Here is a 285,542-nt window from a genome sequence, read left to right as displayed (position 1 = left end):
CTGTTCACGATCTTTGTGGCCATGGAAAGTTGGCAGTAGATCACAACTCCACCATGAGATCTGGGGTGCAGGGACTCACATATCTCCTCCTTGCTCCCCACGCCACCAGATGGATCTCTGACCCCAGAACATTCTCTCTTTGCTCTCCAGGCACTGGCCCAAGCTGTATCTGGAGGGAGTTCTTCTGGCCCCACTGATCCCACAGGAACAAAAATTTCCCATTTGGCCAATTCCTGGTGCTTCCTTTTGGATCATCCCATCCCAATGGGATCTGCTAAACCAAAGCTTTGCACGGGATCTTCACAAATTTTGATCCAACACCAAAGCAGTGACACAGTATATAATGACCAATCGATGATCAGATATCTGAACTCTTTGTACGCTCTACAAGGCACTGTGATGGTGTCAGGGCTCCGGTGGTGGTCCCAAATGGAAGTGGCACCATATGTATCTTGGTTTGCAACCAGAAACTTCCATTAAGGTGAGACATCTGAAGACAATAGTGGTGAACAATGACAGATTCTAAAACATTAGGGTAGGAAGATGAGAGAGGCAGTTGGGATTGGCGACTGATTTTTTCCTCTTTTTCTGTTGCTCCTAACCAGGCTCTTCGTGAAGTGAATCTAATCACTTTTCTGTCTGTAGATGGCAGCACTGGTCCCTTTCACTCCCCAAGGGGGACCAGGATTTTCACTTGAGAACAAGTGCTCCAAAGAACAGGGTAGAGCAAGCATAAAATAAGAGGCACTAGCTTCAGAACAAATACCCTCACCCGTTTAGATGTGAGCACATCTGGCAGAGTCACAAAATTCCCAAAGCCTCACTCCACTTATAAAATGGCCCCTTCAGGATTCTAGCAAGATACCACAGGTCACCAATAACTTTCTAAAGAACCACTGCAAAGGGTCCATGAAACTCAAGGGAATTCTCCAGAAGTGCATCCGGATCCACAGAACCCAGGTGGAACACCTTTGAGTGGGAGAACGGCAGACAGACAGCAAGTTGCCCCTCAGTCTGTTCCGAGTCAGCCTGGAGTGTCCCACCCCAGGGGCCGCTTTCCTCAGGCATTGCCCCAAACTCCTATTTGCGGAGTGCCCTCTATGTGCCTGGCAGGTTGCTGGGCATGTTATATGTACTGGGCCATCTCCCCCTCGCGACGGGCACTCCTGCCACCCACTTTACAAAGAGGAAACAGTGGATCCAAGAGGTTAACCATCACTTGCACAAATGGAGAAACCGAGTGGAAGACTCCTGTTCAATGTCATGTGGTAGGTCACCGATGGAGCTGGACAGGACCCTGTGTACAGCCCGGAGTGAGGAACTTAACAAAGCAGCATGATGATACAGGACCGGAGCCATTGAAATTGGGGGAGAAGGACAGAAATGGGGCTCTGGGCTCAGGACACATCCCACACCTCCTCTGAATGGTGTCCCCTCTGCTAAGAACGTCCTGGGGACGCAGTTAGGAATGCCCCTCAGATCCAATGCCAGCTCTGCCCCGAATGAGCTGTGTGGCCTCAGGCAGGTCCCTTAACCTTTCTGAGCATCCACAACCTCCCCCAAGCAGGTGGTGAGTATCTAAGGAGATAGTGGCAAGAAAAAAAGCTTTTAAAAGTATAAAAGCTCTCCTGGAGGTATTATTATTAATTATTATTATTACTATCATCCTCTTTCTCAGTTATTAATGACCTGTTACCTGCTAGGGATCTGTCATCCAGGAATTTCTTTAAGCCCTTCTTGAACCTGTTTATATTTCTAGTCAGCAGCACCTCTCTTGCTTTTGATCTTCAGCCCCCAACCGAGGGAGCCACAGACAAAGTCCTCTGCCTAGGGGCCCGGGTTTGAAGTCTCTTTGGTGGGTTCCATCATCACCAACTGAATTCAGTGCAATACAGCCTCACTTCCTCCCCCAGATCCCGTTAGTACGCCCAGATCTGTGTTAGGGATCTCAGGAAGAAAGAGAGGAAGATATAGGCCCTGCCTCCTCAAATCATCCCCTGTACGCCCAGAAGTCCCCGGTAGGGTAGGAACATGGGACCCCCTCTTAAGTGCCTGTATTTGAGCTGAGAACAAAGTCCAGACCCCAGAGCCCCAGAGACCATCCAAGGACCAGGGCCCCACTCGCTCTCAAAGCCCATTTTCCTCTTCGAAACCAGAGGCAAAGTATTGGGAATCCTTTCTCAAAGACACTGCAGAAGCCAGAAACATAAATCAAGCTCAGCCAACTTTGATACCTACTCTGGGATGAGTTACACAGATTTCAAGCAAATCAGACATGGTGTGGTCCTAGCCTCAAGAAGTTCACAGCCTGATAGGCGAGACCAAGGTGCAAACAATGACCTCTTGCAAGGCAAGGTTAACTGAAGATTTGACTAGAGGATTCAAGAAAAGCAGTTTAGGGGAGGGCCTACCTAGCCCTGTCTGCCTGGGACAATCAGGAAAGGTTTAATAAAAAGGGACACGAATTTGGTGCTAAAGAATGAACAGGTGTTTGCCAGGTAGAGAAGGTGGTGAGCAGAAGGGAAGAATGTCTGGAGCAGGGAAAGCATGAACACAGTGTTCCAGGAATAGAGATGGACAGTCAGAGGACAGAGGGGTCCACCTGGGTGAGAGGGCTGGGTGTATAGTGCTGCCTGTCACCGAGACTGACAAATGCCCTCATCTCCCAATCTTCAGAAAAGAGCCCTATCGGCAGTTGAAGTTCTGGCCCCGTAAGGGTACTCCCTGACTTCCCTTAGGCAAGGCCTTTGTATTTCTTGGGTTGTAGAGACTGCAGAAGTTTGGCATCAATGTACTCTCAACCTCAGCCCAGTATTGCATCTTCACCGACACTGTGGGTCTCAGAACATCTCTGGTGAGAAGAGCTTCTCAGATGTGTCCCCGAGCTACCCCTTTCCCTTTCTACCCCTTTATTGCAGGTGAGGAAACTGAAGAAGCCCCTTCCTCACAAGTCAGGGACAGGGGTGGGAGTGGAGCCCAGACCTCCTGCCCCTCCACTCCCCTCTGCTCAGATGATGGGGTAAAACTCACCCAACCCAGCTGGAGGAAAGCTCCAGACAAATTCAAGTTGATTGTAACAGTAGCACTTGTAGGCAAATTATATTCTGTGAGCTAATTAGGAAGGGATCGGAGCCCGGAGCCTTAATTAATATCTAGTCCTAACAACTTAATCCTGGGTGAGATCTTAGCAGGGATCTCCTCTGAATGCCAAAATTCTTTCCTCCAACAAATCACCTATATAAATACATATATTTTAATAGCAGCAATTATAAAGTTCTCTGCCAGCTTATGGGGCTGTTTAACGTTCCTGGACTGAGGCCACAGTTTTTTCCCTTTCTCCTCCCTTCCCACAACCAAAGCCTAATGAATAGTAACTCTTTTGTGGCCCTGTGTTCCATTTAACCAATATCTCCTATCCATTGGGTCTTCGCAGGGAGTTAATAAGCAGTCTGGGAGCAGTCTGAGTCTCCTCTGCTTGAGGAGGTCCACGAACCTGATCGTTAACTGCAAGGCCTAATCAGCATGTGCTTCCCACCCAGAGTCCCCCACAGCTACACAGCCCTGGTCCCCCAGTAATGGGTGGAAAATCGGTGATTTCCTGACAGCAACCAATTTTCCACCAATTAAAAGAGAGATGGTGGTCTCTGGAGGAAGCTGCATGGGTCCATCGTATATAGCTCGGACTGGAAGACAGGTGATCCTGGAGGCATTCAGGAACCAAAGCCTGAGGCAGGGGGATCCCTTCCTCTCCCTCCCTTTCTGGGTCAGCCTTGGCTTGTATCGGTGGAAGGCGACGTCGGGGACAGAGGCTGCCAGGGTACTTCCCTCAGAGTTCGTCTCACTCAGCGACCCTGTTACACGATAAACCACCCTCCCTCTCTCCTCCAGGGTCAGCTGACATGGGCTTCTGCTGGGTCTCTCTCCTCGGTGCTCAGGACAATTGAGAAATTCCTCCAAGGCAGTTGGTGTGGAGGCTGAAGACAGCATAAGCTCTGGAGTTGAACAGTTGTGCCTTGAAATCCTGAATTTGTTTCTTTTCAGTTGTGTGTGACCTTGGGCCAGATATCAAAATTCTCTGGGTCTCAATTTCCTCATTTGTAAAATGGGGTTAGTCATAGCACCGACCTGGTGGTATAGTTATGAGGATTAAAGGAAACGATGTGGGTAAATCCCTTTACATCATGCATCGTAATGTTCAATAAATAGGTGTTATTATTATTCTTCGTATGATTATGTTGATAATGAATGGTACTATTACTAATCAATATTAACAACAAGTGTGTGTCAGGCATCGTGTTGAACACTACCCTAGACATCCTTAGACATTTCTCCAGTTCACTGGCTCTGCCCTCATCATCTCCCATGTGGTCTCGCACCCCTCCAGTTCATCCCCCACAAAAGGGCCAGTGATCTTGCCAAAATACAGGTTTGACTGTGCCCACATCTCTAGCCAGATTAAGACCACACAGACTCCTTTCTTGGGGCTCATAAACCCTGAGCCCTCTCTTCTCTGCTAACTCCTCGGTTTCAGCTCTCCCCACTCCCGGCCCTGTTTCCTATCATCCTACAACAGAGATACTCTTATGGCCACAGTCCTGGAGCATCAGACCCACCTTTCCAATGAACGTGAGGATGCATTGACACCCCAAAGAAAGAGCACGCAGGGTAGGTGCATGGGAAGTGAGGCTCACCCCTGCTCCCAGGCCACAGCGTGGTGCCCAAAGGAGGTTGTGATAATGTTGCTGACGGGCTTTTGAGTTGTGAGAGAAACACAAGGTCACCCTCAGCATCACCTTGGCATTTATTGGGCTTGACTGTGCTCTAAATTCTCAGATAATTGGCCATTCTCATTTGGTAACTGTAACTGAATCAGACACAGTCTCTCCCTCAAAGAGCTCAGTCTGTGGGGAACAAAATAACAAAAGTGAGTTTAATGAGTACTTACTCTATGCTGGGCACTCTGCTCAGAAACTGTACACGGATTATCTCAGGGGATTATCTAATTTGATCTTCATAAGAGCTTCAGGAGTAGGACGAACGTATAATTTATCATACAAAGAGACACTTCTGGGAGTGAGGGGGCTCTATTAATAATTACACAGGACAATAGGCATAAACCGGGGCCATCCCAGGCATGTCAGGACAGATGGATGCCCTGTCTCAAAGGCATAGATCCTTTTTTTTTTTTTAATTTATTTTGGCCGTGCCGCACAGCTTGCGGGATCTCAGTTCCCCAAGCAGGGACTTAACCCAGGCCATGGTACTGAAAGCCCGGAATCCTAACCACTAGGCCACCAGGGAACTCCCAATATACCCTTATTTTAGAAACTAGGAAATGGAGGCATTGGGACTCTGCCCACACTTACATCCCTCTTCAGAGCAGGGGTTCAAACCGGGCCCTCTGACTCCACTCTCCCGGGCACAAAAAAGACTCAAGGTGAAGGAGAATGTTTCCTGAGAGAAGAAGGGAGAGACATGGCTCCGGGCTTGAAGGTGAAGCAGGAAGGGAGGGCAGCAAAGGGAAAGGGCTGCTAGGCAGGGGAAGCCCTCGAGCTGAGGGCCGGTGGGCATTCCGAAGGCAGACGGGAAGTTGCTCAGGAGGGAACAGGGGCGAGCAACCAGGGGCAGACAGGGAAGGAGGGAGGCGAGAAGGGCAGGGAGCTGGAGTCTAAGAGATGTGGCCACAGACACAAGTGAGGGCTGATCAAGGAGTCCTGGAAGGCGGGGCTGCAGGAAAGAAGGAAGAAAGAGCAGCTGGGTAGCCTCCGCCCCGCCTCCTTCACATGCTCAGTGCCCGCTTCCCATCCTTGGGACACAGGCACCCCACAGCCCTCAGCGAGCTTCAGCTTCTCTCCTTTTCCAAACACACCTTCGCTCCCCCTGCCTCTTGCAAAGCAGCTAGAAAGCCCTGGGCCTCAAGTCCCCATCAGAGGAGTGAAGGGTTACAGAGCTCCCGGCCCCTTCCTGAGACCCATGCTATATGAGTTCTCCAGATTTGGGCGGGGAGGGGTGGTGTCCTGGCTAAGGTCACTTCGCAGAGCTGGGGCTCAAACAGCACCCTCTTCTCTCAGGCTTTGCTTGTTTCTCAGACCCCAGTTGCCCATCCCCGCTTGCCAGCACCGTCAGGCTTGCCCCTCTGATCCCGTTCTAGGCACTCCCATCATCTCCAGCTCCTTGTCCACGGAACCCAGTACCACGACATTGCTTTCCCAGAGGAAGTTCCTGAGGGTCCAGAGCTGCTGGCTTGGCAACTTAGGCAGTCACTGGATTCCAAGCTCTGGAACTGGGAGGGAGGTTGTCTCATGTCGATCCTGGGAGAGACCCCAGATGCTGCTTCTGACCTGCAGGCTCAGGTTGGGCAGGCAATGCTCCTGCAGGTGAAGAATGAGCCCCACACCCACGAGGGCCAGTCTTGAGGAGCGCCCAGAAGTGCCTCCGCCTGCTGCCCCTCCTCCAGCTGCACAGGCAGCTCAGCCATGCGCCTAGCTCTACCTTCCTTAACCCTCAGAAGTAAGCGCCTGCGCCAGGTCTGCCCGGCCCCACTCACCCAGCTTCCAGCTCAAAGACGGAGCAGTGACAACACGTGGCTGGTGGTGATGCTGCTCCAATCTCACCCCTCTGGGCCACCTCCACACCTTTGCCAGAAAAATCGTCCTAACAAATCGAATCACCCAATCGCTCCCCATCATCGACAAGAGTAACATTGGAGCATCTTCACATATAGCTGCGGGGGCCCTCCAGATTCAGGCTCTGCCCATCTCCCCAACTTTATCCAGTCTCCTCACTGTCACCCATACACCTTCATTTAATCACTTATTCATTCATCCAATATGTGTTGAAGGACTTCTTCATGCTAAGCCCTATGCTGGGTGCTAAGAGTCACTCCTAAAATGATTCTAACACCCATTTCCAACATGGTGAGGGGTGGCGGGTGGCTTCCCAGAGCACCAAGCAATTCTCCAACACCAGCTGGGTGTTCTACAATCAAACTCAGCTCTGCCGATACCTGCCTGGTGGTAGTGGCAGATTCCACAGGGTAAGGGCTCAGTCGCACAAGACTGCCCTCCACTTCAGAGGCTAATCGCAAGCCCAGGTTGTCACCTGCGCTTCCAACCACCCGGCTATAAACCAGAGGTTCCCACACTTCCGTCCTCAAGTTCAATTAATTTAGTAGAACAGCTCACAGAACTCAGGAAACCTGCTTACTCACTAGATTACCAGTTTATTACGAAGGATATTAAAGGATATGAATCAACAGCCAGACGAAGAGATATGTAAGGCAAGGTCTGGAACAAAGAGCTTCTCTGCCTCCGTGGAGTTTGGGACCAGACACAGTGACACGTGGAAGTGCTCTGGTTCACCAGCACGGGAGCTCTAAGAACCCAGTCTTTTTGGGTATTTATGGAAGCTTCATTAGGCAGGATTGATTAAATCATTGGCCACTGGAGATAGATTCAAACTCCAGCCCCCTTCCTTCCCCAGGAATCAGAGGGTGGGACTGAAAGTTCCAACCCTGTAATCACACAGTTGGTTCCCTTGGCAATCAGCCCCCACCCTGAGGTGCTTTCCAACAGCCACCTTTTAACCTAAACCCAGTTATCGTGAAACAAGGCATCTTGAATAACAAGACACCCATTTCACCTTGATGGCTCTGAAACATTTGGAACTGAGGACAAGAAAGCATATATTATGACAAAAGATATTCCCATTGCTCTTATCCTCCAGGAAATCCCAAGGGTTTTCGGAGCTATGAGCCAAGAACAGTGGACGAAGACCAAAATTACACAAGGAATATACTTTGGTCATCTGAATGACCAAATATCTATTTCTTATAAATCACACTATCATGTTGCCCATCCTCCAGCATCTCCATGCTGCCTAGGCTTCCCCTCCCAGCCTCTCCTACCTGTGTACTCCTGTTTAGCCTCCAGGACTCAGAGCAGGGTCCTCCTGCAGACTCATCCCCACCCTCCTCCAGACTCTCACGGCCTCTCATCGTGGTCTGTTTGGATGTCTCCTGATTAGACTGAAGCTCAACAAGGAAAGGAGTTGAGGTTGAATCAGCCCTGTGCGTCTCACGGCAAAACAAATTTGTTACACTTCTCAGTTCCTTTATCCCTGGGCCTACATTTTTCATTATTTCATCACCCTCTCCACCACCCTTTTGCTTGCTGCTAGACCTTAGGACACCTGTGTGTGTGTTAGAAAAAGATGCCCCTTCCTCCGGTTGGACACAGCCCCTTGCCAAGGTGTGTATCTTGTGAGCAGACTGGATCTAGGCCCCAACTGCTCCTTGTTCAGACATCTTGGTGCAGGACACACCAGACAGTCATATGCATCATTCCCAACCCCTACCAAGATACCCTGCCAGTTATGTTTGGGGAAATACCCGGAACGCGAGGTCACACTAACATCAGGGGCTAATAGGCCTTCCACTGGCAGACTGCTTCTTCTAAAAGGAAATGGGTACGGGGAAATTATGAAACAATCATGGGAATTGTGGGTGTTCTGCACAACAGTTGGAAGGCGTGTAAGACAGGGGCTTGACCATCCTGCAGCATGTGCTGTGACTTGAGTGGGTGCTCCTCCTGGTGAGGGCTGGGCCAGTGTCCCATCGGAAGGACTTTCAATCATCTCACTTCCTTTCTTTTCCCTCTTTAGTCTCCATGTTCTCAGCGTCTGAGATCCGGCCTCAAGGCTCCCTTCCCAACTTCTATACGTTTGCACCCACAAAGGCACGCACATGCACACGCCCACAGACACACATGCTCACTCCTGAAATTATTCACTGGAATGGGCTCTAAGAGTTGAGCTCCAGAGAAGCTCACTTGCCAGAAAGAACATGATCCTGGACCAAGTCAAAAGATGATAGAGGGTCATTTTAAAATGTATAGAAATATCGAATCACTATGTTTTGTACCAGAAACTAACATAGTGTTGTAGGTGGATTATACCTCAAAAACAAACAGACTCATAGAAAAAGAGATCAGATTTGTGGCTACCAGAAGTAGGGGCTGGGGGGAGGGGGAATTAGATGAAGACAGTCAAAAGGTACAAACTTCCAGTTGTAAGATAAATAAGTGCTAAGGATGTGATGTACAACATGATAAAGATAATGAACACGGCTGTACGTTATACATGAAAGTTAAGAGTAAATCTAAGAGTTCTCATCACAAGGGAAAAACGTTTTTTATCTATTTCTTTAGTGTTGTGTCTATACGAGATGATGGATGTTCAGTAAATGTACTGCGATAATCATTTCATGATGTATGTAAGTCAAATCATTATGCTGTACACCTGCAGCTTATACAGTGCTGTATGTCAATTATACCTCATGGAGTACAATCTATAAAAATACTGAATCACTCTGTTGTACACCTGAAACTAATATGATGTTGTAAATCAACTATACTTCCATTTTCTTAAAAGGGACATGAAAAAAATAGAATGATGTTAGTAGATTTTTTAAATAGCTTGGAAGAGTGTGTACCATTAATAAACTTCAGACACACACACAATAATAAGTTGTCTTAATGGATGGATAGAGGGGGAGGGATGGATGGACAGATGCCTGATAGAGCAAATCTAGCAAAATATTAACTTTTGTGCATCTAGTCGATGATGTAAAAGTGTTCACTGTATAATTCTTTTGAATTTTAAGTTTGAAATTTTTCTTAATAAAATGTCAGGGGAGGGGCTTCCCTGGTGGTGCAGTGGTTGAGAGTCTGCCTGCCAATGCAGGAGACACGGGTTCGAGCCCTGGTCTGGGAAGATCCCACATGCCACGGGGCAGCTGGGCCTGTGAGCCACAACTACTGAGCCTGCACGTCTGGAGCCTGTGCTCCGCAACAAGAGAGGCCGCGACAGTGAGAGGCCCGCGCACCGCGATGAAGAGTGGCCCCCGCTTGCCGCAACTAGAGAAAGCCCTCGCACAGAAACGAAGACCCAACACGGCCATAAATAAATAAATAAATAAATAAATAAATAAATAAATAAATAAATAAAGGAGTTCCTTAAAAAAAAAAAATGTCAGGGGAAATATATGAATATATTACCTGAAAATAATATTAAATATTTAAAACCTGGAAAAATTATATCTCAATAAAACTGGAAGATAAAAATATATACAAAAAAAAGATAATGGAGGGTAACAGATGTCCCTCTGAGCCCTACCATGGTCAAGTTCACATGGTATTCACTGTGGGACCTTAGGTGGTAGGGCTTGGTCAGACCAAGGCAGCCTATCAGTGACACAATGGAGAGCCTTGTTCTAAGAGAAAGCAGGTAGGAGAAGAGCAGGCATTGGGTAAACCTGATGTCTCCATCTCTCCCAGTCTCTCAGGGCTCTCCTGGGAGGAGGAAGCAGATGCACTGTGGTGGCTCAGAGAGAACTAGGACCAAGTGGGGCTGCCAAAGGAGAGAGATCTGTATTCAGTATTAACTTTCCGGGAGGCAAATTTTGAAGGTAGTAAACTCATGGTCATGGGGATGTGGGAGCAGACACTGAATGGCCAGTGTCGGGCTTATCTTGAAGACCTTAGGATGTGAATATCATTTTGTTTCATAGTCTAGGATTCTGTAAATCTAAGACTCCACATTGCTAACTATTATTTGACTCCATTACTACATGATCTTAGGAGTTTTTTAACTCATTGGCTCAAAAATGTCAAGATTTTATTATTGCCTGACTCCAGAATCTGAGAAACTTAGAATTATAAAACTACCTATGAGACACAGTGATCTGTGTGGATTTCTTTGAAAAATGTGTGGAGCACATGCTTTGCACTAGGTACTCTTTTGGGCACTTTACATATATTATCTTATTTAATCCTCACAATGTACCTGTAAGTTATATACATTTATGATTCCTATTTTTCAGATGAGGAAACTGAGGTACAGAGAGGTTAAGTGCCTTACCCAGGACCACACAAGTAGTATATAGTGGTTCTATGATCGAAACCTAGAGTCCGTATTCCTGACCACTGCTCTAGGCTGCCTCCCTGTGTTATAAAAGGGATACACTCAGGAGGATGGAGGGGCCATGGCCCAGCCCAGGGCTGAGTTATGAGTCCTCCAGAGATTCCTGCTCAGCCAGACTCCACCGGCCCCTATGAGTCCCAGTCCTTGGGCTCCGGGAGCTGTGGCTTTCCCTTCCCCTTCCCACCTTTCCAGGGAGTGCTCCCTCCACTATCTCAGGTCCTGAATTCCCCAGGCAAAGCCAGCCACATTCTTCAGGCTGGGGTCCAAGTTTACTTAAGAAGAGGAAAATGTTATTATGGAAATTACAACAGCTTTACGAAACAGAGCGTCGCTGTATCAATCCAGGACCACAAGAATGCTCATCAACTTAATAGCTTCCTGTTGGGAGCCTTTCAAGCTATGCCTGAAGCTGGCAGGCATCAGGGCACAGGAGTGAGGCCAAGCAACTGGGTGACACTGCACCCACCCCTGCCCTCGGGATGAGTGGCGGACCCCATGCAGGGGGGCCCACAGGGGACCCCTCCCTGCTTCCTCATGCCTGCAACCCTGAACATGACTGCATCTCGGGTTTCCTGTTCTAAAAGGTGGAGCCATGGTGGCGACGGCAACGGCGGCGGTGTGTGTGTGTGTCTCCAGGAAGCAAGCAGGGAGGAGAAGGCTGGGGCTCCTCCTTCCGCCCACCCCATTCCACACCCACAGCCTAACTCAAGTTGCGATCCTCAGACCTTCTCCCCAGACCCAATGCGGAGGGTCTGGATCTCGGTCCCTGATAAAGACAGGGCTTTAAGAAAGGGACTGCTTTCTTTAACTCCTAAGCCTAAGGAGAAAGAAAGCCAGGCCTTAACTCTTTTTATCTTTTTTTTTTTTTTTAAGAAAGAAGAAAAGAAAACCATTAAAGTGAAATTCCTGGGGCTGAGAGCAGCCAGGAGTCTGGCACGTGTCTCCTCCTGGGTAATTATGTGGCATTTAGCACCTCTCTTCCCAGCACTTGTAATTAGCAGGGAAATTAAGATGCTGTCATCCTACCTCCCAGTTTCTCTCTGCTATGCCCAGAGGCCCAGGGAGAGGCCCAGAAGGGGGAGGGGATCAGTGCGGTGAGAATTGAGACTAGACCTCGGGGAGAGCTGAGAAGGGACATTTGACAGGAGAGCAGTGGTGGGTCCTCTGGGGAGCACTTCCTGCCACCTCCAGCCACAGCCATCTCTCCTGTCTCTGAATTCCTGGAGCATGTGCAAGCTGGACTCCGCCCCCTCCCATGGGTTGCTGTCCTGGCTCTGATGAAATGGCTGGGTTCCAGTGGGGTCTTATTGCATTCACCAAAATCTTCACAGAGGCTCTTTGGTGCCCACCTCTGTGCTGGACCTTGAGGACAGGGATGAGTCAGACCCTCCCGGAACTGTAGATGCTCCTCAGGGAAAGGATAAGGCATCTCGCTGGGGAGGAGGGTACAAGCATAATACAAGGTTGAAAGTGACAAGACCTGAGGGAGGCAGGACCAGCTCTTTAACTTGGAGGGGCCTAGTGCAAATGTGAATTGTTGAAATTCTGAATAATTTCAGACAGCAACAGCAGAAGATTAAACCAAGCATGCGGCTCTTCTAAGTGTGGGCTCTTCTAAGGGACTCCACGAGCTGCACACTCATGAGGCCAGCCCTGGGTGGAGGGCAGTGTGGGTCTTGCCAATTAAAGAAGAATTCTTAGAGAGTGCAGTATTTGAATTGGTCTGGATCAAGAAGTAAGCTTTGTTTAACAGGAAAATGTCCTTTGTCTATCTGGTCAGTTTTCTCGTCCTCCAAGACCACAGTCGATGCCCCCTCCTCCAGGAAGCCTTCCCTACTAACTCCAGGCTGGGTTAGGACTCTCTAGGTTCTCACAGCTCCACTCCTCCACCCCCTCCAACCCTGTGCTTCCCTAGACACCTCACCTATTTCACTCCATTACAGATGGCCTGTTTATGCATCTGCCTCTCCCACTAGCCCACATGCTCCCTAAGGACAGGTCTATGCCTTATTCCTGTCTGCATTCTTAGTGCCCCTGGATAAGGTAGGTGTTCAACGGTGATTGATGAATGAATGAATGAACACCCCCAGAGGGAGCAACTTGGGAGAAGACCTTCTTTGATTACGCCTAGGGAACACGAGGGTGAATCTTTACCATAAGGCCAAAAAGTTAAATTGGGATTGGATCAGAAAGGCCCTAATTGGCAAGCCTAGGGAAGGGTTTGAGCTTTACCAGATGGATCTGGCTGCTCTAGAGGAGATGGGTGGGAGTGGAAGAAGGGGGTGGGAGGGAAGGAGCAGTAAACCAGGCAGGGAGAGTAGTCAGAAAGCTGTAACTGTGATCCAAGCCAAAGGTCAGGGTGGCCTGGACCAGATAACAGCCATGGGAATGGAGAGAGGGGAAGAGCTGGATGTGAGCTTTGAAGCCCCAGTCACCCTGGTGGCAGCAACACTGGGTCACCAGTCAGCTATTCCAATTATTCATAGAAATCAATCTCATTCCATGGAGACTCAGATAAAACTCGTGCACAGTAATGGATGGGGAGCTTAGAGCAAGGAGATAAGAGGAGGCCCAGGGTGTGGGGTGATCAGGTGGGGCTCTGCAAGAGGGGAGGAATGGTAAGAGGTTATCAAAACAGCCCTCAAATAGCAAAGGCTCAGAGCCGGTCTGCCCAGCTGTGACTGCGGAGGGACACAGGCTCACCCCCAGGCCTGAGAGACCCAGACCTAGTGTTCCTTGGCCATTAGTCCGAGCAGCAGGGGACATTGGATCAGGCTTGCTACCCTGAGATTATATTGGAGGTCTGGTGCCTTCTATTAGGAGATCGGGGGCAAGGGGCAGGGATGTGGAACAGGCCGGGTACCCCTTGGGGCCCCTTTCAGTCTTGGCTTTCCGGGATCCTGAGTCCATGAATCACTACAGTGGCATTTTGTCTGTAGGACCAGGAGAAGGATGGTCTGTTCTCCAGCACTAGGCAGGCACTGTGGGAGACGGAGTGATGTAGGCTACTCACTCCAAGCTGGGCCACAAAGCCTGTGTCCCCATCAGCCTCAGTCCTTCCTCGCGTGCTGGAAAGGGATTGCCGAGCCTCCCTCCCCCTGAAATGGGAGGGAGAATGTGGGTGTGAGAGAGGTTTGCCCAGGGGGAGAAAAGGAGAGTGAGAGACATTGGCGCTTTCCAGAGCAGGGAGGGCCCAGGAGGACCAGTGATCAGAGGGTGAAGTAGAGAGAAACACCAAAAATAAATAACTGATACTTACATATCACCTGCCACTGTGCCAGGCACGGTCCTGGGTGCTTCGTCTGAGTTAAACAGTGTCACTCTCAAAACCCTCATTTTCTGGAAGAGGAAACCAAGGCACTGAGTTGAAGAAAACTCTCCCAGAGTTCCCAAAGTTCACACAGCTGGAGAGGGTGGAGCTGGGCATTTGGACCCAGGCGGTGCGGCTAGCTTTTTGTCTCTGCTTTGTAGTGATCGTCTGTTTGCAAAGAGCTCGCTGTGTTCAGGCATCGGTTTCACTTGGCCCCTGGGAGGGGTTATCATCCCCATTTTACAGATGAAGAAGCTGTAGCACAAAGAAGCAGTCTGCTCACAGCCCCATTTCAGGGCAGTGGCCGAGCTGGGATGTGACCCCACAGCTCCCTTGGGTCTTGCATACTCACTCTAGGCTCTACGGGACAGGGGCTGTGCTGAATGGACCCTAAGAAAGCAAGCGATGGGGCATCTCCAGGGGAGAGCAGAACCTGAAGGGCCCCCCACCATCTTCAGACAGCTTTTCCTCACAGCTGTGGGTGGAAGCAGCCGGAGGTTGGCCCGAGAGGCCCCATCTGCCGACACTCAGGCCCGGGAGGAGATAGCACTTGTTATCTCTGTGGAGAGTTCAAGAGTTTATTCCCACCCAGGGCAGTGGGGAGCCTGGTGCCCATTCTTGGAGGGTGTGCAGTGACAGGACAGATGGGGGGCACTTCCTCCCCATCCCCTCCAACACTCACTCCCTTCCACACCCCACCATCCCCAGAGGTCAGACGGAAACATCTCGGACAGAGCCTTGGACACAGGCACTGGCTCTGGTAGAAGTCACGGTCGGAGCCCAGGGCTGGTACCGAGCAGTCAGGGGTGGCTGGGGTGGGGGTGGGGGGGAAGGGCAGAGCTCTGGGGTCAGGCGCTCGGGGACACTGGCTCCAGCACCTTCTCACTGTGTGACCTCACGCAGAGTGCTTCCGCTCTGAGCCTCAGTTTCCTCCCGCGAAAGCTAAATTAGCATTTCTGTCTTAGAGAGTTCTCATCAGGGTTAAAACAGGGAAGATCCCGTATTTCGGGCACCTGGCTCACAGCCCGGCCGATAGCTGGGGCCCTAAAATGACCCTTGCTTTCCCGTTTGCACAACATGATCTTGACTCCAGTCACTGAAGTAAAGTCAGCCCTAGACAGAGCGGATGAGCTCAGCCCGCTCCTCTGGGCTCCCCTCGCCCTGCAGAAGGTGGAGCACACGCCGAGCGCAGCATTCAGGGCCTCCAGGGGCCTGGTGGCTACCTGTCTCCAGGCCTCACTTCCTGCCTCCAGCCCCCCAGGTGACTCACTCTCCCAGAACAAAGCAGGCCCTATCTTCATACCCCCGTGCAGCCTTCAAGGCCCAGGTCGTCTGCCACCTCCTCTCTGAAGCTGCCCCCAGATCCCTGAGGGAGAATGAATTGCTCACTCCACTTGGCTCCCACAGCTCTGAACTTATTCTGCTTCGTGCTATGGGTACGGCTCCGGGTATCTTCTTCCCCAGCACACCGTGAGCTCCTGCAGGAGAGCACTGGGGATCCCCATCTTCTTCTAAAATGCCTGCCATTGGGCTTCCCTGGTGGCGCAGTGGTTGAGAGTCTGCCTGCTAATGCAGGGGACCCGGGTTCGAGCCCTGGTCTGGGAAGATCCCACATGCCGCGGGGCAGCTGGGCCCCTGAGCCACAGCTACTGAGCCTGCGCGTCTGGAGCCTGTGCTCCGCAACAAGAGAGGCCGCGATAGTGAGAGGCCCGCGCACCGCGATGAAGAGTGGCCCCCGCTCGCCGCAGCTAGAGAAAGTCCTCGCACAGAAACGAAGACCCAACACAGCCAAAAATAAATAAATAAATAAATAAATAAAATTTTAAAAAATAAATAAATAATAAATAAACAAATAAAAAATAAATAAATAAAATGCCTGCCATCAAATTTGTGCTCAGAAAATCTTATTTAATTGATTAGTTAACTAATTAAAGAGATTATCCTAGAATAGGAGCATCTCAGAGCTGGCAGAGCCTTTAGTCCCAGTGCCTCATTCTCTAGTTGAAGAGGCCTGGGCGTGGAGCAGGCTGGGGTACGGGGAGGGAAAGACAGGCCCAGGCCCCACAGTGAGGTAGATAACAGCAAAGGAGGCACTAGAAGGCCTCCCTTCTCAGCAGAATCACATGCAAGGTGGTTAGTTCCGTTTCACAGTTGGATAGACAAAGACCTATAAGTGGCTCTCCATTGCCCGCTGGGAAAAGTTCAAGTTTGTCATTGTGACCCTCTAAGTCCCTTTGTGATGTGGTCCCCATCAGCCTCTCAGCCCTCACTTCTGCTTGAGGGCCTGACCTGCTGTTCTCTCTGCCTGGAACACCTGCCCCTCTGCCTAGCCAAATCCTACAATCCTTCAGGTATCCACTTAGATGTCACTTCCTCGGAAAAGGCTCCCTTGTCCCCCGTGTCCTCTCTTCTTTGGCCCCCGGTGATCCCATCTGTCATACGAGGCTGTGACTGTTTATATGCCTCTCACCTAGTCAGAGACTCTTAATCTTGTACTCCTAGTGCCCAATCCAAAAGGAATACATGTGAGTGAATGAATGAATGAATGAAGCATAAGGACTGGATCTCTGGACCACAGGCTGCCATACTACTGATCCCAAGTTAACTCCAGAGCCTGTGCAGGGGGAAAGGCGGAGTTGGAAGGGGGTGGGGGGCAGGGTGTGTTGTAGGACACCGCAGCAGGGGCAGAGCTGAGAGTGTTGGCAGTGAAGGGAGTTATGGTCCCCAGAACCCAGGAAACAATATCCAGGATTGACTTGAGCCCTCCCTTCAGTTTTGGTGGGTTTTTTGGTTCAGTGACCTTCGTTATCTCAGGCAAACCTTTCAATCACTGGGGAAGCATTTGGGAGGAAGAAAACCCTTGGAAAAAAATCATCAGCCCCACAGGCTGAGTGAGCCTTCCCTGCCCCCGGCAGCCTGCCCTCTGGCTGGCTGGGTGGCGTCTGCTCTGGAAGGCTGGCGGGAAGAGCATCTGGATGCTGTCGGATAGAGAAGCGGAGGCCAGCCCAAGCAAGGAACTGCGTGTGCAAAGGCTTGGAGGCCAGGGGAGCATGACTGTTCAGGTAACAGTGAAGACTCTGGGGAGAGGAAGAGCTGAGCCCCGGGGGTGAGCAGGGAGTTTATGGTAAAAGACCTGGAAGGAACGCCAGGCTGAGAACCTCGGGCTTCCTGTGAATCCAGCACCTTTGCCACACGTTCACTGTGCTCCTCCCACCCAGCCCCCACCTCAGAGACCTTACAGTCTGGTGGGGGAGAGGAGAAAGCAGGAGACACTCAGGATCCAGTGTGGGAAGGGATGTGACAGCAGGGAACCCAGAGGGGCCTCTAACCCAACCTCCTGGGGAAGTGGTAACTTAGCTGAAAATTGCACAACAAATAAGACCTCTTTTTATTCCCTTCTCTATCTTTCCCTCCCTCTCTCCCTCCCTCCCTTCCTTCCTTCCTCTTTCTCTCTCTCTCTTCCTTCCTTCTTTCCTCCCTCTCTCTCTCTTTCATCCTTTTTTTTCCTTCTCCCTTTCTTTCTTTTTTCCCTTTGTCTGCTCATTCTTTGTTTCATTCAATTGTGAGATAAATCATCACGAAAGAACTACTATGGAGCGCCCACTCCGCTAGGGCTAGGCTGGGCTACAGGAGGTGAAGCTATCAGATGTGGCCCTGCCTACATGAAGGTCATGGTCTGCTGGGGAGACAGACATAATAGAAATGGTCACACCATGTATACATGCACACACAAAAAAACCCCACAAACCATTAAGGGCTATTAAACAAAGAAGTACTTAGTGCCATGAGAAAACATGAGGCCTGAGATCCGCAGGAAGAACAGGAGTCGGCCAGGCAGAGAATGTGAAGCAGAGCATACACACGAAGGAAGAAGAGAGTACACATAAAGGCTCAGAAGTGGGAGGCGCATCACATGTTCAAGAAAACAAAAAACAAATTGAAGGCCACGGAGGCTGGCCGCAGTGACCATGAGGGGGCGTTGCCCAGGATGATCCTGGAGAGGCAGGGCATTGGTCACGGCACGGTCCAGTCCCAGAAACAGAACTGCTAGGAGTAAGAGCAAGGGATTCATTACAGGGAGCTGACCTTCTGCAGTTGTAACAGGTGGTGAAACTGTCTATCTGAGCCTGTTGTCTTTGTGTCTGATGCTGGGGCCTGAAGTCACCAGGGCAGAGAGTCGAAGAGGAAAGAAGTGAAGATGGAATCCTGAAGGTCTCAGGGCCTCCAAAACTCCTCCTTGGGTTATGCCGGCGGCCTGCAGGAGAAGCGGGGCCCTTCGTCGTGGAGCTGAACACTCCCCTGGGCCCAAGAAGAAGAAGCCAAAGGACGGTGTGGCAGGAGATGGAGGAACTGCAGGCTAGCCCTGCCCCATGCCACGTGAGCGGCTGCACCAGTCACTGCCTGGAACCCTGCACTTCGAGTGTAAAAGAATATGACTGCTGTTCAGCTTCCTCCTTTCAAATCTCCCACAAACCCTCTCTGTGCCCCCTTGCACACCTGGGATATGCAGTGAAGGGAATTCTGGGAAATGTAGTTCCAGCATAGCTAACTTGACTTGCTACAAATCCAACACAGGTAGGCAGGGGCCAGATCATGCTGAGCCCTGTCATCTTTGGATGGTATTTTAAGAGAAGTGGGAAGTGCTACTTGATTTTAAGCAGAGCGGTGGAGGATGACATATTCCATTTTATGTTTTAAAAGGTCCCTTTGGCTGCTGTATGAAGAATGGCTTAGAGAGAAGCAAGACAGAAGCAGGGATTCCAGATAGAAGGTTCCTGAAGGGATCCCAGCAAGAGAACACAGGGGTCTAGATTCGGGGGTGGGGGCCTCGGCAGCAGGGTTGGAAAGAAGCAGGTAAATCAGAATGACTTGAGCGTGAGGGTAAGAGAAAGGGAAGATGGTGACCAGGAATGAGTCCCACATGGCTGGTGGAAGCATTTACAGCACTGGGAAGCATTAGAAGAGGCAGAGGTTGGTAGATGGGAGGCTGATGGAAGACCAAGCTTGGGCTGTCATGTAGGATTTGGAGTCTGAAGATCAGGATAGCATTCTGACCATGAGATGTATTTGAGAATAAATAGCCTATAGGTGGTATTCTTGGAGGTGGATGAGGCCCACTGAGGGAGAGGGTGCTGAGAGGGGAGAGAGGAACGCTGGTACTCCCACAGGATTTGAAGGCAAGATCCGAGTTTCATTTTAGAAAGATCTTTCTGACTGTAATGTGGACAGCTACGTGCAGGGTGATGCCAGAGACAAGAGAGACCAGATCTTGGTGACCGGCTGCAACTCAGGTAACTAAAACGTCAGGTTTCTCTGCTTTAGGCTATGATTATATTTAGGCTATGATTATATTGACTAAGTGAGGTGAAGTTATTCAGCTCCTGATGATCCAGAGTTCTGATTTCCTATTATGTCACGATGGGTGGTGAGTGGATAAGACCCATTTCCAAAGCTGCACAAATAAAGCCCATACAATTCCATATTAGTTCCTTTATTATTACTGTGTTAGTGGATGTGATACCTGAATTGCTTAAAGGATACAGTGGATTTGGAAAATGAAATGATTCAGAATTCATGGGAGTTCATGGGAACCAAGGTTCTGTTGATTCCACCTCTTCAGTCTCACAAATTATCTCCAGTCCTATTTCTATTACTGTAGCCCATCCATCATCATCCCACATCTGGTTCACAGAACCAGTCTCCCAACTCATCTCCAGGTTCCTCTCCCTCCTGTGCATCTTCCACACAGCATCACTGACATCTTCTCTAATTACGTATGCAACCATGTCACTCCAGCTAAAAGGCCTCCCTGGCTCCCACTGCCTCCAGGATAATGTTCAGCCTCCTCCACTTTCATGGCTCTGACCCTGCCTGATCCTGGCCCTCTCTTGCCAGCCTCAGTTCCTTCGCATGCCCTATACTCCCCTCCCCAACTCCTACTCCTTGCCCTTCACCAGTCATTCACATGTAAGAAACAGCCACTGCAAGGCCCGGAATGAAACTTGCTCTCTCCCTATGATAGGTTTTTTCAGGCATTGCTCCTTCTCCCTGGAACAGGCCAGTTTCCTCCTTACATTCCCTTAGTCTAGCAAATTCCTGCTTAGACTTCAGAATTTTTGTCTGGACCTACCACATCTGGGTACCAGCCCCCTCAGTCCCACCATGGTCCCATAGCCCTTTGTGAGCTCCGGTCAGAGAACGGACTGCCTCGTATCATAACCCTTGTCTCTTTCCCTTCCTTCCTTCCTTCCTTTTCTCTTTCTTCCTTCCTTCTGTTTCTTTTCCTTTCTTTCTTTCCGTCTATCTATCTTTCTTTTCTTTTTCTCAGTTTCCAAAGTCTTTACTGGCAAGTATTTTAGGAAGGAAAGATTAATCCTACTGTTTCCAAGTCCATGGAATGCAGAGCCGTGCCCAGGGACACATCAAGCGGTGCTGAAGGAGACTGCTGCTTTGCTTCACTGTTATTCACAGATCCAGTCAATAGCACAAGACTTGTAGTCACCAATTCTTCGGGCTTAAAACCGCAGCTTGATTTCTTTTTCAGCACTTTTTTACTGAATCACTGCTATGAATGATGTTCCTTCCAACTTGAATGCAGCAGTCCCTTTGTACTTTGCTCAACTTAGATTCCGCTGGATCGGTCTCCCCAAGCATTACTCGCCCTATCTTTACCACATTCAGCCCCTCCAGACCATGGCCACAACCGGCCCTGAGTTCATGCATTTCTCCAGCTTGGGGAAGAGAGGGTTGTCTTTCAGGTCAATGTTGTGCTGCTTTAGATGTTCCTCAGAGGCCTGAAGGAACTTCTGGCCACAAGGCAGAATCCCTTCTGCTTGAAGCACTTGATGATCTCGCCTCACCTGACCAAGCTGCCTGTGCTCTGGCTTGATGGCAAATTGGCTGGGGTCTCAGAAGCTGGCAGAGGCGGGTGGTGTGTGTGCTACGGGGCCAGAGCCGAAGGCCATTTCTTTCTTATTTGCTGCTATACCACAGTGCCCAGAACAGAACCTGGCATGTGGGAGTTGATTTTCTTTCAAATGTTACTAATAATTAAGAAGATCTTTGAGAACTTAGATAGGAAAATTTTTGGAATATTTGGACCAATCTCAATGAGAGTCAGAAAGAGCCATGCTTTCCCATATCCTCCCAAGGAGCCTGCATTGCAAGAGGAAGACAGACAGAAGTGGCCTCCATGATCCCAGCCCCATCCCAAGAGAAAAGCTGACCCCAGCAGCACAGAGATGCAGAGAGATGCTCCCCATCCCCCCTTCCCGGTGCAGAGGCCACCGTGCTGTGTCTCTGCACAGAGGTCAGAAGGCTGGCTGGGCCCACTCCATGCAGAACACCAAGGTCCGGCTTCACTTTCTCCACAGACCAGAGGAGGGTCTAAGGCGCCCCTTCCCCCTCTGTGGCAGCCAGACAGAGCCCCAGCTGGGCCCAGAGCCAGAGCGATAAGAAGATGCAGTCACTCTCAATTTCCCACAAACTTGACACTCAGTTCCTGTTGCAGAAAAAACACATCACCTTCTATTCTTGAGATACCAGGAAATCACAGTGTCTCAGAGCAGCAGGGCCCCAGGGAAGCACCCAGTCCCCATTAGAAAATTTGCATTGTGCAATTGGGGAAACTGAGGCCCACTGATGGAGGGGGATTTGAGCAGGCCCACACTGAGAGTCAGTAAAAGAGCTGGGGCCATAAACCTGGGTCGCCTGCTTCCCAGCTTCATATCCTTACATATGATGAATGTAATAAAAGCTGGAGCAGCGCTGATGCTTATTAGTGCTAGAGTTGCCCCTCCGATTAGATGAATCAACAAGTGTCCTGCTGTCATATCCAACCCCCAAGTTGAATAGATACCTGAGGATTTACATCTGCACCCCAGAGGAGCTTCTGCAGCTTCACTGTGCTGGTTCACCTCCCATGGCAGGGAGCTCGGCAGTCTAGATAGCTCTCAGCTTTAGAAAAGGCTTCTCTGCCCTGAGTCCAAACCTGCCTCGTGGTCCTCTGGGGACTCACAGGGCCTGGGAGATTCATGTGGAAGGAAAAAAAAGAGAATATTGTATTCTTTGGCATTTCTGGCACTGGGGAAAGCAGACTGGCAGTCCTCCTACCTGCAGGAAAAGCCGTGGGTTGGGGCAGGAAGGGGATGGAGATACCCCCTGAACTACATTTCTCTGAAGGCTGGGGAGGGGGCCAAGGTCAGGGAGTTCAATGGGGAAACTTGTAAAAGTTGGCAAAACCAGTGGTCCCTCCTCTGTGACACCCTCAAATCTTCAGTAAAGTGATGGCACAATTCCCAGGGCGATTACATTTTTGTAGAAAAAGGGGAAGTGCAAAACAGCGTGTGAGTCTAGTGGTTTGACACGACATGGAAGAGGTTGCCCTCTCATGAGCAGGGGCACAGAAGCGCGACAAACAACTGTGGAACAGCTGAGCAGTCTGAGGTTCACAGCAAGTTTTCACCGAATCTCCCAGGAGCATGGAAGTGCCACGTGGCTTGGGGTAACATACAAAGATGTGCCGGTCGTTCTTTATTCCTTCATTTGACAGGGATTTACTGAACGCTGATTATGTACATTAGGCACTGGGGATGCTACTATTAACAGACCAGATGTGGTATCTTGGATGCTCTGCCCTGTATTTTTAGCTAATAGCTCTTACATGGGTGTCCCACCTCCCCAAAGAGTTTGCAAGTCTCAGGGGCTGGAGCTCCTACAGGCCTCCTCCCCATCACACAGCCTTCGCGAGTCTCTAGCCATCAGCTTAGGAATTCCCTGGAAGGTACAATTTCATGAAGCCACATTCACCGATCAGTCATTTAATCAGTTAAACAAACACAACAATGGCCCGATTCTCATGTGCACTCAACCCCTGGAACTGAATCAGGCAGACCCAGAGGGGCTCAACTCTCGAGGTCATCAAGTCTATTCTTCTGCCTCCAAACCAAGCTGAAACCGATGCTAGTACAGAGTGAGAACAAAAGTCAGGGAGGCAGAGAGGTGGGTGTAAGCTGGATTCTGCCACTAGCCCACTGTGTGCTTAGCAATAATGGGAATGTCCATTGGTAGCAATTTGGAAACCCTCTCTCTCATTTGATCCTCTCAACAACCTGTGAGTTAGGCAAGTCAGGTTCTATTATCCCTATTTTATGGAGAAGGACCCTGAGGCTTGGAGAAGTCAAGTGGCTTCCCGAGGTCACAGAGCTGGTGAGTGGTGGCATCAGGGTTTGAGGCCAGGTCCGTCTGGTCCCAGAGGCTTCCTTCTCCCCTGCGTATACTGGGCCCCTGGGGCACATCCTCCAGATGCCGCTGTTCTGTCTCCCACTGACAGGAGCACCAGAGCTGAGCTGATTCATGAACTGATGGCTCCAGCCTCCCTGCATCCCCTGCTTGATGGATCTGCTGGCTCTGCCACCCCCAGCACCACTGGCCAGTGACCAAGGAGAGCACAAGAAGGCGGGATGGGAGTTGGGGGGTGGGCAAGGGAGACAGAGCAGAAGCAGACGGGAGGGACTCAGAGCATCCATCACCAGGGCCAGTTCCCCCTGGGATCTCAGCTGCCGTCTGATCTGCCTGAGTTGCCATCCAAAAGTCGGGCGCCTGACAACCTGTCAGTCACTCCCCCGGGTGAGCTCCTTCCCAGGCTCCCGTGGCCTCGGGGCCTGCTCCGACCCAAGCAAATGGGCTGAGCATAGCTGGGCTCTGATGGGGAAGAGAAGCAGCCACTCGGACGCCAACAACAGAGGGACCCACGTCTGAGGAGTTGGCCAGATCTCCTTCCTGCTTTGGGGGCTGATTCTCAGAGCTCTTTGTCCTACCCTCAATTCCTTAAGCTCCTTAGCAAGGCCTTGCTGAGGTTTACTGGATTGATGAGGTGTGAATTCTTTTTTTTTTTTTTTATAAATTTATTTATTTATTTATGTATTTATTTTTGGCTGAGTTGGGTCTTCGTTTCTGTGCGAGGGCTTTCTCTAGTTGTGGTGAGCGAGGGCCACTTCATCGCGGTGCGTGGGCCTCTCACTGTCGCGGCCTCTCGTTGCGGAGCACAGGCTCCAGACGCGCAGGCTCAGTAGTTGTGGCTCACGGGCCTAGTTGCTCCGCGGCATGTGGGATCTTCCCAGACCAGGGCTTGAACCCGTGTCCCCTGCATTGGCAGGCGGATTCTCAACCACTGCGCCACCAGGGAAGCCCCAAGGTGTGACTTCTTATCAGGCGTGTCTCCGCCCTTGGCCTTCACCCTCACCTTGGTGTGAGTCAGGAACTCTCGTCCTTGCCTCCTGGGTTGGCCTGCTTGGCTGGACATGTATGGCCACCACACATCCTATCCTGTTCCATCCTGCCAGCCCCAGAGCACCTGGGACCAGGAAGAAAGGAGGGGGGAAGGGACCCGGGCCAACGGTGTGAGGTCATGTTGCCAGGGTGGAATCCAGGGAGGAAAGTGACTGTCCCAATCACGGACTCTGTCCGATGGAAGTGGGGAGACAGTCGTGATGTGCTTCTGACCTGGTTCCATCTCAACTAATGTGCATTGATGCCTGCTCTGTGCCAGATGGATGCTGGGCCCCTCGTCACAGACGGGATCAGATACGGTCCAGCTCCTGAAGGGTTTCTAGACTGTGGGGACAACAGCTCAGTCAACAAATCATTAAAAGCCAGTGATAACTCCTCTGAAAGGCCCTGAGGGAGCCCAGGGTAGAAAGAAGACCTCAGGAAGAGGCAAGTTAGCTTTGTGGAAAGAGCTTGGACCCTGGACTCAGGGCTGAATTCAGATGACATCTTGTCATTGTACCTGACTTCTCTAAGTCCCAGCGATTTATCTGTAAACTGAGGCAATAATATTACCCATCTCACGGCATTGTTCCAAGCATTGGATGGTAAAGTATTTAGTACAACACCTTGTGGGAGGCCAGATGAAAGCCTGGATGGCTTCATGGAGGAGGCAGTGCTTAAAGGATGAAGGGCAGCAGGAGGGCATCTGACCACTCAGGAAAGTCTGAGGAGACTTTAAGATCAGCCCAGCAGCACCTCTTCTGAGAAGGCGGCTCTGTTCCTACTTGCTGTGTGGCATTGCCCTTGTCTGTTTGTCTCTGCCTCAAGGCTGTAAGTTGTTCAAGAGCTAAGGCCTGCCTCACCCACCATGGCATCTACAGTGCCTGCTGCCAATGGTATTCAGTGAATGCATATCAGAATAATAATGAACGACTCTGCAGAGTGAGAAAACAGGAGAAAAGGGATAGAGAAGAAACGGAAGGGAACTAACATTTTTAGCCCCCCACTATGTGTCAGACATTAGGCTGGTTACTCATGTGTATGACCAGGCTTAGTTCTCCCAAAAGACTGCTGTGTGTTTTATTCTCTCCGTTTTACAGATAAGGAAATGAAGTCTCATAGAGGCCCCGGGAGCCGACAGAGATCGGGCAGCTGGAATTGAGCAGCCCAGGACTCCGAGTCCCACTCACGGGTCTGCAGGCCCCTTTTCATCCTTCTGGGCTACTTCCAAGTGGCCTAAGGATATTTGGCCAGAGCCTCAGGACCCAGAGGGCAGCCCCTCCCGACCCATCGTCTAACCCCATCCCAGCTGTGCAAACAGACTGCAGCTGGAAGGTTCCAAGGAGGGCTGGGGAGAGGGTCTGGCAGGTCTGACAGGTCATGGTGAGCTGGGCTTTCCTGAGAAAGCCAAGGTGGCCTAGAATGCATCCTTCTGCAGGCTCGGGGGAGGGCTGACTCCAGGTCCTGTGATCTCAGCCTGCAGGCAGACTCGAAAAATAACTCCACCCACCTCCCTGCTCCAAGTGCAATGGAGCCCTCCCTGGTTAGCTCTGCACAGACTGGACTCTGGGCAAATCCCCAGGTCTTGCAACAAGCCCCAGGTGTACGTGACATCAGAGGTCACAAGCCTCCCACTGCGCCGGAGCCACGAGACAGACAGAAGCTGGGAACCCTGCGGGCTTGCTTCCCGGCCCACTGCACCTTTCTCTCTAGCCTCTCTCTGCCCCACAGTCTTACCTTTCTCCTTAGCTTCATCTCCCACTTTCCTCCCTCCAGGGCCCGTGCAAGAGCCAATGTTGTCGTCCTCAGGGCCCTGTCACCAGTTCCGCAGCAATCCTAGGCAGGCAGCGAGATCTCCCTGCAAAGAGCACAGGCAGGACACCCACCATCTGACACCCATAGTCAGAACTTCCAGCCTGACGTTGCTGAGCTCTCATTTCCTTAATTGAGTGATTTTGTTTTCGAAGGACCAGTTAATCCACTTCTTGAAGGCAACAGGCACGAAGATTGATTGTTTCACACTAAGACAAACACACACACCCAGCAGTGGGAGGCACACGCGCGCCCCATCCACCCTTGGCTCTCAGACAAGCCTACGCAGTCTTGCACATACCACCCAGAGAGTGGGGATCCACCCTGCCCAAGGGCTGACACAGCAGAAAGGGAAGCATAAGCTCGCCAGGGGATCCCCGCCACCTCTCCCCTGAGGCTGCCCACAAATGCTCCCCTTTGAGACCAGGCCCGTGAGTCAGGGAAGCAGTGTCTGTAGGGGGGACTTCCCACCTCAAGAAAACACACCCCATCCCTTCTATGGGTGGAGTACAAGGAAGCAGCTGGGCCAAGACAGGCCCTGGAATTCACAAAAATTTTGTCAACCACTTCTGAGACATTGAATGCTCACCTACTACGTGCTGGACCCTTGGGATGGGGGATGGAGTGGCAAAGGAACCAAAGAGTTTGGAATCAGAAAACACAGGCCTTGTCACTTCATTACTAACGTCAGACTACAATTCAACAAATGTTTCTTGCATACCAGTTGTGTGGGGGGGCCATGTTCACATGAGTTATCTCATTTAGCTCAATTCTCTATGCTCTAAGTGTAAAATCTGGGACCTAAAAGATGGGTAACTTGTTCAAGGTGCACAACCACTGCCTCTACTTGCTCATATGAAAAATGAGTTCATAGCTGTATCCACCTCACAGGAGCATTGTGAGGATAAATGAGTTAATTTATGTAATTTTCTTAGAACTGTTCCTGGCACAAAGTAAGTAGTTAATAAATGTTACTAATAGCTGAAGTCCTTGCCATAAATTCTGTTCAAAGGAGCAGCAGAAACTGAATTCAAGTAACTCAAACCTTCTTTTCCCTCTACCATACCAAGCTTCTTTTGCATTGTGTTGGTTTGTAAAGATCTCCAACCAACAGCTACTGGGCATCAACTCTACATAGGGGCAGCTCCAGGTCTGGGGTTCAAAGCCCCCTGGAAAGGGGCCTGCTCTCCCTCCCTCACCCATCTCCCTCTTCTGCCTTGAGCAAAGGCTCTCCTCAGTCCCACTGAACAATAACCACTTCTCCATCAAGCTGACCCTGTTCTCCTGCTTCCAGGACTTTGAGCAGAACTAAGACTTTCGATCTTGTTTCCTTAGGCTCTGGAGTTGCAGGAGTTGTACCAGGGGTCCTTCTGCTGAGGGAAAGCTTAAGATCCAGTGATATAAGAAGGATCAGCTGGCTTTCAAGTCACAACTATGGCACCACATCCCAGCTCTGCCACTTTGGTTGTGCGACCTTCAATGAGTTACTTAACCTCCCTGAACCCAAGTGTTCTTATCTGAAAAGTGTGTGTGTAATAATCTTCTGGATTGTATTAAATAAAAGAGTGTAGAGAGAGTAGTCCTCCCATCAAGTTGTCAATTCACACACAAACTGCATGGAGAGGTACAGTTTTCTCAATTTTTAATTTTTTTCCATAAGCTTTTCATGAGCTTTTATGGCCACTGTATCTTAACCATCCTGAAATCCACTTTAAGAAGGCATAAACTTCAACCAAGATATTTGCTCATTTTGAATTTCATCTCAAAGTGGTTCATGACATCTCAGATCCCAGGGGAGTGACCCCTGAACTTCACTGAGAATTCTGCTCAGTCCTGTCTTCAGCATGTAGCCGCAACCCCCTCCATTTTTCAAGGCCCATCTCCAAGTCGAATTACAACTGTGGTGTCATCGTCTGTGTATTGTGAGCTCCTTGGGGACAGAGGCTGGGTCTGATTCATCACATGGAGTCTAAGGAAGCATTCAATAAATCTTTGAATGGACCACCATCCATTTCAGCCATCCATCCTCCAGCCAAACAATCATCCATTCTTCAAATGTGAGGTCAAGGACTCTGCCTAATGCAGGGAATTCTACGTTCAAGTTGGAGGCTTTCATCCTCCGATTTCTTTGTCCTCTAGCATTCTTTCCCCTCCTGGGATCCTTCCAGCCAGGTCTGTCACTCTCACTGGGATCCTCTGCCTTCCTAGTGCAGCCTCTACCATTCCTAGCCAAGCAGGTCCTCACACCTTCATGCAGGTGGAAGTTGGGGCTGGCACCTCAGAAGGAACAATGTCTCATGGCCCACAGCTGGAGGTCTTTAAGGACATCTGGATGTACCATCAGTTGCTCTGTCAGCCTTTCAAGCCCCAGGGTGCCAAATCTGAGCCTAGGCAGATAAGAAAGCTAGATTTTCATGTGCACATTTGGTGTGGGGTTGGGGAGAGGGGAGGCTGGGGGAGGGCCGGATCTCACTTAGCCCAGAAAGCCCTCCTTATCTACAAGTCCTTTGAAGTGGGGGAGCTCTCAGAGACTAGCAGCCAGAGGGGAGCCTTTGCTCCACACCCAAGTCCCCAGCCATCCCTCAGCTGGAGAGACTGGGCCCAGTCCGGGTGTGATTCTGGGATCTCAGCACTCACAAATCATTCGTTCACTCAGCAAGCACGTCTGACCCTAGCAAGTGCCGGGCTCCATGCTGAAGGCTAAGGAGGCTGAGATGAATCTGACCCACATGCTTATTTGCAACCACAAATGCTCTCAAATTGTGCCCCGCCCAAGAAGGGATGCAGGCATGGAACTCCAGTGCGCTGGAGTGCTTACAATCCTAGGTCCTGGTCTGGAATGTGGTGCCTATATCTGATGCTTAAACACCCTCTACAACATGGGAGCAAGTGACAAGGTCTCAAGCCCTTGCTCGTATATCTCCCAAGGTGGCGGAAACCATTTCCCTCTCTTTCCTCTTCCCCACCCTGCCGCCAGAGTCCTCCCTTAGAACACCAGAGCCTCTGGCTAACAGACCGTGCTGCCTCCCCCGGAGCTGGATCCTGCCCTTGTGCTTCTCGCACTGGTCCTGACTCTGACCTCCGGGGCTGCCAGAAGCTGTCTGGCTGCCCCTGTCCCAGGACAGCCCTGGAGAGAATTGGAGGCAGCATCAGGTTCCCACAAAGCTCAGTTCCTAAAGATTGTTTTGCTGCAGGAAGGCCACTGGAGCACCAATGAGCAAGAGGCATGCGACAACTGTGGGCTGGAGCCCAGGAACACGCCAGGTGAGAGAGGATTCACCTCAGGCAGGCTAGAGCCAGGCTGGGACAAACCAGAGGGCCACTGGAAGGGAGAAGCCAGGGGAGTCGTGCTGGGCTTTGGGAGAGGAGAGGCTGCCTTAGTGGACTGACCAGAGGGAGCGCCCCAGCTAATGAGGGAGCCTTAGTCCCTCCCTCGGACTAACAGGGGAGAGCAGACCAGTGAAAATGAGAAAAGAGAAAACAGGAGCAGCTTTCCAGCTCCCAGCCCCTTCCTCCTTCCAGCCAGATGTGCTCCCCTCGCTTAGCTCCTCCCTCCTAAAGCATCCATTCTCAGGCTGCTAAAGTCCCTGCTTTAGCAGCTGGAGGACAAGGGTGGAGCCTCGTTCATCTCTGTCCCATCCCAGCCCCACCCGTCCCTGTGCCTCGCCCAAGACCTGCATGTGGCAAAGTCTTGGTAAACATGCACTGAATAAAACATTGCACTGATTTGTGCTGGTTGTAGCTGGTGCAGAAGCTGTATATCTAAGGAGTAGGAGTCAGCCAACTTTAGGGTCCGGAGACCCAGGTCTTACCCTTGGCTCTGCCATGCGCTCTTTTGCTCAAGGGGGACCTTGAGCAGATCTTTTTTCTTTCATGGGACTCAGTGTCTCCATCTAGGAGGACCACATAAGACAACTCCGAGACCCACTAAGCCTAAAACGCCCCATGGTAGTTCAGGACGCCCCCTCCACATTTATTTGACGCAGCCTATGTCCTCTTCAGGGACACCTGAGAAGACCGCATCTCCTTTCTCCCAGGGCACTTCCATGCCCCCACCAGACTATTTCTGAACCCTGGGAACCAAAGGAGGAATGTATCCAGCTGTGAGCTTGGCCAAATCAAGCCAAGTCACCTTTGCTATTTAAAACCTCTGCCTGTGCAGAAGCAGTCTGTTGAGGCTGGGAGAAGAAGCAAATCCCTACTCATTTAGTAGTCCACTTTGTGGTGACTCTAAATTCCCCAGGATTAAGAGATCTCCAACACCAGCTTCCCACTGTCCTTTTCTCTAATGCTCCCCTGAGGCCACTTGGCTGATTGGAATGTTCAGCTCACCCCCTCCGCGGCCAGGCAGGATAAGCGCCCTCACTGGGGACACTCTGCTGGCTGTAGTGTTTCCCAGAACTAATCCATGCTGACAATCCCTGGACCTGGCATTTCCAAGGGGTCGAGTTCGGCAGTTCAGAAAGCCTGGATCCACCAGGGATCGGAGGATAAAGTAGGCCAAGACTAGAGCCAGTTGAGGATGGATGGCGGGCTCCCGTGTCGCAAGCTTTTGGGTCCTAGAATGTTCAAGCCCAAAGAGATCGTCAGGATGATGTTTCAGGCGCCCCCATTGTACAAACAGAAAAGTGAGGCTCAGAGAGGGCAGAGCACTTACCAAAGTCACACCACATGTTTGTGGCGAGGTGAGGACTCAGATACACGATTCAGGTGTTCATTTACCCCACAATCTTTTCTTTTTTTAAACCATCTTCCAAGTTCCAAGACTGGATGCTTGGAATACTGAGATAAATTCGTATTCATTTAACAAACACATATAAAACGAACTATGTGCCAGCCACTGTTCTAAGCACTTTATAAATATGATCTCATTTAATCCTCCTAAGAACCCTGAAGGTAGGTTTTACTATCCCCAATTTACAGATGAGAAGGCTAAGACGCCAGTAGATGAAATAACTTTTCCAGGGCCTCAAAGCTACTAAAATGTGACTACTTTAAGTTTGAACCCAGGTCTGTCCTGTACTCCTTCCTCTACTCCGTGCTGCTCGGTGAGAGAAGCTAAGTCCAAGTAACTTGCAGTGCTGGCAGCAGGGGATCCAGGCCCCAGGGCAGAGGGGTCCGGGCAGGCAAGCTCTGAGGGCAGCAGGTTCACACGCTGGGGACCGCGCTGCGCATCTCCAGGGAAGCCCATCCGCTTTGCCTTCGATGTGAAGTGTGCCCCCAACGTTGTGCGATGCAGCCTGGCCCTCACCTGCACTGGCGACTGTCAGCCAGGTGTGGGCCTCCGCGGTTCAGCCAGCGCTGCTGTTCTCGGGGTAAGGACTCCTGGGCCCAGAATGGAGGCCTTGCCAGCCCCAGAGGTAATGTGCGCCAGCTGCCACCGCAGCCCCCGCCAGTTCTGCGAGATCACGGCGGGGGCAGCCTCAGGGTCATACGTCTAGACAGTCAGACTGAGAATGGGGCTCGGCATCTTGGAAGAAGTTTCCTGAATTCCTTCCACCTTCGGGAATGGAAACTGAGCTAACAGGGAATTTGTTCTAATTACAGGGAAATACGGAGAATTGAACAAGGTTCAAGGTTGAACTCTTCTGTCGGGTTTCTCCAGCACTCTCCTCTTGTTCTTCTCTCCAGTGAGAGACCCCAGATCATCGGCTCCAGGCCAGCTCCTGGCTGGACACCGGGCACAGACAGGGTTAGATGGGGCACCAGCCACCAGGAGAGCCCCTCTGGTCCAGCAGTAAACAATGGACTATCACAGGGAAGCTCAAGGGTGGAGGTGGTGGAGGGGGTGGAGGAGGGCAGGAGAGCACAGGCTCCCAGAAGCCCAGCCCCGAGGTCAGCGGAGGCTCCTGGACAAAGTGGACGCTGAGGTCCTCCTCCCTCCCTTCTGCCCACACCGCAGGGCCCAGTTGAAATGCCACCTCCTTCGGGATTTTCTCAGGACACACTGATGGGCACTCATTCAACAGATGCTGATTGAGGGTAGAAGGGTGAGCCAGAGACCAGCTGCCACTCATGGAGTTTAAGGCTGCTCCCTTCCAAGAGGGGTCTTTGCACACCTTTCACCCAGCAGACCATCTCAGAGGGTGTGTGTGTGTGTGTGTGTGTATCTTCTCGCTCTTAAGCATTTCCCAAGTCTCTTCCAAGAAGTAGCATGACTAAGAACCTAGCCTCTGGAATCAGACATTCGCATTGGAATCCTGAGTCCGTCCCTGTGTAACCCTGAGCAAACTAATCAGCCTCTTTGAGTCTCAGTTCTATTTGTCTAAATTTTTTTTTTTTTTTTTTAAATTTATGGCTGTGTTGGGTCTTCATTTCTGTGCGAGGGCTTTCTCTAGCTGTGGCAAGCGGGGGCCACTCTTCATCGCGGTGCGCGGGCCTCTCATTATCGCGGCCTCTCTTGCTGCGGAGCACAGGCTCCAGACGCGCAGGCTCAATAATTGTGGCTCATGGGCCTAGTTGCTCCGCGGCATGTGGGATCTTCCCAGACCAGGGCTCGAACCCGTGTCCCCTGCATTGGCAGGCAGATTCTCAACCACTGCGCCACCAGGGAAGCCCTATTTGTCTAAATTTGTACAATAGTTACCTGAGAAGGCAACGTGGATTAAATAAAGTAATTCATGGTACCTGCGTAAGCTAGCGTCGTTATGAACAAGGATAGTCTCTACTGCCAGTCCCAGTGGCCCACAGCGTGTCAGAGAGTCCCTGCACTTAGTAGGTACTTTGCAAATGCCTGGTGCTTGACTGCTCTTTGGCAGAGAATGGAGGGTAGATATATGTGGCCATTTAAAATGTGGTAAAGTATACATAACATTAAATTTGCCATATTAACTATTTTTAAGCGTACAATTCAATGGCATTAGGTGCATTCACAGTGTCGTGCAACCATCACAAATATCCATCTTTAGAACTTTTTCATCATCCCAAACAGAAATTCTGTACCCATTACAAGTCTGTACCCATGACTCTCGCTTTCTTACCTCCCCCCAGCTCCTAGTAGACTCTATTCTACTTTCTGTCTCTATGAATTTGCCTAGTCTAGGTACCTCATATAAGTGGAATCACACAGTATTTGTCCTTTTGCATCTGACTTACTTCACTTAACATTCTGTTTTCAAGGTTCATTATGTTGTAGCATGTGTCAGAATTTTGTTCCTTTCTAAGGCTGAATAATATGTACGGATGTATCACATTTTGTTTATCCATTCATCTGCTGATGGACATTTGGGTTGCTTCTACCTTTTGGCTATTGTGAAGAGTGCTGCAATGAGCATTGGTATACAAGTGCTCAAATCCCTGCTTTCAATTCTTTGGGTCTATTCTGACAAGTGGAATTGCTGGATCATACAGTTAATTGTACATTTAATTTTTTGAGGAACCACCATACTGTTTTCCACAGCAGCTGCACCATTTTACATTCCCACCAGCAATGCCATATGGTCTTGAAGGAGGAGTTAAAAGGGTGTGAGATGGACTCCCAGGGCACCCTCCTGTGGAGACTTTCCTCCAAGCATTGGAAGCAGAGTGGTGACAAACCGGGGCAAGCCCAGAGGAGGTACTTCAAGCGTGGAGGGAACTGGAACTACACGGAGAAGGGGTAGAAGGGCCCAGAGCGCGAGGTCTGGTGAGAAGGCCCTGGAGGTGTGACGGCTGCCATTGTGTGTCCACTGTACTGTCCGGGGGGCAGACGGAAGTCCAGTCAAGATGTTCCAGGAAGACTAGAGCCACCTCAATATGAGGAAAGCTTTCCGAGAGTCAGAGCCTTCCAGCATGTGAGTGGGGAGCTCTCCATCCCTGGAGGCATTCAAGGAGTCACTGAGGTTCTTTTGAACGGGAGGCTGAAGGACGTTGGAGGTCAGGCTGAGAGCCTCTGTGAGCCTATAGGGCAGTGTGTTCTGAACATGTGTGGTTTTAAAACTCTGTGGCTGGATCCCATTTGAGCCCATTTGCCGGCAAAGTCTCTATAATTTGCTATTCCCGCCCATCCAGATAGTTCTGCCCCAGCCTCTCCGAGGCCCCATATTGGCACAGACATTGCTCAGTCCCAGCAGGGGTGAGTTTCGTTTCCATTCACTGATGAGGATATTATGTGACGCCCTAAGTTCCTAAGTTCCTGTGGCTCCTGTCTACCTTTTCAATTAGAAATAATACCGTGTGCGTGCAAAGCAAGGCTGCAGGGAAACAGTGCAAAGGTGAGCAAGGGAAAAGGGCTCTCCTGTCTGGCCTTCAAGAGCTCCACGCAGACCTACTAGAGAATGGACTTGAGGATATGGGGAGGGGGAAGGGTAAGCTGGGACGAAGTGAGAGAGTGGCATGGACATATATACACTACCAAACGTAAAATAGATAGCTAGTGGGAAGCAGCCGCATAGCACAGGGAGGTCAGCTCGGTGCTTTGTGAACACCTAGAGGGGTGGGATAGGGAGGGTGGGAGGGAGGGAGACGCAAGAGGGAAGAAATATGGGAACATATGTATATGTATAACTGATTCACTTTGTTATAAAGCAGAAACTAACACACCATTGTAAAGCAATTATACTCCAATAAAGATGTTAAAAAAAAAAAAAAAAAAAAAGAGCTCCAGAGTCTGCCCCACTCCCCCGCCCCAAGCCTCTCGCCTGGGCACAGGGCTGACCTTACCTCCTTCTCTGCTCAGCACTCAGCCTCCCTGCCCCAGCCATGCTCTCCCCTGCCCTCTTCTCTCCTTTCGACCGTTCAGCTTATGCTCCTGGCGGGACCCACTTCCTGGGACACCATCTCTGAATCCCTCTGCCTACATAAATCCTGCCATCTTTTTATGACTCATCCAGGTTTCCCTTCCTATAGAAAGCCCACAAAGATCTCCTTCTTCCGTAAGGCTCTGTCTGCCAGGGCTCTGCTTAAGGCAGTCCTTCACAGATGTTTATTATTAATCGCCCACTCAGCACCTGGACTGTTTTATATGCTGGGGATACATCACTAAAGACAAGAACAGCTCTGCTATCACTGAGCTTCTGCTGCAGCAGGAGACACAGAAAACAAACACAGAAATACATAAAGTCACTTAACATAGGGATGATTGCTGCAAAGACAATAAACGGGAGATATAAGGGAGGCTACTTTGGATAGAATGGTCAGGGAAGACCCCTCTCAAAAGTGGTATTTGAGCTAAGACCCAAATTATGAAAACAGCCCACCGTGAGAGAGGAGCTGGGGTGGGGGAGCCTTCCAGGGACATAGGAAGGCAAAGGTTCCTGAATAACCTTGGTTGTTCAAGGAACAAGAAGTTGGTCACTGTGGCTGGAACATGTGGCTGGAAAAGGTGGAGAATGGATGACATGGCAGTGGAGAGACAGGCAGCGGAGATGATGTCAACCATGGTACGGATTGCAACGGGCAGCCATTGAGGGTCTTAAGCACAGAAGTGATTTGATCTGATTTATGATGTATGAAAGATCACCCTGGCTGCTGCAGAGAGAACAGCCTGTGGTGGGAAAAGATTGGAAGCAGGGAGACCAGTTAGGACCCTACCGGAGTAGACCAGGCAAGGGCTGACGGTGGCTTGGAGCTGGGAGTTGGCAGTGCAGATAGTGAAAAGAGTCAGGTCTGAGATATATTTTGAAGGTACAACTGCCTGGGGATTGGGAGCGGGAAGGCTTGATGGAGAAGTGTCACTTTCTTTGTCGGGTTGTCGGGTTAGAGAGAAGGATGAGGAGTCCTCCAGATAAAGAAAGAGAAAAGAGCACTCCAGGCAGTACTTTTAAAAGATTCAGAGGCAAAAAAGGGGATGGTGCTTTCCGAATGATGGCTGTGAATGGTATGTACTGAATTTTCAAAGATGACACGTGACGAAAAGGACAGATAAGTCCATAAGGGTCTTGAGCATTGTGGGAAGGGCTTAGGCTCCACTTCTTGTAGGCAATAGGGAGCTATTGAAGGTGCTAGCACATAAGAGTTGCTCAATATACGTTTACATAAGGACCCCCAGTACTACCCCAAGTAGGCGCCCCAGTACTGATGTGTGGAAGTTGCTTTCACAGGTATTTCATGGGACCCTGTAGAAACAGTGTGGTGTTTGGCAACTGTAGATTCTTGTCTCCCCATGCCAAAGGCAACTCGTGCCCGAGGTGAGCTCTGTTCCAGGATGTAGTCTGCCTGTGAGTTCTATGGGCATCCAGATTCCTGGAGGACAGAGCCAGGTGGCCAGAGGCTGGAAGACAAGCGTCTGGCTATACATCCCAACCAGCCTTCACTGTCCTTATACACCTCAGCAGCCCGTGCCCAGCATTATCCACAGATGGGACAAGCGCAATCCATGTGCCTGTGACATTTATACCAGCCAGTACAGAGAGAAGATTCTGGACACAATTCCTCCCAGACGTTCATTTATCACTCTAGCTTTCCCAAGATTTTAGAGAGACACCGATGTGTTCCCTGCAGCCACGGCTCAGTCTCCAAGAAGCTGTTGGACACTAGGTCAACGCCTTGCTCTGGGTCTCAGTTTCCCTGTCCTGAAAGTGAAAAGATTGCACTTAGTGACCCAAGGTGTTCTCCAGCTCTGGCACCCTCTGTTTACTTTGTTACCTTCCTGCTCACAACCCATTTGCATGTCTGCTCTTCATGCAGGGGAACAAAGCCACAGTGTTTGGATGGAGCCTGGTTCATGGTCGATCTCAGTCCCAGGGGCCGAGAGGCCCAGTTGGATTCCACTGAAGGGAAAGCAGACTCCTGTAAGGTCTGCCTTGCCCATGCCTTCTGGAAAGTGCTTGCAAAGCCTGAATTCCCAGCCCACATGCTGGAGCAAACCGTCCTCCCTTTGAAACCTAAGAAAGTTGCAGGAACAGCCATTTACCTGTCACATGGTTTTTGTAATTTCCCTGGCACCTTCGCTAATCACTGAAGCGGGTGTTGGCGGGTGGAGGGTGAGCTCCGGGTCAGACGCAGACGTGCTGGACCACGGCTGGTTTGGAGGAAGAGAATTGGAGCCGAGATCTTACAGGGCCCTCCTGAGAGTGTCCAGACACAGGAGTCTGCTCATGAATACCTGGGGGTCCTGCTGAAGTCCAGGAAGCAAGCTGAGTCACAGGAGGTGAAGCAGACGATGCCTTGGAAAGCCTAGTCAGTGAGTATCTGTGAGGCCAGCCCGTCGGGTGTAAGGAAGGGTGGAGGATTTTGGCGGGGTTAAAAGATGCTGAGCGCCTCAGAACTGGACGGAGATGCAAAGCACCTGATAGGTCTGCATACTCCTGAAAATTATACTTCTTCACCCCTTCTCTCAGCAGAGATTATGATGTGGGCCGTGCCAGGCACTAGGGGTACAGTATAGGACACCCACCCCATCCTTCCCTGCCGGGAAAGATGGACTGACAGGAGATGTGTCTTGTGGTTCCAACTGTAGACACTCAGAAGGGGACATAAGCATGGCCTCGGGTGACGACCAAGAAGGCTTCCTGGAGGTGGTGACATGCCAGACAAACTAGGAAAGGCACAAAGGGAAATAATGGCTCCATAGGACTAGTGGAAAAAGCTTGGACTTTGAACCAAATGGATCTAGTTTCAAGCTGACTCTCTGCGTCTTTGTTTTCTCATCAGTAAAATGGAAACTGTAATGATACTTTAGGAGATTAAATTGAGTTCAGGAGAAAATATGCCTGGTTCAAAGTGGCGTCTCCTGAAATGGTTGGTTAGTGGAGGTCGGGGCTCAGGGGGTGATACAGAGTCTGGGGGAGAAAATCTCCAGTACTGCTTCCTCCTCAGCTTTGAGTGAACTCCTCCCACCCACCCCTGTGGCCAAGGTCAGGGTAGGTAGGCTCTGGGCCAGCACCCCTGGTCCTGGTGGCCTGCTTGCCCTGAGCTTCCTGACGGTAACAGTATAACAGGCTTCAGCGGGCCCAGTGAATTTCCACAAGCCAGGAGGGCCCCACTCTGAGGCTCACACCTCTGGAACTTGAGATGTTGGCCAAGTTCAGGCTGTGGGAGGAGAAGGCAAGTGCTGTGTTGGCTGGATTTGGTGGGGAAATGGGCCTCCAGGGTGGAAAAGAAAAATAAAGAAAAGGATTCCCGCTGGAGCTTGCTTGCAGAGAGATGCAGTTCTAAAGGTTCCCCCTCCTGCCTCCCCTGCCCCAGGCCTTTGCTGGAGAACTAGCTTCAGAGTCTGGCCCAGCAAAGACAGCTTCCTCCAGGAAGCCTGCTTGGATGGCCCGGTCCCTTCTGAGCTCTCACTCCTCCGACCCTGTGAATTCAAGTCCGGTTTCACCCTCACAGGCTGAGTACTTGCCACACAACCTATTTGGTACAGTTCATATTTGACTCAAATGCTAAGCTTCCACCAGAAAAGCAAAAAGGAGAGGAGAAAATTCACATTTATTGAGCCCCTACTGTATACCTCCCCCTGGGCAGTGCATCTTTCATATGTCACCTCACTTAAACATTCCAACAGCCCTCCAAGCTAAGGACCACTCTCCATTTTACAGATGAAGAGACTGAGGTTCAAAGAGGTGTGAATCCCAGGATGGGGAACCCAAGTCCACTGGACTCGGAAGCTTATTTAACTCTTCTATACCAAAGCAAGGTCCTCTGTGGGAAAAGTATACACCGTGTGGTGAAAGGAGTTTGGAAAATGTTGCTTGTTAAGCATCCCTCTTGAGTCTTCCAACCCACCTCCACTAGTATATTCAAGGCTCTGAGAGGTCCTACAGAGAAGAAACCTGACTTACTTCACCTGGTCCAGCACTCCCCAAGGGACACCTCAGTCACATTATAGCTGCTCACATCTCCTGAGGCCCGTGGGCACACGCTTTGGGACGTGCTGTCTAGAAAGTAAATACCGCCAAAGCAGGCGTGCTCAGGGGCGAGCTCTCTGAAGAACTCAAGGTGGGCGGCGAAGGCTGAATTAGACCTGGGGGTGGGGTGGGGGACGAAGAAAGGCATGGCTGTTGGGGGTGAGCATCACGAGGGTCTGGACATGGAGGCCACAGCCCCAGCTGAAACCCAGCATCCTAAATACCTGAACTGGTAACATCTTTGACAACAAAAGTTTGTCTTTAAAGCCGGAAGCACAGGGTGACACTAGTCACGCTCTCAGCCATTGCAAGCAGAAGGCAGCAGTTGAAATGAGTACGAGTCTGTCTCTGTTGCCTAAGGAAACAGGCAAAATGCAGCCCGAGGGACTCCAGTTAGACTTCAGTCAGGCCATCAGTAGAAGATCTAACTAGTCCCCTAAAATCACATGCATGAGCCTGCCACACCGCTTTGCTCACGTTCCCCATGCTGAGCTGCCCTCTCTCCTGTTTATTTCCATCTCGCCAGTGTCCACCAGGCAGTGCATCTGTCAAGAAGACTTTGAGGACTCCACACTCTCTGCCTTCTCTGGAATCAGGAAGTCCCGACGCATTTCCCCTCCCAAAGGAGATGCTGGAGACTTCAGTGGCTTCTGGTCAACACCAAGACCTGGAATCTTAGTACGGAGATTAAGCAAAGAAGTGGTCCTGCCAAATCCTGCCCAGGACTGATAGCACCTGGAGTTACTCTCTGGCTGGCCACCGCACCGCCATAAACACTGGTGTGTCCACGTGTTCATAGCCCAAGTGGGAGGCCCCTGGAAACTGTCAGGTGAGACGCAGGTGAAGGAAAGACGTTGGGGGACATTTATAGGTGGGAGTGCAATCAAAATCTTCAAGTAATACCTCACGCTTGTGTAGAGCAGCACTTCTCCAGATGTGTCCCTGAACCAGCAGCATCAGTATCACTTGGGAATAAGTCAGAAATGCAAATTCTTGCATGCTACCCCTTCCGGACCAGCTGAGTCAGGAGCCCAGAATGGAGCCCAGTCAAGGGTTTTAATAAGGCCTCCTGAAGCAAGCTAAAATTTGAGAAGCACTGACCTGCAATTATTCCTGTTATAAGAATCGCTCCTTGGAAGAGATAGTGTTATTCTCCCCTGTTGTGGAAAGTGACTCATCGAGGACATTAGTTCCATCCGAGGACCCACAGCGGATACGCTGCAGAGCCAGAGCTCCCAGTCCCAGGCATTTTCAAGCTTCCTGGCAGCAGGGCAGAGCTGTGTGCCCAAGGTACTTAAGGGAGCTGCTTGCCTTGGCCCCAGAGAAAGCCCTAATTGGCTCATTAATAGCTGTGATTAGAGAGAATGGAGAAGCCTTTATCTTTGAAGTCCTCGGGCTGTGATAGAAGCTCATGCAGGGAGCTTGCTGTGGCTAATTAAAGCTGAGCTGTGTTTCCTGTCAAGAGCCCAGAGTGTTAATGGCTTCAAGCGAGAAAAATTAAGCTTCCATTTCCATTCAGGGGTAATGGATAGAACCAGCAGAATGCAGAGGAGAATAAAGGGCCTTGTAAAGGCACAGAGCCCCTGGGCTCTTTGAGTTTGTATCCAAAGAGAAACTGCTGGCTTTGGGGCCTGGGGGGTCCCCGATTCCCACAGTGACAACCTTAGGTCTGTCATCATCTTCATTCTTTTGTTTTATGATTTTTGAGCACTTCAACCTCTGGCCTCTGGTGGTACCTGCTCAGGTGTGTGTGAATTAGAAGTGGTGAGGGAGGCTAGGTAACAGTCTGGTGGTAACAGGATCTCAGGATTGTGAAGGTTCTGGTCCCAAAGGTCATATCCATTGCAGGCTCCCAGTGCTATAACTACAACTACTAAATCAGCCACCTTACTAAGTGCCAGATACAAGTTGATAGTGTTTTACATGATCTCATATGATGCCCTCAGTAATCCCGCAGAAGACATACCAGGCACAGGTACATTAGGTAATTGACTAGCCCAAAGACAGAGCTGATTCAAAATCACTTGTCTTAACCAGTAAGAGAACCACAACCTTCTCTATCTTTGAACTTCTTTCTTGGGGCTCAGGGTCATTTCAAGCTGGGAGTGCTAATGCTACCCCACTTTGCACCTGATGAGAGGACCTGGGACCCCTCATCCCTTCATCTCCTTCTCCCCACTACCCCTTCCACTTCAGGGGAGCTGACTGAGGGCAGAACCTTTCCTGAGGACACCTTGTGGTTGGGTTAAGAGGTCAAACTAGACCCCAGCTGGTGGATATAAGCACAGAGCCGATATTTCTGGACCAGAAATCAAGACACGTGATATCGGGAATGGTCTATTCTTATTTGATTAATTTATTCCTCTGAAAAGTTTGATCAAAGCAATTACATCTTAAAAAGTCTGTGAGCACATATAGCCTTTAGTGAAACTACTATTACATAAATACGTGTATAAAAACCAGCCCCGGGCTCTCCCTGGTGGCGCAGTGGTTTGAGACTGCCTGCCAATGCAGGGGACACGGGTTCGAGCCCTGGTCTGGGAAGATCCCACATGCCACGGAGCAACTGGGCCCGTGAGCCACAATTACTGAGCCTGCGCGTCTGGAGCCTGTGCTCCGCAACAAGAGAGGCCGCGATGGTGAGAGGCCCGCGCACCGCGATGAAGAGTGGTCCCCACTTGCCACAACTAGAGAAAGCCCTCGCACAGAAACGAAGACCCAACACAGTCATAAAATAAAATAAATAAATAAATAAAAAAGAACGTGAATAAAAAAAAACCAGCCCCAAATTGATATTTCAAATAAGACCCAGGTAGTTTAAATAAGAACTATCCCAGGACACCCAGCAGGTGGTAAATGTGGCTCTCCAGGAGCCCACCTTTGTATCTCCAAGAAGCCAAAGCCTTTCCGTTCTGCAAGGCCAAAGTCAATTCCCCCTCGTCCAGGGAGCTGCCCCCTGTCCCCCACTCTAACCCTCCTCTCCTGAAGAGATTGCTCCCACCCCCCTCAATTCCCTGACACTGTCTCTTTAATGGCCTGTTTCAAAGTTAAATTTGGGCCTGCCCATCCCCAGCCCCACACCAGTTCTGAGGACCCCACCAGGGCCCAGGCTCAGTGAATGAATGAATGAATGAATGACCATTGGACGGAGATGGGCTAGAATCAACCTCTTGTTCCCTGTATCCCCCAAGTAACTTTCTCATGTCCTTCAGCGTACCCAGTGATTACAGGTCTCCCTTTCTGCCTCCCAAAGAAGTGGTAAGCATATCCAGGGCAGGGACTCGTCCTGACTTGCCTCTTTATCCTCAATGCTGAGGATGCAGCATCGGGGAATGGTGCCCGAGAGACGTAAGAAAGGGCTTATTGAAAGAATGAATGATCAAGAGAACAAAGAACTTGCATCTAAACAAATCGCCTCAGAAATGTTCCTTCCTTGGCAGAGAGAGGGTTAACCTGTAGGTGTGAGCCTACCCCTCCCCAGTCCAGCCCCTCTCCCCAGAAACCTAAATCAAATTAGAAGGGGGCCTAGGCCAGAGGGTAGAGCTGGGGCAGGGCCAAGCTGGGAGTCCTGGCAGGGCAGCGGGGACAGGGCCAATGACCAACGTGACTTAGGATGGATGCTGTGGGGGGGTGTCCCCAGCTCCTCCACCTGCTCCACAGCTCACAGCTCACCTTGGTGTGCTAGGTTCCTCCGAGGTCCGTATGGCCTGGACATGAAGGTCAGTATGGTAGGGAGGAAAAAACACACAGAGAAGCCCTGGTTCCTTCCCTGATGTTGCTGTCCCCTCCCCATGCCCCCACCCCATGAAATAAGGCAATAATAACAGGGATGGCAGCTCCAGGGTGTGGTTGACATATGGAGCACAGTGGTCAATGGGATGGGCAATGGGAATCGCTATGGGTACTGCCAGGTGGCGCCTTGCCCATAATGGCTTCCATAAAGCCAGAAAGAGGTGTTGGATGTGGAGAGGAAAACAACCAAGCCGTGCTCTCCTGCCCTCGCCACTTGGCTTTCTTCCTCCTCCTGCAGTTGATGGAAGCAGCCCAGTGCAGCAAAAGAGAAGGGGCTCTCACCATTAACAGGGACCACGTGATATTCACTTCCCGAGACTTGCTCCCCACCAGTCCCTGGGCTGGTAGACATGTGCACACGCATTACTTCATCAGTTTTCACAGCCAATCTTCAGAGACGGGATTAACTCCATGGAAAAGATGGGAAAAATTGAGACCAGGGAGACCCAAAGACGTAAAGCCATGTGCAACCAGTTGGTCTCAAATTTCAAGGCTGAGCAGACTTGAAACCCGGGACTTACTGACTCCACAGTCTCAAGCTGCCTCCCCCAAACCACGGACATCCATTCTGGCTCCATCTTGGCCATGCACTTATCCTGTTTCGTTGGGCAAGTGCTTCCTGCTGCGCCTGCTGAAGCCCTATCCACCCTTCACGTGCCCCCTCTCTCTAAGACCACCTTAACTGTGACGATATTTCTGCTACAGTTGAAATCAGGATAGCAGCATGGGTTGAAATCTGCTTTCTGCTGGAAAGGGTTGCATGGGCCTAGGCCTCTCCTCCCGGACTGGGATCTGTGGGGAAACAGAGCCTGTATTCTACTCAGCAATATGCTCCTCTACACCACCCAGACACACAGCCTAGTTCAGAGTCTTGTGTGAAAGAGGGACACAGAAAAGACGTATCTCACTAGATGCTGGATGAGATGGACTAAATCAATGGTTCAAAAAGGCCAGGGTGTACGCCCAACACAACGCACCTGCCCCCATTATCTCTCTGACCTCATCTCCTACCTTCCAGCAACACTGACTTCGTTGTTCTTCCTTTAAGACAAGTCAGCCCTGCCTCAGGGCCTTTGCACCTGCTGTTTTCTCCACCTGGAGGGGTCTTTCTCCAGATTTTCCCACGTCTTCCTCCCTCAGGTCTTCTCTTTAAAACACTATTTAAGGTTGTGCCACCTTCCTCCCTCAGCATTCTCTGACTCCCTTTTCTGCTTTCTTTTTCTCCATTGAGTTTATCAGCGTCTTACATTTTTAAGAAATGCTAGGCGGCTCAGCTAGCTACCTTAGAATTAGCAGGCCAGCTAAGTCTGGATCTCAAGGGTGTGGACCATTTGTATTGTATAAAATCTCTCTAGGTGTTTCTGATGCACAGGCAGGGTTAGGAACAGCTGTTTAAAAAAATAAAACACATACTGGAACAAACTAAGGTCCTCCCCTCCCCAGCTGGGACATGGTTTGAGTTGACCAAGCCTCAGCCTTAATTCTGGTCTTTATTCCACCCCTGCCCTCCACCGAGCATCCATCCTCCCTCAGGCTACATGGAATTCTGCTGGTCTCTGATCACAGCATCCCTTTGGTATTTCCGTTCAGCTTTGCTCATGCTCTCACCCCTCTAACTCTCCCCTCCAGGGCTTTGAACTTACTCTCCAAGTTGCTGCTGATTTCACCTTCTCTTGGGCAGCCTGTCTGGCCCCTCCACCACCCCTACCCCTGCCAAGTCAGAGTCCCTAACGCCCTCCTCTGCGTTCAGAGGAGTGTGGACATATCTTTGGTAAAGGACTCATCACACTATCTTGTCATCAATTTTTCCGATGCGCGTCCTTCCCTGTAGACCGTGACTTTGAAGAAGGCAGCAGTGGAGCCCGATTCGTCGATATTCCCAGTGCCCAGCACAGCACCCAGAACATGGTGGGTGCTTCCTAAACACTGAGCATGTGAGTAGATGCACTAGTAATTGCATGGCTGGTTAAGCGCATGTGTGCTTGGCAAAATCACAGGTTGTAGAGTTGTTATAATTTGTCTTCAAACATGACCCACCATTTTCCAGCCTCATCTCAGCACAGCTGACCACAGATTGCTTCCAGCTCAAGTCTGCTCTTAAGACAGATCCTGACAAGCAACCTCCTACCCACCGGTCGGTGAGCCACCCAGCTTAGCTGGGAAGCCCTCCCTTCCTAGAGGGCCTTGCTCTGTTTCCAGGTGTATCCAAGCCTTCTGCCACAAAGGTTCCGGACATAGAAAGCCCTTGGGACATCTTGCGTTCATAGGAAGGAATATCTCTTACCTTCCCCGAGTCAGGTGAAGGCACTCAGCCCTCTGCTCCACAGGATGTAATGAGATTTATCCCTGATGGTGCTCCAAGCAGAAAGGAAAGACGTCTCACACAGACACACACACACACACACACGCGTGAACTATAAGAGATCATTGGGTACAACCTCTTAACTTCGGATGGATGGAGACACCAGAGGGTTCAGGACACTTGCTAAGGTCACTGGGCCTTTACGGACTCAACCCCTTTTAGTGGGAGGTTCTCACCCTACCATCCTTCTGACCTCTCACCCCTTGCCTGCCAGGGAACGGCTGGACTTCCTCTCAACGAGAGCCCTGATTTATGTCCGCTGGCTCTGATTAGTGCCAAGCTCTCTCGGGCCGCCAGGTGCCCTGCCGGCCAGCAGCTGAGGCCTGTCTGGCAGGACATATTTGGATGATGAAGCCGAGCTGTGTGCTAAACTCGGCACAGGAAAGAGCAGCTCGACTTGGATGAGCACCAAAGGCTGCCAGGCTTGGCTCCTGCCCACAAGTTGGGCAACAAGTCTGTCTGGCAGGGGATGAGGGCAGTGCTTCCCAGGCAAGAGGGGCGAAGCTGGCCAAGGAGAGCACATGCCAGGGCGGGATGCCCTCCCTGGGGCTTGGCGGGGCCCAGCAAGTGTGGGTGGTGAGAGAGCCTTGAGCTGAGAGCCTGGGACCAGGACTCAGACTGAGCTCCTCCACCGACTCCTTCCTGGGTGAGCCGGGCACACTATCTATCATCCTGTCTGCGCCCCAGCTCCTCCCCTACACAGTGGGAGGAATTTCCTTGCCAGCCTCAGGGAACACGGCAGGAACACCTAAGTTCCCTCATCCATAAAGTGGGATAAGCATGGTACCTCCCTCCCAGAGCTGGAGTGAGGATTAATACATATTGCCTGGCACGGATGTGGGCTAGCTCGGCCAGCACCTACCCCCTCGTACGATTAGTATGACATTGGGGCCACCATTCCACCTCTCTGATGCTTAGTTTTCTAATATGCCTTCTTCGCCTGGGTTGGTGCGAAAATCAAATTCAGAAACTGAGGCTCAGAAAATGGCTTGTGTAAGCTGGTACAACTAAGAATTGGTAGATTTGGGTCCTGAATTTCAATCTGTCTGACTGTGAGTCCACATTCCATCTCTAGTACCAATATCCACTCACCACCCACTGGCTTTCAGACCCTGTTTTGGCGGTGGGTGTGCAGCTCAGAGAGGGCCTGGAGAGGTCAGACATCCCAACAGACACAGCCCTGGTGCCTCTGCTCCTGCCACCAGATCAGCCCTGCTGTGTCGAGGGGAGCACATCTGAAAAGCCCAACCTTCTAGGGGAAGAGACTAAGACAGAAAGCAAGGCAGGACCGGCCTGAGCGACCCGTGAGTGACATGCAGGCCCTGGCACAGTGACCGCAGGCTCCGGGCTCTGTCCTGGACCGCCCACACACACCCCCGCCCACACTGGGCCACTCCTGTGACAGCCTCCTTCTTCAGCTGTCCTAAGTCCTCCCTGCAGTACGCAGTGGAAGTTCAGACTGGGGAAAAGACACATGGATTTTAATCTCAATTCTGCCAGTGACTTTTATAAGACTTTGGGTAAGCACGTTTAAATTTGGGGGTCTGAGCACCTTTCTGAAAAATAGCAGTACCATGCAAACCGATGGGCCCATGGGTGCCTTTCTCACAATAGGATTTTTTTTGCTCTTGTAAACTTTTGGGTGGTGGGATGACTGACTCCTTTGGGCTTTGTGCTTCATTCTGTTTCTCCAACATCTCTTCTTAAAAAAAAGCAAACGATCTCCCTTTCATCTATTAATGTCTTTGGGATATTCATCTGGGGGATAAAGAATGCAAGGAAGATGGCTGTGGAGCCCAGATAAATCTGCAGCTCTTCATCTCCACTTGGAGGAGGACAGACCAAGGCCCTTGCCAAGCCCTGTGAACACGAGAGCCTGTGACTCTCAGAGAAGTAAACACGCTTCAGGGCAAGAGGGGATCCAACGGAAGTCAATAAGCTCAGAGAGACTAAAGAGGTTTTAGAATCTTTAGGCAGTGTATTAATTCATTTGGGGGAAGTTATGGATTGCTAGATCCCAATCTGGTCTAGATAAATTACAAGCTGCCCACGAAATGCCTTAAATTTCTGTCCCAAACCTGTCGCCATCCCCTGCTATCCTCTTTCCTTCTGAGGAGCTCCAGGTCTCTTGATTTCTGCTAATTCCACCCCCCACCACACACAGCCCGCACCCCAGTACTGAGCATGCAGAAGATACTCAAGAGAAGCTCCATCCATGATCCTTAGCGCTTGCTGATCGGGGCTCTAAGAGGACTCGGTAAAGATGTGATCACCAGGAGTCATTTCTGTTCTGAGTAGGTGGCAGGTGTCCACTTTGGCTAAACTCACGTCCATTGCAGCCCATGGATTCCAGGAAGGATGGTCAGCTCAGCTGTGATTCATCCCAGCCACAGAGCCTCTGGGTGTGACCTCAGATAAGTGATGGAATGTATGAACATTTAGAACACGGACTTCAAGACACCCTGATCCAATCAGCTTATAAACGAATACATGTCTGTTTATTAACCAGCAGATGGTGTCTTTCTGATCTCCCAACTGCTGGGTGTGGGGAGCCCAGAAGAGCTGAGACAGAAGGAAAAGATATGTGAGAATGGTACGAACACTAGTTTACAAAAACGTTAACCACTGGATGGGGAAAAAAAAAGGTCAAAGACAGAAAGCAAATTTAACCCTTGGTGTTATCATAGAGAATGGTTACACTAATATTTCCTAATTCTATAGACATTTCTTCCTTTCCTAGACTCAAATTTCACATTCACCACAGCCTCATCAAATAGGCCTTATCATGCCCATTTTTCAGATGAGGAAACTGAGGCAATGAGCAATGAGGTGGCTTGTTCCAACATCTTGTTAACAAAATCATTAGAAGTAAGTGCTATACTTTCGAATCATAGAAGGCCATCAGTTTGACCAGTTTTATTCCAGAGTGAGGATGATGTAAAAAGGATTCTAAAAGATTGATTATGAATCATCAAACTTCCTTCCAAAATGTCTTCATAGGAGATTAAAAACCTTTGTCTTATAAAACTAACCCTATGGCAATTTTCCTCTGAAAGACCTTTCCTCTCTCTAATTTTACTTTCAATGCCTCAGTCCTTGGTTTCTATTCTTAATCCTCCTCTTTTCTTATTTTGTACACTCTCTAAGTGGTCTTGCTCACATAATGAGTGTCAGTGTATCTCTCAAGTGTCCATCTCTAGTATGGATTCTACTCCTAAGAGTCACACCTGCATGTTCTACTGTGGGCATTTGGTCTGAGCATCTCAACGGAACTTAAAACTAGACAGTTTTAAGAAAATTAAGCAGTTTCTCTTCCCAAGGTAATACTATTCTTCCCTTCATACTCAATCATGGAAGAAAGAAGGAAAGAAAGAAGGAAAGACGGGGGGTGGGGAGGGAAAAAGAGAAAGAAAGAGAGAGAAAGAAAAAGGGAGGGAGAGAAGAAAGAAACAAAAGAAGATGTATAGAGCTGGAAGAGTCCGAAAGGTTGTGTAGTGCAACTCTTCATTCTAAAGATGAACAAACTGGCTAGATAGAATCAGATCTGGAGCTGGAAATCCTGCTTTCCTGACATCTGGCTGGGATCTTTGTAAGAGCAGTGACACAGAGCACTGAGAAATGACACTGGGAAGGCAGAGGGCCAGGGTGGAAAGCTGGGCCTTTGCTTCAGCTCTTCACAATGTGTGGCCACATATTTGTCTGTTTACACGTGTGATGTCTGTCTTTGTAGTGTCATCTCCATGAGACCAGGGACACGGTCATGTTCACTACTGTACCCCTAGCAACCAAAACAGGGCCTGCACATAGAAGGCACTCACTAAATATTTGCACCATTCGTTGTAGCAGCAACACAGGAAGTACCCAGGAATTAATTTAACCAAGAATACAACAGACCACTATGTAAAAGAGTATAACACTAATATAGGACATAGAAGATTATCTGCATAAGCAGAGACACATTACTGCTCTTAGACAGGTTGACTTAATATTAAAAACATATCTCTTCTCTGAAATCAATATAAACATTTAATACAAGGCCAATCAAAATTCCAGTTGATTTTTTGAGAACTCAATCTACTTACTCTAAAATGTACATGGAGGAATACAAATACATTTAACCTAGAAGCTTTAAATATTGAAAAAAGAAAAATGAAGAGAGAAGAACTCACCTTTCCAGATACTGACATGATACAAAATCATGGTATAAATGCTTTGTAGTACTGGCATAAGAACAGATGAACAGATAGGCCATTGTTATAGAATAGAGAGCTCAGAGGCACATCCACTCACACACGCACATGTGTTGTGCTGGATATTCTGTTTGCCCTTCCAGATCCTTTTCCCACCTTTCTCTACTCTCTTGCTTTGAGAGGCTGGCTTCCCTGCATTGCATTAACTATACTCCCTTGCCCTGTGATTTCCAGATGAGTTTGGCCATTGAGAGGGGATATCATCACAGACCCATATGATCATTTCAATAGATATAGAAAATGCAGTGTTATGGGAAATAAGAACAATATACAAAATACAATTGTATTTTATACACTTGGAAAGTGCAGTCATAAACTGAAAAATTTTAAAGGCTATTTATAAGAGAATCAAAAATTATGCAGTACTTAGGGGAACGTTTTACAAAAGATATGCAGGTTGTATACGCTGAAAACCTCAAAAGATTGCCGAGGGGAAGTTAAAGAAAAACTAAAGAGAGATTAGCCATGTTTATGGATCATAAGACAGTATTATTAAGGTGTAAACCTAGAGAATCATTACAATCTCAGTCCAAATCTCAGCAAGCTTTTGTGCAAAAATTGACAAATTGATTCTAAAATTTGTATGAAAACACAAATGATTTAAGGTAGCCAAACAAACATGAAAATGAAGAACAAAGACTTACACTGCCCAGTTTCATGACTAATTATAAATCTATAGTAATAAAGACAGTATGGTGTTCCTATAAATATAGATATCTATATCAACAGAACAGAACAGCATCCAAATATAGGCCCATGCATAAATAACCAATGATTTTTGATAAAGGTGCCAAGGCAATTCAATATAGAAAGGATGATTTTTTCAACAAGTGGTGCTGGAACAATGGATATCCTTTTCTAAAAAGAAGAAAAAAAAAAGAAAAAGAAGCCCTTGATCCTTACCTCACACTTCATAAAAATTCAACTAAATATGGATCACTGACCTAAGTGTAAAACCTAAAACTATAAAACTTCTAGAAGAAAACAAACGAGAGAAAATCTTAATGACCATGGGTTAGGCCAAGATTTCTTAAAGAAGACACTAAAAGTACAAAGTATAAAACAAAAAAAATTGATAACTTGGACTTCTTCAAAATTTGCTCTTCAAAAGATACTATTAAGAAAACGAAAATACAAGCCATGTACTGAGAGAAAATATTTGCAAAACTGTTTCACAAAAGACTGGAAAGCAGAATATTTAAAGAACTAACACATCTCAGTAAAAAGCCAAACAGCCTGGTACAAATGAGCAAAACATTTCAACAAATGATTCACTAAAGAAGGTATAAGAATGTCAAATAAGCACAGGAAAAGATGCTTAACATCATTAGTCATTAAAGAGATGCAAATTGAAACCGCGGTGAGATACCACTTCATACCCACTAGCATGACTATAATTACAAAAATGGACAAGACCAAGTGTTCGTGAGGAGGTAGAACAACTGGAACTCTCCTAACTCTACACGTGGCTAAATGCCTGGCACAGAGAAAGTGCTCCAATGTCATCAGTTAGTCACAGCAGCTAGTAGGACCAGCTATTATGAATATGAGCAATGCACAACGTTAAATGAAAAACACTTCCATTGGTCTCCATCCTCATGAAGCTTCTGTCTAAACCTACCCTTTCCCTGTATATGTGATATTCCTTATAACTGACCCTCTTAAGAACTTGGCATTATTTCATTCTTTTTCATGGCTGAGTAATATTCCATTGTATATATGTATACCACATCTTCTTTATCCATTCATCTGTTGATGGATATTTAGGCTGCTTCCATTAGACACAGGAATTTTATAAATGAAGATAAGGAGTGTGGTAAGAAGCAAAACCTTTTCTAGAAGGAACAGAAGAAAGAAAATAAGACACAGGGTAACTTAGTCCCTGTCAATCTATAAATAGCTGTCATGAAGAAAATGGAGAAGACTTGTTCTGTGTGATCCCAAGCGTGGGTACCAGCAACTAGTGAGTTAAAGGTGCAGGTAGGCAGATGCAGGCTCAATACATAGAAGTTTCTAAATGTTAAGAGATGCTTAAAGGTAGAGTTGGCTATTTCAGAAGGCAGTAAGCTTCTTGTCACTGAATGTCACAAGCAATATCCAAATAAGATTGATGGAAAGGCTTTCAAACATAAAATGTGAGAAGTAGAGAATCCAGCACAAATTCTGAATTGAGAAGAATGGAGGTTTGAATTTGGATATGATGAGTTTGAGAGAAAAACAGGGCACTCAAGTAGAGGAGAGACCCTCTGTATCTGGAGATACAGATTGGAAAGTCATCATGAAAATGTCAGTAGCTGAAGGCAGAAAGTCAGCTGATTCCCCATCACTGAATTTGGTATGTTAAGGCCAAGCAAGCCTAAATATTTTAGGAAGTGTTCAGGTGGGTGCCATCAGAGCCACTCCCAGCCTGTACCATGCTTTGTGGAATCAAACATAGATGCAGCCCCTTGCCCCTGGATTTCACTGCCCACTCACCTCCTCAGGAGAGTGCCCTTGAGCAAGGCACGACCTGCCCAAATGCTCAGTGCAGTGGCCCTGGGTGCCACCATGCCCTGGACGCTCATGACCTCTTGCATAAGGCATCCATGTTGCAGATGACTTGCGCTCTTTCATAACTTCTTAGAAGAGCGTGAAAATGCTTATCGAGGGAGGGGAGATACTTTTGAGGCCTCTTTTTATCAATGTCATTAATAACGATCATAAAAGTAATATTCATGCCCTTTGAAGTACACAAAGCGCCTTCACATCCACCATCTTGTGAGTTGTGCATTACTATTGCTCTTACCTCACAAATGAGGAAACTGAGGTCTGAGGGCTTAAGCTAAGAGTTGTGAAGCTTTTTCTTATACAGCATATATTTTAAGGTTCTAAACTCTTAATTACCATATAAATGTATAAATCTAATTGCACAAATGACATTGGTCCTACAAGGACCCATATAAAAGGGAAAAGCTGCAAAAGCACTCAGCATTCCCAGATTTAGTTGAATCACCGATAACCCCACTTAACCCATTTACACTTCACTCTGCTGAGTCCTTGTGGACAGTCTCAGTATTTCTCCATCCTATATCAGTCTGGGCCTCTCATTCTAATGAAGCCCAAAGTTTGACCCATTCTGATGGCCTCTTGGCTCTCCTCCCATTAAGACACTCCCCACAAATGGTTCTACTGTTAACAACCCTCTCCTCTCACAGGTCCTGGGGACTCCCCTTCTGGATACTGTCTTGAAGGCAGCCCTCATCTTTTGATCTGTCCTGGTGCTGCAGAACTTTGCTTCAAGTTGCCTTTTCAGCTGTTAAGATGGGTTACATTGAGTCATCCACAGTCATTCCCAGGGTCTCCCTTATGAACAAAGGGAGATGGTTGTGTGGAATAGATATCCAGTCTATGGGCCAGAGCGCAGTCTGGACTGGTGGTCAGGGCTTGGACTGACCAGTGGCCCAGGTCAGGGCACTGATGTCTCTCTCTGAAAAAGTAGAAATAAGTATTTCAGAACAGCTTTCTCAACTATTTACAACATTCACATACCTGCTGCCCGAGCTCCTGTAATAACAGATTGAGCTGTCCTAACAAGGATGAGCCCCTCCATCGTCTCTGGATCGCAAGCCTCTTGCTTTCTCTAGTACTTGTCAAGGGCTTCTCCACAGAGCCCCTCTCGCTCTGGGGTCATAAGCTCCTTTCTCTCTGCCGGATCCTTCACATTGGCATACAGACACTATATGACCGTGATGTTAAGTCCCTCCATTGACCCGTGTTCTTACACCACTCTATTTCTTTCCCACAATAACCCGAGAAAGAGTTGCCTGAACTGGCCATGTCCACTTCCTCTCCTCCCTCTCTGTCCTCAGCTCAAATCTGCTCACTTTCCTCCAGTTTCACTACAAGCACCCTGGATGGAGTCACCGCCATCCTCACCCCGATTACTGCCCTAGTGCTCCTCGAAATCCTCACTTTCCAGCTCACCAACCTCCACACCAAAGTCTGCACTGGCTTTTAAAAATGTAAATCAAATTGTGTTACTTTTCTTTAAAACCCTCCTATGGCTTCTTATAAAGCTGGAATTCAACTCCTTACTTTGACCTTAATACCCTTACTTCACCTGGCCCCTCCCATCTCCCCAATGCAATTTCTTAGAATTTCCCCCTTGTGACCTAAGAGGCAGGCTTTGCTGGAATTTTCTCTGTTTCCTGAACACACCAAGGTGGTCCCTCCCTCCAGGCTTTGCCGAGGCTAGTCCCTCTGCTGGGAATGCTCTTCCCCCAGATCCTCTCCTGGCAGACTCCTTAGCACCCACCAGACCCTCTCTACCACTGGTCTGGGTTACCTCTTCATTATTTTTCTTCATGAACTAGAAAGTAAGGCCTGTGTGGACAGATCCCTGCCTATTTGTTCACCAATTCTTTAGCATCAATTCGACTCTCAAAACATATGTGCCGCATTAACAAATGAGCGAGTCCTCTCACCCACTTTACCATCACTGCCACGCGCCAGGCACTGAAGCAGTCACATGAGTTCCGTTCAGCTTGTGGCACCCTCTGGGTTCAAACCTGGCTCCACCACTGACTGGCTGGGAGACTTTGGGCAAGTTTGGAGCCTCAGTTTCCTCATCTGTAAAGTGAGGTTAATGATAGTACCTCCCTCATTGATTTACTATGAACAGGTAAGAGGCAGCACATTTAAATAAAATGATAGAACAGTGCTGAGCACACAGTAAACGCTCAATAAAAGTTAGTAATGATTATAGCCTTGAAACAGCAACTCTGTAGGACAGGATTTCTCAGTCTCAGTACGACTGGTATTTCAGGTAGGACCATTCTTTGTTGTAGGAACCGTTCTGTGCGTCGTAGGATGTTTAACAGCATCCCGGCCTCTGCCCACTGGGCCCTTAGGTGTTATGCCAGTAGCACATTTCCAATTAGGATAACCAAAAATGTCTTCAGATATTGCCAAATGTTCCTGTGGGGGCAGGAAGGGCCAAACCATTTGTTACAAGGCATATACTTTTACTCCTATTGACAGATATGAAATTGGAAGTTCACAGAGTTTAAATAAGTTGCCCAAGGTCTTAGGGCTACCAAGTGAGGAGCAAGGATTCAAACTCCCATCTTCCTGGCCCAACAGCACATGCTCTTCCCTCCAGCTCGCTGTGCTAGAAGCCCGAGCCCCCCTTCCCTCAGCCTGCTCAGCTCACACACTCACAGATCCATGCTAATTACACAGCCATGTAAAACGTTATATGTGGTTTGTTATTTTATATCCAGGAACATGGTCCACAGCCTTCATTACATAAAGCAGCTGTGTGTATACTTGGGGTCTAAATGCTATTTAGTGGTCAGCTCGATGGGGTATTTTGTTTCAAGCATCACGTTTCTTTTTTCCCTTTCCGTACTTCTACTAACGCCTAAATGGAGGAACACAGCCTCACATAGCTTGGAATAAAGTGAAAGGCAAAAGTCCCCTAAATGACAAACGTCCCACTGTCCTAATTAGATTGGGAGAGACAGCCCAGGATGTGCCATATGTGGTGTGAATCTGTCCCCCAGTGGTTGTGTGTGTGTGTGTGTGTTCCCAAGACCCACCCGGTCTGGCCCATACAACCTGCGCTACCTTCCCACTGGTGTCTTAAAGGAAGGAAGTGGTTTAGTAGGAAGAACTAGACAACTCAGGCCTTCTAAATATCAGCTGTGTAGTTTGAGTATGCCATGTGTCCCCTCTGAGACTCAGTTGCCTCATTTTTAAAATGGGGGTAAAGGGACTTCCCTGGTGGCGCAGTGGATTAGACTCCGGGCTCCCAATGCAGGGGGCCCGGGTTCGATCCCTGGTCAGGGAACTAGATCCCACGTGCATGCCGCAACTAAGGAGCCTGCGAGCCGCAACTAAGGGGTCCGCCTGCCGCAACTAAGACCAGGCACAACCAACCAAACAAACAAATAAATAAAATGGGGGTAAAAATATATGTCCCAAAGTGTTGCTGAGATCCTTTAGCTAAAGGGTCTGGCAGAGAATTGGTCTAAGATAATCCCCAGTTCCCGTTCCTCCTTCACTTGTCAACACCTGGACCGTGCCACCTCGCCCCACTCCAGCCCATTCTTAATATCACCCCTCTTCTTCAGCCAGAATTTCCTAGGTCCTGACCCACCTCTACCCCTTGGCTTTCATCATTCCCCTTAACTGGATTGCAAGCAAGTCTCTTTCCACCTGTTTAAATCCTACTTTCCTGCACAGCCAAATTCAAATCCCACTCCTCCCGGATTAATGCCCTTGTCCAGCTCTCACTGGCTTCTCCAGGACTTTTATGACACTACATGATTCACCTGGCACTGAAATGCATTTTAACTAGTCACCTGAATATTGTTCAATAACTGCAAGTAGCCAGAGGTCAGGACTGTATTCCTTCAGGCCTAGACACTACAATACACATGGGGCCCCATAAGTATTTGTGAGTTGGCAGAGTCAATGCATATCATTGTTCTATCACTGATGGCTGCACACATCAGGCTGTGAACACGCCTCGTCTGGAAACTGACATGCCAGCCACCCTCCACCAGCACCATTTATGGAGAGCAAGCTAAGACGATTATATCCTCTGAAGGGCAAGATGAAGGGCTTTCTAAGGGTCATGCACGGCCCTTCTTGGTGCAGTCTTATTTCTGATCTTCCCCAATAGCTCTCATGTTCTAGCTCCCCCATCTTTGTTTACAGAGCTCCCAGTAGGCCAAACACAACTCCCTGCCTTTGCACACGCGGTTCCCACTGTCTGAAGTGACCTTCCTTTCCTCACACTCCCTGCCCCAGTCCTGCTCATCCTTAGAGACCAACCCAGACGTCACCTTCTTGGCAAAGACCTTCGCTGACCTTCTCTCTCCTAAGCCCCACTTTCTTCTCTCCTAAGGTTGCTGCTCTCCCCCACCCCCCATCTGTTTCCCAAAGCACCCTATTTGTGGGTACTTCTGTCTCAGTCTCTGGGTGGCAAGCTCCCTGAGGACAGACTCCTGGGCTGATTCCTCTGTGTCCTCCTCCCCCATTGGGCTGGATCTAGTAGAACTTTCTGTTTTTAACAAATACCACCTTGTATGGCAAGCCTAATCCTCTGTTGTACTTCTATGATGGCGTGTGTGTTTCCCCACTCTTGTAAGGGAATGTCCTTTTTGGAACCATCTCAGCATACGCCTTTTTTTCTGGCTCTCGCTATCATTCTAGACTGTGTTAAGCACTACTGACCTCTGCGTGGTCCTAGAACCCTCTTCCCTTCTTTCCCACCCCCCAAGGACATCATGACCTTCAACCACCAAGGATTAACTTCTAACCCACTAAGACCGGGGGGTGGGTTGGGGGGAGACAGAGCCTGGGGGTGGGTGGGAGGTCGGCACATCTGGGATAGGAGTTGAAGCTGGGAGTCAGGCCAGGCCAGGTCCACTGGAAAATTCCAGTGTGGCCCACAGCCCAGGCTTTGGCCGGTCGAGAGGGCAGCCTTCAGGCCCAGAGCAAAGCTTCTCCTTTGGTCCAACATAGCAGGGGAGCCCCTCATCTCCCTGCCTGAGAGATGCCCTTCGGCAGGACCAGGGCTCCTGGATCTGCTCAAGAGGCAGACTTTGTTGGTTTAGTTCCGCTACAAGGCTTCTGTTCCTGTCCTGGCTGTTACAGCCTACAGATTCCTGGTACCCGTCTGATTGAACAACTTAATTAAAATGCAGTAAAAGGAAAGTGGGCCGGATGTGATCCGGGAGAGGAGACAGGCGTCTGAGTCCACCGCCTGCCTCCTGAGCCCTGTGCCCCTTCCCATCCTGCCTACAGGTCCCTGGGCAGGCGGTGGCCGTGGAACTCTGGGCGGTAGTGTTGAGGGCAGAAGACCTTAACGGTGTCTGCTCCCTGAGCTGTTCATCCTGATGACAGGGCAACTGAGGTCCAGCCAGGACAGCTGAACTACCAGAAGCCGCTCAGGGAGCTGTTAGCAGAAGCACGGGGAATCTCTAGGACTTCAAGACTGCTCGTCAGGGGCTGCTCTCGATACACTAGGTGGGAGAAAAAATTGTTTGAAAACACGGAAACCCTTGTTCTTGGGGAGCACCCTCTCCTGGGGCCTCAAACATGTTTGTTCTTTTTTGGGGGTAACAACTTCATGGAAATATAATTCACATACCATACAATTCACCCATTTAAACTATACAATTTAATGGTTTTTTAGTATATTCCCAGAGTTGTGCAACCATCACCACAATCAATTTTAGAATATTTTCATTATTACCCCAAAAAATGCAATCCCCTTTAGCCATGGTCCCCCAATCTCTCCATTTCTCCTGGCCCTAAGCAACCACTGATCGCCTCTCTGCCTCTATATGTTTGCCTATTCTGGACATTTCATATAAATGGAATCATTATATATGTCCTTTTGTAAATGGCTTCTTTTATTTAGCATAATCTTTTCAAGATTGAGCCATATTGTGGCATGTATCAGCACTTCATTATTTTTCATGGCCAAATAGTATTCCGTCATATGAATATACCACCTTTTATATAGCCATTCATCAGTTGCTGGACATTTGGGTTGGCTCTCCCCTTTAGCTATTTTGAATAGTGCTGCTATCAACATTTGTGTACAAGTTTTTGTATGGACGCATGCTTTCAGTTCTCTTGGGTATTATGTACCCAGGAGTGGAAAAACCTGTTTGTTCTTGCATCTCAGTAACAATATGAGTAACCATACCAGTGGAGATTCTAAAGCATTATTGCACACATTGACTCAGAAAAATAGTGAGGCCAGGAAGCTGGATGAAGCAAGAGAGGCACAGAGAGGTTAACTGTTTGGACACTGGTCACACAGCCATAGGAAAGGACCACAGAGGAGGAAGTCATAGCTGGCACTTGTGAAAATTAGTCAATAAAACATTTATAACTTTAGGAAAAAAGCCCTGGAACATTTTAAAGACCATAAACATAGCCACGTGCACCATCACTTTAATTATATGGATTAGTTTTTAATTTGATCAGGTCCTTTCTTACCCACTGTCTGCCTTATGTTCTAGTTCCCCGTGAAGACCATCACACTCCCTCTCAGTGGAATTAAATTCTCCTCCCACCTCCCAAGCTTTTCACCTCGTCCTCATCATGGGGAGTGGTGGCTTTGTAGGGAGTTTTGGAGCCTTGAGGCCTGGAGGCTCTTTAAAGGACTTCGCTTTTGTCACAGCTGCAGTTCTCAGAGCGCTGTGTGTTGGAAGCACGGAGCCGCACTGTTCTCTTGCACCATCTGGGCCCTCTGGCCTGATCTGCATCTGTCACCAGAAGTGTGCATAGCAAAGAGTCGAGGTGGCGTGGACACCCAGCAGGTGGAACCAGATGAAACTGCCCACAGTCATTATTTCTGACCTGCAGAAATGGCAATCTCAGGTGGGTCAGCCTAAAAGTCTCTGGTATCCCCTCCTTTCCTTCCGTGTTCCCCCCAAAGACCCAGGTCGCAGGCTCTGGAAGCCTTTCAGCCCCTGCAGCCCAGCTGGTCTTCCTCGCGCAGCTTCTCCAGTGGCCATTCTCCAGCTGCTCCATCTGCTGCCTGAAGACTTGAGTGGGAGGAGCGGGAGAGCTGGGAGTCCGGGACCTCTCCACTGACTGCCCACCTCCCCACTGGTCTCTTTGCTTCCAGCTTGCCCCCTCCAATCCAGGGCTCCTAAAAGGCTCCAGCCACCCTCTACTTCAAATCTTGCAATGATTCCCCATCACCTAGTACCTATAAAGTACAAACGCTCCAGCCTGGCCAGAAGACACAACTTCAGCTCCTGCTGCTGGGTTTTTGCTCCAGCCATGCCTAACTGCTAGCAGAACCCTGCAGGCACCCTCACTCTCCCACCTCTCCGCCCTGGCAGCTGCTCCTTTACTCAGCTGCCCCTGACTTATCCTTCAGGATCACTCCCGGGAGTCTTCCCTGGGCCCCAGGGCTGTGTGAGGAGACTTTCCTCTCTGTTCCCATTTCTCTGTGCTTCCGTCTCTCCTGGCACTCATCGTCTATATCTGAATCACCTCTTTGCATGTTTGTCCCCGTCTACCCGCCTCTGTGGGCTGTGGGCTCTAACAATCCTACCTCGTTCCTCCTTCAGTCTCTATCATCAGTATAGGAAGAGTCAGTGAACTCTTCTCAACACAAGTAAGCGGTGGTGCCCATGACTCAGTTTCCCCATTGGCTGGAAACGGTCCAGAAGCTTGGATCTTGCCTCTTGGTCTTCTGTAAGTTTCATTTGCCTCTCCAGAACAGAAGGAAGCTGGTTTTAAGGGCTCTTTCGATTCTTATGGTCTAAGGAACTGGGATATGAATCCTTACCCTTCCAGGCCCCTCACCAGGATCCTGTGTGGTCCAAAGAAATAGATTATTTAAATGGTAAGTCTCAAGGAATTCTGAGGAAGATTATTTTGTTGTTTTGTTTTAATGCACCTAGTGTCTGCACAACACCTACTAACCGCATGCCGGCGTTGGGAACAGGGGCTTGATAAAATGTTGTAAATACCAGCTTCCCTGGGTTTCTTTTGAGTGCTGCCGTCCAGCCAGTCTGGGAGTGCTTGTCCACGCCTGCCTTTCTCCTCTCTCGCTGTTCATTCCTCCAGGACCTGTCTGGTCCATCTCCCCACATTTGTCGCTGCCGGGCCAGTCCGCGTCCAACGCGCAGCCGGATTGAAGTTGGCCCTTCGGGCCTCGGCCCGGTCGCCCTCTGGCGGCCGCGCGCTGAAGCTGCGGCCCGGCGGGGAGCTGGAGAGGGGAAGGGGAAGGGGAAGAGGGAGGGGGAGGAGGAGGCGCGGGCAGGGGAGGAGAGGAAAAAGTTGCGCTGGGAAGTTTGGAAAGTTGGGAAGTGGCTGCTGCGGGCTTCGCCTCCCTCCGCCCGCGTGTGAGGGAGCGAGCTAGGGAGCAGGAGAGGAGCGAGCGAGCGCCTGCCATGCCCATCAGACCCCGCCTCGCCGCGCCCGGGCGCGGAGCTCTCCCCGACTCCCTGCGGCCCGGCCCGGCGCGGCCCCGGCCCCCCGCCCCCCGCGCCGGGTCCTCCCCTCCCCCCGCCCCGGCGGCCCCAGCCCCCCGCCCGGCCCGGCTCCGCGCCGCTCTCCCGCCCTCCTCTCTCCCTCCCTCCCGGCCGCGGAGCAGCATGGCGGAGCCCGGGCAGCGGCCGCGCGGCCGCCCGCCGCCCCTCTGAGCCCCGCTCGGGGGCCACCGGGCGCCCCAGACCCGACCCCCGCCCCCGCCGCGCCCGCCGCCGCACTTGTCCCCCCGCGCGCCCCCTGGAGCGCCGCGCACCCCTGGGACCGTTGCGCGCCCCGGGTCCCCAGCATAACCCCGGGACCCCGCGCGCCCGCCGTCCCGGTACTACCCCGAGAACCCCACGCGCCCCTGGACCGCGACGCAGCTCCGGGACCTCCGCGCGCCCCGGCAACCCCGCGCGCTCTCACAACCCCGGGGCTCGGCCAACCCGGCTGCGCGTCCCGGCGAAAGGGCCCCGCCCCAGAGGATCCCCCTCTTGCAACAGACGGAGCCCCGCCCCAGAGGGACCCCCAGGTCCGGCAGGGACACCCAGCCACGCCCCAGAGGGCTCCCGGCATCCCGTGTCTGGAGCCCCGCGCTCCAGAGGAACCTCCGTGCCCAGCCGGGGGCTGCCCGCCCAGCTGAGGGGCGCCGCCCAGAAGGGTCCCCCGCGCCCCGCGGGCCCCGGCAGGATGCACGCCGCCCTGGCGGGGCCGTTGCTCGCCGCCCTCCTCGCCACCGCCCGCGCCCGCCCGCAGCCCCCGGACGCAGGACAGTGCCGGCCGCCCGGATCGGTGAGCGAGCGCCCGCCCGGCCACTCTCCCGGCCGCGCGGCCACTCCAGCCCTGCGGGGACGATGGTTTGGGGGGGTCCTACCTTCCGCACCCACCTCGGCCCACCCGCTCCACCTCCGTCCGCCGGACGCAGCCTCGGGCGCCCTTCCCTGGCTTCTGCCGCCGGGGCTCCAGCTCCATCGGGGGAGGCGAGTTGGGACGCTCCCTCTCCAGCTCCTTCTCCAAACGCTGACGCTCTCGGGCTCTCCTCGACTTTCGGTCCTGCTTGGACCTTTCCTCTCTGTGCCCTTTTTGACTCCCCTCGTTCTTACTTTTAGCCTGTCCTTACCCTCTGGTTCCTCTCTTCTCGTTTCTGACTCTGTTTCTACCATTCCTTGCCCTTCTCTTCTCTGCCCCTTCCTCTCATTCTTACATGCTCAGACCCCTTTGCAGGCTTCCCTCTCCCCCCTGGTCCCCACCCTTGACCTAAGGCAAACTTTCTCCCTCTCCAGCCCAGGTCCCAGCACCCACTCTCCCAAGTGCCCCGATTTCACAAAAAGGAGGAAGATTCCAGAGGAGAGGAAAGAAAGTGCCAAGACATGCTGGCCTAATATTTCCTTGGGGGTTGAGTAATTACTAGTTCTCCTAATTTTTCTTGCAAACTCAGGAATCCCTTGATTTCCCTCAGTCTCTCTCCCTCAAAGTGTAAATTAATGCATGGAAAATAACCCTGAATTGGAGGCCAGGGACCAGGAAAAGTTTGTGTAGGGTCCTCACTGGCTGCGCTCTTAGTTGACCTTGGGCAAGGTGCACCTCCAGTGTCGTGACTTGTTCAGAAACAGGGAGCTCCGTGACAGGCAGGGTGCTCAGAGCTAGTCTCTCTCCAGTATGCTGGGATTTACAATTTTTGGTTGTCAGTAAAGTAAGGTACTGTTCCCTTTGCCCACCCTGACAGATACTTCTCATTTGTGCTAGAATCAAGCAGAAGAATTTTATGAGTTGACCGAAAGCTTGCAGACGGTGGATGGCAGTGGACGTTCCAGGGAGTATTCTGGATAGAAAATGCCTGAGAGAAATGATAGTGCCTTTCTCATGCCCCTTAACCCCTGGACCTAAACTGGATCTGGAGAAATGACCCATGTCCTCCTGCCCCTCCTTCACCTCTACACAGACACACACATCCCTCTTCAGAGCTTAGGTGATGGCAGAGAATTGGACTTGGAGACCAGGTACACCTTTTGAGGGGAGGAGCCCGGAAAGCATGTACATTTCTTGGGACTAATTCTGTGAAATCTTTCCCTCCCAAACCAGGGCCTTGAGACTTTACTTAGCCTGCAGGTTTTAAAGCACTTTCTCATCTGTGGTTTCAGCTGGTGGAGCACAGTAGCTGACACCCCAGACCTGCCCTCCAAAAAGAAAATTGTATCCACCCTGCTCAATGGGAAGTAGCTGTTTAAATAGGTGTGCTATTTTTAATAGGTGTTCTGCTTTCAAAGTGCTCTTGGCATGTATCTTCTAATGGTTGGATTTAAAAGTTATATGACTTTCTCCTTCCTTGCCAGAGCAGGACTCTTGGTCCCCCTCTCTCCACCCTCCACATGAAACACCCCCGGTGAAGGTTTGGCTTGGCCAAGCATGAATATTCTCAGGTGGTGTGGCAGTCCTTGGCACTCACAGTGAGAGCCAGTCATAATGAGAGCTTCCTTCACTGCCTCCTCCCTCTGTGCCTGGCACTGCTCTTAGGGCTTATTTACATAGATTGTGTCTTTTCATTCTCCCAACAATCCCTGGGGTGGCTGCTTTCAGCTCCCATTTTACAGATGGGGAAACTGGGTCTGTGGGAAGTGAAACAGTGTGCTTAAGATCATACAGCTAAGACAGGATAAAGCCAGGATTTGGATGTGGGTCTTTCAGCTTCCAAAGCCCTTGCTTCTTCCCATGGCCCCATGTGGCTCTCTGCCTTCCATCCCCAGCTCTACCTGCCCCCTCTGTTCTAACCTTGGCTTAATCCTGCTGCCTTCAGCCTCACTGCCTTCCTTTACCTGTCCCCCTGCAGCAGAGGGACCTGAACTCCTTCCTGTGGACTATTCGGCGCGACCCCCCGGCCTACCTGTTTGGCACCATCCACGTCCCCTACACCCGCGTCTGGGACTTCATCCCGGACAACTCCAAGGCGGCCTTCCAGGCCAGCGCCCGCGTCTACTTTGAGCTGGACCTGACAGACCCCTACACCATCTCGGCGCTGGCCAGCTGCCAGCTGCTGCCGCACGGGGAGAACCTGCAGGACGTGCTGCCCCGTGAACTCTACTGGCGCCTGAAGCGCCACCTGGACTACGTGAAGCTGATGATGCCATCGTGGATGACGCCCGCGCAGCGGGGCAAGGGGCTCTACGCCGACTATCTGTTCAACGCCATCGCGGGCAACTGGGAGCGCAAGAGGCCGGTGTGGGTGATGCTCATGGTGAACTCGCTTACAGAGACCGACGTGCGCTCCCGGGGCGTGCCTGTGCTGGACCTCTACCTGGCCCAGCGGGCCGAGAAGATGAAGAAGAGCACCGGGGCCGTGGAGCGCGTGGAGGAGCAGTGTCATCCGCTCAATGGGCTCAACTTCTCCCAGGTAAGCGCGCGGCGCCCGCCCCAGAGCCCCGCAGCCCCCGTGCGCCTTGGTCCTCTTCTCTGATGGTCTTCCTTCGGCAGGCAGAACCCTGCCCTTTCCCGAAAGGGAGAGGGTCTTTTGGGCTGTGGGGCAGCTCTTGAGCTGCCTTTGTGGTGGTATGAGGGCAAACTGGCGTGTGCTGGAATGGGGGGTAAGAGTTTGTGTGTTTTCTTCTATCTCAGTGGTGCTACCTGTTGGGGATACACGCTCCCCACCTGCTGTGCTCGCCCAAGCAGAAAGAATTTCCCTCGGAGCATCACAGTGATGAAAAGCAAAAAGAAAGAGTTTCCAGTTTAGGCCTGACTTTCCCTGAGACCCTGGGGTCTCGAGAGCAGGAGGCTGTCTTGAGGCTGTTGTGTGGGTGCATCCGGGCAGCTGTGTGTATGTACGCAGGACGCATAGAGGGAGACGGGCTTCTCGAGGTGGGGTTGGGGTCGGGGGGTGGGGGCAGGAGGAGTGCGATGGGCCTGGTCTCTAGTGACCCTGGCTTGCTGTTAAGCGCTGCCAGATTTCCCGGGGCCTCTGCAAAGCTCCAGGCGACCCTCGGACTGCCTCCCCTAGGCTGGGAGAAAGTCAGCAAGGATAGTTTTGGGGTTAATAATTTCAGAGAAATGTGTTCACTTAAAGGTTGACAGTTCTGATTTCTGAACCTCAGGTGTAGGGGCAGGGGGAAGGGCGGAGCTTAGGAGGTTTAAAGTCTCTGGTTGCCAGAGACCTGATCCAGCAAAATGTCATTAAAAGCCCCATCTCCATGGTCAGAGGTCACTCACAACTCACTGGCCCCAAACTCAACTCTGAGGCCCAGGGAACAATGAGTTCACATCTGCGCCTTGAGAACGGGCTGTCAGTCCCTGAGTCAGGGCTGGTGGCTCCTGCAAGGAGGCCGGGCCCACGCCCCAAGCGTGGTGTGGTCCCCAAGACACGCTCCTCCAGTAAGGAGACAGCCCCATAAATTGGCCAGACCAGAAACTCTACCACTGGAACCAGACCTGCTTGGCTGCTCCTGAGATGTTGCAAGCTCTTCACCAGGGAAACAGGGGCAGAAACTGATCCCCCTTCGGAGATCTCTGGCTTTTGTTTTTCCAGGGGAAATGCAATATTGTCCCCGGGGAGGTAAGAAGCCAGATTGATTTGCCGGCCAAATGAAAGGCGGGTTTGTCGGTTCTCCTGCTGGCTCTCCCATAATTGTGGAGCCCTTACCCAGAGGGCCCCGGTGGCAGGAATATTGGGGCAGTTAGTCACGCCCCGCAGGGTTCTGACTACGCCTGACTCCTTCTCCGCGGGGAAAAATCCTGTGCATTCTCTGGCCCAGCGCTGATTCCTCTGAACGTACCGGCTTTCTCCCTCTGAAGTGACTTTTCCCTTGCCAGCCTCGGGAGCTGATATTATCCGCGTCGGGCTCCCCAGCGCTCGCCGCCCATCTCATTTTGGAGGCAGGTTTGTAGGAGGCCTCTCTGTTCAGAGGCCTCACGTCTGGCCTTGATATCTTTTTTAGGCTGGGGTGGTGGGGGAATCCACCGTCACTCTCAACACCCTCTTTGTACCAACCACAGAGGAATCCGACCAGAGCTGAAGGGAGCACACAGACCCTCTGGTTAAACAGCCCCTGGCTTTAATCTGTCTCTCTTAAAACAACAAAACTATCTTTCTTCGAGGTCTGGAAACACTGCTGTTCAACCAAAGGGCGGCTTTGGTAGGTTGAAAACATTTGCTGGAAAGTGCGTGAGGTTATGTTTTAGGAAAAGTTCCTGAGAGCCATTCATCGGCCAACGAGGAGCCCGCTGACCGTCTCCAAAGCCCACATTTGAAGATCAAACAGACTCAAACCTCTGGTTTCAAAAATGCACCCACCCATCACCAGCCCGGGCCCGCTCTTAAAATTGTTCTTGGGTCCAGCTCCTCGAGAGGGCTGTAGGAAGCAAGTCCTGAACAAAAGAAAACAGGACTCCTCTCGGTTCCCTAATCTGCACACCCTTCACCACCTGCCAGAGTGCCTGACCCCGCCAATTTGTCCTGTTATCATTTTGGAGCGAGGTGATGAAATCTCTCCTCCATCCCCGTGGGCAGCCGTGGGCTAACTGTTAAGGGAGGGATTCCAGAGCCTGGGCAGTTGGGGTTGTTAGGGATCCCCAACCCCAAAGTCAGAAATGCAACAGCCTTCTCAGTAAAATTGTATGCACGCGTGCACAGTTTGATATGAACATCTGTGATGCATTATTGTACTGAAATATCTGTTAAGTGCATCAGATTTTTATTTTTTCTTTCCTCCCAGCATTACTGTTATTGCAAAATATTTGGGGAGGGGGGAGCAATGAGAGAGGAAGGAGGGAAAAAAAGCCTTAAAAGAGAGTGCCTGTTTGTTAAGACTGGAATTTTAGTGTTTTTTTTTTTTTAATAAATTTATTTATTTTATTTATTTATTTTTGGCTGCGTTGGGTCTTTGTTGCTGTGCGCGGGCTTTCTCTAGTTGCGCCGAGCGGGGGCTACTCTTCGTTGCGGTGCACGGGCTTCTCATTGCAGTGGCTTCTCTTGTTGGAGAGCACGGGCTCTAGGCGCGCAGGCTTCAGTAGTTGTGGCACACGGACTCAGTAGTTGCAGCTCACGGGCTCTAGAGCACAGGCTCAGTAGTTGTGGCGCACGGGCCTAGTTGCTTCACGGCATGTGGGATCCTCCTGGACCAGGGCTCGAACCCACGTCCCCTGCACCGGCAGGCAGACTCTGTAACCACTGCGCCACCAGGGAAGCCCGATTTTAGCTTTAATTTTAGTATTTCTCATAATATTAAATTTTCTTCTGGTCAGAAATACCACATTTTCCCTTGCTAAATGGAGAAAGAAAGCCACATGGGCTACAGGAATGACTGAAAAACTTTCTTCCATCATCGCACAGCTTGAAAGATCCAGCTTCTTGGCAGTGGTCTCTGATTTTAATTTGAACTGAGGGTACTAGACCCAACATCACCATGAGTTTGCTGTGTCCTTGAGCAAGTCACGTCACCTCTCTGGACCTTGTTTTTCCCACCTGTGAAATGAGACATCAGGATTAGGTCATCATTAAAGCCACTCCAGCCCTGACATTCCATGGGACGATTATAATCAACTCCATATGCCAGGCACCCTGCAGGAGGCTCCGCACGCTTTTTCATCTTGTTGGAGTCTCACAACCCTGGAACTTTCTAGGGTGGGCACTCAGAAAGGCTGGATGACTTGCCCAAGGTCACGTGGCTAATAAGGAACAGAGCCGGTCTGCCTGACTCTAAAGGAAGGATGCACTCCTCCTGCTGCCCCACGCGGGTTCTCTAGACTTCCTCCATGTAGGTAGTTCATGTCCTGCAATTCTTCCTTCAGTCCTTTCTTCTGTTTTCTTCTTTCCTTTAGAGCTTAAAGGCTTAAATTTTTACTTCTTGGAGAATTTATACTTCTAGAGAAATCATTTCCTTTGGCTATGTGGCTGGAGCAGGGATGGTAAAGGCAGGGCCTCTGAAGATTTCCGTGATGTGTTACAGACAGCTCAGCATAGTGGGCTGAGAGATGGGAGACTAGCTTCTAGGTTTCAGTCCCAGCTCTGGCTCTAAAACCAATGACTTGTATGTAACTCTGGTGTTCTTAACTAACAATCGAATCGGGCAGTAGTGCCCAGCCTTTCACAACTGAGCTGGTTTTGTGAGGACGTGAGAAGCTATTACCTGTGGGAGGTTGTCGAGAGGGTAAAATGACTACCTAGATGTAAGGCTTGTTCTTGGAAAAGAGTCCGGGCGGCTTCAGGACAAGGAAAGGAGAAGGCTGCGTGGGAAGCATCAGCTCTGCCCTGTTGGCACCTTCTGCCAGCAGCCTTGTCCGCTGCCCATGCTTTGCTGAACAAAGCAGAGCTGGAGTAATAGGGGGTGGTGGCAGCCCCTGCCCTCAGGGGCCTGGGGATGCCTGAGCTTTGAGTCCAGATCTTGTGACAATCTTGGGACCTGCAGATTTCAGTCAGCTCTGCTGGCTGCCTCTGGGGACTGGTACCAGCTGCCACGAACACACTGGGCTGATTAGGAGACCTCCTTCTCCCTCTAGGGGGCCTCAGTCCCCCCCCGCTCAGTGCAGTGGAGGCACTGGATGAGGAGACCTCTAAGTTACGTGGTTCTCCGAGGCAAAATAAGACAACGGGACACTGCCGTTCTTTACTTGGCTGTGATTTAACTAACATGCCGATGCTCTCCATCCAACGTGCGTAGAGACTGAACACTTGGGCGTGGCTGCCAAGGGTGTCCGAAATGTTTGTAAAATTCTACAGCCCCCTCTCTAGGGGGTTAGAAACCCCAAAGTCATCATTTATTGAGCTGTATCTCTGTACAGGGCGCTACATTAGACCTCGTAAGTACATCATCTCTAATCCTCACAGAGATAGGACAAGGCAGAGTATCATATCTCTTTTACAGACAATAAATTAAGGCTTAAAAATGTTAAGTCCTTTGGTTGTGATTATACAGCCAGGTGAGGCGGGCTCAGGATTCAAACTCAAGTGTGTCTGATGCCAGAGTCCATGTTTTTCAAGATTCCGAGAGCTGACATAATTTTGTTTTTAACAGTCAGATGGCATTATCTGGTGACGTGTGTGTGTATTGGAGTGGAGGGAGATCACCATATCTTTCTAAAAAATAAAATATAAAAAATGTATAGAAAGAGATCATTGAAAAGTGCTGAAACTGATTTTCTCCCTGGCTTAGAAATTGAATCTTATTCTAAACTAGGAGTTCCCAAAGGCATGCCCAGCTTTCCAAGGGACCATTGTGAAGACGGCACCCCTAACACAGGCTAGGCAGCACAGCTGAATAAAGGGTGTTCTTGGTTATAGTCAGAGGTCTTATATCTATACCACATATTATTGGGTGATCAATTAGTATTTAGAGAGGGAATGAATGAATGAATGGTCAGAAACCATGATATGACGATCCCTGCTTCCCTTCCTTCCTCCATCCAGCACTATTGAATGAATAAATGAATGAATGAATGAAGAAAGATGACACAAGCCACAGTGAAGAGCCTCCTCTTTGAACTTTAATAGGTCCACACCATCCTACAAGGACACAAAATGTGGAAATCATGAAGTGGGTAGTTGAATACAAAGGAAGCTCTAGCCCTACCCCATCCCTACCTTGGCTGTGACTCTGGGCTTGTCCTGTCCCTCTCTGGGCCTAGGTTGCCCCTCTGTCCCACGATTTCCAGGCCCGACCCAGTTCTGACTTCTGCGGTTCTCATCTTCGGTCCTTGTATCTTGGAGGCCCCAGGCCACCCTGAGATTTCGAGCCTGAGTTCTCCGCCGTTGGGAGGGGCTGGCAGGCTTGTCTGTGGCGGGCTGCTGTCGATCCCTACTCATCCGGAAGCCTGCTGGTTCCGGTGGGTGACCTGCTGCCTCTTGTTGCCAGCCTGCAGGGCAGACAGAGCCCCGCCCGTCGTGGCACAGTCTGGTGGACAGCTGCCCAGCCTTGGAGCCTGCCCGTCATCAGGACCCCTCTCCCTCACTGGCTCCCTCACTCTTTCAGCCAGAGCACCTTAGTGTCAGCCAGGACAGTGCTGGGAGCAGAGACTGGGAAACAGCCTAGGTTTTTCCCCTGGAGAGTTCACTGCCAAGTCAGGGAGAGTGAGCATTATTAGTCCTCTCTTACAGCCGTGGAAACTGAGGCATGGAGCACCTGTGCATTAGTCTCCCCGGTGTCCTGTCTCCACATGTCACACGGAGAGCCTGTTCTTCCTTTCTCTTGCTGTTAATACATTTCCATCTTGCGGAACCCACTCTCACTTCCCATCCTCCAAGAATGGCTATTGCTGGGTCCTACACCCCACCTGAGCCTCCGTGGCAGCTACAGCAGCACCGACCTTTGGTCCCTCAAGTCCTCAGTACTCGTCCCTACTTCTGGCTTCCCATCAGATCTATGTGCCTTCCCCAGGGTGAAGGGGCCAGACACCTCCCCTGAGACCGTTGGGCACCCCTAAGGACGTCCGACCATGCTGAGCCCTCTTCTCCCCAGAAGACAGCCACAGAGTGAGAGCCCCTGGGTCAGTATTGGCTCCAAGCACGGGCTGGCCTAATCTGCACGTGTAACTCCAGATCCTGGCCTGGGAGCAAGCTGCTTCTGGCCCCGCCTCCACGCTGCGCTTCTGGAAGCCTGCCACACCCACCGTGGCTCCCGCACCGAGCCCTGTGGTTAGGAGCTGTTCAGCAAATGTCTGTCACACGGTGTGGAAGTCACTTGGGGGACCCCTAGCACTGACCCCTAGGCATGTGTACTCTCAGACTCTTTGTGTGCCCGGAGAGCTGTTTGCAAAGAGCCCCTGCCAGCACAGCAGGCTCTGTCCTTTTTTTTTTTTTTTTTTTTTCCCTGACTTCGTTAACTCAGACTCCAGCATTTAATATATTATCCCAACATGGGGCGGGGGCGGGGAAAAAAACTCAGGAGCAGACGCACGGGATGGCTTAGGTACCTCCATCAAAGGAGAGTGAGGCCATAAAGCCGGAGGTGACCAAGACGTCATGAAATATTCTAGTCTCAGAATCAGAAGGTCACACAGCATGACGTCTTCCTGATTTACAGAATCTCCGAATCCTGAGCCGGGACTTGGAGGCTCAGGGAATCTAAGAATGGTGAAATCTTAGAACATTAGGCTCAGAGGCATTTTTGGACTCGAAGAATCTTCACATCGTGAAATCCTAGCCCCTTAGCTTTGAAGACATTTTTTCAGCTCATACACACAGACTTCTAAAATCTTAGAGTTGGAAGGGACCGGTTCTCAAGAATTCCAAGAAGTCCCATCCACAAACACAGTGATCTCCTTCCCGCAGCAACTCACCCACCAGCCGATCCCAGGCCAAAGAGAAAAGCCTGAGCGGCAAAGCACTTTGAGACGGAGATAAAAATGGGAGCGTGCCCGTGCCTTTGTTAATAGTTCCGATTTGGACATCTCTCAAAGCCAGGAAGAGGTCGCCTGGTAATGCAGCTTTCCGAGGGAGGAAACTGAAGAATGGGACAAGCCTGCTGCCTGCCAGCCGGGCTGCCGCGTTCTCTCCCCCTCGAGTTTTCTTCTAAATATTATCCACTTCACTCCCTTTTATCTCCCATCACTGGCTCTCTGTCCGCCCACTTAATCCACAGGCAGCCGGTGGCCCAGCCTTCAGTTCTGCTCAGCGGCTGCCAAGCCGTCTGGCTGAGCAGCTCCTCCAGTATCCGCAGGCTTTTAAATCTGCGCAGAATATCCGCTGGAACACAAAACGTTGCCCCAAGCTTGGAAATGCTGTTGCTTGTTCTGGGCCCTCTCCCTCTGCAGGAATTTCCTCCTTTCCTCTTCTACTCCTGATTCCTATGAGATATCCAAGGCTCAGCTCAATGCTGTACCTCCTCCAGGAAGTCTTCCCAGAATGCTCCTAAATCTCATCGGCTTGGGAAGACTTTGTGCAGGTCTTTCCTTGATGACCCAGCCACATCTATTCTTTCCCTCCGTGGAATTTTTTATGGCGTTTTATGATATTCTTTCGGCACTTACATATTTTACATTCTATTATAATTATTACTGAGGCAGTCTTTTCTTTCCTAATCAACCTGGCTTCAAAACCTAGCTCAAAATATGCTCACAATTGATTACAAAATGAGACTGGATGTGTTCCAGTTCTGAAGTTGGGGCCCTGTGGTGTATCCTGTGGTTGAGGTGTTGGCAGCTCTGGATGCTAATGGGGGCTGCGTCTCGGCCTCTGTATTCACAGAAAGCCTCAGCCTGCCCACCTGAGACACGGAGACAGTTCAGTGCTGTCGCTGGTCCATTTGGTGAGGACTTTGTAACATCCACAGGTCACTGTTGGATTTCTCCCTCTCCATCCTGGAACACTTTGTTGTTTTCTCTTCCTTGTCTGTTCCTTGCAGACAAAGCCTTCTTTTTTTCTCCTCTTCTCTACCCAGAGTTCATGTGAGCTTCTCCAGGTTCACTCCATCCCCCACTTAATTTTCATTTAAAAATGTTTAATTTTATCCATTACCTGCTACTTTGCTTGGGGCTGCAGTGCTGCTGACCTGTTCTACTTCTCTCTCCCTTCCTCTGTCTGTCACACAATCCATGGTCAGGCCTCCAAGCATTTGCTTATGCTGTTCCTTCTACCTGAGAGCCCTTCCCAGTTTTTATTGTCTGGCTATAAAGGTTCCTGAGGGCAGTTATTTGAAAAGCCTGGACTCTTCAAGCAAATGATCCTTTATAGCCAGACTTTCATCCGTGGTCACCAGATTGGACTGTCCCCTCTGGGCTGATACCACCTGATCATAACTCAGCAGTTTCAGTTAAGGTGCAATGATGTGACTGGTTTTGAGCACTGTGGGTTTTTTCCTTTTCTTTTTTGATTTTTTTATTGAGGCTTAATGGACATCACATTATATTAGTGAGAGATTGAGAGAGAGCCAGCTCTGGTGATGGGCACTAATCCTATCATGAGGACCCCACCTTTATGACCTCTTCTAAACCTAATTCCCTTGTAAAGTTTCCATCTCCAAATACTATCATAATGGAGGTTGGGCCTTCAACATATGAATGGAGTGGCACAAACATTCAGTTCCTAACAGTGGGTGAGTTGTACCGGGGTCACTCTGAATGCTTGGCTACCCTTGAAAAGAGCCAGAAGGTTGTCAGATTTGGCCCACACAAGTCAGGGCCCTGGGGCCATTTCTGGGTAAAGGCCTAGGTCCTGTGCAGTCTCTCTTCAGTGGCACCTGCTGCTAGCCTGTGTTCCTCCCTGACTAGGCAAAGGTAGTTTCCCTGGGGGAACCTACAGGCTTTCAGATTGGTCCCTGACCACCATCCGCCTCCCCCGTAGGCAGTGCATATATTCCCCGGCCCTGAGTGCTGAGACCCTGTCATCTTTTATTCTTGGGGTTCTCCCTTTTCTCCCCAGCGGGTCAGGAAGAGCAGTGGAAAGCACTCAGTTTTACTTCTCTTACCTTGTGAGCCTATTTCTCTGCATAAAGCTTCCTCCCTCCCTCCCTCATTCAGAGGGACATCCTGGTCTGATTTAACCTTCAGAACCAAGAATTAGTCTATATTCACACAGCACAGCACAAGACTCAGCTCCGAAGTCCCTTAGGACACCTCAGGGCACTGGCCCAGGAGTGGCCGGTGCTCCTTCAGGGCCCAGAATCATTGCACCCATTGGGAGTGCAGGTCACCTGAGGCTAGTTGGGTAACCTTCCTGCACCTTAGTTTCCTGTCTGTCAATTTCATCTGCTTGCTGTGAGGATTAACTGATTAAAAGTGCCAGACACACATAGTTATTATTGCATCTTTAAATTAGCATCATCATATAATTTTTCAAGAAATGCTTTTTAGCTCCCACTGTGTGCCAGATGCTGGGATTTGTGCTGGAGATACGAAAGTGTCCAAGAACTATGATGCTCTTCCCTGTGCTCCCTTCCAGGGTGGGGAGGAGAAGGAGCAGAAGTGCCTTACACTGTGGGGCGGGGGCGGGTGTGTGGCCCTGGCAGGTAACGCAGTGTCTTGTGGGGGCACAGAAGATGCACGCTTCCCAGGCCTGCCCACCTCCGCCCCAGCCCGGCTCGGAGCGCCTTTCGGCGCAATAGGCTTTGCTCGGGCCGCCTCAATGGACGGGATGCCGAGAGCGAAAGTGCACATTTCCTAGAAGTGCTGCGCGCGGCCCCGCCTGCCCCTCGGCCAGCCCTGGCGACCAAACAGGCGGCGCCAGTGCCCGCGTCCCCTGGCCAGCCCTACCCGCGGAAGCCAAAGTGCAAAGATAAAAGGCCAGGCCTTTTCCACTTCCTCTTCTGTTTAAAGGGCTTACCTGCTTCCTCTCTGTGAAGGTTCTGTAGAGTTCTGACCAGTTTTATCTCCTGGGGACTTAACGCAGTTTGTAATTTAAGCCTCGGGCCCTATTTGAAACCCCTTTTTAGAAAGGAAGATTGGGCAGAGAACACTTTTCAGATATCTCTCTGGCTCATCTTTCAGCCCTAGTTCACAGGGTTTCCCTTTCTTGAACTCCTCTGCTTTGAGTTTGAGGAGAGACAAAAGCCTAATTGGCAATGATAATTTCAACCATTTGTATGGAGGTTTGCAGTTTCCATGGTCTTTCACATGCGATACCGCTGGATAGCTCTTCCTCCTGGCCCCCCCAGGAGGACACCTAGAGGGGGACTAGACCAGTTTCCTGTCTCCCCCGCCACCAACCTCCCCTATTCGGACCTCCAGTGGCCCCCCTCCCTGTGGCTGTAGAGTCTACTGGATTATTATTATTTTTGAGCTCCTGACCCTCTACTGGGGCTGAGATGCAGCTTGAAGAGCTATGGATGGGCCGTGGATGGGTGAACTGTGTCACTTTGGCACCTCAGTGACAATAATGCACTGTCACTGTGCTTGACCTTGACTGGAATGTTTAGCTGACCCAGCACTACATAACCCCCATGCCAAGGCCTGCTGGTGGTCTTGCAGGTGATTTTTATATTATTTTGCTTCCATCAGTATAGTTTTGTGGAGAGGGTGGTGAGAAAGGAATGCAGGATTCTTGATGGAGACCTTGCAGGTTGAACAGTACTAGGGCCCATGGAGATGGGAATGGAAAAGGCCTTGCCAAGAGAAAGGAGACTGTTAGGCAGAAGTGCTGGGATGGGAAATGAAGAAGGTTTGCAAAGAAAAGTCTTTCTACCCCTCCCTCCATTGACTGTACTCTCTCCTTTTCCTCTCCAGCTCACAGGACAGCCATTGTTATTTAGTGCCTATTATGTGCTAGGCCTCGGGTTTATCACAGTAAATTCCTAAAATAATCCTGAAAGGTAAGTATTACTTACCCCATTTTAGGAAATTGAGGCTAAGTGCTTTGTGCAAAATGATGGAGCCAGGATTTCTACTTAAATCTTTTGATACTTTAAGAAAAAGACTGAACTGGAAGTGGAATGCCAGCTCCACCACTCGGGCAGGATGACTGAGGGTCTGTTTCCACATCTGAAAAACTGGGGCTCATAATAGCATTCACCTCCTGGTGTGTTGTGAGGAGTGAATGAGGTAATGCATGTCAACCACATAGCTGACTGCCTGGCACACACTCAGAGGTAATGAATGTTAATTGCGGTGGTTTAAGTCGTGGTCATTTTAATTATAGTTATTGGCCCATTTTCACACTGTGTCTCGAGGTGAAGCCCATCCCATAGAGAAAATGGTTCTTGATCCTTTAGTCTCTCACACACCAAGTATCATCCAGAGCAGGTTTGGGGGTCGGCCTGATGGGAACCGTGCCGCCCAGCCGCCCGGAGCGTGGTTATTTTTTTCTGACCGTCTGGCCATACTCGTTCTAGTTCAGCTTCCCTACAATCTCCCACTGCTCCCTGGAGTGCGGACACATCAAAAGGAGGGAAAAAAAGTTTAGGCTGAAGGCCCCCCCCACCCCCTGCTTCAGGCGCCCCCCCACCCCCTGCTTCAGGCCCAGCTCTGCCATGGGTTAGACCCATGCATGACCTGGGGCGATTCCCTCTCTGAGGGTCCTTTTCCTCTATTGCATAAGTAGGTGGGATGTTAATAGCAGTAACTCAGAGTGATGGGGAGAAGCGGGGATAAAGCCTGGCAAGGATTTTATTAGCCCTTAAGTGTGCCGTGCTGTTTGTGGTACTCAGTATGTGAGGTTTTTTTCCTATTCTCTTTCTCCCAGAGAAATACCCTGCACATACTTAGTGAATTGAATTAGTTACTATGAAACTGTTCACCCATCCATTCCTTCCTTCAGTTGTTTACTAAGCACTACTGGGAACTACATTGTGCCAGACTTAGTTCCAGGTCATGAATCTGGGGCTGGTGAGGAAGGGAGGGGTTGAATAGACCCCAGAGAGAGGTGCTTCACAGCAGAGTGCCAAGAATGGGTCTGAGTCTTTTATATGCACTGCCCCACTGAATCCTCACCACAGTCTTTCAGGTACATACTATTATTCAACCCCATTTTACAGGTGAGGAAACTGAGGCACACATAGGTTATTTCATTTACCTGAGGTCACAGAGCCATTGAGGGGAAGATCTAGAATTCAAACTCGGGAAGTCTGGCTGCAGAGCCTGTGCTCTCACCCTCCCTGCATCTATGAAAAGGGACTGAAATCTGACAATGGGGGGTTGGGGGAGAAAGGTGGGGTAATAGCTCATCTTCTGGGACCTGAAGTATGAAAGACTGGGAGAGCCAGGGAGTTGATAGACTTCTGATGTTCCCCGCTGAGGAAGGCTGCCACTTGGGGAAGAAGAGAGTGAGGTGGCCTATTGGCCAGGGCCTAAGGTGAGGAGGGGGTGTGAGGAGAGAGGTACAGGTTGAGAGCAGAAGCTGACCTTGGCAGGTGAAGGAAGGGCAGGGCAGGCTGAGGGCCCAATAGAAGTGGAAGCTGTGAATCTGTAACTGCACCAGTCTGGATGGCTGGGACGCTTCTTCGTGTAACTCTCTAGGGTCGGGGCAGGAGTAAGGAAGTGTGACAGAGGGCCACCCCCATCCCCAAGCCCGAGGAGTCCCTGCTGGGTTGGGTAGCAGTTCCCGCCTGCCTGTCGTGGTTGAGCACTGACCCTCAGCCCCCGCCCCAGGGTGGCTGGGGCTTTGCAGGCCCTGGGGTCCTCTGGAAGCCCTACAGATGCTGCCGAGATGGATGAGACTGCATCCTTTCTGTCCAGGTAGTTTTCTTTGCTGGTGAGATGCTCGTTGTATACAACAGACAGACCTCCCCTCCTTATGAGTACCTGGCTGGCCTGAGTACTCATACATCTACTCATACTATACTTGGCAGTACAATGCTACCTGAGCTCGGTATTGAAGGACAAATGGGTGTTCCCAGGGATCAGGAGGAGCACCAGGTATGGGAGCGGGGGCTGATGGTGGTATTGATTCAGACTGAGAGACCGTACTTACTCATGGTCATGGACAGTGCTTGCTGGAGGAATAGGAGACCAGGGAACTGGCCAGAGAGGCTCATGGGCCACATAGTGGAGGGCTTGTAAGCCATGTTAAGAAGCATGGGCTTGATCCTGGGTGCACTGGGGGGCATTGTTCCCCACTCCTGTGTTCTGTAATTCACTCATTCGTCAAGCTGGAGCATCTATCTCACCCAAACTTGCTTGGAAGTTTTCAAGCCCCTTGGCTTGAGGAAGGAGCTGCCGTGTGAAGGTCTTTTCCCTCATCAGATCCAGGATGTTCTCACTGCTGGGCCAGAGGAGAAGGACGCTCAGCCTCTGGAACAGGAACGCGGGTGTGTTTTCTCTTAGAAACTGGATCGTAAAAGTAGTCTGGCAGCTCAATGAGACCAGCTGTAGTGAAAGATCAGCCTTTTGTGAGGTGCCTGAGACGCTGATCACCATTTATAAAACAGCTACTGTGGGATAACATGGCCTTGCATTTCGTGTGGCCCCTCTGATGGCAGATCTGGGGGGATTCCACCTGTTAGAGGTGGAAGTGGTGTGAGGCAGGTGGTTCCGGAATGCCCACCAAGCGGAGGTGGGGGATGGGAGGATCTGCAGTTCGTAAATGGTCCGTAAGTCATGAGAGCACTGGATCAGGAGTCCAGCAGAATGAGCATGGGCAGGTCCCTCACTGGCCGACCCCTCTCGACAGGTGTGAGTGCTTGGTAAACCATAAACAGCACCCCGCTGCTTCAAAGCCACTGTCTCAGCTGGCTCTGACCTCATTGGAAAAGAGCATTTTTTATTTTATTGTCTTTTATGTGTTTACATGTCTGTCTCCTCCATAGACTGAAGTTCTTTGAGGGCAGGAACCTCATCTAATGACTTGAGCTTGCCTAGGACCTGGCTCCAAGTACACACTCAGGGATGCTGGGAGTAGCTGTAAAATTACCAGCTGTATCTACACATCATGGCCTGAGTATCCAGGTGGAAAACAGAGAGTCCCCAACTACCCCCGCTTTGTTCCCAGATTTCCAGATGTTTGGTTCCAGGAGGTCAAACATCTAGGCAGCCTTCCGTGTGTCCCACTGTGGCACCCAGGTGTTCGGCTTTGGTGACTGTGCCCACTGAGCCCCTTCTCACCCCCAGATGGGGCTGTGGTTTCCCCCTGATCCTTCATTCCCACAGGGGCCCTAAGGGCTTCTCCTGGGATTGGAGGCATCTTCCCAGCCCTCCCTCCAACCCCCTTCCTCACACTTCTGTGTTTTTTCCAGGACACGGATCAGAGCTTCTGTTTGCTGGTCATTCAGTGATTCTCACACAATATAAGTGAAAGCTGCTAAAACCGATAAATTCAAACCATGTGTGGGCACTGGGGAAGGGCAGGGACGTCAGAGGGCTGCAGTGTGAGATGGCGTCAGCTCTGACGACACCCAAGCTGATTTGTATATGAGAAAAGTAAATATCCCAAGTGGCAAACAGCCCTGGGTCTCTCATCATCACTGGGATTCAAAGGCATTTAATAGGAACACACGCTCTCCATCTCTTGTAAACAAAGTGAGATTCTCTCTGCATGCTGACCTAAATTCTGCATTTTCATCTTTTGGAAAGCCAGCCAGTCACTCTAGTCGGGAGACCGCAGGCAGTCTGGCCTGTTGGGTTGGGTCGCCTTCTTCCTGGCTTTGGCAGCTGGTCTAGCACTTTGGCTTTGCGGAGGGCTACCTTTTCATCTCTCTTTGGCCTTAGAGCAAATGGGTTGGGTGGCCATTCTCACCCTTGTCTCGTTGAGGAACACAAAGCCCAGAGACATAAATCAACTTGCCCAAGATTACACATCAGGTCCAGCTGAGCCAGGACACGTCTTCTCTCCTCCCTGAGGACCCTCTAGCTCTCCATCCTTTCTCATGAATGGTAGTTCTGTTCTCCCTCACTCAGATCCCAGCAGCATCCTCACCAACTCCTCCCTTATTTCCTCTCCCTTTCTGGAGCCAGGTCTTCCTCTGGGTCCCTGCTTCCTCTGTTTTTTTAATTTTATTTTATGTTTTAATTCAGGCCGTTCTTGTGTTTAGGAAAGTGCCCCAGGGAAGGAACCAGACAGTCATGGGTTGGAGAATTCTGGTTTCTCCAGCTGTCAACTGTATGGCTGCCAACAAGTTCCTTCTCTGAGCCCTGCAGTTGTCAGTCTTCACGTCTGTAAAATGAGGATAAGAACACCTACCCTCTTAGATGGCTGTGAGGATTAAATGGAGCTCCCATGCGTGGAGATGCCCAGCCTGCTCCATCCCACTTTCCTTCAACTCTGGACTCTTCAAGTGGCCTCCTAATTGTTAGAAAGGGATTGATACTTAAAACTGCATACAACTAAGTATACCACGTACACATATACAAGTTAATACATGTAAAACTGGTGAAGTCTGAATCACATCAGTGCGTTGTGTCAAGGTCACGTTCCTGGTTTTGATATTGAATTCCAGTTATGTGAGACGTCACTGCTCGGGGGAAGTTGGGTGAAGGGTATTCTTTCTCGCAATTGCATGTAAATCTATAATTATCTCAAAATAAAAAGTTTAATGAGGAAAATGAATTAACCTTCCCATCACACTCATTCTTCTGCACCCACTGCAGGCCAGGTGCTACTCCAGGTACTAGGCATGTGTCAGTGGACACGAAAGAAAAAAAAATCCTCTTTCCCACCTCCTTCAGGTCTTTGCTCAAAGGTGGTCTCCCTGACACCCTACTTAAGATTGCACATCACTCCCTTGAACTTCCTGTCCTCCTTTCCTGCCTTTTCCCTCCATAGCACCTGTCCTCAGTTGGCATTCTATATATTTTACTTACTTATTTTGTTTATTGCCCTTTACTCTCTCACTAGAATGTCAGCTCCATGAGAGTATTCTGTCTGTGTTCTCTGTATCCTTGGCACCTAGAACATGCCTGGCATATCGTAGGCACTCAGCTAAAGTTTGTTGAATGGCTGAGAGGTGACAGATAAGAAACAAGTCAGGATGGGCTAAGTACTAAAGGTAAAGAAAGCAGAGAAGGGGAGGGTGAGATGGTGGAGGAAATGTCGTTTTGATCATGTATTTTTCTGCTAATCTTGCAGGCCTCCCTGTTGTGTGAGGGGTAAAGTCCTGGCTTCTTAGATTGTGATCTACTCATTCATTCACTCTTCTTTTTATTCATTTACCAGATGTTTCTTTGAGCCATTACTATGTGCAGGGCCCTCTAGAGCAGGCAGAGAGGAGGCAGGAAAGGATCTTGCCCCCAGGAGGCCTACGGGTGGGTAGGAGAGATGGGACAGGAATGGAAACAGCTCATGACAAGGAAGAGTGAAGCTGGTGTGAGCCAAGTAAGAGTGCTGGGGGAGGGGTGCTGAGGAAGGAGGGCTCACTTGTGGCCAGGGTGCTTGCGGAGGACTCCGTGGAGGAGGTACTGATTCCTGGTCTGAAAAGTCTGGGAGGATCTCCAGGCCTTTTCTGGTCCAGCCCCAGCTCAGCGAACCAATTTCCTCTTACATGGCTCCCCTAGGGGACCCGGAAACTCTAATCATACTGCTCCCTGTAGCTGGTTCTGGATGCCCCGGCTCTGCTGATGCTGCGACCCCTGCCTGCCTCTCTCTTTCCCTCTGTCTCTCTAAATCCTATTTCCTCTTCCAGATCCAGTCTGGCCCTTCCTGCAGGAAGGCTTCCTTGATTGCCCTAGTTCCCACGATCTGTTGTCTTTAAACATCTGTGCCATTTGTAGTCTGTATTGCACTGTTTGACCTCTTATGAGGGAGGGGACCAGCTTCACTGTGGGTGGGACTTGACCCTCCATCTGGGGCAGGAGCTGGCTACTAAGCTGAACTTAGGCTTAGGTACACAGTAGACCCTCAGCAGTGCTTGTGGCTGGATGGACTCGAGAGCACTGGAAAAATGTCATTCATCTTCAAAGAGGGCAGGATTTGTTATTTTTGTCATTGACCTAAACTCTCCTTGTCTAGAACCACTGGAAGTCCAGTTAGGAGAGGGGTGAAGTCTGCCTTTACAGTTTTTCTGAGTGTGTTGTTAATAAACTAATGCTGTAAACAGAGCAGCCCCAGTGCTTTACAGACTCCAGGAATTTGTCTCTTTCCTGGCATCATACTGGAGCCTGTGCTCAGTGAATTCTTACAAAAAGACATGAAAGTATCTTTCTAGCATTTACTGCTGTACATTCATTCACCTAACAAATGTGGTTTTTAAATTTTTAAATTTTAGCTAGTTTCTGATGTACAGAATTATTGAGAAGATAGTACAGACGGTTCTATACCCACTTCCCCCTGTTGTTGACATCTCACATTAGCATGGTACATTTCTCACCATGAATGCACCAATATTGATATGTTATTATTAACTAAAGTCTATACTTCACTCGGATTTCCTTAGTTTTCCCCTGATGTCCTTTTTCTGTTCCAGGATCCCATATTACATTTACCTGTCATCTCTCCTTCGATTACTCTTGGCTGTGACAGTTTCTCAGACTTTCCTTGTTTTTGATGACCTTGACATTGCATACTGATCAGATATTTGTCCCTCAATTGGGATTTGTTTTGATGTTTTTCTTATGATTAGACTGGTGTTAAGCTTTTGGGGGAGGAAGACCAAAGATAAAGGGCCATATTCATCACGTCATATCAAGGACACATACTGCCAACCTGATTTATCGTTGTTGGTATTAACCTTGATCACCTGGCTGAGGCACTGTGTCAGGTTTCTCCACTAAAAGTTACTCCTTTTCCCCCATCTTTCCATACTGTCCATTTTGGCAAGAAGTCACTATGAGCGGCCCATACCTAAGGTGTGGGGAATGTTGTTTCCCTTCAACCAATGTGTTTGGAATGCTTGCTCTGTGCTGGGCACTGTTACAGATGCTGAAAACACAGCTGTGAATGAGACAGAAAAGATTCTTTTCCTACATGGAACTTTCATTCAAGTGAGGGTTTAATAATAAATAAATTGCTTTAGAGCATGGTAAGTGTATAAAGAAAAAAAGGCAATGGGCCAGAGAGGGACCTGGGTGCTAGGGGGTAAAGGAGGGGGAGGAGCAGCTGCTTGTTTCCTTGGGTTTTCAGGAAAAGGTGCCTTCTGAGCTGAGTCTAGAGGGGTGAGGAGGGACCAGCCACGAGCACCTGGGAAGCAAATTCTGGGCAGAAGAAGCAGCAGATGCCAAACACTGAGGCCTGTTTAAGGAGCAGAAAGGATGTCGTGATCAGAGCCCTGTGTGTACTGGACGGTGTCAGGAGATGGAGCAGAAAGGAGGTGGGGTGAGATCTCAAGAGACCTACACATCACAGGAAGGCATGTGGATTTTATTCCAACCATGGAAGCCATTGGTTCGAAGCAGGGGAGACTGGATTTGCTTTCATGTATAAACAATGGCTTTGGGTGTGGTGTGCAGAATGGGCTCTCCTGGAGCTGAGAGCGGAGGAAGCTGGGACACCAGCGTGAATGATGGTGGCTCGGACCTGGGGAGAGCAGATGGAGGTAGGTCTGCCTCCGTTTTGGAGGTGGAGCTGACAATGCATCTGATGAGTTGCTTGTGGAGAGATCAAGAAACTGATGCATGCTTGCACTCTTTGGTCCCTGGTGGTACCATTAACTGAAATTAGGGGAGGCTGAGGAGGATCACGTTAGGGAGGTGAAAGTGCAAATACTCAGGTGCATTAGAGTAGCTCCCTCAGAATCCCGCCTGTCAGCATCGCTGTCAGTAGCCCCTTTGGGTCACACCACATACCTGGAGGGATCGGGGCAGTGTTCTGTTTGCTGATTCAGTCGCCACCTTTCTCCTTGGCAGTCCACGCTACTGAGGGCTGAGTGCCAAGGGCAGATGTCCCTGGAAGGCGATCCGGATGTGAAGAGTGGACCGGTTACTGAGGGGGCTGGCTGCCTGCCCCACCCTGCTGGGCATGTGCCAGGCACTGAGCAGGACGCCTTCCTGCCTCTCCCCATGCCCAGCCCATGGGAAGTTGTTTTTTTCCATCCCAGCTGCCACTAAGTAAGCATATGTTGGTTGGTGTTGAATTATGTCCACAGTAAAGTCAGTCAACAAGTACTGATTCAACACCAATTACTGTGTGGTGCTGTGGTCCCTGCCTCAGTGGGAATTTAAGACGTAAACACGGTAAAGGGACCGAGTGTAGGTAGCATATTTGGCAAAATGTGTACCACCATCCATGTACAGGAGAGAAAGCACAAGTCTCCAGGGATGCATGGAGGTATCAGGGAGGGCTCCCTGGAGGAGATGGAAACAGAGCTATAAATTGGAAGGGCATTGAGGGGAATGGGCCATGTGGCCAGGGTTTCTGTTAGGCAATTGGAGGTAGAAAGGGTTGGAGAGGTAAATTTATGGCCCATCTACCAGCATGGTGTCAGAATAGGTGCTAAAAACTAAAAACTATTTGTTGGAGGGGTGAGTGATTGGAAAGTAGGTTGATACCACTGCCTGGAGGGCCTCTGATGTGAGGATGAAGGAGTCCATTGTCTCCTATGAGCCACGGGGAACCACTGTCTAAGAAAAGTGGAAGGAACCATATCCTGAAGAAAGACTTTTGAATTTCTAGCCAGTATTTAATTTTTTATAATAATAATGATACTGCTGATAATAACAATAATTTTTATAACTACTTAATTAACGTTATTTTTGCCGGAAAGGAGCTGTTAGTTTCGTGCTTGGCCCCGTCTGCGTGTGATTAGAGGTTATTGACTGAGAGCAGGAGGGACCTTTTTATCGCGAGGTTTTGCTGTTTTCTTTCCTCGTTGGTCTCTGCTAAGAGTCTGTCTCACTGCTGGCTCTTTAATCTGGTTGTGTTCCATGAGATACCACAAAAGCACAATCTCTGACAAGGTAAATACGCCAAATCCTTATTATAACATTTAATCACTTAGGGAGGTTTCGCTCTGGGGTGGGAGTGGAGGAGTGGTGGGAATGGAAAGAGAAGTCCAGATTGCTTTGATTAACTGCATTTTTCTTTCTGGGTGAATGGGAAGCCTTTGGTGGAAATCTCAGTCTTGGAGGCTGTTTCCAGGAAAGAGTGAGAAAAGTGATTGAGGGGGTTCTGGAGTCTTGGTCAGTGGAAGGGATGGAACACCGATTGTGGTGGGCCTGGCGCTGTTGGGATGCAGGAAGAAGGCACCTGTCTTCCCATCAGGAGGTAGTGTCTGTGGTGAGGGCCGGGGGTTTGGACTAGGCAGGCCTACCTGACAAAGGATGGACCTCAATAAATTCTCATTGATTGGGTGAGCCTTTAACCACATGGTAGTTAATTGTTTTAAGGATTCGGACTGATGAGCGATCGCTTCCCACAAGACTAGCCTGGGCATCACGGAAGAAGTGGTGTTTGGTACAGGCCTTTCCCCACTTGGAACTGCATTCAAGGCCGGCCAGCTTCCCTTAGTTTCCTCATGTATCTCAAGGTTGTTTCTTTCCACTTTGTGGATGAAGGAGCCACACTCAGCGGGCTAAGAGTTTCATTCATACCACCAGGAGAGCAAGGGCGGGCCTCTTTATTCACCAGTCTGGCTCAGGGTCTGGGTGGTACGCTTACACACAGTAGTGTCTTGGGGTATGTGCATTGAATTAGTGAAGTCTTCTGGGAGCATACTGCGTTGGAGGGCTTCAGAAAGTAGGATGTGTAGCTATGATACAAACTCAGGCCTCCCATTTTCAAAGCCTGATTCCTTTTACCGTACTGCCCAATTTCATTAGGCAGAGATGATATGTTAGATTATTGTTCAGAAATATTCACTCTCAGCCTCCCCTTTCTGCCAGCCTCCAGTGATGCAGGGTTTGGCCATGTGCCTTGCTTTGGCGTGTTGGGCAGAGTATGCTTCCTGGCTCCTTGACTTTGGGCTCTGTCATGTGACTTGCTTTGGCCAATGAGACGTTAGCAAACTCGAAGCCAGCAGAACCTTAAGGTGCTTGCTTAGTTGGGCTCATGCTCTCATGCGCCTGCCACCACCATGAGAAGAGATTCCCCATGTGGCTGCTGGCCCCTCGACCTGGATCCCGCAATGAACACAGGAGACCTGAACCCGACCGACAATGAAGAGCCAAGCCCAGATGGACACACAGCTTTCCCTCAACCCAGATCAACCAACCCCTAGGTGACCCACAGTGAAAAGAAGGGATTGTTGCTTTCAGCCACAGAGTCTTGGGGTGGTTTGTAACACAGCAGTAGCTGACAGGTAGAGATGAGAAGGGCATCCCAGGCAGGGGCTGGCCCATAACATATGTAATGGAGGGAAAGAGAGAGTGAGGGGCAGAGATGAGGCTGGGAGTAGAGGTTCCAACTAAATCTCAGGTCTTGAATTTCAGTGTAAGGAATTGGATCGTTTTCCAGTAGGCAGTGGGAGACATTGAAAGTTGTTGAGCTTAGAAGGATGAGATCCAAACCAGCTATAGAAGGTAAACTGGAAAATAAGTGCAGAATGGTTAAAACGGAGAGGGGAGGAGACAAAGGCCAAAGGACCTGTTGGAAAGCTGCTATTATTTGCTCTCCACTGTATCCCAGAGCCTAGCACTGTGCCTCATATACGGTAGGTACTTAATAAATATTTGGTGAATGAATAAACGTGTAACAAAATTGTCCAGGGATTTGGTAATGAAGACTTAGACAACAGAAGTCTCTGATAGTTCACTTATTTACCCATTTATTTTTTCAGCTGTGTTTGTTGAGCCCTTGAAATAGATAAGTACTTGAATCTGGGGTAGGGCTGCTCAGAGCCTGAGGAGGGACCCTTCCCATACCTTCTTGAAAAGGCTGACCAGGAGGTAGGGCTGGAACGGGAGGGTGAGGATGTGAGAGAGGTGACAGTCGGGCGTGGGAACGGTGGACCTCGAGAGAGGGTGTGCACCCCTCTCCTGGTCATAAGGACACAGTGGGGATGAATGTCATCTCTGCTGGCTTCACCTGGGACCAGGACAGTGTCCCTCGTCCTCTCTCTGAAACCCGTGGCTGGTTCTGCAGGGGTTACTGGGTTTGGGAATTTCAATTATATTTGACTTTCTCCTTTAGACCAGGCTATCCAATCTTTTTAGGCTTTGTGTCCACACTTTCATTCACTCATCTGCTCTGGGCCAGCCCGAGGCTGGGTGGCAAGGAGGCTTTGAAGACTAAGAGTCAGTCCCTTGCTTAGAGGAACGCATAGTTCAGTGGTTCGTAAATCTCTGAAGTGTGACTTTCGGCAAATCCTGGCCCTCTCCCTGTCTGTTTCCTCATCTGTAAAATGGCCACTGAGAGGCCTGGGTTCAAATCCCAAGTCTGTACCTTGCTGGCTGTGTGGCCTTAAGCAAGTCGCTACTTGACTGAGGCTCTGAAAGGTGGTCTCGCTCCTTTCCTGCAAGATGGGAAGATCCTGTGGGATGGCACATGGGAGAGAGGCCGAGGTGAATTCTCAGAGAACAGCGGCTTTTTAAAAAGTGCCCGAGGCTGGCTGAGATGAAGATAAGCCCCCAATCCAGGGCTGCATCCTGCTTGTGTGAGCACACTCACCCCAGGAACCTTTATTTGCACGTGGCCCAGGTCAGGAGACATCAACCCTCACCCATGGATCCACTAGGGAAAGAAAAACAAACAAGCAGACAGAACCCCCAGTCTTCAATGAGAATACCCTGGGCCAGGAATGGTACCAGAGCCTGTTTCCTGTGTTAAAGAGGAGCTAATTGTAGTGGCCTCCTGAAATCTTGGGTTGAGAATGATTCTGAGGCTCCGTTGGACTTACTGGGACACAGGGCTTAATGATGCTCACAGGAGAAACTGCAGGTGGCACCTGTGCCAAGCGCTTGCGAGGGCTGACCTCTTTCTTCAGGCTGCAGGGTCACCCATAGTTTATCATCCATTTGACAAATTCTTACTGAGCCCCTGCTCTATGTGGGGGAGTGTCCTGGGTGCTGAGACTGCAGCTCCGAAACAAAACAACGTGCAGGACCCTTGTGCACGTTACATTCTAGAGGGGACGGGCAGGGGGCAAATGATAAATATCATAAGTAAATCTAATAGTAGGCTGGAAGGTAATGTGTGCTGCGAAAATAGGAATAAGACAGGGTAAAGAGGCTCTGACGTGCCCACCACCCCATCCCCCAGAGACAGTCTTGTTTAATACCCTCAGAGCAGCATATGACCCCTAACCGTGGCTGGTGTTTCTGCCCCTGGGGCTCATACGTGCTGAGCACTTGAGGTGATTCCAAAGGGTGTTGTCGTCTTGGAGAGTGTGTGTGTGTGTGTGTGTGTGTGTGTGTGTGTGTGTGTGTGCATGTGCACACCTGGGTGTGATCCGTGTACCTGACCCTGAGATGAATGACTTTGGATTAACCGTTTGGGCATTAGCTGTACTTCCTTCAGCTGCCCAGACAACTAAGAGTTATTGTTCCTTTGTGGCCGCTCATGCCCAATGTCCTGGCCTTCTGGCAGCTGGTTTAGGGGCTTGGGGACTGGGGTGGTGGAGGAAGTAAAACCACAATTATTGTCATAGGAGCAGCCTGTGGTTTACCTTCTTGGGCTTGATTTACTGAGCAAATTTAAATTTAAAATAAATATTCATGAGGAAATATGCCTACGGGTCATGAGCATGCAGTTATCACAAGGCAGGAATGTTATTTGTTTTGAGTCAAATATGAATATGCTAATTTCAACAGTTCTTATCTCTGTGAAAGCAGGTAGTGTAAGCATCTCTACTAGGCAGTACTTTCTTGCCTAGTTCCAGTTACCATGGGAATCAGTCAGCCAGGGTGGTTCCCAGCACGTGCCCATCACTGCACTCAGCATTATAATCATCAGTACTGTTTGTCCTTGAAAACCACATTGTACACTGTGAGATAACACACAGTGACACCTCATTTAGGCAACATCAGTTTTGTGAGCTCTTCCACCAAAAATGAATTATCTAGATAATTAAGTTTAGATAATTATCTAGATAATAAAATCATAACCCTCAGGTCATGATGTTAGCTGACATACCCACTTTGGATGGGAAGCTTTTAAAAGTATGTTTGTCGCACACAAGAGCAGCCTCTTCCATTGGTCCACCTTTTGCTTAGAGACTCAAGGTCATCCATGGTGACCTAGATGACGTGTGCTGGATGGCCCTCGGCTGCTGTCATTCTCTACTTTCTGGGATTCTTGCTGACCATTTCTCTATCTCTCCCATGAGAGTCAGGCTGAAGGTTTTGACTTGCTTCCTGGAGCCAACATCCTTTGCAACTTTTTGGTTGCTTTTAATCTTTCATGGACTAGGAAGCCAGAGAACCAGATTTATTAAAAGTGCGTCCAAAGCTAAACTAATTTCAGATGAAGATGAAGACGCTGAGGCATTCTTCTAGGAGTCAAGTGCTCGAATGTGGTGTGGGACCAATTTTGTTGTTTGAACATGTGCTCTGGACACAGGAAGTTACTAGATATAGGACTTATAGATACAGGAAGTATTACTCTGTGTGTGTATGTGTGTGTGTGTGTGTGTGTGTGTGTTTATTCACACGAGCCATGGGGTGGGGTGGGATGGTTAATTCAGTTTCTGAAGGGCTTTCTTTTGACACAGGGATCCAGTGTGTTCTTTATGGCCCTGATTAATGGATAAAAGCTTCTAGGGGGCTGGTTTCAGCTCAGTAAAGGAAGAATTTGCTAATAGAGAAGTTCAGTCGTGGGACGCCTGCCTTGGGGGCTGTGAGTTCCTAGTGCTGGAACTGTTCTAATGAAGGCCAGGTAACTACACGTCTAAGGACATGGTTGAGGGGATTTAAACATTGTCAAGTGATTGACCTGCTTTTTAAATTTAAAATTTTTTTCAACTTATTAAAGTATAATCGATGTATACTGAACTGTATACATTTGAAAGGTCGACATGGTTGATTTTTAAAATCTGTGTTTAAGACTGGACAAAGCTGTGTTATCAAAATATAAGTATACACATCATGGCATCCTGCAATTCACCTTAGTGACTGTTGTGAACTAGATGTTTGTATCCTCCCAAAATTTGTATGTTGAATCCTAAACCCCCAATGTGATGGTATTTGGAGATGGGGCATTTGGGGGGCAATTAGGTTTGGATGAGGTTATGAAGATGGAGCCCTTGTGATGGGATTAGTGTCCTTTTAAGAAGAAACACCAGAGAGCTTGTTTTCTCTCTCTCTCTCTCTCTACCACATGAGGACACAGCCAGAAGGTTGCTGTCTGCAAGCCAGGTAGAGAGGCCTCACTGGAACTCAGCCATACTGGACATACTGGACTTCCAGCCTCCAGAACTGGAGGAAACATATTTCTCTTGTTTATACTCCCTAGTCTATGGTATTTGTTTTGGCAGCCCGAGCTGACTAAGAAAGCCACCCTTGTACCAGGTGTGTCTGAATTACTGAGGTTTCTGCCACGAGTTTATCAGGCAGTCTGGGAAGCACCTCCTTCTGTCACTCACATTGACAGCTGAGTGCCGACGTGTCCCTCCCTGGCTCCCAAGGTGAGACCTTCATCTTAAACAGCTAGAAATGGACGACATTTCCTTTGGTGTCAGATGACAGCCGGGCAAGTCAAGAGCCCAGCTGTAAGGCCATAAATACCGACGAGTGTAGGCCACTGCCTTCCAGAAGACATGTGCAGGGCTCTGGGCTGCTTGTGTCTGCACTGGGGAGCAGCCGCCTGGGTTCCCATGGCCTGGATGGTGCTGCCAGATGTCACATGTGCAGCCCTGCCACCTCCCTACTATTTACAGCCAAGTCACTACATGGGACTCAGACCCTAGGACCCTGTGCTGGCGTTCAAAAGGATTTAATAGGCCTCTTTGTAAACAGCGCCAAACAGTTGTTCAAGCGACACGTAGAGCTCCGCGTGGCTGTGATGCCAAGTGCAGCTTGGGCTTTATTTGTTTGGGTTCTTCCCCCCTTTATAAACAGAGAGGAGTGTCTGCCTGCAAAATTGTCTTCCTGGCAGGATGGGAAGAGTTGAGAGAGGGGAATTCTTCCTTCCCTGCTCTGTTCTTTGTGACTCGGGGGCCACATGTTTCCAAAAGCCATTTTTGAGAACCCCAGCGCTCAATGACCTCAAGCCCTGAGCAGTTAGAAGTGCGAGGGACTCAGGCTGACTCGAGCCAACCCCAGATCACATCGTGTCAAGAAGGAAGGTGGGATCCCATTTTCCCATGGATTGAAGTAGGAAGAGGGTGTGAGGTCACATTTAGGTATCAGGTACCTTGTCAGAAGCCCTGCTGAAACAGAATCCCCCGGAAGTCCCTTTCTTGTCCCTTTCAAGTCCCTGCCTTGTCCCTTTCACTTCACATGGTATCTCAGTTAGCCCAGCTTTGGGCCTGGCCCCAGTTTGCTTCCAGTTTGTTGAATTCCTAACCACAGACAAGGTTAGGAGTTGGATCTGGGTTGGGGAAGGGGCAGGACCGGGGTCAGCTGGGCAGCCATCCTCAGGACGCGGGAGGGAGAGCACAGTTAGATGTCAGCTGTCACTGAGGCTCTCCCTCCCTCTGCCCTAACATCCTCCACAGGCATTCACTAGACTTTCTGGTCTCAGAGGAGGTCTTTTGCAAGGATGGGGGATGCTTAATTGCAAGTCTGGCTCTGTAACCTGGTCGTGGACCCTGCCAGATATCCCATCCATCACTTTTTTTTTTTTTTTTGGCTGCGTTTGGGTCTTCGTTGCTGCTCATGGGCTTTCTCTAGTTGTGGCGAGTAGGGGCTGCTCTTCGTTGCGGTGCAACGTCTTCTCATTGTGGTGGCTTCTCTTGTTCTGGAGCATGAGCTCTAGGCGTGCGGGCTTCAGTAGTTGCAGCACGCGGGCTCAGTAGTTGTGGCTCCCAGGCTTAGTTGCTCCGCGGCATGTGGGATCTTCCCAGGACAGGGCTTGAACCTGTGTCCCCTCCATTGGCAGGTGGATTCTTAACCACTGTGCCACCAGGGAAGTCCCCCCATCACATTGGAATGCGGAGGCGTAGCCCCCAAGTTCCCAGAAAAGTCAGACTTGTGCCCTTATTGGAACCCCTTTCATCATGCCCCACCCCCATCTGTTAGGGGCACCCACCCTCCCGCCCCCCCACCAGGAACTTTGGGTTGAAACCACAACCTGGCCTTGATGCTTGAGTTGAACCCACTTGATCAAGTCCTGGAAGAAAAATCAAAGGCTGTCGAGGAAGAATCATGTGAGGTGCTTATAGTCCTGAATACATCTCCACACAAAAAGACTTATTCTTTGAAGACTGAGTCAGATGGCTCGGTGCCCTGCATGGAGGGAAAAGTTCTAAAGAGTTAGGTAGAACCCTGGGATGAAGAGAGATGGTGTCTGCCTGTGGTCGGGGCCAGCACCCCCCAGCCCGGCCCGGGCAGGGTTTCTGTACCTGGTGGGTGTGTTGTCTTCCTTCCCAGCACTCCCATCGCCTCATCTGCAACGTGAGAGAAACGGGATAAAGTGACCAAGCCCAGCCTGGCCCCGAGTTCCCCAGCTGTGTAGAAGGTGCTGGTTGAAATCCGAAGGCTGTTCAATATTAAACAAACAAACAACTGAAGGAATATTTATTGGAAGCAAAACTGCAAAGATAACTCAAATGTCAAGTCTTTAACCCCCAAATACATCAGTATCCTTGGCTCAAACTCTGTTTCCCGGTCAGAAGACTGGGTCAGCATTTTGACAAGATCGTTTGGGACAGGGATGCCGTTTGTTCAATAGGGGAAATACTGCAAAACGTGATGGTCAACAGGCTATGGGTGGGAAGGGAGGGTCTTTGCTCAGTAAAAAGTTTGGAAACCATGTTAACAGTGTTTCAGAGTTCCTAATGAAGTTTGTGTCCTTCTCTCAACAACACTGTGGGTGATCTTTGCCGGGTGAAGGATGATCTTCCAACCCTAAACTTGAAGAGTGGCCAAGATTCAGGTCTGGAAAGTGCTAAGCCCGCTCACTGGAAGCTCCGAGGTATCTTTGGCCCCCCTGCACTCACTCAGGTAGTAATTCTGTGTGCAATGTAACCAGAACACTCCCTTTCCATCTCTGTTAATTTCCAAATTGGCTCGTTAAATCTATACATTCCAGAGACTTAGTCCAACATTCCAGGGAACCTTTCCATGGACAATCAGAGCAGGAGTTCTTTTCAGCAGGGTTTGTTCAAGCAGAGGGAATGTGAAAAAAACAAACCCTCCAGAACAAATTACCTTCATCTTGCAAAGGGGACCTCAGATGGCAGCCTCACAGTTACCCCGGCCATGTCTCTCCCTGACTCTGCCTCGTCCCTTTCACTTCACACGGTATCTCAATTAGCCCAGCTTTGGGCCTGGCCCCAGTTTGCTTCCAGTTTGTTGAACTCCTAACCGCAGACAAGACACTGTTAACTAGCAGTCCTGCCAGAGAGTGAGTGCAGTAAACTCCAGGGTATTCTTTTCTGTGTTGTTGTTGTGACACAAACATGTAAGTGTGTTTGAAACCTCAGAGCACAGCTGCTAGGGGAGGTGTCTGTTTTGCTGCCAGATGGGTACATAATGTACCACACATGTGAGCAGGGCACTGGGGAATTTTAGCTGGAATTAACAACCGCATAAGAACTGGAAGCAAATAAATAAATAACCCGAGTGTTCAAAGGCCGTTTTATCAACTCAGTTTATCTCCACTGCTAAATGCCAACTTTTTTTCTTGACTTACCTTTTCCATTCCTCTGACCTTCAGAATTCTTCCCACATTTGGGATTAATTGAAGTTGCTCTCACGGCTCTTCATGCCCTTATTTAAAGGACCGACCTGCTCTTTTTCTCTGAAGTGCTTTGGTGGGGTGATGACTTTCCTTTTCCCCAAAGGGCAGCTCCAGAAGTGGGGAGTCAGGAGGGATGGGTCCTAGTCCCCAGCCTCCTGATCTCTCTGTTTATCACCTGTCACCTGGGGGCAGAGGCAGTAGAGACCATCCAAGCCTCATCCAAATGTCACCTGCTGTCTGTCCGAGTCCTTAACAAGCATGTCCTGAATGTCCAGTGAATGCTTATTGCCAGGGCCCTGTCTGTGAGGTGACCCCTTCTCTCAGGAGTCTGTTAATCCCTGTTTGGAGAGGGTCCATCAGGTAAACGCATACGAATGTTTCAGTCGGTCTGTGCTTACTGCCCTGAGACGGACACAGCTAGTGCTAAGCAGTGGCAGGCATATAATCAGTAGTTACTGAGTGAATGAATGGATACTGGAATTACAGAAATTCATTCCTAACTCAGAGGTAAAGCAGCAGCCAGGCTTACCTTGTGTCACGGCCAAGGAGCAGGCCCACCTGCATGGTGTCTTTGTGTGGCATAGATGCAGACAGCCCTTCCTCTGCATGCATGGGGCCCCTTGCTGGATGCATGGCTCATCCTGGCTGGGAACTTTGGGACAGGGGTCAGACTGCACTAGTGTGTGCGGTGGCCCTGCTGGGTGGGATGGGCTATGGGGAGAAAAAGAGAGGTAAAGAGCACACACTCTGAAGCTGGAGTGCTTAGGTTCCTGTACTAATGTCACCTCGTCATCTCCTCATCTATCAAGTGGAGGAAGAATAGTACCTACTTCAAAGGGTTGCTGTGAGGCCTAAGTGAATCAATATATGTAAAGTGTTCAGAACCAGGCCTGGCACAGAGTAAGTACTAATTAAATATTAGCTCTTTTTCATGTTACTATTATTTTGGAGAGGGGAGAGTTGTCAGGACCTATAAGACAGCTCAGTTTCTAGAGGGGTGAAGGGTGGGAGGAGAGGGGCAGCTGCGGTTGGAAGCAGATTGTTCAGAGGGCTGTGGTCAGTTTGAGTGCATTTCTGAAGCTGTGGCTCTGTGTAGCCCTCAGGTCTTATCTGGTGGGTGGGTTTCTACAGAAGTAGAGGCAGGAGGTCATAGGTGAAATCGGGTGGCCAGCAGCTTCCTCCTGGTTCTGGTTCTAAGGAACAAACACCTACCCTCCCAACACACACACACACACACACAAACTCCTACTGAATGGGTGGGAGTTTAGCAAACAGCATCCAGGAAGCAGACAAGATCAGGTAGGGCGGTCCAGAGCCTACTAGGGTTCAGGGGTTTATCTGAGTGCCTAGTAGGGAAACTGAGGCAAAAGCCTAGTAGATACAAGTTGCCCAGAGCTCCTGGCAGCCATAACCGAAATCAGGTCTCTCGCAGCCAGACCACAAGCCCCTGTTACTGGCATTGCTGGTCAGCAGACTCCAGCCTGGCGGGGCTTGGTCTGAGGACCACGGGAGCAGACTCACCCGCATCCCGAATAGGAGGGAGGTGTAGAGGGGCTTGATGAAGGCCTTCAGTTGAGATAGAGCCTGGGACGATGGTCAGGACTTGGATGACCAGAACTGAGACATTCTGGGCAGAGGGGGAGAACAGAGCAAAGATGCAGGTGGGGTTGCGCCTGATGAGATCCAGGAATCTGAGTACACGTGTGGGCCTGGAACACAGTGGAGGCTGTGTGTGGAGGGGAGAGGCCTGGGAGGAGACTCAGGGGCCAAGGCCAGGGCAGGGGAGCCTGGAACCGAGCTGGTGATGAAGAGCACTGGACATTTTGTGAGCACTGTGACAGTGGATCCGATGCGTCCAGAGTGTCTGTATGACTATATTGTAGACAATTGGATCATAAGGAGAGGCTCAGGAGGGGTGGTGGAAGGAGCATGAGACTGGGGGAGGAGATTTCTTAACTGAACCCTTGCGGTGAATAGCCTGGATGGTACAGAGGCCTGGGTGGAGGCATCAGGAACAGTGAGGAAAGGAGAGATGGGAGAAACATTGTGAAGCAACAAGCCCTAGGGCCTAGTGTCTGATGAGCTACAGAAGGCGTGCGTATGGGGGTGGTCCCCGTTTTGGAGGGGAGGCCAGCTGCGGGCAGAAATGAGTTCCATTTCCATCTCGTAGGACTCAAGGTGAGTGTGAAGGGCCCCAGTGGACAGGCCATCAGGCAGGGACCCTAGGGAGTGGGGCCTGGGCTAGAGAGGAGAATTCAGGAGGCCTCGGGGCAAAGCTGAAGCCACGGGCAGGGAAGAGGTGAAGCACAGAGAGAAAGAGAGGAGACCAGTGACAGAAGTTGGGACAACAGCCATCCTCGGGGCCAAGAGGAGGGAGAGGAGATGCAACACCTCAGAGGACGCGTTCATAGTGGCCAGAGGTGTCATCAGAGGCAAACAGGAGAGCACAGCTTCCCCTTGTGCCCAGCCTGGAGGGCTTCTGCAGCTTAGCCCAGGCCGACCCCTCTGCTGCAATCCTTGTCCCCAACACACACACACACACACACGTGCTTGTGTGCACACACACACATGCAAGCACCACAGTGCAACCCCATGACCTTCGTCAAGTGCCAGCTCAGGTATTCTCTCCTCTGGAAAACTCTTGGCAGCTCCCTGCCCCAAGCGCTGCCGGTTCAGTTCCTCCCACCTCTGCGTCCCTGCAGCCCCTCCCCCTCCTCTCCATGCACCTATCAGATGAGATAGCAATTACCTGCTTTGTGGAGGGTCTCCCCACCAGACATGAGCTTTGCAGGCCTGTTCCCCCGGTGGTGCCCTGGATAGCACACAGGGCCACTGAACTGGTGTCAGCTGGTTGAGGAGAGTTCCCATGAGAAGGGATTTGGGGCCAGTAGGGGCCTGGACCGATACCTGGTTGTTTGGCTGTGGCCTTCAAGGCTGCAGCCTGGGTGGGAGGTGGGAGGAGAGGAAGTGTGTTGGAGGGGACACCCCCCCCCATGGCACCAGCTGCCGGAACCACACCGTCCTCTCCAAGCTGCCCATCACTTTCTGTCCACCCGTACCTAGGCTGTGACCCTCACCCGACTTTCCTTCTAACTTGCTTTCTGCAGTCTTTTGTAGCTGTGACCTGAATGTCTCCTGTAACTGGTAGGTCCCGGAAAATACCTGTTTGAATGGATTGTAGCCATCTGTAAAATGAGGACTGTTGAAAGGGGAGAAACCGATCACTGCTCAGAGCTCCTTCCAATGGAACTCAGATTGTCCAAGCCTCTGCAGTCATTTGAACACGTAAAGGGAGGCTGAGCCACTTACTGGAAAGAGCACTGAAGTCAGGGGTACAGCTCTACTCAGCCACCGACCCCAGACTAAGTAAGGGAAGAAGAAATTCAGTTTTCTAAGTGTCTTCTGAAGCCAAGCATAAGGCTTGGCACTTTCACAAACAGCATTTTGTTTCATGAATCCACAGAGCAACCTTGGGATACTGACTCATGTACTGATTCATCAGCTTCGTTTTATTTAATAATATCGGGCAACTCACAGAGGTGAAGTAACTAGCTCAAGCCGGTAGGTTACAGGTTGCCTGATTGTGTGTTTCTTGTATGTCACCGAGACTGATTTTCTTCTAAGTGCAGAGCTGCGTTAGATATCTGGCCGTCCCACAGCCCTGGAGGCCTCTGGAACTAGAAGAGGTTTGCTTTTGTCTGAAAAGAGGCAAGAGTGAGCCTTCTAGAGTGCGAAGGAGTGTCCTGTGTCCTGTTGAGCCCTGTGATTGTAAGAGCAAAGGACCGTGTGACTTGAATACACAGTATTAGGCCAAACTCGGTCTTGGATGCCTGGAAACATTTGACATGATGTCATGAAAAGCTATGAAAGTGTCTCTCCAAAACTCCAAGAGAGGAATTAGGCTTTTGCACATACGTATGTATTCAATTTTCAGCTGTCCTGATTTCTCTCAAAGAGCCGCTGGCTCTTCCTTGGAGTTGGTCCAGGCCCCTCTGTGCTGCATCTGCACTGGGACAAGTCCTGCGTGCCCGCCTTCTTTTGTCCCATTTTTTCCTGGGCTCTTAGGGCTGTCCTCTGTGGCGTTTTTCAATTACGCACGGTCAGGGACTAAGAAAAATAGAGCAAAGCAAACACTGCCCCAGCCCTGTGTGATAGCAGGGGATTGCTGAGTGGCCTGTGGATTGAGCAGGAACCTGGGTGGGGTAGGGAGTGAGGACCCGACAGAGTCCCTTTACCGTCACTGCAGAATGAGAGGATACCCAGGCTGTCCCCCTCGGAGTTAACAGCAGAAAAGGCCCAGAAGACAAAGACTGGACCTGCCCTTGGGGAGGTCACGGTGTCCCCCAGGCAGGAGACAAGTCATGTGGGAGAGCAGTTATATAAATGTAAGAGTAGGGTCATTCTCTCACTCATCAGGGTCTCAGCAAATCCTGAGTGAGCAGAGACCGGCGCCGACTGCAGGAGCCCCGGGGATGGCTCTGCCCTCCGCACTGCGCATCCCGTCCTGGAGGGGCTCACCAGGTAGTGGGAGAGACAGACATGCACAGGAGTCCCGGCGTGGGTGGTGGGTGTGGAGACAGTGTGCCCGAGGGCCTTGGGTGCCCGGAAGGAGTCCTAGAGGAGGAGGAGTTTGACTTAAGGAGTAGAGGGGAAAGTGTCTTAGATACAGGGAACAACAGCCAATGAGTGGGCGGGACCAGAGTCCTGGAGCTGACCGATGGACTCTGGTGAGGGGCGAGTGTAGGTGTGGGGCGAGTGTAGGTGTGGCTGCCCTCTGCGCCCCACCTAAGGGCCGCCTCATGTCTTTACCCGGGGTCTAAGTGGAGCCCAGCTGTCAGGACGGGCACCAGAGACTATAAGGAGTGCTAGGTTTGGGGAGGCGGGAGTGAGCTGGGAGGCTTCCTGGAGGCGGAGGTAAACCTGGAGCTTCAGTGACAGGGAGGGTTTAGACAAGTAGGAAGGAGAGCAGGGCGGGCACCTGATAGGAGCATAGAACCAGGGCCAGATGGGAACACAGACATGGTGGGGCCTCAGGCTGAGGGGGACCTCATGGTGGCATGTGGCACAATGTCCGGCACCTTCCGATGAGGCTGTAGCTCACTTCTCCGAGGGGCAGTGAGTACAGGAGAGGAATCCTGGGGTCAAGAGAAGGCTCCTGTCGTGCTGAGTGTCTGAGTAGGGTGACTGCTCCACGCCGAAGTTTGACCACCTGGCAAACAAGGATGCTGGGGAGACCTCTGGCACCCTGTGATTACCTTGCCTTATGACCTTGAGCAAGACACGTCACTTCTGGGACTCAGCTGCCTGGTTTATCAAGTGGGGGGAGTGGAGCCCTGCTGCTCCGTCACCTAGCTGAGCATCTGGGAGGATGGCGCAGACAGTGCCGGTGCAATCACTCCAGAGCAAACCTCCCACAAACATGAGGGTCAGGGGATGCTGGGACCTTTTCTGACCTGGTCCCACCGGGGACTGCCCATCTGCTTTCCTGCAGCCAGGCCCCGCCTCCTCCTGCGATGTGCTTCCCCACCCTCTCCACCACTGGTCCCCTTGGGTTCGAGGACAGCACAGCCCACCAGCTCCGCCTCGCATCTGGAGGGACTTCCTCAGGCCGCTGCCCGGAGCCTACCCCCTGCAGACTCGTCCACGCACCTGGCAGTGAGAACGCAGGCGGGCCCACCTGGCATGGGAGATGCTCGCCCTGGGAGGATGGCGGCCAGTCTGCTCTGGGCCCAGGGTCCTGGCTCTGGCGAGCTGAGCTCACCGAGGTTTATTTATTTATCATTTGTTTGGAGCGAAATGGAAGAGAATCAAATCCAATGGGCTGTTTTAGCAGCAGTCGGTGGAAAGAAAGCCATGTCTGTTTCTCCCAAAAGAATCCCTCGCATTGTGACCCCTGGCCCCTCGGTTGGGTTTCGGCAGACAATGCCCTCCTTTCTCCCTGTGCCCGACAGCTCACCCCCGCCTGCCCGCCTGCCTGTCTGCCCTTGGTCCAGTGGGCCTGCCGCTGCCCGCTTGACTTGGCTGCTAGGAAGGAAGGGAAGGAGACGCCTGGGGCCCTGGCTGATCAGTCCAGCCCAGCCTAGCAGGCCCCGCACGTCTTCTGGGGCTGCCATGCCCCTGTGATCCCTCAGATCCTCTGTTTGGAGCCCTAGTCCATTGATGTGTGTTGAGGGCATGCTCTGTGCCAGGAACTGTGCCCACAGAAGTGATGCCCTCCTCCCCCCCTGGAGTGAGGCCCGGGGTTTAGGTCTCAGGTGAGCCCCAGCACCCCTCTCGCCACTGCCATTTCGCAGATGGGGAAACGGAGCCTCTAAGTGGGTAGACACCTTGCCAAATTCACACATCCAAGTGTTGGTGGCTGAGGTTGGGGGCGGGTGTCTTTCTGCCACTCTGGGTTGGTCAGCAGAGGCTGAGGGTGACCGAGGCCGCCTCTGCAGCTGACCTCAGTCGCCTTCCTGCCTGTCTGCAGGCTTCTTCTCTCGCTCCTTTTGTAACCTGGCGAAACCTCTCATCACACACAGAATAGAACCAGACCTGGCCCCTACCTGATCTGGTCCCCGTCTGCCTCTCCAGCTTCACCAGATGCTTCTCCCTTGCTTTCCCCTCTCTGGCCTCACTCTGTGTTTGCTGTTTCTTCAGCTCCCCAAACTCATTTCTGTCTCAGGACCTTTGCACTTGCAGCTCATCTGCCCACAGCTCTCTCCTCTGGTGTTGGCGTGGCTGGTCCTTGACATGTGAGGGGGCCACTGGGTTTAAATGGTCTCCCCCACCCACACTCCTTAACCGCTTACCTTCCTCTCCCTTCCTTTGTCTCATCTGTCCCTTCCTGAAATCACAGTGTTTATGTGTGTGCTTGTTGTTGTAGTTCTGTCTCTCCCACTATGATATAAGCCCCATGCCTGGCCCATTCCAGGAGCTTTGGTAAATATATGTATTTTTTTTTTTAAGATTTTTTTTGATGTGGACCATTTTTAAAGCCTTTTTTGAATTTGTTACAATGTTGCTTCTGTTTTTATGTTTTGGTTTTTTGGCCATGAGGCATGTGGGATCTTAGCTCCCCGACCAGGGATCAAACCCAAACCCCCTGCATTGGAAGGGGAAGTCTTAACCACTGGACCGCCAGGGAAGTCCCCAAGTATATGTATTTTTTTTTGAATGAATGAATGAATGAAATCCAAAATGTTGTGTCTTGATTTGCAGGGACTTTTTCTCAGAATATTTTACTGTTTCCTCTAGTACATTTCTGGGACCTTGGGGACACAGGTCTGAAGAACCTTGGCTTAGAAAGATATAGTCATAGGGGAGACTGCTGGGGAGAGGCAGCAGAGTTGGGCAGAGAAGTTAGGTGACCAGGCTTCAGAGTCAAACGGACTGTGGGACTGTAGGCTCTCTGCCTCAGTTTCCTCATCTGTAAAATGGGACTGATGATAGTACTGCCCTCAAGGACTGTTTTAAGGTGTAAATCGTTTAATACATAAAAAGCACTTAGAATAATGCCTGGCATTATTATATTATAATATATTAGTATTAGCAAGCATTACATTAGTATTATCAACTATTACTGTTGTTGCTATTATTTATTAGCTATTTTTACTGGCAGTAGTAGTAGTAGTACAGTTATTATTTGAGCTCAGCTCTGACATTTACAAGTCATGTATCCTTATATTAGTCACCTAACCTCCCTAAGCCTCAGTTTTCTCACTTATAAAGTAGGGTTAATGGTAGTCTAGTAGCCTCATAGATTTGTCATGAGGATGTAATGAAAAAATGCACATCAACTGCTTAGTCAAGTCATGGGAGCTGGACACTTAATGGCCAGAAGGAGGGAGACTCAGGGTGAGAGAGAGGGGTGAGGAGGCTTGGCCGGAGGTGGGATGGGGCCAACAAGAGGGGGTGATTTAGAGGCAGAGACACGGGGAGCACAAGTAACCAGGAGGAATGAGAACATCATGAAATTTCGAGGGAGGAATACAGAGATTAAGGAGCCAAAAAAGAGGGAAGGGAGAGAGGCCGTCTTATTCTGTCACTTTGGGGAGCTCTTGGAACCTTATGGAGGGGTAGGAATTTTGCATTCTTCTTCCCAAAACACCAAGTGCTAAAAATTTGGGATGAGGTCTTTGAGCTGGGCTTCCTCTCTGTCACCCTCCTGAAAATCCAAATATGGTTCTCTTTTTCAAATCCAAGGAGTAGAGAGAGAGAGTCAGGGATGTCTACATATTTGGGGTTTAAATCTGAAGGCTGTCCTCTACACCTGACTCCTGTCCCCTTGCCCTTTGGTCAGGGGCATCAGGAGGTGAAAGGGTGATGTCCTGAGAGAAGTGAATTCACCACCTGGTACTCCAGGGACTGCAGGTTGCCTGGGGCGACAGCTTTGGAAGCTTAATGTTGGACTCAACTCCTTTTACCTTTCACAACGCCATTTTGCTTACGGGCCTTTAGCTGGTCTATCTGCTCCCCCTGAAGGACGTCCCTGGTAGGCCGTCACCCAGGGAAGGCTTTTAGGATAACCTTTGCCCCAGGTCCTGAGTCCTTGTCCCCACTATCCCAGAGCCCACCCCCAATGTTCACAGCCTGTGACCCAAGACTGTAGAGACTGTGTTATCAGGATTTCAAAACTTGTGACCTCAAGATTCCAAAGCCCATGGCCCTCAAATTCCAGAATTTTGGTTGCCTCAGTTTTTAAAGCCTATGTCACCAAAGTCCCAGAGCCTTTCAGGTGCCTATCTGACTTCACATCCATACCTTCTGGTCTGCCCGGTCCCTGCCTTCCTGCCCCTGGCAGAATCCTGGACCAGGAATCAGGTCTGGTCCGGGGACTTCTGGTCGACTGGGCATAATCACCAACAAGCTGTTCACCTGGTTGAGCCTCGGTTTCCTCACCTATAAAATTCGGGTAACAAACAACCTCAGAGGGTGCTTGTGAGGACTGGGAAGATAACGTGTTGGAAAGGAAAGTGCTTCGCAGATGTGAGCTATTCCTGTTTCAGTGCCTGTCAGCCCTGCTCAGTGTCAGCATCGTGACACTGGAAGATCCAGCTACGTGCCCTGCTTGTCTCGGCTTTCATTTGCTCCGTGGGCCATGTCCACCCTTGCTGTTTACCGAGAAATTTTTTTTTAAATTATTTATTTATTTATTTATTTATTTATGGCTGTGTTGGGTCTTCGTTTCTGTGAGGGCTTTCTCTAGTTGCGGCAAGCGGGGACCACTCTTCATCACGGTGCGCGGGCCTCTAACTATCGCGGCCTCTCTTGTTGCGGAGCACAGGCTCCAGACGCGCAGGCTCAGTAGTTGTGGCTCACGGGCCTAGTTGCTCCGCGGCATGTGGGATCTTCCCAGACCAGGGCTCGAACCCGTGTCCCCTGCATTGGCAGGCAGATTCTGAACCACTGCGCCACCAGGGAAGCCCCTTACTGAGATTTTTAACTCAATCTACTCCCTGGCTCCTCCAGCCCTCTCTCCTGGTTTCACTCTTTCCCTGCTTTCCTGTGCATTTTCCAAGAGTGCCCAAGTCAGGATTAATCCCTCCCTGCTTTCTCCCCCTCCATTCATGCCTCTATCCTGGTACTCTCCACAGTTGCTCTGTATGCAAGTTATACTTCTATGTGTTAACTATGTTGTTATGCCGATTACCTCCTGTCCCCTGTCACTCGTGGGTCTTTGGAGTCTAACAGCATTGGCTGACCTCCGACCAGGCTGCTGGCCTTTCTGAATCTTAATTCCTCACTATTAACACGGGGAAAGGAACACATACCTCATAGAGTTGCAGTGATTAGCAGTGAGCAGAATATTAGGCTTAAAGCGTTTAAAGTAGCTGGCGCTTAGTAGGTACTCATAAATATTAGGAGAGATGACAAAATAAGGTGAGAAGAACATAAACTTTGAACCTGGGTTCAAACCACAGCTGTGCCCCTTGAGTGTTGTGTGACTTCAGGCAGGCTACTTAACTCTCCCAAGCCTCAACCTTCTCATCCTTAAAATCCTTCAAACTGGCACAACAGGATTGCAGCAACATCTTGTGCTAATATTAGTAAAATCCACGGAAAAGAGTAGGCGCTCAGTAAATGGTACCTTTTATTATTGTTTCTCTTTACCTCCTTAGGGAAGAAACGTAGTCTTATTTTTTTTTGCACCCCCTTGGGCTGTTGTCTATAGCACAATGTGACCTCTGAAGTGAATCAAATTAGCAAAACTGATAAATCAGATGGAAGAGACGACAAAGAGGAATAAAAGGGAAAATATAAAGCTTTGAGAGGATGGAGGAGGGAACGCTTCCCAACTCATTTCCTAACCTTATGAAGCCATTATTATGCTGATACCAACACCATACAAAGACATTACAAGAAAACTATAGAGCGGACCTTCTTGTGTCATGAATGTGTACGGATGCAAAAATTCTCAACAAAATATCAGCCAGTCAGATCTAGCCTATATAAAAAGGATAATACGTCATGACTAAGTGGGAGGTCATCCTGGGATTACAAGGCTGGTTTAATGTTCAAAAGTTAATCAATGTAATTTACCACATCAGCAGACTAAACCAGAAACCCTGGTATGATCATCTCAATAGATTCAGAAAAAGCCTTTGTCAAAATTCAACACTGTTCATGGTAAAAACTCTCAGTAAACTGGGATTAGAAGGGAGCTTTCTTGATCTAATAAAGGACATCTACAGAAAACCTACAACTAACATCAAACATGATGGTGAAAATTGAACACTTTTCCCTAAGATCAGGAACTAGTCAAATCACATATCTGAAAAAGGACTGTATCCAGAATACATAAAGAACTTTCAAAACTCAGTAATAAGAAAACAAATATAATTTAATAATGAGCAAAATATTTGGATACTTAAGATACATGGATGGCAAATAAGCACATTAAAAAAATTGCTTAACAGCTTTAGTCATTAGGAAAATGCTAATTAAAACTACAATGAGGTACTTAGTGCATGCTGATTAGAATGGCTACGATTAAAACTGACAATACCAAGTGTTGGCAAGTTGGCGAGTTTATGGAGCGACTGCAGCTCTCATATGTTGCTGCTGGGAAAGCAAAGTGGTACAACCACTCTGTAAAACAGTTTTGCAGTTTCTTATAAAGTTAAACACTTGCCACACCCGGAAATCCCACTGCTAAGTATTTATCCAAATGAAATCAAAATCTCTCTTCACACAGAAACTGTACACAAATGTTTATAGTGGCTTTATCTGGAATAACCCCGAGGTGGAAACAACCCAAATGTCCCTAAACTGAGGAATTGATACACAAACTGTGGTATGTCCACAAGATGGAACACTGCTCAGTAATGAAAAGGAGAGAACTCCTGAGGCAGACAACACAGATGAGCTCAGATGCATTATGCTGAGTGAGAGAAGTCAGACTCAAAAGGCTGCAGACTGTGTGATGCATTTCTATGACGTTCTGGAAAGGGAAAAACCAGAGGGACAGAAAACAGCAGCAGCTGTCGGGGGTAGGGGTGGGATGGGTTTACTGCAGAGGATGCAGGAGAATTCTTTAGAGTGTTGGAACTCCTTTCTATCTCAACTTGGGCGGTTACGTGACTGTATGGGTTTGTCAAAACACATACACTATACGCGTAAAAGGGTGCATTTAACTGTATGTAAACTGTGTCTTAATAATGAAAAAAATAAAGCCCCAAGACCAGGTTAGTAAAGCTTTAAGGTCTCTAGAGGAGGCAAATGGCATGCAGATATTGTTGGACCTGGTAAATCCTGCCTTTCTCAGGTTTTTTCCCAAACCCTCTTCCTCTCAGACTACATCCCTGTTCAATCCAAGATTTTGCTCTGGAGTTTCACCATCTCCCTGGAGCAGGGCAGCAGCCTCCTGGTGGCCCTCCCTGCCTTCCCGCCTTCCACCCCTGCACATGCTGCCCCAGGATCTAAAATGGAAACGCACACACAGAACCCCTCCTTTCAAAGGCTCCCCCTGGCCTGTGCTGTGAGGTCTGAATCCATCCCATAGCCCGCAGGGCCCTCCCGCATCAGCTCCCTCCACCCCCGACTCCCCCAGCCCTTCCTAAGAGCCAGAACACTGAACTACTTTGTATTTGCTGCCCAAGTCAGACTTGGGCCCACCTCGGTGGCCTTGGGGGGCTCTTCCCTCTTCCAGGAATTCCAGCCCCCTCTTTTCTGTCTCCTCAACCTCCGAGGCCCCCCTGAGACGCTCCCTCCTGAGGAACCCTCCCGGGACAGAGCTGCACACCTCCTCCTCGGCGTTCCTGTCAGCCCACTTGTGACATCTCTGACTGTGGGGGGCCACGGCCATGCGCCGCTCTCGGCACCCAGGCCTCCAGCGGCAGCGCCTTGAGGATCTGCCCCGTGAAGCCGAGTCTGCGCCCTTGCCAGGCGGCCCCGGTCAGTAGAGTACAGCGTTTGTGCTAGGACAGAGCATCTACCTCTGACTTGGCTTCTGTTTCCCAGAGGACTTCTTGGTTATTCTTTTTTTCTTGTTGGTCTTTACTTCTCCCTCCACTGGCTCTTAATTCGTGCATTTATTCATTCATTCCGCAGATACCTCTCAAGGCCCACTATCCACAGCTCAGTGCCAGGGCTGCTCTCTTCCCGCTCCACCCAGCTGCATCTTCCTTATCTGCCTTTGCCTCACACCCCTCACAGTCACACACAGCCATTCCAAGTCCTGTGGCCCCTTCATTCCCGGCACATGCATTCCTGGATCTTGCGATGCCATCTCTTACACCCTAGGTAGCTTCCTGGGTGAGGAACACCTGCCCCCGGTGATGGCTCACGACAGTGCATAGCATATGTTAGGGTGCAGAAATTATGAGTTGAGGGGTGACTTTCATGTGACTTGTCAGGATTGATTAGAAGAGGTAATGTGTGTAAAGCAACAAGAATGCGGCCTGGCAAGCAGTAGGTGCATGGTAAATGAGCATGGTTAATTTCCAGTAAATTCCATTTGATGGCATATCTCACAAATTGGAGCTGATGTTTCCTTCTGTTGTATTCTGTGACTTTTTTTTCCTTGATGCATCACATGTAGAGCTGGGAAAGAAAGAGATGGTGAAAGCTGCATTGTGTTATGTCTTTCGTGAGACACAGGACACAAATGTGCAGGCCTCATGGGGTGGTAACACATGGGTCTGGATTCAGGAGACCTCAGTGCTAGCCGGGGGCCCTGCCAATAGCTTGATAATTGATCCTGTCCTTCTCTGGTCCTCAGTTTCACCATCTGTAGTAGAGAATCAGACTGTAGTTTCCACAACCCTTCAGAACTAAGATTCTGCAATAAGGTCCAGAACCAATAGAAATGAACTTGTATTTGCTTTTTGTTTTGAGATTATTTTTGCGTTTTCCACTTCCCACCTCCTTTCTCCAGGAAAGCTGAGAGTTCATCAGATTGACTTGTAATAGTGGAAAGCAGATGCTCAATAAACACCTTATAACTTGATATTAATTACATTTTACAGTTTACCTGTGAAGGAACATAGGTATCTTTCACCCACATTTGAAATTTCTTGCCAAAAGTGGGGGAAGAAAACTAACATGTATTAATCACTGGTCGTGTGCCAGTGTCCTAGTGTAGAGATTTTGTGTGCATGTCTGCATTGAACCTTACGAAGCCCATTCTGGGGTAGCCAGAGTTATCCTCATGTTTTTGACTTGGAAACCAAGACTCAAAGAGAGCAAGAAACTTTCCCAAAGGCTTGGAACGACCAAATGATTGGATTTTTGAACCCACTGCTCCCTGGCTCCAAAGCTTGTGCTTTTCTTGCTTTTAGGTTAATTGCTTTTGCCTTTAGGATTTCAAAACAGAAAACAAAAACCCAATAAAATGTCTAAAATACTTAGAAACGACAAGTCAGTGAATGCTTGGGCATAGAAAGTAAGAAGCGTGAGCTCTCAAGTAGCCCGCCTAGTTTAAATCCCACCTGTGCCCCTACTAGCCTTCCTGTCTTGGGCAAGTTCCTCAACCTCCTCTGCTTCCATCTCTTCATCTGTAAAATGGTTATAACAGTAGTAACTACCTCCTAGGCTGTTATAAGTATTAAATAAGTTAATTTGCATAGAGATCTTGTAGTAGTGCCTGCCTGGCACCTCGTAAATATGCAATAAGCGTTGGGAATTATTATCATTATTATTATCGTTGTCAGAGTTATTTCGATCCAAGCCTGGGATCCGGTGGATTTCTGCTGGCTCTTCTGCTCTGGAGCGCACTAGGTGGGTGGCAAGGGATGTCCTTCTGGAGAGTGTCGCCATAGCTGCTAGGCTGCAGTCCAGCCCGTGCAACTCACGGAGAGGAACAACGTTAGCGCCTGAGCCCTGCTTGGCCTGGGAGACGAGAGTTTCCAGGAGTAGTGCTTGATTGTTGCTGGAGCAGGACCCTGAAAATGTATAAACACCCCAGCTGTGGAGATACTGCCTCCCCTGCTCCGGCCCCTTCACCCCAGCCCTGGCCCTGCTCTGTCTTAAGTGCTTAAGTGCTCTGGGCTGCTGAGCCCAGGAAATGCCCTGCTTATTCTCCAGGAGAGCAGGGGGCTTTGCTCAGCGGAGGCGGAGAGCGTGACACGTGAGCGGCATAGCAGGAGCTCTTGGCATCCCCAGTGAATCGGGGAGTCTGAGGACAAAAGGGGCCAGAAGAAGTCATTTCAGACCAGTTCTCCAGCACAGGTGGGACTAAGTCGGGTTGCATCACCTCCTCCCCCCCATAGTGTTCCTTCATTCATTGGACAAACATTTCCTGAGCTCCTGTTTTGCACCAGGCCATACAAAGTTAATAAGTATTACTTTGACAGTGGTATACTATTGACTAACGTTGGACACTTGTAATATTCCAGGCGCCGTTCTAAAAACTTCCTAATTGTGAATTCATTTAATCCTCACACTAAAACCCAGTGGGTAAATTCTAGGATTATCTCTATTTTGTAGATGAGGAAAACAGAGAGGTGAAATAACTCATCCAGGGTCACACAGATGGTGTGTGGCAGAGAAGGGACTCAAATCCAAGTAGCTGGGCTTCAGAGCTGCCGCGCCATCAGCCTCGCAGGAGATGAAGGCAGGCCTGTTCATCAGCCCTCTCTCATGCCTTCTTTCAGCTTCCTGACAGCCCTGAGAGGTAGGCAAGGATCATTGGCCTAGTTTATAAACTGGGGGACCAGAGTGAAATGACATGACCAGGTTCACGCATCTAGTTCATGGTCCGATTAAATTGGAACTCAGGTTTCCTGGCTCTTAAGGTGGTTTATTTTTTCCTGTACCAGGCTGCCTGTGTGTGTACCCGGGTGTTTGTGCGTGATCGCAGGTGTCTGCAGGTGTGTACATGAATGTGTGTGTGTGCTGGCAGGCACACGTTTCTCTGTGTGCGTGTGTGTGCATGCACGTGCATGCATGGGTGTGCACGCGTGCAGGTGTGTATGTGTGTTAGGAGGGGGTGGGTAGCTGATGGAGACTCTGAAGGATTCCGACCTGAGGACCTCGGCATGCATCCTGGCTCTACCACCGGGGTTCTGGGACCGTACCAGGTCCCTTCCCTTCTCCCCTCTCCCCAGCCCCAGAGTTAGGGTGAGTGATGGGCAAGGAGGGTCCCAGAGGTTTTGCCCTACTCTGGCACTCTCTGTGGCTGAGAGGCCATGGTAAGCAGGGAGGGGGTGGGCCCAGGGAGGCTGCACCGAGGAGGTGCCCCCAGGACAAAATGTTGGGACCGAGACAGACAGCCGGAGTAGGGAAGAGTGGGCAGAGAGTGTCATTCATACGCCCAACTGCTCTCCTGGGCTGGAGTCCAGGAATAGCTGTGGTGAGAACTACATTTTTAAAGTGGGTCTTAATGTTTTTCACTGCTGGAAAATATGCCATTATGGGCATTTTTCTCCTCCAAATTCCTGGACCTCCATGCCCCCCAAGCTCCCCTCCCACACTGCTCACTTTATTTCTCTCTGACGAAGCCTGTCTATTTTTATTCCTGAGCACCGCCTCCGTCCCTTAACTGCGCACGGAAGAGCTGGCTCAGGTCTTGTTGCTGTCTGTGTCGGGGACCTGTGGCGGGGGCGGTGTGACTCGGCTCACCCCTGGGCAGCAGCCTAGGGAGCCAGCCTGTGGCATAAGCGGACAGGGCACAGGAGCAGGGCGCAGGAGGCTTCCAGGGCTGGCACTGCTGCTCTCCAGTTCACTAGAGGAAACGTGTAGTGACTGTCGCCCTGGGAGACCGCAATGACACAGTGGTTGGCATATGGCCTGTGCTTCAGATAGACGCAGTCAGCCCCAGCTCAGTTTTTTCCAGGTGTGCAAAGCTGGGCAGGCTCCTCTGTCTCTCTGTGACTCCGTTTTCTTATGAATGAGAAGTGAGATAATAATAGTAATGAAAATAATAATGAGAACAGTAATGAGATGTTAATGAGATAATAGTACCTGTCCACAGTAACCCCCAGCATATCCCATCCGCCTTCTTATTGTTTTCGAGAGGCTCACAGCCTGACGGTGGAGCAGGGCACCGCCCACTACGTGTGCGACAAGGCAAGTGGGATCCTGCTGCACTAGAGTCCTGTAGGGCGCCAGGGGCTGGCAAGCGCCACTCACTCCTCCTGGGAGCCAGGGGAGCTTTTCCAAGGCTGCTCCTTGAAGAGTCAGAGTGGACAGAACACTGAAGGGGCCTAAGGACATTGTAAACAAAGGAGCAGAGAGCGCTAGCACAGTCACCTGGGGGAGTGCGTGGTGCTCGGGGCCGGGGGAAGCCACGTGTTGCTGGGATAAAGGGGGCATCAGGGATGGGTGGGAGAACAGGCTGGAAAATGAGGACCAGACTGTGATGGGCCTTCAATGACAGAGTTTTTCCTGGGGCATCGAAGCCCTGCAAGATTTTTAAACTTTGCTTGGATCTTAGAAGGACCACTCTGGGTGCAGTGTAGAAGATGCAGCAGAAAGGAGAGGCTGGAGGCAGGGAGGCCAGGGAGGAGGCTGTGGAATAGTCCAGAAGAGGGGTCCTGAAGGCCTGAGCTAGGCAGAGTTTGATACATAAGCTGCTCTGAATAGAAGTTTAGATGAATGACTTGGAAAGGAGGAGACAGACTCTGTGTGATCTTGAGTAAGTCACTCACCCTCTGGGGGCTTCAATTTTTCCTTCTGAAACAAAGACACTGAAATAGTCTCCTGATTAATATCAGAGTTAGACTCCCAGCCTGGTTTCTCACTAGGTGAGTTACTTAACCTCTCAAAGCCACTGTGATTTTTATCCACAGAAGGGCTTAACAGTACTACCTGTCTCAGTGGGTTGTTGAGCAGATTAAAAGAGAGAATCCAGACAGAACACAGCTCAGCGCCTGGCAGCTAGCAAACCTACACAACCGGCTGCTCTCATCGTTGTTGCTTATTGCTAACTTTTATTATTATTATTATCATCATCATCATTTAGAATCTTCTCCTACCATTCCATGATGATGAAATGTTTAAATAGAACTTCCCTAAGTTAGATCACAATACCCATCTTTGCATCCTCGTCCACTGCGCGCTCTAAGCCGCTCGTGGAGTGTCTGTTCTTCATTGCCATGCTGGCTTTTATTGGGCTCGCAAAACTTTTAAAAAGTCTCTGACTGCTCTTTCTATCCCATCTTCCCAAGCCAAACCCCATTCAAAGTGGAAATGATTAATTAACAGTAATTAGAGAATCTTGGGGGGCATTAGGAATTCAAGGCTCTCACTGTAAGCGCTCAGGGGTCTTGGTCCTGGTTCTCTTCCTCAATGCTGGTACCCTGCGCACCGAGGCTGGGAAGCTCTTTCCTGCCTCCCAGTAGTTCCCTAAGTGGTTTTCCCCAACACCACATGTCCATCTGCTTCTCTCTCTCTCTCTCTCTCTCTCTCTCTCTCTCTCACTCGCACTCTCACATGTGCACACACAGTCACAAAGGCACACACTGTTACTCTTCTCTCTGTGTGGGATTCTGACTCCATCAATGTCAACCTCTTATCCTACTTCTTGTGAGAAGCCTTCTCAGATCTCTGCTTCCAGAAGGAGTGAATCTCATCCTTGGCACTCTCACAGAGCACTGTTTGTCCACTACAAGCGCTCTCTGCAGCTGTGTGCATTGCCTCCACCCAGCACGTCCCCAGCGCCGTGTGCTTCATGCTTGACTTGAGTTGAATCCAGCCCAACTCCATTGTCTGACAGATAGGGACACAGGGTTCCACTGAAAGGAAGGTGGGAGACCCCGCCATTCCCTTTCCCCAGTCCCAGAAAGCAGTGGTGCCCGAAGGAAGACAGCCTGAACCCCGCGTCTTCATGCATGCCACCTCCATCCCCCACCCAGCTGCCATGTATGTTTACCCAGGATTCAGGACAGAAGGGACCATAGTTTTCAGGGAAACAACGGGAAGGGGGAAACGTTTGCGGAAGGCCATGTTCCAGGGAGGGGTAGAGCTGGGACTAGGGTGGCCCAGAGGTTTTGTGACTCTGTAACCCTGAGTTCTCCCTCTCTTGTTGTCCCCTCTGCTCTCTCCCTCTCCTGCCTGGCTCTCTCCACACCTGTAGCCAGAAGCCCATCACACGCATACCACCCCAAGGAGAGAAGGATCCTGGGAGTGGACCACATGTCCCTTTCTGTTGGCTTCTGGCCTCTTCCAGGCCTGAGTTCCCTTTGGCCTCACCTAATTGCCCTCCAGCCGTGCTCTGCCGACCCGCGCCCGAGGTTTGGTGGCGACGATATGTAATTTAGGCCCCATTTGCGGCTGGCAAAATATATAATGAGTGGTAGAACCGGAGAATGATGATACTGTTTGTGACCGCTGTGTGATTGGGGTGGGAGCTGGGGGTTTTCCTGTTTCCTCTTGGAATGAGGAGGTCACGACAGATGTGTGCCCCCACCAACAGCCCTTCACCGAGTCTGGGGCGTTTGCTTCCTCTCCCTGGCATCTGGGTTTGGGATGTTGCCCTCGGCCATCAACTGGAGACGGTGAGAGCACAGCTGAAGGACAGTTGGCAACAGCAGGGCAGGAGGCAGAGAGATCGACCTTGAGAGAAGAAACCTTGACATAAACATTGGACCAGTCTCCATGACCCCTGCTCCCTTGTCGGGGACCTCTGGGCTTCCACTTGTTACAGGAAGCTTGGTTTTAAAATTCCTGCCCTTGTTAGAAAAATAAAATGTTGGGACCTGCCTCTAACCCTCTGAGTCACCCTGGACAAATCCCTTCCCTTTCTGGGCCTCCATTTCCTCACCTGTAATGATGATGATGGTGGTAGTGAGGATGGTGGTGATGATGATGATGATCCTTGTTTATTGATCAATATATTGTAAATGGTTTTCACGTACGTATTCCTTACAACATTCTCATGTGTTGAGTACCATTATTACCCCCATTCTACAGATGAGAAAACTGAGGCATTGAATGATTAACTTGGCAAGATCACACAGCTCATAAATGAGAGGAGCAGAATACCTTTGACAACAAGGGTAGTGCAGTGGAATTTTTAAGCTTCCTTCCAAGTCTAAAATGTAATGGCAACCTAACTTTAAAAATTTCTTATCTTTTTTCATGCCTTCTCTTTTGTGTATGTGCTGTCCCTCTGTCACTGGAGATACCCTTTCATACAAGTTCCACCCATTCTTTAAGACTCAGCTCTTGCCTGAGCCTCCCCTGACTTCTCCAGGCCTGGTAGAGCTCCTCGTCAGCATCTGGGTCCCTCATTGTCTGCCTGTCCTTCACCCTCACACCTGCCGTGTCCTCTGTTCGCCTTTCCACTCCAGCACATATGAGCTCGTAGCTAGGAGGGAGGCAAGATTTTGCCCGTCTCTCTCTCTCTCTCTGCCCTGGTTAGGGCTGGTGTTAGGGTAGACTATCGTTTGACCCACACTCTTCGTGCATCTATAAGCGATGAAGCATCCAATTCATGATCTCAGCCCCAGGTAAACCAATCTTCTCTCTGTGCCCCTTGGTCTACAAGAACATCACACCTCTGAGTTCAGCTGAGTCTGTTGCTGAGAATGATTCTTTTCTGACCTCCTCTGAGAGAGAGGGAGAGACCTTGTAATTCCCGAGCCCCTGCTTTCCCATGTGTTCTCCTGTTACTGCTCCTAACAGCCCTGCAAGGCAGCAGCTCTTAGCCCCATTTTTGCATTTGAGGCTCAGAGAAGGGAAGTACTTTGTCAAGATTGCATAGCTAATAAGTGGCAGAGTGGAATTTGAGCATGGGTCTGCCCTCCTCTAATGTCGATGTCTTTCCTTCTGTGGCTTTATGTCCCAAACCGAAAATTACAAAATGTGGTGGGCCCTTTGGTATGCCTCTTCTGGACATGAGAAATCGTTTATTTAGGAGATACAGTTTAGATCCCTAGATGTTGGGATTTCTAGGCCATTCCAGTGACATAAGCAGCTCGTGGGATATGACATTTGAAATGAGAACTAACCCAGAACACTCGGGTCCTTCAGTCCCCCTTGAGATGTAGCATTTGTCTCTGCAGTCATGTTCTGCATCCTCATTAAGCAGGTCCGCTGCTTTTGGAGTCTACTTAAATGTGCCGCCAGTCATAGATACCAACCCTGATTTTATTACCTACTTTGTACAGCAGGACTCTCTTCACATGAAGTTCACTCAGCGGTCAATTCCGGACCCCCACCTTGTGTGGGGTTGGACCTGTCCCCCGCCCCCAGAAGCTCTATTCCAGCAAAGAGAAATGAACAGCTCATTGCAGTGTAGTGATGACAGGTCTGAAAGCACACACCGCGAGTTTAAAGTTTTGAGCTGGAATCTTCTGACTTCAAGTTCAACTCCATTATTTGACAGCTGTTTGACCTTAGGCAAGTCACTTAACCTCTCTGAGCTTTTGTTCCCTCTTCTGTAAAATGTGGATAAAGCTAGCGCCTGCCCCACAAGGATGGAATAAGGATTAGATGAGATAAGGTACATACTGTACTCGGCGCAGCCACAGGCAGAGAAGAGCCTCAATAAATAGCAGGTGTGAGGATGATTATTGTGTGCTGTGTTTAGGAGCAGAGAGTAACTAACCGCTGGGGGATGGGGTATCTGAGGAGGCCTCTTGCAGGAGGTGACCCCAAAGCTGCCTCCTGAGGGATAGGTGGGAATTTGCCAGCTGGCGAAGGAGAAGGGTGTTGGTAGTGGCCCCTCTCACTATGAGCTGTGTAGTCTGCTGCTTCTGACTCAGACTCTGCCTTCTATTCTGAGAGAAGGGCAACGGGCTTATCTGAGTGCCACCTCGAAGGTTCTTCAGGACACAGGCGTTGCCTCGTCGGGACTCTTATTGGAATTCCAGGCCACCATATGCCTCCTCTTGCAACTCCACTCTGAGCCCTGTGTCTGGCCCTGATCTTCCCCCACCCCCAGCCACCTTGGAAATGTGGCCAATGACGAAACAGAGACTTGAGTCCCATTTGTGGCTCCATCAACTTTGGAAGCAGATCATGGGAATTTTCTGAATCTGGGCCCCCAGCCAGAAGGCATTTATAATCAGACATGGAGCAATCATTAGAGCAGAAACAATAAATTAAAACAGCACCGAGAGAACTCCCCAAAGCTGCTCCCGAGAGTGGGAATCCAAGGAGCAGAATGCTGGCAGGCCCGGGGCCCGCCTGCCCCACCACACTCAGGCTGTGTCCTCAGACATCTGCGTGTTAGCAGGCTGCCGCGGTGCTGCCTGAGGCATGGGCGCTGCAGGGACTGTGGGAGGGGCAGCAGAGTCGGGGTGGGGGGGGTGGTCTTCCCCTAAAGCACCTTAAGGGCCAGGCCCTGGAGAGGTGTGGGGTCAGCCTGGGGGGTGGTGGGAAGAACCAGAGATTTGGGAATCAGAAGACCTGCTGAGGGATCACAGTGAGTCCCTCCCTCTCTCTGAGACTCAGTTTTCTTGTTTGTGAAATGGGAATAATAATATTCCCCATTTCACATGATAACAGTGAAGATTAACGTGTTAAACAGAGTCAAAAGCCTGGCACATACTAAGTGCTTCATAACGTCAGTCCTCCCCCAGCTTCTTCCTTCCACCCTCTATCTGTGCCATCCGTATAGCGGTCATTAGCCGTCTGTGACGGTTTAAATTTAATTTAAACTCAACTGAATTTAAACATTTAGTTTCTCAGTTGTACCAGCTTATTTCAAGTGAGTGGTCACTGTAGTGGGCGGCACAGGTACAGAGCATCGCCATCATTGCAGAAAGTTCTGTTGGACAGTGGTGCCCACGATCTGCTACCTGCAAGAAGTGAGGTCCAGCAGCCACTCACTGGACCGGGCCCTGGGGTTCCAAAGACGATGGAAACTCTGTCCCGGCCCTCAAGGAGCATTATCAGCAGAGATGGGCAGACAGTGTGAGGAATGCCAAGAGGCTGGGCCAGAGGAAGGGCACCTAAACAGGCCTCAAGGGGGTCAGAGAAGGTTCTCTGGAGAGTGCCTGAGCTGATAGTTGAAGGACGTAAGGCAGAGAGTGACATTCTGGGTAGAGCGGCACAGGGGACAGCAGCACTTCTCCCCTATGTCTTAGTCAGAACAGCCCCAGACCCACCAAGATTCAAGGAGCGGGGACGCTGACCCACTTGTTGATGGGAGGGATGATGAAGATTTTGGGGCCGCCCTCGATTGGCTGCATTGACATCCCAGCATGTATCACCTGTTACTCTTACCTGTCCTGTGTCAATCACCAGAAGGCAGGCTTCTTGAGGGCTGAGACTTTTCTCTTTTACTCACTGCTTTATCCCCAGCACTTAAAACAGTGCCTGGCACATAGGAGGGATCAGAACAATGGATGAGTGAATAAATGAATGAATGAATGAATAGTTATGTGCAGAACGAGCCACTTATCTTGTGTAGGTTTTGATTCCTTATTTGAAAAAATAGAGATTGTTTTTCTTGCCTTGCCTTCTTTTTTGGAGTCCTAGAGTGTTCTAGAGCAGGGAGAACTTTAGAAGGCCTCCAGCTCAGCCCTCCTGAAGGCCAGACCTTTCTCTTCCCCCCACCAGTGGCTGCACCCCACCTATGTTTTCTCCACCTGGACAGGTGTGCTGAGAGGACCCATGGGGTGCGGTCTGTAGGAGCACCTGAGTCATCAGATGTGGGATCTGGTCCCAACTGTGCTCAAAAGTTGCTGTGGGACCCTGAGTTGGTTCCTTTCCCTCTCTGGGCCTCAGTTTTCCTATTTGTAAAGTGAGGGACTTGGCCCTAGATCACAGTCTAATCACCTTGGGACCTGGAGACAAGGGCTGTCAGGCGGGAGAAGGACTTGGGTGACTTGAAGCCTCAAGATGTTTTTTCTCAGGATAAGAGACACTGGGAGGGGGGGCCAGGGGACAAAGGGACATTAGCCTCCATCCATATGCCACCAACTTTCAAGCAAAGATTTGTGTGTATCTCCTGTCACTCCGCTAGCTGGGAGTCTCCTCTGTCCCCCAGCCTCTGAGGGCAGAGTTGGGAGGAGGAGGGTGGGGCAAAGCAGAGCTGGTTAACCGCCTCTGAGACCGAGGCTCCCTTCCCTTGCGCCCTCGCAAACAGGCAGGGCCCTTGTTCCATCTCAGGATTTGGGGCCGGGGCCGTGCTGGAGGCAGCGGGGAGCTAAACGCTGACCTGGAGGGATCAGGTGCAGGTACCCAGAGAAAGCCCACCCCGCCAGGAAGGGGCCGCATACTTTGGTCCTGCCTGTCCTAATCTCAGGGGCTCGAGCTTTGTCAGAGCCAACACTTCCCTCATAAATCACCGGCCTCCTGGTCTTTCTCTTCTTTGGCGTCTTCTGTCAAAAGGCATTCAGGAAATGGGACCCTCAACCTCAGCTGACCGTGGCTCAGGATCCACCTTCTGGGAGGGAGGAGGGGAAGGTCGTGGTGTGATTTCCAGGACCTGGGAGGGTCTGGGGCTCACCCAGCCTACACTCCACGCCTGAGTGCCCACCTGGCTGGGTGCTGGGGAATCAGAGACAGAGGAGGACTGGTCCCACTTAACACTGCAGTCTGATAGAGGCGGTGAGTATGTGAGAGGAGTGGAGGTGGGGGGAGTGGGGAGTGAGGTCTGCACAATTACCAGCTATTTTCATACTGGAGTCAGTGCAGTGAGATGGACTTTTGGCTCGAGGAAGCTGAAGGACAAGAAGCAATTAGACAGATGAAAAGCAGCAGGAAGAGTATACAAGTAGAGGGAATAGCATATGTCAAAGCCCAGAGGCAAAAGAGGAGTGCCAGGGAAGGCTCCCTGGAAGAGAAGGTACCCACTCGGAGTCTGAATAGGAGCCCTGGGGAGGAGGGCATTCCAACCAGAAGGATTGAAGTAGGCAAGGGCACAGGTGTGCGAAATGCCACAGGTGTGTGTGCATGTGTGTGGGGTGGGGGAGGAGCAGAAAGGGTCAGCAGTTTGGGGTCGGCAGCCAGTGGGGAAGGCAGCCCAGCAGGAAGTGGCAGAGGTGAGCGTGGAGAGGCAGGCCTCACGGAGGGCCTGGCATGCCATGCTTGAGTTCTGTTCCACAGGTATACAATGGAATATTACTCAGCCATAAAAAAAAGAATGAAATAATGCCATGTGCAGCAACATGGATGGACCTAGAGATTGTCATACTGAGTGAAGTAAGTCAGACAGAGAAAGACAAATATCATATGATGTCACATATGTGGAATCTAAGAAAGGGGTACAAATGAACTTATCTACAAAACAGAAATAGAGTCACAGATGTAGAAAACAAACTTATGGTTACCCGGGGGTAAGGGGTGGAGGGATAAATTGAGAGATTGGGATTGACATATACACGCTACTATATATAAAATAGATAACTAATAAGGACCTACTGTATAGCACAGGGAACTCCACTCAATACTCTGTGATGGCCTATATGGGGAAAGAAACTAAAAAAGAGTGGATATATGTATATGTATAACTGATTCACTTTGCTGTATACCTGAAACTAACACAACATTGTAAGTCAACTATAGTCCAATAAAAATTTTTTTAAAAAGACCTGGAAATTTGTTGCAAAATGTTAAGCAACAGAGAGCTACAGAGAGATGTGTATTTCCAGTGGGCCCCTCTGGCTGGAGAAGAGCTGGACAAGGAGAGACTGGAGGTGAGGAGATAGGTGAGGTATAGTTGGGGTTGCCCAGGCCGAGTCCAGCCCCAGCTGCGCACAGCGCCCGGAGTGCCAGCACTGGAGCATCATTCCAGTGGCATAACCCTGTCCAGCCCACCCATGACCACCCCCTTGAGGCAGGCCCTGTGCTGGTCCCAGACATGCAAAGGTGAGGGCTGGCCCCCAGGAGCGCATCCAGCGAGACGAGGGCAGCTTTATGGAGCAGGAGGCAAGGGGTGGTCACAGGTGCCGTGACACTGGTGCTTCAGTGGGATTCGAGAGGACAGGAGGGAGACCAAACTTTTCTGTCCGTTCAGCAAGCACAGGGTCAGTGCTTGCTCAGTGTGCCACACTCTAGGAATAAAAAGATGAGCAAGTCGAAGAGGTCTTGGCTCTGGAGCTTACAGTTCAGCGGGGAGGCTGATGGACACCCAGGCAAGGACAGTACTCTTCAGAAAAGGGTATGATGAGGGTATAGACCAGAGCAGGGGCATGGAAATAGCCAGAGATTCAGGAGACAGTGACTAGAGAGAGGGGAGGGGACCTGGGACTCCCAATGTGAGGAGATTCATTTGGTCAGGGTCATGCAAGTGCAAAGTCAGCACCTAAGAGCCAGGGCCTCTGTAAATTTTATGCTCTAGGTGCCTCATTTGCCTCACCCTAGTCCTGGCCCAACAGGGGAAAATTTGTGTCTGAACTAACGTATAGGCTGAGACATAAAGGTTGAGTAGGAATTCAATGAAGAGAAGGTTTTGTGGAAGGAGCATTCCCGGTAAGGGGGAACAGCATATGCAAAGACCCTGAGGCAAGAGGCGCCTGTGCTCAGGTACCTGCCAGTCATCTGGTCTTCTAGCCAGAGGGTCAGAAAGTGAGGCTGAGAGGCAGCAGTGCCTCATAACTTAGGTTAAAGCAGTTCGGGTTTTCCCGGGGAGATGGTTTCACAGGGGGATCAGCTTGAACTTCCTGGGGCCGATGATGTTTGGGTGAGCAGAGAACCCAGGCAGATGAGAATGGGGGAAGTGAGAATCCCTGAGCAGAGCGAGGGCCTGAGGGACCGCTCGGCCACATATCCATCCAACTGACTGAGCCAGTGCTGTGTGCTGGAGGCTCTTACTAAGCAGTGGGCACCTGTCTGCAGATTGGCTCTTTGCTAGATGACTTGATTGGGAACTTTTCAGAATTTAAAGGATGAGGGGATCTAAACTTTAAGAGCCTTGCTGCCCCCCCCCCACCCGTCCTTTCTCCTCTCCTCAGTTCAGCAACCATGTCTGTGTTGTTGAGGGTAGAAAAGCAGTCTTTTCCCAGACGCGTGGGCCTGGTGGTCACGGGGTATGGGATTTGGAGGTAGTGGAGGGTAGGAAAGGCAAAACTGTGAATGCCAGGCGTAACACACCTGATACAGCATCTCATTTTAATCCTCACCATATTCATTAAAGGTAGCTGTTGTTATACCCATTTTACAGCTGGTAAAACTAAAGCTCAGAGAAATTTGCTAGCTTTCACCCAGGTCATATTATGGCAGAGGCAGGATTTGAACCCAGGTTGCCCTGATTTCAGGTCCCATAAGCCTTCCTTTGCATCACACTGCTGCTGGGGCCCATGTCTACACTTAGGAGCCATGTGACCTCCTGCAAGTGACTTGTTCCCACTGAGTGTCAGCTTTTTCACTGGTAACCTGAAGGGGCTGGCTCCATGAACTATTTCAACAGTTCTCAAACTTTACTGTGCCCGTGAATCCCTGGGCATCTTGGTAAAATGCAGATTCTAATTCAGAAGGTCTGAGGTGGGGCCCAAGAGGCAGCCTTTCTGACAAGCTCCCAGGCGATGCTGGTGCTTCTGGCCCATGGACCACGCTTGGAGTACCAAGTGCTGGACCATCGCCAAGGGTCCACCAATCCACAGAAACTGACACCTGCTGGGGAGAGGAGAGGAGGCACTTCTCAAACCAAGATCACTCTTGCAATTCCTCTTTGTTGCATTCAGCTTCCGGGCAGAGATCGGGGCAAGGAGAATGTCTCCTCCTTTATAGAAGAAGAACCAGAGGCTCAGAGAAGGCAGCGGCCTTGCCTGCTCCTGGCGATGCCTGGCCAGTGCTCTGCCCCATACTCCGCAGCTCTCTTTCAGGGCGCTTTCTCCCTTTGGCAGCCTTTTCTTCTAGGCCCCTCCCAACGTGGACGACCCCACATTTCCCATAATGGGCAGGGCCCTCCTGACAAAGAAGCAGCATCCTAAGTGCCTGCTGAGTCTTCTGCCTGCTCCTCCCCTGCCGCCTGCTGGGCCTGAAAAGGGCATGGGCTCTCTGGAGGGAGGGGCTCAAGAGGAGGGGTCGGCTTCCTCCCGGGAGGCCTGTTCTCATGCCAGCCGGGCACTGCCTTGCTCACGCTTCCTGCCTTGGCTTTGGGCTTGTTGACTTGGAAGGTAGAAGGCACCGGAAGAGTGGATGTTTGCGAATGGGTTTACAGGCCTCGTATTTACCCATATGGTCAGGGAAACAGGGCTGCAGGACTGAGTCACCCAGAGCAGGAAGGCTGCACTTGACACCTCTGGTGGTCTGAGCCCACCCAGCCCTCGGGGCCACTGTTCACAGGCGCCAGGCCTCTGACAAGGCCAACTCTGTCTCTGCCCAGCCCCCATAGCCCGTGCCGGTCCCCTTCCAGGAATGCCCTCTCACCTTCTTGCTGTTCTCAACCTCCGTCCTTCAAGGCCCTCCAGCGCCCTTCCAGGGGGCTTTCCCCCCACCTCCATCTTTCTGTTCTGCGAGCTCGGCCTGCGTTGCACAATCCAGCACTTGCCTGCCATCGTACCCTGCGTATATATGGGCTGCATGGACTTGCTTGTGGGTGCATCTTGGTTTCCACCCACTGCCCAAACCTAGGAACTCGTATTCATACTGCTTCTGTGTCTCTCAGCTGAACACACCATCAGCGCTTAGAAAAGGCTGTTAGGATGGGCTCTCTGAAGCGCCGGGGGCGGGGGTGGGGGCTGAGAGGTCTGTACCAGCAGGCGGTGGTGCTGCACGCCCCAGGGAAGCCACCTTGGCCTGCTTCCTCTATAAGAATGTTTGGAAGCTGTGACCCACCCTTCACCCTCCCGCACTCCCCAGTACCCCTGTACGCAAGGCCATGGGGTAGCAATGGCCGTGCCTCCCAACCTGAAAGGGACCTGCCACCCCGCTCCGAGTGCAGCCGCAGCTTCTTGCGCAGTGGCAGGATCCGAGGCGGTGTGTGCGGTGTGCGGGGTTGGGGGGGGAGGTCGCAGGAAGACAGGCTGGCCTCGGGCTGCCAGGACCAGCAGTCCTGCCAAGCGGGAGCGCCCTGGCAGATCCAGCAGGGTCCAGGCACAAGCACTCGGTACCGGGAGCCAGAGCCCCTGGGAGCCTTTGCTCTTCTCCAGAGGTGGGCACACCTCTTCCTGGTTCCTGCAGCCAACGCGCCGTGCCTTGGCCAGGGCAGGGTCACAGAGAAGGAGAGCGCGGGCACTCTCGGCGCCGGGCGGCTGGGTGGCGTCACATGCTACTTGCCCAGTGTCCTCGGGGCCTGGGTGCCTTTTCCTCTGGGATGTGGTGCAGTGAGCCATCCTCTTTATTCTGCGCCTAGGGTAATACTTGCCTCATAACTTGATCTGAGAATTCGACAAAATAATGCCAGCAGCTCAGCATGTGCTTGGCATGTAGTAAATGCTCGAAGAAGCATCAGGGCCACCTCCTGCACCCCCAGAAAAGACTTGACTCCATAGAACAAACTGTGGGGCTCTGCGACTTCCTGTGCCCTCTGAGATCTAAGTGAAACCAAACCAGGCCATGAGGCTCCAGCCTCGTCTGCACTGTGGACAACGGTGGTAGCTACGTCTCTGGGCTGTGTTCAGTGAGGATTCAATGAAAGCACTCACATAAGATAGAACTTAGGAAGCTATTAGCTCTCAGTGAATGTTAGTTGCTGCTACTGCTGTAACAGTGCAGGTATTTTCCCCGTTCACTCAGAGATCGATGCTTGAATCTCATGAAGTGAAATATCAACCAGGATTATTCCCAGTATAAAATACTAAAATTCTTCTTTCAAACCCCTGTTCTTTCTCATTCCTTTTTCAATTTAATCCCCTGATGCTTTTTCAATTCTTCTTAGTTTCAAGAGGAAATATGGCTCTGTGAAGTGCTGATATGTCTTTGAAGTCTGTTTCAGTACTGTTCTCATGGAATGTGTGAGGAGACCAGAGGATATGGGACAGGGACGTTTTGAGGGAAAGTAAGAAGGAACTGGAGGTGGGACCAATAAAAAGTGGAATCAAGAGAGGTTTCTGTCCTATTTTATCATGCAGAGAGGCTGACATTTCTGGACTGAGTTTCAAACAAGGCTAGGTCAGTTTGCTGGAAATATTAAGGCAATGTTTCAGTTACTTTCTGGGCTGGATGACTTCTCAGGAATCAAAGGCGTCTGGGGTCACAACCTGACACTTGACCCTGGCCCCAAATTGAGCCCGAGTCCTGCCTCTGGTCTCAGGCAGAGCCTTGCCCTTTTCACCACTGAAGGTTCTTACTCACTGAAGGACCACGACTAACAAGGGGTGGGGATCGCTCCCCGCACCCTTCCCACCGCCAGGCAGGGCAGCGCCAGTCCTCTGCCACGACCCAGAAGAAACTTCTTTCATTGAAAGAAGCAGCGGTGCAAGCAGAACAGTGGGAGGAGGCTTTGAATTTATGTGTTCTGTACTTGGTTGCTTCCCTTTCTCTTTCTGGAAAAGTGCAGGCAGAATTACTGCTTCCAAGGCACCATTTGTCCGGGTTGCAATAGCACCCACCCCAGCTGGGAGTCAAGGAGGAGAAGGTGGGAACTGGACAGAGGATGGAAGGGGGGGGGGGGCATCTGTCCTGGTTGATGGGATCATCTTTTATCATTAGCACTGCCCCTCTTGCTCTCTGAGAAAGCTGCTTGGCTTGAGTTCCTTAGCAGACCATGTTCCAGGGCAGGAGTCCACGTTCTGAACGTGGGGTGTCAGCTGGGGTGAAGAACCTCCTAGCTCACAAAGCACTGCTCTGTCGTCTCCTGCTTTGATCCTGGGTCCTGGTCACTGGGGAGCAAGTAAGCAGGGCCAGTGTCATTGGGACCCCTTTCACCTGTGAGAACCTAGATGGAGCTCTGGTGCAGGCAAGGCCACCCATGCATTCAGTAGCACAGTGATAACTTCACCACAAGTCCTCGGGCCACAGTCTGTGCAGCTGCCCCTCTGCATGGGTGTCTGAGGACTGAGTAAAATTCAGGAACATTCTAGGCCATAAATCCCAGGCACCATTTGCATTAGTCAGAACCAATAGGGTTCTGTTTCTCTGGAGAAAAACATATACAGATGTATGTCTGTAGGCAGAAAGAGAGAGAGATTTTTCTGACGGAATTGGAGGTGCAAATCCAGAATCTGCACGTGGGCCAGCAGGCTGCAGACCCAGGGAAGAGCTGCAGTTTGAGTCCAAAGGCAGTCTGCTGGCAGAAATCCTTCTTCCAGGGAGGTTAGGGTTTTTCTGTTAAGGCCTTCAGCTGATTGGATGAGCAACCCCCCGCCCCCAGCCTTATCGAGGGTAATCTGCTTTATTCAAAGTCCACGATTTAAATGTTAATCTCACCTAAAAAGTACCTTCACAGAAATATATAAAAATAATGTTTGACCAAATATCTGAGTATCCAGCCAAAATTAACCATCACACCACTTCACATCTGAAGAATCAGTGACAATGAAAAACCCCTTTCTCAGCCATCCTGTCACACCATCCTCTGACAGCCTTGTGGAATAGTCAGAATGGCTGGGATTCATTGATTCATCCTGTAAACACGCTGCATTGAAGTCCGACTTTGCACCAGGCACTAGGTTAGGTACAACAAGTCACCTCTAATCCTTTCCCTCCTGAGAATCCAGTGGTGAAGACACACATTGAATATATAGTTACCCCAATCCATCATTGTTTAATTTCCAGGTGGTGAGTCCCATAGAGGAGAGGTAGGACAGGGTGTGTGGGGACAGCTGGATAGGACCTGGCCCAGGGTCAGGATTGGAGGGGGCTCCTCTGAGGAGGGGACTTCAAGGTTCAAGCTGAGACCTGAAGGATGGGTGGGGACCATGCTGGAGGAGAAGGTTTCAGGCCAAGGAGCCATGTGTGTGAAGCCCATGAGGTGGGAAAGTGTTTGGAACATTTGAGACCCGGAGGGAAGCTGGTGGTGTGCACAGGTTGTGCACTGTGCAAGGGAGGGAGGTCCTGTTTGAGGCTTCAGAGGAAGGCAGAGGCTGGACCTTGAGCTTTCTAGCCCCTTTCAGGATCTCCACCTTTAGCCAAAGGGCACTAGGGAGCCCCTGAAAGGTTTGAAGCAAGGGAGTCACATGAGCAGATTGGTCCTTTTGAAAAAGTGACCGTCAGTGGACTGCAGAGAAGAGACTGAAGGGAGGTCAGAGTGGATGTGGGGAGACCTTAGGAGGTGATTCTAGACTTCCAGGGGGGAGACCATAGTGACTTAAGCCAAAGAAGTACCATGCGGATGGACAGAAGAGGATAGATTTGAGGAACATCTAGGAGGTAGAATCCACGAAACATCATGTTTGTGTGGATCTGGGAGGTGAAGAGCAGGAAGCAATCAAAGATGCATGCAATTATCCCCATTTTATAAATAGGGGACGGAGGGTCAGGGACCAACGATTTGCCCAAGCTTCCCGACCAGTACTGTGCGAAGCCGTACAGCCCAGGCCTGTTGCGCTCCACCCCTGGCACATTTCTGGCTGGTTTTCTTCCATGCAGCTGGGTTCTTTCTGGTGCTAATAAAGCCAAGGCTTAGGTTCCGTTTTGTAATCCATCTTGTCCATTCCAAGTCCTTGATCACAGGCTTCAGCCCTAACCCTGGGAGTAAGCTCTGGCCCGGCCATGGACTGAGCAATTCCCACCTGGCCCCAGACCAGACCCTGACCCTGGCCACCCACTCAATCCCCGTCTTGGCCTCTGGTGGAGTCCCGCCCGAGGCCTCTTGATTCTGTCATCCTGCAGACGGATAGCGAGCAGCTGCTCTGTACCTGGAACTAGGCTGGGCACACACACCAGCCCCGGCCCTGTAGCCAGCTGGCGCTGCTGTTTATCCAGGGAGCCAGAAGAGAGAATGTAGATGCTAATCCCCTTGCTAGCTAAACAGAGAGCTGGAGACTGCAGCAGCACAGATAGCAGATAGGGCATGACTTTGCCCTGGGTCTGAACCCAGCTCTATTAGCTGTGTGGCCTTGGGCAGCTTACCTTACCTCTCTGAACATGTTTCCTCACTGTCAACTGGGGATCCCAGACCCTACTTTTCTAATTGAGGTGTGTATTAGAGATATTGTTTGTATAGAATCTAGCATATATTAGGTACTCAATAAATGACAAGTCCTTTATCTTCTTTTACAGTCATTTCTTGAGCAACTACTATGTCTATAGATATGATATCCTTTACTAGATGCTGGGGATACAGAGGTGACAGCCAGCATCTCCTGGCATTGCATCAGCATTTCCAGCACACTCCCTTGTGCAAAGTAGGGCTTTGCAAATGAAGGTCAGGGAACCAAAGAGGGGTTCACAGGCAGTTGGCTTCGCTGAGCCCCGTACTGTCAGGTTGTCAGAAGCATCTTTGCAACATCCAACATACATCATCCAATCAGTTTTAACATCAAGTGGACACATCCAACATATAACATCCAGTCAGTTTTAAAATGGAGTGGAGGGACTTCCATGGTGGTCCAGTTAAGACTCTGTGCTCCCAATGCAGGGGTCCCAGGTTCGATCCCTGATCAGGGAACTAGACCCCACGTGCCACAACTAAAAGATCCCGCGTGCCACAACGAAGATCCCACATACCACAACTAAAGACCCAGTGCAGCCAAATGGAGTGGACACAGCACCATATGGGTGGGTGGGAAGAAAGCCCCCATCACAGAGACTCAGTCTGGGACACCAGGAGGGAGACAGTGACTCTGTGTTTTCTCTCCTGTGATGCATGCTGTGTGTGTCATTCCGGCGCGCGCTGAGAGGAGCCCAGGACGGGCTCAGCAAGCTTCTGCCCATCCCGCCAGTCCTACCGTGGGTTTGTCTTCCTGGACCGCCAGCCCTGGAGGCAGAGGGAACTTGTGTTTTTGCATCTTTAGAGGTCGTCATCTGCAGCCCGGAAATGCCTCCACTTCTAGAAGTTCATAGGTCAGCCTGGCACAGGCATCAGTCCTGCCTTACCTGTCATACCTGGGGAGTCCGGACGGGGAGAGACACCACAAGGGAGAGATTTCACAAGCTCCAAGCACAGATGAAATGCTGAAGTCCAGTTTGGCAAGCACTCAGCAAGTGTGTGGCCAGCCAAGTGCGGTGCAGTGTGCTGGGGATGCAAACCTCAGTGGCCTCGCTAGGTTCCTGTAACACGAGGAGGAGTCCCCATGGTCAGCGTGGGTTGTGCAGTGGGAGGAGCACTACGCTTGGAGTCCGAGAGGGTAGCCTGCGGTTCTGGATGCAGCACCGACTCTGTGACCTTGGCAAAGCCCCTGCCCCTTGCTGGGCCATCCGTATAAGACAGGTAGACCGAGTGGTGTCTACGAGGCACCCCCCCAGACCTCCCCCAGTGTCATTTGTTCATTTTTTCCTTCTGTGTTTCGCACAGCCGTGTGCTCAGCACTGCAGAAGACAGGGTCTTGTTCTCCAGGGAGTGACAGCCCAGGACAGGGACAGGTGCTGCCGGGAACTCTGCACAGGGCTGAATTCTTTTTCTCTCCAAGTTTCGACTGCAAGAGTCTCGGCTACTTCCAGATACCAGACTCACAAGACCAAGGTTACCCTCTTCAGAGCCATCCTGAGGATGCTTTTCTGCTTCCAGAGTGCCTTCCAAAGAGGCAGCGGCCTCCAGAGCTGGGCGGGTGGCAGCTTCCTAGGGAAATCACCCCGCCTCCCCAGGGGCCACCTTGGATGGGCAGCTCTCTTGTTGGAGGAAAATGCTCGGATGCAGAGTTACAAGGTCTAGGTCATGCATCATTTTTGAGGACAGGGGAGGCTAGTGTCTTAAACCTGTCGCACCTTTGACCTTAGATTTTTCTGGGGATTAGGTCTGGGGGCAGGAAATCTAGAGACCTAGGGTCGGCTTGCTGTGTGATTGCTTCCCCTCTGAACCTCACTGCCTTCACTGTACCAGAAAGATAGTAACACTGCCTAACCTGCCTCCAAGGGAGGCTGAGCTCTTACTATGCCAGGTACTGGGTATGCATTGCCTCACCTAGTCCTCAGGAAAACCCTATAAATACAGGTACCATGATTATTCCCATTTTACTGTAAAAATACCAAAATCTCACACATAACTAGAAAGTAGCAGACCAGGGTCTCAAAGGTATTTGAGCTTTCTGTGAAAGGGCTGTTCGGGAGGCTGAGGCCTGTCTGTTCTTAGCTCCCTTTCCATCTCCCAGTACCTAAAGAAGCATTCTTCCTCCAGACATTGCTTGTGCTCTTCACCACACCCAGGAGCCTTCTTAGCACCTCTCCACCCATTTAAATTCTCCCAGCCTTCTTGGCCCAGCACTGGTACCACCTCCTCCAGGAAGCCCTCCTTGATATCCCACCTTCTGTGCTCCCCCAGTTCTTGAGAGTCAGTTACACGTGGTGACACGTACTGTGCACTAGGTGTACCATGTTGGAAGGACTGATTACAAGAGCTGATTGGAGAAGTGACCCAGCTTGGGCACAGGGGCCAACACGGAGATGTGAGTGGCATCCTCCCTAGAATTTTTGCCCTGTGCAAAGGCCCTAAGGAACTGTCCAGTCCAGTCCTCTCATCTTACAGGTGGGGAATCTGAAGCCCAGATAGAGGCACTGATTTCCCCGAGGTCACCTGGCAGGTAACAGCAGAGCCTGGCTAGCAGCTGAGCTGCTTTCCCCACTTCCCTGGAAGGGTCTTTAGGAAGCTCCTCTCTGCCTCCTGCTACTTCCCCGAGACAGGACTGAAGCCTCAGGCAACCTCAGGAAAGACTTTGCTGTGTGGCTCGCCATAGATGGTCTATGGCAGAGATTTTCCGGTCTCCTTGGAGAATTTGCCATGGGGACGGCCGAGTGCATGCCATTCACTCACTACCCAGCCAGCCACTTACTCCTTCAGTCACCCTTCCATCTCTCATTTATCGTATTTACTTCATTGTTCACTAGTTCATTTAATCATTTATTCACCCACTTATTCACAGGCCCACTTATTCACTCACTGACCCATTCATTCATTTAACAAGCCAACATGGAGCAGTAGGTCTGTGCTCACAGGGAGACTGATAATCAAATTGATATAAAAACTGTAACCAAACACAAAATGATGGTTTTAGACAGCGGGCATCCTGGAGGGAGTGACTGGCTCAGGGAGAGTGGGCTCCGAGGAGACCCCCACCACCAGCAGAGGGCATCCAGGTGGTCCCCGATTGATGAGCAGGAGATCTGCAGGTGAGAGAGGAGGAAGGACTGTCCCTTAGCTCCTGACGAGGAGCCGCTTAGATCTTGGGCCGCCCAAACCCCTCTGTCCTGGGCAGCCTGGGCACAAGGAACCCGAGCTCCTGGATCTGCTCGCCTTTGGCCCCGACTCTGTGGCCAAGGTCACCAGTTTTCGCCAGACTGTGGAGATGCAGGAGGTGGTGAGTCTAATTGGGTGTGAAGAGCTTGATCTTCTCTCTTTTCGGCCCCTCTCGGTTATGGCCCATCTTCCAGATGATTATCTGGGTTGCATACTTCCACGTGGCCTCCTCTACCACTGGAAAGGAAGAAGGGGAGAGGAAGGGAGGATTAGTAAAGTCAACAGCAGTGTCTTCATCTGGGAGGATAGCAGTCAAGGCCACTAAGCTTGGAATCGGACAAACCCGGATTCAAATTCTGCTCGACCTACTACCTATGTGACCTTGGATGGGTTCCTGTGAGCCCATTTCCTTCTCTGTAAATGTAATAGCATCTAACTTGCAGGACTGATGGAAGTATTTATATGCCCATTCTGAATCACCATAGGTTCTCAAAATATCGTGGCTAATGTCTTATGATGCATCCACTTGCTACATAATGGTCAAGCCCTTTCTGTGTGTTAGATTGTCTGAAAGGTGCTGCAGATCCAGATAAAGAAAGTATTCACAGCCCAGCCATTGGGAGAGGCCCCCAAACCTGTGCTTTCCATGCAGGCTGATAGAGCCGGGGTCTGAAGTCCACAGAAGGCTCTAGAGAGAAGGTGACATGCTGACTGAGACTTGAAAGCTGAGTTAAGTAGGAGGTTTTTTCTGAGTCCAAGCAGCACCTCTGACTACTAAATTACTTTATTCTGACTCTCAGTTCTTCTAACTGCAGAATGGGAATAATAATAACTATCGTGAGAACAAAGCAGGACAATGCATGTTAACAGGCTTTGTAGTGAGAAAGAGCTACTTTTCACACACACACACAAAACCAAACCAAATCTACTCATCCTGACCCTGAAGTTCTTCCCCACAGCACACACGTACATGCCAACACACGTGTCACAGATCATAATAGGAATTCAGGAGAATTTGCCTGGGAAAGGCTAGGAGGGAGGCAGTAACACTGGTTTCTCACCCATGAGGGAATGGATTCTCACTGTGGCAGAAGAGATAGACTCAGAGGAGCATCTTGGACACGCACACCTAGCATCTCGGGCTCACCGTCTGAGCTCTACGGAGTCCAGCACCAGTGCCCCTGCCTCCCGGAAGCCCTCCCTGATCTCCCCCAGCCCCTACTTGGAGATCCTACATGAAAGCTCAGGCTCCAACCTGCCTCACCCAGGCTGCCCCGCCCTGGCTGGGCACTGTTTCAGGATCCTTGCTCCTTTCCAGCGAATGGGCTGCACCTGGGGAGCTTTTGGCCCTGGATCGTCACCTGTGTGGCCGGTGTGCTCATCATGGGATGAGGCCCAGGGCCTGTGGAACTCTCACTTCTCACCTTCTTGTCCTACAGTCTTCCAGGGGAGTTTTGGGGTTGGTCCCCTGTGGGCTAGACTTGGTCTGTGATACCTGAGCTGTGGCTTCTGGATGCGACCCCGACCCTGCTCTGCAGAAGCTGTGGGGAAATCTTGGTCAAATTACTTAGCCTCTTAGAGCTGGTGTCGTCATCTGTAAAACAGTTTTAGTGCAAACATTAAACTCTGTAAAGTGCTTCAGCCAGTGCCTGAAACACAGAAGGAGCTTTCAAGATGTGACTCATTATCACTGCTGGGATGGGGCAGAGGAGAGGATTGAAAAGAGAGAATGGAAAGGAGAAAAGAGAAGAAAAAAGGGAAGTGGGTTTGACTAGGGGAAAAGATGGGGACAGATGGGAGGGCATTAAAGGCGAGGATAAAAAGCCCCCCAACCTGCCCCCTTTCTCCTTCTGGCCCTGAGTCCTGGCTCTTCTCCAGCCATGTGGAATTTCTTGCTGTTTGTACAAAGTTTTCTTTCACTTCCATTCCCTCAGCCGGTGCTCCTCACCCCATGTGAGATGTCATTTTCCCCTGTACTTTGAACTTCCAGGCTCTCTACAGTGCCCCCTCCTCCTGAAAGCCCTCCTTGACTGACGCTGTCCCTGAGCCCCTCCGCCCTGCATGCCTCTCCCAGCCCCCTGAGCTGCTGCTCTTTTCACAGCACTCATCACACGGCTGGTCTGTTTGCTTAGCTGTCCCCCCACCGGACAGACCATGCGCCCCTTGAGGCCAGGGGCCTGTGACTCAGGGCTCCAAACAGTAGTGGGCTCCTTGTGAAGGCTCAGTGAATGTTCCAGTGTTGAATGGATGGTTGAGTGGACGACTGTGAGGAGAGGCAGGGAGGCAGGGGAGGCTGCTTTAAGGGCCTGGCCTCCGCGGTCTTGTCTCCCTTCCGCTCCCCCTGTGGCTGCTCAGTGCCGCTCCCCCCAGGTCCGCAGCCCCTCTGCTAGGGAGGGCAGGAGCGAGGCCAGGCTTTGTGCTGCACCGGGATGCTTTCCCCATGCTCGTTTTCCTCAGGGCCGGCTGCGGCCTCCCCAGCAACCCCAGGGCCTTGCAGACCTGCAGAAACGGCTCTCCCCTCCCACCCTGCCCCCCACAAAAACAAACACGGTCATTGCCAAAGAGCCACAGGGGCTTGCAATGAAAAACAGGTGTCTCCCAGAGACCCGTCAGCCATGGCCGTGCAGCAGCTCGGGGTCACCGCCGTGAGGGCAGGGGAGGGGTGGGGGCACTGCAGGGCCCCCCCAGGTGTTCAGCTCCCAGGGCCCATCACGGGGGACAGCAGCCACCTCATGCCCTGGTCCCAGGAGACTGTGACTGCCAGGTCTGCCCCCTCCCAAGCCAGCGGAGCCAGGGAACTGTGGTCCCAGCTAGGGGAGCCCTGAGCGGACAAAGTCCTGGCCCTCATTCCCTCCACACTGTCTCCACTTCAGCTCCACTCCGGGAGTGAGAGTGCAGGCGTCCTGATCACCTGGCCTTAATCCCCGCTTAGCTTCTTCCAAGCTGTGTAAGCCCAGGGACCTTATTTTTCCTCTTGGAGTCTTGCTTGACTCACCTGTAAAATGGGTCTGTAACGATTCTGTCAGTGGGTCGTGGAATGGGACAGGGAGAGGCGGCTTGTATGTGCATGTGTACAAGTGACCCAGGGCAGGGCCTGGAGTGGAGTATGATACACGTTGATTAAAAGTAAGCCCTGTGCCTCTGGCTCCAGGTCCATCCCTGAGGGACTGTCTGAACTTGGGCGGGGCATTTTCAACTTTCTGGGGCCTTTAAGAAGAGTCTGTAGCCTTCACCCACTTCCCTGACCTCCTGAGGCCCGGTTCTACGGAGTCGCTCCTAGTCTCCAGCACAGGTCGCCTGGCCTGTGGCACCTCCCAACTTCTGTGTGTGATGTTCCTCTGCCTGGGACACTTTCCCCATGTCTCACTCCATTCAGTCCCAAGACGTGCTTACTGAGCAGCTGCTCTGCACCGGGTGGTGTTCTGATGACTCGAGCACGCGGCTGCACAGGCCCTGTCTGCCCCAGGCACCCCTGTTCTGGCCACATCTGCCTCGTGGTTGATCTCACTGTATTGGGGGCATTGTTTGCGAGTCTGTTCTCCCCATGACTGAGCTTGGGGCGGAGGGGGCAAGGACCATGTCTAATCAGGTCTATGCCCTCAGCACGGGGCACAGAGGGCCACATCTGCCTGGTTCACCACGGACCCCCCAGCATCCAGCCGAGGGCTTGGTAGGCTCAGGCCCAGGCAGTGCCTGTAGGCTCCCGGCAGGCTCGGCTCCCCGACGGCCCTTGCTGGAGGGGCAACTTCATCTCCATCCTCCCTCCAAGGCCACTTTCAGGTTCCGCCGAGTCGGCCTCCTCATCAGCACCAACACAGGAGCTCTTTCTCTCCATGGAGTGGTTCAGGCCAGACACTCTGGCAGGTTTGGCGATGCAGGGAGAGAGGCCGGGTAGGTGCCGGAGCGGCTGTCGATATTTGTATTGGAAGCCGGCGCCTTGCATACCAGCGCTCACCCCTGATTTCAATTATCCAATTGCACACTGCTGCTAAAATTGCCCCTGGGCAAACAAGCTGGCTCCGGGCCCCTTCCTTCATTAATTCCAACCGTCCATCACACTGCGCCCAGCGCCCTCGCCATCCCCGAGGAAGCCAGCTCCCCTCCCACGGCCAGCTCAACGGAATCTGTCCAGGTCACCAGGACAGAAACCCAAGAGAAGCGGCTGAGGGCAGGAAATGCCCTGAGAAAAACCTTTGTGATTGTGAGAGGTCTTGGATCAGATCCCTCCCCTTCCTGATTTCTCTGGTGTCGACCTCACGCCTGCATTCTTGAGGCTAGTTCTGGTCTTTGGAGGCCTGGGCCAGGAGTCATTTTGCCAAGGTGACTGTGAAGGAAGGCATTTGTGATTGCTGGCCAGCCTTCAGGGACACAGGCAGGGGTCGGGGCTCACAGCCTCACCTGCCAGGTGCTGGAAGTTTTCCCAAAGGTGGGTGACTTCCCCCCATTTCCAGTTATCCAAGCCCTGCTGTAGGGTGTGTTGGAAACACTGGAAATATACAAAGAATCTAGAAGCCTGGAAACAGTCAGGAGTTCTATCACTTTCCGGAGTTAGGAGGCCACGTGGGGCTGTGGAGGTGACACAGGATATAGAGACAGGCAGCCTGGGTTCCAGCCTGGCCCTGCCATTCACGCACTTGCTGAACTTGGGCAAATTGATGGACCGTGCCTCAGTTTCCTTGTCTATAAAATGGCAGCAAAGATGATGTGATGATTAAGAGAGAACATTGGCCTGTGCAGGCACACAGTAGGTTCTTTCCCCTCCTCTCCCTGAGTTCCTTTACTTTACTTGTGTACTGCTCTTCTCCAGATATTTTCAACCAGAAAGGACATATCTGCTCTGCTCCTGAAGCCAGGTGATGGGGCAGCGTGATGGAGGAGAGGAAGGGGCGAGGGAAATGGGAACTCTGTGCTGCACTACTTGCTTTGATAAGGGTTCACATCCATGGGGTGCTGGCCACCCTGTGTGTTCCTACCTGGGTCTGCGCTGGGGCCTCAAGGGACAAAAAGCAGCCACTTTGAATTTCATCTGTTAAAGTCAGGTGGGGAAGGGGGACACCTGGTCTGAGGATGGCAGGCATAGTAACGCCGGGTAAGCCACCAGCTGGATCTGCCAGAACCAAAGGGATCTTATCGGGCGTCTCTCCTACCATTAACAGTGTCACTTGGGTCACTCCCAAGTGTTCCTCTTCCCATGGGATAACCACTGGAAATGTTTTTGGCTTATCCCAGCCAAATCCTGTTTCCAGCCCACAGGGCAGTTTGGAGCAAAGGCTATGCCCTCCCCAGCGCTCGTGGGTGCTGAGGAGAGAGGAGGTCCGTGTCTAGAGGAGGCAGTGGTAGTGAAGCAGGGGAGCCCCGGGGACCCGGAAGAGCCTAGAGTCAGCACAGAGGAAAGATGCTTGGGGAAGACTAAGTTGCTTTCCCCAGATACCTGCAGGGCTGTCCTGCAGCAGAGGGGAAAGACCGGGTCACCGAAGCCAGAGCTGGGCCTGGTGGGGAAGCAGAATGGAAGCAAGGAAGAACTTCTCACAGCCAAGCTGCCCAGCCCCTCAGAGCGATGGTCAGCAACCTCCCACAGAGGGTGCCCTGGTGGGCATGGGTCGCCTGGCCTGTTAGGAAGGTTGGGGGTTCTGGGATTAGCAGTGTTGCCTGGTCAGCCTGTGCTTTTGGCTTCGTGGCCTCCAACGGGTCATTTCCCAGCTGTGAGCCTCCATCCTCTCCCTGCCCCATGGTGGGGGGATAACGGTCAGCGAGCCTGAAGTGTGCCCTGGCCAGCCCCAGGGCGTGGCAGGCCTGGGAAGAGGGAGTTCAGGGCCCAGCACCCAGAAGGGCTGCCTGGGATCCCCTACCGCCACCTGAAGTGACCAGGACAAAGCCCAGTGTCCCTTCTCCCCAGCCTTGAGCTGCCCCGTCAGCCCTCCAGCGTACGGTAAATACCTTCCCAATGAGTTGGAACTCGACTGCTCCAGGAAATGTTGTTACAAATTGTTCTTCCACCAGAACACATACTAGATTTTCCATGCCACCTCCAGCACGTTTTCAGGAAATCCCAGGTGGTGGTGATGGGGGCTGAGACACTCCAGAGAGGCCAAGGCCCGGGCAAACCAAAAGACGGCTGGGTTTTATTTAATCATAAGTGCGTATACGTCTCAACCTTTGAATACTGGAAAGGGGAAGGAAAAAAAAAGAAAAGAAAAGCCCGGCAAACCAAAAAACACACACACACATCGCTTTACTTTGCAGTGTAATTACTCTGAATTCAGTTAAACCAACTTACTCTAGCTAACTAGATTAGTTTACATCTTGTGGTAGAAAAAGAAATACAAATTACTTAGATTGCAATAAACCATGTTTTTCTAACTAAGTAGATTAGTTTATATCTTGTGGCAAGAAACAAGAAGGAGAAAGGCTCAGAAAGGCTGGTTGCTCCCTCCTGCCCACTCGCTCATCCAGGGAAGTGTGTTTTCTGTGTGAACTGTACCCTCAGCCCCCTCCTCCAAGAGATGTAAAGAATTGAGACTGGGGAAAAAGAGAATTCAAACCACCTCCAGCCCAACTGCCTTGGTGAGGAGGCCAGAGTGCTCTGGGCTTGCACAAGCCGCACAAGTTCCATTCATTTCCATGGACAGTTTGCTTGCCGACTGCATACTCTGTGCAGGACAGGGAGTTGGGCACTGAGTGGGGCAGGACAGCTCCAGGGAGGCCTGAGACCCTCCCACCGCCCCCTGCTTGTTTAAATGCTCTGCGGTCACTGCTTTGAAATTCTTCATAGTTTATGAATGAGGGGACCTACGTGTTCATTTTGCACTGGATGCCGCACATTGGGCAGCCGGTCCTGGAGGAGAGACAAGGGATAGAGTAGGTGAGGGCCTGCCCTCTGGGAGCATGTGGCCTTCTAGGGGACATATGGCACTCACAAGAAATCCTGATCTCTTCCTGGGGCAGGGTCCATGTTGGACCCAAGACCAGGGCTTTGCCCACATGTGGCTGGTGTTTGTCAAATGCATGTTTGCCCATAGAGACGTGATGGTGCATTGTCCTGTGTGACTCCAGAGGATTCTTTGTCCTTTTTTCCACCTAGGAATAAATGACACTTGTCCCCCAATGTCTGTATCTTTCTATCCTAAAATGGCCCGGAGATGTAAATGGTAACGGGTACATTAATTTCTGAGGAGACTCATGTTGGTGGGCGTCCCTCCCAGGCCTGTCCAGAGGGGGTCACCAGGGGTCACTCCAATGGAGAAAATTCATCTTAGCCATCAGAATGCTGCCCACGGATTACACCTCACTAAGGTGTCCCTTGATGTACATGAGCTTATAAGGCTCCCTGTTAGAAGCCATATGGAGTCAACCTTAGGCTAGTGGCATTTTGTTAGACAGCTGCCTCTTCTCTTGTGCACAGTCCCAGCTGGTGGGCGCTCCACTCCAGGAAGCTGCAGAGGGCCCGGCTGCCTTCTGGTGCTCCACCAGCACGAGGCACTGCCTTGAATCATGGAGGCTCAACGCTCCTGCCGCCAGAGTTCCAGATCCTCTGGGCAAGTTCCCTACATATGAACGAGTTCTGTTCCGAGAGCATGTTCATAAGTCCAATTTGTTCGTAAGTCCAACAGAGTTAGCCTAGGTACCCAACACAATCAGCTATGTAGTACTGTACTATAATAGGTTTATAATACTTTTCACACAAATAATACATAAAAAATAAAGAAAACCTTTTTAATCTTACAGTACAGTACCTTGAAAAGTACAGTAGTACAGTACAGCAGCTGGCATCCAGGGGCTGGCATCGAGTGAACAGGCAAGAAGAGTTACTGACTGGAGGAGGAAGAGGAGATGGGAGGTGGTGGAGCTGAAGGATCATCAGCGATAGGAGATGGAGGGCAAGCTGCAGTTTCGCTCACGCCTGACCTTGATGGCACAGGTTCTGGTTCCTTGCTGGAACCAGATGCACGTTCACATCTTTGAAAGTTCGAAACTTGAAGGTTTGTAGGTAGGGGACTTACTGTAAAGTGAGTCTGCTCCTCCCATCCGGAAGCTGCAGTTCAGGATGGAGCCGGCCGAGGGATGGCCTCCTTTCAGGATAGGCACAGCAAAGGGCAGCAAGGGGCAGTGTTCCAGAACGCAGGGACTGCTCTGCCCAAGACCGTCTCAGAAGGGGCGGTTGGCAGCAGTTGGAGGGAAGGCCAGAGAGGCTCAGAGGAGAGAAGGCTGCAGACAGGATGAACCAGGGTGGAAGAGGCGGGAAGAAAGTAGAAATGGAAAAGCGGGAGGGCCTGGAGCCCAAGAACAGGAGCCAGGACACTCTGAACACCCCTTAGACTGCCCTCAAGATGGAAGCAACCGACTGTGGGAGTAGGGGGTATGAGCCCCACTTACAGATGAGGAAGCTGAGGCCCAGAGAACTTTGTATCTTGCATAAGTTCACTCAATCAGTGATCTGATTCCAAAGTTGTTTTTTCTTTTTCTGCTCTAAAAAACAATCATACTAGTACGTATGTATTATTACAGAGTATGTAGTGTTCATAAAAGGCATAAACAAAAAAATTATAAAATTCTACCATCTGGTGGGATAACTGCTGTTATTAACATTTGATGAGTATCCTTCCAGACTTCTCCCCATGCCCATCTACGTCTCTGTGTATGTGCATGTAGATGAATACTTATTTATAAAAATGGGATCATTACTATACATACTGTTCAGAAAGCTCTTTTATCCAGTTCATCATATATCATGAACACCTTTCTACTCCAGTCAAAATATATCCATGATATCGTTTTAGTGGCCACAGAACACATTTAGATCATTCCCAAGCTTCCACAGTCACCTAGGATAGAACACTTATCAAGGTGACTTTTCATTGAGAAAGGAAAATAAATCCAGAAAATTTGGAGTGAGAGAAGAGGCAGAAATTCTAACCAGTCCCTCTTTCCTTTTCCCTCACACACCCAGCTACCTTTCACCCTGACCTGACCTGCCGGGTGTGTTCTAAGGCATTGTGTCTCCAGTGAATCCTGCAATTACTTAACTTTATTGCTGGAAGGACTCTTCAAGCTCATTTCTTTCAATCAGTTATTACACAGAAGGCAAACATGTTCAAACAAAACGTGCGTTTTTTCCTACTAACTTGCTTTCTGTGATAAGGACTCCTTCCTCTGCTTTTCTCAGGGTCTCTGGGGGCCTGTGATCCTCCTCCTTCAGGCGGATAAGGAGTGAGAACAAACACGAATGCACCGGGGCACCAACTGCTCCCGCCCTGACACGGTGTAATGGCCCAAAAGTCAGGTGAAACAGGTTCAAATCCCTTCCCTCCATATTTACAGGGCAACTTCCAGCCCTGATTCATGTCTGAGCCTCAGTTTCCTCATCCTTCGTTAAGTGGGAGGGATACAGGAAAGCTGAAGTGTGGTTGGTGGGCATACGGCACCAAATAGAATGGTGCTCAACAGATAATTTTTGAAATTACATACATGTTGCTATCAGAGAATTTTCTCTAAGAGGAGTGGGGCCACTTGTTCTTGGTTACATGTCCCCTTTATTCAGCGGCTGAGGACAGCTTAGAGATCAGAATCCGCTGACCATAGATTCCCTTGTAAAAAGCTGTGTTAGTGGCCCAGCCCGACTCATGAACAAATCCCCCCTCATGAAAGAAAGTGTTTCCCCTAAGCATGAAAGCGTATTTACCAGGGCAGCCTGGGCCCTGCAGCATCAGCTGCTGGAGGTTATGGCGTCCCTGCCTGAAGAGCCACACTTTTGTGCCTGGAACACGCGTGTTATTGGAGCCAGACTCCGGCCACCTTCTCCCCACACCAGCACTGGCCAGTGTCGAGTGGGCTACCTGTCCTGCGCAGGCTGGAGACTTGCAAGCCTGTTCCAGGGGCTGAAACGAAGCAGGCGCTGTGTGTTGTGTTCCTAGGGCAGTCGTGCCTGTTGCCAGAGGGGGACCGACAGCGCAAGGGATTGGCTCTGGCAGCCGCCTCCCGCCCTGCTGCAAGCTCCTGGCTGCCCCCGAGAGCCAGGTCAAGAGACCTGTTTTCTTTGCTGCATTATTAAGCTGTCTTTTGCTTTTGAGTTTCCAGGACCTGTCATAATACAGGCCATCCTAGCCAAGATTCTGGGCCCCTGTTCCTTTGAACGGCAAGGGCAGCTGTGGAGAAATCCCGCTTTCCCTGCAGGGTGGTTGACAGCTGGCTGACAGCCCCCAGCCAGGCTGCTACCAAGCGGGGTTGCAGCAGAGCAGGTCCAGACTTGGGGAATCGGCCCTGTCCCCACAGGGAGGTTTGATGGAGCCCTGCCACACTCAAACCCCGTCAGGGGAGAGCAGGGTTGAGAGCTGGGGAAGAAGGGCAGCTCGAGACCGTGATCAGATAGGTATTAGCGCACCATGGCCAAGGGCATGGAGCTTGGTGTTCGGTGGCCTGTGCTGAATCCAGCTCTACCACGTACTTGCTGTTGACCTTTAGCAAGTTCCTTCACCTTGCTGAGCCTAGGTTTCCTCATCTGTGAAGTGGGGGAAATAGTAGTATCCACCTCATAGGGTCGTTTTCAAAATGAACTGAGTTATGAGTTTCTTTGATGCAAAGCGCTGAACTCAGTGCCTGGTACATGGCGAGCACCACCCAGATGTCGCTTTCATGGGATCTTAGTGTCACAGGCGGGGCCTTGGGGGTAGGAAGCACTCAGAGCTGGGAGTCAGGACACCTGGCTTCTGATCCCAGCTCTGCTACGTTCCCTGGTGTGACCTCGGGCAAGTGTGGGCCACTCTCTGAACTGTTGTCGTTAACTCTTTTCTGGCCACAGAAAATTGAGAGATGGCAGTAGTGCCATGAAGACCTCTAAGCCCGGGAGTAACTGGGCGTGCCTGGATCTAAGAGTGGCAGGTGCAGGGGGTGGGAGCTGGCAGGATTCCAGGTAGGACTGCATGGCCAGTAGGTAGGCCTTCCCCAGAAACAAAGCCCTTCCTTGCACCCCTCTCTTAACCCCTGAAACTGGCTCAGTGTTGGAGCAATGGGAGGTACGCCTCCCAAACATGGCTGTCTGATGCTCTCACGCACCCATGGCAGAGAGAGCACGGAGGCGGGGAAACCGCATAGATGCAGGGTGCTGATTCACTTCTGCTGCCGGGGACAGGGAGGTAGGGGTGGTGGCACTTACTCCCCAGAGAACTCCAACCAGAAACAGACTCAAAGAGGCAGGCTGAGCTGGGGGGATGTGCAGACATCTTCATGTTTCAGACTTCTAGCTAGCGCCCCCTCCCCTGTCCCCAGCTGCCAAGGCCCTGGCCAGGCCTGCTCCTCTGGGAAGTTGGTTCTCATTGCTCCTCCCACCATCATGTTCCCCCAAGACTTGGACCCTTTGAGAAAATAAGAAGTGGAGTTTAAACTTAGCAAGGATTTACTGAGAACCTCACGCTCTCCAGGAGTGAGCTGGGCACTCCTACACACCTCGTCTCACCTAATATGATCGTTCGAGCTCCCTTGCTCCATGAGTCTCTGTCTGGCACTCACGATTTCTCTCTAGATCCACGGTTATCTGAGCCCCGTCGCCTCCCCTCCCCGTTGACTGTGAGCTGCTTGAGGACAGGCTCAGCCCCTGGTCCCCCTTGTGTCCTCCAAGCCCAAGGCTCTGGCTTCAGCGTGTTGACTGATTTCTGTTGAATTAAATTATGTTGAGTTAAATCCGATTAATCTGAAAGGAGGCTTACTAAATTTAATTTATGTGATTTGCAGAGTTAAGAGTCAGCTCTGTTGGAAGAGGGGAGGGAGGAAATTAAATTTTGAAAGCACAGTATATAATACATGGAGAGCAATGCTTACTCAAGTGGAAGATTGGCACTAACAGTGGGACTTCTGGCACGAGGCAGGAGTGATGGGAGGCGGGGGGAGCATTCTGTCGGAGGGAAGAGCAAGGATGCATGTTGGGAGAGAATCGTCCGCTGGGGTGTGTGTAGACATGGCTTCTGGGACCCTCCTCCCTCTGTGCCAGGCTGTCCTGGAGGAGAGAGAGGTGACGACACATCCTAGGCACTTGGTTGGGGGACTTTTTGTGCAGCAGCTGTTTCCTGCTCCACTGCTGTGACCACAGTAACAAGGCTTCCTTCAGGGGGTGGGGATTTGCTCCATAAGAGTTTGCCCAGAATGGGAAAGGACTCGACATAGAGGTGTCTTCACTTACAGATTGAAGTCTAAACTCCTCTGCCTCATGTCCCCAGACATGGACCCTGCCAACCACTGCACCCTCATTTCCTCCTGCCCCCTCCCCTCCCCCACACCCTGTGCTTCCCCCATCCCAGCCTTGGGTCACCTTGTTCCCATCTCTTTTAATGGCTTCTCTCACCCTGACCCATTACCACATCCTTCCTCCCCATCCTTCAAGGTCAGACTCAGATCCCTCCTCCTCCAGGAAGCCTTCCCTCATTTCCCCACTGCAAACATCCACTTCCCTTCAGTGCCCTGTTGCAACTTGTTCTGCGTGTCTTGTGCTGTTTGATGCTTAAGTTAGGTTTGGGGGGATGGAGCCCATCTCTCTCCTTCCCCAGAGTGAGCTCCTTGAGGGAGCTCTGATTCACAGGTTCATCATAGCAGGTCTGGCCCAGAGGGTGTGCACAGTGAGTGTGGGTGAGGGAGAGCAACCTGAGGAGGCGGGCCCACCCTGTAGCCTGGCCCGCTGCAGCCTCTGGTGCAGCAGGGGTTAATTGGGGTACATGTGACCAATAAATATTTACTGGGTGTTAAGTTTTTAGCCTAATGCAAGATTTAGCAGCCATTCTCATTTATGGCAATGGGAGGCATGTACTACCATGGGGGATTTGGGGAGGGAACTCCCTCCACTTGCCTTCAGACGAGTTTCAGAGCCCCACCCTGCACCAGACTCAACTGCCCAGATCAGGAAGCCCCAGAAACCTCCTGGAGTTGGAGCTTTGGCTTCTAATTATTTTTGTGGGCTCTCATGTACGGACTCCACCCAGGCAGCTCCCGGTCCCTCCCTCCCTCCCTCTTCACCGAATCCTCACTCCATCACTGTGCCTGCTTCTGTGCTGGGCCTGGGGACAAACGTGAGCAGACTAAATTCCTCCCCACCAAGCAGTCCCCTCACTTTTCATTTCTACTCTGAGAAATGATTCCCGGCCCTTTTTCTTTTTTTTTTTTTTTTTAAATTTTTTTTAATTTATTTGTTTATTTATTTATGGCTTGTGTTGGGTCTTCGTTTCTGTGCGAGGGCTTTCTCCAGTTGCGGCGAGCGGGGGCCACTCCTCATCGCGGTGCGCGGACCTCTCACCGTCGCGGCCTCTCCCGTTGCGGAGCACAGGCTCCAGACGCGCAGGCTCAGCAATTGTGGCTCACGGGCCCAGCTGCTCCGCGGCACGCGGGATCCTCCCAGACCAGGGCTCGAATCTGTGTCCCCTGCATTGGCAGGCAGACTCCCAACCACTGCGCCACCAGGGAAGCCCCGGCCCTTTTTTCTTGCCCAGCACTTACCAGCTAGTCATCAAGGCCTTGGGGCTCAACTGGGGAGGAGGAGAGGCCCATCCAGATCTCTGCGGAAGGGCAGGGCACAGGGGTGTGCAGAAGCCCCAGGTGTAGGGGTGCAGAATCCCCCAGGTAATTTGGTGCACACCCTCAGAGGGCAGCCTTCCACAGACGGCACAAGGCTAGAAGCTGAGACGGACAAATAAGTAGGCAACACTGCACACGGAGGAAGTGGGTACTGTAGGTGCCGTGACCAGAGGAAGCCCAGGGGCTGTGGGAAATCGAAGGGGCCCCTCACTCAGCCTGGGAAGGCTTCTGCAAGAAGGCGATCTTGAGCTGCATGGTGAAACCAGACAGAGAAGAGGGAACTGACATTTTAGACAGAGGGATTGATATATACCAAGGCCCAGAGACACAGAAACAAATCTGGCACGTTGAGAGACCAGGATGAATTTGTGGCCAGACTGGTGCTATCCAATATGGTCACCACTTGCAGCATGTGGCTATATAAATTTAAGTTCATTAAAACTAGACAAAATTAAAATTCGATCTTTAAGTCACACCAGCTACATTTCAAGTGCTCAACAGCCAGGTGTGGCTAGTGGTGCCTATGTATTAAAGAATTTCCATCATCAGAGGAAGTTGGATTGTCCAGCACTGGCCCTAGTGTAGAGTAGCCAGGGATCCACAGCAGAGAGCCTGCAGGGTCACTGGGGTCAGACTTGAGTGAGGAGCCTCGAGTGATCTGGGAAGGACTCCGGGCTCCTTCTTGGGGGAGGGAGAGTGTCAGCTCTTCCCTGGACCTCCGTGCACTGGAATACAGAGGCTGCTCCTTCATTCCACAACCTTTTATGAAGTCTTATTCTGTGCCCTGTATCCCTGGTTTACAAGAGTGGCATATACCTAGGAACCTGGCCTCTGGAGAAGGATCAGATGGTTCCTCAGTGATGTCAAGGCTATGAGATCGCCAGGGTCTATAAGAAAGCAGCAAGCACAGCACCTGCCCATCACACCACCCCTGCCAAGAAACTGTCGGTAGAGGCCAGTCAGGGCCAACACCAGAAGATGCAGCTTGTGGGAGGCTTGGTCGAAGTTCACGGCAGTTCATGAACGACAAACACCAGGGCAGCTGTGGGGAGCTGGCCAAGTGTGAGGTGTGTTGGGGGATTGGGAGTGGGTGGAAGTGATCAGGAGGAGGAGGCCTAGCATGGGAGAGTAGCTGCCTGTTCCTGGGGTGCCCTCTGCCTCCTTGCCCCACAGATCATCTTCCATGCCCACCTTCAGGGTCACCTCCTCTAAGAAGCCTTCCCTGATTGGTTAAAGAGCCCCAACTGCCCCTCTCCTGGATTTTCACATTGCACTTGTCCCACAGACTGCTGACATGTCCGTCTCCTTAACTCAACCTTGGGTGCTTTGAGGACCCAGACCTGCCTTAACTGTGCTCCTTTCCTGGCCCAACCATGCTTCTTCCCCATGAATCTGCCCCTACTGCTACTCTCTACATCAGAATTACCTGTTTGTATCCACCATTAGACTATGAACTCCTTGAGCACAGGGCCTGTCTGTCTAGTTCAGCTCCCTAATTGCCTGAACGAATGAGTGAAAGCAGGAGGGTGGATGTGGTTCTGTGGCAGCCCTGCCCGGAGGCAGAGGACTTCTGGGCAGACAGAACCAGGAAGGAGCCTGGGCAGGCAGGGGGAGGTGAGAGGAGGCCAGACAGGCTCACGGCCCCCGCTCCCTGCTGCTGAGCCCCGCTGGTCCCACCTGAGCGGCCTCCCCTGGGAGGGGGCACCCCATCTGCTTCCCGGGCTCCAGGTTTCCTCTGTGAGATGGGCCCTCTCCTCCCCTGCTGTTTGAGTGCTGCGGAGAAGATAATGGCAGATCCCTTTATTTCTTGGGCTGGCCCCTAGGTAGAAAGGCTTGTTCAAAGTGCCACTTGGTGACTCTCGCAAATTGTTCCTGACAGCCCCGTGGAAGGCCAGGCCATCTGCCTTGCCCTTTCTCAGGGCGGAAGGGGCTGGGAGGAGAGATATTAGGTTTCCACTTCAGTCAATACTTTGATGTTCAAAGCTGTTTAATATTCATTAAACCAGTCCTTCAGTTGTAATTGCAGTCATTACCCTCCCTTTTATGATTGTCTGTAAATGTTATGGGACAGACGGGCACAGCTATCCTAATGACAGAGGGTTTTGATGATGGATAAAAGGTTGAATAGAGCCCCTTCAAATCTGTCTCCTCACTCTTCAGTGCCCACTCCCACCCCTTTCTGCTTTCTTTAACTCTTAAAAGATGGTGTTTGGGATGAGGGAGCAGGATGGCTCCAGTAGAGTCACAGTTTGTTAATTTTACAGAGGCAAAAACGTTGTCCTCTGGTCTCAGACTGAACCTGAACTCCCACACACACCTGGGCTCAGCCCCAGGTCAGGCACTGAACCCTGACCAGCCACAGTCTCAGCCCTGACCCTGGCCATAGTCTGCACTCCTAGAACCAGGAGAAGAAAACTAGGTTTTCACTCCCTAGAGAGTGAACACAGACTGTTAGAACAGGTTTGGACCTTAGAGACCGCAGTGCTTTTGCTCTGCAGGGGGTGGAGACCACCTTTGGGGAAATACACGGGCTTTGGGATCAGACTTGCATTCAAGTCCAGGCCCTGCGCTTTCTAGCTGCAATGATTTGCCTAGTTACCGAACCTCTCCAGGGTTCAAGTTCTTCACCTATTAAGAATAAGGAGTTATTGGGACTTCTTGGCGGTCCAGTGGTTAAGACTGAGCTCCCACTGCAGGGGGACGTGGGTTCGATCCCTGGTCGGGGAACTAAGATCCCACATGCCGTGAGACGCGGCCAAAAAAAGAATAAAAGAAAAAAAGTATCAGGAGTTACAATACCTACTAGTAGAGCCATTGTGAAGATCCCATTAAATAACAGGTGTGCAGTGCCTGGCAAAGAGCACGTGCTTAGCTAGTGCCAATTCACAGGGCGAGACTAGCCCCTTAATTCCCGAGAGAGCAGCCTGGCCCTCTGCTAAGAACCCTAAGCTTGCTTGGAGATGGGGGCACTATGGGCTGTCTGGATCCCTTTTGCCTGACTCTCCAGGCTTAGGTTCCGACAGTCCCCTCATACACCCTCTTTTGAGTCCCCCAGTGTCACAGGTTGAGGTCGCCAGGAAGCAGACTCTGAGACAGTTTCGTGTGCCCAGTGTTTATTAAGGAGGCCCTTGGGATCAGTCTTTGTCTAGGAAAGGGGTCGGGGAGGAAGCAACTTGGGCAGTGGAGATGCAGGTCTGAATGCCTTCCCGTGGGGAAGCCTGGATCTGAAATAGCAGCCTGGGTCTTTATACACGTGCCTCGATCCATCATTGAACGTGGTTCTCCTAGAACGGCAGGACCTTGAATGAGGTGCCTCTTTGGCTGAGGCAAGCCCTGAAGGGGCTGACAGTTGAATGCTGCAGCTGTCAAGGGTAGCATTGTCCAACGGCAATGCCGGCAGCTGGGCAAAAAGGCCTTCCCTGAAGCGGGGTCTGGGCGCTGCATCACCCTCATCCTCCACAACCAGGACTGATGATTATTCCCAAGTGCTTCCCTTAGAATACTATATCTACCCAGCACGTAGACACACACGTACACACACGTACACACACATGTACACACACACACAGGACTACCATCACACAAACACATCAGGCTTATCAAAATCCTTTCTTTCTTCAAAATGCTCTAATATTACCTCCTCTAGAAAGCCTTCCTCGGTTTCTCTCCTTCCCCCCACCTATTGGAACAAATTGCATCTGTCACTGCTCCTGAGGTTCATGGGGAGAATGCCAGGAAGGTGGATTTCCTTTTACAGATAGCAGAGCATTTTGTAACTGGCCTCGTGTGTAATGGAGTGGGCCTCAGCAGTGGCCAGGTGACCTCGGCAGTACTCCCTGCCCTGCTGGTCTGTGATTCCTCCAGGTCCCGCTCTGGGTGACCTGCTTCTCCAGGTGTGCATGAGCCTTACAGAGCAGGGCCTGAGCCTTCTTCGTTTCTACGGGAGGTCCTTGAGGGCACTTGATTTGCTGAGATCCAAGTGCGTGCCACACTCTGGTTGGCAAAGCAGAAGAAAATTCAACCCTGTGAGCGTAGGAACTCTGGCCTAGAGTGCAGGTCAGATGGAAACAGGACCGTAGCTCAGTGGGGCAAGTCCAACAACAGAGAGAAGAGCAAGTTGAGCCCCTTGGGGCCCATCTCAGGCGCTCACCCCCAGCTGGTTCAGCGTGTGCTTGAGTGAGTGGAGGGTCAGGGCCTCTGTCTTCAGCAGCAAAGGGGTAGACATACATGGTGAAGACAGTGAAGACTTGCTGAATGAATGAGTGAATAAGTGAGTGAGTAAGTGAATGGACAAGCAATTCAAGAACTAAAGCAACCGAGTAGATTCCCAACCCCATATCCAAAACCCTAGAATCCACATTTGTTTCAAAAGTCCATATTTTTTGGATTTTAGAGGGCAAAAGAAGGTGCATATCCATCTATCAGTTAACACCCCATTGGGGCCTGCATCAGCACCCGTGACCAAACACATTAATAGCTGTGCAGCAAAACATGAAAATTCGTGAAAAGTGGGATAGATCAAGACTCTATAGCCTCATGTGGGTTCAGGACCAGTTGCCAAAGACCTGTGGCTCTTCAGAGCTTCTTGGATTCCAAAACTGCCAATAAGGGAGTGAGGGCTGTATTACCAGCAAGGTTCTTCCCGGCTTCAAAAATGACCTCCTGAAGATGCGGAGGACCAACCTCACTGCTGACTGCACTGCCCCATGCCTCACTGGCTGCCCTCAGACCCTGGGCTGGGCCCCAGTTCCTTGTGTCTTTCCTCTCTCTGAGTGTTTTTCCTTCCCTACCTCCAGGGCAAATCTCTGCCATCCTGAGGTCAGAGAAATGGGAGTCTCAGACCAGGTCTAATCACATATCATTAGCACTCTAATGGCACCTGCTAAGTGGGAGGGCGGTGGCTTTTATCAGGGGGTGAGCCAGAGCAGCCTGGGCTCAGGGGTTGGGGGCAGCTGTGCCTGTTTTTCCAGCCATGTCAGGGCTCAGGGCTTCAGCACTATCACAGGCCCCAGTTGACGGACTGCCTCGTCCACACCCCTCACCAGTGTACCTGCCCAGGGTAGGAGACTGCATGATTTTACACATGGATTCTTTCCTTCCTTCTTTTACTTATTTGCGTATTCAGCAAAAATGTCTGAGCGTGTACTATGTGCCCACACGACTGGGTATTGCTGTGATTGTTCAGTGAATTGGGGCAGTATAGATACTGAAGGAAAACGCTTTTAGGAGAAAGGTAAATTTCAGTTATTTTTTTCTTCTATCAGGTCAACATCTCACACTTTTGTTTGTATAGGATACTGTGGTTTGCAAGTGTTACTTTAATCCTTACCAACAAGCCTGTGAAGGAGGTTGAGGGCAGGGGTATACTTAGGAAGCAAAGTAGCGAATGCAGCATCTGAGATGCGATGGGCCACTCATCTAAAAGACAAAGCGCTATTTCTTCCTCAGATGCAAATTGACATTTATTAAAACTTATGTCAAAAACCTTCCATCTCGCCAGCCTCCCTCCAGGGACTTCCACCTGTGGAAAAGTCTATTCTCTGGGCACACTTCTGAGCTTTCCTGCTTCCTGGCCCATGAACCCCTCCTCATCCATCAAAGGCCATTCTGCGTCCCTCTATGGGGTTGTAAGAAGCTGTACTGTGGTCCACAAGGCCCCAAATGCTCAGCTGCCCCCAACTCTCTTTTCCTCTCTGATGGTCTCCTCTTGCCCTGCAGGCTCTACCCAGCCTCACTGGCTTCCTTGCTGTTTCTTGAATACGTGGACTCAGTCTTGCCTTGGGGCCTTTGCTCAAAAGCACTGCCTTCAGAAAGTGGCACGGCCAACTCGCTCATCTCCTACCTGCCTTTATTCAAATGTCACCATCTCAATGACCACACTATGGAAAACTGTAACCCCAAAAAAGCTGTAATCTTGCTGTTCCTCCTCCACTTTTCCTTTTTCTGTAGGGCTTCCTCCTTCTAATATGTTATATGATTTACTTTTGTCTTTTGTTTACTGTCCCACCCCCTGACACACAATAGACTGTAAGATCCAGGAGACCAGGGATTTGGGTCTGTTGTACACTGAATATCCCAGTACCTGGAATAGAGCTCAGTAGGGACTCAGTAAATATTTTTTGAATTACTGTATGATACCTCTTCTGATATCTCAGGAGTTTATTTAGCGCCTTCCTCCTCTGTGTTTTTAATGCTGTGTGTGTGTGTGTGTGTGTGTGTGTGTGTGTGTGTCTGTCTGTCTGTCTGTCTGTCTGTCTGTCTTAAATTTTCTTTTCAATCTTGCTAACTAGCTCTAGGCTGGGAGCTCTGGGAGCAGAATGAAATATCTCAGCTTATTTAAAAATCCTGATCCATGGGGGAGTGTAAGGAAAGAAAACCAGTATTGAGGGCCTACTGCGTGCAGTACTCTCACTGCACTCTCTTTAACCTTCATAACAAATCTTTTCAATTAGTTGCCATGATTCCTATTTTCCAGATGAGGAAACTGATGCCAAGGAAGGTTGAATTTCTTGCTCAAGAAGAGGCAGTAGCAGGACCAAAACCCAGATCAGTCTGAATCTAGAGCTGCATTCCCAGGCTGAGAGGTGGAAGCACCTCAGAGAGGGCAAGCTCAGCCCGTGGGCAGAATGCAGACAAGCCCACCTGATTTCTGTGGACCCACAGGCTGGCCTCTGTGCCCACTCTCGCTACAGCATCTTTGGGAAGCAAGTCCTGGCATCTGAGGACTTGCTTCCATCCACCCCATCTCTCTGCCAGGGTCCCTGCTTGCATTCCTGCGGGCAGTGTAGGCAATGTAGACCGTGGCATTAGGGACCAGTCTGGAAAGGGCCGTGCCCAGGGTCACACTCAGAGGGAGCCCCGGCCTGCCCATCGGCCCAGAGTGAGCTGCGCCGCCTGGCTGAACCCAGAGTTTCTTTGTTAGCTTTGAGTCTCCACAGTCCCCAGCCCTGCCTCCCCTTAACCCGCCCTCCTGTCTGTAACCCCAGAGCCCCAACTCCCCATCCTCTCTTCCCTCTGGGCCCCGGGCCAAGCCTCCACCGACTTCCCTCTGCCAGCCTGTGAATGTCCCTTTGTGCACAGCCCCGACATGAGGTCCTTCCTGGGGAGGTGTAATTTTAATATATGAAGGGCAGTCGTTTCATTTCATAAAGATAGCTTATTTGGAGGGGCCAGCAGCAGCCCGGGAGAGATCGCACTTGACAGATGCAGGGACGGCCTGCGGTTTGGGGCTGGAGATCACGACGTGCAGCCTGGTGCTGGGCACTGTGCCCCGAACGCCATCGCTGGAATGAGTCCTGCCGCCTGGGGCCGAGGCACCAGGTAACTTTTCTCCCTCCACTGGTGTGGCAAGGCCTGGTGATGGGGAATATGGGCAGGCCCTGGAGAAAGGCAAACACAGTACGAGGGGGCAGGGCTGGAAAGTGGGGGGGAGCACGGGTTCTTCTCCAGCTCCATCTTGCCCTCTCCCCAGCTGTGGGACCTGTGGAAGTCTCTGCCCTCTGGGTCCCCATCAGCAGAGAGGATCACCCAAGGGCTTTCTGACACTGTCATTGCAAGAGACTTTTACTCCAGCCTCCCCAGAGGGGAATTGTGAAAATAAATGAGGAGAGAACTCCGTCTCCTGCCAGCTTGAGCCCTGCAGGCAAGCCAGGGTGATGGATGGGGTGACAAAGTCTGGAGAAGGTCGGTTCCAGGACAGGTCTGGTTTGCTGCCGAGCAAAACACCTGGGCCTCGGGGGAGCGAGACATGGAGGCAGACTTCCCAGCTCCTCTCCTCAAGGAGCCTTTCTCTAACTGTGGCCGAGGGGCCGGTGGGGTCCAGGGCCGGGCAGTCCCAGGGCATCCACTGCCAGGCAGCAAGGTTGTTGAACTTGGAAATGCGTGTGCTTCCCCTCAGCTCGACAGAGCAACCCACGGCTCCCTGCAGCGCTTGCATGGAGTGGCGGGGTACAGGTGGGGCTTCATGGTAACTCCAGTAAGAAGCAGGTGTTGGGCTGGGCCTCCAGGCTGGGGTGGGGTGAGTGGACCGCACAAGGCCATCCGCTCTCCCGGGCTCATCCTCTGTGTCCAGGTGCAGGGCTCAAGCTGTGATGAGGATTATCCATTGAAACTCAAGTCTCCCTCTCTTGGGAATTCCCTGGAGAGTGTCAGATTGCCAACCTTGGGATGGGGCAGGGGCTACAGGAGCTGATTTTGTCTGAGGGCTCTCTGAGTATCTGTCAGCCTCTTTAAGGTGCATTTTTAGATGCCTCCTAAGACAGGAAGGACCTGAACTAGACCAGGCTGCTGGATGATCAGGCAGGAGGTCAGGAGCCTCATTCCTATACTTCCATGGACCCAGCCCTTTGCCCTGAGGTCTTCCTACCTGGTGTTCTGCTTCTTTGTGGTCATGTCTGGCCATCACCCTGAGCTTAAGAGTCTCATGTGAACCGTGTCTGTGCCCTTAGCACATGTCAAAGGGTATGGTCAAGGCAATGCCCCCAATTCTTTGCTGAATGAGTGACATGCTGTGCTCACTTCCACATCCACATACCTTATTCCTGTCTTGTTCTTTCTCCTACTGGCAATGTCCTCCTTCACAACTGGAACTCTCACATACTGCTGCTGGGTTCAAATTGATACAACTGCTTTGAAGAACCGGCAGGATCTACCAAAGGCTAGCTAAGTGTCCCCTTCAGCCTGGAATATCCATTCCTCAGAACGAAAAACTTACATATATTCACCAAAAGATCACACAGGAATGTTGTTAACACCTCTGTTCTTAATAGCTAAAAACTACCCAAATGCCCATCAACAGTGGAGTAGATTCTCACAATGGATATGATACAGGAATGAGAGCAAATGAACCACAGTTACATGCAATAATATGAATAAATCACAAACAGAATATTGAGGTTTTGGGGGTTTTTTGTTTGTTTGTTTGTTTGTTTTTAAATCACTCCCTATTTTATCAAATTTATTTATTTATTTATTTTTGGCTGTGTTGGGTCTTCGTTTCTGTGTGAGGGCTTTCTCTAGTTGTGGCAAGCGGGGGCCACTCTTCATCGCGGTGCGCGGACCTCTCACTATTGCGGCCTCTCTTGTTGCGGAGCACAGGCTCCAGACGCGCAGGCTCAGTAATTGTGGCACACGGGCCCAGTTGCTCCGCAGCATGTGGGATCTTCCCAGACCAGGGCTCGAACCCGTGTCCCCTGCATTGGCAGGCAGATTCTCAACCACTGCGCCACCAGGGAAGCCCCAAGGTTTTTGTTCTTTATTTTTAAAGAAGCTAAGTACAAAAGAATACACACTCTACAGTGACATTCATATAAAGTTTAAAAACAGGAAAAATTAATCAATGGCTTTAGAAGTTAGGATAGTGGTTATGCTTGGGGAAACTTGCTTTTGGGGGACTAATGTTTTGTTTCTTGATCTTGGTACTGGTTTAATGTCATCACCCAGCTGTAACTTATGATTTCTGCATATTTCTTATGTATGTTCTATGTCAGTACAATGTTTTAAAAGTGATAGATTTAAGAGAGAAACCACAAATAATAAATACATGGCATCTGAGTCTGCCCTTACCCTGAAACTAGGCTGGGTTACTGACGTATGGTTGATTCCGTGGTCACTGGCCTGCAGTCTTCCACAGTGGCTTTGTGTCATTGTATTCTGTAACTTGTGCAAGCTGTGTGCGCCTTGAAGACAGTGGAGAAGCCCTGTCTTCACCCGTCGTACATTCTGACCTGATGTCCAACTGTTCCACCTGCATTTCTTTGAGAGCTTTTTCTGCCACTAGAGTCTGCTTTGCTACACGCTGCTGCAGGCTGCGGGTGCCAGGGGAAGAGGCCCCCCAGGAATGCCCTCACACAGTGACAGAGGGGGATTGGCGAGTGAGTACCCCCGCCCCCTGGCCCCAAGAGTAAAATAAGTTGGAGGCTCACGTTCTCCACGGGCTCCCCGAGTACCCAGTGGGACTAAAGTGCTTCATAATGGACCCTCTATTGGCTCTTCCCTTCCGCTATCTCAACTCTTCACTTTTCTGCCAGCATTCCTGGTTTCATGTCCCAAATTAACTCCTTGAGTCCTTCTCTCAGGGTCTGTTTTGGGCGAACTCAAAGTAAGGCAGACTAGACCTCCATCTATGCCATTCACGTTGTCTCCTCCTAGCAGGAACCAAGAAATATCTGTTGACCAACTAGAAAGACACACTTCTTTTTCTAATTCTCTACATCTTACCTTCCCTTCCCACATAAGCTCCTTCTGTGTGCCCATAGTGCTTCTTGTCTGCAGGGGCAGAATTGGTCACGTGTCTCGTGCAAAGCCAGCATGACACAGAACTTCAAATATTCCTAGTGCCAGGTACCCCCCACCCCTGCCCCAGAGCCTAATTCCTAAACGAGGAAGTGCCTACATCCCACAGGCACTGTGCTGTGTTGGTAGCACCTCAGTGTCCCAGCATCTGTCCCCTGACAGAGGGAGCAGCCCCATTAGCCGCTCTTGTCAATTATGTCAGATGATCCACTACAATAATAATAGCCGCTAACACGCATGAGGCTCTTCATGGCTCAGGAAGAAGCACTTCCCACTCGGTTCTCAATCTTTCCAGCAGCCCCAAGAGCCCACATTACAGATGCTAAAATTCAGACTCAGAGATAAGATGTGACCAACCCAAGAACACACAGCTAGCAGACAGTAGGGCTGGATCTGGAACTGAGGTCTCTGTCCCCAGAGTCATTGTACTCAGTAATACACATCTGGTCCAATGGCCTGTAAAGTTTGCACAAGGCTGGCACACTTGCAGCAGATATGGACAGGCAGTGTCACTGTTATCATTATTGTCTGTCAGCCCTCCATTCCTTGAGGCAGGAATTATCATTGTTCCCATTTTCCAGATGCGAACACTGAGGCCCAAAGAAGGAAAGTGTCGCACACAGTGGCTCACACTGAGGAAGTGGTGGAGCTGGAATTCAAACTCTAGACCCGGGAGTCCTGCCTTCTCTGCTGGAGACGTGACAGAGACCCTTGTTGTCCTGCTCCTCTGAGGCCCCACCAGCCCCGGTGGTCTTGGACACCTGTCAGGTGCTCAGAAAATACCTGTCTCTGGCCACTCCCTCTGGCTGGGCGTGTGGAAGCACTTGTCCTGTGTAAAGCCAGGAGCTGGGACGAGGAGGGCAAATTTTCTTAGGTGTTTGAAAATTGTATGTACAATCAACTAAATCAAATCGTGAAGCAGAAAATAATAAAGAAGTCAATAACTTTATCCCCTCCTCTTGGTAACCCTGGGGAGATAAGACACGTCCATCAGCTGAGGAGCTGTCTGGCCAGACGCCATTCCACATGGGCTCCATGGGACCCTCCACCGCTGACCTCGCAGTGGCTCGTGCAAGGTGCCCAGAACCCCCGGCACCTTTTATGTAGTTCTGCAGTGAGCGTAAATCAATCCTCACCAGCTTACCATTTCTCCCCTTCCTATTCCTCTGGGTGGCCTCATAAACTTTTAAAAGCTTTGCATGTCAGACTGCACTTCCCAGGGCCCTAAAGCTGGAGATGCGGCTCATACCTGCTGTTTCAGTGCACTGGGCTTCCAGGAGCCACCGAGACAGCCGCGTTCCCATCACGGCTTCTGTTTCCTCCAGATTATGTGATATCTCCTCCAGCTGTTATCACCTCCTGGCCATTCATTCACACTGATAGATCCGGTGGTCATTTTTCAGTCTTTATCTTACTCAACCTATCAGCACACCCTCCTTCCTGAAACACTTCCTTCTCTTACTTTCCAGAAAATCACCCTCTCTTAGTTCTCCTCCTTCCTCACCTTCTCATTGCCTTTGCTGCTTCCGCCTCCTCTCCCCGACCTCTGAATTTTGCTGGGTCCCAGGGCCCAATCCTCTGCCCTCTTCTCTTCTATATCTGCATGTCCCTGTTCTTATGTCGGTACGGAGAAGGTCTGCCTTTATATCTTCAGCCTGAATTCTCCCTTCATCTGTACTCCCTGGACTCAAATGTCCAACTATCTGATTAAATCTCCACTTGGATGGCAAACACACATCTCAGACTTAACAGCTTTAAAACCAAACAAACAGTGTATTCTCCCTGTCACTACATTCCGGGCCTGATTCTCATCCAGGCTTCTCAGCTTAGCAGGGGGCAGCTCCATTCTGCCAGGTGTTCAGGCCGAAAGTCTTAGAGTCATCCTTGAATGCTCCCTTTCTTTCACAGCCTATATCCGATCAGTTGGCAGATTCTGTTGTCTCCATGTTCTAAATATGTCTGGGATCCCACGGCTTCCCACCGCCTCTCCATCCTAGACCCACGGCCAAACCACCAAGCCCAGTTGCACGTAATAAGTAGCGTCCTAACTGGTCCCCTCCTGTTGCCCTTCTCCCACCCCAGAGTCTACACTTCACACAGCAGCTGGAGCAATCCTTCGAAAAATTAAGTCTGATAAATTCACACTTCTTTGTTCCAGATTCTCTGCTGGCTCCCTATTTTACTCCGAGTAAAAAAATCCAAATCCTTAGTGTGGACTGAAAGCTTCTGCCTAATCTGGCCCCAGCTACCCCAATGACCTTATCTCCAACCCTCCTCACTCCAGCCACACTGGTCCCTGCTCTTCCTTGAACACACAAAGCATATTCCTACCTGAGGACCTTTGCACTTGTCATGGCCTCTGCGCTGAACCCTTTCTCCCCAGGTAGTCACATGTCTTATACCCTACCCAAGCCTCTGCTCAAATGTCACACCCTCAGAGAAGCCCTCCCTACCTACATAGCAGCCCCCATTACTTTCCATCTGTACACCCTGCTTTATTGCTCATAGCACCTTTTACCACCTGACGTATACATATATGTGTGTTTATCACCTGTTCCACCACTGAATTGTAAGCTCCATGAGAGCCGGGACTTGGTTTTGCTCGTTGCTCTGTGACCAGTGCCCCAGCATGGTCCCTGGCACCTTTTTACAGCTAATACTCTTACAGCATCACCATGTGCACTAAGCACTATTCTGAATACTTTACTTGTAAGAATAACTCATTTAGCCCTCACAACAATCCTGTGGACTAGATACTCTTATTATCTGCATTTTGCAGTTGAAGAAACTGAGGCAGAGATTAAGAGACTTGCCCAAGGTCATACAGAGCCAGGATTGGGATCCAGCGATGGCTCTTCACCACTAAACCCTATGCCTCTTCACAGTAGCTGCTCCAAAAATATCTGTTGGACGAAAGAAATCCGGCCACCGAGTGTGTGCTGTGTGCCAGACTCTAAGAATACCGAGGACAGCCTTGTAAGCATCCCCAATGCAGCAGTCCACTTCCCGGACCTAAGTGCACCGAGATTCCTCGCTAGCTGTGGTCTGTTTAAAGCTGCCTACACCCACCTTGCTCTTCTCCAGGGCCCATGGTGGGGCCCCAGTGAATAATTATTAAATGAATCCGTGAGCGGAGAAGAGAACAGGTAAATTTGCTTGGGGGATTCTCAAAGCTTCCTAGGGGAGGTCCCTGGGGCTGAACATTTGAGGAGGCGTTTGGCAGACCAGAGACCTGGAGCAACAGACCCTTGGACCCGTGGGCCCACCTGTTGGCGCTCAGTCTCCTTTGACCACCTGGGCTCCCCGGCAGTGGGTGACTGAAGGAATGCTCTCTTACCACCCGGTCACACTGTAGAGCAGTGACCCTCAGGAGGGGCCACAGGGCCCCAGGCATCTCCCAGGAGAGCAGGCTACCAGGGGCCTGGTAACAGAAAGGAGGCCAGTGTGGCTTGAGCACTGTGACCACCTCTGCCACCAGCCTGTCACCGCAGCCACTCCTACTGGAACTGCCACCTCCATCACCTCCGCACGGCCACAGCACACCCCCCCCCACTGCTACTGACACTTCCTTCCAGGAGTTTCATTGCCCCAGCCCTTGTTTATTACCCTCACTGCTATTCTATTCATCACAACCACTGCTGCTGGTACCACCCCGACTTCTGATGCTGTAACCCAACTCCGGTACAATTACTTCTGCCATTCTAGCCTCAGCTCCTAATATTATTATCACTACTACTCATAGTTATTGTTGTTCTTTAACAGCTAACGCATGTAGGATACCGTGCAGTTCATAAACAGAGTGACATCATGTTTGCTCTGACAATCACTGCAGGTTGGTGAGGTAGGCAGTGTGTCTTGTACTGATGAGGGAAAGGAGACTCAGACAGAGACATTGAGCAACTCAGATAATGCCGTCCGGGTCATAAAAAAACTCAGAGAGCAAAGCGAGCGAATAACTGAATTTACAGAGGGCTTCCTCCAGATCAGATACTGTGCTAGGTGCATTCACAAATTTTAACCCATCTAATCTACATGATGACTTTAAGATGAAACTATCATCTCCCCTATTTCTAACACAGGGAAGCTTAGGCCCAGAGAGTGTGAAGGTCAAGCCCGAGGTTGCCCAGCTGGTCAGAGGCAGGACACCGCCTGGCTCCAGAGTCCATGCCTCAGGGCTCAGGGAAGGTGTGTTGATGCCGAATTGCCCTGGTCCAGGATTCCGGAGACCTTGATAGCAATCCTCCCACCAAATCCTTGGTCACCGATTCTCAGCAGCTGTGGACCTTTGACCTAGTAGCTCAGCCTCTTTGGGTCTTATTTTGACCGTCTCCTGATAACACCTGCCTTACCTTCTGCACTGTTTGTTATGAGAGAACCAACACTAGACCAGGTCCCCTTCAAGGTCCCATCTACCCCTGGCATTCTAAGATTCAGGTACCCGTGCTGATGTGACTTGAGCCACACACTCCCCATCCTTTATTCTCCCCAAAAGCTTGGGAGGTGAGAATATTACCTGTTCCCAGTTAACAGATAAGGAAAACTGAGGCTTAGGGAAGTGACATGAAATGACCAAGGATACTCAGCTCCTGCAGGTGAGGGCTGGGGTCCAAACCAGGGCCCCTGTCTTCACATTCCAGGCAGCTCCCACCGATACCTCCACTCCGACACCAAGGAGTATGGTGGGTCTTGGAAGGATTACCATCACCCAGTCAGTCGTCATCCTTCAGTGGCCTCCTGGGTTCTCGCTGAGTGCCAGGTGCTGTGTTAGGCCTGCATCTTCAGTGGTGAAGGAGAGACATGGTCTCCACCTGGGAGAGGACACTGGTTAGTGGAAGAGACAGACATGACACAAACTCCTCCAGAGAATGAAATGGTATCAAGAGTGCTTAGCACAACCGGGAAGCACAGGGGGCTGCAGGGGGTTACCACAGGGGCCAAACCTGGGCCGACACTAACCACCGTGAACACAAACCCCACATTTCAGTGGCTTCACAACCCCATTGTAGGTGTTCAAGGGAAAAGTCAGGGGACCCAGGTGGACGGAGGCTCTACCCTGGGCGGGGACACCCAGGCAGCATTTGTGGGAAGGGAGGATGGGATGACACAGGGGAGGGTTTTAGGGCCAGGCCTGCAAGTGGCCCACATTCCATTGGCCAGCGCCAGCCACGTGGCCCCGCCTACCTGCAGGGGAGGCTGGAATTGCAGTCTAGCTGGTGCCCAGCAGAGAGGGCATGATATGGTGGGCAGGTGGCCAGTTGGAGGCAGTCGAGTGCAACTTCCCTAAAGAAGTGGCATTTCAGAGGCGTCCAGGGGACCAGGCTCAGCCTCTCTCCAGGCAGCACCCAGCCCAGGTGGGAGAGCAGCCTGAGCCCCCCTCTCCTCCCGGGGCCCCAGGGGGCACAGTGCCTGCAGACAAGAGCTGAGCCTTCAAGCCCAAAGCCAGGGCTTCCCTCCTAGCAGAAAGGCCCCTCACTCTATTTTCAGCCTGTCGGAGGGAATCCTGTGGGGCTCTCTCTGGAGAGAACCCAGATGATCTTCTCTGAGGGTTTTAAAGCTCCTTTGCCGCTAGAAGCTGCCTTTCAGACCTGTCAGGCTAAAGATTTTAACCTGAGATTTAAAAGGACCAGAGATCAAAAGCAGATGCTCCTGGAAGACACTTCAGCCTGCCCAGCCGTCTGGGGACACGGCTACGGAGGAGAAGATGATTCATCACGGACGATGCAAGCCCCTGTTCAATAATAAACAGATGTATTATGGGGAGAAAAGAAAGGGATGGGTGTCAGCCTCTTGATTCATTTGTCTCCCTCTCAAAATCACCTCCATCCCGGGCTCCGGAGGGCAGGCGCGGGCGCTTTGAAGCGGAGACATCATGTCAGGGAAATGGAAACATTTCACGTTGTAAATCCTTGGGGTTGTCAGAGAAATCCTAATGAGAGAGGAAGCTGCCAGGGTGGGGTGGCGGGGAGCACCCTGGACTGGTCTGGGGGGAGGAGCCTAAAGGCAATTCTGGGAGACAGGAACCTGGCCCCCTCCCCCTCCAGACTGACCCTTTCTGTACCACTCTCCAGCATCCATCTGCAGTGATAACATTTGGCACTTTGTGACCTTGGCAAGATCCACATGCTTTGCTCAGGTTAAGGCTGTTTTATTGGCTTTATCACGTAATCACCCCCTGGGGCTTTCCCACCTTTCACTTAATGGTGAAGAATCTGAAAATATTTTGACAAGTCATAGATTTAGGTATGATTACCTCCCAAGACAGGATATCTCTAGTTCTCTATTTAGGGGAAACTGAGTCATGACTCCCAAACCCCACTCCACTCAAAGCTGCAGATAAAGCCTTTATCCATAGTAAGTACACCCTCTCAGCCTCACAGACGGAGAGAGCTAGTAAAATGTCCAGAGTAAGATCTGGGGCTCTGGCTCAGTCCTGTGTATGGAATCTCAGTTCTAGCACTTACAGCTGTGTGACCTGGGGTAAGCCACTTAACCTTTCTGAGCCTCAGTTTCTGTGTTGCAAAATGAAAATAGTAGTAATAGGAACTGCTGCTCACCCGTGATTGTTGGGGGGAGTGAGTTAATACGTGTAATGTGCTTGACCTGTTCAGTAAAGAGTTCCTGTGATTCCAGATCTGCCTCCAAGGTAGGTCCACACTAAGGTACAGATTATTAGTCCACTTTACACTGGAAGAAACTGAAGCTTAGAGAGGGAAAGGCTTATCCAAGTTCACATAGGGAGCTAGAAGCCAGCCCTCCTGAGCCCTCACTCCATGCTTTCTTTACCCTACCCTACTTCCACCTCCATGTTCTCGAAACTTTGACCAGGTATGACGATGATGGTGTGGAGACGGAGAAGCCTGGAGACAAGAGGCAGGGGACCAGTTAGAAGCCCATTAGGGATGAAGAGAACTAGACCACGGCAGTGGCCTTGAGGATGTAGAGGAGAAAAATAACTTGGATAGCTCTTTAGAAGGTGATATCCCCACTAGACCAGTTCTGGCTAATTCACCATAGTTGGCCCCCAGCCCCTAGCACATGGCCTGACAGCGAGTAAGCAGATATTACATTTTTTCTCTTGTAATCATTGAAGGAATGGAAGAATGAGTGAATGGATGAATGAATGAATGATTAAAAGCAACAGAAGGAGAACTCACTGATGACTTCCAGGTGTCTGGCTTGGCATATTCACTGAAATAGGGAGCACAAGGAAAAGAGCAAAATTCAGACAGTGATTTATAATAGAATCAGATAACTTTTAAACTTCCTTTGCGTGCAAGGTCCAGAGGCTATAAATTCAATCTGTCCAATCAAGTGGACTTTCACTAACACCCGTAGGTGTCCAGCGTGAGGAGAGGTGGAGAGGTACCAGAAGCAAACCTGCCTGCCCCGGGGGAGACTGCAGTCCAGTCCAGTGGGATGGCCAAGACTTCCCGGGTAAACTTCATCCAGGGTGCAGAACAGTGCACACGCCTGTGTGGCTGGCAGAGAGCAAGCAGAGCTGAGAGGATGGGAGCTCTCTGGGGGCTTGGCTGGTCATGGAGGGCTCTCTGGAGGAGGGGGGCTTGAACTGATGGGTTAGATGAAGAATTGGGTTTGGGAGACGATGGAAGCACCTAAGGGCAAAGGCTTGGATCTGAGTGTGAAGGAACTAGTTTGTCTCCATCTTGGCATCTCCGACATCCAGTAGAGGAGTTGGAACTGGGCAGGCAGCAGTGATCTTTGGAAGTTTCTTTATCTCACTTCTTATATTCTTGACCAGTAGCTACAACACAATGATTCTTTTCGGCCGTATGCGTGAAGGTTGAAGGCATTCCAGACCCATAAATATTATTTCCAAAACCAACTGATGCATGAAACTAGACTTTGATTAAATATTACAACCAGCAATTGGTAATGGAGCATGAGACTGTCATTTATCAGCAAGAAATGTGGACATAATAATTCATTAAGCCCCTTTGAGCACTCTCTGAGCTGAGCACTCAGGACAGAGGGGGTCTGGAGAGGTTATGCTTTGTTTTGCTGTTTGTAGGACTCATTTCTAAACTGCTCCTGAAAGCCATTACTCCCCAGGCTGCTGCCCTCCAAGTGTCTCAGCTGCTGAGCCACTTGGAAGGCCTCCGTTTATCACACGGACTCCTTGCCTTCCCCTTCAAGCTGGTGGGGGGCGGGGAGGGAGGCCCAGGGTGCACGTGGACGCTTCCCCTGCATCGTTAGATGGCTGCCCCCTCCCACAGTCAGAGGACCTGCACATGGGGGGGACTGATCGTCCATTTGTTTAATATTGCTCGATAGTTACCAAGTGGCCAACACTGTGACAGGTGCTGGGGATACCGTGGGGAACAAAAGAGACACAACCCTTGCCTTCAGCGAGTCCACAGCCCGAAATGGGGGAACTGAAAGTAGACAGTACGCAGTGATCCAAACTGTAAGAGTGGAGGCACCAAGGAGGCACCTAGACTGGGATGGAAGTCAGGGAGGGCTTCCTGGAGGAGGTGGGAGCTAAGCTGAGGCCCAAAGGATGCATAGGAATTGGTTAAGTGAGGACAGAAAAGAGTGCTTTAGGTGTAGGGAACAGCATGTGCAAAGTTGTGGAGGGGAGAGAAAGCATGGCATGGAAATAATTGTGGGCTGAATGAGGCTTAGAGTATGAAGCAGGAGGTGGCAGGAGCTGAGGCTGGAGAGGTGAGCTGGAGCTACTTCCATGAAGTCCTTGAACCTTATCCTCTTTGGGGGTTTTGAGTGGCCTGGAGAGTAAGGGTGACCCTGGCTGCTGTGTGGATAATGGACAGTAGGGCTGAGAGTGGACAGCGTCAGAGGGACTGGGGTGAACAAGATGCCTTTCCCACCGTGCTTGGGGACCACCAGCAGGTGTGTGGGCTGCAGGAGGTCAGAGTCGAGATAGCTAGGTTTTGCTGCTACAACGAGCAACCCTGAAGCTCCGAGTGGCTTCACACCACAAAGGCTTCTTTCTCACCGTACTACATGACTGTCACAAGTCAGCTTGGGGCCTCAGAGCAGCCGCTGTGTGGAACGTGGAGAGAGAATGAGAACAGGCAGATTTCACTTGGTTTTCAAGCTGCCACCCACAGGTGACACACACCACTTCCATTCACATTTCCTTGGCCAAAGCAATGGCCGCTTCCGTTTTCAAAGAGGGTAGGAAAGTGCCACCCACTCTGGGAAGGCTGGAGAAACCAGACAATTTATGGGTGGCCCTAACAACCAGCACCATGAGGCTGATGGCTCTGCGGCTTTCCCCTTTATATAGCTGTCACAAACATTGGTCCGCTGCTTCTAGAATTTATTTCCATGTAGCTCGTCACGTTTCATGCTCCCATCGGCCCTGGGAGACATGCACAATCATCCCTTCCAAGCCCCCAGGCTCAGCTCCCTAAAATCCCCACGGAGAGAGAATTAATGATTCAGGAACTTCAGAGCTTCTGGGACAGTTGGGGTGGGCATGGACATCCCTCATGTTTCATGCATATTTTTTACTTTCATTAAAATGAGCAATAAAAGCAACTTGCTAAATAAAGAGAAAGCCGACGGCATTTGCACATCTAAGTGAGACACTGGGGAGACTGAACAGTGGGTTTTCATTTGCATCCCTCTGTCAGAGACGTTTGAGCATTCGGCCTCCCTGTAGTTGGAACAAAATAATTGTTAAAGTGTTTTGCTTTGGTGCAGATACTACATATGCCCAGGGACATTTTATTTATTCTGGGTCTGGCTGACCGACCAGATGTCCTCATTTTGTTACACAGCCAAGGGCTTCAGGCTCCTGGTCCCTCCAGGATCTCAGAGGAGCAGCCCCAAGACACCTCCCTCTTAGACCATGCTTTCTCTCATCTCTGTCCTCTCTCAGCCTTCCTTTGCTACTCCCTACCCACTAGCTATGTCTCTATCTTATTGCCAGTAGGTCTCAGTATTGGTGGAATTAAAGTTCCCAAGGTGACTGAACACGAACATGAACGTCAAGTCTAAAGTACTCGTATTTTGAACTAGAGAACTAAGGCAGTGTGAGAGCAGGGACTCTAGGAGAAGCCTGGCTTGGGATTAAATCCGTTGCCTTGGATAAGAGAGTTGACATCCCTGAATCTCCACGTCCTCATCTGCAACCTGGGGGTGGAAGCAGAGGGCTCATAGGGGTGCTGTGAAGAGTAAGTGAGATAAGCCCAGAGAGCCTGGCTCTGTGTCTTAGGAAGTGAGCGCTACTAGAGTTATAGTCGTCCTCTATACATTTGTCAGGCGCTCGCACACTAGGGGAAAGATGCCAGGTTACTAAGCAACGTGCCCAAGGTCGTACCATTGGCTCGTGGTGGGTCAGGACCTGTGGGGCACTCTGAGAAGGAGAGCTTCTTCCCTGAGACTCTCCTCTCCATCCCTGGGTCCCTGACTCCCTCAAGGGACCCCTTCACCCGCCTCCTTCCTGACATCCACCTCTGCTTTGGCTCCCCAGCTGCCTCTTTATTCACTCCCACCTTCCTCACTCCTCAAAAGAAAAATTTCCCCACTACTACCCGCTGACTGGTTTCCTCAAGTTTTAGAGATCTGTGCAACCCTGCTCTCCTGCCCTGCACAGTATTTCAGCGTTCACAGAGCTCGTCCTGGTGAAGCCAGTGCTGGGGCCCGGGGCCTGGGGACTGTGGCGGGCCCCTGTCTGCTTCTCCTGGTATAGGTGCTCTGCGTTACACACAAAGCGACTCTCACGCGTGCAGACTCCCCACGTGCACGTCAGGGTCAACAGACTGTCCCGTCTGAACCATACACCAGACGAATGTGCGTATTAAAAGCTTGGTTCCTTCTTCTGGGTTCCTCTGAGGAGGGTAGACCACCAGAAGGAGCTGGGAACAGAGACCAGCCCCCCCAAATTTTTCAGGGGTCCAGGCCAGAGCTGTGAGTCCCGAGCCAGGGCGCAAAGACGGGGTGAGGAGACAGACTCGGGGAGCAGAACCCGAGGAGATGCAACGGCAGAAGCGCTGAGATCCTCTTGGCAGGCACTCAGGCACACACGTGCGGTCCCCACAGCGACGTCCCCGAGCAGTGGCAGCCGCAGGGGGTGCAAGGCGGGACATGCTTCTGCCTTTGGAACCCTGTGTTTGCTGGTGTTTACACAGGGAGTGGAATTAATTGAATGCCGCAGGGCCTCCTCGGTTGCGGAAAATAAACCCAGCCAGGCCCCCAGCAGTGCGCTGCCTGCCTGCGTCTGTCAGATTTCTCCTGGCTTCGCAGGCACACACGGCGGGATTAGTGCTGCTGCCACTCTCCCCACAGACACCGTGTCAGAACCAGATGTGTGCAGACGCATGGGCACATCCAGACGGCCAGAGGCACACAGAAACACGCCAGTTCACGAGAGAGCATCACCCCACCGAGACGCACACAGTTAAATGTACACGGACCCATGGGTGCTCATGGACACTCGGTGAAGCAAGCACAGCCTGGCACTTACGTTCAGATAAACCGGGCACGTGTGCCGCTCCGGACCCATGGCTCATGGTCACACACCCACACTCATGGGGACACGCATACACATGGCTTCCGAATCAGAAAGCCTCAGTCTGCTCCTGGATCTACCTTTTGCTAGAAGCATGACCTGAGGTTTGTTTTTTTAACCTGTTTGTGCCTCTGTTTCCTCAGCTGTCAAGTGGGATTACACCATTACCAATCTCATGGTGTCATTGTGAGGATAAAGATGAGAAAATAAACAGAAGCTCTTAGCAGAGGTCTTGGTGCTCACTAAGCCCACTACGAACAGGAGCAGAAAGGAGGCTCTCTCAACACCCTCCCCGTCGTGGGCTCACGTGGAAACGTGCGCACGTATATATTCAGACACACAAAGACACAAATGGACCAAGTGACATGTGGGAACACAGAGAGACCACAGATGCATCCCCTGGGGCTCCCAAATAAACCTGCCTGGACCTGACCCGTGCTCACACACGCTCGCTCCTCCCACCGCCACCAGCCCAGCCCAAGCTGATGGCAGCACATGACCACGCCATGCAGAGCTGAGGCCAACCAAAGGCCTTCTTAGCTGAAGAGACACATGCTGCGGGTGTGGTTTCTAGCTGCTAAAACACTGACTCTTCCGTGGCTCCCCAGGACCTTCAGGCCAAGATCCAATCTCCCCCCCAAGAGACCGAAATTCACGGGCATCCACGCTCTGCCTCTGCCTCTCTCCCTGCATCACACCCCCGCACTGCTCCAAGGGAGCGCCCAATAAACGGTGCCGCTTCAAACAGCTGAGAAACAAAAGGAAATGATGGAAGACGGGGGCCAAATAGAATCTTAATGCTGGGAAAGTTCAGGTTGAAGCTCACAGCTTATTGTGAGAGGCAAAGAGGCCTCCTCACTGGGTCCCAGAATGGGGCAGAATGGGTCCCATACAGTTCCAGACCGTGCTGGAGGGGGACAGGTGCCCCACGTGGAGGGCATGGAGAACAGAGGACCTGTGCACAGGCTATTTCCCCGTACCCCTCTTCCCCGTGCACCGCCCCTGCTCCGTCCTTCCCTGGCCCCAATTCTGACCTTGCATCAGTGTCCCAGGCTGTGTAACAATACACCACAACTTAGCGACGGAACCCAACACCGATTCCCTCACAGTGTCTGTGTGAGTACAGGCGTACCTTGGAGATATTTCAGGTTTGATTACAGAACGCCCATCACAATAAAGCAACTATTGCAATAAAGCAAGTCACATGAATTTTTTGGTTGCCCAGTGCCTGTAAAAGTTAAGTTTACACTACACTGTATTATGTGTGCAATAGCATTCTGTCTGAAACGAAACAATGTACATACCTTAATTAAAAAATACTTTTTTGCTAAAAATGCTAACCATCATCTGAGCCTTCAGCAAGTTGTAATGCTTTTGCTGGTGGAGGGTCTTCCCTCCACGTTGAGGCTGCTGACTGATCAGGGTGGCGGTTGCTGAATGTTGGACTGGCATGGCAGTTTCTTAAAATAAAACAGTTATGAAGTTTGCTGCATCGATGGATTCTTCCTTTCTGTGAACTACTTCTCTACAGCTTGCAATCTGTTTGATAGCATTTTACCCACAGTAGAACTTCTTTCAAAATCAGAGTCAATCCTCTCAGAAGCTGCCACTGCTCTATTGACTAAGTTTATGTAATGTTCTAAATAATCCTTTGTTGATATTTCAGTCATCTTCACAACATCTTCACCAGGAGTAGATTCCATCTCCAGAAACCACTTTCTTTGCTCATTCCTAAGAGGCAACTCCTCATCTGTTAAAGTTTTATCATGAGATTGCAGCAATTCAGTCACATCTTCAGGCTCCACTTCTAATTCTAGTTCTCCTGCTATTTATGCCACATCTGCAGTTCCTTCCTCCACTGAAGTCTTGAACCCCTCAAAGTCATCTGTGAGGATTAGAATCAACTTCTTCCAAACTCCTGTTAATGTTGGCATTTTGACCTCTTCCCATGAATCATGAATGTTCTTAATGGCATCTAGAAGAGCGAATCCTTTCCAGAAGGTTTTGAATTTACTTTGCTCAGATCCATCAGAGGAATCACTATCTGTGGCAGCTACAGCCATATGAAATACATTTCTTAAAAAAATAAGACTTGAAAGTCGAAATGACTCCTTGATCCATGGCTGCAGAATGGATGTCGTGTTAGCAGACGTGAAAACAACATTAATCTCATTGTACATCTCCATCAGAGCTCTTGGATGACCAGGTGCATTGTCAATGAGTAGTAATATTTTGAAAAGAATCTTTTTTTTTCTGAGCAGTAGGTCTCAACGGTGGGCTTAAAATATTCAGCAAACCATGTTGTAAACAGATGTGCTGTCATGCGGGCTTTGTTGTTCCATTTATAGAGCACAGGCAGAGTAGATTTAATTTTTAATTCTTGAGGACCCTAGGATTTTCAGAATGGTAAATGAGCATTGGCTTCAGCTTAAAATCACCAGCTGCATTAGCCCCTAACAAGAGAGTCAGCCTGTCCTTTGAAGCTTTGAAGCCAGGCATTGACTTCTCCTCTCTAGCTATGAACGTCCTAGATGGCAGCTTCTTCCAATATAAGGCTGTTTCATCTGCATTGAGAATCTGTTGTTTAGTGTAGCCACTTTCATTAATTATCTCAGCTAAGTCTTCTGGATAACTTGCTGCAGCTTCTACCTCAGCACTTGCTGCTTCTCCTTGCACTTTGGTGTTATGGAGACAGCTTCATTCCTTAAACCTCATGAACCAATCTCTGATAGCATCAAACTTTTCTTCTGCAGCTTCCTTACCTCTCTCAGCCTTCACAGAATTGAAGCGTTAGGGCCTTGCTCTGGATCAGGCTTTGGCTTAAGGGAATGTTGTAGGAGATTTGATCTTCAATCCAGACTACTAAAACTTTCTCCACATCAGCAATAAGGCAGTTTTGCTTTCTTATCACTTGTGTGTTCACTGGAGCAGCACTTTTAATTCCCTTCGAGAACTTTTCCTTTGCACTCCCAACTTGGCTAACTGTTTGGCACAAGACACCTTGATTTTGACCTGTCCTGGCTTTTGACATACCTTCCTGGTTAAGCTTAATAATTTCTAGCTTTGGATTTAAAGTGAGAGACATGTGACTATTTCTGTCACTTGAACATTGTTGGAGTATTAATTGGCCTAATTTCAGTATTATGGTGCCTCAGGGAATAAGGAGGCCCGAGGAGAAGGAGATGGATGGGGGGACAGCCAGTCAGAGGAGCAGTCAAAATACACACGACATTTATGGATTAAGTTCTCCGTCTTATATGGGTACAACTGGTGGTGCCCCAAGACACTTACGACAGTAACATCAAAGGTCACTGATCACAGATCACCGTAACAAATATATTTGCAAGAATTACCAAAATGTGACACACAGACACTTTATGAGCAAAGGTGTTGGGGAAACGGTGCCGGTAGATTTGCTCCACGCCAGGTTGCCACAGACCTTCAGCTTGTAAAAAAATGCAATATCTGCGAAACACAGTAAAGTGAAGTGCAGTAAAACGAGGTGAGGTATGCTTGTATTATTCCCCAATTTAAAAATAAAAACAACAACTTTCACCCAAGTGGAATTTCCTGATGGATTGATGGGTTGGTTAATCTAGTCATTTCTTTATTCACATCTTGAAGGAGCCTCCTCTTCTCTAGAGGCTGAGGGGAGGGAAAGATGTGAGACAGCTGGACAAGGAACAGACAGACACCAGTACCTGAAATGGGAGGTTAAAAGTGCAAGAGGGCAGTCCAGCCTGGAGCTGGGGGTGCTTCCCCGTGGCTCTCCATCTACAGTATCAGCCCCACTTCATCAACCTTCTGGACTGTGGGGTTGGTCTCCCACTCCCATGCCTGGCCCTTGTTGGGCTCTCTAAGAAGTTATAGTGTTTGGATTGGCCATCTCTCTTTAAATCTAATTACACGATATGAATCTATTATGGAAATAGAAGGGTACAGAGTCTATAAAATCATTCTGAAATAATTATTACCATTTTGATGTACTGCTTTCCTATCCATTTCCAATGGGTATATATTTATATGTATGTGTAGTTTTTAATAAGATCTCTTTTTTCAGTACTTATCACAATTTGTAACATGTATTTGTCTCCCTTCCTCCCGACTGTAATCTTTTAAATTTTTTCCCATTTTTATTGTGAAATAATTGACATACTTCACCAGATAAGTTTCTTTTTCCCCAAGTTAACTTAAAATTTTTTATTGCAATATAATTGACATGCAACATTTAGTTATTAGTTTCAGGTGTACAACATAATGATTTGTTATATGTATATTTTGGGAAATGACCATCACAGTAAATCTAATTAATATCCATTACCACCATATTACACCTTTTTTTCCCTAGTGATGAGAACTTTTAATATCTACTTTCTTAGCAACTTTCAAATATACAATACAATATTAACTATAATCACCATGTTGTACATTCATCACCATATAAGTTTACCGGCTGTGATCTTAGTGTGAACAGAGGGTGTGCATGATTTATCCACTACCAGATCCCCAGTGCCTGGCTTGATACCTGGCACACAGTTGGGACTCAACAGACACTTGGTATTGAAGGAATGACAGGTGAACGAATGGGTGAAGGATGGCCGAGCATGTAGCCCAGTGCCTGGCACATAGCTGAGGTTTTGTGTGTGCGTATATAATGAGCAAGCAGAAAAAGGCCCGAGTGCCCCCCATCAGCCTTCTCAGAAGGGATGCAGCACTCGCTGACCCCCATGACCCTCCCAGCCTTGCTGGATGTCGTAGGCCAGTGCTGGGTCAGGGGTCTCTCTAGGGGGCAGGATTACAGCTTCATGTCCCTGTGACTCCTTCTACAGAGTGGTCTGACTCCTAGGGATCCAGGTGTTTTTTACCCTCTTGCCCCACCCCACACGAGAGTTCTTGACCCTCTAACTTAATGACTGAATGCTCCAGAGATAGGGCCCACTGGCCACATGAGAGTCTGTGCCCTGGGCCAGGAGGCAGGAATAGTTACGGTGCTGAGGTCACCTGGGCTGGGGTCCCCCTCGCTGGATCTCTGCTTTGTGAGCTCGTGCTCATGGCAGTAAGGACATCACATTGTTCTGAGTTAAGGCTTGAACAGCGCCCCGTGGGTCATTTTATTTGAGTTTTTCCAGCAGCCCTAAGATCTCAGGGCTGCTCTCCCTGCTTGAGGCTCAGAGAGGGCGGCTGGCTTGTTCAGGGTTACACAGCTATGAAGTGACAAAATGGGGCGTGTCTGATGCAGACACTTCTCTTCATGACTGTTACTATAGGGTCAGTGAATGGATGAATTCAGTTCCTGCAGCCCTCTCGGGCTGGAGAGGACACCGCTTCCTTTGGGTGCTCCATACGTCTTGTGGGAGAGCATGTCCATCTGTCTTGGATTTGATTTGTGACCTTTCCTTTCAACATGTTCTATACATATAGAGAGAGAGAGAGAGAGAGTGTTATGAGATACGGAACATGGTAGAAGGTTCGGTGGGAAACACAAACATGACTAGGTGTGAATGTATGTAGAGGCCGAGACTGTGGCCAGAGTCACTGCTAGTCTGTGACTGGATGCACATCTCAGCCGGGGGTCGGGATCAGAACATTCACGGGGCTAGGGACCTTGAGGCCGTATGGTGACCTCCCGAGGGACAGAATCAGTCACACTGTGCGTCTTAGCTGAAGAGAAAGCTTGGTGGCATCTAAGCTGTAAGCTTTAGGCTTCATGGGCAGTGTATTCAGGGCCCTGTATGTGTGTGTGTGTGAGTGTGTTTGTGTGTGTGTGTGAGAGAGAGAGAGAGAGAGGGAGTAGTAAAGAACGCTCACTGCCCTCATCATAGTAGGAAAATGTCAGGCGTTCCTGAACTCAGAAAGCGATCTCAGTGGAGTGCTAACAGGCTTTTAACAACTTGGAGCAGAGACTGTTTCCTATCTGGGAGGAGCTGATCTCCTTTTAACACCTAAGGCTCAGCCCACCCTAGAGGCACATTCCAAACCTCTCCATCTGAGCCCTGAGCCCTCAGCACTGACCTCCCCTTAGTGCAGAAAGTCACTGTGAGCTGCTGTGTGAGGAGCTCCTGGGTTCAATGAGCGAGGAGACAAGAATAACCACTTTCCTTTCTGGGCCTCAGTCTTCTGAGCTCTGAAATGGAAAGTGAGGAGGACTGAACTATTTTCTCTAGGTTTCTTTGCAGCTCTGGTTTTCAATGACTCCAACTAACACTTGCAACTAACACTTGCTCTGAATAACAAGTGTTAAGTGTTGCAAAGATCTCCTATTATAGGGTTTATATCTATCCTTTTATTTTTTCCGCAGCGCTGTGTTTACCCTCCGGGGTGATGAGGTGTAAGGGACAGAACTTGTACTCCCATTTTGTGGTCGGGAAAACTGAGGTTCTGCACTAGGCCCAGCAGCTCCTTGAACAGCAGCTGGGCTTGGTGCCAGGCCGCCTGACCATCCCGGCCCTCTGTACTCTGCCAGGCTACCTGGGTACCCATCTGAAGCATCCAGAAGTCAAAACTCCAGCTGAGAGAATTTGTGGTTTTGTCTCAATCCAACCAAGCATTAAGCCTGTGAGGGTTCTCGTTCAAGTGCACACTGATTTGCAAATGGCCTAGTCCCCCGTCCACCTCATTATCTGCTGGTAAATTCCTTTGTCTTGTAAAGGCCAGTTCACAGGTCCTCTTCCTCTGACCTCTTTTGCCCAGTGAGTTGCTGAATTGCTCACTCATTATCCATTTTGCCCGTTGGGAACTTGCCCCCCTCCCTGCACCCCCTGCCCCACACTAGACAAGGGCTCTGTCTTGGCAAGTTTCCAGTTTCACAAGTTGTGAACTCTGTCATGACCTCTGCCAGTCAGGCAGTCCTCTTTCTCGAAGACAAGGTCACAGCCTGTCCATGGCCTGTTCTGAGACATGTGACAGCACGTTCTCCCACCACACTTGCCCCAGCATAGCATCCTCTCATACCCCCTGTGCTTCTGTAGAAACTCAGGCTTTTATCTTAAAAAGGGAAAGACGCAAAGACAAACCTTCGTTAGCGGCAGAATGGCTCCCAAGCACAGTGCCGGGGTTCTGCCCTTGGCATCCGTTCCTGCAGGGTCTGACCTAGTGAAATCGTATGCCAGGGAACGTTCGAGTCCCAGGGCCTGGCACACAGTAGGGTTTGGTGTGGCACTCTCTCAGGAGCCACTGGGCCACGGAGGCCCTGCACTGTTTAAAATGTGTTCATACCTTTTCACAGTTTTCCACTGGGAGCGGGAAAGCAGTCTCATGGTCTAGACAGGAAAATCTGGTGGTGTAGACACATCTGGAAGACGATGCTGTGTTTTGAATCACAATGACATACCGCTTCCCTCGCGGTCCCGGCCCTGTGCGCTTGCTCCGGCGGCAGGGTCCCCTCTCGCCCCTGGCCACGTGCCCGCTGCTGCCCCTGCTGCTTTGGGTTGTAAAAGGGTGTGTGTTTGGGGCTCTTTAGACAGTGAGCCAGAAATGGAAGAGCGGCACATGAAGACTGTGTCTGGCATCAGCGTCGCAGACACTTGGGAAAGCTTCCTTCGTGAAGTTTGGACAAGCCGCACGCCACCCTCTTCCCCGTCCCGGGTCCTGGGCTCAGACATGAGTAGCATCGTGGTCTGGCAGGCGCAGAAGCCCTGAGGCCCCCCGACCCTTCACACACCTCCCTTGACCTTCCTTCCTCCAGTCTTCAGGCTTCTCAAGGATTTCTGTCCCCTGAGGGAGCCAGATTCTCCCCAAGCTTCATCTTTTACTTTGAGGTCAGGAAAATAACTTCTAAGAATCGGTTCACATGAGACTTCTGTGATGCCTTCCTGGGCCCTTCAAAGCTGCACTAAAACTCCTCCTCTCTCCACTGAGCTTTTATAGCGCTGCTGCCCCTGAACAAGTTGTCTGACCTTCCAGAGCCTCACTTTCTTCTTGTGTAAATGGCACTATGTCCTGCCCACCTCATGGAGTCATTGGGAAACCAGTGGAGGTAAGAGTGCAAATGCCTGTGGTTACCCATGACGTTGGAGAGCAGACAGGGTGGGCGACCTGGCATCTGTGCAGCCTGTCCCAGCTCTGGAGAGGCATGCTGGGGAGGGTCCCAGAGCCAGTGTGGCCTTCTGGGAGCAGTCCTCAGGGCTGGGGGGGTGGTGGGACCCGCTCAGCACGTGGGGACCACGGGTGTGGACTGAGCACTTCATACTCACCCTCTCAGAGACTTGGCCCTGATGCTCCGCGCTTCCTTGCTAATCATGAGAGCGAGTGCTCGTAGGGCGCAGGTGCCAGGCTCTGTCTTGGTACTTTAAAATATATCAGCGTATTTAACCTCATAAAAACCCCATAAGGTAGGCAGCAATAGTATCCGCAATTTACAAATGAAGAAATGGAGACACCGAGAGAGGTCAAGTAACTTGCTAACCACCAGCTGGTATGTGAACCTCGGCGGCCTGGCCGCTGAGGCCGATACTAACACCAGGCCGAATGCTTTCCAAGAATATTCTTAGCAGACACCTCAGTCCTTCTGCGACTCGCCCCTGGCTTGTCCCGGAGCCCAGCCCCTCCTTCAGCCCCCCTCCCGTTCTCTCACCCCAGCCACACTGACCACCCAACCCCCTCTGCTCGGCTGCCCCCGGAGCGCGCACGGGGAGTGGAAGCAAGTGCCTGGGCCAGGAGCCGGGACCCTTGGCTGACTGCCCCGCTCCTAGTGGGGCCTTGGACCTGCCAGTGATCTCTTTATCCATCCATTCATCCCTCCATCCCTTATTCTTTCCAAATCTCCCTAGGGTGACAGGGAGGGTGGCAGCCGGTGGGGTCTATGAGGTCTGCCGTGCAGTCAGGGTCATCTGAAGCTACAGGAGCCTGAGTCATCCCAGGAGACCAGACGCAGGCCTAGCTGGACTGGAGCCAGTTAGTACATGGCAAAGTAGACAGGAGCCAGCGGAGACAGGGTCCCCCCAAGAGGATGGGAACAGCACTGCCGTGACCCCCGTGTGCTGCTCTCCTCCCTGTGGTGGCCGTAGCGCCCGTGCATCACAGGTATAACATGCCCAGAACACGGAGCTGCCTTGCCTCCCAGAGCCCACGGTCCAGCGGGTCTTGAGGACACACCGGTTCCCCCAGAGGCGGATGTGGTCGACTCATCTCCCAAGCATCCCTGAGGGCACAGCAGTGCACGAGGCACCGGCACCTGGCGGCCCCCTCGGTGCCCCTCCTCCTCAGAGAAGCCCTGACCCCTGCAGAGGTCATTTCGCCTTTGTTTGTACCAGGATCCAGGATTGCTGGTACCGAGAGCTGACTTCCAGGGGCCAGGAGGGAATGGATGAACGAGATAAAGAAAGAGCCTGGAATGCAGGTCCGAGGACCAGGCCCCTGGAGCAGGCTCTACTATGACCCCGCTCGGGCCCACGGGGGCCACCGCCTTCTCCAGGCCTCACTTTCCCCGTCTGTGAAGCAGCAACAAGGGTGCAGGACCAGCCCCCACGGACATGTCTTCCCACCTGCCCTGCCCACCTCCCCTCCCACTGTCGGAGCAGCTTGTGTGAGGCTTGCGGGAAGCAGCCCACCTAGGGTGCAAGGACCTCGCCTGGGGGCCAGCGAGTTCGTTCCTAGATGCGAGTCATTCTGTTCGGCCACATCAGTTTATGCGTGTGTTAGTTGGGGCATGGCGAGTGGCAGTGGGCGGGATGGTGGTTCTTTCCTTTCCTGTTAAACAACAGTGTAATTTTCTTGGAAGTGAATGTATTTCCGTGCTGACCCCAAGCCGTCTTGCCTCTGATCAGATTTCAAACCTGATCCAGGTCTGGTCCTGGTTAGAGCAGGGAGAGCGAGCAGGGGAGGGGCCCCTCTGATCGGCAGGTGTGCAGGGGCTTCCTGGGTCCTTCACCCCCACCCCATCCCCCTGCTCCTGCCCACCTCTCTAGCTTCAGCCCTGGTAACTTTGGCCCCTTACCACTGGTGTGCCCTTGGGTGAGCAACTATGCCTCAGTTTCCTCAACTGTAAAACGGAAATAATAGTGCCTACCTCATAGACTTGTTTATGAGGATTAAAAGAGTTAACACATGTAAGGCACTTAGAATCCTGTCTGGCATATAGAAAGCAATATACAGAATATCTGAGTGTAGCTATCATTACTACTGTGATTATGCTTATCATGTGCCGTGCGCTCTAACCCCAAGGAACATCCCCCTGCTGTCCTGATACTTTGCGAACTTCATGCTGTTCTCTCTGCCTAAACGCCCTTTCTTGTCTGATCTGCCTAGAAAACCCCTACTCACCCTTCAGGATTCAGCTCAAGCTGGTCCGTCCTCTCCAACACCCTTAGTGGATCCGTTGACCATGCCCTGATTGTGCTGCCTGCTGCACCTGGATCGCACTGGGTGTATATCGTGCGGGCTGGTACTTTACCTCCTCACCTGCCTGTTTCCAGAGTGATTCACCTACGTCTGTGTCTCTAACATAAGCACGGGGCCTGGGGCAGGGGATGTGAGCAATGTTCGTTTCTTTCCTTAAGTGTTTGCTGGAAGACGGGAGGGGACGTGTGCACAAGTGATTCTAACACATGGTGATGAAGAGCTCAGTGAGGGACGGACAGAGCTGGGCACTCACCAGAGGGTTCATCCTGATTGAGGCTGGGGAGGGCGGAGGCAGGAAATTGAGAGGATGACCAGAGGTTGTTGTGGTCTCTCAGCTATTTACGAAAGTGCTTTAAAAGTGTAAATTCTTCTGTAGATACTAGTATAGACTTTTCATCCGTGTGCCGGTTACACGTGCTCAAATTTCTGTGTGGTTCTGTCTTAGTCAGTTCGGGCTGCTACAACAGACTACCATAGACTGGGGGGTTTTTAAACAAGAGAAATGCATTTCTCATAATTCTGGAAGCCGGAAGTCCGAGATCAAGGCACCGGCAGATTCAGTGTCTGGTGAGGACCTTCTCCCTGGTTCGGAGACTGCTGTCATCTCAGTGTGTCCTCACTTGGTGGAAGGGGTGAGGGAACTCTCTGGGCACCAGTCCTATTCCTGAAGCCTCTGCCTGATGACCTAATCAACTCCAAAGGCCCCACCTCCAAACACCATCACACTGGGAGTTAGGTTTTAACATATGAATTTGCGGGGAGGGTCATACACATTCAGTCCATGCAGTGTCTGTCTCCGGATTGGACCCTGACTCATACACTGGGGCCCCGTTTCTTGTTGGTCTGATGGGTCAGCTCTAAAGAGGACATACCCCTCCACACCCTGCCCTCCTTCCCTAGAACAGCCACTGACTGGGACCCAGCTCTAGTTGCCTCCGTGGCCTCCAAGTACTCTTCGGTTTGCCTTGATTTCTCAAACCGTATGTGACTGGGAGGGAATGTGTGCCATGTGTTTCTGATTCAGCTCCCCTGTGCTCAAAGGCAGTGTGATTTGGAGAGATATCTGATGGGCTTTGAGCCTCAGAAATATGTTCTTCAAGCCTTCTTTTCCTGCTCTCTCCCTGCCTTCTCCCTTGACAAAGAGGAAGCAGCCCTGGCCAAGAATTGTTCAACTCTACAGCCCCAAGACTTGGCAAAACGGCCCCGGCTGGATCTCTGAGCCTAGGAGCCTGTGGGCATCCAGGATGGAGACCAGGGTGACACCAGGGCAGCGTCACTTTCTCTTGGAGACACGGTGAACACGCCTGTCTTGGCTGACTGTCCTGGTGGTTATGACAAGTTCACTCTCCAGAGCATGGTGGGTCTGTAGCTCAAAATCAGAAAACATTTTGATGTTTTGGGTTTTTTAATAAATTTATTTATTTATTTATTTTTGGCCACGTTGGGTCTTCACTGCTGTGCACGGGCTTTCTCTAGCTGTGCCGAGTCGGGGTTACTCTTCGTTGCGGTGCAAGGGCTGTTCATTGTGGTGGCTTCTCTTGTTGTGGAGCATGGGCTCTAGGCGCGCGGGCTTCAGTGGTTGCAGCACGCGGGCTCAGTAGTTGTGGCACACGGGCTTAGTTGCTCTGCAGCATGTGGGATCTTCCCGGACCAGGGCTCGAACCCGTGTCCCCTGCATTGGCAGGCAGATTCTTAACCACTGCCCCACCAGGGAAGTCCCCTTGATGTGTTTATGTTTGACAGATCTTGAGAGTTTTCCTTTTCTTTCTCCTGCTGATCATAGCAATATCTGCCTATTTATTTAGTAAACTTTTATTGAGAACCAGCTAAATTCTGGGCAATGGAGATAAAACAGCTCTTGTCCTGGGAGAAATGGTGGAGAAATGGATGTTTCAAGAGACAGTTCCACGATGTGGAGTTCTTTTGGGGGAGGCACAGGTAGAGAATGAACCTAGCTCATTTGGGGGAAATAGAGAAGGAAGGAAGAGGAAGGGGGACCAATCAGGAATCTTCCCAGAGGCATGGAACCTTTCCCTGACCACTGTGTGATGCTCACAGGCAGAGTCCAGAGCAAGACTCCAGAGACTCGGAATGATTAGGACGGGTCACTTGGTTACCAGCAAATGAGAATGGGCATTTGGCTTTTTACAAAAATGACCGAGAACATCTGACAAGCTGAGGAAGGTGAAGCCCCGCAGTTCTAAATCCCCATCTGTTTCCAGGCCGATTGCAGCTGAGCAGAGTGATGTCCCCCAATTTGGATCATGCTTTCGAGTTTACAAAGCAGTGTCCCACCCATGATCTCAGTGAGTTCCTCTTCCCGCCGTCCTTCGTTCAAAAGCATTTCCTTAGCACCAGCCCTGTGTCCAGTGCTGTTAGACTCTGGGAACAGTGACGGGCAAGGTCAACACATCTTGGCTTCATAAAGCATCTAGTTCAGGAATTCACATTATTTTAAACTAAACAGTGATACTGTCCCTCTAGGTACCAAATGCCTATAGTGCTTGGGGACAGCTGAGTTTCTCCACATTGATGTTTTCTGTGAAATAGTTTCCTTTTCCCCATTTCCCATTAGGAAGGAATTTAAGAGAAAGGAGCAAGGAGATGGTGCTTTCTTGGTGAGCCAGTTCACCTCCAGTCCCCTTCTGATAAAAGCATTTCCTCTCTCTGCCTTTGAGGTACTAAAGGAAGTCAAACTCCATTTAAGGCCTCCAGAATTGGAGCCTCCCAAGCATTTTGCCCCTAATAAAGCATCAACTTTCAATGGTTCATCTCCAAAAGTTTTGTTATTGATTCCAGCCACGCTTTGCAACGCTCTTGTTTGCTCGTATTTAAAAACAGAACATTTCATGTTGGCTTTTTTTTTTTTTTTAAGCCCGATTTCTTGTTTCCCACATATTTCCAGTGAATGAAGGGATTAGAGAGTGCATTGGGTTTTTGGTTTTTTTTTTTTTTTTTCATGAAGGACAAAAGTTAAACATCCTGTTCTGACTGTAGAGAAATTTTCAGGTTTCTGGAATCCATTAAAACCCAAAATGTTACAGGAAGGTTATTCTGGAGCCTGCAAAAGCACAGTTTTACACTTCTGATATCCACTGGGCATGTTTGCCTGTCCTTGGAAGAGATTACCGTTTTCTTTCTTCACTCCCTCCATCCTTACCTCTTCCTTACAGAAAAATGGAAGGAAGCCAGTGTATGTAATGCTAAGTGCTTTACAAACATTACCTTATTTAATCCTCCCAACAGCCCCTTCTGAAACTCAGACAAGCTGATGAACTTGACCCTGGTTGCCCAGCTAGGAAACGCCAGATGCAGCCTTCATTTTGCTGCATCTTTATCATGTTGCTCCCTCACTCCCACCAGTGACTGCTAGTTTTACACCCTGATGCCACACCATTTTTCTCCATTTTGTAGAAAAGGATGTTGGTATAAGCCAGAAAAGGACTGACATTTTCTCCTTCCCTCTCGGCTAAAGACGATGTTTTCTCATTTGTAAGCGGATGTGCCACTGCAAACATTACAGCCAAGAATGATTTCAGAGCATCTGGGTTCACGATCCAGGGCAGCTCTGTAAACACAGTTGTCATTGCAGGAGACAGGCAGGTGGCTCTGAAGTCTGACTGTAGAGCCGAGTGTAGGGAAACCTCTTACCAGCTAGTGAGGGGCCGATTGGCTATGACAGGGCCTGAGAGTGAGGGTCTAGTTGGCTGCAGCACTGCAGTCAGATCTGGGCCTTTGAAATCCACTAATAGCCCATTTCTGGACGTCGAGGCCCCTGGGGCCTTTCAGCCTGCCTTCATTTGGGCGCTTGTTAGAAAGTCAGGGAATAACAGGCTTGGACGGGAAGGGTGGGGTGGAGAGGGGTCCACTGAATTGCATCACAGGCACAGCCAAGTTCTAAAGCATAGGAGGAATACAGCCAAGGGGCCTCCTCTGGCTTATCCTTCACCCTCATCCCAGCACATGCCTTGGGAATTTTCCAGGATTCTCCTGGACTAGGAAGGGTTTGGGAGGTCTGTGCTGGTGATAGTGGGATTGGCTGTCCTGTCTGGGCCGCTCACTGGTTCAGAAGTCTCATGGAAACTGAACCAGCATCCCTCTCCCAGACCAGGAGCCCCCATCTCCAGGAAGCAGGCAGGATGGGCCCCCCCTTTGCCTCACAGTACCCCAGAAGGAAGTAAGGTATAGGGAAACAGTCAGGACTCCCAGAGGCAAATTATGTCTCTTGAGCCTCCTCTGATCTCCTAGGAATTAAAGCTCCCTTTTGGGACTTACACAGAAATTTGTTCTCTTTGCTCTTGACAACCTTAGCCAGCCCTGAGCTGAGCTAAATGGCCTGTGTCTACCTCCCTCAGACTATGACGTCAGAGGGACAAAGCACTTCAGATGCTGAAGTTAGAACTGGGTCTGCACAGTCCTGCCAGTTCCCTGATGTTTCCTGTGTCAAGGCTGATCTCCTGCCAGACTAGACGCTCCCAAGCACACGGGCAGGGCTCACCTTCCTGCTAGCGCGCAGGGGCCCAAGTACAGGGCCAATGCGAATGAGTTCCCTGACCTGTGATGAGGATTAACAATCATCATAGTGATAATAGCTCATGCACCGCGCCAGGCCCTTTATGTCCAGACCTCATGTGACTTTTAGTCCTTACACAGTCCTTAGCATCTGCCGTTACAGACGAGGAGACTGAAGGAGTGAAGAGACCTGCATAGGTAGCCGTCAGTAAGTGGAAAGTCGAGATCTGAGCCCCAGGCCTGACAGCTTCCTAATCCGCTGTGTGCAGAGTAACGTCCTTCTGCCTCCCAGGAGCGTCTGCCTCTCTCACTAGTTTGCGTGTTTATCTCAGAACAGTGGTCTGGCCAGAATTATCACCACCATGCGAAGGAAGTGACAGGGGCCCAGGATGCTGGAGGGCCATTAGAAACCAACTGGTGCAAACTCGTTCCTTTACTAGTGAGAAAATAAGGCTCAGAGAGGGGGTGGGGACCAGAGCTGGAACCAGTGTCCTGACTTCTCTTCTGAATTTCCAGCCGTGTTTCCTGAACTCTGGGACACTGCCCATGCTATAAAATTTTATTCTTTCCCATAAAGGTGAACCATCAAACGTCCAACGAAATTCCATTTAATCATTAAACCTTGGGTGAAACTTTGTTGTGAGCGTTAGTAAATAAAGAGTCCACCAGTAGGCCCTGAGTGCCAGTGATTGAGTGGACTTCAGTCCCTATAAACCTGAACTTCGGAGAGAGAGGCCCTCAGGTTAGTTCACAGAAGGAGAAGTAGTGAGCAAAGGAGGCCTGGCAGTGGCGGGAAGCCCACCAGCAAGGAGGAGGCCGGGCCTCCTTTTTCCCCCTCCTGGCTTTCTGGTCCCCACTGCAGGTCAAGGGGATGACCTCTCGGAGAGGATGCCTGGGACAGAGTGTGCTGCTGAAGGCAGGCTGGGACCTCACAGAGGACTGTTTCTCAGAAGAGCCGCTTCCGGGGAAGGGGGTGGATTGCTAGGCCTTGTGCCCAGGACGCCCTGCAGCCTCCTCTCCCTCAGCACTCAGGCCTTCCTGCAGACCCAGCCTGCTCCCCCCAACCCGCCCCCCTGCACCGTGATCTGAGAACATCGAGGCCAAGGCCAGGCGTCTGGCCCCAGGCAATATGCATGGGGCATGGGGGTGGGGTTCAGGATTGGCTGTTGGACAGGAAAGGGGAGGCCTGGAAGCTTCTGAGGTACCTGCACCTCACTTATCTGCCCAGCTCGTGGAGAGGGAGGAGAAAGGCAGGTGCTCTGGGCAGACGGCATGGCCAGATTCCTCTACAGCGACACGCCCTGCTCTGGCAAAGGCCACTTGGGACAAGTCTGTGACATCCTCTGCCCGGAGTTGGCAGACTTGCCACTCTGGGGGCAAGGTACCAAGCGGGAAGGGCAGCTCCCCTTGACCCTTCAGCTCCATGTGCTGTGTCACCCCAGGCACATCTCTTTCCCTCTCTGACCCTCAGCTTCTATATTTGCAAAATGGAGACATTGCTACCTACCTGCTAGGGCCATCACGTGGGTCCATGAGATGACTCAGGGTGCCTGGCTGAGGAAGCGGGCTCCTGCCGGCTGCTACTGTTACTGGCCAGATGATGCCAGGTCTTAGTGCCACCTTGGCCTCCTGGGTGGCTTTGTTGGAGAGCTATGTGTGATACAAAAAAGAAGCATCACTTCTGATCTCTGGGAACAGTTCCTGGCTCTTCCCCTTGGTGTAGTTTCTGTAACGAACACCCAGCACAGGACTCTTGTGAGGGTCAAAGAGAATGGATGGAAGGCGGTTTTGCTACACGGTGGAGCGTGTAACTCATGGCTCGTGTCCTCACTCAGGCCACTTACAGGCATTTGTCCAGCCTGCTCTGTGCCGTGTTCTCCATGGCTCCTGGACACACCCAAGGCACAGCCCGTGCCCTGGAAAGCTCACCGTCTAGACCCTTCAGGACACAGGGTGGTCCTTGTGACAGTAGTGTCTCCTGGTGGGCCTGAGGGGGGCTGGGGGCTGAGAGCATCCTTGACGCTGGAGCGGATGCTGCAGGGTGAGCCGGAGCCTGACCGCGGGCCGTGGGGCGGGCACTCGGGCAGGGGTTCTGCCTGCTCGCAGTGCTGGGAGACGTGGAAGGTGTTTAGGGGAGCTGCCGGCACACGCAGGAGGGCGGTGTTCACAGGCGTCTCAGGCTGGGCGGATGAGAGCTGAAGGAGAAGGGCAGAGTCTCCCATCCGAGCAGAGCCCCTGGACTTTCTCCTGCAGGCACCGAGGGGCTGGCGAGCAGAGGCTCTTGAGCGGGGTGGGAGCTCTTCTCGGGAAAGACGAATGGGCCTTCAGAATGTAGCCTGAGGGTGGGAGTGGGGAGGAAGGCCTGCGAGTTAATTGGGAGGGAGAGTCTAGGGCTCCCAGCCAGGGGCAGAGTGACACGGGCCTGGACAGGACAGTGGCAACAGGACAGCAGAGGAGAGACCAACCCCACACAGCACTTCTGAAAAAAATAAACCCTCAGAACCTGCTGGTGAGCTGGCTGGAGACCAGGAAGGGAGGGAAGAGGTGAAGGTGATGCCTCAGTTCCTACCTTTTTGCAAATTCTTTACTCAGTGGGAAATGTGAAAACCCAGGCCAGGGTAGGGTGGGAGTGTTGAGTGGGGTGAGGACAGGAGATGGAGGTGCTGGAGATCAGTGACCCACAAGAACAACTGCTCAGTGCCAGGTGCTAAGTCAGGCACCCGCCACCCCTGCCATACACACACGGAGGCATCTCACTTGACCTTTATAGTAACCCCAGGCGGCAGATATTATCATCCCCAACCTGCAGATGAGGAAACTGAGGCTCAGAGAGGTCGAGGATTTGCTAAAGGACCCACAGCTGCAAGTGGGAAAGCTAAGGTTTCAACACAGGTCTGGCTCCTCACTGCCTTCGTGAGGTGCCCCCGTCAGTACCTCCAGTCCTGCCCCCTCTCAGCTGGAAACTGATTCTCAGGCAGCAGGGCCTCTCCCCACTGCTGTGCCTCGGTCTGGGCCACCTCACCACATCACCAGGAGATGCTGCCATGTGGATTTTGAATGAGGCTCCTCGGAAGAAAAAAAATCCAGTGAGGCACCATCTGTTCCTAAGAAGTAAACAGAGACGGCTTCAAACCACTCTGGGAAAAAGCCACAGATACAAGAGGGAGAACATTTTGAGAAAAGCATGTAACTTTCCTTAGTGTAGACCAGGGCTTCTCAGCTTCAGCACTGCTGGTGTTCTAGGCCGAGTCATTCTTTGTCGTGAGCGCTGTCCTGTGCCCTGTAGGATGTTGTACAGCATCTCCGGCCTCCGCCCACCTGATGCCGGTAGCACTCCCTCCCCCATTATGACAACCCAGGATGACCCCAGACATTGCTGAATGTCTCCTAGGGGCTGGAGGCAGAAAGTTGCCCCCAGGTTGAGAAGCATGGCTGAAGATAATCAAAGAATTTAAACCTGGGAGGGATTATTGGGGTCACCTAGGTCAGACCAGCTGTAGCACAGAAGTGTTGAAAGAGCTACTCACCAAGGCTAGCGTCCCCTTGGCCTACGAGACGCTCGGTTTACTAAAACGATGCTGGGGCCCAGGGGAGAGAAGGAGGGCGCCTGCTGTCACTCAGGAGTCTGGAACTCTTGAGTCCTCCGTGTCATTCGTAACAAGGATGCAGCGGCTGGAACCGTTTCCCTCACAGACTCAAGTGCCTGGCTCGTGTATCAGGCATTCTTTCCAGGTGCCCAGCCCTGTGCCCGATGCCGGCAGGCGCTGGTTAAGAGACAGGAGGAGACAGGGCTGCTCCAGGAGGTTCAGCTCAGCGCGGGTCACAGGCTGGCTGCACGCAACGGGGTGAGGCTGTGCAGCTGTGCGGGCCTGGCGGGGCCTCGGGTCGCTGTGGAAAAGAATTCTTGGAGAAAGGAGACTTAGGCTGAGCCTTTGGGAAGAGGCAGGAGAGTTTAAGGAGAGGGAAACGGCAAGAACGAAGAAGTGGAGGCAGCAGTTCGCGTCGGCTCAGACCCCCTAGCATTTAGCTCTCCAGGACAGTGGGAGCCGCAGGGCAGCAAGGACCAGGGCCTTGTGCAACATCACGGTCCCAGCACCTGAGCCGGGACGCGCAGGCGCTGACGGGGATGCCGTCTGACCAGGTGGGTTCACATCTTCAGCCCAGTACCTCCCCAGCTGGGCCATGCCTCCCTGAGCTGTATTTCCACCTGTCAACAGGCGCCCCAGGGGTGTGTGGGGCTGAGTGAGCTCAGGGGCCCCTGAGAGTTTGGTTAACCACGAAGAGTTGCCCGGCATGAGAAATGATCAGTATCACACCAAGTGGGATGCGATCAGCTCTGAGACAGGGGTGCCAGGACTGGAAAGTGCTGAGGACTTCACCTCCCGGGGGGCAGCTGCGAGAAGCCTTGTCCCATTCGGGCAGGTGGGCCTGGTGGGGAACCGGCCACTCTGGGCCAGGCAGCGTGATCCCTGCTTCTCCACCTGCGTGGACCGCTCTTCTGGCCCTGCCTGGGCGCTGCCCGTGTGCCTGCTGGTGCATGCAGAAGCCGCCGTGACCCCAGGGCCAGGCCAGAAAGGGGCCGCTGCAGGAAGACTTCTGAATTCCACGGCCAGAGCTTTACAAGTCAAAACCAGGGCAGGTCATGCCCGGGGGCCCGTGAGCCTATTCTCACACACAGTTGTTGGGAGGAGGTATTATAAATGGAGGGTAGGGACAGACCGGACTGCGGGCTGATCCTGGACGCAGGGCCTGGGGCCCGACTAGAGCTCGCATGGGCCAGCTGGGCTGGATGGGCCCCTGGTCAGCACATGCATGTCCCCGCCAGGTGTGGCTGGCTTTAGGTAACCACCAGGACCACAGCGCTGGCACTGGGAGGGCATCCGGAGGTGGCAGGGGCAGGCCAGATGGGGAAGAGAGGGCAGGAGGAGGAGAAAGAAAGGAAGGATGGGAAGCAAAAGGGTCAGGCCCGAAAAGCCATTCTGACGGTGGGAGTGGGGAGGAAGGCCTGCGAGTTAATTGGGAGGGAGAGTCTAGGGCTCCCAGCCAGGGGCAGAGTGACACGGGCCTGGACAGGACAGTGGCAACAGGACAGCAGAGGAGAGACCAACCCCACACAGCACTTCGGAAAAAAATAAACCCATTCCAGCCATTCTGCTGGAATGAAGGGCTGGGCAGCCTCGTGTCTGAGAAAATGGTGAATGAACTCCCAGCAGGAGCCCCACGGCTCATCACCGAGCTTGCTTGGTTGTAAAGACCACCTCCCAACAGGCTCAAGGAGCCGTGTGTGTTGGCGGTGAGGGGGACAGCATATGTATGTGGACGGAGGGCCGAGGGTGGGGTATTTGTGGCTGCATTTGGTTTGGGGAGCAGGCAGCGCCACCGCGGTCCCCATGCCCAGTCAGGAGCTCACCGCTGTGCCCCGTCACCCCTCCAGTCCCCACCGGGCCACCAGCCTGAGGCCCTTCTCCAGGGTATCTGCAGGCTCAGCCCCTCCAGGAAGGCAACGGCAAGCCCTTCTTTCCCGGCAGGCTTCTGGAAGGGCTCAGCACCCACTGCCCACCAGTGCAGGATGAGGCAGAATGAAGAGCCCAGGGGCTTCAGGGCCAGGGTTGTCATGTCTGAACCTGACTCTGCACTTCCGAGCCATGTGAACTTCAGAAGTCGCTTCCCCCTGCTCAGGCTCACCCTCACTGACTGATGCTGGGGAGGAGAAGTCTTGATTTTCCAGCTATTAGGGTGTTAAATGGGAACTAAAGGGCTTGGTGCGGTGCCTAACTCACAGACACCGATAGCAGCAGTTACTTTTGACTGAGCATCACCTACGTGGCAAACATGATGCTGAGAGAAGTAAAGGATGTTCCCCATGTCCAGGGAGCCGACCCTCTGGAGGTAGGGACAGGATCCCAGGGAGAGTCCTCTCGTGCCCTCACCTCCTTTACGCATTCTTGGAGGGCTTCTCTGTGCACAGCCTGTGCCGGACCCTGGGACGCTGACGTGGATCAGCCCTGATGCCCCAGGAGATCACCTGAGGAGGCAGACAGGTGAACGGCCAGGCCCCAGGCAGAGTGGTCAGGAGGGACCTGGAGGGATACCCAGGGTAGGTACTGAGGAGGGGTCTGTAGCCCTGCGCCTGGAAGGACAGGTAGGAGGGTGCCAGGCGGGTACACACAGTAGGGCAGGGCTGAAGCTACAACTGTGGTCTGGCCTCGAGCTCAGAATAAGGCCCAGGCCTGACAGAAGGAGAGGCCACTTGAGGAAAATCCTTGCTTTGCACCAAGACTTAGATGCAGAAGATGCCTCTTTGACGTTCAAGTCCAAAGCACAAAGGGTGCCAACAAGGAAGACACTGTGGTCGTCGCCCAGCAAGTTGTTGGGACTTTGCCAGAATTGTCCAAAACTCTATTCAGGCGCCATCTCCCAGCCTTGGAGGAGCTCTGAGCGATAGCCCCTCCTGCACATCAACAGCGAGAGCCTCCAGTACTTTTTACTTTTCCTTCTCCTTTCCAGGCTCACAGCTCCCCGCCCACCTCTGTCCCCGCCCGCAGGGCCCAGGCCTCATCATTTATCAAGATGAAATCCATCAAAGTCTCTGGGAAGGAGGAGCATAAAAAGAGTTTGTGGGGTAATAATAAATCTCGTTTACCGTCGGTGGTGAGCAAGGAATTCATCCCAGACCGTGCTCTTGAAAACAGAGAGTGCAGACAGGACAGTGCAACCCGGGCATGGGGGTGGGTGTGCTGGAGCAGGGACACGGCTCAGAGCCCTGGACATCACAGCTGGGTGCCGTGCTGTGCCGGGGAGCACTGGCCATCAGTGGCAGAGCTGGGCCTAGAACCGAGGATGGAATCTCAGCCGGCTCCAATCTGCCTTCCCAAGGTCAATGAAGACAGCTCTCTAAGCCCAAAATTAAATATGAGAACGAATGGCACTCATCCACTTAGTCTCTTCATCATTCACACATTCATTCATTTTTACTCCACTCTCTTCTGCACCCATCACTAATATTTACTGTGCACCTACTGTGTGCCAAGCACGGAGCCTGCAGCAGGGCAGCAGAGGGTGGACCTGGGGTCCATGGGGAGCATGGGAAAGACCTCAGCACAGGGGCAAGGAGCACTCCTCAGTGTGTGGAGGGGGCATGAGCAGAAGGGGACAGGGATCCTGTCCGTTCTTCTCTCTCCCCCCCAGCAGAGAATGCCACAGCCTGTGTTTACAGTGGAAGGAGGAACTGTGCTGCCTTGGTAACCCTCACCGAGACTGGTCAGCCTTTAAGGGAACCTTGTTTGTGTCCAGCCACATGCTCAGAAAGTGGCTTGTCCATTCTCCAGGGAAAGTGGCTTCTCTTCTCCCATCTCTCTTCCTCATGATAGTTTAGTGAAAACAGCATGGGCAGGAGGCTGGGGAGCTGTCCGTCAAGTGAATAAATAAAGCATACTCTATCCCTGTGATGGAGCAGTACATGGCGGTTAGAATGAATGACCTACATGTGTCAACACGGGTAAATCTCACTTACATAATATCCGGTTAAAAAGGCAAATCAGAGAACAAAATGTGCAGTCTCCTACCACTTATGCAAATCTAAAAACAGAACAACATTCCATATTGTTTATGCACACATATGCATGTAATAAAAGAATAAAAATGCAGACAAAAGGGATACACCCCCAACCTCAGAAGCGTTTACCTCTGGCGGGGGGAAGAGAGGCGAATGGGATCAAGGAGAGGGCAAGGGGACTTCTGATATTTTATTTATTTTAAAGCATATGCAAAGCAAAGATGGTAGAAGATCAATGTGTGTTAAATTTCAGTGGTAAATACATAGGTATTTGTTAGGTACTCTGTACTTTTCTGTTGGTTTGAAATATTTCATTTTAAATAAAGATGTTTAAACAAAACCCAGACAGTCTGACTCGAAAACCCACATGAACCACAGTCTAAGGACCTCTGAAGTGCCAGGCCTGTGCAAGGTGTTCCATTAAACCTTTTTACATTTAATCTGCCCATCATTCCAAGAAGGGGCTTATTATCCTCGTTTCACAAATGAGGAAATAGGCTCGGAGGGGGCAAGCAACTTGCCCAACGTCACACAGCTATTAGGTGGAAGATCTGAGGGTCAGACTCTGATAATGTGACCCCAAGGCCATGCTCTCTCCTCCACCTCTCACCGCCTATACAAACTGCCTTTCTTAATAAAATATACTCAACTCAAACAAGCACCAAACAACATGAAAACCAGCTCAGAGCCTGACCGTGAACCTTGCCTCTGTTACCTGCTGGCTGTGACCTTTGAGAACTACTTTCCACTTGGAGCTTCACTTGCCCTCGGGGCAAAATGCAAGTTGTTCCGTGGCTTCCCTAGCAGAACCTAAACTGCCCTCGTCCATGTTGTTAATATGTGTTAAAGTGCTTGCTTGTGGTGCCTGACACTCAGAGCTGAGACCCTCGCCATCAATTCATAGAGGACTGTGGCTTATTCTAGACAATTAGCAAAATGATTCCGTTTCACTGGCTGGATAAAACATTTCTGCTCTGTTGCATATTGATTATACAACCTCAAAGGAAGGAAATCTTAGTTCAGACGCATCATCCCTGATAATTTCCTTCCCTGATCAAAAGTGAACCAGAATCTCTGGAGTGGAGAGATCAGGGGAAGGAAGAGAACCGGGCTGTGAAAGTCTCCTTTCACAGAGAGAACGCTCAAACACCGTCATGCGGCCCCTTCCCTGTTCTCTGGCTGGTAGCCAGCTCTGTAGGTGGGAGGCATTGTGCTAAGAATTCGAAATACCAAGAATCCATCCCCATTTTACAGGGGCTCAGAAATTTAAGCGACTTGCCCAAAAGGACATGGCTAGGTGGCAGGGTTGAAAGCCATGTCTTTCTGATTCCAAAGTCTCTCTCATAACCGTTACATCATATTATTGTGGAGAGGAGGCCAGAATGAGGCCAGAGAAAGAAGGAAGCAGTAATGAAAGGAAGAAGATCTCTGCAAGCCATCTGAGGAGCTGGGCTTGTCCTGCAGGCGTGGGAACCGTTGCAGGGTTTAGGCAGGGAGAGACATGATCGTCCTGGTGGTTCAGAAGTCCACTCTGGGTGCACCAGGAGAATAAATTGCAGGGAGGGAAGCAGGAAGCAGGGAGTCTAGGTAGGAGGTGTTTACAGTTACCCAAGCAAGAAGGGCTTGGACTTGGGCAGGGCCTGTGACAATTGAGAAGAAACAAACTTTCAGAGCTATTTAGAGCTTAATAAATATTGGAAGGGTGGATGGATGGATGGATGGACCAATAGATGGATGGACAGATGGTAGGGTTTGGAAGGAGAGAAGAAGAGTATCTCATATTAAATAACATGGTCTGCAAGCAGGCCCTGAGCCAGGCTCCCCAAGTTCCTTTTAGACTCTTCCTTGCACAACTTAGAGGTCAGACACTGTAGGAAATCCCACCAGAGTTTTCCCAACCCACGGGCTCCAAGTCTAATGCCCACCCTCCACCCTCCTGTAGGGACCTGCTGGGCCCAGAGTATGTGAAGAAGGAGATGCTGGGCAGTGGGAGGCAGGGCTATCCAAACACAGATGCTGCTGAAGGTGGGACCCAATATGCACCAGCAAATATGGATCCTGCCCCTTGCCCAAACCGGGCCACTGCCAGACAATGCCAGGGCGCATTGGTGGGTCTGGGCCCTAGGCTGCAGGCTGAGGAATGTGGACTCTGCGGGAATCTGTTTGCTCATCCCCCGGAGCTTGACATCCCCGACTCGACCACCCCCGGTGAGCGGCCCTCGGCCCCAGCACCAAGCAAGCCTCCGTTCAAGGTATTTGCACAGGGGCCGCTCTGCTTAGCCTCTATTCATTAGAAAAGGCTTTTCTCTGTTTGGTGTGTTTCCAGGGTGTGCGGGGGGCTTTCCCACCCAACCCTCCCCCCCCTTACCTGCCCCACCCGGTACTGGCTGCCTTTGCGAAGCCATGGAAGTAAAACGCTTAAACATCAACGAGAGTACGACAAGTCAGCCAGGCCCTCAGAGAGGTATCAGTCCCATCATCCCCATTTTAAAGTGACTCTGAGTCACTCAGCTTTGGGGCAGGTATTGTGGTTGTTAAGAGCCTTTGAGTCCAAGACACTTGGGAAAGTGAAGTTGGACAAATTACTTAACTTTAACACCATCACCTCCCACCCCATCTCCTCATCAACAGAGTGGAGATCACAATAGTACCTCCTCCTGTGAGATTAAGTGAAGTAATTTATAAGTGTCCAGAACATAGCTGGCGCTCGATAAGCAGAAATGGATTGCTTCACGGTAAGCTAAGGGCAGTCACAGTGTTTTTGGAGAGTTTGTTGGGCCTCCCAACAGCTTAAGGTCCCGGAGAGTCTGGCCAGACTTGTCCGGCAGTGGTGGCCCTGGTGGCCTACAGGGACAGTGCTGATTCCTAGTGCTGTGGGCCCCCAGGGGCCCCATTTCCAGCTCTCTCCAGCTCACACCATTCCAAGGGGATCGTGAAAATGAATCCCATGGTGGGTCGGGAGGTGGGGGGGAGACCACAACTCAACTCTGTTCATAGGCAGTTAGACCGCACTGGCCTGGAATTCCTGGTCTCCGACAGCACGAAGGCGGCCTTCCAGTTCCAAGGAGTGGGGCTCGTTGGGGCAGAGAGCCCCACAGGCCTCCTCAAGCAGCTCTGCCCTGACCCCTGCCTCCCGTCTGACTCGGGCCACAGTCTGGGTCCAGCTGTAGTTCCAGAGCCCTCGAGGTTTCCTGGGAGCCCAACCATGCCAGGGACCGCCATCGTGGCTTGCGGGTGTTTGGATTCAGGGTTATTTTTTTGGACAGTTTCCGTCTTTCTGTTTAGCTTTCCTAGCTTAGCCCTTAGCAGAGAGCTCTGAAATGGCTCTTGACAGATTCCCCTGCTTCGGCTTGGGCCGGCTCTCGTTGCTCCTTTGTCATTTCAAGGACCTACTGTGTTGATCACATTGATTAAGGGCACGGATTCTGGAACCACCTGGCCCGGCTTCCCATCCCACCTGCAGTACCTATTAGCTGAGTTATCTTGGGATAGTCACTTGACCTCTCTGAGCCTCAGCTGCCTCATCAATAAAATGGTGACAATAACAGTCCCTGCCTCGAAGGGTCAACGAGAGGAGTCAGGAAAGCAGTGCTTGTGGAGTAATTTGCTCACATCTAGTACTCAGTCAGCCAGCGTCTGTGAGATACACACACACGTGCTCCCTTCATTTAATTCTCTCCGTGTCCCTGTGAAGTTGGAGGTATCACTCCCATTATGGTTGGGGAGACTGAGTGTCATCACCTAAGGTCACTCACTTGGCAAGTAACAGAGAAGGACTTGACCAGAAGCCTCTGACTCTAGAAAACTGTCTGATATTTCTCCAGCTTAAGTGTCACTCAAAAGAAGACCTACATTTCTTACTGAGCATAATGTCAAAAAGCATCTTTTCCCTCTCTCTGTCTTCCCCTCCCTGCCTGCCCCCCCCCCCACCCCCGAGATCTATGACTCTAAACCCTGAGCAGACCGTGAGTGAAGGATTTGAGTACAAGTCATTTTTTTGAGATTGGACCAGGGGGTGGGGAAGTGAACTTGTCAGAGGGAGCCCAATATGCTGGGACACCCTGGGAATGGCATAGGGCACGCGTCTCACAGTTATTCACCCACGATGCAGGGGAGCTGAGGTAGCGATACCTGGTTCCTGTCCGTCCTGTCTGGTCCAGAGGGCAGCATTCCTTCCCCCAGCCCTGGCCGGCTCAGAGGGAGGGACACCTGGTGGTCAGAGAAGCCCTCAGGCGGAGAAACACAGGGGCTCTATGTTGGAAGTTGGCCAGGAGTGTTTAAGGGTGAGGGGATAGGATGAGCCGTGGGTAGTGTCTACCATGGAAGTGTCCTGGACGTCTGCCGCTGCACACATGATTCTGGACTGTAGTCGTCCATTTCCCTCTCTCCCGCCAGCTCCTTAGGGCAGAGTCTCATTTGTCACAGCGCAGGGCTTGGGTACTAGATGAATGTTCACTGATCGGATGAATCTAGATTCTTGGACTCGTACTCTCTCAAGGCAGGGCTCTCTCTCCCTTTGGGATCATTCGGCCAACCTGCCATGTGATGTTTGGTCCTTTCTTCAACTTCCAGCAGCAGCTTTCATACCATCTTGCCAGCAAACTCAGCACCGCCGGGGGCGCCTGCTGCATCGTGAGACAGCTTAGACTGCGAGAAAGTCCTTCATCACTGTCATTTGTGTCCACTGACTCTGTGTCCGGGCCTTTGTCCTTTGCCCCAGCCAAGGGGCCTGGGCCAGCTCGGGGGAGAAGCCTGCAGCATCTTCTGAGGACTTGGAATGGCAGAAGATCCCCTGAGAAGCCGCGCCTCCTTTGCCATGGCCCAATGACACAATTGTGTGTCCAGCTGCCTCCCTGCTGAGGGTGGGAACTAGATTTTCTTCTGTATAAACAAGTGGCTCAGAGACCCAAGGCCGGGAATTTGATCTGGGGTGAACGCCTTGGTTTTGCAATTCTCCTGTGACTCTGTGGGCCAGCGTCGGCCGGGTCTGCAGCTCTTTCTGGAAGGAACAGGCCTGTGAAACCCCACATTGTGCCAAATGTCCCATCAAGGGATTCTGCTTTCTGCTGCGGGGGTGGACACTGAGGGAGAGGGCGGTTGTGTAAGCCCGGGTGCCGACCACAACTGTAACAAAGGCAAAAGCAACGGGTCGGGGCCAAGTTTGCCTTCAGGGGCCAGGCGTGCCCTGTCCTTCCTCCCTCCCCCCCAGCTCCCAGGGCAGCCTCATCCATCCCCTCACCCAGCAAGCCAACCTCACAGGCTCACACATGGTTCAACAAAGCAGCGAAGACTCACAAAGCCCCCGCTGCCTGTCAGGACCGCTGCCAGGTGTTGGAGAGATCAAGGCAAAGAGGCAACATCTGTCATCTCAGAACTCACGTTCTAGCTACTTGGGGCGTCAAGAGGTGCCTCCTTGTCAGTAGGGAAGAATCAGAACCGGGAGTCAGAAGACTTGGGTTCAGGTCTCATCTTGGTAAATCTTGGGTAAACCACTCTTAGTCAGCTTGGGCTGCCCTAGCAGATATCACAGACTGCGGGCTTCCACAACAGACGTCTATTTTCTGTGATTTTCCAAGATCGCAGAGTGCTGGCAGGGCCGGCCTCCTCCGAGGCCTCTCTCCTTGGGCTGGCAGGCAGCTGCCCTCTTGCTGCCTCTGTACGTGGCCGTCCCTCTGTGCATGCATGCGTGCTGCCTCTCTGTGTGTCCTAATCTCCTCTTCTTATTAGGACACCAGTCAGATGGAATTAGGGCCCACCCTAAAGACCTCATTGTAACTTAACTACTCCTTTAAAGGCCCTGTCTCCGAATGCAGTCACATTCTGAGGTACTGGGATCAGAGCTTCTGCACGAAGTCGGCGGGACACAATTCAGCCCATAATATCCACCCAGTTGCCCTGCTCCTCAAATTTCCCACCTGTGACCCAGGTCTAAAACTGCTCCAGAGCTCAGACTAGGCAACCTGTGACCACCACATACAGGTGTGAAGGTTGCTCATTGTGGACCCAAAGGGACAAAGGCAGCTGGGGCGTTTCAGGAAGCTGTGGCCATAGGGGAGATGTTTTGGGACATGTGATTGATTATCTGGGAAGACAGACAAACTCTCCCTTTCCTTCTGTCCCCAGGGCACAGGGTCAAGAAGAGCCAGGAGCCAGGACTGTGGGTCAGGCTGTGACTGTGCATTTACCATCATTCTCTGCTGCAGAGGGAGTGTGGGCGGCCGGGAAACCATGCTGGGGGTGACGGGTCAGGTGGCCTGGGCTCACCCTCCCTGGCCCTGCAGGCCGCTGTGCATTCAGGGACTATTGGTGGGCCCTCCGTTTCCTCATTTGTATCGTGAGCAAGGAGAGAATTTAACCTAGAAGATTTCTCAGTTGTGTAAGCCTGGGTGCTGACCACAGCTGTAACAAAGGCAAAACCACGGGCTAGGGGCCAAGTTTGCTTCCAGAAACCAGGCTTGGCTGACTGTTCTCTGATCTTATGTCTAGGACTCTATATTCTTGGATCCTCTGTGGGCCTGTGACCAGAGCGCTGTTCTGCCCCACTTGGAATAGCCTGAGTCCTGACCGTGGTCACAGCCCGGCCATGAGGAGTACAGATAGTGTCGTGCATGCTGCTCCCATTAATAGGAATCACACCTAACATCGGGGGTAATATGTGGATCCCCTTCTCAGCATTCCATCTCCCATTAAGGGGCTGATTTATTTAACACTTCGGGTCGGGCCCTCATCAGAGAAAAGATAGCCCCACTCCTCTGTCTCTCTCCATTGTATTTCTGTGGCCCTTGGGCTGGGGACCTAGGACAGTGGGAGGCCGTCTTCCCCATCTTGCTTCCTGTGGGTGCAGCAGAGTTAAGGGGTGTGGTGGGAAGTACAGCCTTGAGGGACACGTCGCTCACAAGAGTCTGTCCCAAGCTCCAGGGCCCTCAGGTAGCTGAAATTTATGGCGTCAGCCCCGCCCCGTGTCATTAATAAAGGAAAATTAGCCCTCTCTGGGTGAGGACGTATTTCACTGGAGTCTGAGGGTTGTAATGAGGCTCTATCAAAGCCCCAATGTGCCATATGAATTTTATATGCCCTGTTTCCTACACGTTCTGAGCAGCTCAGCCGATTTATAAGGTAATGATTTTTCCATCCATAATTTCTTTCGTATGATTTTTGTAATGTGGACATTTCCCCCTCCTGGCTGGGCTGTGCACAGCCTAGTTGAGCGGATTAAGGCGGGGCAAGGAGGGAGAAGTCTCTTCTGAAACCCAGATCAGTGCAGGAATCGCCCAGCGCTGCAGCAAGCGTGAGGGAGTCCTGAGTTCTGTCCTGCATCAGTTGCTAACTCCCGGCAGCCACCTTAGGCAGTGATTTCCCCTCTCTAGGCCTTAGTTTCCCCATCTTTCCAGCGAGAGGGCACTACTTAGGTCTGTCTGCATAATAACGTCAAGAACGAGTGCATTCCCACACTTATTTCGTGCATAACTGCCCCACGTCAGGCACTGCGCCGGGCGTTGCAGACACTAGGATAAATTAAACACGGGCCTCCCTCCAAGAGGAGCTCTATGAAAGGAGTTGCGTGTTTTGAGGACACGGAGGTGACTGATCCTTTCTGTGGGAACCAGGGAAGGCTTCATGGGGGAGGCGTTTGCAAAGAGCAGCATGAAGGGGAAGCATTTTGCCTGGCCAGGAAGGACCCATTTCAGGCTTTGTCAGTTGAGGTGATGTCCCCTTGGCAGTGGGCCCAGCTTCCCTGAGTGCAGGACCACCGCCAGGGTCCCCTGCGACACTCCAGAGAAGGGGCTGGCTCTAGGAAAAGCCCTTTTCTGTCTCCCGTCCCAAGGCCATCACCTCCTCTCCAGATGGTCCAGCGGGGAGGGGTTTGGAGCAGAAACACCTGGGAGAAGCCCCTGCACACCCATAAATCTGCCTGTCTCCATCCTTTGATGTGGACGCTCCTATCTCCCGACGATCACTGCCCGGGAGGGAGCTGTTGAACTGAGGATCAGAGGGCACCCAGCCCTCATTTTTGAGTGAGCGTGTGTGCGTTAACCTAACCTAGCCTGCATTATGTTAAGCCAGAATGTCTTACAGGATGGGAATCATTCCCAGTCTAGGTGGGTGTTACAGCCCTCTCTGATCACCCGTTGTCATTGTACCAGCTCAACAGTGGTCTGAACTGTGAAAAGCCCAGTGAGTTCCCCCGATGCTTAGTCTATAGGACCTAATGAGCCCCTGCAGGGAGTTTTGTCTTTTGTTCCCTGAAGTGACCAGATGTGCTGGCATCCCTGAGACTCAGCCTCCGTATTTCATGCACCTCACTCACCATCTTACACAACCTCCCAGGCACCTCAAAGGTAGGGCCAACTATCAGTCCCTTCAACAGGTAAGGAAACCAAGCCCAGAACAGTTGCACCCCCTGCTGTGGCCGTGCAACAAATTGGAGAAACAGGACCAGAACTCAGGCTTTCTGATTCCTGGATGGGCATACATCATTTCTACCAGGTTGCTCCATCTCACGGTGCAGGTGCGAGCTGAGCCCATTTCACAGATGAGCCGGACTGGACGGGTGGTTGGGTGAGCGTCAGCAGACCCAGAGGAGCGCAGGATCGAAATGATGATGGAGCAGCTCTTGGCATCCGTCTTTCCCGCTTCTCAGAAGTTGGTACATTTCCCTTGGGAAAAAAGCCACTTCAACTTTCCTGTAATAAAGTTTTCTAACTAACTGGAGGGGGAGGCATGCTGAATGTATTAACCACATCTTAGCTATATACTGGGTCTTTTTTTTTTTAACTCCTGCATTGAGAGGCTTAGGAGTCTTTGCACAGCAGCTGTTAAAGTATTGCCATAAAGCCAGACATGGGAGGTTCATATGCCTGGCCATGCACCCAGACCCCCGGTGCAAATGCAGAAGGACAGATGTGCTCCCTTAACCCCCTGACGTGCCGGGCGTGCAGGTCAGTTCCAGAGAAAGGAAACCCACTGTGTGAGTCTGGGAGGAAGCTCAGTTCATTTGGCAAGCATCTACTAGGCACCTACTGTGTGCTAGGCATTGTCCTGGGGATTTCAAGTTGACTACAGCATGTTTATTTCCCCAAAGAGGCCCACAGTTTAATGGGGAGTAAACACATTAGAAGGACATTACTCAGATTATAAAAATATATTTCTCACTAGCAAAAAAATAACAATTTCTCAGCAGTCACACTGTCTCGGGCCATATGCTTATATGTTTATACACTTTACATCCAAACCCCCTAAAGACAGACTTCAAACACCCACTGTACTCCTGGGAAAGGATATTATTATTAATATTATTATTATTACCATTAATAGCAAGCTTTGGAGTCAGACTCCCATGGTCCATATCCCAATTCCACCATTTACTAGCTGGGTGACCATGGGCAAATTCCTTTACCTCTCTGTGCCTCAGTCTCTCAATATGAAAGAAGAGAATAATAGTGCCCCTCTCACAGATTGTTTAGCAGAAATCATGCCTGTAAAGCTCTTAACCCAGTGCCAAACTCTTACTTAGAGCAAAATAATTACCCACTATTATCCTAATATTAAGGAAGAGAAGGTCAAATATATCAAGATACTGTTAGACCAGAGACCTAGCTTCTAACCGAGGTCCTAGACCATTATCAGTTACTAGCACGCTAATGGACTCAGCTCTTTCCCTGACCTGCAGCAGAAACACCAGCCCTGGTGGGAAGGGGAGCTTTGCATTTGGGAGGAAGGGTCAGGGCAGAGATGTTAGAACACCGTGGGATAAACCTGTTCATAAGCACGCACCTGGTCAGTGTCTGGAGATTGATGGATGGGGACAAAGGTGCTGAGCGGATGCCTGTGCAGGATGGAACCCTGACCCATGTGTCTACCCATCTTGGAAGGTGTCACCTGTTGGTGACTGTGAAAGGATCTGCTGCCCTGGGGGTAGAGATCTGACCAGGTGTGCCTCTGTCTTCCTCAAGGAGCTGAAATTCCTGCATTCTAGGGTCCCGTCGGTCCGTGACTCATGGAGCAACCTGAGAGCCTTTGATTCTGAGTGTCTGAGTCAAGGGGTCTAAGCTTGTCCCTGGGCCTTTGCTCACGCTGCTTTCCCGCCTGCAAGTCCTTTATCCCCGAATCCTGTCTGTTGGAATCTTATTTTTGTAGGCCTTGTAGGAACAGATGTTCCAGAATCCAGCGCCCCCTCCTGGGTGCTCACATGGCATTATGCTTTTGCCTCTTGTGAAGCACTGACTTCATTCTGCTGTCCCCTCAGAGCAGAGCTTCTGCCCATCTCTTGCGTCGGCTTGGAGGTGAGGACATACCTCGCTCGGCTCCTGGGTTCTAAGCACTCAGCACAGGGCCAGGCCGCCTCGCTGTTTGTTGACCTGATACGGATTTGAGTTGGAGGGTTGAGTGGTGTCTGGGCAGTGGGAGGAACACATCACAATGACCTGAGCAGAGGACACACGAGATGGACTTCTCCACCTCCCGGCTGGGCTACCAGCCAGCCCTAAGCTGGCCCCAAGTCATATGGACCTTGTCTAAGAAGGTGGCCCCCAAGAGCCACCTTCCAGCACCACGACTGAGCGGGCATAGACTCACACGACTCCTGTGAGCTCTGTGAGAAAGAGGCCCATTCAAGGGTGGCCTATAAAACCTCTTAGCTCGCACTCAGAGGCTTCTATCACCCTTAAAAGTGTGGTCAGCACGGTGTTATTGCACGGCGGCTGCAGGGATGTGACATGATTTACTTGCGTAATTAACCGGTTGCTGCACCCGAACTCTAAGCAAACACTGTGCACTTGGCTAAAATTACCGGCTTCCGAGCTCCCGCTTTTCCTTGTGGGGTTCCAAGACATTCCAGGAGTTAGGGCTCACGTCGGCCTCTATTGGGCCTTTCTTCCACGGTTATGGGCCTGGGGCCGGGAGCCCATCTAGAGAGATTCGACAACCCTGCCGTTCCATTTCCAGAAAGACCCATTCTGAGTGTGGGTCCTGGGAGGGAGGTGAATGACCCGGAGTCTGGGTCCCTCTGCTTCTCAGGTCCACACACGCCTCATCCGTCTTCCCCTGTGAGGGTGTCTAATTGTCGGCAGCCTTGACTCTGTTGATAATTTCTTCTTTCTGAAGAGTTTCTACTTGAATTTCAGGCCGCCCCTGTCTTCGCCTCCTGCCAGCCTGGCTCTCCTTCCCAGTGGCCTGGCTCCTTCTCACGGTCTGACCTCTGCACATCGAGGGCTCTGGGTGGGGCTCGTCCTCAAACCTCTTCTCCATCTCCACTCGATTCTGAAGTCATCTCCCCAATGTCTATCTCCGTCCTAGACTTCCCTCCTCACCCCGGAGCCTTGTGTTCAGCTGTGTCCCGACGCCTCCATCTGCTTGTTGGCAGGCGCCCCCGAATTAGCCACCCAGCGCCAAACTCTGAGTCTTCCCACACACACACACCTGCTCCCAACTTCTCCATCTCAGGAAATGGAGCCTCCCTTCCTTCCAGCGGGTGCTCTGGCCCAAACAACTGGCGCCATCCTCAACTCCCCCTTTCCCCTCACATCTCATGTCCAGCTGGTCAACACATCCCATTGGCTCTACCTCCATGGTGGGTCCAGAGCACCCACCCCTCGCTGTCTCCCCTCCACCTCCCTGGGGCTGAACCCGCCCCATCCCCAGCCCCACTGTGAGGTAGCCCCCCTCCCGGGCTCCCTGCTTCTGCCCTGGTCTCCTTGCATCTTGTTCTCCACACAGCGGTCAGCCAGCTTCTAAAATACAAGTCAAGTCTCCCCGCCCCTGACTTAGAGCCCTCCAGGGCCTCCCCCTTGCTCTGAGGAAGAGCCAAGGTGCTCAGGATGGCCTGAGGTCCTACTTATCACCCCACGTTTCCGTGCTTACGGCACCTAACACCTCTCCTCCCCACCCCTTTCACTGCACTTCAGGCACACTGGCCTCCTTGCTGTGCCTCAGACGGGCCAGTGGTGCGCCGTTCTCATACTGGAGACTCCCTCGGTCTAGAATGTTCTTCAGATATCCCCCATGGCTGCTCTTGCACCCCCTTTAGACCTCTGCTAAACATCCCCTTCTTGGGGCAGCCTTGCATGACCACACTCACTCAACTAGCCCCCCACACACACCCTCCCAATCTCCCTTCCCCTGCCTTGTGTTCTCCCAGTGGGTATCACCACCCACCATCCAAAATATTTACTTGTTTGTTAATTCCTGCCTCTTCCACTAGAACATAATTTCAACTGTTGGGGAGTGTTTTGTTCACTGCCTTATCCCCGGGATCTAAAACAGTTTCTGAATGGAGCAGACACATTCCTATGAATGAATAACCTGGTTAACCATTTGGTAAGAGTTGGAGAGGAGAAAATGAAGCTCAGAGAAGTAAACTACTTGCCCGGGTTCGAACAGCCAGCACACAGCCATGGTAGGAGCTAAATCCAGCCCTGGCCGCCCATGTCCCATCGTGGAACATGCCTTCTCTTTCCTGGAGTTTGGGCTTCCACACCATGTCACCTGGAAGCTTTCTTCAGTGGCTGGTGCTGAGGGAGAGGAAGAGACAGTGTCTGTAGGACCGGTCCCCTCTGGGAGGTCCAAGCCCCCATGGGGGACCAAGCAGAGTGAGAAAGCAAGGCAGGAGGTTGGGCAATGCTCTGGGGAGGGTGGTCAACTCTTAGAGGCAGACTGGGGGTGTGTGATCTCATGCCCAGAGGCAGAACTTCCCAACAGGTGAGCCCTCTGGGTGGTCCTGCGAGGTCTGGGGTGACCAGAGCTCCCACCTTTTATCCCAGTGTGCCCAATATTGTCATTTTCCACAAGACATGGGAAAAATCTTGGTGCCCAATGTCAATACAGCTGTATTGTACCAGGCACTTTCTACAAGTTTTTTGTTTAAATTTTCACAACAACTGCTTTGTTATCAAGATAGCAAGGCAGAGGAGACGGTGGGGTGGGCCCTGCAGGATCTGTCTGGGAAGGCCAGCTCAGCTCGAGTCCCTGGCTCTGGGAACTGCTCTTCCCTCTGCCCAGCCCTCCCGAAGTTGGGGTGGTCACCTCAGCCTTGCATCACCCGGTCCCTCTCTCCACACTCTGCCCTCTGGGCTGTGGACTCCTCCAGACAGTGCTCTGCCCAGCGAGTACAGCTCCCCTCCACCCCTATGTCACACCCCTCAGACAGCCTGGCAGGTGATAGGCATCCAGTGACACTGAGTGAGGGAGGGAATGAAGGAGTGCACAAAGCTATGATGGGTTGTGTCACTTGTGCAAAGTTACAAACCAGGCAGGTGACAGTTCAGGGTTCAGACTAGCCTGGGCACCCCTGCAGTGTCCGTGCAAACAGGGCATCTTACTTTGTGGCTGCAGCATCTGTATGTGGAAGGGGCTGGGCCTGCCTTGGGAGATGAGATGGGCAATGCAGAACGCTGTGGGATTCCAGCAAAAGAGTCCCAAAAACCCACATGTCTAACTCAATGTGGTTGTTCTACTATCACGTGGGTCCAGCAGCCCAGGGTGCAGAAGGCCCAGGAGGGCTTTCTGGATGTGGGGAGATGGGATTGGAGGTGATCCAAAGCCCCAGAGCTGGAGGAAGATCCCCTTCCTTACACTAGAGCAATGATTTTTTTCTCTGCTTCCTAATCCCGGAGAAATGTCATCAAGCCCCAAGTTGATTCCTCCTCCCTGGGCCCTGATTCAGGCAGAAGCTCAAGGCTGCCAACAGGGAGTTTGGAGCTCGTAACTCAACTGCGGGCAGGGCCTGGGGGGCCTGATTCCAATTAAAGATGTCAAATGTATTTATGGATTATGCAATCAACAGGTATGCAGCAGCTGCGATAGCCGACAGGGCCACCCTGGAGATAGGCCTGTAATTAATTAATCCCAGTAGGTCTGCCAAATTCTGTTTCAAACATGAGTGCTCTGGGGAATGCTGGGGACCAGGTCTGGGGCCAGCTTTAGACCCTGTCTTGTTTCCAGGAGGGCCAAGGAGCTGGGCAATAGGGTCTGTATGAGCAAAGAAAAGAAGGTTGGTCTCAGGGGGATCTGGATTTGAATCATGGCTCTTACCACTTCCAGCCTGGCTGATGTGACCTTGAACACATTACTGAAATGCTCAGAGCCTCTGAGTCTGTGCTTCTGAAAATGGAGAGGATGTGCTGAGGACTAATTGAGACAATGTCCGTGAAAGGGCTCAGTGCACAGTGGATGCCCACGGTGAATGACAGGACGGCCCTGGAATAGGCTCACCTAACCTCCTCATTCCCAGCATGAGAGCACCCATATGTAAAAGGATAAAGCAACCCCTCTCTATAAGGATAAACTGCTAGGGAAGCACACACCCATCCTGAAACATCTCTGAGCCTCACTTTGCTCATCTGTGAAATGGACTTGCCAACCCTGCCCTCTGGTCACTTTCTGCCCCTTTGAGCTCTGATGAGCTGACAAAGGCTCATTCATTCAGTAAACTTGGTCTCTGGCCAGGCTCAAGCTGCAACCCAGGGCCCAGAACTGAATCTGAGGAGGTAACCCCCTGCCTGGAACTCACAGTCCGCAGTGGGGAAGCCCACACCAGCTGAGATTTACAGGAAGGGTGATGGCAGTGACAGAAACAAGCTTGGCCATGGATGGAGGGCCAGACACCACACTCCACACTCCACACTGCCCACCTGTCGGCTCATCATCCTCGCCTTTATTCCACCAGGTAGACAGGGTCTCTGCTCCACAGCTGTGCAGAGTCTAGGAGAGGTTCAGTAGTGCTACAGATGCTAAGCACACGGCCCTTCAACTGTGCTCAGTAAGTAGTCGAGTTCCAGGCAGTCGGAGTCGTGGAGTGGGGGGAAACTACCAGCCTCCCCGAGTCACCCAGCGCTTCATGCAGGAGCTGGGCCTGCTCCCGAGCTGTCGAGCTGTCGAGTTTGAATGTCCTTAGTTCTTTCTTTCTCTTCCCTTCCCCTCAGAGGTGTGATTTGCATTCCATGAAGTTCCCTCTGGCTGCAGGTTGGATGGAGCTTGGGTTGCAGGGACCCGGCGAGGAAGTCTGGCAGCAGGCGGTGTCAGCTTTGGCATCCAGAGACATTTAAGAGGCCAGCTTAGACCGACTAGGAAACTGGTTAGATGAGTGAGTGTGTGTGCACACGTGTATGTGTGTGTGAGTGAGTGCATGAGTGTGTGCATGTGTGTATGTCAGTGCTCTGGTGTGTGAATGCAAGTGTGTGTGTGTGTGTGTGTGTGTGTGTGTGTGTGTGTGTGTGTGTGTAGGGGGATAGGATTAAAGGAGAGGCCAGGCTCCTGGCACGTGAAGTGGAGGATGGTCCAAGCAGGGAGGTCCCCCGTGTCCCCTGCCACCCCTGCACTTGGTCCCTGCTGTGCCTGTCAGAGCCCTGCACTTTATGCAGTGGGATTTTCTTTCAAAATAGACTCTGGTGGGGTTGAGGCCTCTCAGTAACACCTACTGCCTTGTGTGGCACGTCCTGTCACCAGAGCATTTCACATCCGTGATCTCGCACCGGCCTGTGAGCCCAGCCCGTTCCCAGGGCCTGAAGCCCGGGGTGGTCCCCTCAAGATAGAGGGAGAAGCAGGACTGACGGGTGGCCTCCAGGCCTGGCCAGTGCCCCCACCCCATGAAGCTCTCCAAGGGTATCGGGGGCCGCCAGAGACCTGCCCCGGGCAGCAGGCCGCGTGCCCTTCCCGCTGGAGCCCCCGGTTTGCTCTCCGCCCTGCTCCCCTTTTGGGAGCACTTGGGGCTCAGTCTTGACCCTATGACTGAGTCCCTCATTCCTCCGTCTCTTTCCCCCCACATTCAGTCAAGGTCCCAATGTGCTGAGTCTGCTGCATGGCCCTCCGTTAGTCCTTTGTCCCTCTGGGCCTCTGTTCCCATCTGTCGGTCGTGGGGTTGCACCAGTGGGTAGTCAAGTCCCTTCCGGTGCTGCTGGTTTGTGTGTTACACTGTGTCTCTTTAAAAGTGCTACCAAGGGATTTAGTCTTCTCCTGGGGATGACTTGGGGGCGAATATCTAACCCTATGAGCTGTAAGTGACCCGAGAAAGAATTTTTTAACACCCTCGTGTTACTGAGCAGCAAACGGGAGATGCGAAGTGAATGAAGTGCCGGAGGACACCCAGTAAGCTGCAGGCACTCGGAGCCTCAGAGAGCCAGCAGGAACCCCAGAAATGATCTGTGGCCTCACTCCTTAGGCGTGCAGACTGCTGACCCCCTTCAGAGATACTGGATGATTCCCTCAGAGGCCTCAGCCTTCCCCGCACATGTCCCATCATCCAAGCAGGACAGTTTACATTCTTTCTTGCTAAGACGTCTCCAGGTCCCTGGGCGAATGCCTTCTAGAAAGGAAAACCAGTGTCCCTGGTAGGGTGGGAAGGGAGGACAAGGACAGTTGCAAACAAATTGCACCCTCCCCTCCTCTCTCATTCTGCTTCTCCTGCTGCTGCTTTCTTTGAAGCTGATTGTTTTCCTGAAACTCAATCCCAAGTTGTGAATTAGCCCTAAATTAAGCGAAGGCAAGGGCCCCGGTGCCCTCCCTGGCCTGCTCGGAGCGGATATCCTACCTTGAGCTGTTACGTGGGTTCTGGTTGAGAGTGTGACCTTCTCCCTTAGACGGCGTGGATGCCAGTCCCGGATCCACTCCCTCCCTCTGCGACTTGAGCTCAGTATTGAACCTCTCTGGGCTTCAGATTACTCAAGGGATGATGAGCCTTGTAGGGCCGCTGAGTATTAAGTGAGGACACCATGGGAAGGGCCTGGAAGGGGCTCATAATGAGCAATGTGATTCCTGCTTCCCTGCTCCTTTGCCCACCTTGTGAGATTTGAGCACTGTTGCCCTCTGGGATGCTTTTCAACTCATCACTCTTAGAGCTTCCAGGGGGACTCTCGACCCATGGAGGGAGAGTTCCCCAGAAGCCCGATTAGCCCCTCTCCAGGACTTGCAGAGACCTGACAGTACAGGTGATACAGTAGGACTGGAGGTGGGTCCAAGGCGCTTGGCTTGGCCTCAGTCATGAGGAGCCTCTTGGAGACCTGGGGAGGAAGACCGAGTGACATGGGCAGAGAAGGGGAGGTGGCAAGTGGAGGCTGTCAGGAAGGACGGCTGTGAAGGAGGGAGGATGTGGTCCCTTTAAGAAATTTTAAATAGGCCTGGTCACCCTTGAATCCCAGATATCTTTCAGGGCCTGGAACCCATTCTTAGCAAGATGTCTTAATGTGGGAAAAACGCAAATCCGCCCCCTCTTGGTGCCGAGGTTATCACATTTCCTGTTGAGGTCCTGCTGAGCCTGGCCCTGGACGCCCAGAGCCCAGCAGGGGACAGAGATGGATCCCACCAGTGACTTTTCTCTCCTAATTCCAACCCTGGCCTCGTGAGCCCCAGGCCTCTTCCCTATGGTGTGAACTTTCACAGGATCTTCGGCTTCTGTCTGGATGACAAAAGGGACAGCAAATTACAGTTCCACTGAATGAACACTCCATCTGCCAGGCAGTTGCTCTATGCCAGGCTTCAGGGACCCAGAGGTGATGAAAGAGCATCCCTGCCCTTAGGTTGTTCACCGTTCAGAATAATCGCCAACATTTATTGGATACCTATAATACTATACGCCAGGCACTCTGCCGAATAAGGACAGTGTGCATGGCCCCATGTAATTCCATATAGACTGTTGTGTCCCCGCTGTACACAAGAAGAAACTGAGGTTCTGAGAAGTTGAATAACTTGTCCAAAGTCATACAACTAAGAAGGCTGAGGAACAAGTTCACAAGCTGGCTACCAGTGTGTCCCCCACAGTCCACTGGAAGGGATCAGCCTCTTCCCTTCAATATGCACAGCACAACTATTGCCTTGGGGAAATGGATAAACCTGTGGATTAACTACAGCCGTTGAGGAAACTAAGACTCTAAAATGGGAAGTAACTTACCCAAGGTCATCCAGCAATAAAATGACAGCCCGGGCTTCCCTGGTGATGCAGTGGTTGAGAGTCTGCCTGCCAATGCAGGGGACACGGGTTCAAGCCCTGGTCTGGGAAGATCCCACATGCCGCAGAGCAGCTGGGCCCGTGAGCCACAACTACTGAGCCTGTGCCTCTGGAGCCTGTGCTCCGCATCAAGTGAGGCTGCGGTAATGAGAGGCCCGCGCACCGCGATGAGGAGTGGCCCCCGCTTGCCACAACTAGAGAAAGCCCTCGCACAGAAACGAGGACCCAACACAGCCATAAATAAATAAATTAAATAAATTTAAATAAATAAATAAATAAAAATAAATAAATAAAATGACAGCCCTGTGGTGTGAGCCCATTTTGGACTGTACCCCACAGGCCTGCAAGCCCTGTACTCACCCAGCCTCAAGACGGAAGAAAGAGCCAGGAGGCAGTGACAGAGACATCGATGGTTTAATAGATGGGGGATCTTACATGACTGAAGCAAGGTTCTGGAGTGATGGCCCACCCCGTGCAGCAGACAGCAAGCAAGACACGGCAGCAGTCTTCCCTGCCAGGGGAGGGAGGTTGGGGGAGGAGAGGGAGGTTACCAGTTACAGAGGGAATTGACGTCACATTGGCTCATTGGTTACCAGGGAAACCAGCAGAGGGGCACATCCCTCATCGCCCCTTTGATAAACTATCATAGTGGAGATATTCCTGATCTAATAATTAGAACAGTCACTAGCTGGGGCCAGGGCAAGTATATAGGCATTTACTGATTAGGCTCTGTGATTAACAGGGAAGGTCAGTCCTGTGAGTAAGGGTGCAGGTGAAGCAGGGACTGGTCGAGCAGGGGCTGTACAGAGAGCAAGAGAACAGCCATCTTAGGTGGCCTGATCATACAACCCAGGTCTAAGACTACTTGCATGTTGAGTTATTTTCTTAATATTTTCCCTGGGTATTATAATTAACATCTTAATTTATAACAACCTAGTTCAGATTAATATCAACTTAAATTACAATAGTATAAGAAACTTTGTTCTATAAAGCTTCTTTCCCTCGCCTTTGTGCTGTTAATATCTTACACATTTTATCCTTAGGCATTATAAAGCTCATCAACACAGATTTATAATTATTGTTTTATGCAGTTGCCTTTTAAATCAGACACTAAGGAAGAAGTTACAAAAAGTAATGTATGCTACCTTTTATATTTACCTATAAAGTTACCTACCATTCCTCTATTTCTTCACATGGATTAAAGTTACTGTCTAGTGTCCTTTCATTTCAGGCTGAAGGAATCCCTTTAGTATTTCTTGTAGGGCAGGTCTGCTGGCAACAAATTCTCTTTGTTTTTGTTTATCTTATTGCAAATGTCTTAATTTCTCCTTTATTCTTGAAGGATAGTTTTGCTGGATATAGAATTCTTCACTGACATTTGTTGCCTTTTAGGACTTTGAATACATCATCCAACTTTGTGATTTCTGATGAGAAGTCAGCTATTAATTTTATTCAGATATGTGATGAGTCATTTCTCTCTTGCTGCTTTCAAGATTCTCTATCTTTGGCTTTAAACAATTTGGTTATGATATGTCTAGTGTGAATCTTTTTGAATTTATACTGCTTGGAGTTCATTGAGATTCTTAGATGTATAGATTAATGTTTTTCATTAAATTTGGGAAGTTGTCAACTATCATTTCTTTGATATTCTTGCTGCCCCTTTCTCTGTCCCCTCTCCTTCTGGGACTCTCCCATTATGTCTATGTTGGTATCTTGATGGTGTTCCATGGGTCTCTGTTCATTTTAAATTCTTTTTTCTTTCTGTTCCTCAGGCTGAATAATATCAATTGACATATCTTCAGGGTTGCAGATTCTTTTTTCTGCCTGCTCAAATTTACTGTTGAGTCCCTCTAGTGAACTTTTCATTTCATTTATTGTGCTTTTCAACTATACATTGTGTGAATGTCTATTTGTTTCTTTTTTAAAAATAATTTCTCTTTATTGATAGTTTATATTTGGTGAGACATCATTCCCATACTTTCCTTTAGTTCTTTAGACATGATTTCTTTAATTCTTTAGACATATTTAAAACAGCTAATTTAAAGTCTTTGTCTAGTAAGTACAACTACTGCACTTCCTCAGGGTTACTTTCTATTGATCACTTTTTTCCCTGTTCATGGGCCATACTTTCTTGTTTCTATGTGTGCCTTATAATTTTTTGTTGAAAATTGTGCATTTAAAATAATATAAGGTGACAAGTCTGGAAATCAGATTCTCCCCCTCCTCAGGGTATGTTTTTCCTGTCTGTTGTTATTACTGTTTCCCTGGTGGCTTTTCTGAGCCAATTATATAATGTGTGTATTTTTTGTCATGTGTGGTCAACTGAAGTCTTTGCTCAAGTTAGCTTTAATGGTCAGCTAATAAGCTCTTGTTTGTCCCAACAGTTATCATTGTCTCAGGGTGCTTTGACGTTAAACAATTGCCTCTGTTTTTAGCAAACATCCCTGGGGAAAAGCGTCCCTAGGGGCACTCCAAGTTAGGTCAAATACAGACAGCCTTGAGAGTGGGGCCTTGCAAAGGAATTACCAGGCAGGTCATAGAGTGGCAGTTCTCTAGATATGAGGCTTATAAAGGAGCTCCCTTGATACTGTTTTGTACCCTCCAGTGGCTGTCAAGCTGCTAATTTTCATTGTGATTGCAGGTGTTGATTTTCAAGGTTACCACCAAGGGAGTGTAGGGGATGGGAACAGGGAAAGTTAAAAGGCCAGAAAATTTGCTATTCTTACCAAAATTAAGCTGTTTTTCTTGAATAAATGCTCATTGGATCGCTGCAAGCCTTTGGCTAATTTCCAGAGTTCTGTAAAAGTTGATTCTGTTCATTTTTTTTTTCCAGTATTTTTGTTGCTTTTGTGGAAGGGAGAATTTTGAGAAGTCCTTACTCCACCACATGGCTCACTGATGTCCAACTCCTTGCATGTTTGCCTGGACGAAGGATCCATGAGCATGAGGGGAGAGTTGGGTGTAGGAGAACCAGAAGGCCATATCCTGAAGGTCTACCCGGTGCCAAAAGGCATGCTTATAATGAAGGTCATAGGAGTCCTCAGAAAGGTATGATTGAGGTAGACTGAATTACAAATAAATGTTCCTGGAGGAGCTGAGATCCTGGGTTGCTATGACTGCCAAGAGGGAAGGTGCATTCACCCATCCCAGCATCTTCTGTCACCTGACAACCTCTTCTGCCTGTGCTCATTGACTGGCCAGACCTTTGGCTGGGGTCTTGGTTATCTGAACTCAACCAAATGCCACTGCTCCATCTCCAAAATTTCAGCCTCTCTTCTAGGCTGTACCTTTTGACTTGCTCAGCCAGGTAGGACCTGAGACTTTACCTTACAACCTAGCATCATCTTCTCATCTGTGATGTGTCCTCTTCCCTGCTGACCCGGGATCATGATATGGTAAGTCTGACTGGACCCAAGTCCTGGGGTTCCCAGTCTCTGCTCCCACCTCCATCCCCTTCTGTAAGAGTCTGACTCCTTCAACCCAGGACAGGCGGACACCAGTGATCATAAAACATGAGCTCCAGAGGACAGGAGGTTTTGACCATATCCCAGGGCCTCAAACAGCACCTGGAGCATACTAGGTGTTCAATAAATATTGGTCCAATTGAATGAACGAAGCTCCTAAAATGCAGAGAGAGGACAAGTGATGACAGACTGAAAGAAGAGGCCTAGCACAAGGAGAAAGAACCACAGAACCAGGTGTCTTGAACACCTCAGAGTGTTCAGGCACATCCCACATTCTGCTCACTTCATCCCCACCGCAGCCCTGTGGGTGGGAAGGACACACAGAGGCCAAAGGGAAGGAACCAACTTGCCCAGAGTCCCCTAACCAGTTAGGTGACAGCTGAGGATTTGAACCCTGGTCCATGCACTGCCGGGGCCAGGTCCTTACCATCCTCCACAGCTTTGACTATCCATGTGCGGAATGTTCTCAGGCCCAGCTAATCCACTCTCCTCACTTTATAGAGAGAGAGGTGAGCGGACACCCCAGCGCACAACAGCTCGGCTGCCGAGCTGCCATTCTCGGCACTCAAAAGTTGCCCAGAGCACACACCCTGTGAGGGAGAAATCTCCAGCAAGCGCCCTGGGAGCTGACATACTTCTCCAGAACCCAGAGGTGTGCACACACGCCTGCAAACACACAAAGCCGGTCAGGCTGCGCCCGCCGTGGCAAAGGAGCCCCAGGCTCCTCTGAGTGTATTTTAAATCCATTCTGACTCCCCAGAAAGTCTGTTTTTGTTATTCACGCTGACCTTTTAAACTCCACACAGTCCTGCATTTTTCCCGAGGCCTCGGTAGGACCTATTAATAATTCCGCTCTCCCACCGAGGCTCTGCTGCAGCCGGCTCTCTTACATGCAGTAAAAGCCAATACCCCCACTGCTGGCGAGTTCGCCCTCCTCTCCAGAGATTAGAGGGGAAAGCAAGGCCCCCCCCACCCCAGACCTGGAGAGAGGAGGCCATGCTCTCGGCCGCCGCCTATGCTCTTCAAAGGTGAGGACAGGTGATCTGGCGGCGACCAGGGACAGGATAGGGGCACTGGATGGTGGGGGAATGCGGCTGAGTTGGGGCCCCTGCCTCCGGCTGCTTTCTCCTCTCTCTGAGCAAACATCTCTGCAAATAAATCTCCTCTTTCTTCCTTTCTCTCTCTCTGCTGGGTTACTGCTTCAGTTTCATTAAAGACTCTGGAAACATTCTTCAGGCTCGGCCGAGATATATAATACGGAGAACAGAGATTTGCTTCAGAACCCACACACTATTAAAAATATTAGTGTCCCCCAGAGAGTCTCTCTTAAAGATTCCTTCTCCCTCTCTGCTTCCCTCTCCCCTGGTGCACAGTGCCAACAATAATGCAGGCGGGCTGGTCTGATTTCCTTGAAAGAAAATAAAGAAGAGATAACAGGCTTTAGAGAACCCTCTCTTTGTGCCTGAATAATATCCATCACCCTATATGTCTAGCTAGAGCTTTGTACTTGTCAAAGCCCCTTTCACCACCATTATCTTGTCTGATCCTCAAAAAAGTGCAAAGTGGGGTCATGTCCTTTTTGTTAGGAGGGGAAACTGAGGCCCTGGAGGAGGGAGGCAATTTGGCTTTGAAGCAGATCTGGGATTCGAACCCAGCTCCTTCTGATTGCCAGCCTGGAGGGTTTTCTCACCCAAGAGAGTGTATTCAGCCACTTCATTTATCAGTAGTAAAGCAAATGCGTGGTGTGTGTGAACCCCTGAGCTCCCTGGTCCCAGCTGTCCACCAAGAGTGTCGTATTTGATGTCATTGAAGAGATCTTTCATTTGTTCCTCTAAGATGCATCGAGGGCATGCTCTGGGCCAGGTCCGTCCCTGGGGCTGGGAACAAGGTCAGGGGTGAATGAGGGAGGCACACTGCTGCCTTCAGGAGGTCCGGTCCAGGGAGAGGGCTGGCCCGGGGTGAGCCAGTGAGACCCTGGAAAGACCAGTTCTCCTGAGTGCACAGGAGGACTTCTGACCAGGCAGGGAAAGGCCTCAGACGTGATACTTAGCTGGGATTTCTAAGGATGGACATAAGTTAAGCAGAAGGCATAGAAGAGAAAAGCAGGTTCACAGGCCAGAGGCCAGAGAGGGCCTGATGTTTTAAAAGAGCAGCAGATCATAACTGTAGGGTGAGCAGTGGTGAGAGACGAGAAGGGAGAGGCCAGGGTCCCTGACGCTGGGTGACAACTTGACTTTGTCCTAAGAAAGGTGGGGTACAGCAAATGACTTTTTGTTGTCAGTGTGTTTTAGGAGTGTCTTAAGTGTCATGTAAGATTTCATTCATAGAATATTCATTGACTGTACCATCAGTGTTTGTGTTCTGATTAGGATCTTAATACTGATGGAGAATGAAGTGAAGCGGATAGGGATGAGGGAGGGAGGACCCAAGAGGTGGCCTGAACAGGGGAGCAGAGGCCGAGAGGAGTGGTGGGTTGAAGAGTTGGAAGGTGGACTTGGGGATCCAGTGGGGGTTGGGGACCAGGCTGACCCCCAGACCAGGGCATCTGTTCCTGCAGGTAGATTTGGATCGTGAGCCCCATGTGACAGCTAAGGACACTGAGGCACAGAGGAGCGATACACCAGCATCCCCCTACGAGTTGGGGCAGGATCTGAGCTGCAGACCCCAGTCCCTGGAGCCGCAACCCCTGAGTTCCTCCCTCTCCCCTCCCACCCTGCCCAAGCTGGGCCTCTCTCCCAGGGAGGGGGTGAGTGACGCCTAGAGCTCCCCCAGGAACTGGACGCTTCTCCTCGAGGCCAAATAGGGCTCTATGGACAGCCTCGAGGTCTGAGAAGCCGGCACATTCCTCGTGTCTTGCCCCCCTGGGATATTTAAAATTAGCTTCCTATAAGAATTTGGAAAGTCAAGGCCAGGTCAGTCCTGATGTCTGAGCATAAGGGACCAGGCCAGCACAGGGCCTCTCTGGGTCACCTTGAGCCAGTCGTTCTCTCTCCGGGCCCCGGCTTCCTCAGCTGTAATGACCCTCCCTGTCCTGCCCGTGTCACAGGCTCAGGGTGGCATCACACCGGATGAGAGCACTATCTTCCAACCACAGTCTCCATGAGCACTGCTGTCATGGCTATAGCCTATCACCCAACAAGACCCCAGCAGGTAGACGCAGGACAGAGGCAGCCTATTGTCGCCGAGAGCCCAGGGAGGAAGGGGGCTGGGTTCTGGCCCTCCTTCTGCTGCCCACCTGCTGTGAGACCCCTCTAGGTGGCACCTGTCCCATGAGGGGCTGCAGCTCCCTGACCTTTGAAGAGTCCCCCTTTCTAGGATGTAGGTTCTCAGTGTTGAGGCTCATTTTGTCACTGGGTTATATTCAGTCCATCTAGAACAGCAAAGGCCACAGGCAGCTTTGGGGAGAGGCCTGAGCCCAGAGAGCTGCTCTGGGAGCCCACCCCCTGGCAAGGAGCGGCTCAGATAGAGGCCCCGGTGAAGGGGGCTCACACCTCCGGCCACTGCGAGCTCAGCCATTAAAGGGCACCGTTCACCGACTATTCTTTCTTCGTTATTTCTTCTGTGAACTGAGGCCCTATGTCCCGTCAAAGGCTGCAGCAGCTGCTGGCCTAGTGGCCTGAGTGCACTTTCTACTCACAGCGACGCTCTCCCGAGTAGAAGTGGGAGTGAGAGGGCAGGAGGGACAGCGACTTGGTTGTCCCCACCCTCCTGTGTGCACTGTCCCTCCCTTGCTGTGGGGGCCACATTAGAGAAGAAGAGACCCCCATCCGGCCTTGGGGAGGGATTTTCGGTTCAGGGGCCTGTTTGGCAGATAAACTTTGGAAGACTTCAGAATTCCAGGGGACCAACCAGCAAGGGAAAGTGCTGCCCCATTGGGGTGGGAACGCAGAGGGTGGGAGCTGAGCCCTGGAGCCCTAGCAAGAAGGAGGGAGCATCTGCCCTTTGGGGAACATACCGCGAGGAGCAAGCCTGTGAGGGAGGGCTCGCTGTCCCCAAGCTAACACTGGGAAACCGAGGCTCCCGGCCGGGGGCCCTGGCCTGAGGTCACAGCCCTGCTGGCCCTGCTGGGACTCCACCTCCTTAAGCCCCAGCATGCCACCTGTCCTGATGAAGCCTTGAAGTGGCACCTTTGGAGTGGCTGTCCTGAGCTAGTGATGACCCCAGCTTGAGTAAATCACTTATTTCAATCCCTCCTATTGGACTTCCCTGGTGGCGCAGTGGTTAAGAATCCGCCTGCCGATGCAGGGGACACGGGTTCAAGCTCTGGTCCGGGAAGATCCCACATGCCGCGGAGCAACTAAGCCCATGTGCCACAACTACTGAGCCTGCGCTCTAGAGCCCGTGCTCCGCAACAAGAGAAGCCACCGCAATGAGAAACCCGTGCACCGCAACGAAGAGTAGCCTCCGCTCGCCACAACTAGAGAAAGCCCGCGTGCAGCAACGAAGACCCAACACAGCCAAAAATAAATAAATTAATTAATTAATTTTAAAATAAATAAATCCCTCCTATTGTAAAAGGAGGGGACCAGTCTGCGGGCCAAAGTGCTGATGGCTATCCCCCTGCTGGGGCCTCAGCTCCCATTCTGCACAATGATAAGTGGCTGTTGGGATGATTTTTCCCTAACAGGCCCCTTCTCCATCTGCCCTTTGTCTCCTCTGGGCTGCGAGAGGCCTTGCCCTCCCCACCACAGGACAAGTCAGGTGCCTCAGGAATCTGAGGAGAGGGAAATGCCTCCTTCAGGCCCCGGACCCTCTGGGAATGCCATCAGCCATCTCCACGCCCTGTGCTTCTCATCCAGGAAATTTAAGGGCCGCCCGTGCAGAGCACAGAGGCCAAGGGACCTGCCAAGGGCCACATAGACAGAGGAGGTGACGTGGGCATTGGAACCCAGAGGTCTGGCCGTGGAGCACATACAGATGCTCCAAGTGTGCCTGCCGATGTGAGAAATAAGCGACCCGCTTGCAGATTTCCCTGATCAGTTCATGGTTCCCGAGTCCCGAGGTCGTAGGTTGAAGAATCCACTGGCTGCCTCTCCCATCACACGCCTTCCAGTTCTCAGAGGTCAGAGGCTGACTTTGGGGAGCCTCCTGGGATGATAAAGGCAGACGAGAAGCCTGGGCAGCACCCTGGGCAGCCCCACCCTCTCCCTCCCCACTCTGTAGTCACACACCCATCCCGCAGGGTCTTGCATGGAGCTTGGACCCGTGAGTGAGACGATGAGGCCCCAAGGTTTTCCCAGCTTTGCCCAGGGACTCCCAGCATATGAGGTCACGCCAGAGACATAACTCAGCGACCCTGCCCAAATACCTCCTGGTGGCTTCCTGAGCACCTGCTACTAGAATGTCCTCCTGCAAGCATCCCTTCATCCAGGACAGTGTCTCTCAACTCTTTGTATTTTGAACACCATGGCTCCTTCTAACTCAGCACGAACATCTCAGACCCTCTTTTATTTACTCAAAATAAATGTATATTTTGAAATAAATGACATTTGTAAAGTACATTCTATATCCTGAGTTAAATACATTTTATATTAAATTATATATCATGAGTTCAACCACAACCAAAAGCAGTGGTAAAATTAAGAATGTCTTTTCATCTAGAAAGACAAGTATTTTTCCGTCAACCACAGTTATGTCTGTGGGCTCAGCTCCAGCTGCCCTTCTGCCGTGTCCTGTGTGTGATGGATGGAGCCCGCCGGAGGCCGCTTGAAGCCAGGTGGACTGCTTAACACTCTAAGTACATGCGACCTTCCACCCAACCCCCAGCAAGAGCCCGACACCCCACCCGCCCCACTGAGAATCCCAGCTGGTGGGTTACCAGGTCTTTGCTGAACTCTACCACCCGCCGGGCACCAAGCATACACTGAGGGGCACACAGACCTAGTCTCTGTTCTCATGGAGCCTCAGACCTCTCCCCATGGAACAGACGAGAAAACCAAGGTCCAGTGCCACACAGGAAGTCAGTGGTGGAGGCAGAACATGAACTAGCCTCCTGTCTCCCAGCCCAAGGCCCCGCCCACCACTGCAGCCTCAGAGCGAGGGCTTCCCTTGAAGGGGTGGAACTACATGCTGGGAACTCAGCAGCTTCTTCCCACTTAGTGCCCCCAGAGGGTTCCCTGAGCCCATGAGGAGTCCTCTCGTAGGAGCTGAGGGGCCGGGCGCTTCCTGGGAGGATAGACAGAGCTCCCAGAAATGAGAGCCCTTCTATACACCTGCTTTGTACCAGGCTGGGTGTTCCTAGCCTTGCAGAGCTCAGCATCCAATCCCAGAGATCCAAGAATTCTTCAGTGGAAACTCATAAAGAATAGATGAGATGCGCAATCCAGGTGGGGTCAGCCAGCCGGAGGAGTGGAGTGGCAGGAGAATTTTCCAGGCAAAGGGCATAGCTTAAGCAAAAGTGTGGAGGTGTGAAAGAGAATGGTGTCTTGGGGACTCATGAGTAGTTAGTTAACTCTTCAGAACCATAATGCGGGTGAGTGGGAGGTGAATCTAAAGCAGGAAGTGTCAGGTGTGTGGGTAAGGGGGCAGTGGGGAGCCACGGTGGGCTTTGGAGCGAGGCAGCGTGGTCAGACCTGTGCTGTGGGAAGGTCACTCCAGTGACTGCGCTGGGGATGGACTATGGCTTTCCTTCTCTGAGCGTCACTTCCCGCATTTCCAAGACAGCTATTTTGGGAATTCATGAGAACCCAGATTTGGAAGTGCTTTGGAAATGACCAGTGGGGTCAGCCTTTATTCCTGCTCATGTGTTTTGAAACGAAGACATCTAGTCCTGCTCCGCCCATAGCCCACTCTGTAACCTTGTAAAATTTACCCCCTTTCTCTGAGCCCGAGACCCCCAGAGGAAAAATTGGGCCAGCCGTCCATCTTCCTCACGGGGCCTTATTCCGAGGTGAGGACACAGCAAGTCCAGGGCCAGTGCTGGCCGGGCTGGCCTCCTCCCATGGGCAGCCGTGTGTATGTGTGTGTGTGTGGGGGGGGGGTTGCTCTCTGGCTCTGTGTGGTGTGAGCTGAGCTCCCGGGCCTTTTACAGACTGTTTACGATGTGCCAGTGTGGTAACTGCCCATGATTAGCCACTCCACAGGCAGCTCCAGGGCCTGGGGATGATGGAACAGAGTGGAAGGGAAGAAACTATTAAAGGTCCAGGAGCCTCAAATGTCACCTGCAGGAATTCATCCTGTCACTTACACCTGCGCTGTCCCTCTTAGTTTCAGGGACCTCTCTGCTACACAGCCCTTCGCCTTTGTCCTTGCTTCCAGCAATTTGGAGTGAATAGGGCCTGGGCTCTGGACATGAGTTTAAGTGCCACTTCCCCCACCTGCTAGGTGAGCTATATGCCTGGGAGCATCGCTGCATTTCTTTGGTCCTCAGTTTCATCATCTGTGAAATGGGGAGACAACCGTGTCCACCCATAGGATCCAGTGATGACCAACAAGATCATGGGCTGGAGAACACACACCCCACAAAGTGGGTGGTCAGTAGGTGCTCACCAGAATCCAGGACTGAATTTGCGGAACATAGAGCGGGAGCTGATAACCCTCATTGCTGGAGGACCCCCCACCAGCCCTGCCTCTGCGGCATTGGCAGGATTTGGACCTAACAGATCTGTGTTGCCTAAGGAGGCCGCCTGCCTGGGCAGGTGGACAGGAAGACTGAGGAAAGAAGACCAGGAATGACCGGGCCTGGAGCCCCTTCTCTCCCAGTTACAGCCAACCCTGAGGGGCGGCCCCCTTGCTCTCGGCCCTTGACCCACACCCGGTCGTGCACGTCGGGTCGCACGCCGGCTGATTTCCTGTGTGCCACTGACCCTCACGGTGAGGCAGTTTAACAGCCTCCACTTTACAGGTGAGGAAAGCCAGGTGCAAGAAGGACGAGAGAGTTGCCAACATCCCTCCCAGGGCCCGGGGCAGGGACCAGGCCCTCAGGACAGGACCTGCCCACCCAGGGGGGCAGCCTGGGGAGCTGCCCACATGAATCGACACCAGCCACCCTCCCAAGAGGGATCAACGTTACACTTCAGTCGGCTCTGGGCAGCCCTCCTGGGGGGGGGGTGGGGGGTGAATCTTGGTGCCCCTCTGATCTCACCCTTTACGTGGCTTCCCAGCAGAAAGAGTTCTGAACAGGAACTCAGCGGCTTCGGTTCTGGACCTCCATCCCACGCTGTGAAAACCCAGAGGGCTGGACCAGAAGGAAGCTCTCCACAGGCCTCTGCAGCTTTGACGCTGCTCTTCCTGCTCCAGCAGGGCTGAAGGGCTCTCCCACCACCCTGTTCTCAGGCTGCAGCAAGGCCTCCCTCTCTCCTCCCAGACCAGCAGTGTCCCTGCTCCCTCTATACCAGCAAACACACACTTTCGTTCTCAAGAGCCAAGCCCGTCCACCGGAGACCCATCCTCCCTGAAGCCCTAGGCCTTAGTGAGCCCCCCGTCACAAGGGGAATGCAAGCAGAGGCTGGTGCTCCGGGTCAGGGAGATCAGAAGGGGCCGCCAAGGCCTCTCCCTACCCCGCGAAGCCTCCAGCCTCAAGCAGGGACTGGGCACGACCCTTCTGGGGCAGCGAGGCCTCCATTCCCGCTTGGAAGTGAAGTCAGAAGATGAGCTTTTCAGTGCCTTGGTCCAAGAATGTGCTGACACTGCACCAACTTGGCCAGCTTTCCACCGCCTGCTTCTTCCATGCAGCTACGCGTCCAGGACTTCTGCCTGCCCGGCCTGCACCAGCTCGGCAGAGAGCAGGCCCCAGGGAGAGCCCTGTACCCCAGGAGATGCAAGAACAGCACGAGACCAGTACAGTGATGGCTCTGCCGGGCCAGCCCCGGCTCGCACTTCACTCCTGAAAGCCTCCCCAGCGTTGTGTCCCCTCAGTCCCTGTTCCCTCAGGATGGAGGACCCCACCCATAGGATGAGGGGCTTCAGGGCAGAAGACACCCTGGAGATACTCAGGGAGGGCCAAGTGTCCCAACCCCAGGATCTGAAGTCACAGGTGTCCCCAGACCCTGTGCCCCAGGACTGTCTCTGCTGATATGCTGACAGCACAGCGCGTGGTGACCTCATCGGCGTTGCTCATCCACAACCAGACCCACCCTGGGCCCTCACATGGCCCTAGCGGCAGCACAGGGCAATGAGGCTGGGACCCACACCAGGGAAGCCAAGGCCCCAGGGGACCAACTCCAGGACCTAAGGGTGTAGCCCAGGGTGGCGCGCTCTCTGTCTGATGTGCTTGAAGGGGCCACAGCCTTCTCCTGCAAGACCACCTGGGTCAAGGGTAAACAGTGCCCACTAGCGTGTTCTTACTGGTTTCCTGACCCTCGGCGCCAGAACAAAATCGTAAAGGCATCTCGGGGACGGGTAATGCTGCGATAATGATCATAAGGGTGTCTGCTATTTAAGGTCTGTGTGCCTCAGGTCCCTCACCTTAAAATGGTGATAATAATAGCACCCATCTCATAAGGTCATTAAGGGAATTAAAAGAATTAAACGAAAAGTGTAGTATGTACCTTATCTCTAACTTTCACAACAACCCTGCAAGAAAGATGTCCTCTGCTTGCATTCCCCTTGTGACGGGGGGCTCACTAAGGCCTAGGGCTTCAGGGAGGATGGGTCTCCGGTGGACGTGCTTGGCTCTTGAGAACGAAAGTGTGTGTTTGCTGGTACAGAGGGAGCAGGGGCACTGCTGGTCTGGGAGGGGAGATGAGGAAAGAGATGAGGAAACAGAGAAGGAAACGCCTTGGAGGGGCCAGCCCAAGATCACTGAGTGAGTAGGAGTCTGTCTGTCCATCCTCTCCCGACATCCTGCCTGTGATGAGGAAGCTCAGTGGGGCGTGTACCGGAAGGGGGCTGTTTGAGCCCAAGATAGCTGACTTGGGATCTGCCCTTCACACCAGAACCTGAACACCTAAGCAGCGACCTCGTTTTGGAGATCAGAGATGCCCAAAGCAGAGAGAGAGAGAGAGATTTCTCCCCAGGGCAAGCCCACAGGTGTGTGGGAGGAAGAAAAGCCAGAACAATGCGTAGTAGGCCTAGGGTCAGACCTAGGGTCATACAGGATCTGCCCTGAGGGGTGTGTGTGTGTGTGACTGTGTGTGTTTGTGACCATGTGTGTGAGACTGTGTGTATGAGTGTGACAGTGTGTGTGTGTATAACTGTGTGTGACTGTATGTCTGTCTGTGTGTGTGTGTGTGTGAGACTCTGTGTCTGTGTGCCTGAGGACCTGTGTCCATCTAAGTGTGTGTCTACGGGAGACTTTACGCAGGATCTTGTGGTGTGCTTTGGAGTATGGACGTGAGTGGGAACGTGCACATGTGTGTGTGTGCGTGCGTCTCCGTGTGAAAGTCTGAGAGAGAGAGAGCATGTTGCCCAGCGCTGGGGTTGGCAGTGAGGTTAATTACATTTTCTGGTTGGCTGAGAGTTAATCAGCGGCACCTCATTGTTCCCACCCCTGTAGAATATTTTCTTCCTCAGATGTCTGCCTCTGCTTTCGGATGGGATGCTGACAGCCTGGAGGGCATACAGAGAGGGCACCCGGGGTTGGGGGGTCCGCAGTCCGTGCTGGCCCGGAGGGGACAGGCTCTCAAGGCCAGGCGTCAATCTGGAGGAGGCTGACCACACAGGGGGTGGTTACCACCCCAAATCCCTGCAGCCTTTCCAAGGTCACAGAGCATAGACTGGTTCTGGGGGCCGGTAGGCTGGACTGAGATGGGCGGGCAGGGTCCAGTTCGGTGTGAAAAGCACTTTCTGGAAGTTGCAGTGGTCTGGGGTGGGTTGCAGCTGCTCAGGAGCCCTCACTCTTGCGCAGAGGCGTGGCACGCCGCCACCACCCCCCAACCCCTTGCTTGCCGGGCAGCAGCACTGACCGGATCTCCAGGCCTGGGAGACAGGCGGGCTCCTTCCCGCGCCGAGAGCTGGAGCCATGCGTAGTTCCTGCTCCCAAAGCCGAGTCCCGAGCTGAATCAGGCTCCCACGGGCCACCCACGACGACTCCCAACAGCCCTGGGCTTTCTTCTACCCATTTTCCAGAGGAGGACGTGGATGACTCAGAGAGGTGAACTGATCCGCCATAACTTGAACCCAGAGCCTCTGACTGCTAGTGATTCTCTGTCCGCCTCTCAAGGCTCCGCAGCGCAGAGCCTTATACAGAACAGCACTTGCTGGGTAGCCTCCGACTCCCTTACTGCCTGCAATTAGTATCGTTATGTGAAAGTGATGCCCTAGATCTTCTCACACAGTGACCCCTGTCAGCTGAGGGAGAGAACCTGTGCTCATCAGAGGGGCTTCCTGCAGGAGGGGAGGGGAGGGGAGGGAAAGGGATGCCAGGCCGGGCACCACAAAGATTGGGCGCGGGGGTACCCAGGAGCAAGGACAGAACACTCAGGTCAAAACTTCCCCCACTCCCTGTGTGACCTTGGCAAGTTGTTCAACCTCCCTGAGCCTAGTTTTGTTACTTTTCAAACTGAAATATTCATCATTACAGAACTGGGGAGAGGATTCATTGAGATTTCATATGTGCGTGTACAAAGTTCTCAGTATGTGATATACAGCATCAGTTGACTTACTGTTATTCCCACGCTGGGAGGGAGGGAGGGCAGGAAGTGAGACCGACAGGGGAGGATGGTCAGGAAGCAAGGTGGGGCCCACACTGCCGACCTTGGCAAGAGCCTCTGGTCCTCCTTCCCTGCACGGGCTCTTTCCTGGTGCCCTGGTGAGCTTGAAGTGGGCCAGGCCCGCACGGGCCAGCAAGGAAGCAGAAGGATCCTCCGGCACATCCTAAGGTCTGTCCAAACATGTGCTCCTGCACTGTATGACCTTAGACAGGCCCCTACCCGTCTCTGAGCTTTGTCTGTCAAGTGAGCAGTTGGATGTGGTGGTATATAAGCCCCATCTTCCCTCCTCCTCGGCACCAGCACCTTGCTGCTAAAGGGATAGAGATTTGGGGCACTGGACTCGCACAGGAGGCCCCGGGAATGGTCACTGGTATTAAAATGCCACTAGGTTCATTCATTCATTCATGTGCCAGACATTTACTGAGCACATTTTATGTACTGGGGCTGGAGAGACATTAGTGACCAAAACAGATATCCCAGTCCTCATGGAGCATCTTACCTTCTAGTGGGAGGAGATGTGATAAGTCAGTGACTAGCATCACGTGTTCAAAGGTGGCGAGTGGAGAAAATGGTAGTGCCTGGGGAGGGGGGGGTGACCTTTTTAAGTTGGGGGTGGCGTGGACCTCACAGAGAAAGCGAGGCCTGATGGAGAAGGCGTCAGCCCCAGGTGTTCCCTCCTGGGCGCTCCCAGGGCCCTTGACTCCCTTCTTCTACAAGAATTTGCCCCAGTGTCTCCCGGCTGCTTCCTGGAGGAGAGCAACTATGTCCAGTTCCATCCATCCTTCCTCGGAACCCAGCCAAGGGCTCAGCCCACACAGGTACTCAGAATCCTGTATCTACAGGATTGTTCCACACAGGTCTGGAGTAGCAGCCTTGAACCTGGAGTCTGGGGGGCTTCTGGCCCTTGTTTCCCCAAGTGGGAAATCCTTCCTGGCACCACCCACACTCAGAGGGAAGATCAGCCCAGCCAGCCCCAGACCCTGCACAGACATAGCCGGGGGCGACAGACCCGGCTGTGTTCCTCACCCTGTGCCGCGTCCACACCAGGCCCAGAATTCCATCTGCTGCCAGATTCCAGGGCTGGAAATAATGAGGCAGATTGTCCCTCACCGCTGATTGACTTTCAAGTTGCTCTGCTAAACTGGGTGCAGTTGAAGTTTTAGCAAGTCTCCCAGGGACTTCAGGCAGCTTTGGTTTCAGCCTTGTGAAGAACTGTTAAGATCCAATCAAAATAAATAAAATCAGATCCAGGAAAGCGATGTGTTTGTGATTGCAGACAAAACACTCAGGATATTCATGCCGAAGACTAGCACCCCGCTTTTCGCGGGGATTCCTTACACCAAACTGGCATGGACCCATGATCTCACTGGCATGTGCTCTTAGAGGCTTGGGGCCGTCATGAGCCTCCTGCCCCTGTGAGGCTGGAGAGGAAAGTACAGGCCAGTGTGAGCACAGGCAGTGTGACTGAGAGTCCCAGACACGGCTTGCAGCAGGGGAGACTCCAGCCCCGCACTCCTGCAGGGTATTTACTGGCCTGCCGTGTGCCTAGCCCTGCAGCAGCGTGAAGGACATGGGGGAAATACAGGCCTCAGGAACACATGGTAACTACAGAATCAGAAATACCAAATCGTGGGCAGGGGGGTGATGGTGGTGGGATGAATTGGGAGATTGGGATTGACATATATACACTAATATGTATAAAATAGATAACATAAGAACCTGCTGTATAAAAAAATGAAAAATTTAAAAAAAAAGAAATAAATCATGCAAACCTGAGAAACAGAAAAGAAATACCAAATCGTGAGATGCCAAAGCCAAGGTCATAGGGCATCAGAACCACAGTAGGACAAGTAAGGCATGTGAAATCCCAACTCCAAGAATCACCAAGCAGGATAGCCCAAAGAAGCTCTTTCCAAGTGCTCTCAGCCCACCATGCTATGCTGAACACGCTGGTGAAGCAAATAACGGCCAAGGCAAGGTTGAAGCGAGAAGCGCTCTCCCCTCTCCCCACTCCCCTCTCCCCACTCCCCTCTCCCCTCTCCCCTCTCCCTGCTGCTTCTGGCTCCACCAACCACCCCTTCACTGGTTCTCCTTGGCCTTAACGACATCCTCTGTTTGGTGCTTCAGATGGAATTTTTGATCAAACCCCGGAAGAAAAATCAAAGATATTTTGATTTTTTAGTCCCTGCACATTGCCAAGAGCCACCTCCCCACCGCTAAGGTTCAGAGGAACTGGCAGGGAAGCCATCACCCAGGCTTTTCTGCAGGTGGACGTGTGTCCCGAGAGCATCGGACAGGCCCTCCTGTTCGGGGTGGAGAAGCAGGTCCCCAGCAGGGGAGGAGGCCAGCGGGGTCGCTCGGGGGCGCCGGTCAGAGGTGGGTTGGGAAGCCAGGCCTCCCCAGGTCCCCGCTCCCGCTCGCCGGCTGCCTGGCCCTTCCCAGGGCCACATTCTTTGTTGACTGGTTGGCGCCCTGTGCCCACTCACCAGGCTTCACCCCGTCCAAGCCAGGGGTCAGGTGGGGCCTCCGTCTGCCCTGCCGGTGCCAGGCCCGGTGAGCTGTCCTACCCGGCTGGGCTGCCCCCTGCACTCAGTGTGCTGAAAGGGCCCCTTGTGTGGCAGCCATGCCTCCTGGCCACAGCGCACAGCCCCGTTCTCTTACCTCATAAACAGCTAATTTGTTACATATTTTCTGACGCTGTAAATGCGAGAACAAAGACCTTTTCTCTCATATTTTTGTTCAATTATGTTTGTGGGGGAACCTGATCCCCTTCAAAGGGGGGCCGGGGAGCTGGGGGGAAGCCTCCCAGGCTTACTGACCTCCCAGGCCTGCTCCTGGGCCGCGGGCTGCTAGGGCCTGGGTGCGGCCAAAGGGGAGGATGGCGAGGGGCCCCCTTTGTGTCCCCTGAAGGGACTGGGCCCTCATCTCCAGAACAGATGCCAGTCTCAGAAGCAGGTCGGCTCCTCCAGCGGAAGGGAAAACCTCCAGGAGACAGACATCAGGACTGTAGAAGGAGATCCCTTTCCACGGTCCATGTCGGTGCCCAGCGATGGCCTGGCCTGTGGGTGGGAGATGAGCGCTGCCACTACACCGAAAAGCCCTCTGCCTGGACCTGCGGCACGTCCCCAGGGAGACACTCCCTGGAGGGAGTGGACTTTGAAAAGAAACCCCGCAGCTGAGAAGCCCTGGGCTGCATGATTGCTGAGGCCCCTCCAAACCCCGAGGCTCTGGTCCACATTTGGGCTTTTGCCCAGCTCTGGCTCCACGTCCGCATTCTCTGCCTGCCCCGTCTCTTTTGCAAAAACACACTTACTGGTTTTGAACACTAGCTCTCCCCGATTCCGGAGCCAGGAGGCAGGGAAGACGTGGCCTCTGGAGGCTGCTCCTGGCTGTCTTTCCAACAGCTGGCACCCCAGCCTCTCCTTCCTTCCTTCCCTTTAGTGGGTGGCCGTGAGTCCAGGTCCCAGATTAGGTGCTGAGAATGTGAGGATGAGCAGAGAAGACGTGGTCCCCACCCTCATCGCGTCTCCACAACAGCGGGCGGAAGACTGGCACGTGGCTAAAATGGCCAGACTATCTTGATTCATCCACTGCTTACTGGCTGTGTGACCTCAGGCAAGTCACTTAGCAACTCTGTGCCTCCTTTGCCTCATCTGTAAAATGTGATAAAAATGGTAACTACTTCTGAGGGTTGTTGGGGACTTAAATGAAATCATATTTGTAAAGAGCTTTGTACAGTGTCTGGCATTGAACAAGTGGCTAATCAATGGTAGTTAAAATTATTATTAGGAGAAGCAGACATTAAACAAATGATTATATATGTCAATATATGAAGCAGACTATTATGAGTAGGCTGAAGAAAGAGTACAGGGTATAGCAGAGACTTGAATGGGGGCCCCTGAACTGATCTGGGCATCAGGGAAGACATTTTCAGGAGGTGATGCTTGAACCACTATCTGAAAGATAAGTAGGAGTTAATGGGGCAAAAAAAGAGAGGGATGACAGGAATCGCACACCTGGCAGAAGGACCAGCATGTGCAAAGGCCCTGAAGTGGGAACAAAAGAACACATTCAAATAAAACCTGTCAAGGCAGCATGTTGAAAACACAGAGCGAGGAGGGCAGGAAGCCAGGTGAATCTGAGGAGGCAGGCAGGCCCACCAAGCAGAGCTAAGAGGCGTGTTGAGGGAGTCAGAGGTTATGCCTAGAGCAGAGCAGAGCCAAGAAGGATTTGAGCCTGGGAGTGCTGTGACCTCATTTATGGTTTTTAAAGATCACGCCCACACACAGCATCCCCTTTCCCTGTTAGGCCCAGAACCAGTGGGCATGCATCAGGTCAGGGATGCTCAACGTACCGGGTACAGCCCGGATCCTGAGCCTCAAGGTCCGAGATCATCCTTTGCAGTGCCCTCCAACAGCAAGTGGAAATAAAAGTAACAGGAAGAGAGTGGAGGGGGATGAGGGTGCAGACCCAAACAGGGCGGGGACCAAGATCACAGAGAACCTTGGTGGGCCAGCGTTAAGACTGAACCGTGGAGAATGATTGATGGGGCGCCTTGGTGTCAGGAAGGAGTAGAACTAAATCACATTGACTTGAGTCTTCCTGGGAGTCCTGCACAGCGCCTGGCATAGAGGGGTTTTTTGGTACATGTGTGAACGTAAGTCAGGTTAGGACTCCTACTGACGTGGATAGTGCACAGGGCAGTCCACACACCTGTCCTGAATCTGTCTATCTCTGTCTCCATCTGGTCTCTCCCTTTCACACACACATTCTTACACAACCCACAGTCTCTTAGAGCCCCAGACACCACAAGGCAGAAAGAAACTCTGGCCTGTTGCTGCCCTTCTCAACTGCAGAAGCACACAGAAGGAGAAGACAAAGACTGGTGCTGAAGGGAGGCCTTCTTAGAGGAGGTGAGCTTCTAGGCGGGGCAGGAAGGGTATGGGTGTGGACAAGTGGGGCCCAGCAAGAACCCCTGCCCCTGATCTGCCAGGGCCCTGGCGGCAGGTCCAGGCCAGGCAGTGGAATATGCCAGCATGGACCTGAGACCCCAAGAGAAGGTTACAGGCAGGGAGCTAAGAGGCTGAGCACGCCTCCCTCTGCCCGTGGTAGATTGGCCCTTACCTAGCAGTGTTGGCAGGCGTTCTCTGTTCCCATCGGCTCACACTCGGCCTGCCCTCCCAGGTCAGACCTGCGCAGAAGGAGGCCTTGGACAGCCCTGAGTATTTCCCGTCTGCAGGGTAAGCAGATCTCTGCTCATCCAGAATACGTCTGACTTCTCTGTATTCTTTTCCCAAGACCCAGGGCTCAGATTTCAACTTCACATTCTTTTGCCTCCGGTCTAAAAACATTTTCCTTTTCTGTGGTGGGGGGAAGGAAGGGATAAGGGGGCATAAGAGACCCAAACTGCTCAAGTAAAGCCTCATTCCTGTCTTAGTCTGCATCCCCCTGCTTGCTGTGTGGCTTTGGGCACCTTCCTGCCCTCTCTGGGCCACCGCATCCTCTCTAGACAGTGAGATCCCACGCAGGATCTAAGGGCCCTCCCTCAACTGACATTCTCTTGGCAGAGCCAGAGTCTCCAACGCTCCCCGTCCTGCTGCCAAGAATTGCCTCCTGTGACTAAACAGGCGAAAAGCCGGAGAGGTTGGGACTGTATTGTAGTTTTGTCCATGAGGCCAAGTTCTATGCAGCTGTTGCCTTTGATGTACTCTAGCGAGAGTGTCCATTCCCTGGGCTCTCAAGGCTGCAGGTCCCATGCCAGTCCCAGACTGTCTCCTTTTCCTCCTGCCATTCAGGGCCTGCTCCTCTTCCGTCCAGCTGCTCCCCCAAGTGGGGCTCAAGGCTTCCTGGAGTGGAAGAAGAGAGAGTGAGGACCCAGCCCCGAAATTCAGGGCAGGGGAGATGGGCCAGTGGCAGGAAAGGGGAGAGACTCAGAGCCCTGAGTTGTAGGCTTCTAGAACAACCAGGCCAGAAAGGAGCTGGAATTCTAGCCTGCCTTCACTTCCTCCATGCATCCCCAAAGCCCCCCAGGCCCAGGTGGGGCCTCCTCACCTCTCCCAGCCCCAAGAGGGCTAAGACTGTCTCCTGCCTGGAACCTGTGCTCCTCTGATCCTTTCTCAGCGAAGCAGCCAGAGGGCAGCTTCTAAATCGAAAGTCTGACTGGTCGTTCCCGTCTGTATAACTTCCATGGCTTCCCATAGTCCTCTAGATAAAGTCTGAGCTCCGGATCTCACCCCAGCTCCCTGCTCCAGTCCCAGCTCACGCCCTTCACCAGCCACACACGCTGCGCTTAGACCAGGGGATCATCGGCACTTCCCCGAACTGGCCAGGTTCAGCCAGCCTTTACGTGGGCTTTGACACTGCCTGGAATTCCTCTTCTTTCTCTTCTGCATGGTAGGTGTGTGCTCTCACAAGGTATCACTGCAGAGCACCTCCTCCGTGAGTCCTGTGTGCGGTCCTCCCCTGGCTGGATGAGCCCCCCTTCCGCTGGGCTCCCACTGCACTGTGTCCATCCCTGTGCCCAGCTTCACAAGTGATGTTAGCATCTGGCTGCAAGCCTTCCTTGGGTGCCTCCTGCCGTGCTCCACCTTACCCTTGACCTTGAGCTCCTTGAGGATAGAAGTGGCTCCACGGCCCCAGCACCCAGCACTGGGCCTGGCACAAATCCATATTGATCATTGAGGGGTGAATGGGAATAATCCACACACATTGACTCCTGCCCCCCTTCAGAGCTGCCCCACTGCTGCTTAGGGAACAGAAGCTTCTTAAAATTCCCTAAAGAAGGACAGGAATGTTTTCCAAGGTTTTTAGAGCGCTAGCTCCCTAGGCGGGGCAGACAAGTACAATTCTCCCCACTTGGCAGATGGGTGAACGGAGGCCTGGAGAAGAGAAGGGCCTGGCCCATGTTCCCATGGCAGCACATCACCAGAATGGGAACTTCACACAGCCTGTATGTAGCAGGACCCAGATTTGAGTCAGGGTCGAGCCCTGCCCCTTCTGCTGCTCTATGTGGTTGGTCTCCGAGGCACTTGTAGCCTGTGACTTAGCGGAGAAACAATTTCACTCATCAGCACCGAGTGCTCACAGAGCCGGCACCCCCGACCTCCCACCCCAGGCCACCTGGAACTGCCCACCCCAAATCCGTTGTCCCTAGCTGCTGCCCAGGCCCCAGGCAGAACAGAGGTCCCCTCCCTGCTAGGGCTCGGGAGGCTCCCCCCACTCCTCCTTGCAAATTGGTAATTGCTGTGTGGTCAGACCAGAAGGAATTAGACAAGCCCTCTAGGAATTTCATACTGATTTTGCAAATGAAAATGGAGACTTGCCTTTTGAAGTCTAGGCAGCTGTGTCAGCAGGCAGGTCTGAGACAGCAGGAAAAATAAAAACTACATACTGCCAACCAATGGATGCAGCCGCTTCACAATAATGATGATGATAATGGTAACCATGGGCACCGCCAACTGATTGCCTGCCCAGTAGACCGTTGTCCCTCTGAGAGTCTCAGTCTGCTCATCTGTGGTTCCCCAGCTATTTCCGCCGCCACAGGTGACCAGCCCACTGTCAGAACATCCAGCAGAGAAGGGCTGGGTGGAGCGTGGAGCCCTCCCCCTGAGACCGAAGGCCCTTCGCCACCGGGTCCCCTCCGGGCCTAACTCCTGACACGTCTTTAAACATATCATGCACTTCCGAGCCCCTCTGCCTTGAACACGCTTTTCTCTCAACCCCACTCATCCTGCACAGCCCAGCTTAAAGCCTGATTCCTTCACCAACTCCCAGGCTGCATCACAAACCCCCTCTGCGACCCCAAAGGCCCCTGTTTTTCCCTTTTATCATTAACTTACCCCTGGGTTTTATAATTACCTGTTTCTCGCTCCAACTCATCTACCACCTTGAAGTTCCTCAAAGCTTTATAACTGGAAATAGGCTGGCCTAGATGATTCTGTGGGACTTTCTGATACATTTTGGTTTTTTCCTCTATTCACGGTATGTATTCAACTTAGGAGATCAGAAGTGATTATTGGGGGAGCAAAAAAAAATTCATGACAGATAGTTGACCCCAGGGTCAGGGAGGGCTTGGCACACTGAGCAGAGCTAAGGCTGGGGCCACGTAGCCCTCACAGTGGGGGAGCATGTGATGTCACCTACTTCTCTGAGCCTTGGTTTCCCCATCTGTAAAATGGGGTCAGTAATGTTGGCCTCACAGGGCTGTTATAAAGAATAAATGAGCTTCCATGTGCCAAGTGCCTAGAACCGTAGATAGTTTAAATCATGACATGGTGGGGTGTCACCGTCCCAAAATGTTGGGCTCATAGAACATGACAAGCAGAGCTGAGAAGTACTCCCACATCCTTGTGTCTCAGAGAGGGAACCTGTGACCAGAAAGTGGGCCCACAACTGGTCTGGAGTCAGAGCCTGCAGCACCAGAATCTAGGTCTCCAGCCTCCCTTGGGCTTACCTGTGCCTAAAACTGAAGAGCAAGGGACTCTTTTGCCGTCCAACAGGGCAGACCCCATACAAACTCCCTTCCTGGAGACCCAAGCCTCTGGGCCTGTCCCCACCCCCAGCCCAGTCCCTGCCTCAGCCCGGCTGTTAGCTCCCTACCCAGCAGAATGCTAATCTCCTCCTGTGGGTGGCTCCGGATTTATGAGCCTTTCCTGGCATGACTTGAAGGACAGAAGAGGAATGCTGGGATCTTTAAGGGTGGTCTTCGGGTGGAGAAACTAGGCATCCAGAGAAAAGAAGGAAAGAAAGCTAGGGTGAGTCAGCCTCCGCTGCCCGCCCGGGAAAGCACAGAAGGCTCAGCCAGCCCACACTGCAGGGCAGCTGGAGGATGTGGCCGCATCGCCGAGGTCCAACTGGTGGGCGTCCATGGAGCAGGGACCGTCTGTGCTAGAAGCCAAGCCCAAGTTCTTGGGTTGTGGCTGGGGTTGGGGACAAGGTAAGGGGAGGAGAGGGAGGAATGTGCTCAGAGATTCCTCTTTAGGAGGAAGACAGCTGCCCTCTCATCTTCAGTCTCATCTCCTTGCTTCACGCCTATCTCCCCGGATTCCATGTCAACAGAGCTACTGCAGCCACCTCTGCTCAGCCTCTCTGGGACTTCCCATCCCCGTTGGGGGAAGCCAGAGGCCTTTGAGGCCCACAGGCCCCACGGGACGTGCTCCCCACCAACCCCGCCCTACCTTTCTGACTGCGTCCTGGAAATCCCCCTTGCCTTTCCAGATCGACCCTGTGTTCTCCCAGCTCTGAGCCCTGCAGTGACACAACATCACCTTGCCTCCCTTATCCTGATTTCAGTGGGAAGCATTGGCAGGGGATGAACAGGCAGGAGGGCAAGGAAGCTGGGATATTTCTTGCCCCCCACCCACGCCCTCCTCCCTGCTGGCCACCGTTGTCCAGGCCGTGGAGCAGTAGCTGTGGTCCCCTCTGACCGCCGTGGCTCTGGCTGCGTTCAGGTCCCTGACCCCCCCTTTCTCTTTAAGGTTTAGGGGCAGGAAAGCTTCCCACTGCCGCTGTTCCTCAGCACTCCACTGTCTCCTGTCCACACCTCTGTGAATATTCCCATCATTCAGTGTGCTTCAATTACCCTTTCAGTTGAACTTACCTCATTGGAGCTCACTGCACGGGCAGTGCACCATCTATTTGCTGCTGGGTCTCTGCCTGAGACAGAGCTCATCGACTAGTTCCCCTTAGCTCACTCCTCTCCAACCACGCTGGCCTCTTTCCTGCTCCTCACACCCATCAGGCTCGCTTCTGCCTCAGGGCCTTTGCACTTGCTGTTCCTTCTGCCCAGAACATCCTTCCTTCTCTCAGATAGTCACATGACCACCTCCCTCATCTCCTTCAGATCTCTTCTCGAATGTCACTTCTCATTGTGCCTTTCCTGGGCATCTTATATAAAATGTCAACCCCCAGCACACACACAGACACTTCCTATGTTCCTTGCCTTATTTTCTCCTTAACAACTATCACTTTGTAACATATTTTACTGGTTATTTTTGTTTATTGTCAGCTTCCTCCTACTGGAATGAAAGCTTCATTAGAACAAGGGTCTTTATTTGCTGTGTTTACTGCTGTCCCTTCAGGGTGTAGAAGAGCATCTGGTACAGAAGTGGACAATAAGTATTTATTCAATGAATGTGTGAGTTGGTCCTTTTCGCAGGTGGGTAAACCAAGGCCCAGGGAAGGAAAATGGCTTGCCCAGGGCTTTGTGGTAGAGATTCAGATGGAGATGGGAGCTCTGGTCCTACCTGCCAGCACAGAGCCAGTCTCTGGCTCCAGGAAGCCTTGTGTTTATTTGGTGGCCTGCTGCTCAGTGGTGCAGTGTCCGGAGACAGGATTCTGTGCCGGGGGCCGGGGGACTCAACATACTGAGAAGGAAGCGGGGAAGTCGTCAGCACTGCTTTGGTGCTGTCAATGGAGCAAGGAGAATGAATGAATAAATAAACCTCAGCCAGAGCCCGGCAGGCTCTAACCTTTGAGGAATTCTCCCCCAGGCTGGAGAAACCTTCCTGTGAAGCAGAGCTGCCGTTCACCCCAGCCCACCTCAGGGCTGACAGACATGTGGCCCAGGGTCCAGGGGGCTCAGCTGCCACCTCTGTGCCCTGGGGGTATTGGGTCCCAGCAGGGAGCTGCTCAGGACGGGGTCCTGGGATGAGTGGTGCAGCTTTTCATCCATCCATCCATTCCCTCATTCTACAAGTATTTCTCAAGCATCTACTATGTAAGTATCAGGCACTGTGCCCTCTGCTGGAGAAACAGCCACGACCAAGAAAGGCAATTTGCCTGCCCTTGGAGCGTTCACCATCAAGCAGGAAGAATGAGCATTAAATAGCAATGAAGCAGGGTGAGTGCAATGGTCCAGGAAGTGACAGTGCTTTGGGGGACCTGCCCGGCCCATGGTCCAGGGAAGTCCTCCTGAGAAGGGAACCTCTGCAGCCAAGTGAAAGGGGAGTGAGAGCTGGTGGGTGGAGGAGGGTTCCAGGCAGAAGGGGGAGCAAGGGAGGTGGTCCTGAGGCTGGGAGGATGAGTTCGGCACAAGGCTGGAGCCGAACGATCAGGCAGGGCAAAGAGTAGAAACAGCGCAGGAGGCCATGTTCCAGGTGGGGTTCCTTGGCCAGGTGACCTCTTTCCTCTCCTCATATGTCAGCTCTAAGCAGGCCCCATGACTGAGGTTCTAGCACCCCTCCTCCTTCCCAGCTGACCACTCAGAATTTGGGCTTCACACACTGGCCCCTACTTGTCTGTTTGTCTGTTCTTCCTACCTGTGTCTGGGTGGAGGCAGCTTGGTGGGCCAGGCCCAGGGGCAGCAGAAAGAACCCAGCACCTGTCAGCTGGACCTGAGTTTGAATTCCAGCTCCAGTTCTTCAATGTGAGACCTTGTGCAAGTACTTTCACCATCCTCAAGACCTCAGTTTCTTCATATGTCATGTGGGGATAACAGTCCATTCTCTGAAAGGTGTGGGATGGTTTCTCAACATCCCTACTGTGGCCCATGGAACCTGGCATGCCAATGAACTCTGACCTCATCGCCTATCACTCTCCTTATTTTCTCAGCTCCAGCCACCCTGACCTCTGCTTCTCCTTGCATATGCATGGGGCCTTTGCACCTACTGTTGCCCCTTCTCTCATCACTCTCTGCCCTCCTTTTCTGCTTCTTTTTTTCGTTGTAACACATACTGTATTTGTTAGGGTTCTCCAGAGAAACAGAACCAAGAGCATGTGTAGATAGATAACTAGATAGATAGATAGACAGACATATACATATATACGTACAGATTGATTTATTTTAAGGAATCGGCTCATGCATTGTGGAGGCTGGCAAGTCCAAAATCTACAGGGTGAGCTGGCAGGCTGGAAATCCAGGGAAGAAGTGCCGATGCTGCTGTTCAAGTCCAAAGTCACTGTGCTGGCAGAATTCCCTTCATCAGGGAGGTTGGTCTTATCTATTAAGGGCTTCAACTTATTGGATAAGACCCACCTCATCCAATTATTATACAGCATAATCTGCTTGACTCAAAGTCTTCTGATTTAAATGTGAATCTTATCTAAAAACTATCTTCACAAGAACATCTAGAATGTTTGACCAAGTATCTGGGTACCATGGCCTAGTCAAGTCGGCGAAATTAACCATCACAAGTCCACCCCTTGTCAAGTTGGCATTCATACAGTACCTCCTTAAATCATACTTAATCTCCAAATAGATAATAACAAGGTCTCACTTATGCCTAACAATTACAAGTCTGCCTGCAACCAAAACACGCTAATGCCTTCCCCAAAGGAGGATGCAAAGTCTTTGGGTGGTATTTATTTACTTTTCTCCTTGAGATACCATAACTTAAATGCAATACTTAAGAGTACTTGAGTTAACAATACTTAAACACTATGGTATAAAGTCAATAAATATGTCTTATGTTACTTGATAGGAGAGAAGAAAAGAAAAAGAAGAGACAGGAGAAAACAAAGATTTTATACACACACACGCATTCTTAACAAATTAAGGAAGAAATACTCGGGGCAAGCAGAGTCCTTGTTTCTGTAACTGGTCACGTGTTCAGAGCTGGTATTTATAACTACCTTCTTCTACTACCCCCATCACTACCTATTCCCTTTGCCTTCTGCAAGCTCCTCAGCTAGTTGTGGTTCTTTACCTGGTGGGATGACCCAAACCTTCATTCCTGACGGGTCTGGGCCATTAGACTGCCTACACTGGGTCGTTGTAGTTTCCCACTGACATTAGTTACCCACAGGGCCTGGTAATACTGAGACGCCCTAAGGAATATCCTACGCCACAGACATGCTCTCCCTCACCTCCAGTTCCCCCTTGGTCATCAGGACCAGGCCCCCAGCCAGCCCAGTAACTCCCTGCTTTGCCTGTTGGTTTAGAGGCATGAGGAACCCAAAGTGACAGAGGGCAGTCTGAACTTACAGTTCAATGGAACTCTTGTTGTGTCTTTAACATACTAAATATTAACATTTTACTAATTATTTTATTTATTCTCTGTTTCCTCCCCAGCAGATAAGCTCAGTGAGAGCAGGATTTGGGTCTGTTTTGTCCCTGAATAAATCCCCTGACCTAGAACAGTGCGTGGCCCATGCCAGGTGCTCAGTAAGCACCGCCGAGTGGGTTGGGGCCTTTGCTGTGACTTCCCTATAGTTCGGGGTGGGTGAGAAGTGACGGTCCCAGCCTGAGAGCCAGGCCTGTCTCAAACATCCTTCCTGACTAAGCGGGTCCGGCCTTCTCCTCACGATGACGCTGCTGGGCCGACAAGGCCTCGGTATTCACACTTCCAGCCCATCCAGGACTGTTTATAGACTGATCTGGAACAATAAACCTGTCCCCACCCTCCTGGCGCCTGCCTCCCTCCATCCAAGGCCCATGTTTGAAGATGTGTTTAAATTCCAGGCCTACACTCAGCAGACGCTGCGGGCCAGCTCCTGGCCTGCAAGTACCGGTGAGGGGGGTGCCACCAGGATGTTCAGGGGCTCTTGGTGGCCGGGCCTCCACACACGGCCGTCCAGGGGAAGTGAGACGGCTCTCGCCTTCACCCCGTGTTTGTTATTTCATGTCAAAGCCTTATCATAAACATTATCCTAGAGTGGGCCACCGCGGCTAGGGGCGAGGCGGGTTTGTTATTCTGAAGTGGCCGGGGGGCAGAAGGCATTGAGGCCTGGGAGTCTGAGCAGGGCCAGGCTTGAGGATTCAGGGTGAATGACAGGGAAACAGGAATCACAGCAAGAAGGCACTTATTCGCGCCTGTGCACTGGGCTTTGGAGGCCCCACTTTCCAACCATCCTCTACTATAAAGGCCCGTTGGCATATCTGCCTCTAAAAGGTGCTCCGTGTGGATGGAAACCAAGTCCAATTAATCCAACAACCCCAGACGCCTGCAGAGAATCACTAGAAAGTAAATGTTTGTTGAATGAATGAATGAGTGTTACCTCCCTATGTCTATTGGAAGCACCAAGAATGTACATGAAGAAGCACGTATTACTTTGAAGTCCTGGTCATGGGAACCTGGTTGGAGCTAGACAAAAGTAACTTCGTAGCCCAGCTCTGTCCTTTATAAGCCATGTGGCCTTGGGTCCCCTTCCCCTCTGCTTCTTTGTTTTCCCATCTGTGAATAGGGACACCTCCCTGCCGGCTCTCTCCCAAGGAGAACAGAGTGAAGTCCCGAGGGCAGTGGTGAACTAAGAGGATGGGTTCCAGGGCTGGATGGCCCAGGTTTGAATGCACATCCACCCCTCTCCAGCTTTGTCACCTTCAGTGGGTTACTTAATATCTCTTTGCTGCAACTGCCCCCTCCCGCCACCCCAATCTATGAAATGGAGCTAATACTAGCCCTACCTTAGAGTTGCTGTAAAGGTTAGATAAATTAATATGGGCTTAGAGAGTTTCTGATGCATAGTAAGTGCTCAATAAACATTGTGACCCTAGTAATCAATGGATGAGGACTGCTTCACAAATTGCAAAGGATGGATACGAGGCAGGAGGTAGAGGGGGAAGGTCGTGGGATTCAGGGTCAGCATCCTTCCCTCTCATAGTTCTTGAGTGTCTGCTGTTCAGCAGTGACCAGAGAGGCAGGCTCCCCACCCTCACCAATCTCTCAGTCTAGACAGGCAGGGAACAGGGAATTACCTGAAATGGACATCTCAGTGGGATAAGTGCCACAACCAAGGGAAGCTCCGGGGTCTGTGATGGGGGTTGAGGGGAGTCTGGAGTGACGGGCTGGGTTTCAGTCCCGGCTCAACCACACCCCGGCTGTGCCACACTGGAGGTGCTTCTTGAATAATCTGATCTCAGTGTTCTACCTCTAAACATGTTAATAATAAATTCTCCCTAGCTGTTTTTTGGCTATTTCACAAGGCTCCTGAAAGAAAATGGGTATGGCAAGGTGTGGGGGATGAATGTGGACTGTGCCAGTGGACCTCGGGAAATCCAGCCCCAGACATGATCCAGAGCACAGCAAAAGGTCCTAGGCTGGGCGTCAGGGAACAGGGAACCCACTCTGCCCCCAGCTCGCCATGTGGCCTTTGGGCAAGCTTCATCCTACCTGTCATGGACCCGTGTCTTTTCTCCTTTTCCATGTGAAGAGGGCATACGAAGAGATCAGTGGTTCTCAAACGAGGCTCCAAGGCACCTGTGGGTTCCACAGAGAAGCACTGGGAGCCTGTCACGGGGTGGGGGGTGTGGGCATTGAGCCGGCGGGACTTCAGGTAAATAGCCTGCCTCCTTTACCTCAATGAGGGAAGTTCCCATTTCTATCTGCTACACATTTTGAGTTCCAAGTAAGTTTCCTCTGGAAAACCATAACAACAAAAAAGGATTCCATGGCTACAAAAGGTTTGAAAAACTGCTGGGCCCTTCTAGCTCCAATCAGGGAAGGTTTAGGTCTAACTATTTTCTTCCAAGCATTTATTCCACACTTACTACATGCCAGGACTGTTCTCAGCACCCTGCAGACTGTAACGTGCTTCATTCACTAGAACACCTCCCAGCTCCACGAGGGCCACATGACTGCAAAAATGACTCCATGTGTCTAAGAGGGTCCGGGGGGCATTTCCCCCCCCCCCCGAGCCGGGTCTTCTGGGCGCCTGAGCCGATGACCTCAGCACAGGCCAGGTGGGGCCAGCGCTGAGAAGCAGCAGGGCAGGTGTGTACAGCGCAGGGTGTGGTCACAGGAAGTCTGTGTGTCCCAGCCCCCAGAGGAGGAGGGAGCTCCAGCCCGCCTGGACGCTTTCATCCCAGGCATCTGCTATGCAGGAGGAAGTGCCTGTTGCCTTAGCGATGTCCACGGCAACAAGGCCCCTGCCTGCTGCGATCCATCCCCAGCCGCCCTGCTGCCATCGACACCCTGCGCCAGGTGGCTGCAGATTGGATTTCAGGGGTGGTGGCCAGAACCTGGAAGCCTGGAGAAGGCCCGGAGGTGGGGTGGTGGGGCCTGACCTCATCTCCAGCCAGCTCATTATGGGAAGCAGGCTGGGCTGCCAGAGCTCAGTGCAATCCAGCTCTCCTGCCCGCCCAGAAACAAAAGTGGAAGGGGATGGGTGGAGGTGCTCTCACAAGCACAAGCTTGGCCCAGTCGCCCAAGACAGTATTTTAGCTAGACTTTGTGTACCTATTACCTGAGCTTTTTTGTTCAGATTATGTGTTCTGGAACCACGTGGCTAATGCCACTTGGCGGAAACTTCTGCCACGTGGTGGCAGCGTGCCCCAAGTGCAGACAGAATGCCAGAGTTCTAGGGGCTAGTCTGAAGGGCTTACTGAGCAAACTTGAACTATGAATTGACCACAGCAGGTGTCAAAGCACCGAAGAAAGGATGGGTGACACCCTCTACCAGGCACAGTGCTGAGTTCTGCCAATGCAAAAATAAATAGGATGCAATTCCTGTCTTCAAGCCGCTCATCGCCTAAGGGGGGAGACAGGTAGCTAAAATGCATTTACAATCTATTGTTCACGTCCTGCTGGAGGGAAGCAGGGTGGGTCCCTCATCTCTCGCCACAGCTGTGCTGTGAAGCATTTACTCACATGTCTGGACCCAGCTGCAGGCAGGCAGGCAGGCTCAGTGGGCTCAGCTGGGCTCACTTGCTTGTCTGGGAGCCGGCTGGCTGTCTGCCGGACTGGGACCGCCTTGGTGGGACTACGCAAACAACTGGGCTCTGCCATGCACGCCTCTCACCCTCCAGCAGGCCAGCCTGGGCTGCTCTCAGGGCAATGTGGATGTGTAAAAGACAGCAGCACATGTGTAACGCTTCCTCCATTTGGCTACGGAGGCTTGTCATGCTGGCCTCCATGTGTAATGCAGCAAGTCCAGAGTCAGAACGTGAAGGAGCTACAGAGTTCCATGGCCAAGGGTATGTATATAGGGAGGGGTTAAGGTTTGGGGCCATTACTGTATCACTCTGCCACACAGGGAGACCGTGGGAGCTCTGGGGAGGGGCCTCACCCAGCCCCCAGATGGTCAGAGAAGCTTCATGGAGGAGACATCTGAGCAGACCCTGGAAGGCCAAGTCTCGATTTGCAAGTGGAAAACAGAGGCGGGAGGTTTCTCATGCACAGGGAACAGCATATACAAAGCACAGAGACAGAAGACTGCTGAGTAGTTCAGCATTTGGAGACACAGGGACTGGAAACGAGGTCACTGACCACAGCAGCGGCCAGGCCGCTGCCTTGCAGGCTCCAGTGAGGAGCTAGGCTTTTATCCCCTGGGCAGGAGGCATCCATGAAAGTTTTGAGCAAAAAAAGAAAGGTAAAGTCCATCAGATTTGTGGTTTTAAAGGATAGCTGTGGCAGAAGAATATGGGATAGGTGGGAAGTGGGGTGGGGGGGAGTCTGCAGAGAGGAGCATGGGTTGCAGTGGACCCAGTGAGAGAGGCTTGGGCCTGAACTGGTGTGGACTAAGGCTGGGGGTGTGTTATCCAAGACAGTGTGCAGACAGGATGAACAGGGCCTGAGGACTGCCAGGGAGGCTGGAGCTGGGGAAACAGCGAGGACAGGTGGCCCGAGACCACCTCCTGGCGTTTTGCACAGGAATTGCAATTGTTTTTCCCTCTATTTGTGCTAAATAACCCACTGACTGGTCAAGCTCCTCCCTTTTGTTGGCCAAAGGAGTCTGGGATGCATAGCTGTGTGAAGCTGGCTCTAGTCCCAGCCGTGCAGAATTGGCCACTTCCCCTCCCCTCTTGGGCTTCAGTTTCCCCATCTAAAATGGGACATCTTAGATCATCTCTCAGGGCCTTGTGCCTTGGGCAGGGCATGTTCCATTAGAGCCACGGTCTTCAAATGCCAGAAGCAATTGGACCGCTAAAGAGGTTCCCAGGGAGCCTGTTAAAAATACACATCCTGGGCTCCACCTCAGAGATTCCAATTCTGGAATCTCTGATATTTTTGTGTAGCACTCCAAGTGATCCTGATGCCTGGCAGGTCTGGCTGGGCACAGCTGTGTCCCCAGGGCCTGGCATGGTGGCCCAGAGCACAGAGGGACTGGAGGAAACACGTGCTGAATGGCAGCATGGATCTGACTTGGGGGCTCAGCTCCTAAGGCCTTTGCCTGGTGTGAGGATGGCTTCTGGAGGAGGTGGCATTTGGGTTGGGCCTTGACATCTAATGGGCTTTCTGGTTTTTTGTTCATTTGTTTGTTTTGCTTTGTTTGGGGGTGCTCTTGATTCCAAAATGAGTCTGTGCTCCTTCTAGAACTTATCTAGGCACTCGAGAAGAAAGGAGTCAAAAGAAAAACTCACCCATCATTCCAAAACCTGGACACAACTATTATTAGATAAGATATTGATGCCCAGAGCAGTACTGGGGACCTGTGAGGGCAAAGGGCTGGAGATGAGAGCAGGTTGAACGTGGTGAGAGCCCAGTGAGTGAAGAGCGGGAGACATGGAACACTTGGGCGGTGCCAGCTGTTGTCAGGCCCCTCCCATCTTTTCACACACTCTGTTTCAGGCCTGTTGCCCCAAAGTCCAGCGGGAGGAGGGCCGGTTCTGGAGGGGTCAGGGGCCTCAACCAGGGTCCCTGAGCACAGCCCTGACGCCTCTCCTCCCTCTGCACAGGTGCTGTTTGCCCTGAACCAGACCCTGCTGCAGCACGAGAGTGTGCGGGCCGGGAGCTTGCAGGCACCCTACACCACCGAGGACCTCATCAAGCACTACAACTGCGGGGACCTCAACGCCGTCATCTTCAACCACGACACATCCCAGGTGAGGCTCCCTTCCCCCAGGCGGGCAGCCTCCGGGACACCAGTTCCCAAGGCCAGGCCCATAGGAAGGCATTTATTAGACACCTACTGTGTGCCAGGCGCAGGCAATCATCTCTCCAGCCATGGTAAGCAGGAGCTTTGGCATCCCTGTTTTATAGATGGGGGAAACTGAGGCTCAAGGACGGGAAGAGACTTGCCCAAGGCCACACCACTTATTAGTTGTTATCAAGTTGTCAAGAGCAGAGCTTGAGCCTGATGTGTGTGACTCTGGGGCCTAGACCCTGGAAGCTTTGCCTGTAAGAACAGGGAGGCCTCGTTGAGGCTTCGTCCAGCATCTGGGGAGATTAAAGCCCAGAAAAGGTAAAGCTCACAGGTGCTCAGAGCTTGGGCTTGAGTCCAGCCCAGGGCTCTCTGCCTCGATTCGAGTCCTAGAGGAAAGATTCCCCCCAGGCTGGGCAGACAGTGAGTGGGAGCCGAGGAGCTGAGCATGGCTCCACCAGGCCTCCCGTTGCCCTCGGGATAAATTCCAAGATACTTCGTAGGCAGTCAAGGCCCCCTCTCCATGTCCTACCCTCCATGGACCTCATCACAGCCCAGGTCCCCCGCCCCAAAGACCTCATTTTGCTGACCTCTGCCACTTGTAGCACTTCCCCCATGCACCTTGCCCTTTCCCACAGCTTTGCCTTGGTTCAGGCTCCTCCCTCCCAGTTTCCTCCCACTCGGGCCGTGGTCCAGCGTCATCTCACCTGCGAAACCGCCCTGACACCCTGGGTGGAGTTAGATTCTCTCCCGGGCACCTCTAGGCCCCCTGTGCTTTCTGTGTCTGGTGCTTGATTATCCATTCATTCAAGAGGCAGCTGAATTAGTCAGAACAGGCCACCTCCCCGCTCAGGACACTGAATGGCTCCCGATTTTTCTCAGGATAAAGCCAGAGTCTCTGTGATGGCCTGCGTGGTCCCGTGGTCTTTCCCCAGCCTCCACCCCGTGTCCTCTGCCTCTCCCCCTGCCCGCCACATGCCACTCCAGCTGCGCAGGCCTCCCTGCTGACCCATGAGCCCACCCACACACTTCGCCTTTGCACTGGCTGTTCCCTCTGCCAGGAAGGCCTTTCCCCAGGTGTCACCATGGCTCACCCCCTCTCTGCCTTCAAGACATAATGCAAATGTCATCGTCTCAGTGAGGCGGGCCCTGACCCCGGCTAGAATTGCAACCTGACGCCCCTCCCGCCCCCGCCAACCTGTCCCCTTTACGATGCTCCACTTTTCCTCATGGCCTTTATCATCTTCTCGCGTACTTATATATCTTGATTCATTGATCAGTCATTATTTATTGTCTGTCCTTTCCCACTACAGCATAAACTCCCTGAGGGCAGGGTTTTGGGTCTGTTTTATTCACTGATAATTGGCTAGAGCAGCGCCTGGCACAGAGCACGACTCAGTAGATATTGGATGAATGAAGGAAATAGTTTTTAAATGCCAGGCACAGTGCTATGGAAAGGGATATGGTGGGGCGCCAGAGAGAGTTGCCCTCATGGGGCTGAGGGTCTCATAGGGAAAAAGGGGAGATTCAACAAGCGACTGCACCAAAGCATGATCCTTTCTACGAGGGGGAGTAGAGGATGCCCTTGGAGCCTGTGGCAGGAGCAGGAATTTAGGTGGGCTTGGGGGTAGGTGTGGGGCAGGGCTGGGGAGAGAAGGAAAGACTCCTGAAATAAGAGAGGTCAGAGAAGAACCTGAATTGGCCACAGACAGGAGGCAGAAGAACATTCTGGCAGAGGAAACCACGCAGACGAGCTGGAGGCAAGAGACAGCAGGAGGAGGGGTGAGAGTTTGGGCTGGAGGCATAGCCAGGGACCCCGCTAGACCCCAAGCTCCTCAAGAGCAAGGGTGTGCTGTCCACTCTCATCGCTCTGCCCAGCACAGGGCATGGCACAGAGCGAGTATCAGTGAGCAATGCTGCACGGGCACACGCAGGCGTGTGCGGTGCTTGGTGCAGTGCAGAGAGTGAGGGAGAGGAAGGATGCGGAGGCCCTGCACAGAATGCTGGGATTCCGGCTGCCCTGACTCTCTTTGGTAGAGGAGAGAGGGAGGAGGACCCTGGCAGCACGAGGCTCACAGGCGTTTCACCAGCCATCCACCCACCCTGTGACAGAGCCTAGCACCGCATCCTCCGCTGGGCAGAGGCTGGCGAGCCCTGAGCGGCCAGGGAGCTGTGTGCCTGAGGGGTACCCGTCACCACTCAGGATGGCCTGGCCGTGACATGGCCAGGCTGGGGAGAGTGGTGTGCAGGACAGGGCCCTGGCCACGGAGGGCAGGACGCTAAGCTGAGAGAGGGAAGAATGGGGTGACCCCGGGGGATGACAAGTTCAGATTTCCTTTGCACGGTGTCCAGAACCATTGGCGTGTCTCTGACAGGTGAACTACGTCGGGGGTCTCCTGGCAGTGCCTGTACTGAAGTACAGCAGAGGGCACAGGTAGACTGGCCCACCCAGATTAGAATAGCAACCCAGGGGTGCACAGGCTGAGTCTAGCCCTCAAGGGAGGGACTAGGCAGCCCCGCCCCCAGACACAGACAAGCCTAGTGTCAGGGCAGCAAGGCTAAATCCAGTGCCCGCGTGCTAACAGAGAAGGGGTCTGCGGCTGGAGGTCTCGACGTCACAGGGGCTGGAGGGGGCAGTCACCGCCTGCAGCTGGGGAGGGCTGCAGGTGAAGGTGGTACTGGACCAGGCTTGAGAGTAGAGTCCGGCCAGGTGTGGACAAAGGCAGGGGCCGGCAGGCAGAGCGAGCTGCGTGGTAGGGGCACAGGACAGTGGGAGGTCCTGAGGAATGATCTGCAAAGCAGACGGCAGATCATATGGGGGTGAGAATGTTCACTGAGGGGCCGACACCCTGGGGTGTTTAAGCCAGACAGGGACGTGGTCAGAAAGATGCCTCCGACTGCAGTGCCGAGGCTGCTGGAGCAGCCTCTGGAGGCCGGGGCCGGACAGATGCAGGGCCCAGGATGATCATACTGGCGGACAGGGGCCAGGCACACCTCACCCTTGGTCGGCTTCACCTCATCCCCCCTCCATCTCACCTTCAGAAATAGCTGAGGCCCTGGCCTCCCGCAGCTCTCCGGTCACTAGCACTGTCAGTGCCCCCAAATCAGCAGGGTGATCCAAAGGCCCCTCCCCTGGGAAGCCCTCTCTGAACCCCCAGCCTGCGTTAGGTGTCGAATAGCCATATATATTTATTGTCCATACTCAGACACTATTGAGAGTAAAAGGTCAAATGTAATTGAGTCAGAATAATTCATAGGCGTGCAGCAATCTACCGTAGCCATGAACCTGGATTGTCTGGAACAAACCAAGACACGTCACCCTATTAGGAGCCTCCTCCAGGCTCCCACATCCCTCACTGCCCTCTAAAACATGTGTGCCCCAGTGTTCTGATCCCCACTGGCTGTGAGCCTCAGCCAGGGCAGCAGACTCTGTCTAAGGGTTATCTGTGGCCTCCTAGCTGGACACAGGGCTGGACCCATGGAAGTTCTCAGAAGGTGTCTGTTGGATGGACAGGATAAAGAGAAGGGATGAGGACATTGAGGTTGTGACATCAGCAGACCTGAGCCCTTGACCACTAGACCTGACCCAGTCCTGGTCGAGGGTCAGGGGAGCCTCACCGCCCCACTCCAGCTCTGCCTGGCCCATCTTCTCATCACTCCATCTTGGACCTATCACTTTAGGGTCCTGGGGACCCGACGTGTCCTCTTTAAAATGTTATCGTACGTCCTGCACTTGAACTTGTTGCAAGAGATTTAAGACTCCCAACAAGTCTAATCACATCATTAATTTGCTTCCATCCAGCCAGGCCTCATCCTTGGCGTGGAGCCAGGAGCCATCAGCATGAAACATGCAGAGAATGTCAGCCAGCTGCAGGGGCAGCCCAGGGAACCCAGTGGCTAGCCCAGCGTCTTTGTGGCTTTGACATGGACCTTTCTAGTTCTTGTTCTTTCTTTTTTTTCTTTTTTTCAAGCTCCCTAAAGATTGAATGGAGATTCATCATCCACAAATGCACACTCATGGTCAGGGACCTGAGGAGGGAGGGCTGGACACATCACAGGGAGGAGGCCTCTGCCTGGACCCTTGGAAGAGGGGAAGGGAAGCAGAATGCTGCCTTCAGGCTCTCTGAGGGTTCTGACGGCCATCTCTCTGTCATCTCCATCTCTATCCCCTGTCCAAGGCCACCCTTCACTGTAGCCCCTGCCATCAGAGGGGAAAGATGACGCAGCCAGCCCCATCCTCCAGGCTAGTTGTACAAAGCTGACGTTTAGTCACGACTTCCTTTGTGCCATGCGCTGTGCTAAGCACTTTCCAAAACTGATCTTGTTTAATTCCTATAACAATATATATAACCCCTACGTGACCAATTTGGAAACTGAGTCTCAGAGAGGCCAAGTAACTTGTGAGTTACAGAGGCCACCCAGCTGGTAAGTGGCAAAAGGAGGATTCCAGCCCAAGCTGACCCAGTTGTCTGACTTCAGGACTCACATTCACAACCTCCAGAGCTGCTGCCTGCGAGCCCGTCCATTCATCCATGAATCCACTCGTTGAACAAATATTTATTTGTCGGTGCAACATCGTCCCACGTTCTCTTCCATACCCAAGGAATGGAGAGAAGCCTGCAAGGGCCAGGTTTCCAGAAATAACCCTTCTGAGTCATAGCCTCTCTTGTGCTCCTCCCCCACTCAGAAGCCCGCAGTGTTTCCTATAGTGGCATCAAGTCCAAGTGTGTCCTGTTTTATCAGGGCTGCCAAGCATCCACTCCATGGTTAGGGGAGGGAGTAAGAACTCTATTCCTTCATATATCCATTTGCCAAACAGTCCCCAAGCACCAACTCTGTGCTGGCCCTGATTGGGCACTGGCAGAGCTGCTGCATACAGCTACCTAGGTTGTGCACTGCTCAAGTTTAGGGCATACCGGTCGTATCATTGTCTTGCTCATCCCAGAACAGCGTATCAGGCCTTTCTGGCAGAGAAGCCCCTCTCACTCAGGGAATGCCCTGGTCCTTGGCCAACAGATAGCAGAGGCAGATGTCCCAGCCTCCCCAGAGTCCCTCTGGGTTCAGCCTCCGTTGATGCCTCCATTTTCCTCAGAAAGAGGGCTGAAAACTCGTCAGTGGCTCTAGAATCCATGTGGCTGGGCTAAAACCTTCAGGAAATTAGTCTCCTCATGCTAGACTCTCCATCTGGCCAGTTCAGAAGTCAGCTAGGCCTTGTGTTTTGTGCTTTGGGCCTGGGTTGGTGAAGACAGAGTGGTGAAGGGGGCACCCCTTGTGAGCAAGGGCTTGGAGGTTAGAATCACACTGGTGGATTGTGGGGAAAGAGCAGGTATTCTTACTCATGGCCTCAGGGTCCTCAGTGGTCCATGGCTTCCTCTCCCACCCCACCCACATGCTGAAGGCCACAGCACTGGAGCAGGTTAGAGAGGAAACATGTTGGGAACGGAAGAACAGGAGGAGGTGATGTGGTGAGGAGGGACGGCACATCTTTATGTTCAAGGCTCCAGAAACCTGTGCTGGGCACCTACTTTGTGCCGGGCAGCAGGGGCCCAGGAACGACAGAGGTGCTGTCCCTGAACTCAGGGAGCTCTCTGCCTCGTTCAAGGACACGTCAGAAATGCTGGCCCCAGGCCATGCGGCTGAGTGTGGACATGGGGCCAAGAGCTGGGAAATATGGATAGCTCCAACCCAGGTTGTTGAACAAGCCACTGTTATGGAAGGAAGCCTTGGTCCTGGAGTTGAAATTTTCAAGAAGGGATGGAGGGTTTCGGTTACGTCCTGAGCAGCGGTGGAGCTGGGCATGCAGAGATAGTGGTGGCAACAGAAGGTGGCCAACCACGGCTGATACACTGGGAGAACCAAAGGTTATGACCCCTCCTCTGACCTCTGTAGGGTGGGGTGGGCTGAAAGGTGTCCACGACAGCACCCATCATCTCATGCAATCCCCCGCAATACCATCAGCCCCATCTTGTACATGAGGAAACCTGGACTCAGAAAAGTTAAGTAACTTGGCCAAAGTCACACAGCATCAGAACAAGGCCTGAAGCCCAGGTCAGCCTTTTTGCTACACAAGGTAGACAGCTCAGCTGACCTTCCACACCTGCTTGCTGAACCAGATTCCCTGTACGTGCCAGGGACAGGGTCAGTGCTACAGTGAGATCCTCCCAGGACCTCTGTGTCCGGAAGCCGAGGTTCAACAAGGCAGAGACGCGGGAGTGATACGTGTGTGAGGGTGGCGTCCAGGGCTCTAGCCTGGCTCTGCCATTTAGTTAGCTGTGTGGCTCTCCACCTGTCTGGATCTTTCGCTCTTCTTTCTTTATTTGTGATACTGGGATAACAGCAGTCATCTCAAAGCATCTTGGAACTGATGAAAAGCATCAATTACCTGAATAAAGGTAAGTTACCCAGCCCCACACTGGGCTGTGTGTGTTTATTGGAAGCCACTCCGCTCCAGGAAGAACTGAAGGCAGCAGTCTCTGTCTTGCCTTTACAGCTGCCCAACTTTATCAACACCACCCTTCCGCCGCACGAGCAGGTCACGGCCCAGGAGATTGACAGCTACTTCCGCCAGGAGCTCATCTACAAGAGGAATGAGCGGATGGGGAAGAGGGTCATGACTCTTCTGCAGGAGAACGAAGACAAGATCTGCTTCTTTGCCTTCGGAGCAGGTTTGGGCCGGAGTGGGGAAGGGATTATTTGCCAAATCCTTAAGGGCTGGGAGGTTTGCTGGACCCTCTTCTGAGCTCTGCTTCATAAAGGGAAAAGCTGAGGCCCCGAATGAGTAGGAAAAGCCACATGGTGTTCAGCAGAGCTGGGATCCAAAGCAGGTCCCCTGCTTCTGGTCAAGGGATCTTTTGTGACAGTCCCCATGGACAAGGGCAGTGACCACTGCCAAAACCAGGATAACTTCTGTGGCTCCTTCATGCCCCAGGAGGCCATTCTGAGAGCCCAGAACTGAAACCAGCTCCCAGTGTCCAGCCCAGGCTCGGGCCCACCCCTCAGAGCCAAAGCCACGTCAGTGAGGGCCACGTGGCCCAGTGGGGAGAAGGCGGCTCTGGCATCCCACAGCCCTGGCTCTAAATCCCAGCCCAACCCCCTGCAGACTGCATGGCTTCGGAGGGGACCTCCTCAAGGGCTCAAGTCCCTCCTCTATGAATGGGCAGTGATAACAATAATTATGTGATGAACTGAAAAGACCTACCTTGTAGAATAGTTGCAAAGATTCGTACCACATAGTAGGAACTCAAAACGGCAGCCACAATGATCGGCATTATTATGATGATGACAGTTAATACAAATTTTATCATCACCATATGGACCATGACCTTGATGCTCCTTCTGGGGCTCTGGGAAGTCCAGACACGCAGGCACAGGTACAGGACTTGCTAAGTGTCTCTCTGCCTGTTCCTCTCCTGCTTCTTCTCCCTCACTCTGTCTTCCTTTCTCCATGGCTGTCTCTCCTGATGTCCACCTTGGGACCAAGATACTGCATTTGCCTCCTTTATTTATCAGCTTTTGCTCCGGAGCTACAATGACAAACGTATTTCTCGCTCTCATTGCTTGCAATTTGGGCTGAACGAATTCACCTCCTGTTTTGTGAGAATTAAATGAGGTGGTTGGCGGGCGTCGCACCCGCGGGCGTTGTGCTCGCTGGGGCTGTCCTCTCTCTGCCCTCCCTTCCCTGCCCCGCTACCCACACGCTGCCTGCCTGCGTCAGGCTGAGTTAGATCAAGCCGAGCAGCCTGTCTAACGCAGAAGGGCCTGTATGGACATCCTGATTCATAACAGGGCATGTCCACTGTTGGAGGTCTGCCTCACCCACCCCCCACTACTCAACCCCAAATACTTCAAGGGCAAGATCCAGGGTTTGTGTGTGTCTGCACCTGTCTTCCCTCCCCTTCAGCTCTCAGCACGGCAGAGGCGTATGGGAGGGCCTCAGAAAGGCAGGACCTCTGGGACAGCCTCTATGAGACCACACCTGCAGCTGGACGGAGACTTCTGGGCTCACGCTGCAGCTGTGCCACGGCCTGATGTGGCCTCTTCCCTCCCCTTTGGCAGCCTCAGTTCACTCATCTGAGCAGAAACAGCCAGGACTCACTTGGGCCATCCGCGATTCTAGGAGCTATTCAAACAGACTTCTGAGAAGAGCGGGGTTCCTGTAGGGGTGGGAGGGGCTACCTGAAGGAGCCAGTAGCGAGAAGCAGGACTTTGACTGCAGGACACCTGCTGGGGACCTGGCATGAGTCAGAACAGATCTGGGGACCATGCAGGGAAGTAAGTGCTCCCCAACACGCACTCTCCCTCACTCACCATCCCAGCAGGCTCCCCAGCCCTCCCTCCTATGGGCATCTGGGCAGTGTATCCTGTGCTAAAACGGCCCACAGCTGACCACAAAAGGGGCACCACTGGGAGCTCAACTAGCCCCCAGGCTCCTCCCCTAGCCTAAGACGAGCCCCTAGAGAGCCCGGTCACTGACGGAGGCCAGTAAGGGATCCAGCATTCTGCGCGCTCTACCTGCCCCACCTGCTCCAGGGCTCAGGACCAGTCACCCAGGGGCTGGGGGTAGCTAATACCTGCTTCTTCCTGTGGGTGTGGAAACAGGAGAGCATAGAGACAAAAATCACAGTGGCCCAGGCAACCACTGACACTGAAACCCCAAGTACACCGCCGCATAAATGTCCACTCAGGCACCAGGCCAGCACGCAGGCCTCCTACCCACCTCCAGTTTCTTCCCCATCTCTGAAATCCAGCTGATTCCTGGTCAGTTTTTATTTTTGTTTCTGTTTTTTTTTAACGTCTTTATTGGAGTATAATTACTTTACAATGTTGTGTTAGTTTCTGCTGTATAACAAAGTGAATCAGCTATATGTATACATATATCCCCATATCCCGTCCCTCTTGCAACTCCCACCCTCCCTATCCCACCCCTCTAGATGGTCACAAAGCACCGAGCTGATCTCCCCGTGCGATGCAGCTGCCTCCCACTATCTACTTTACATTTGGTAGTGTACATATGTCCATGCCACTCTCTCACATCATCCCAGCTTACCCTTCCCCCACCCCATGTCCTCAAGTCCTTTCTCTACATTTGCGTCTTTATTCCCGCCTGCCCCTAGGTTCATCAGAACCACTTTTTTGTTTTAGATTCCATATACATATGTTAGCATACGGTATTTTTCTCTTTCTAATTTCCCTCCCTCTATATGACAGACTCTAGGTCCATCCACCTCACTACAAATAACTCAATTTTGTTTCTTTTTACGGCTGAGTAATATTCCATTGTATATATGTGCCACATCTCCTTTATCAGTTCATCTGTCGATGGATACTTAGGTTGCTTCCATGTCCTGCCTATTGTAAATAGTGCAGCAATGAACACTGTGGTACATGACTCTTTTTGAATTATGGTTTTCTCAGGGTATATGCCCAGTAGTGGGATTGCTGGGTCATATGGTAGTACTATTTTTAGTTTTTAAAGGAACCTCCATACTGTTCTCCATAGTGGCTGTATCAATTTACATTCCCACCAACAGTGCAAGACGGTGCCCTTTTCTCCACACCCTCTCCAGCATTTATTGTTTGTAGATTTTTTGATGATGGCCATTCTGACTGGTGTGAGGTGATACCTCATTGTAGTTTTGGTTTGCATTTCTCTAATGGTTAGTGATGTTGAGCATCCTTTCATGTGTTTGTTGGAAGTCTGTATATCTTCTTTGGAGAAAAGTCTATTTAGGTCTTCTGTGCATTTTTGGATTGGGTTGTTTGTTTTTTTGATATTGAGCTGCATGAGCTGCTTGTATATTTTGGAGATTAATCCTTTGTCCGTTGCTTCGTTTGCAAATATTTTCTCCCATTCTGAGGGTTGTCTTTTCGTCTTGTTTATGGTTTCCTTTGCAGTGCAAAAGCTTTTAAGTTTCATTAGGTCCCATTTGTTTATTTTTGTTTTTATTTCCAATTCTCTAGGAGGTGGGTCAAAAAGGATCTTGCTGTGATTTATGTCATAGAGTGTTCTGCCTATGTTTTCCTCTAAGAGTTTTATAGTGTCTGGCCTTACATTTAGGTCTTTAACCCATTTTGAGTTTATTTTTGTGTATGGTGTTAGGGAGTGTTCTAATTTCATTCTTTTACATGTAGCTGTCCAATGTTCCCAGCACCACTTATTGAAGAGGCTGTCTTTTCTCCTTTGTATATTCTTGCTTCCTTTATCAAAGATAAGGTGACCATATGTGCGTGGCTTTATCTCTGGGCTTTCAATCCTGTTCCATTGATCTATATTTCTGTTTTTGTGCCAGTGCCATATTCTCTTGATTACTGTAGCTTTGTAATATAGTCTGAAGTCCAGGAACCTGATTACTCCAGCTCTGTTTTTCTTTCTCAAGATTGCTTTGGCTATTCGGGGTCTTTTGTGTTTCCATACAAATTGTGAAATTTTTTGTTCTAGGTCTGTGAAAAATGCCATTGGTAGTTTGATAGGGATTGCATTGAATCTGTAGATTGCTCTGGGTAGTCTAGTCAGAGTCACAATGTTGATTCTTTCAATCCAAGAACATGGTATATCTCTCCATCTGTTTGTATCATCTTTCATTTCTTTCATCAGTGTCTTATAGTTTTCTGTATACAGGTCTTTTTTCTCTTTAGGTAGGTTTATTCCTAGGTATTTTATTCTTTTTGTTGCAATGGTAAATGGGAGTGTTTCCTTAATTTCTCTTTCAGATTTTTCATCATTAGTGTATAGGAATGCAAGAGATTTCTGTGCATGAATTTTGTGTCCTGCTACTTTACCAAATTCATTGATTAGCTCTAGTAGTTTTCTGGTAGCATCTTTAGGATTCTCTACGTATAGTATCATGTCATCTGCAAACAGTGACAGCTTTACTTCTTTTCTGATTTGGATTCCTTTTATTTCTTTTTCTTCTCTGATTGCTGTGGCTAAAACTTCCAAAACTATGTTGAATAATAGTGGTGAGAGTAGGCAACCTTGTCTTGTTCCTGATCTTAGAGGAAATGGTTTCAGTTTTCACCATTGAGAATGATGTTAGCTGTGGGTTTGTCATATATGGCCTTTATTATGTTGAGGTAGGTTCCCTCTATGCCTACTTTCTGGACAGTTTTTATCATAAATAGTGTTGAATTTTGTCAAAAGCTTTTTCTGCATCTATTGAGATGATCATATGGTTTTTATCCTTCAATTTGTTAATATGGTGTATCACATTGATTGATCTGTGTATATTGAAGAATCCTCGCATTCCTGGGATAAACTCCACTTGATCACGGTGTATGATCCTTTTAATGTGCTGTTGGATTCTGTTTGCTAGTATTTTGTTGAGAATTTTTGCATCTATGTTCATCAGTGATATTGGCCTGTAATTTTATTATTTTTTGACATCTTCATCTTGTTTTGGTATCAGGGTGATGGTGGCCTCGTAGAATGAGTTTGGGAGTGTTCCTCCCTCTGCTATATTTTAGAAGAAGGATAGGTGTTAGCTCTTCTCTAAATGTTTGATAGAATTCGCCTGTGAAGCCATCTGGTCCTGGGCTTTTGTTTGTTGGAAGATTTTTAATCACAGTTTCAATTTCTGTGCTTGCGATTGGTCTGATTATATTTTCTATTTCTTCCTGGTTCAGTCTTGGAAGGTTACACTTTTCGAAGAATTTGTCCATTTCTTCCAGGTTGTCCATTTTATTGGCATATAATTGCTTGTAGTAATCTCTCATGATCCTTTGTATTTCTGCAGTGTCAGTTGTTACTTCTCCTTTTTCATTTCTATTTCTGTTGATTTGAGTCTTCTCCCTTTTTTTTCCTGCTGAGTCTGGCTAATGGTTTGTGAATTTTTTTTTGTCTTCTCAAAGAACCAGCTTTTAGTTTTGTTAAGCTTTGCTATTGTTTCTTTCATTTCTTTTTCATTTACTTCTGATTTGATCTTTATGATGTCTTTCCTTCTTCCAACTTTGGCGGGTTTTTTTGTTCTTCCTTCTCTAATTGCTTTAGGTATAAGGTTAGGTTGTTTATTTGAGATGTTTCTTGTTTCTTGAGGTAGGATTATATTGCTATAAACTTCCCTCTTAGAACTGCTTTTGCTGCATCCCATAGGTGTTGGGTCATCGTGTTTTCATTGTCATTTGTTTCTAGGTATGTTTTGGTTTCCTCTTTGATTTCTTCAGTGATCTCTTGGTTGTTTAGTAGTGTATTATTTAGCCTCCATGTGTTTGTATTTTTTACAGTTTTTTTCCTGTAATTGATATCTAGTCTCATAGCATTGTGGTCGGAAAAGATACTTTATATGATTTCAATTTTCTTGAGTTTACTAAGGCTTGATTTGTGACCCAAGATATGATCTGTCCTGGAGAATGTTCCATGAGCACTTGAGAAGAAAGTGTATTCTGTTGTTTTTGGATGGAATGTCCTATAAATATCGATTAAGTCCATCTTGTTTAATGTGTCATTTAAAGCTTGTGTTTCCTTATTTATTTTCATTTTGGATGATCTGCCCATTGGTGAAAGTGGGGTGTTAAAGTCCCCTACTATTATTGTGCTACTGTCGATTTCCTCTTTTATGACTGTTAACATTTGCCTTATGTATTGAGGTGCTCCTGTGTTGGGTGCATAATTATTTACAACTGTTATATCTTCTTCTTGGATTGATCCCTTGATCACTATGTAGTGTCCTTCTTTGTCTCTTGTAATAGTCTTTATGTTAAAGTCTATTTTGTCTGATATGAGAATTGCTACTCCAGCTTTCTTTTGATTTCCATTTGCATGGAATATCTTTTTCCATCCCCTAGCTTTCAGGCTGTAGGTGTCCCTAGGTCTGAAGTGGGTCTCTTGTAGACAGCATATATATGAGTCTTGTTTTTGTGTCCATTCAGCCAGTCTATGTCTTTTGGTTGGAGCATTTAATCCATTTACATTTAAGGTAATTATCGATATGTATGTTCCTATTACCATTTTCTTAATTGTTTTGGGTTTGTTATTGTAGGTCTTTTCCTTCTCTTGTGTTTCCTGCCTAGAGAAGTTCCTTTAGCATTTGTTGTAAAGCTGGTTTGGTGGTGCTGAATTCTCTTAGCTTTTGCTTGTCTGTAAAGGCTTTAATTTCTCCATCAAATCTGAATGAGATCCTTGCTGAGTAGAGTAATCTTGGTTGTAGGTTTTTCCCTTTCATCGCTTTAAATATGTCCTGCCACTCCCTTCTGACTTGCAGAGTTTCTGCTGAAAGATCAGCTGTTAACCTCATGGGGGTTCCCTTTTATGTTATTGGTTGCTTTTCCCTTGCTGCTTCTAATATTTTTTCTTTGTATTTAATTTTTGATAGTTTGATTAATATGTGTCTTGGCGTGTTTCTCCTTGGATTTATCCTGTATGGGACTCTCTGCACTTCCTGGACTTGATTGACTATTTCCTTTCCCATGTTAGGGAAGTTTTCAACTATAATCTCTTCAAATATTTTCTCAGACCCTTTCTTTTTCTCTTCTGCTTCTGCGACCCCTATAATTCAAATGTTGGTGCGTTTCATGTTGTCCCAGAGGTCTCTGAGACTGTCTTCAATTCTTTTCATTCTTTTTTTCTTTATTCTGCTCTGCAGTAGTTATTTCCACTATTTTATCTTCCAGGTCACTTATCCGTTCTTCTGCCTCAGTTATTCTGCTATTGATTCCTTCTAGAGAATTTTTAATTTCATTTATTGTGTTGTTCATCATTGTTTGTTTACTCTTTAGTTCTTCTAGGTCCTTGTTAAATGTTTCTTTTGTTTTCTCCGTTCTATTTCCAAGATTTTGGATCATCTTTACTATCATTACTCTGAATTCTTTTTCAGGTAGACTGCCTATTTCCTCTTCATTTGTTTGGTCTGGTGGGTTTTTGCCTTGCTCCTTCATCTGCTGCTTATTTCTCTGTCTTCTCATTTTGTTTAACTTACTGTGTTTGGGGTCTCCTTTTCGCAGGCTGCCGGTTCATATTTCCTGTTGTTTTTGGTGTCTGCCTCCAGTGGGTGAGGTTGGTTCAGTTGCTTGTGTAGGTTTCCTGGTGAGGGGGACTGGTGCCTGTGTTCTGGCGGGTGGGGCTGGATCTTGTCTTTCTGGTGGGCAGGGTCATGTCCAGTGGTGTCTTTTGGGGTGTCTGTGAACTTATTATGTTTTTAGGCAGCCTCTCTGCTAGTGGGTGGGGTTGTGTCCCTGTCTTACTAGTTGTTTGGCATGGGGCGTCCAGCACTGGTAGTTTGCTGGACGTTGGATGGTAGTTTGCTGGACGTTGGATGGAGCTGGGTCTTAGCGTTGAGATGGAGATCTCTGCGGGAGCTCTCACAGATTGATACTACATGGGGCCGGGAGGTCTCTGGTGGTCCAATGTCCTGAACTCGGCTCTCCCACCTCAGAGGCTCAGGCCGGAGCACCAAGACCCTGTCAGCCACACGACATCCTGGAGCTCAAAACTCCGAAATGGATTTCACTGGGCTGAAATCAAGATGTTGGCAGGATCATGGTCGTTCTGGAGGTTCTGCTGAATCAACTAGCCCTGAAAATGGATGGCGTTGGAGCGTGGGGCCCAGACCTGCCATCGCTGGCAGTCGGAGAGCGCGGGCCTGGTCAGTTTTTTTGACAGACCACCAGAAAGACCTCACCCCTGTCTACTCTGTCCATCCTCACTGCCACTGTCCTGGTCCAAGCCTCCATCAGCTCCAGCCTCCTGGTCCTCTCCCCGCTTCCAGGCTGCTCCCCACAGTGGAGCCAGTGCAGGGTGCTGGCTCTCTCTCCCGCCAGCATCCTGAGCTCCAGGAAGGCAGGCTTCACTTCAACATGCCTGTGTTTTTCAGTCATGTGTAATATGTTTCGAGCTCAGTGAAGGTATGAAAGAATGAATGAGTGAAGGAAGGAACAGGTGAATGAATGTTGACCAGATCCTCCAATCCTGGTCTCCTGGCCTGGAGAGCTTAGAACAGCCCAGCAGTAAAGTGAGGGCAATGGGAGCCCCACCTTGGCTCTTAGAGACCCTCTGTCCTATAGCAACAGGCCCGGGGTTGTGGGCACGTCTTGCCGGCAGCTGCCACTTCTGGCTCAGCAACACCTGGAGCAAATGGCCTGCTCGGTGCTGCAAATCTACCTTCGACCTGAGAATTTCAAAGCTGGACTCAGCCTCCAAGCTCGAGCCTGCCCACCTCATCATAGCCATGGGCAGACTGCGTTCCACAGAAGCCAGGACGTGGGTGAAGCTCATGGCAAGTTGGGGACAGAGCCAGGACTGGTCCCCGGATCCAGAGCTGTAGTCAGGGGCTCTGTTCTCACGTGCGGTCAGGGAGCCAGATGAGAGGAGCTGTAACAGTGTGTCAGCATGGGACACGTCCACACACAACTCGTGGTGACAGAAGTCCACGCCTGCCTTGCTATGTCCTTATGGCCACATAGCTCCTGAGTCCCACATCCAAAGGCAGGCTGAGGACGTACATGCAGGGACAGGCCCAGCGCTCTTCGGCAGCATGCGACCTACAGACACACCAGCTCCATGGCACACGTTCCCGTCTGGGTGCCTTTTCCAACTCAGGCCTTCCCAGACCCCCGAGCACTGGGCACCTGAGTCAGCCTGACTCGTTGCCCATCCCCTGTCCAGACCTCAAAGAAGGCGCTGTGGGAGGGAGGGAGGGTCTGTGCCCCTGGAAATACACCTTGCCATCCCCCAGAGGGTGTCTGTTCGTGCAACAGTCTCTCAGATCCAGTTTCATGAATGTCTCTAGGAAATAGCTTAGGACACAGAAATATGATTATAAGACTCCCGGCCACCCACAGCCTGGCCTTGCCCATCCTGTCATTCTATAGCCTGAGGTTCTGCCATTTTACAGCAGACCAGCCTGAGACCAGCCTCAGGCTCGCTAGGGTGAGGGAGAGAAAGAGCCTCCACCTGCCTGGCCACCCCCTGTGCCTATCCAGATCCTTCCCCAGCCCACCCCTGCTCCAGAACCCCTTCCTGAGAGTCCACAGCACAGACTGGGATTCCCAGTGCTGCAGGCCGACCGGCCCCTCCTCTGTTCTGCTCTACAGGGAGATTTGATGCAAAGGGTCAGAGCTTTGGAGTCAGGATGCCTGGGTATAAAGCTGGGCTCCATCACTGTTAATTAAGAGAGCTTGGGAAAGCCATTTCACCTCCAAGGACCTCAGTCTCTCATCTGTAAAATGGGGATAATACACCTGCCTCATCAGACTGTGCTAGATGTACTTTAGATAATAGCATTACACTCTCTACCGTGGTGGAGGGATCCTTATCATAGAGACCCTCCTGTGGGCCAGCCACCATTCCAGGCTCTTAGATTACATCACCTCTTATCTTCACAATAAGCCCACGAGAAGGGGGTTATTATACTCATTTTGCAGATGAAAACTAAGGCCCAGAGCAGATGAATGGCTTCCTCGAGGCCTTGCAGGCAGACCTTCAACTTGAATCCTGGCCTCTTGGGTCCTAGTCCTGGACATTTCCCCCCGTACATGGTGCCCTTGCTGTATATTTCCAGAAAGGTTGACGATTTTGTAGGAGAGTGTCTTTTTAGCTGGTACATCCCACAGAAGAGTACTCTCCTTAGCGTTTGTGATGCTTCTGTATCCAGGAGCTGTTTGACCTCTTCTGGAAGTTATTCAGCAGGTTCCAGGGCAGTTGGGGTGTGGACATGTGTGACAACTCTGAGCAGGTCTGGGTGACAACTGGGGACCCAGACGGAAGCCCCGCCTCCTTGGGAGGTGACTGTGGCCAGTGTGCAAACCTGGATGTTCTGGAAGGAGCCAGGCCACTGCCATGGAGGGGTGCACCAGCCCAGGGTTAGGGGAGGGCTGATTCCCGACTGCCAGGCCCATGCAGTTTGACAAGCTGAGCCTAAGTGTCCTCAGAGATCTTAAGTGTGTCCTCGGATTTCCTCTGGCCTACAAATAACTGAGAAAAATAAGTACAAGATGGTGAATTTTTTATTAATGAAGTGTATTAACTTTACAGGCTTACATTCTGAAATTATCTTCTTTCTACTGTGTTTGAAGTTAAACATCTTTTGCTTTAAAAAGAAAATAGTGGTGATATGAGACAAACAGGACTTTCAAAGCCCTTATTTGGCAAAATTAAAAGTTGGTAACTGTATTGTTTCTCCCACCCACCCGCCTTCTCTTCAGATAGGAGAGAATCGAGCAAGCCTAAAACATGATGAAAAGTGTACAGTAGGAGGGGTGAGGCCAATGATACAGGAGAGAAATTGGGAAAAATGACTAGCCCAAGTTTCCAAGAAGGCAGGAAAGGGGGGGGGCCAGAGCTCAGGTAGAGGATATGGCCTTGGATAGAAAAGGGCACTTCCTCACCTATAATTGGAGAAGGGAGAAGGCGGGCAGGAAGGTAATTTCGTGGTGGAAAGGTGACCTGATGGCTTCTAATCAGAGCTCCACTCTGTAAAGTAGAAGTTGAAGTCATGTGCAGAGAAAGAGGGGGCTGGGAGATTGTTCTTGGTTTGAAGACAGGAGAACATTTGACATAAATGTAAGAGAGATTGGCCACAAGATCTGACATTGACAGGAAGTTAAATGAATTTCATATCCTGAGCCAACTGTGATTGATTGGTATGGTTGCCTGGAGTGTGGTATATGAAGGATGACAAGACCATATTGAAGCTCAGCAGAGAAGAGGTCTGATTGATTAGTGGTGTCTGCTGTGGACCTGGATTAGGCCACATGCCTGCCCCATATCTGCTCTGATTGCTGGGAACATAGACCATGCTGATTGGTGATTGAGGGCCTGTGAACCTGCAGTGGTCCCAAATCACAGCTTGTAAGATTTTCTACAGCAACACTGGACATCTAGGGTGTAAAGGTAGATGCATCTACACTCTGGGCCTTTTCCTGATTTCATCCTAGCAACCCCTGATCAATAAGCATCCCACTGATTGTGAACTACTCCAGGGCAGGGCCCATATCTCCGCAGAATTGCCAACACCCAGGAGATGTTCTATAAAGACATACTAGACCAAATCACCCTGAAACAAGTTCATTCCATTCAGTCACATGGTATCTCTTGGGCCTCAGGCCTCTGGGGTGGAGGGAGAGGGTGTCTCAGTCCCAGGCACTAGAAGAAAATTACAGTTTCGTCCCTAGCTCTAGGGAACTGGGGCTTTCTCAGGTTGTGTTCACTTGTGCAGCCATCCTGAAATCTGGAACAGAATGCATAATGTGGGGGTTGGCTGAGCTGGGCTGGAGACACAAGCCAGACTCCAGGGTAGACCAGTTAACCTGCAGGGCCCATTCATTCTGAACTCTGAGAGCCACTGGTATATTCTGTAACCCCAGTGTGCTACAGCCTGAATATAATTCTAACTTCTGACCTTACAAAGTCCTTTGACCCTAACAGCCTGTTGTTCTAAGACTGTGTGGTTCTGATATCCCAGCTTTCCATCATCATAGAATTCTAACCCTCTAGCAGAGTTTGCTTCAGTCTCTCTTGGATTCCTTGGGAGGAGTATGGAGCTAAGAGCCTTCTAGGGCCTGGAAATTCCTCCACATAGGACTACTGCCACCTGTGCCCCACACCACCCACCCACAGGAAGCAGAAGTCCAAGCATAAAGCAGGATTTGAAGAGTTCAAAGCCAGGCTGTGTGAGCGTCGGAGACAGAGGTGCTGTAGCCGTTACCCCGAGCACCTGCACATCCAGCACACCCAGCCGCGCCAGCCTCTCTTGAGCCCCAGCTGAAGTGCCACAGGCCCATAATCAGGAACACGCCTGTGGGGCTGGGACACAGAAGTCGACTCATGGTGAAGACCCGGGCTTGAGAGAAGGGCGAGATAGAAGCCCGACACACAGAACACCAGTAACATTTAAAAATTAAAAACAGCAGCAATTGCTCCTTGGAGAGTGGGCACCATCCTGCTTGAAGAACACCCATATCCATCAGCTTATGTGGCTTTCATGTCCTCAGTGCCTCCTGGAGGGAGACAGGATGGTATTTATTATTCCATTTGGCAGATGGGTAAATCAAGGTAGAGATGAGAAGTGAGAGAATCTTAGAACTGGAGTGGAACAATGGTCAACACTGATTAGGCCATTCTTTCTGATGCCCGTCTCCCTAAAAAGCCATCCAGCTGCTACTTGGGCCCTCTGTTCTCCTGAGAATGACCTTCCCCTCTCCTGCCTGGGCCTTCTGTGACCTCTTCTCTGGGATCCCATAGTCCCACAGGATTTCCCTATCACAGCTCTGCTCATGCTGAGCACATTTGTCATCTCCTAGTCTAGGAAGGGGAGGGTAAGTCAGAGAAGGCTTTCTGGAGGAGGTGAGAACTGGTTGGTTGAAATTTCCCTGATGCATGTGCAGCTGCCTTCCAATTCCTCTCCTCATTCCCACAGTCCTCAGGGCAAGACCCCAGCCACCTCCTTCCCCCCCTGGTTCTCCACTCGGGGGCCTCAGGAACAAAAACTCCTCAGAGCTCATGGCTGAGCACAGAAGAGCAGCCACAGCCCATGCAGGGCCCTGGTAACCTTAGAAACGAGGGACCCAGCAAATAGCACATGCCCAGCCACTTTCTCTCCTCCCAGGCAAATGCCCATGGCCTGCCATTCTCCCCACTTTGGAACATGAGGCCACAGCGTCCAGAAGTGTTTCAGAGTTTTCCGACGGTGTTTCAAAGGGCCCTGCTGCCCCACCATGTACACATCTGGCGGCTGGCACGCCTGCTCCAGGCTGAGATCCTTGGCCAGATTCACCCTTCCTGTTTCAGCCCAGAGCACCCAGCCAGCCAGAGGAACATCCCATCTGCTAGCTTGTCCCTAACTGGAGCCAGCCCTGCCCACTGGACCAGGTTGGACCTCTGTCTGTGAGCCAGGGCATCCGGAATGTCAGCTAAGGGCTCAGCACTCTTGCTGGGCATGTGGGGAAGGCAGGGGGAGGAGAGAGTGTCCTAGGTGAAGGGCATGGGCTTCGGAGCCTGACTGCCCGCATGAGAAGCTCAGCGCCTGTCCTCGTAGGAAGGAGCCTGGGCAGACCAGGTACTTGGCTTCTCTCGGCCCTCAGAGTCCCTCTAAGAGGAGCCTGGAGTCAGTGGGCAGCACATGTGCAGCTCAGGCCTGGTGCACGTGAGCTCTTGCGTCGTCAGTATTATTTCAGAGCCCACGGTCCTGCAAGAACAGGACTCCCCCCCAGGGGATGGGGCAGAAGTGCTCGGTGGCCTCTGAGGACCCAGCTGGGACCCTGCAGGGAGACCCCCATGGCCGGTCTCAGCTCCAAGGGACGGTGAGGCTCAGGGCGCTGGGCCCCATCCCTGCCCGCACGGTTGGCCAACAGGGTGCTCTCCTGGGTGCTGGGGGCTGACATTCTGGGAAAGGTGCCTCTGGATTTATAAAGAGTGGTAACCATGACCGCAGCGAGCCCTGCGCCGGGCGCTGCCCCCTGCAGATCACAGAACCCATCACAGGCTCCGTCTCCAGGGCTCTCCCCGCAGTGCCTCGTGCTGACCTCCAATCACTCTGCGCAGTCACTGCCCGAGTCTGGGGTGGTGTCAGACCCCAGGAGGGAAAGGCCCCACGTCTGACCTATCTCAGGGTCCCCAGGGCTTGGCACGTGCCTGACATATAGGAGGTCCCAGTGAAGGCTTGTGGAGGAGGCTGTGCGGCTCCAGGCCTTTAGGGTACAGGTTCCCCAAAACCCCCAGGGCTTATGTCCTCATTATGGGACAAGGGCAGGGCCCAAGGGGGAGGCTGACCCCCTAGTCTGTGTCCTGTCCCTTCCTCTTCAGCCCCGTAGCCCCGGCGTCCCTCCCTCACTGCATAGCTCACACTGCCCTGTAATTGTTTGCGTGCCCGTCTCGCCTCCACCCTGTGATGTCCTCCAGGGTGGGGACCATGTGTCTCAGCTCCTGGCACAGAACTGGGTACAGGGGAGACATCATCTCAGTCCTTGCTGAACTGAAAAGGCCCCAGTCCAGCCCTGCCTGGCCGGCAGAGCAGGAGAAAGAAAGCTCGGCTCTGCCAGTTTCCCAGATGGACCCTCCTTGGGAGGTTCGAAGCCCCGAGGTACCCCCAATTGTCCACCCACCCCCAGGTCCATCTGTCTACCTCTCCTGTCACACTTCCTCGGGTAAACAAACACCGCTGTTGCTTGATACCCGGCGGCTGATCCTGGCAGCGAAAGTAACGCTTGAAAGTTCCTCTTGCATTAATTTCAGATGGAACATAAATATGGGCTTGGACTCCCTCTTCCAGGAAGAGAAAACTGGAAACCCATTGGACTCACTGGAGAGAAAACATGTGTGCTGGCCGAGGGGAGCCCGTGTTACTTTGGAGCTTTTGTGGGAACATCTGGTTCTCCCCTCCTCCCCTCCACCAAGCCCCCCAATACTGTCTGGAAATTGCCCTGTTAATTGGCATATTCTTCAAGCTGAATACTCACACACTTTCCTCTCTGATCTGGTGAAACCTGGAGGGGACACATGTTTCTGACGATTCACCGCCCCCAAAACGTGAGCTCAGGATCCCTCGCAGCCGCCAGTACTTCAGAGTAGATGTACTGGCCATGCAGCCAACTAGGACATCTCTGGATGGAAGCCCAAGCTTTGCCTTTTACCGGCTGTGTGACCTTGAGCAAGTCCCGTCCTCTCGCTGAGCTCCAGTTCCCTCATCTGTAAACTGGGAGAACCTGGAAATGCTGCTGTGAAGATGAAATGAAATAATATTTGAAAAGCATCTTGTGCCCAGGAGACTCACTGAGGAGGAGTTTGCCTTCAGGTCATCACATGATGGAATCATAGAGGTGGGAGGACCCATGAGACCTTTGTAGGGAAACTGAGACAGAGAGGGGAAGGAGGCTGCCTGAGGTCACACAGCTGGTTGGCTGTCGAGCCAGGTTTTCTGTCCTAACCTCAGGACAGGATTCTTAGCTCTGTCCTACCCTGCCTTTCATGTCGGATGGTAAATGGGGGCTGTTGGGCTATGCCCAGCTGATGGGTAGGGACTAGACCCAGCCTATGCTCTGCTCACTGAGCCTTGTGCCCTAGCACAGGCCTGCTTGTGCCTGGAAGAAGGGGAGCCTTTGTCTCTGCACTAAAACATCATGGGCCTCTGCCCGCTCAGAGCAGGACACCTTCCCTGCCTGTATATGATGTCCCTTAAGTGGCACTCCGGCTTGCATGGTCAGGGGACACAATCACCAAACCAGCCTTACAATTTGTCAAACCTATAATCCTCATCCAGGCCCTTGCTCCTCCCCTTGCCTGTTTCCCAACTCCCCACCCCCACCCCCATATATCTGCTTGAATCCACCCTTTCTGGGCCCTTCTTCCAGGAAGCCCTCCTCGGTGTCTTTGGTGTATGGATCTCTCCTCCGTGCCCTTTGTTTCTGTTTCTGGGTTCTCTTTCTCCTCTCTCCTCTTTCTCCCTCCTCTCCTTCCCTCTCTGTCTCTGTCTCCTTGTATCTCTTTCTCTCTGTCCCGACATCTCTCCTTTTCCTTCTCTCTTTACTGTTGTCTCTGTGTCTCTGTGTCTGTTGCAGCCTGTCTCCCAGCCCCCGTCACCTCCTCTCTTCTTTCTTCTCTCTGTCTCCCTGTGTTCTGGAACTCTCTCCCCCTCCCTATCTGTCTCTGAGCGTCTCTCCTTTCTCTGCCTTTTCCGTGTGTCCCTCTCTCCCACTCTGTGGCTCTGTGTGCCCCGCCCCCACTGTCCTCCCTCTCTTCCCTCGTCTCCTGGTCCACACGGCCTCAGCAGATGAAATGGGACGTTCCTTCCTGCAGAGAGCTGGCCAGAGAGCAGCCGTCAGTGCTGGAAGGAGCCGCTGAGCAGTGGCCAGGAGAAGCCGGGAGCCTGGGCAAACCATGCGGGCTAAGCTCTGACACCGAGGGGCCCCTTTGGAAACTTTCCACACCTTCCCTGCAGGTTCCAGGATGGATGTGGTGCCTTTTTCGGGATTTGTGACCTTGGAGGCAAGCCCAAGCCCTGTCTGCCAGCCCCTGGGGACGGCATGCACTGGGCCCTGACTCCGGGGCTGCTCTGACAGCCAAGCTCCTGGGATTGGTGGGATCTGCAGGAGCATCACCAAGGGGTTGGGCCACGGCTATGAGGGGAAGGGATCCTCAAGCTCAGGTCTCCTGGGGATAAGATGAGATCATGGAAAGGATAAGGAGTGACAGATTCTGTCATTCATTTATTCATTCAACAAACACTCATGAAGCCACCACCCTGTGCCAGACTTGATCTCAGCCCTGGGGACAAAGATGGGTCAGGCGTGGCCCCTGCCCTCGAAAAGCTCTTGGTCTCCCCTCAAGTGGCTTGTTGGGGACACATTCTGACAGAGGCAGCTCCGGGGTGTGGGGAGCTCATTCCAGCCACGGTGAAGAGGGTGAACCGGAGAGAGCAAGGCGGATGCTGTCTGTGGTGATTCAGGCGGAAGGTGATGATGACCTGGGCCAGGGTCGAGCATGGTTAGGAGGTAAAATCCAGGGTATTCTGGTGACTGAATGGATGAGGATGAGGAGAGAGAAGGAAGAGTGAAGACGGGCCCATCTGACTTGGATAGTGGAACTCAGCTGAGACACATCCAGGAGGGGAGGGGGAGGGGGGGCTCTGGAGGATGTTGGGTGGAGATGCCCAGGAGGCCGCTGGACAAATGGGTCTGGGCTAGGGCAGCAGGTCCAGAGCGGTAACTGAAACCATATGAATGGATGGATTCGCATTCCACGGAGTGTGAATAGAGTGAGAAGAAAAGAAGGCTGTGGAAAGGGCTCCCAGGGACACCCACATTTATCGGGCAAGGGAAAGAGGAACCTACGAGGAGGACAGAGAGGGAGCAGTGAGAGGAGTACGAAGAAAACAGGACAGAAATTGTGGTGTCGTGGGGTCCTGAGAAAAACAAGCCCCAAAGAGGGCAAAGAGGGGGTCGCGATGGGAACCTGGTCTCGGGAGTGAGGGCTTGCTCTGGACAGTCCTGGGGCAGGAACCCCGTGGGAGGGGCCTCCTGCAGGAGCTGCCCCTGGCAGGGGGCGGACACCTCCCCACCCTGGAGGGAAGGAGGTGAAGGCCAGTGTGGCTCAGAGAAGGAGGGGATAGGAATTTGGAAAAATCATTGCTGATTGCTTCTCATTTCTCCAAGTATCTAAAGTCTTCTGTTTAGGGTCCTAAAATACACAGTAAGGGCCTGGAACCACTGAGGTTGAGGGAACGGGCAGGGTGCAGACCAGACACTGAAATGTTGCCAGGCAGTGCTCAGGGTCTGGCCAGCATCCTGTAAGGCTTGGGCTCCTCCGAATGCCCCCTCTGCCAGCTCCAGGAATGCTCCTATTAGAGCGGCCACACAGCCATCAGTAAATATTCGTGCTACTCCGGTATAGCCTGAGGTGGCCTGTTTTCCCTACGGCTCTTGAAATCTTCTGCGCAGACCACTGCTGGGCCTGGAGGCCCCTGTCTTTAAATGGGTCTCCATGGAGGCAGGGAAGGAACTGCTTTGCTGCCAGGAGTGCATTCCAAGAGCTGTGGGCAGGGAGATCCTGCAGCCTGTGCGCTGGGGCCACCACGCCCAGTTCCAGCCTGATCACGTTCGGGGGGCAGGCAAGAGTGGGGTCGACCCCGTGGCCACAGCCAGGGATGGCTCAGCCCCTCACTCAAGCTTGCACGCTGGGCTTTTCCAAAGGACGTTCACTCCTCCTGCCTCGTTAGGACTTTACAGCCTCCCCAAGGAGGCAGCCACAGGGATCCAGGCCCATTTGACACACAGGGAAACTGAGGCTGACAGCAGGGCAGCTGATTGCTCAGGATCACGTACGGGAGACTCAGAGCCTTGGCAGAAGCCTGGGTCTTCCGTCCTCTACGGCACTGCGTCAGGGCCAGAGCTGCGAAGGCGTTGTCCGTGTGTCTTCTGCAGCTGGCTTCCCAGGTGAGCCTCACTGACCTCACAGTCTTTGCACATGCTGTTCCCCCTACCTGGAACACGCCCCGCCCCACCCTGTGCCACCCCACTCTCATCCTCACCTAGTTAACTCTGATCCCATCCCTCAGCTAGGGATGCCTCCTCCAGGAAGTCTACCCTGCCCCCCAGGTTAGATTAGAGGCCTCCTGTGCACGCTCACCACCTTGTGTGCTTCCCTCGGCATAGTACTTACCCTGGATCAAAAGACCTTGATTCTCAAGACCCTGAGTGCCTAGAACAAGCCCCTACCTGTTCACCACCATCCAGCACTGGATATGCAATCAGTGTTTGTCAGATAAATGCAATAAATAGGTAGAGAAAAGGAGGGAGAGGAGGAGGGAGGGAGGGAGGGAGAGTACAATTTCATAGGGGTCTCTGGAGTCAAACTAATGCCTTCCCCATGAACGTGAAAACGAGGGGAGCCCATGGCGCAGCCCAATCCCTCCCTGTACACAGAGAGACACCGAGAGCATACAGGCGTAATGGGTTTGCCCAAGGTCCCAGAGCCAGTGTGGTGGGTTCTGGTCCAAGTCTCCTGTTCCCAGACCTGTGATTTTTTTTGCAGTGATCCAGAGGTGGGATTTCAGGGTCTGTGGCAGGCCACCGAGAGAGACACTGTTGGGTGGGGGACTTGTTGGGGAGTCTTGAAACCAGCCCAGAGGTGCGCAGGGCTGGGCGGCAGGGGGCTGTGGGGTTCGCCCCCCTGTTCCAGCCGCTGTGCACTCCCAGCCTCACTTCCTCTGCGCCGGAGCCTCTCCACTCCCCAAAAGCTCTTCCACCTCCTGTGTTCCTCACACCTCCCTGGGGCTGTCAGCATGCTGACCTTCCAGCTTCCCACCTGTCACCACCCGTCACAGGCAATTAGAATAATAGTGCAGGAATTTCCCCCCAGGTTCTGGGATGAATGGCGAGCAGGAGGGGAGCGAACTGCCCGTGGGAGTGGGGCTGCAGGGAAGGACACGGGCTGGGAGGGCGCAGGGGCCACCACCACTCTGCCCACATTGAACGAGTGGGGAGACTGAGGCCCAGCGAGGAGGAGGGGCTTGCCCGGGGCTGACTCCCAAGAGCGACTGGCCTCGCGAGGAGTTTCCCTAACCGGAGCCTGGGAGAGCCTCCGCCGTGTTCTCAGACCTCGAGCCTGCAGCCAGCCAGAGGGCCGTGCCTGGTCTCATCTGCGGCTGTGGACCAAATGATTCATTTCTATATTCTCAGTGTCTAGCCCAGGGCTGGCCGCAGAGCAAACGCATCATAAATGTCTGTTGAATGAATGGTTAGTGGGTGGAGACTGAGATGGAGACCAGCCCCCTCTGCGTCCCACACAGGGTTCTATTACTCCTTCCCCAGAATCTTACACCTCATTCAGTCCTCAGGGCCCGCCCCAGGACCTGGGTCGAGTGTGTGATCCATAAATGTTGGATAGATGGTGAACAAATGAATCTTCAAAGTCTCAGATCCAGCCAACACATACTGAGCACGTGGGGGGCGGTAGCCATGCGGTCTCTGCCCCATGGAGCCCGGTGAGGAGATAGACGTGCCCACACAGAACCCCATTCCCATGCTAAGGCAGGGAGCCTCAAGTTGCTGGTGGAACTGACCAAGATGAGCCATAGACCTCAGACCTGGACCTTGTCTGACTACTGGAGGTTGTCCCTGCCTGGACAGTCCAGGGCTGGGGTCAGCTTGATGGTGTGGGGCACAGTGATGCAACAGTAAATAAACACTGTGAGCCTTTGCTGCATGCCAGCCACTGTTCCCGGAGTCCTCACAACAGCCCTAGAGACTGCTAATACAGTCGTTCCCACTTTACAGATGGGAAAACTGAGGCACAGCGTGGTACAACCAATGAGCAGCAGAGCCAGGATTCGGACCCAGGCAGGGTGGCACCGGCCCATCTTCCAGCTACACCATACTGCCTTTCAGGGAGGCTGGCCCTTGCCTTTGGTGTAGGTCGTTGGCCTGAGGCTGTCCCCAGTTGCTGATGACCTGCTATGTGGCTGAGCCCACTTTGTCTCTTGTGTTCCAGGTCACTTTCTGGGGAACAACACAGTCATCGACGTCCTTCGGCAGGCAGGGCTGGAGGTGGAGCACACGCCCGCGGGACAGACCATCCGCAGGTAAGCAGCTGGGGCAGCTGGGGGCGTGGGACTTGCTGGCCCACTGCTGCTGGTCCACGGGCCCTGCTGACCACGTGCTGCATGGCAGGCTGCACCCTGCCTTCCCGCTCAGGCCTGCGGGGCAGAGTCTTGAAGGAGCCTCTGGTGAGATGGGGCCTCCTAGCGACTGGCCTTCGCCAGGCACCCAAGAGTGGGGGCTAGGCTGGAGGTGGGGAGACCGGGAAGGAGGTTGGTGTGCAATAGTGGCAGGAGGTCAGGGCGGTGGGAAAGCAGTGAAGGTGGGAATGGGAGGAGCGTTAAGTTTCGAGAGATGTTCAAGATTTAGAGACTGGCGATCGGTGGGGAGCACGGACTCTGTAGGGCTCCCGGGTTGCTGCCTAGAGGACCTGGTGGATGCCCAGGTCCTGAATCGAGATGGGGCCACGTTTCGGACGAGCCCTGGCCAGGCCTCTTCCCTGTGTCCCAGCCCTGCCCACACCTGGTCCTCACCTTCCTCTGACCGCACCTTCTCATTGCTGCCTCTTGGCAGCAATCCCCTCACCTGACTTTCTTGCCAGGGCGCACTCGCTCCGCCCAGAGAGCCGTATAGCGCATACAGTGGCCAGCCTCTCTTCCTGTGTGGGTTTTCTGTCCCCCTCAGGCTGGAAGCTGCCTGACGGCAGAGGCCAGCTGGGCTCACCTGTGGCCCACAGTGCCAGCACCAGGCCGGGCACGAAGAGGCGTCAGCATGTGCTGGGCAGCCCTAGAAGACAACGACAGAACCCTGAAACCCGGGGCTTCCATGCAACTTGTGCACCAACCGGTGCAGGAACCTTCCTCACAGGGGTGGCCAGGGTGTGATTTCGGCCCCTGTCCGTGATGTTATAAAATCCAGAGTCCAAAAGAAGCTTGAATAATCATAGCTAATGTTTATTGACTGTTCACTGTGTGTTGGGCTCTAAGCGCTTTTAACTCATTAAATCCTCATAACAACCCCGTGAGGCAGGAACTATGAGTATCCCCACGTTAAAATTGAGGAAGCTGAGGCCCAGGGAGGTGAAGCCACTTGCAGAAAGACACACAGCTCATGTCAATGGCAGTCTAGCTCTAGGGCCTTCCTAAGGTCCTCACCACAACCTGTACTGCCGCAGGGGCTGGGGGTGGGGCTCAGGGGTGGGAGGGCTCAGAAATGACTGCAGCCTTGCTCTTCACTCTGCAAAGATGAGGCCTGGGGCCTTGGGCCTCTGGTCTCCCAGCTCCAGGCTGATGCCCTCCCCTGTCTCTGTGGCACGTCTGGAGACACTTATAAACGCTCTCACCTTGGACTCCTCCCTCTTCTCATCTTCTGAGTCAGCCTGCCCAGACCGCTCTTCCTGACCATTGGAGCCCAGCACACATCAGTTTGTACCGGGCCAAGGATAGGCGTGAGTTGGAGGGATGAGGGACCCAAGATAGCCTCGGGGACAAGGCCTTCCTCAAGCTCCTCCTCACAGCCCCAAGGACCTCCACCTCAAAGCTCATTGTGTGGGTCCGGACGGGGCGGGGGGCGGGCAGGCCGGCGAGGCTGCCTCGGCTCCTATTCATCTCAGAGCCCGGGCATTAGAACAGGTATCCCCCCACTCCCCGCAGGCCCCGCTCTCAGCCGGAGTCTCCGAGTGCAGGCTGAAGTCCTGTGGGTGGGGTGAGGGGGGCGGGGATGCCGAGGAGGCCCCAACAATAAAAGCCATCATCAGCCACAGGTGCTTCCTGGATCCGTCTTTTTGTCTGCCTGTTTTGAATTATCTCCCCAGCAGCTGCGGCATCTCCTGGACCCTGGGAATCTGGGGTTGCCGTGGGGGCTGGAGGAGGGCAGGCTGAGCTGATGGCCTTCTGTCCTTCAAGGAGAGAGCAGCCCCTCACCCCATCGTGCCCGCGGGAGCGGAGTCGGGGGACAGCCTCCCTTGGGCGCCGGCTTGCCTTTACAATTCTCGGGACCAGGACCAACTTCCCCCAGGGTCAGATGTCCCCAGAAGGAATTCCGTTTGGACCACAGAGAGGGAAGAATAGAAGGGAGAGGAGCAGAGGGTGTTCCCAGGCCGAGGGGTGCCTGCGCACCGCTGTATGGAATGTGGGGTCCACGCCACACACTTAATCGCACGTCAATACCTGCTGCAGACAGCTCCGTTTGCTCGAGGGTGACATTAAAGAGAGGCCGGTTCTGTGCCAGGCACTATGTTAAGACCTCGTCTCTTGCATCCTCATGACAACCCTATGAAGTGAGTAGTATTAACTCCGTTTATAGCCAGCTGTTGCTTGGACACTTGTGTCCCTGCCCTTAGTCACATAGCCTGGAAGGTGCAGAGCCAGGATGTGAACCCGTGTCTGTCTGCCTCCACCTTGAGTTCCACCCTGCTCAACACTGTCCTGCCTCCCCTGAAAAGGTGCTCAGGAGACCAGTGTTGAATGCATGAGTGGACGGTTGGACGAATGGCACAGCAACAACGTTAATATTTCATATTTAAGGAAGTTAATTACTGAAGTGTTTCAGCTGCTATTTGCCAGGCACCGTTCTGAGTGCTTTGCCTGTTTTAACTCACAAAATCGTTGTGATGCCGCTAGGAAGTACCAGCTGTAATATCCCCATTTTCCAGAGCAGGAGACTGAGGCACAACACAGGGAAGTTGGGTAACTCGCCTCAAGTCCCTCAGCCAGAGCTTGTTGAATGAACGAGACCCTGACCAAGATCAGATATGCTCCCAGAAACCTGCCCAGGGCTCACTCTCTCACTCCTGCTAGTCTGGGCTCAAATGTCACCAACAGGGACCAGACTGTCCTCCCTGCCAACAACGCCCCCTCCCCCCACGGCCCACGCTCTCCCTCCTGCCCCTGCTTTATTTTTCTCCTCAGCAGTTATCACCATCTGACATCTGGCCCATCTTACTCTCTGTCTCCCGCTTCGGAATGTAAGCGCTAAGAGGGCAGGGGCTTTGTCTATTTTGATCACTACTAACACCCATCACCTAAAAAGTTCCTGGTGCCAGGTAGATGCTCCATAAATATCTACTGAATCAATAAATGAAAGAATGAATCAAAGCTCTATCTCGCAACACCAGGCGATGGTTTTCCTGGGTTACCCTCAGCCGGGCACCCTGGCATCTTCTCCTGCCGTGACAACTTTCCCACTGAATCGCGTGCCCCGTCGCACCTGAATGACACGCCCCAACACGCGTGCCTCATGTGCGGTTGCCCCTTTCCAGCCCTGTTGCCCGGAGCCCGGCACCTCCACCCGAGGGGACCTCGGCGAGCCCCGCCCAAGCGACCCCAGCTGCTGCCATCCCTGCGGTCCCCTCGGCAGCCCCCACTGCCCCGCCTGAGGAGGAGGACCCAGCCCTGTCCCCGCACCTCCTGCTCCCCGACAGCCTCAGCCAGCTGGAGGAGTTTGGGCGGCAGAAGAAATGGCACAAGAGGCAGAACAAACACCAGCGGCCGCGGCAGTTCAATGACCTCTGGGTCCGCATCGAGGACAGGTGAGCTGGGAGGGGCAGGTCTACCGGGAGCTGGGCCTCTGTCTGGTCAGCCTACCTGAGACCCTCCCAGGACCAGACACACTCTGTTATCCGCACGCCCGGCTCTAAGGAAGCGTGGCAGGTGGGTACTCGATCGGAAACTGGCTTGTCCCTGTTCACAGAGGATCCTCCTGTTCATCCTTCGGGGTTCGTAGAGCACGCTTACACCTGACTTTCCAGTTTTCTCCATTTAAAGGTGAAGGAATAGAAGCTTCCTTCAGGTGCAGTGGACAAAAGTCTGCTTTGCCCTTAGCTTTCTTGGATGCATGATGGGTGCAAAGCAGACCCCATTTGTCCCATGGGCCAGAAGGTGAAAGCAGGAGAAAATGGAACAGGCCGGCCAAATCAGAAAGCTGTGAGCTCTCTGGGCCTGGATGGCCTGAGCAGCCGACACGCTGGCAGGGAGGCTGCAAGAGGTATCCTGTGTGCAAGAGAGACATGGCAGATGATGGCGTGGGCTCTGTCTCGGGAGGGGCTGGGGGATTTGTGATAAAACCTTGTTGGAGATGGGCAGGTGCAGAAATCATCCTACTGTACCGATACCTGTCTGTCCTCTGCCTGTGTGTCTGCCTGAACCACTCCCTTGGCCTGTCTGTCACCAAAGCTCCTGCTGCAACCAAGATGCCGTCTTCCAACCTCCACCTGCAGGCTCAGCACAGAGCGGTCTCCCTTGATTCCACTTTTGGGCAGAAATCTCCACATCTGGTGAACAGCATCACCAGAGCACCCAGGGAGTGACTGTCAGGGAAGGACAGAGTCCTGCCCACTGCAGTAGCCCTGCCCTGGACATTGTGATCCAGCACTGGGCCCTCGGAGACTCAGAGTCTCCACGTGGACCCTAAAAATCATCATCTGGGATTTTCCTCAGCATCCCCAGAAATAATCACCTTGGATACTTGTTAAATAATACCCCAGGCCCCACCACAGACCTCGTGTATTGGAATGTGTGGCACAGGGGCTTGGAAAGCCATGTGCTGAATGTGTACTGGAGTCTTCCGAGCAGCTTTGGGAAACGCAGACCCAGCTCTGCATTTATAGATGGTGAACCAAGGCCCGGGATGGGGGCTTGTCCAGGGTCATACAGGAACCCCCTTCATGACCTTCCCTCAGCCAGGTCTCTGAGTCATAGACAAAAAGTTGACATAGTCCAATCCACTGTCTTAAAGTACAGGGTGTGCGCTGTCTTAAAAAGACTTCCAGCAAGTAAAGTAAGAGTCCATTCCTCCTTTGGGCCTGTGTTGGCTTCAAAGCGCCTAACTTGGGTTCCTGGGAAACGTGCTTCTGCAGAGGCCCCACCGGCCCAGCCTGCCCAAGGTGGAGGCACTGCTGTAGCTATATTGGCCTCGACACAGTTGGCTCGTGTGCCCGGCATGGGCTCCTTCCTTCCCACCGGGAGTGAGGGCACAGAGTTACCAAGAACCACTTCTCAGCCCTGGGGAGGCTCGCAGGCTGCCAGGGAGGCGCTGGCAGCCCATAAAGCACTCCAATCAGGCCATTCCCCCAGGGCCCCGATCAACCCGCTGGGCAACCAGACCCTGCCAGCAGTGGGTCCAGCCCACAGGGTGACAGGAGGCTGGGCTGCCAGCTCCAGCCACGGACCCCAGCCCCTAACCACGCCTGAAATGTAAATTTCAGCAAATGACTCCAAACAGTTTCCTTTTCACAACACGTCTCTCTGAAACACAGAACCTGGTTTCAGGAGAAGGAAATAGCTTTTCTTTGGCAAGAGGGAACCCCTTCTCAGTCCCAATAGGTAAATTGTGGCTGGATAACTTTCTTCCATCTGGTTGGGTTGGAGAAGGAAATTTCCACCAACCGGCAGCCTATTTGTTGAAAGTGTCTCTGCGTCGCAGGGAAGCCAGCCCTGAGGTCCCAGAGGGGCCCAGGTGCAGGGCACAGCTTCCGTCACTCCTGGGTCTCACCCCACCCATCCTCCTAGCATTCCCAAGTTTCCTATTCTCCAAGAGGGAGCAGAGGAGAGCTCTCTGGAGGAAGACCTGGGGCCCATTTGTAGCCCTTCTGACAGTATTGTTTTCCTTAGAGCTTTAATTCCGTTCAGAGTTTTCTTATTTGCTTCCCCCTAAATCCCACCGGGTCCATCCCCTGCTCTCCATCCCCTCTCCCAGCTCATCTTCCACCTGTGATCTTACGGCGGGGCCCTAACAGGTCTCTGGCCCCTAGCCGTGTCCCAGCACATTACCCTCCTCAGCCTGAGATTCCCAGTTCTTTCCCTCGTCCGCCCCACCAAGTAAACTTCCTGCTGCTCGCCTGGATGCAGAGCCCTTTGCCTCCTTCCCGCCTCACCTGCTGGCCCTCCTCCTGCGGGATACCTGGGCCCCGTCCCGGCCAAGCTGTGTGCTGCCCTGCAGTGGACCATGCACGGCCCACCCCCACCTTTGTCCTTGCTTCTCTCTCTGCGGGGGGTGGATGTGAGTGGACACTTGCTGAGCTCCTGCTGTGCCAGCCACTGACATCCCTCACATCCCCCAGTCCTGTCAAGAGTCCAGGAAGTAGGCTTCACTTGACCAAGGAGGAAACAGGCTCAGCGAGGTCAGGTAACTTGCCCAAGATCTTGCAGCAAGTCAGGTATGGAGTCAGAACCTACAGAATCAGGGCTGTCTGATGCTGAGGGTCACATTCGTCCAGCACCACGCAGACGCCCCTGCTGCCCTCGCCTGGCAAGCGTCTCCTCCCTTCTCCCCATCCTCCCCACAGCGTGTTCCCTGTGCTCCTCTCCCCTGCATCCCATAACCTCCCCCTGCCGACCGTGGGTATCCCGTGGGTGCCCCTGTCCTGGCACAGTTCCACAGATGGCAGTCGCTCGCCTGTGTTTCTAGGCCTTGAGGCCCTGGGGACCAGAGCTGGGCTGGACTTCTCTGGGTCACCGGAGGCCTCGCTGAGGGTTTGTTGACTGCATGCATGAGTGAGAGAAGAGGGGAGAAAGTGGGGAGAGGGCCGAAGTGCCACCTGGAGCAGGCTGGCCTCGCCTCGCCCCTCATTACCCCAGATGTAAACACACCGAAGGAAGTTTAGAGAAGCAGCAGCCCGTGGCAGGATGACTTATGGGGACGTGTGAAAGGCGCCCGGCATGTGTCCGCAGATGGCTGTGCAGCAGCGGCAGAGTGGTCTCAGGGAACCCCCGCATCTGAGAGCCAGGAGCAGGCAGCAGGGCTGTGACCAGGGGGCACACCAGGGAGGAGACCATTGCCACGCTAGCTGTGTGCAGGGCACTGCCCCAATCACTCGGATCTGTGACAATCCTTGGTTTCTCCTTTTGCACAGTTAGGGCCTTGACTGACCTCTGGGGGTCATGCCAGCTCTGTTGTTCTCCCAGTCCCCCAGTGGGTTGGATAAACAAGGGAGCAGAGCACTGGGCCATCGGGAAGGACAGTCATGAGCGGGCAGGTGCAGGGAAGAGAGCGTTTCCCGGGCTCCGGGCATGGCCGGAAGCCAGGTGCAGAGGTGGGCGTCTGTATGTGGTGGCTGCAGAGGCCTGTAGGTGCCACCATGCAGGGACGGGGGTGCAGGACACACATGCACAAGGACACACATGCACAGGGGGTCATTGGCCTCCTGGGCCTCGGTTTCTCCAGAGGTTTGAGCAGATGGCCCGAGCCCCAGCACAGGGGAAGAGAACCGTTTCCCCTCCTCCTGGGCCCCTGGGAGGGCTCTGCACGCCTCCCTCTGACCTGCCATCCTGCCCTGAGGTTCTCCAGCTCACCTTTCCCCCAGCACAGCCAGGCTTTCTCCTGGTACCATTCAGGGTGCTCAGCATCTCTGCATGAGGCCAGGACCTCGTCTGATTAGAGGACGATGCGCCCAGGAGAAATGGGGAGCAGGGTCACTCAGCGGATAAAAGCGCAGATGAATTCAGGCAGAATCCCCAGCCCCTCCTCGTACTTGCTCGGAGGCTTAGAATAAAAAGATTCAGTGCTTGTAAAGCGGTGAGCTGGCCTCAGACCACTGGTGACACTCAGTAACAGCTGTCCCCAGTGTTGGTAGCTGACTCTCAGAGTCTGGTCTAGGATGCCACACGCCCCATCTCCCAGCAGGAAGCGGCTCCTGGGCCTTCAGTGCATGTCAGGCTTAAATGAGCCCCTGGGTGAGCACATCGTTAAACGGGAGCGAGTTGACTACATGCAGGGTGCCCAGCCCGTGTCCAGTGCTGGTGGGGATAGAGCAGGAAGAGTCGTGGGTCACGGCCGGACCCTGTGGTGCAGCCGAAAGAGCCCTGGAGTCACGGCCACTCTGCCTGTGCCTGGCGAGGAATCCAGCCAGCCAGGGCTGGAGGGCTGGGGGCCCTGAGGGGCGAAGTGACCCAGTGAGGGGAGAGTGAAGGCATTCCCAGCAGAGAAGACCATGTGGCCAAAGGCCTGGAGGCTGGCGTGGGCCTTAGGTACCAGGACAGGGAGCTGTGGGCAAGCCGGTCACTTTAGACCTCTGCCTGCGTCTGACCGGTCTGCCCAGACAGTTCCAGCCGGATCACATTGCGAGCTCCACCCCAGCCAGCAGGGCCACCCGTCAGCCGGGCCCTCGTGCCCCCAGCTCCATCTCCACTTTGTCTCCTCGGAATCCTCTGGGGAGCCCACCACCTTGGTATTGCAAGAAAGCCACAGCTCCAAGACTCCCGAGACCCAGCCCTGATGGCTCTTAGAGACCCTCTGGTGCCAGGATGGGGGCCCTGCCACAGCTCCAAGACTCCCGAGACCCAGCCCTGATGGCTCTTAGAGACCCTCTGGTGCCAGGATGGGGGCCCTGCTCCAGGAAGCCCTGCAGATGAGACTTGAGGCAGCTGACACGTCTCGGGCACCAGCCCTGCTTCCCTGTGCTTTATACCTTGGGCTTCTGCCTACCATCTCACTTCTGCTTCTGCTGCTAGAAAACACGTTAACGTCCGAGGGTCTGATCCTGCTCCTTCGTTGTACACACGGGGAAGCTGAGGCCTAGAGGGCAGGACCTGCCCAAAGTCACGCAGCAAACGGGGACCTCGGGCTCTGCCTTCCACCCAGACAGAGGGCCTTTTCCCACACAAGGGGCCCTGTCGGCTCCGAGCGCACTCGGCCCTTGGTGCCAGCCGTCTGCGGAGCCTGGGAACACTCAAGAGTGTTTGGTTTGGCTTCGAGGCCACTTTGCCATGAGACGCTGTTCCCCAGCATGGGCCTGGGGTGGGGCTGGGATCTGGACTGGGCTTTGTGAGCAGAGTGGGCCCAAGAGGTGGGGGCATTTGGAGGGGCTTTCTGTCCACACCCCACTAACCTCACCCCGTTTTCCTGGGACTCCTTCCAAGCAATAATTCCCCGACTCAGGCTCCAAGGGGGAGTTTGCATCTTTGGTTTTCAGAGTGTGAAAGCAAATGCCTTTGGGCGCCTTGTGAGACATAGTTTTCATGATTCCTACTTGGTCCTTCTTCTGACGGCAGGGGCTGCTGGGCCCCTCTCTGGGCACCCCAAGTGGCAGCTCAGCCTCCTCTCCTGAGGCCAGCCTTCCTGGCCTCCCAGCTGCTCGGGCTGGAAAGATGGGGCAGCAGCTGGGAGGAACCCTTCATTAGAAAAGAAGGGGAGGGAAGGGACTGCGGTAGTGATCCTGCTGGGTGTGGGCACAATACCCTCCAGGGGCTGAGGCCACAGGGGGCCTCCTCTCTGACCCTGGCAAGCCTCCACCCATGGGTGTGCGAGGTCTCTGCAGGAAGAACCATGCTTCACTCCCGTGCTCTCTGTCTCCGCAGTTAGGGACGGCACCACAGCCCAGCTGGGGCTGGGGAGGCAGACAGCCTGGTGCACGTCTTCAGGCTCAGTTTCCCCATCTTGAAAATGGGAATAATGATAAGATGACACATGTATAGCATCAAGCACGGTGTCTGCCGGCACACAGGAAGTGCTCCATAAATGGAGGATGCTTTTAGTGAGAGAGACAAGGACACACACATAATAATAGTGCTAAAAATAGCCAACACCATACAGCACTTCCGGTGCGCCTGGCAATGTTCTAAGCACCTTACATACGAAACCCATTCAAACCTCGTGCGCATAAACAGGTGCCAATGACACAGTGTGATCAGTGAGAAATGCGCAAGGCTTCATGGGAGCCTCAACTCTCCCAGGTGGCCTTAGGGGCAGGAGGACAGATCAAAGAGGCCTCCAGGTGAGGAGACATTGAATCAGGCCTTCAAAGGTGAGTCAGAAAATGGCAGCAGGACATTAGGTGTGACTGGGGATGGTGGTGCGTGCTGGGAGAGCCCAGAAAGGTGAGGTCAGCCCACAGCAGGTCATGTGAGAGGTCTCGGGTGCTCTGAAGGCCGGCATGGGGTGGGAGGTACGACGTGCCGGATTTGGGGGAGTCATAAGGGGCATTCGAAGCTGCCTGGTCTGCCCCCTCCCTTCCGGTGCTTCCCACACAATTTCTGTTCAGGAACACCTTCCTGCCACCCATGGTGTGTGACAAGCATTTGCTCCCTCCTCTCCTGATTAGTTCTCTGGGAATTTCTATAGACAGAGGAACACACATCACAACTGTAGAGTCCAGGGTGAGAAGGACTTCACACAAGGATGTGGTGGGTTCCCGCGGCCACAGCATGACCAGGACTAGAGCAGAGGGGGAGGGACAGGGCAGGGAATGACAAGCCCCTCCTTTTCTGAGGGCACACGGACACGGATACCAGAGCAGAGGTCCCAGACCCCATGCAGGCAGGGATGTGCTTGTGACCCCCGGGCTCCCCTGCCCACCACCCCCTGAGGCTGAACCAGCCTGTGTGAGAGGGTCCGGCCGGGACAGAGGTGGGGCTGGGCTGCAGTGGTGATGGTTACAGAGCTCACCGTGGTGATATGGCCAGTTGTTGGGGCCTCATGCCCAGCATGTGGAAACATGGCCAGTGTGGGACCGGGGACGGGGGGGATCCCAGCTGACCTGGGGAGTGAATGGCCCATGAGGGAGGGAGGGTAAGCACTGGAGAGCAGGCAGTGTCCCACGTGGAGGAGGCTGCCCGCTCTGCAGATGCCCAGGGAGGGGCAAGCTTCCTGCCCCGCCATCAACTGCTGGTGAGCACCCACTGGGTGCCCGGTTCAGATCCTGTCCCTGCCGTGTGTCCTGGAGCAAGTTACTTACCCTCTTTGTGCCTTGGTTTCTTCGCAAGTAAAATGGGATAACAATCTTACCTGCCTCGTAGTGTTGTCATGAGGATTAGATGTTAACGGGTCCTACGTGCTGGGCACAGACGCCGCCGGGAGCGCCCTCAGCCATGTTCAAGCTGGACTCGCGGCCTTCACGGCTGACTGCAGTGTCACCTCTTCCAGGAGGCCATCCGGGCTGCACACTGGGTTGGGGCCCCTCTGTGCACCCCCTGCCCCTGGCCTTCCCCTCCCATCTTTGACCCTCTGGGGGGATGGGGTTTGTCAGATCCTCCCCCTGCATCTCCCTCTGCCTCCTGCCCCCAGGGGCTGCACAGGGCAGGTGTGGGCCCACCGCTTCTGGGGCCCAGCCCTTTCCTTCATCCCAGAGCCTTCTCCCCCTTGGTCTCTCTTTGTTATGCCTCCGTCACTGTCAACTCTCTTCCCCAGTCCCTGTCCTGCTCTCTGCCCCTCTCTTTGTTCATCATTTCTTATCTCTTTCTCCAGGACCTGAGCCGGTAACCTGGTCCTGGCCCCTGCCCTTCCCCTGACTTCCCGATGCCACCAAGTGCTGGCCTCGGCCCGCCAATTCCTTCTGCACTCCATCTCTTTTTATTTCTCTGTCTCGGTACTTCCCTCTCTTTCACGTAGGCTTCCTTGAGCCAAGAACCTCACCCATGACCTCCAAACTGGCTTCTATTTTTATAAGTTCATGAGGGACCACCTTCACTGACACTCCCTGTGATCAGGCAGAGTGAGCCCACCAGGGCGCCTGCCCCCCGAGGGGCCGCCCCGCTCCCTCTGTGACCTGGCCCAGGGAGCCTCGCTGAGCCTCCGTTTTCTCATCTGGTGAAAGGGGGTGGTGCGGCCCGTCGAACGTTTGTTTTGAGGACCAGAGATGCTACTTATAAAGTGCGGATTCCCAGGGGGCGCTCAGTAAACGATAGCCGTGATAATGAGGGTGAGATGGGGCGGTTGTTTGTGTGTTTTGTTTTGTTTTCTGTTTATTTCAGACTGGGGAGGGGAGGGCAGCAGGCGGCCAGGGGCACCTGCATGCAGAGGGGTGAGGGCTGCCTGCTGCAGCGTGACCCCAGATGGGTCTCCTCCGAAACGCTTCACTTCTCTCTGCCTGGGACCCAGTACTCTTGAGTGGTCCTCCTTGAGGCCGGCTGTGTGGCTCTGGGCTGCTCACTTTCCCTGTCTGAGCCCTTTGTTTCCTTCTCCATTTCATGAGGAAAAAACCAGATTCAATAAAAAGTTGGATCTGAACCCTAAGACCACAGCCCAGGACAAGGCTGCTGAGAGGCTGTTCCACGTTCCACGTATTTTTCTCCCTCCAGCACCACCGCCTCGCCACCACCACTGCCCTTCCAGACCACGCACAGCTCCGGCACGGCCAAGCCCCCCTTCCAGCTCTCCGACCCGCGCCAGCAGCAGGAAGAGCCGGGGCTGGCCAGCAGCTCAGCGCCCAGCCGCTCACAGCCCGCCCTGGGCCTCCTCCCCGCCATCGCTGCCGGCATCACAGCCCCCTTCCTGGTGCACACCCTCGGGCTCTCCTGACCTCGGCCGCCCGCCTCCCTGCCGGGTGCAGAGAAAGAAGCCAGAGAAACCGACGGGAGGGTCTGCGGCCACACCCACGGCCCCTGCCACCACCTCCAGGGGTGCCGGACACCTCATGGGTAGTCCAGACGGGATCCGTTAGAACACTAGAGCTTTATTGTACCCGAGTTACATCTTCTTTTTTGTAGAAGGATCTTAATTTCCCATAGTGCTATGGGGCTGTTTTGTAAAATATGTGTCCATATTAAAAAAGGAAAATGTATTTATTCTACTGATAAAACTATTTTTATGTGGCCAATGTTTATAACACTTTAACTAGCCCCATCGCCAACCCAGGAGGTGAACCCAGGTTGCCAGGACGTCTGCGACCTCATGGGGACCGTGGCTTTGAACTGGCTTGCTTCTGGATCAGCGGAAGACTCCAGCAACCAGGTTTGGCTTCCCCCACTGCGGGGACCTCAGAGGGAGGGGCAGGCAGACAGGCTTAGCTTTCGTGAAGCTGGATTTGGGAGCCAGAGATGTGAACGCTAACGGTCCTTCCTTCCCCTGGATGCATCCTGGGGCTGGGAAGGTACTTTAGGAAAGAGAATGCTGCTATTTTGAAAACCCTGAGTGTCTGTGAACTGGCCCTCCAGACCTCTTGGTATGTGTTCCAGCCAAAGCACTTGGGTGGGGGAAGGGATGTTGGTGCTGAAGGAAGTGGTCCCACAGCCCCATGTGACACATGGTTAAACTCGCCAAAGAGAGTAAGGTTGTTGCCCCAGGTCACAAAGCAAGTGGGAGATCCGGGCCATGAGTCCAGACCTCCCTGTTCTGGTATCGTTAATCCAGTTTGGCTTACAGGAGAGGCTGTTGAAGTCACGGCCAAGTGGAGTGAGCTGAGCCAAAGGACAGGAGTGGGCACTGAAGGGCAGTTTTAGAGGCAGGGCCTCTAGGAATCCCATGGTAATGATACTTGTAATGAGAGCTGCCATTTGTCCAGAGCCTGCAGTGTGGCAGGCATTTTGCACATTCACTTTATCACAGATCCTCACGCCAGTTCTGTGAGATGTAATCGGCCCCATTTCACAGATGAGGAAACTGAACCCCCATAAGAGATAAAGGGACTTGTTCAATGTCACCCAGCCCGGACGTGGCCCTAGATCAGTGTGATTCAAAAGCAATGCTTGTCTCCTAGACCATAGTCTGTGGTGGTCTCTTTGCACAGGGAATCTCCAAGGGAGGCAGGTCTCACCCAAATGGGCCAGCTCACGCTTCTTACTCCAGCCAGAGAGACCACTTGGCTACAGTAATCATGTTGGTCCCTCTAGGGACCAAGGGCTCTGGCAACAGGCTCTCCCACGTGTCCCATGTCCCGACTTGTCGTATCTTGAAGCCGATGAGAGGTTTTCATGCCGAATCAGAGAGGCTGGAGGATAGCTGTGATGGGCCTGGTAAGGCAGAGCAGCCAAAGAGGGGCAAGCAGGCCACTGAGACTCAGAGAAACTGACCAGCTTCTCTGTCCTCAAGGTGGTGGCTGAGAAGGCCGAGGACCCAGGTTAGTTGCCTCCCAGCCCTGAACCCTCACTGGGCTGGCAGTTCATCAGTTACAGAGTCCCGGAACCCAAGAGCAGAAAGGGCCCCTCGTTTGACAGATAATAACAGTGAGAGTAAAAATAAGGCCCAGAGAGGTGAGGCATTTCCCCAAGGCTGCACAGCTGAGCAGGTCTGCTGACTCCCAGCTCAGTGCCCCCCAGCATGACTGCACCATGGGCTTCCCTGGCAGGCCTGGTAGTGTCTGATTAGAATCAGGGCCATTGTGCCCAGCTTGGCAGCTGTCTCCCTTCTGAGACAGTAGAATTCTGGGCAGCTCGTTGGATGGTCAGAAGTCCCACAGGCATCTTGGCAGGCAGCTGAATTCTTTTTAGCTCTGACCCAGATGGATGTGTTTGAACTTGAGATCTGGCAGGAGCCCTGAGCTCTGCTTCAGAGGGTCCAGCCAGCCCCATGGGTACCACACTGTAAACTGAACTTGACCCCAGCCAAGGCTGGAGTCCGTTTATCCTTGGCAGAAATGTGACTTCCTATTTCTGAGCAGGAAGGGGCTTAGCTGACTTATAAAGCAGACTCAGAAGGCCTGCTGGACATCAAATACATCGTGCAGAGTGCTATTTGGATGAGATAAGTGTAAAGGAATTAGAAACACACAGGCCAGATTTCCCGCTGTTCAGGGCAGAGTGTGGCATGAGATGTATTGAGATGGAGCTTGAGGTTAATTAAAGATGAAGCATTTGGTAAACAGTCCACGCATCTGACCGCATGCCCAGATCTGTACCAGGCACGGGGCCAAAGAGGTAAATTAATGCAGTGTGTGATTATCAAACACACACAGTGCCAGGCTCTGTGTTGGGGCCAAATCTAGCCGCCTTCCTTGGCCTAGAGGAACTCATCATCAAGATGCAACAAGCAGCCCAATCCTAGGTTCTTAGAAGGAACTTTAAAGGTCATTCTGTCCAGGCCCGTGATCACAGGCAGATACCCCCAGATCCCTCCTCTGGGCAGGTTGGGAGATCCCAAACTCTCCCTCCACCAAGCACTCGAGTGTTTAAAGAAAGCCACGTGGGCAGCTGATGGATGGGCCAATTGATCAGGTAGACATGTGCTGATGGGACAGCCAGAGCCAGTGTGAGTTAGGCAGACGTCTGCAGCCTAAGTTCACTGGTCCCTGAGGACCACCCGCTGGCCAGGGTTTGAAATGAACTGAACTTGCTGACGTACGTCGCAGAAGACCCGAGGCACATGTACAGAAATCTGCATGGCTGGGGCACTTGAATTCTCTCTTCCTGGGCCCGGGAACCATCATCCCATCCACAGCCACTCACGTGCTTTGGATGATCTATCCACCACTGCTGACATTTTTTCCAGCACATTCTGTGTGCCTCGCCTCATAAAATGCCCCTGTTGCTCTGAGAGCATCGCGTCCACGTCTTAAGACTTTTACATTTGACCTTGAGGCAGGCAGAGAAGATCAAGGACTGAGAGCCAGCATGTTAGTGGTGGCCCTGGGTCCCGTCTCTCAGGACGACTGACTAAATGACCAAGGGGTTTTCTGGGTCAGGTCAGAATGGCCCTGTCTCCTAATCTCCCTCTGGGCTGTTCTGAGCACCAGCAACCCGGTGAAGGCAGGGATGGTAAAGGTGTGTGTGTCAAGCTGCACGGAGCTGCAGAGGGCCACTGAGGGCCCCTCCGGCTCTGAGAGTCAAAGATCTAGAGTCTATGAAGCATGGAAGCTTATGCCGACCGGCAAGTTTGCCTTTGCACAGAAAAACTATGACCGGATTTTCCTCACACTAAATGCTCTGTCACCCAGTCCCTGGCCTCAGCTAGAGTTGGGCTGGCCCAGGGACTCAGGACCCTTGTCCCACCTGCCCAGTCTCCATCCTGGGGCCATGATCACAAGGGATCCCAAAGAAAGGTCCTCCACCAAAGGGAAAGTATAGGAAAATGCCATGAAGGACAAGAGAGGTTCTACCTGGGCATTGCAGCTTTGCTGGTACCCTGTGTGGCAGAGAACAGAACTGGGGCTGGTGACGTGTTCCTCAGCCTGGCTTTCTACACCCTCCACAGTCAGACCCTGCTGACCATGCCAGCCTCGCTTCTCATCTCTCCCACTCTGTGCCTGGCCAGACTGAAGCATATTTGTCATTTCCAGAATAGACAGGATGTTTCACACATGCTGCTTCCTAGGCCTGGAAACGCCCTTCTATCACCCTTAATCGCTCATCCTTTGAGGATCAACTCAGATAGCACCTCCTCCAGGAAGCCTTCTGTGTTGAGACCATCTATGCCTCTGTTCTCCTATCATACTGTGAGCTCCTCGATGGCAAGGATCATGTGAATTCATCTTTGTATCCTCATCAGACATAAAGGTGGCACTCAAGAGATGTGTAGAGAGGGACGGAGGAAGAAAGGAATGAAGGAAAGAAAGAAGAAGAGAGGCAGACCTTAACTCTGCTAGTGGAATAGTCTTTGCAAAGCCAAAGCTGTGGGAAGATGGCAGGTGCCCCTAGAAGTGCTGAGTTTCCCGTCAGGAGCAGTGTATGAGCAGGGGCAGTAGCACACTGGCTGGAGACGTGGCAGGAGAGTTGAAGTCTTGGCAAGGGAGTGGGGTAGGGTCCCTCCTGGCTCTTTAAAGCTCAGGTTCTTTGGACATTGTTATTTTTCCAAAAATTCATCTAAGCAGCCAAAAAAATCACCCGGCCTGGCTGTCTAAACCAGTAAGTTTCAGAAATCAGTCCAGCCTCACCTCCCCGCCCGCCCCCCACCCCCTTTCTTCAACAGCCCAGCCGGGCCTGACGGGAATTGGCAGGCTTGCCTGCTGCCCTGGGGCAGGGGGACTTCTAGGCAGTGGGGGAGGGCTGGACCGGAACCTAAGCCCCTGTTCCCAGCCCAGAGCTCCTTCCCTTCCTGCCCACCCCCGACCCTGGGGGAGAGAGAAGGGGGGTATGAGAACTGACTGAGCCCTGCCTGGCCCTTTCCCGGGGGCATCAGCACACCCTCAGCTCTTCCTGCTGTGTCTCCAAACGTGGGCTCTCCCTTGCCAGAGATGCTCTAGATACTCCTTCACGTTGCTGAGTGACCTGGGGCAAGTCCCTGCCCCTCTCTGAGCCTCTATCTCTTCATCTGTCAAGCAGAGACTTTGTTTCCTGCTTGGACTGTTCTAGGGGTCGGGGGGAGCCCCGGGGCTCCACAGTCTTGAGGCTCCACAAAGGTGAGGTGCCGCCCCCTCCCCAGGCCCAGTGCTCGGCTTTCCTCCCAGGACCTGTGGGCCGCCATGGGACGGGGAGCATGTGGCAGGCAAGGAAGGGAAAAGAGTAGCACGCCTCAAAGGGCCCCTCCATCCCAAGTCCCATTGCGGGGAAAGTGGGCTTTGAACAAGACCCAAGTCAAAGAAGTTTGCGGCGGGGCTCTCAGACATCTTGGGCCCCCATTGGCTGGGGCAGCAGGGGCTGATTCTTGGCCAAGAGATGTCCTAGGCCAGAGCAGGGGAAGCCAGAACCCCTGCCCCATTCCTGGGCCTCAAAGAGACTGCAGGACGTCCTGGCCTGACTCTCACTGTGTGACACAAGCTTCAAATCTTAATGTATTGGAAAGGTATTCGTGCTGTTGTTCTTTCAATCACCTCTTCCCCTCACCTCTGTGAATTCTCATGAAGAGTTCTTTAAGAATATAATAGAAGACAAAGAAAGATGCTATTAATGTTATTTTGCCAAAAATATTTTTGTAGCATAATATATTAATAAAAGACATGATGACTTTAACGTGATGGTGTCTCTGCATGCCGATGTCTCCCCTCCTACTGCCGGGGAACGTGTGGGAAATCGCCTTTCCTGGGAGGGCCAGGACCTGAGGCGATGACGCAGAGGAACTGGCATGGGCCCGTTTTCCACGCAAAAACACAGGCAGGTTCTGGGAGGGTAGTTTGGGCAGGGGTCCAGTGGCTCAAGAGGCTCCATGCCAAGTGGGGTCTGGAGAGCCCTCTCCAGCCATGTTCACCTGAGCAACCAACCTAGAACCTGGCTTCACCCTCGGGGCCCCCTCTCTCTCAATCCTCACTCACCAACACCTACTGATTCGACTTCATTAATCCCTCCACCTCTCTCCACCCTGGTCCAGGCCTCCTCACCCTCCCCTGCCCCCTACAGCTGTGTCCCTTCCGGCCCACTCTCTCCCCTGCAGCTAAAGTGAGCTCTGTAAACCACAACAATGACCACGAACCTCCCTGGCTTTTTAAAACTCACCCATGTCTCCTCACTGTTTCCAGGACAAAGGTCAAGGTCACACAAGGGGCTCTGAGACCAGGCCCCTGCCCATGTCCCCAGCATGAAATTGTCATCTTACCCATTCCTCTCCCAGTTTTCAACACTCCAGGGTTGCTGGCTGCCTCAGTGTTTCCTGAACTCTTCCTGCTTGTCCCCATCTTCTGCCTTTGCACACACTGTTCCCCCAGCGCCCCTTGTCTTTCTGCATCTCTACCCCTCGCTCATCACTCCTACACATCCTGCATGACCCAGCTCCAGTGGTATCTGCTCCACGAGGCTTCCTCGACTCCTCAAGCCAAGTTAGCCCCTCCTCCCCTCCGTCACCACAGCACCGCATCCGCTGTGTACCTGGGTTGTACGGAAATGACCTTCATGTGCCTGTCCTTCGCCTTGGCTTCCAGGGGCCAGCACCGTGGTTGGTCATCTCTGTGTTGTCAAAGCACAGGATTTGACATCTAGTGGGTGCTCGTGGAAGAAAGACACAGTCAATGAAGAAGGAAAGGAAGAAGAATGGGAGGGAAGACTTCAGGTAAAATATAGAGCTTTTATATCATATCAGACATCACACTTCAAGTATTAGCTGGCTGGGATCTGCACAAGGGGTCTGTGCTGCAGGGTCCACCAGGGAAGAAAACATAGCCCCTGGGACTTGGTGGGGGAAGGGGGGCCGGTCACTGAGAAGTTTGGAGTGGGCGAGGTCTCTAGTTCTGAAACCCCGGAGCCTTCACCAGAGGCGATTCACTGGCCATGGTTAACCAGTCCTTGCTGGCTCCTACAAGAGTAACGCGGACTGCACGTGGGAACCCCCCCCCCCAGGTAAAGGTGATGACGCAACTGGAAGCTAACGTTGGTTGAGCATCTATTATGCATCAGACAACATTCTACACATTTATGTCTTAGATTATTTTATTCTCACAACTATTCTTCCTTAACTCTATATTACAGATGAAGTGACTGAGACACAGAGACGTTAAGTAACTAGTACACAATCACACAGCTTGTAAATACTGGAGCCAGGATTGGAACCCAAGTGGTTAAGCTCCAGGACTATTCTCTTAACCTTTGCTCAACTATGCTGTGCTGTCATGTGTGGGCTGCAGCCTGTGAGGTGGGCAAGGAGGCCTCTGCATCCCCATTTCACAGGCCAGGTGGGTAAGCTTAGGTCCCATCCGAGGCCCAATGCGATGAGCCCCTTCCATGTCCCGGAGCCGGCCCAGACCTCTGTCCCACCCACCAGCTCTGGAAGAGGCTCCAGAGAAGAAGCCTCCTGCTCCCCACCCCACCGTGATGGTCTTTAGGGTTGACATCAATAGTGTGAAGATCCCTGCTGTGGCCTGTGACCCCTGCCGGCTCTGTGGCCCCTGGCAAGCTCTGCCCCTCTCCGGACCTGTCTCCTTCTTTGCATGAAAGGAAGTGGAGTCAATTGTAGTCACTAAAATTCCTTTGAGAAACAGCAACCTCCATCTTCGTTTGGAGGGCTGCCTCATGGGCGCCTGAGGTAGGAAGGAAAATCACCACCCTCTCCCACCTCAAAGGAGGTGGAGGGAAGATCGTCTTTATGACCAGGGGGAGGAACTTTGTCATTTTGCTTCTGAAAGGGAGGGCAAGAGAAAGAAGGAATCAAGAGAAGGAAGGAAGGGAAGGGAGGAGCTGGGAAGATAGAGAAACTAAGGCAGGTGGGAACTGCGCCTCCTGCGCGGGGAGAAAACCTGCAGATAATAGTCATTTCCTGGCTGCAGTGAGAACCCTAACTCCGTCTGCTCTGCTGAGTTCCAGTACATTCTCCATTGCTTGTGAAGATTTGGGATGGGGGTGGGGGACCATGGAAGGGGCTGATTTTCACTGCCAATTTGACAGGGGGTTGAGGCAGAGGTGGTAAGGTCAACGACAGGGAGCTGGAGGCCCAGAAGACCACCTGAGTGTGAGCCCCAGGGAATCCACCGACTCTAGGAGGGCTTGGACTCCAGCCACAGAGCTGGTGTCCAGGACCATCTTAACAAGGGGTGTTGGAGCCAGAATGTCCTGGCCATGTCTGGGTTACAAGTGGACAGAAATCACAAGCTTAGACCTGCCAGCCTTGGACGCCCACGAGCTGAGAGTTTGGGGAGCTCCAGGGCTCCCTGAGCCGTCCAGGACCTCCCCCGCCCGCATGCCCCCCACCTCCACCTCATCATTACCTTCCAGGGCTGCCGCAGTGGAGGAAACACCCTGGCCTGGATGGTTCCTGGCTGGATGGGCCTGGGAGGGGCGAGAGAGTTGGGGGCCTCCAACTGCAGCTCGCTGCAGCCAGGAAGCCAGGCAAGCGGGCCAGCCCCTGTTACACGGCATCATAAAAAGAAATTATTTTCAGAAAATATTCATAAAACCCTGTTTTATGTCAGTTCTGGGCTTGCAAAACAGTTCCTGTGCTTTCTCTCTTTGTATTTTCCATTTCTTCCTCCCTGATCAGCCACAAAAAAAGAAAATTTCCAACCTGAAGACACAAGTCCCCAGACAAAGACTGGAGACTCACAGGCTTCCCAGACGATCCCTCCCTGGTTCCCACCCACCTCCTCTTCCCTGAGACTCGGGAAGCATGGAAAGGGGGCCGAGCAGGATGGTAACGGGGATGGGGCCGAGGAATGCAGGAGGAGATAGGTGAACAAGAAAGAAAACAGTACAGAAAGATGGAGTGAGGATCCAGAAGGAGTGAGGGATCAAGGGAGAGACAGACCGTGCTGGGGAGAGATGAAGAGGAGAATGAAAGAGTAGTCAGAAGAGGCTTGGGTGGAGACAAAGAAACACACAGATGAGAGAGGGCCCAGGGGGAGGGACAGGACCACCTGGAGTCAGAACACAGCAGGGTCTCGGCCAGAGTAAGACGGCCCCAGAGTGGGTTCCCAGCACAGGCTGGTGCCTGGGACGAGGAGCCATGACGGACGGGCCACGCCTGGGAGCAAGCAGTCTCCCCCTCCCAGGGAAGCTTGAAAACACGAATTGCCTACTTGGCTCCCCATATTCAGTAGAGCAGTCCCTTACCCTTTATCCTCCAACAAAGGT

At 51.7% G+C, this 285,542-nt stretch overlaps 1 protein-coding gene across 6 annotated transcripts; it reads left to right on the top strand.

Annotated features, from left to right (window-relative positions):
• Positions 1-60,790: 60,790 nt before the first annotated feature.
• Positions 60,791-281,924, top strand: TRABD2B (TraB domain containing 2B). 6 transcript variants are annotated; one of them, XM_036827013.1, is made up of 7 exons: positions 60,791-61,320; positions 63,356-63,916; positions 237,329-237,475; positions 244,004-244,178; positions 264,425-264,515; positions 267,731-268,000; positions 276,483-276,809. In XM_036827013.1, the coding sequence occupies exons 1-7, from the start codon at positions 61,219-61,221 to the stop codon at positions 276,700-276,702; spliced, it is 1,566 nt and encodes a 521-aa protein (XP_036682908.1). In that variant the 5' UTR covers positions 60,791-61,218; the 3' UTR covers positions 276,703-276,809. The 6 variants fall into 6 exon arrangements, with proteins under 6 accessions (XP_036682908.1, XP_036682915.1, XP_036682922.1 ...); XM_036827020.1 differs by lacking the exon at positions 244,004-244,178 and having other exon boundaries at positions 276,483-281,924; XM_036827027.1 differs by lacking the exon at positions 267,731-268,000.
• Positions 281,925-285,542: the final 3,618 nt, after the last annotated feature.

This window comes from Balaenoptera musculus, chromosome 1 (assembly GCF_009873245.2).
Source record: "Balaenoptera musculus isolate JJ_BM4_2016_0621 chromosome 1, mBalMus1.pri.v3, whole genome shotgun sequence".
Lineage (NCBI taxonomy): Eukaryota > Metazoa > Chordata > Mammalia > Artiodactyla > Balaenopteridae > Balaenoptera > Balaenoptera musculus.
This window is presented reverse-complemented; position numbering and strand designations above follow the sequence as displayed.

What these genes read in the sequence shown, in the direction of transcription:
- TRABD2B (XM_036827013.1), top strand. Translation starts at nt 61,219, where the DNA reads ATGCACGCCGCCCTGGCGGGGCCGTTGCTCGCCGCCCTCCTCGCCACC. An exon ending in TCAACCACGACACATCCCAG is followed by an intron (nt 237,476 to 244,003) that starts GTGAGGCTCCCT and finishes TTGCCTTTACAG; the next exon opens with CTGCCCAACTTTATCAACAC. An exon ending in GCGGGACAGACCATCCGCAG is followed by an intron (nt 264,516 to 267,730) that starts GTAAGCAGCTGG and finishes GCCCCTTTCCAG; the next exon opens with CCCTGTTGCCCGGAGCCCGG.